Raw genomic sequence first — 265,641 nt, 5'->3', positions numbered from 1 at the left:
TAAATTTTGGGAGGGGCTACGCAGAGTGGTATAAAATGTACCATCAGTTCAGTTCGGTCTCTCTGTCGTATCTGACTCTTGGCGACCCCGTGGACTGCAGCATGCCAGGCTTCCCTATCCATCACCAGCTCCTGGAGCTTACACAAACTTATGTCCATTGAGTCGGTGATGCCATCCACCACCTCATCTTCTGTCATCCCCTTTTCCTCCCGCCTTCAAGTGTACCATAGACAAGGAAGATGAGGTCCCCTTGAACCCAAGTGGGACTTGGTTTTGAAAGAAGCGGGTGCACACATCCATTGGATCTGTCACTGAGGTGGGAATAAAGCAAGCCAGTATCTTCGGGGGGTACGCACCTGGCTGATTCAGGGAGAAGACTGTGTCCCGTGGTGGGCCCGGGGCAGTGAGTGGGAAGCAGAGGGCTCTGTCGTCTGCCCAGAGCCGCTGAGAACGGGCTGCTCCCTCGGCCTTTCTCTGCAGTCTCTTTGATGAAAGTGGAAAACTTCTGATTGTTGAATGGAAGCTGTGGGTGTTGAAAAATAAAAAGACTTTGCTTGAAGTGCAGGTCTTCCTGAAGGCCTGCGGGGCTCAGAAGGGCAGTGGAAAAAAATGTTTGTCTTACAGTCACACGTTTTGCATACAGTGTAATGTCCTGAGAGGGAAGGCTGACAAGGGGGAAAAAATCTTTGTTTTTTATTCAAAGATTTTTATTTTGTTTTTATTCCAAACCTTCTGAGCAGTTGGGATTTTCACATCAGTCCGGTTCCCTGTCGGCCTGCGGACCCAGTTTCGCTCCTCTCCGCATGGCGCTGCTCTGCTGTTGAACCACCCGTGGTTCCCTGTTTCCCAGCCCTGTTGGTCTGAACTCCCGTCTGCTGTCAAGCTGTGCCTGAAGCTAGCCCGGCCCAACCACCTGGTGGTCCCATCTCTTGGGCTAACTGGCTTTTTTCTCCTCTCTGTTCAGCCAGCCAGTGCACAAATGGAAAGAGTTTTTACAGAGCTTCTTGTTGAGTGATTTTCAAATCCTTTCTGGAAGCACAGCTGTAGAGTCGGTGTAAATAGTCATGAAAGTGGAGTTCTCCAGCTAGAGCAGAGTCAGGAGAAGAAGGGCTGATTGCAGACTGCTCATTCACCATGTAATAACCAGAGGTCTCTCCAAGGAGGAACAACATTGGGAAACTTGTGATTTAGCTCAAAACCCTCATTCCTCAAACCAGGAAACCGAGACAAAGGAATGGAAGTGACTGGGATGGAGTGGGGTGGGGGAGTTTCCCCAGAGAGGGGTAGAGACAACTTAGAAGTCTCTGTGCTCGGTCTCATCCCCTTCCTACTGATGTTTCAGGCACACTCAGGCTTCTTGTCAGGTTCTTCTCACCCTTCCACAGCTTCATACCCTTCCTGTCCCTGGAGGCTCCTGCCAGCCTGGCTGCATCCTCTGGGGAAGCCCATCCAGACCTCTCAGGCCCACCAGCATCCTCACTCCAGAGCCCACTGTCTTCATGCCACGTAACGCTGCATCTCATTTATCTGCTTGTCTTGACGTTTGTCAAGTGTGTGAACAGTGTGAATTTTGCCTCCCCCATAAGATTAAGAGTTCCTGAAGGCAGTCTGCACTTTTCTAGTCTTCTGAATCCTCTCATCTCACCCTGTATTACTTGATGCAGGGGCTACCTATGGTCAATGTGCACTCAATGATTGAGTTGATTTTATGTTTATAGAAAGAGAAAGTTCTAGAAGTTTGACTTATGCAAAAGAGCTGTGTGATGGCATAGGTGTCCCTGACTTCTTCAGTGGTCTCACCTTTCCCTGTCCTGCACCAGATGGCTCACCCATTGGCTTTTACGTTCCACCACAGTTGCATGGAAGTCACCACCAGCCTCCTTTCAGCCCGTAGTTGCTGAGGAGTGGCTGCAGCATCTGAGACTCAGTGAGCAAACAGACCCAATCTCTCACCCCTTCAAGAAGGAATCCCATTTAAAAACACAAATAGGAGCAAGCTCTTGGATCCCCCTATCCCCCATTGTTTCCCCATAAAAGAGACTGGGATTGCTATTGTGTAGACAACTACTGGTTCCCAAACGTGGTCCCTGAACCAGTAATAGCAGAACTTAGTGGCTGGCATGCAAATTCTTGGGCTCCACTCTACACCTACTGAGTTAGAAACTCAGGCTAGGGTGTAGCAATCTGTGTTCTAACAAGCACCCAAGGGAATTCTGACTTCTGAAACCATTTGGAAATCATTGGTTTAGGGAAATAACTTCTCCAGTTTCTAGAAAGAACCTAGAAAGAATCTTGTCCAGACTCTGGCCTTCGGGCAGGTGAAATCCTACCCCTATTTTGTAGATGAGAAAACTGAAGCTCATAACGAGGAGAATGTTACCATGAAGACTCATTTTTTAAATCCCTTGATTGAACCCTCTTTCTAACCTCAAATATGGCTATACGCTGCAGAAATACTATTGCTTATGCAGATGGAGATATATTTGTAGTACTTATCTAAACTTTTGTTGTGATGATCACTGTATGTAGGAGAAAGAAATCTTAAAAAAAAAAAAAAAGCCTCTTGGTATAAAAATACTCCCAGGGTATTTTAAAGCAATAAAACTGGCAGTGAAACTACCTACTGAGGAGAGTGGGTCCTGCCCTGTTAACTGGAGTGGCCTTTATCTTGCTGAAGCTAACTAACTTGAATACATTAGACACTGGTGTTGGCCAGAGTGATTGTTCCCTAAGAGGATCCAGTGATGACAGATATAGTCAGGGCGGGTTTAGGGCAGGGTCAGCAAACTGTGGTCACTGGCCAGTTTCAACCTACCACCTATTTTAACAAATGCAGTTTTATTAAAACAGTCATGCATGTTTGTTTATGCACCATCTGTGGCTCTGTGCATTGTAACAGAAATCTCAGGGCCCATAAAGTCTAAATTATTGCTATCTAGCCCTTCACTGGAAAAGTTTAGTGATCCCTGGCTTAGTGTATTAAGCTCAAGGCAGAATAACCCAAAGAAGGGATCTGGAGAAAGGAATAGAAATGTGTTTCCCAAAATTCCTTTATAAAAGCTTCACTTATGTTTACATTATTAAGTCATGCTTACATAAGAACTGAGAGTGAGGTGTGTCAGAAAACACCTAGGAAATACAGAGATATACTTTCAGTATCGGATATATCCACATGTGTGTGTTTATAAATACTATGTAGTATACTTGTATACATGAATACACACATGTTACTTCTGCCTACTTTAAAAAGGGGTTGAGGCAACTTGAAGTAAATGAACAGATATGTAAGAAATGAAGCCGTTACAACAAGGCAAACAGTAGGAGCCAGGATATGAAGGTAGAGTGTAAAGTGGATGGATTAAGGAGCCCTGGCTGATGACATTGTCACTGAGCACAGCACACACACCCCGGAGCTTCCTGGTAACCAGGGCAAAGAAGAAAGAAGGCACACGGGGTTGCAGAACTCTGTGACTGTAAAAGGCAGATGAGTTCAAACGGAGACGTGGACCCTTTGCTGCTTGTAAAGGTGCTTTGAAATATACACTCTCTGACTTAGGATAATTCAGCTGACAACTTTTTGATTTGATGATGGTGTGAAAGTGATATGAATTTAGTAGAAACCTGCCTTTGAGTTTTGGATTTTGATCTTTTCTCGGGCTAGCAACACAGGTACGATACTTTGTCCTGACGCTGGGCAGTGGTGGCTGCAGCTCCCAGTCGGCCACAAGATCCCCAGGGGAAACGACAATTCTGTTCTGCACTTTCAGGGTAGTTTTCAATAAATTACATGAGATACTCAGCATTTATTATAAAATAGGCTCTGTGTCAGGTGATTTTGTCCAACTATAGGCTAACGTAAGAGCTCAAGCACGTTTAAGGTAGGCTTGGCTAAGCTATGATTTTTGGCAGGTTAAGTGTATTAAATACATTTTCAATTTTCAAATTATAAAAATTACTTTCAATTTACGATGGGTTTATGAGACCATAATTCTACCCTAGTTCAGAAAATGATTGTAACCTATGAATTGAAAGTATGACATGGCAATGACTTTGGATAAAAGCCATTTTAACACGTTGAAAATACTGGAACACTTAAAAAGACATGTTGTTTTGTGATTTTCAGTGGAGCAGAACTAATGATAGGTAAATACTAGGGAAGAAGAGATTCAAGGGAAAAAAGAAGTAAATGGCAACTCACTCCAGTATTCTTGCCTAGAGAATTCTCTGGACAGAGGAGCCTTGCCGGCTGCAGTCCATGGAGTTGCAAAGAGTCAGACACAACTGAGTGACTTAACACTTTCGCTTTTACTTTCCTAACCTCTAGGGTCTTCCAGTAGAGTTGAAGGACTAGAAAGCTCTTTAATTTACATGGTGCTTAAGGACTCAATTATGGCCTGATGTGCTGCAGTCCAAGGGGTCAAAAAGAGTCAGAGGGGACTGGGCGACCGAAGAACAACAATAAGGACTCAGTTGTCATTTAAAGAAGAGAGGTGGGTCTGTACTTTTTTGCAAAGCTGAGGAAAGTTCTTTCCATATCAATAAAATACACATGAGAAGATAAAGGATGATGTGGTACACATCATCCTTTGGGTGTACAGGATACTATGCTGCCTTCAGGAAGCTTATAATTGGGTGACATGGCAATTAAATAAGTGATAAATATAACGTGGCTGATATTAATAACATGATTCAGGGCATTATACGTGCACAGTGGGAATACTCGAACTCACCTGTCCCTCTCTAGAAGACTTCCTTGAGGTGACCTCTTTGATGTCTACATTGGTTTAATGAGCAAAAATCCACCCAAACTCTACTAGGTCTTATTGCCTTTCTTTTCCAGTTTAAAATCTTTTAACATCCCTCCTGGCCTATGGAACACTGGTTGTCTTTCCTTCTCAAGGCTTCCCTGGCCTTCCCCTAAGTTTCATTTTCAGCCTCTGATCCCACATAAACCATCCCACCACTCCAGGTGCAGTTTATGCTGATCCCCTGACCTGCTAATCTCTCCCCCCGAATCCATTTCTCTGCAGGCAACATCCTCACTTCAACATCAAACTCCCTGTCTTATATCTCTTGCTCCAACAATTTTTTTTTTTTAAGTTGCTGTTCAAATGTTATCTCTTCTCTGAGCTTCCACTCCCAACTTCTAGTAAGAAATATTAATATATCCCTTTTTTCTCTGTAGGACTTCATAGCACACTTATACCTCCAAGCAATAATGATGAGAGTAATAATTACTTTATGATTACAATCACCACTTACATTTAATGAGCTCATATTGTATGCTACACACATTATATTAATAATCTCATATATTAGTTTTTACAACTATCCCATAAATGCCATTATTCCCATTTGGCAGATAAGGAAACAGACTTGGAGCTGGCATTCTGACACAGGCCTGCCTGATGGCAGAGCAAGTTGCTGTAAGCACTGTGTGATTATATTGCCTGTAGTCTAGGAAGCTAGGCTTCCCTGATGGCTCAGGGGGTAAATAATCCGCCAGCAGTGCAGGAGACATAGGACATGCAAGTTAGTTTTAGATCCCTGGGTCGAGAAGATCCCCGGAGGAGGAAATGGCAACCAGCTCCAGTATTCTTGCCTGAAAAATTCTGTGGACATAGTAGACTGGCAGGCTACAGTCCAGAACAGTCACAAAGAGTTGGACACTGACTGAGCATCTGAGCATTCTAGGTAGCTGCCGAAGGCTTTGTTCCCCTAGATGCCCTGTAATCACCTTGAGAACACAGCATGTCCCTGCAGGAAATGACTTACACGTGTCCACAACTAGCAGGCACCCAATAAATGCTTAAGCTATAATCTACCTACCAAACCCATTTAAAATACATAATATTGGTGAAAAACACCATTTAAAAAGTTTTTCGTAAATGAGGTCTAAACATGAGCCTGTCCCAGAGAAGAGATCTCAGGCCTGGTCCGCTCCCCAACCCACTCTCTCTTGTTGCCTTCCATCTTCCAAATTCCTGTCTCCCTTCCTACCCCAGTCCTTACTTCTAAGCATATGTGTTCACCCATGTCTAGAAATGGAAGCAGAGAGAAACGCTGACAAAGAGATGTCAAAGGACATTAGGGTGTTCTTGGAATGTACTCGGTGAACGAAGAATCAGATGAACAGATGTTATTTGGAGGAAAGGAGACAGAGAAACTGTGGAGAGGGAGCGGCAGAAGTTTGGAAACTTTTCAGAAGTTCAGGATCTGTTCTTTTGAAGAGAAGAATGCCTTGTTTCTGAGATATTCAAACTTTTTTCGTGTAAAGTCCAGCCCCTATTCTCTGATTGTGTTAGATTTTCGGACTTCACTGAGGGTGGAGGTTGACACTGAAAGATGTCCCATAGTGTTGTTTCCTGATGTTAACAAAACCAGGAAGTGACCTTTTCTTTTCTCTTTAAAGTGAGCTAACTTTTTTTTTTTTCAATTTCTACGAAATCTGAAGCTCAATGGGTCTTTGTTTTGAAGTAAAAATCTATTTATCCCTGGAATAAACAATTCAAATTAAATAGGCCCTTTAACCGTGCAGTGCTGCATATTTTTAGTTGTAAAGGGCCAAGCAAAGGAGAAAAGATGTGAGCCACAGCAGAAGGCACCAATCCATTTTTTGTGGCTGTTATTTTTACTAGAAAGGAGAGCAAAGAAGTCCCAACCTAATCTAACTTCTTAACACCAACTTTTCAGTTGTGCAAAGAAAGAAGGTATTGGCAGATGACAAATGCCAAAATCTGAGTGCTTGCATAGGGCATAATCCAGGAAGTGGGGCGATAAAGGCGTGAAAAACTAGAGAAGCGGGTAGGGGAGCACTCTCCGGGAAAGGCATTGAGGGTGGCGCGGTAGAGGAGCACAGATGTCTGCAGAGGGTTCAGAGGAGTGTCCTGAAAACACAGGCCCGACTTCAAAGCCCCTTCCCCTTCCTTCTGTTCAAAAATGAATATCTGTTGAGCACTTGCAGTAAGATGCTTGTGATTTTTGAGAGAGAGAGCCTACTTAGTCACCCCAAGTCTCAGCTGTTTTTGTTGGTAATATGACAACAATCATTGTCATTTTTAGGATAGTTAAAAGATAGATCTTGTGTTTAAAAACACCTTAGAACACCTCCTGGTACACAGCGGGTACTTGGTTTACATTTGTTGGAAAGATCTGAACTTTTCTTCTGTTGACTTGAAGTGTTAGATGCTAATTTAGTGAAATACACCTCTGGGTGCATATTCAGGCAAAAGAACTCTTCCTCCATCGTCCCCCATCCATCACCAAAGATGCCTATTCTCTTTCCTTTCTTCCTCTTTCTCTCCTCCCAAACTCTTTCCCTTTCTTTTCTCATCTGTCCTTGTGCCCTTCTTGATTTAACTTCCCAGCTGCAATTTCACCAAGTATATTTATCTCTTTTGTTTTCACGTTACATGTCTTTTTGTTGGTCCCTAATTGTTTATAATGAATATGTATTGCTTTTTGTAAAGAAGATACTAGAAGCAACTTATAATCCACATCCATAGAGAGATCACTAGCAGTACTTGGGATGGTACTAAATATATATTATACTATTGTTTGCTTTTTAAAAGTGTGTAGTTTCCCATAGGTCATAGGAAATATGTTCCTTTCTTGTCTGAATATCATACTATCTTTCACTACCTCTTTCCAGGGAATGTGGCATATATAAGAAATAAAATTAGGTTTCTCCCTCTGAAACCAGCCCACAAGGTGGTTAGCAAGCGCTGTGTGCCCTTTTCTTCCTGACTTGTAAAGTTGCTTTCTGGGGTATCCCATTCTGTCCTTCAGGTCAAGAAATGTAGGCAGTAACTGACAAATAGCAGGACAAGCTGAAAATCTTCTACAGGAACTGAGAACGCACAGCGCATCAGTATCAGGGGGGCTTCCCAGGTGGCACTAGTGGTCAAGAATCTGCCTGCCAGTGAAGGAGACATAAGGGACTCTGGTTCAATCCCTGGGTCAGAAAAATCCCTTGGAGGAGGGCATGGCAACCCACTCCAGTATTCTTGTCTGGAGAATTCCATGGACAGAGGAGCCTGGCAGGCTACAGACCATAGGGTCGCAAAGAGTCAGACACGACTAAAGTGACTTAGCACACACACACATTGGTACAAGGGACTCATCTGCCAATTTGGCAAAACCTTAGAAGATTCCCTACCCTTAAAGGACTGATACCCAGGTGTGGCTTGGCAAGGTGTTCTTAATGGCAAGCTCCTCCCGTGAGCTCCTGCCTCTGATTTCCCTGTGAATGCCCCTTGGAGCATCCAGAGTGAACAAAACTGGCTCAGCTCTCCTGGACTTTCATGGGACCAGAGAAACCTGTACCCTGGAGGCCATAGGGCTTTGCCTTTCTTTCCTCTTTTTCTTCTTTGAAGTGATGGAACTTGATAAGCACTTTTGGGGAGAGAACATAAAGCTCCAAATTGAATACATTTAAAACATTGTGGAAGCTGTAGTCCCTGTTGCATTGGGCAAAGAGTTACTTGATTAATTAGGTTAAAATAAAAGGACCTCATCATTCTTATAGGGTTATCTGGAAAGCATCATAATGTTGTGATTAAAGAATTACAAATAAAAGTAGAAACAACAAGGGGAAAATATGCATGAATATTGACTTGATCTGGGAATGTATAAGAGCTTCTTAGGAGTGGCAGCAATTGGCTAGTATCCACATTTATGACCGTGCTATGTGACCACTGGTTCTAGTCCTGGGCTCATCTGTACTACTGCCTCTCAAACTTTAATTATGCATAGGAATTGCCTGAGGATTTTGTTAAAATGCTGATTCTAATTCAGGAGATCTGGACTGAGGCTGACTCTTTAACGAGTTCTGGGGAATGTTGATGCTATCTCTCCGAGGGCCATGCTTTGAATAGCAAGGGTAAATAACCGGATCTACACAACCACAGAGATACGCCTCACCTAGAATATAGCAGAGGACATATGGCAGGCCAAGAGGCGGCAGCAAGTGTGTCTCTTCACTAAGTCTTCCTGGCCGTCCCTCCCCAGCAACACCGGTGTTGGCCCTGTAACGACTGCACAGTTGGGTATAGGGGCCACTCTGGTTTAAAAGCCCAAAGCTCCACTGGAACCAGTGTCTATACGCACAGCTTCCAGGGCTCACATGGTGAGAAGCCTAAATCTGTGACTTTCCACCTGGTATTCATAGTTTGTTCACAGTTGCCCAGTCTAGAGGCAGTTTATCATTTAAGGATCATTTTTCTCATTCACAGTGTCATTCCATCTTCCTCGGGGAATGGCGCTTTGAAGTTAATGTGTAGCCACTTTCCTGTGGAGAAAACAAAGGCATTTTGTTAAACGTTTGCTCATGCTCCCCAAATTGTTGGGGGAAGTCATGAAGTCCATGACAGTCTGTTTCCCTTACTGAGAGAGTGGAGCCATGTGGCTGATTTGAAGCAATGAAATATGATGAGGAGGTATGAGTTGGCATATTTCTCTGAGCTCCTTCTTAGCTACTGGGCTGGGGACAGAGGATCCAGCAAAGGACCCCAGGGAAGATGTTAGGGGTGGGGTGGAAGATGGTGGAGTCTCAAGGTGAAAGGAGAATAAAAGTTTGAACAGAGAGATGTCTTCTAAGTGTTGCTTTATGTTGTGTGAGATATAACCAGCTTACCCTGTAATGTATTGTTTAAACTGTCCTAGCCAAACCCCAGTATGTATGGTCTCTCTAGATACAATCCATTTTGTAATCAGCCAACAGATTTGTCAGTAAAGCAATGTGGTTTACCATTGCTGTTGGAGCTGTGTGTATGTGTGGGAGAGAGGAATTTAATGAAATGCTGAGTTCAGCTTCCAGGTAATATGCAAAGCCAAGGACCATCCATGGTGATCTGTTCACGTTAGAGAAAATGCAGAGCTAAACAGGTGGATTTCCTGTGTCTTCTCATAAGCTAATGGTGGAGCCGGGCCTCAAACTCTTGTTGCCTTCATTTCTTTTCCTATTGTTCTGCTCTGCCTCTCTGTATTTGTCAGGATACTACTAGGATATGCAGAGGTAACAAGTTATCCCCGAACTGCCAGAACTTAATAAAATCAAAATTCCTCACTTAGGTGAAGTCTTATGAGTGACAGATGGCCCTCGTGGCCTCCAAGTGCTGGAAGATGGCACATGGGATATCGACGGGTCAGGCCTGGGAGTGGCTTATGCCCCTGCTGCCTGCAATTCTCTTGGTCAGAACTCAGTCATAGGACCGCAATCTAAATACAGGGGAGGCTGAGAAATGCAGCCTTTCTGTGTGTACAGGAAGGAGAGTGGTGAACGAAAAGCCTTTTCTCCACACACTCTCTCAGAACGACGCTGTAACAGTTGGTGTTAACAATTGCACAGGAAACTATATAAATGAGACCAAAGGCCTCATGAGTGTAGCACGGTATCCCCCATTTCCACTCCTGCTCACCACAGAAGACTGTGTTAGTCTGCTCCGGCTGCTAAAACAAAACACCATAGACTTCAAGGCTTAAACACCAGGCGTCTATTTCTTACATCTCTGGAGACTGGGAAGTCCAAAATCAGGGTGCCACCAAGGTTGGGGTCTGATGAGAGCTCCCTTCCTGCATTGCAGATGGCTGCCTTTTCGCTGTGCCTCGCATGGCAGGGAGAAGGAGAGAAAGCTCTCTGTTCTGTCTTAAAAGATCACTAATCCCATCATAAGGACCCTGCCCACATAATCTCACCTAAATCTAATTATCTCCAAAGTTCCCATCTCCTAATAGTATCACACTTAGGGTCAGGACTTCAACATATGACTTTTGGGAGGACATAAACATCCAGTCCAGGGCTTACCAGGTGGCTCAGTGGTAAAGAACCCACCTGGCAATGCAGGAGACCCAGGTTCGATCCCTAGTCCAGGGAGATCCCTGGAGAAGGAAATGGCAATCCACTCCAGTATTATTGCCTGGGAAATCCCATGGACAGAAGAGCCTGGTGGGCTAAGGTTCATGGGGTAGCAAAAGAGTCAGACATGACTTAGTCACTAAACAACAACACAACAAATATTCAGTCCATAACAGAGACCTTCTGCCAAGACCCAGGACTCTGTATGGTTGGAAACAGAGATACTTGGGTTCTGGTCCACTTGTGACTCCGGGCACTGGGGTTTCTGGTCATGTGGCTTCTCAATGCCTCAGTTTCCTCAAGCACTTACCTTTAGAGCTCTTGAAACAACGAACATGAAAAAAGTGTAAGGAAAGGAGTGGTGATTAGTGTACCTCAGAGGAGGTGAGGTTGTCTGTTCATCTTTTCATTTAACATGTATTGTGACCACTACGTGTGAAACAGTTTTGCTAGAAACTAGGAATACAATGGTGATCAATAACAAATTCACTTGCTGCTCAAATCCTTAAAGAATTTTTTTGCCTATTTAGAGCACAGACATTGTTTTGTGATGACAGTTGACCCTTGAAAAACCCAACTTTGGACTGCACGGTCCACTTACATGCAGATTTTTAAATACTACAGTGCTACATGGTCTGTGGTTGGTTGACTCTGAGGATGCAGAACAGCAGATATGGAGGAACTGGATACCAGAGGGTGGACCACAAGTTGTAGTTGGATTATCAACTGCTCAGAGGATTGGTGCCTCTAACCCTCTGTGTTGTTCAAGGGTTAATGATATTTGAATGATCTGGATTGTAGTTAGTGCATGGAGAGAAAGTTACATGTACCCAGTTACATGAATAGGCGTGCTTGGGTCACTTGATCTTGTTTAGGGGACATAAAGTCTTCCTGGAGCAAGTGATATATGATTAGAAATCTGAAGGATAATTTGGAAGTAATCATTAATGATGATGATAACACTTCTTGAGCTTTCACTGTGTCAGGAGCTATTGTATGTGCCTTGCATGTATGATATCAATTATTTTACTGCCTTGATTCTTCCTTCAACCAATTTAGGATTCAGGTGTTAACTTTAGCCAGTTTTTTTACAGAACAAGTTGGAGAAAAGAGGGGTGCGTCTTCCAGTAAAAGGGGCCCCAAACACAAGAGTCTTGTGGTTGCAGAGAATAGGCACATGAGTCATTTGAGGAGCTGAGAGAAAGATGAAGTGTTTGGAATCATATTGTGTAAAATGCTATCAGGAAAAAGACCTCCCCTCTTCTCATCAAAGTGTGAATATGTTGGGGAATAGGGGAGAGAAGCAAATGTGAACATTTGTGTTTTAGCACCAGATTCAACTATCAATAAAAGACACTTACCAGGTAATATGTAGAACTCCATTTAAAAGTTTTGTCTGTGTTCTTCATAATGGGACTGCAAGAGCTCAGAGAAATCGAGGCTTTTGGAAGATGCAGAAAACCCTTAGGCCAGGAGGAGGGAATTTAGGGTTTGCTACCACTTACCTTCTTTTGAAGTTATTAAGCTGGATATGGGAGCTACTGAGTTTTATAGAGAAGAAAGGGTTGCAGGGGGGAATTCTTCCACTTGACCTTATTTCAATCTGCAATGTGGATTGGGGGTGATAACAATTTTGTATAATACAGCGATAGCTTATCTAGTCTGGCTCAGCTTGTTTTCACAGCAAGTTAATAGGAAGGACATTTTTTCTTCTCTTCTTAGAAAATGATCAGCTCTTTTTGAAGTCAGAGTGATTTTTCTATGCTAGGCAGCATTTTGTTTTCATCGAATTGACTTTGATGTGAAATTTCCTGGCATTTCTTAATTCTGTAAAGAAGGTTTCTCCCTTTGAAATTGAAATGTGTACGTGCGTAATTATATGTGCTACCATGTCTCTGGCTGATGAATGTGTTCAAACATTCACTAGCAAGTATTTATTCAGTACCTCCTATGTTAGATCCTGAGAGTGCTGCAGTGGGCATATGGGATTTCCGTGGCCATGGAGTTTACCATCTGAAAGTGCTTATAGACAGTCAGCAAAAAGATATGAAAGTGAAAATTGTATCAAACCCTAAAAAGGAAGAGAATGGATTTCTATGAGGCAGAATGAAATAGGAGGGTCTACCTGAGAATGGATGGTGTGCTGGTTAGCTTCTGCCCATCCCTGCCATCCTTTATCCCACCCTTCTTCATCCTTCTGGGGAGGCTGGCCTTCAGGGACTGCCTTAAAAGGCTCTTTTGCTCCCAGTGGGAGATTGGCTCTTTGGATGGTGGTAGAAGAATGAAGCTGGGGTATTTACTTCCTTAGTTGCTTTCTCTACAGATCCCCTTGCTTAGTTGTGACTTGTACAGAGGGCCACCAAAACTTTAAGGTAACCTTCTCCTACACTACTTTCTCCAGGTTCTGGTGCATCCTCCCTTCCTGCTTCAGGCCTGAGAGAGGTAACAGGCCCCTCCTGTTGGTCCCTAAAGCCTGTCCAGACCTCTGTATTGCTGTTGTTCAGTCACTCTGTCCTATCTGACTCTTTGCGACCCCATGGACTGCAGCACGCCAGGCTTCCCTGTCCTTCACCATCTCCCGGAGCTTTCTCAAACTCATGTCCATGGAGTCGGTGATGCCATCCAACCATCTCATCCTCTGTCGTCCCCTTCTCCTCCTGCCTTCAATCTTTCCCAGCATCAGGGTCTTTTCCAGTAAGTCAACTCTTCGCATCAGGTGGCCAAAGTATTGGAGCTTCAGTTTCACCATCAGTCCTTCTAATGAATATTCAGGACTGATTTCCTTTAGATTTGATTTGATTTGATTTGATTTGATCTCCTTGCAGGCCAAGGAACTCTGTATAGAGCCCCTCTATCACCATTTTAGCTGCCTTAACATGTGACACCTGCTTCCTGCCAGGGCCCAGACTGATAGGTATCCAAGAGGGTCTTTCTGAAGATGTGGCTTTTAAGTTGAAACCGGAAATGCCAAAAATTGTGGACCAGGAAATTAATGGGAGGAAGTGGGTTTTAGAAGAGGGAAGAGTGTGTGTGAAAGCCCTGAGTCCAGACAGAGCTTTATATGCTCAAGGGACTTATCAGGGAGAGACACACGTGTGAGGCAAAGGCAAGGTATACCAGATGAGGCTGGAGAAGTGAACAGGGACAATCACTCGTGGCTTTAGAGCTGCTATTAGGGAGTTTGGGTTTAATCTGAGTGCAGTGGGAGTCGTTGATGGAGTTTAGGCAGGGATCAGATATCTCAGGATCAGATATGATATACTTGTCTGTTAGTTTGCTTAAGGCCATTAGCTGACACTAGCACTAACTGCATGCCAGGACCTGTGCAGAGGGTGGGGGTGAGGGAGGCAGGTGTAGAGGCATAAAGACATAGCCCTTCCATCATGTCGGGAGAGGACTGGGAACACTGGGAGAGTGAGAATATGTACATGTTCGTGAGTGTATGCTGAGTCGCGTCAGTTGTGTCTGACTCTTTGCAACCCCATGAACTGTAGCCGGTCAGGCTCCTCTGTCCATGGGATTCTCCAGGCAAGAATATTGGAGTGGGTTGCTGTTTCCTCTTCCAGGGGTTCTTCCCAACCCAGGAATTGAACCTGTGTCTCCTGTGGCTCCTGCCTTGCAAATAGACTTTACTGCTGAGCCAACCAAGGAAACCCAGAATATGTACATACAGAATGCTACTGAGAAGACATGATTTAAGTAGTGTAAGAGGGAGCACCAGTGACAGTAGAGATGAATAGAGAAGACTTCCTAGGGATGGTCGCATTTGAATGGAGCTTTAAAGAATAGGTAGATCTTAGATATTGATGATGGGGAGGCATTCCAGGGAAAGAGAACTGTATTGGCAGTGCTGTTCAAAGTAGCTAGTATGTGTACCAGTGACAGAAGAAACTTCTGTCTGAACGTAAATCAATACTTTGCTTCCTTCATAAAGAGAGTTTTGCGATGGACTGGATGAATCACAAGTTGGAATCAAGATTGCTAGGAGAAATATCAATAACCTCAGATATGCAGATGAAACCACTCTAATGGTTGAAAGTAAAAAGGAACTGAAGAGCCTCTTGATGAGGGTAAAAGAGGAGAGTGAAAATGCTGGTTTGAAATTATTTAAAAAAAACAAAGATCATGGCATCCAATCCCATCACTTCATGGCAAATAGAAGGTGAAAAAGTGAAAGCTGTGATAGATTTTATTTTCTTGGGCTCCAAAATCTCTGCAGTGACTGCAGTCATGAAATTAAAAGATGCTCCTTAGAAGGACAAGCTATGACAAAGCTAGACAGTGTATTAAAAAGCAGAGACATCACTTTGCTGCAAAGGTCCATGTAGTCAAAGCTATGATTTTTCCACTTGTCATGTACGGATATGGGAGTTGGACCATAAAGAAGACAGAGGACCGAAAAACCGATGTTTTCAAACTGTGGTGCTGGAGAAGACTTTTGAGAGTCTCTCTTGGACAGCAAGGAGATCAAAGTGATCGATCCTAAAGGAAATCAACCCTGAATATGCATTGGAAGGACTGATGCTGAAGCTGAAGCTCCAATGCTTTGGCAACCTGATGTGAAGAGTCATTAGATAGCATCACAGACTCAGTGGACATGAATTTAAGCAAATGAGAGATAGTGGAGGACAGAGTAGTCTGGTGTACTACAGTCCACGGGGTCACAAGGAATCAGACACGACTTAGCTACTGAACAGCAACAACACGTCCGGCATTCAGAAGCAAAGGAGTTTGGTAAAGTGGGCTGTAGCCAGATCACAGAAAGATGCAAATAGAAGGATAAAGAGTTGGGATTTGGGGCTGTGGACAGTGATGGGATGGACACTGGACATTTTTGAGAAGAATGGCAAGTTTAGAGCCATGTTTAGAAATGTAATGAAGCAGAACAAGGCAGGATAGCTCCAAGGGGAAAAGTGTGAGGCAGTGATTAGAGATCCAGTTCTCTCTTTTGTGGTCTTATTAATTTTTTTATAGTTGATTTGCAAAATTCTGTGTTAATTTCTCCTGTCCAGCAAATTGAGTCTGTTAATTTCAGAAATCACAGCAAATTGATTCATATAAATACATTCTTTTCTATGTTCTTTTCCATTATGGTTTATGCCAGGACATTGAATATAGTTCCCTGTGCTGGCACGTTGCTTTCCATCCATTCTGTTGTGTATAATAGTTTGCATTTGCGAAACCCCCAAACTCCCAGTCTACTCCTCTCCCAACCTCCTCCCCATTGGCAACCACATGCGTGTTAGTCTGTTTCTCCTTTGTAGACATGTTCATCTGTGTCATATTTTAGGTTCCATATATAAGTGATTTCATATGGTATTTGTCTTTATCTGACTTAGTATGATAATCTCTCGTTGTATGCATGTTGCTGCAAGTGACATGATTTAGTCCTTTTTTGCGGCTGAGTAGTATTCCATTATACATATATGCACCACATCTTCTTTATCCATTCACCTGTCGATGGTCCTTTAGGTTGCTTCCATGTCTTGGCTGCTGTGAATAGCGCTGCCGTAAACACAGGTGTGAATGTTATCTTTTCAAATTATAGTTTTGTCTGGGTATACGCCTAGGAGTAGGATTGCTGGATCATATGGTAATTCTATTTTCTGTCTTCTGAGGAACCTCCACACTGTTTTACACAGTGGCTATGCCAAATTAAATTCTTATCAACAGTGTCAGAGGGTTCCCTTTTCTCCACATCCTCTCCAGTGTGTGTTATTAGTAGACATCTTAATGATGGCCATTACGACTGGTGTGAGGTGATAACCTAACTGTCGTTTTGATTTATATTTATCTAATGATTATTGATGTTGACCATCTTTTCATGTACCTCTTGGCCATATGTATGTCTTCTTTGGAGAAATGTCTGTTTAGGTATTCTGCCCATTTTGTGATTGAGTTGTTTGGTTTTTTTGGTAGTTGTTGAGTTGTATGAGCTGTCTGTATGTTTTGGAAGTTAAGCCTTTGTTGGTCGCATCATTTGCAAGTAATTTCTGTCATTCTGTAGGTTGTCTTTTCTTTGTTTATGGCTTCCTTTTCTGTACAAAAGTTTGTAAGTTTGATTAGGTCCCACTTGTTTATTTTTGCTGTTATTTCTATTGCCTTTGGAGACTGATCTAAGAAAAACATTGGTACAACTTATGTCAGAGAATGTTTTGCCTATCATCTCTTCTAAGAGTTTTAACATGTAATATATTTCGGTATTTAAGCCATTTTGAGTTTATTTTTGTATACAGTGTGAGGATGTGTTCAAACTTCATTGATTTACATGCAGCTGGCTGGCTTTCCCAACACCACTTGCTGAAAAAACTACTTTTTCCCATTTTATATTCTTTCCTCCTCCAAGATTAATTGCCCGTAGGTGTGTGGGTATATATCTGGGCTCTCTACTCTATTCCGCTGATCCATATGTCTATTTTTGTGCCAATACTATAATGTTTTGATTACTATTATTGTTGTTGTTTAATCACTAAGTCATGTCCAACTGTTTTGTGACCCCATGAACTATAGCCCACCAGGCTCCTCTGTCCATGGGATTTCACAGGGAAGAATACTTTAGATCCCCTTCTCCAGGGGATCTTCCTGACCCAGGGATCAAACTTGACTTTCCTGCATTGGCAGGTAGATTCTTTATTGATGAATCATTCGGGAAGTCCCTCTGATTACTATAGCTTGGTAGTATTATCTGAGGTCTGGGAAGGTTATGCCTCCTGCCTTATTCTTTTCCTCAGGATTGCCTTGACAATTTTGTGTTTTTTATGGTTCCATATAAATTTTAGGATTATCTGTTCTAGTTCTGTGAAAAATGTCATGAGTAATGTAATAGGGGTCATGTTAAATCAGTAAATTGCTTTGGTATTATGACCATTTTAACAATATTATTTCTTCCTCTCCAAGATCATGGGATATCTTTCCATGTCTGAATCATCTTCAGTTTCTTCCATTAATGTTTTATAGTTCTCAGTACATATGTCTTTCACCCCTTTGGTCAGGTTTATTACTAAGTAATTTTTTAAAAGATTTTTTTTTTATTAACATTCCCTTTCTAATATATCATTGTTAGTGTAAAAAAATACAACTGATTTCTGTATGCTAATCTTGTATCCTGCTACCTTGCTGAATTAATTTATCAAGTTTTATTCACTTAACAAAAGTTGTTTCTATCTTTGAAATGATGGCTGTGGCCTAAAATGTGGTGTTATTTTCTCAGTCCTTTTTCCATGCTAACTTTTGATATTCTGGAACAAAATGAGATGTCTTCAATGAAATAAAACAAGAGTCTTGAGGGCAAAAGTGAATTGCAGTCTGCTAAGTTTTAGCTTGTTAATTTGGTGGAGAGAAGGAGGGTATAGTACTCTATTCTGTAACCTGTGTGAACTTTGGCACTTTACAGAATTTTACTGGAACCCATCACTTCCTAAACAATGTCAGAGAATCATGCAGAGAAACTTGGTGGATTAACAGCACTGTGTTTATTTGTAGATAAAAGAGATCAGTCATTTTAATTAACAAAGGTACAAAGTAGGATTTATAGAAGAGAAAGAAGAGAGGGGGAGGGAAACAGAAACAAACAAATAAAACTGCAGGCAGTCTAGGAAAAGTGAACTCAGGGGCACATTTTCTGGGTAAACTGATTGGCTGGCATCAAGCGGACAGTCAATGTGAACTGTGTCCTTGAGAAGACTGGGTAGGGGTGACAAAAAAAAGCAAAAAACAAAACCCACAAAAACCCATTCCAGTTGTTTACAAATTCTCTGGAAAACCTGAAGAGCTTAGCTGTGGAACATACAAGACAGACTGGGTGACTGTGAGTTTTGAATGATTCAGAGTGCTTCTGAGCAGAGGCAATAGCATTTAGGAAAGTGCTGAGGCTGGAATAAACCTGGCCTAATTGAGGATCTGAAAGATGGCTTTTGTGGCTGGAATACAGGGAGAGGAGGGGGGCTATAGCTTCAGTTTGGAGGCCCCTCTGTGGGTCCTGGAATCAACTGGCTATGCCAACATCGTGATTACTATGGTCCACATCATCACAGCTGCCAATTTTGGAGCTCTCAGTATATGAGGCTCAGTGGTAGTACTTTCCATATATTATCCTATGTGAGCTTCCCTCAAACCCACGGAGACTGCCATTGTCATCCCCATTTTGCCAGTGAAGATGCTGAGGTTCACAGAAGATACCAAGGTTCACTGATTTGCCCGGGTTGCACAGTTAGTAAGTGGCAGAAAGGAACCAATTCCAACTTAATGTACAACCTCAGACTTTATACTCATTGCTTGATTGCCATGGTCCTCTATTCCTCCTTGACTCCAGCTTTCAGCAAAGTGTAAATCCATGTTTATTCAGCTGATTATTGCTCTGATTATCATTTTTCTCAGCAGATGCCAGTTTTAGGTCAGTGCTGTCCCCAAAAGTGGCACCCAAATAAGACACCCTGCTTTCTTAAATAGGAATCATTCTAGACAATGAAATAGAATTAAGATAAGCTATTGAATGAATGATGGATCCAAATGAACTGCTCACAAATGGCTATTCAAGAACAGGGAGAACTACTTTTTTTTTTTTTTTTAACTTTTTGTTTTGTATTGGGGTGTAGATGATTAACAATGTTGTGACCGTTTCTGGTGAACAGTGTAAAGACTGGGCCATACACATACATGTATCCTTTCTTCCCCCAAATTCTCCTCCCATCTAGGCTGCCACATAGCTTTGAGCAGAGTTCCCGAGAATAGGGTGAACTCCTTAAGTCTAGCACCTTCCTTTGCATGTCATCACTTTGGCCATTGGGTGTCCCACTGAGTCCCACAGACCCTGAGATACGGCTTATGCATCTAAATACTTTAAAACAAATTTGCCAAAGTCCTTACTTACTAACAAACACTTTCTTATGTGGAATAGGATATAAACATACCTTCTGCTTGCTTGATTGGTAATATTAAGAGAAACCTCTCATGTGAAAACACTAACATTTGAATAAACAAATATATTTTGCTTTTTTAATTTTAATTAAGCTAGCAGTTCTCAAAATGTGGTCCAGGACTACTGAGGTCAGTAAGGTGCCTGTGAGGTCAGAGCTACTTTCATGACAATACCAAGAGGACTTTGGCCTTTTCCCAGCTCTTTTTCTCATCAGTATAAGTGGAGTGTTCCAGAAACAGCATGATGCGTTTTATCCACATCCGAATGAAGAAACAGATGTGAGAATCCAACTGACATCTATTAATCCAGACATAAGAGAGATTTGCAAAAATGTAAAACCAATGCCACTCTTCTCAGTACTTTTTTTTTTACATATAGTTTTTTAAAAAATAAAAAATATCATTTATATTTGTATGGAGTGGGATTTACTGTTGGCATTTTAAAAGAAATTAATAAGTAAAGATTCTTAAAGTTCTTCAGGTTTTACTTCTAAGAATATTTATAAATAAACATATACAAACACACACTTTGGGGTCTTTGGTTTTTGAAAACCTGAGGAGTTTTGAGACAAAGTGACTGAGAACCACAGACTAAATTAATGTGTCAGTTTAGGACACATTATTAATTCAGTGCTGTACAATAAAAATAATTTGTAATTAATCTTTAGTAATGACTTCAAGAAAATGTGAGCAGCAATAATGTAGAGGCTTCCTGATGCTTCTAAGAAGGCAAGTTAATGTATGGAGAATAATTGCTATTGAACAAGAACATTTAAATCTGGGTACGTGTTAACAGAAGGGCATGAATTGCGGAATGTAATTAGAACGTGTTTCCCTATTATTAATCATAATTTCTTTAATAAAATCCTCTATTAATAGAGGGTACAAAAAGGAAATTTCACCTCTTAGAATTTCACAGTTCAAGTTCCTGCCCATAGATGTGTAGTAGCTGTGTTTTGGGTTTTTTTTTTTAATTATTCCTATAAGGTCTTGAAGGAAGGACCTCACCAACCTAAGGTGGTGCAGTCTGCATTGTGCCCTGGTTTTCTGTCATCAGCTTGTTGCCTGAGGTTGGGAAGAAGCATCCAGGGTCCATTTTCCTCATGACAATATGGGGAAAGCATCTCTCAGGTCCTTCCTTGGAAAATCCAAATCTGTTTCGCAACATTTGGGACAGAATGTTGAGAGGGTGGAGAATAGGGCACTTAAGAAGTCAATCAAGTGATGGCAAACCCCAAGACTTTGGAATTTGATTAAAGAGAGGTAAGTAGGAGCCAGAGAAGAGATTAGAGGAAGTCCTGCATCCAGAATTCCTGGAGGGATTGAGGGAATGCAATAGGAAGATATGGGAGCAGGAGTTTAGTGGAGAAAGGCAGGTCACTCGCAAAGCCCACAGAGACATTGGACAGTCACCTTACTGCCTGTGGGTGAGTCTAACACATCTAACACATCATCTTGAAGGAGACAGATACAGTCTGGCTCAACTTTCTGACTGCCCAGTAGCTTCTTCTATCAGGTGGTGGATTTGAGTCTGTTTTTTATACAAAAATAATGAAAAGAAGAAATGTGCTCCAAATGTTCATCATGGTCTTGCAACACATTCTTATGAATGCATTGATGGTATCATCAATCAGTGAGTCAACAATCTCTTTGCCAGACTTCATGGTGGCTTTATGATCTCCTTCTGGCTGTCTTTGTTAGTTGTTCCTGAACATTTTTCACCCTCAGCCAATCATGTCCACTTCAAGTCTTTTAAATCATCCTGCTTAATCTTACCCTGGACCTTTGGTCATGATGGTCCATTGCCTGGGAGTTCCTTTTACCTAAACTCGCTGGCTGGCTGTCTAGCTTGCAAGTTCTCAATGTAAAGTGCATCTCCTTAGAACCCACTTCTCTGAAGATGAATGTAAGTTTATAGTTTATCCTCTTTCATTATTCTTAATCATGACATCTTGTTTTGGGGCTTTATAACACCTATTATCTTGCATAATTTTTGAGATTGTATGTTTTTGAAAGTTAACTGTCATTTTATTAAATAATATAACCTCAGATATACAGATGACACCACCCTAATGGCAGAAAGAGAAGAGGAAATAAAGAACCTTTTGATGAAGGTGAAAGAGGAAAGTGAAAAAAGCTGGCCTAAAACTCAACATTCAAAAAACTAAGATCGTGGCATATGGCCCCATCACTTCATGGCAAGTAGATGGGGAAAGATGGAAGCAGTGACAGACTTTATTTTCTTGGGCTCCAAAATCTCCGGTGACTGCAGCCATAAAACTAAAAGGCACTTGTTCCTTGGAAGAAAAACTATGACAAACTTAGACAGAGTATTAAAAAGCAGAGACATCACTTTGCCTGCAAAGGTCAGTCTATTCAAAGCTATGGTCTTTCCAGTAGATGTGAGAGCTGGACCACAAAGAAGGCTGAATGCTAAAGAATTGATGCTTTTGAACTGTAGTGCTGGAAGACTCTTGAGAGTCCCTTGGACAGCAAGGAGATCAAAACAGTCAATCAGGGCATCGACCCAAAAGGAAATTTACTAAAGGAAATCAATCCTGAACATTCATGGGAAGGAGTGTTGCTGAAGCTGAAGGTCCAATACTTTGGCCACCTGATGCAAAGAGCCGACTCATTGGAAAAGACCCTGATGTTGGGAAAGATTGAGGGCAGGAAGAGAAGGAGGTGACAGAGTTGAGATGGTTGGATGGCATCATCAACTCAATGGACAGGAGCTTAAGCAAACTTTGGGAGACAGGTGAAGGACAGGGAAGCCTGGCGTACTGCAGTCCATGGGGTCACAAAGAGTCGGACACAACTGAGCATCTGAACAACAACAGCAATACACAGTTAAAAGCAGAAAACAACATTGAAAGGTTTATAATGAAAATAGCAGTGCCTGTTTACTAATGCCTTCCTTATGTTCTGCTCACCAGACAAATCACTTTTTAACTCTTTTAGTTGTTTCTTATGAAGACAGATACTTCTAATATTTCTAGCAAATATACTTACATTGTTATCTATTGATTTTTTTTCCCTTTTTAAATCAGGGATTGGCAAACATCTTCTTAGTAAAGGATTATATAGTAAAAAAATTTTACACTTTTCAGTCTAGACAGTCTCTGTTGCAATGGCTCAACTCAGCTGTTACAGAGGGAGAGGTCATGGGCAATATGAATGGGTGGGGCTGTGTGTCAGTACAACTTTATTTACAAAAGTAAGTGGCAGACAAAATTTGGTCCATGGTCTGGAGTTTGCAATGCCCTGTTCTAACTGGTAAATATATATCGGATATTAGTGTATGCCATTTTCAATTTTCCAGCAGCCCCTGTCCTGAAGCCCTCCACCCTGTGCTGACTGTACAGCTTGTTTTCTTTATGTCTTGCTCTGCTGGTGTCCTGTAACTTCCCTTCCTTGCTTTCCTGTTTTGGACCCCTTATTTGTTGGGTCTCTGCATCTTCCTCTTTTTTGGGTTATTCCTTTGCTGAGCGGGAGGATATTCTCAAGTAACTTCCTAAAACAGAGGGTGTGCATGGGAGAAAACATTTCTGAGCCTTCGTATGCCTGAAAATGTATATATACGTGTCCCCTGATGTTTGTTGATAAGGTAGCTAAGTGATGGATTCTAGATGAACAATTTCCTTAGAAACATGAAGGCTTTCTCCAATTCTTTTCCAACTTCTACCATTTCTGGTAGAAGCCTCATTGCACATGGAATTCCTGCTTATTTGTATGTGATCATCTTCTCTCTCCCTACCACCCCCACCTGGAGCTTTCAGGATCATCTTTTTATCCAGGGACTTCTGGAATCTCACAGCAATGGGCTCTGGCATGATCATCTTCAGACTCATACATCTCTGTTCTGCTGTGTGCCTGATGATCATGAATCTGGATCTTCTTCAAGCAATTTCTCCAGACATTCACTCTTCTGTCTTCTGCCTAGAGGGTGGGCTGTCAGGCTCTGCAGGGCAAAGAGGGAGCCTAAGTGTTTAATCCTATCTATGTCCAGATGTGCAGCCTTAGGCCTCTGCAGAAGATCAGCTCTGTGAGAGCCTCAACTTGCCAGTGGTTCTACAGAGTCCATGACTGATCATGTTCAGAATATGCCTCTCCAAGTTGTGAAGGCTACAATTTTTTTTCCACTCTGTTAAGTCAACCATTGCTCATCTATCTATAACCTGTCTTCCAAAGTTTCATTATGATGTGTTGTTATACCTTATACAAATAGGTTTTTGTTATTCTTGTTGTTATTTATTTCATTGGGGGAAGAAAAATATATAAATGCTGTGGTCAATTTGTCCTGCTTAAGCAAGAGTTCGCAATTTGTCATCATGCATGTATTTATATGTGTAAAGATTGTTCTACTATAGAGAGACTGTGTCTGTCTATTTACCCACTGTATCTTCATGACCCAGATAATGATGATGGTGTGATCACTCACCTAAGGTCAGACATCCTGGACTGCGAAGTCAAATAGGCCTTAGGAAGCAACACTATGAACAAAGCTAGTAGAGGTGATGGAGTTCCAGTTGAGCTATTTCAAATCCTAAAAGATGATGCTGTGAAAGTGCTGCACTCAATATGCCAGCAAAGTTGGAAAACTCAGCAGTGACTACAGGAGTGGAAAAGGTCAGTTTTCATTCCTATGCCAAAGAATGCTCAAACTACCGCACAATTGCACTCATCCCACACGCTAGCAAAGTAATGCTAAAAATTCTCCAAGCCAGGCTTCAACAGTACATGAACCATGAACTTCCAGATGTTCAAGCTGGATTTAGAAAAGGCAGAGGAACCAGAGATCAAATTCCCAACATCCATTGGATCATTGAAAAAGCACAAGAGTTCCAGAGAAACATCTATTTCTGCTTTATTGACTATGCCAAAGCCTTTGACTATGTGGATCACAACAAACTGTGGAAAATTCTTCAAGAGATGGGAATACCAGACCACCTGACCTGCCTCTTGAGAAACCTCTATACAGATCAGGAAGCAACAGTTAGAGCTGGACATGGAACACTAGACTGGTTCCAAATTGGGAAAGGAGTACGTCAAGGCTGTATATCGTCACCCTGCTTATTTAACTTATATGCTGAGTACATTATGCGAAATGCTGGGCTGGATGAAGCACAAGCTGGAATCAAGATTTCTGGGAGAAATATCAGTAACCTCAGATACGCAGATGACACCACCCTTATGGCAGAAAGCGAAGAAGAACTGGAGAGCCTCTTGATGAAAGTGAAAGAGGAGAGTGAAAAAGTTGACTTAAAATTCAGCATTCAAAAAGCTTAGATCATGGCACCTAGTCCCATCACTTCATGGCAAATAGATGGTGAAACAGTGGAAACAGTGACAGACTTTATTTTGGGGATCTCTAAAGTCACTGCAGATGGTGACTGCACCCTTGAAATTAAAAGATGCTTGCTCCTTGAAAGAAAAGCTATGACCAACCTAGACAGCATATTAAGAAGCAGAGACATTACTTTGCCAACAAATGTCCATCTAGTCAAAGCTATGGCTTTTCCAGTAGTCATGTATGGATATAAGAGTTGGACTATAAAGAAAGCTGAGTGCCAAAGAATTGATGCTTTTGAACTCTGGTGTTGGAGAAGACTCTCGAGAGTCCCTTGGACTGTAAGGAGGTCAAACCAATAAATCCTAAAGGAAATCAGTCCTGAATATTCATTGGAAGGACTGATGCTAAAGCTGAAAGTCCATTACTTTGGCCACCTGATGCGAAGAACTGACTCATTTGAAAAGACCTTGATGTGGGGAAAGATAGAAGGCAGTAAGAGAAGGGCTTGACAGGGGATAAGATAGTTGCATGGCATCACCAGCTCAATGGACATAAGTTTGAGCAAGCCCCAGAAGTTGGTGATGGACAGGGAAGCCTGCATGCTGCAGTCTGTGGGGTTGCAGAGTCAGACATGACTGAGCAAATGAACTGAATTGATCCCTAATACTTGGCTCAATGTGGGCATTCCACTAATATTTAGTGAATGGAATAAGTACATGATGAGTGAAATATTTGATGGGAGCAGAGGCCTTAGGTGGGGAGCCTTGGGAGATGATGCTGGAAAAAATTGAGCCCAGATATGGAGAGCCTTGAGTAGTAGGCTGAGGAGTATATATTTTTCCAGTTGGAATTTTGTTGATGGCTCTTCAATGGTGGTGAAGGTGGTGATGGAAGGGTAGTTTTGTCAAGGTGATTTCAGGAAGAATTTTTCTGGTTGTGGAATAAAGGCTGGTCTGAAATGAAACTGTGCAACTCAGATTGAGAATTGAACCCATGTGCCAGGACGCAAACCTGGCCAAAACCCAGGTTGGGACTTGAACTCATGGCCATTTAATTGAGATCATACACCCGGTCTCAAGACTTAAAGAAACTCAGACTCTTGATGTCTTGTTGCAGAAAGAATTCAGTGAGAGACAAAGTCATAGGTAAGAAATGATTTTTTTTAGAGAGAAACACACTCCAAAGACAGAGTGTGGGCCATCTCTGAAGGTGAGAGACCCAAAAATATAACATGGTTAATTTTCATAGACTGTGTAATTTCATAGGCTAATGAGTGGGAGGATTATTCCAACTATTTCAGGGAAGGGGCGGGAATTTCCAAGAATTGGACCATGGTCCACTTTTTGGCCTTTTATTGTTAGCCTCAGAACTGTCATGGTACTGAGAGGTGTGTTATTTAGATGGTAATATATTACAATGAGCATATAATGAGGCTCAAGATCCACTGGAAGTCAAATGTTTTGCCATCTTAAACCTAGTTGGTTCTAAACAGCTTTTTGTCCTGTCCTAGCCATCCTAAAAGAGATCAGTCCTGGGTGTTCATTTGAAAGGACTGATGCTGAAGCTGAAACTCTAATACTTTGGCCATCATGCGAAGAGTTGACTCATTGGAAAAGACCCTGATGCTGGGAGGGATTGGGGGCAGGAGGAGAAAGGGACAACAGAGGATGAGATGGCTGGATGGCATCACTGACTCGATGGACATGGGTTTGAGTAAAACTCCAGGAGTTGGTGATGGACAGGGAGGCCTGGCGTGTTGCGATTCATGGGGTTACAAAAGGTTGGACACGGCTGAGCGACTGAACTGAACTGAGCTGATGGCTATGTCATTCTTCTGAAGGTTGTGCCCTGCCCCTTTCCCTCCTATTTCAAAAGGAGTATACACATAGGGGAATAAAATGTCGTAAACTGACCCAAACCTGTGAGAAAGGAAGAGCTGGACTGAAGAAGACTATATGGAACAAGAATCAAAAAGATTTATGTTCTAATTCAATATGGAAAGTTAAAAATGGATCTCAATGACTGGTGGTTCCATTAGCAGAAAGAAAGAACAGTACAAAGGCTTTGGGGAGATGGGGAAGTGATGCTTTTAGTTCATCATATTTAAGGCAATAAAGGAATATCTAAGTAGAAATGTTTAGAAGGCAGTTGGTTATATTAAAGGTAGGGAATAAAAACATAGATTAGGGAGTTCTCACAGAGAAGTCAAAGGAGAGATTAACATGAAGAAAGATCACTAGTTGCTTAAAAGTACATAGATGTCAATAGACAGACCTAGAATTTGAAGTCAGATCTGGTTAAATGCACAGCACATGTTCAACCACAATAGTATACTAACTTGCCAAGATGCAGTCCAGAAGACTAGAGGTTTAGGATTGGCCTTGGAAAAGACTAACATTTAATGGGACATGTGACTTTTTAAGAATGAAGGTAAAATGCAATAGGAAGCTAATGAGGTGTGAGAGAAGAACACTGATGCTACAGCCCCCCTCCCCCCACAAGCCTGGACGGGAGCAGGCCTGACAGCCTCGCTTAGCTGGCCACCTTGGGCTTGGCCTTGGCTAGAGCTGAGGTCGCCTGCAGACCCCACTTGGTTTGACTTCCCCAAGGACATCAGTTGCCCTGACGTAAAACTTTCCACCTTGCCTCCTGTTACGGTTCAAGCCGGAGAAAACTATGGCCAAGCAGCAGTTCTCAGAACCCAAGTGGGGCTAACATCCTGCCTGGTTTCCTTGTCTTCTTGCTTAGACCAGAGCTGCTTGAGAGACTCATAGCGAGGTGGTATTTAGAGAGTTTCAGAAGCGCCACATGCAGGGAAGGACTCCCGGGCCCCTCCCTGCTGGCCCCTCCCTGTAGCATGCCTTCGGGTTCATGGCATGGAGGAAGAGGAAGCAGACTCATGAGAGTGGGGGCGTGGGGAGTGTAGGTTGTGAAACAATACGAGAAACCTCCAGAGCTAGCAAAGAAAGTTTTGTTTCTGGAATTTCGAATTCAAACTTTTTTCACAGTCAACATTTCTGTGACTAGAAGGTGAGATAAAAATCTATGTCATTCCACTGGTTTTCACCTTTGTTTTAAATTATCAGATTTTAAACAGAAATTATTAACAGTCTGATATTGTTTCCTTTTCTAAAATGTGGTTTAATTTTGTAAAGAGCCGAGTAAGACGGCAGAGCTGAATCATAGGAAGTGTCAGCAGGCAAGCTCTATACCCGTGATTACAAAACCATGGCCGAGTAACCTTTTTCATTCTCCTTGAAAAAAGTGTTTTTTAATCCTGTCTGTTTTTAGCTAGGGGAATTTCCTCTTCCTTTCTCCTATCAATATGGCTTCTTTGATTTCACGTGAGAAAGTGTTTAATCGAGCTGAGAAAGTATGTGCCTTGAATTTGAATCTCACCTTCTTTTCCTTACTGAGTAGTACTGGGACAGTCACTTAACCTCTCTGAGCCTCAGTGGTCTTCCTCTAAATGCAGATAATAAGAGGAGGATATTTGACTAATTAGTGACTGCGTGACTAGCACTTTGACACTTTCACATTTGATTAATTATTAATATACAATTAATGATTGTGCCAGTTGCTCAGTTGTGTCTGACTCTTTGTGACCCCATGAACTGTAGCCCGCCAGGCCCCTCTGTCCATGGAGTTCTCTAGGCAAGAATACTTGAATGGGTGGCCATAGGTAGCCTTCTCCAGAGGACCACCCAGGGATCCAAACCATTGCAGACGGATTCTTTACTGTCTGAGCCACCAGGAAAGCCTAATTATTAGTGTACAATTAATGATTAATATATTATATATTATTAATCATTGTATATTTATCATTCATGCATTGCTGGTACTTAGTACATGCTGAAATCATGTTAATTCCTACCATCAAACAGGGTTGGATAATTTTTTCCCTATTGATAGTCACTGACTCACCAAAAAATGAAAAAAAAAAAATTATTTAATTCAAGGGAGAGAGTTGTGGGTGTTTTTGTTTTGGATCTTATTTTTAGACATTACAAATATGTTCCATCCACTGTATTTTGAAATTAAGAATGGGGAACATTATTTATATCTGAATCATATATTATAACAAATGAAAATATTACATGATGATCTCAGCTCTATATTATAGGCATTTAAAAGAAAAGAGAGGCACAGGGAGGAAGGGAGGGAGAGGGAAAAGGAAGAGAAGGGAATAAAGGAAAGGAGAAAGGAGTGGATGGGAGACGTGCAGAATTGACAGAGACATAAAAGGAATAGCAACAACAAGATTTACTGGGCTTAAGCACCAGTGTTTTTAGATAAATAGCTTTGGTTTTTCCCTGATTAACACTTGAGCTATCTATACTAAAATCATGCATTTCAGTGGGTTTCCCATTCATCTATCCATCCATCAACAGACAACTACTAAATCACCCTATGTGTTTAGCCCTGCACTAGGTGGTAGTGATGCTGGAGATCAAACCAACCTTATCTTCTAAGAGCTCACAGTTTTGTGGGAGAGATGTACAGGTAAACAAATGAACTAAGTGACTGACTCAGATTTGGGGTGGTGGGAAGGCTTCACAAAGGAGGTGATACATTACTGGGTCTTGAAGAAAATGCAATAATTTGTTAGGCAGATAAGATTGCTGGGTGGACAGAGATTAAGGTGTATTCTGGGCAGAGTAAAACTCTGGATAGCTTGTAGAGTAATCCAGTTCTGTCTGAACTGGGAACTGGTTTCTCTGAAACATAGCTCTGTGTGTTCATGGAGCCAGTATGGCAGGCGGTTAAGGTCAGGAATGATTCAGGCAGATAGACATGGGTTTAATCTTGATTTACTAGCTGTGTAACCTCGATTTACTTGATCTACTAGCTTTGGTCAAGCTGTTCATCCTTTCTGAAACCTAGCTTCCTCATATTTGAAAGGAGGATAAAACTGAGGAATGTTTTAGACTTAAAGTGAATTGACATAATACATGTAAAAGCTTTGCACATTGTTGGGCACACGGTAGACCTTCAAGTTGAAAACATTATTTTCATTTCAAAATACTGGATCTTTGGTGTATTAGAATCTTAGTGGCTCTCTGAGCAAGTTGGGTTGGGGATGCGAAGCAATGACCTTGTGATAAACAAACAAACCAACAACAACAACAACAAAAAAAACCCAAAATTTTTTTATATATGACTTTTAAACTGTCCTCTTGGAACTTCTTAGAAGCTTTTCTGAATCATAATAACTCAGGTATCAATTGAAATTAAATGTTTTTCTTTGGGTTGCCTCTCCCTTTATATTTTCTAAGGCTGGAATAAAGCCAAACCAAAGATAAGAGATTCACTGTCTTTGTTGTAGATTTGTTGTTGTTTAGTCACCAAGCTGTGTCTGACTCTTTGCCACCCCATGGACTCTGGAGTCTGCCAGGGTCCTCTATCCATGGGATTTCCCAACTAAGAATACTGGAGTGGGTTGCCATTTCCTTCACCAGGGGATCTTCCCAACCCAGGGATCGAACCTGTGTTTCCTGCATTGGCAGGCAGATTCTCTACCACTGAGCCACCATGGAAACCCTTGCTATAGATTACCTCTTACTAAAAAAACCATTAAACCGCTAGCTTCTGAGAGCAAAACTCTTTGGAAGGCTATCAACCACATCTTCAGTGCAAAGCTGCTTTTTATGCCTGTATTATTAATAGCATCATGCATGCCCAGTGGTGAGAATGCTGTAGACCTGCGTCAGCTCTCTTAGGACAGACACAGGATGTAGAGAGAGCAAGTGAAAACACAAGACTGAAATGTGAATGGATGGAAGTCATTTTCAACACAGACCAACTGGAAGTTAACTGTCTCTTCCATAGAACTACTATTAATGACTGGCGGTTGGAGTGTAATTCATATTAACTTGCATATCAAGTTGGAGAGTGACTCCAATTTATAATCACTCTTTCTCTGGGAACCCAATGACCTGCAACACCATGGCCAGATTTGTTCTTGATCTCCCTGTGCCCTTGGCCATAACTAATCCTAAGGCAGTTGTTTCCAGACTTGAGTGTCCCTCAGAACCTTCCTGTTAATGTGATTGCTGGGTCCCAAACCCCAGACTTTCTGGTCCAGTAGGTCTAGAGTGGGGCTTGAGAATTTGTACTTCAGCAAGTTCTCAAGTATGCTGCTGCTGCTGCTCTGGGAGCATGTGTTGAAAACTACTGACCTATGGAGTAGGCAACTGTAAGCTATCTTGGTATCCTTCCTTCCAATGCACTGGTCTCCTCTCAACCTTTTTTGTGTGTTTGCTGGCTGTTCTTTCTATCACACACAAATAAAACATTGGGTTGGTCAAAAAGTTCATTTGGGTTTTTCCATGGCATCTTATGGAAAACCCAAATGTACTTTTTGACCAACCCAATACTTTTAATGAATACTGTAGGGGAGTTTGTCTTTATCCTGAAGAGAGGAATCAAAGAGTGAAGGAGATGTGAAGATGTTCTCTGAATAACTGAAGCTTTGCTGTGTCAAAACAAGAATAGGACATGGATCTTATCAGGTTGCTTGTTTTCCTCAAACTAAGACATTTTCAACTATTTAAATTGTTTGAGAATGGGTAGCTTTTGCTTAAAGATAATAAATTGAACACACTCATTTATCCCTGCTCTCTCCTACAACACCAATAAAATGACAGTGACTGGACTTTTAACATAATGTATGGTCTCATAGATGCCAGGTACAGTGGGAAGCAAGATTATCTAGAAAATGCATGGTGGGGGGAATTCAGTGGGAATCAACATGTGGAACCTTTATACTCCAGTCTTCTTTTCATACTGAACTCCAAGGATCTGAACCTTCAAGTGAGTACCTTCTACACAGTAGTATAGTGTCGGGATTTAGAAGGCACTCAACAACTGGTAGCTGTTAACACAGAAAGATTGGGAAGGGAGGAGAGATTGTAGTGCAAGGAGCTCTACTGAGGGTGTCTAAGCTGAGTCTAAGTCAACAGTATGTACTGAACAGCTACTCAGCACCAAATAGCAAGCTGCAAGTTCTGATGATTCAGTAGAGAGTAAGATTCAGCGTGTCCATCCCTCAGTGAGCCAGATGGCAGGGTTGGGGGAAGGCGCAGCATGCACAGAGGCAGACGATAGTGAAACAGCATGCTGAGTTTGTGGAACTACAAGAGATTCAGTATTGTTGGCATGGAAAGTGTAGACACACAAGGAGTGTGGGAGGAGGAGAGGCCAAAGAGAAGCTATTGGGTTTATGTCACTCTCTTCGTTTGTGTGAATTCTCTCAAAAGCATATTCTTTTATATGCATGTGTTTTGGATTTTTGTAAATGTATCTATTCTGGTTTTCCCTTTATTTTTTTTTTCCCATCAAGGACAACGTTTTAAAGATCCATCAGTGTGCTGTAACAATCACACAAGCCATTCCTATGAACTCCTATCTGATATTTCATGGTATTTCATGCTGTCTCTACCTACTTTTATTTATTCAGTCTCTCAGGAGTGAGCATCACAATTATTTTCCATCCCTTCCCACTTGCTCCAAAAAAGAAATGCAACAATAAACATCCCCAGGCATGTCCTCTGATGAACCTTTGTGAGAATTCTTGTGCTTTATGCCCTGGAGGGAGATTGCTGGATATGTGTAGATATAATGGGAGTAAGTATTGTCAGTCTGTCTCTCAGGATGACCCACCATTAGGACATGATGGCCATTACATTCCTACATTGCTGCTAATTCACTTTTTTTGTTTTGCTTTGTTTTAATTTATTTGACTGTGCTGGGTCTTAGTTGCAGCATGCAGGGTTTTTGGTTGCAGCATGTGAACTCTTAGCTGTGACATGTGGGACCTAGTTCTCTGACCAGGGATCCAACCTGGGAGCCTTGCATTGGGAGTATGGAGTCTCAGCCACTGAATCACCAGGGAAGTCCTACTGCTAATTCAGTTTCATTTTTTTGTTTTTCTTTCATCAGCAAAAGTTTCCTTGTGCCTCTTTGGATTATTTTTATTATTATTGTGAGAACACTTACTATATAGGATCTACCTTCCTAACAAATCTTTAAGTATATAACCCTGATGCTGGGAAAGACTGAAGGCAGAAGGAGAAGGGGGTAACCGAGGATAAGATCGTTGGAGTGCGTCACTGAGTCAATGGACGTGAGTGTGAGCAAACTCCAGGAGTTAGTAAAGGGCTGGGAAGCCTGGCGGGCAGCAGTCCATGGGGTCGCCAGGAGGCAGACATGACTTGGTTGACTGAACAACAACAAGAAGAACGGCCGAACTGTTGACTGTGTTGTAGAGCAGAGCTCTAGAACTTATTCATCCTCTCAAGTGAAACTTTATCCCCATGGAGCAGCTCTTTGTTTTCCCCTCTCCCCAGCCTCTGGCAACCATCATTCTAGTGTCTGCTTCTGAGTCTGACCTTGTTTTTGGCCATACCGTGCAGCTTATGCAATCTTAGTTCCCCAGCCAGGGATTGAACTCACACCCTTGACAGTGAAAGCAAGGAGTCCTAACCACTGGGCCACCAGGGGATTCACCAAGTTTGACTATTTTAAATACCTCCTATAAGCAGAAACCTGTAGTATTTGTACTTCTGTGATTGGCTTATTTCACTTAGCATGCTGTATTCCAGGTTCGTCCATGTTACCATATGTGGCAGGATTTCCTTCTTTTGTTAATGCTGAGTAATATTTTACTGTATGTTTATGCCATGTTTTCCTTACCTGTTCACGTGTCAATGGATGTTTTGGTTGTTTCCATGTCTTAGTTTTTGTGAATAATGTTGCCTTGAACATGGGAGTGCAGATGATTCTCCCAGATCCTGATTTCAATTCTTTTGGGTATAAACCCAGAAGTGGGATTCCTGGATCATATGCTAGTTTATATTTTTAATTTTTTGAGGGGCCTCCATCTTGATTTTCATAGTGGCTGCACCATTTTACATTCCAACTAACAATGTAGAGTTCCAATTTCTGCACATCCTCACCAACAAAGTTTTTAACACAGTGGGTTTTTTGTTGTTGTTGTTGTTTTAATAATTTTTTTTAGTGCAAAATGTTTGTAATTTTTCTTAGGTTCAAAATGTCATTTGTATTTCTTTGATTGCTGATGATTTTGAACATCTCTTTATAAGCTTGTTAGCTTTTGAGGCTTCCTCTTCTGTAAATTGACTCTTTGTATCCTGTTACCTTATTTCTCATGGGGCAGCTTTCTGTTTCTTGTTGATTTGCATGATTTTGTGATATATTTTACATCTGAATCTCTTGTTGGCTGCTTATCTTACAGCTGAAGCGTTCCCTTCAATTGCAAATCCAGCCTCAAGATGTAGCCACAGAGTCTCAGAAACAGAAAAACGACCATAGGACTTGAGGCAGAATAAACTGGCAGTGATCCCTTTGGGTGACATATACTTTCTTATGTCCCCAAGGACCACTGGGATTATCTTGTCATTAAATTTCCAAAAATCAGATGTGCCCCTTCATTAGTTCCTTCAGTTATAGCCATGACATACTGTTATTATTATATTACTTTTATTATGCTGATGAAAAATATTTCCCTGCTGAAAAATTGTGAAATGCTCAAACTAATAATACAATTATTAAAACCCACGCACAACTCTGCCACCTAGAAATGACTACAGTTAATCTTTTAGAATGTGTTCCAGTCCTTTAAACTGAATGGCTGAGAAGATGTACACCATTATGATAAATGAACCTCCCCCTTCCACCCCAGGGCTCTATATTAATCTCTCTTGTAGAACTTTGTGCATTTTAGTATAGTTGTTTGTTCAGGGATTATTAGAACAGGAGTCAGTTGACTTATGTTTGAGTTCCATCTGGGATTTGCCAAAGCTTCTTTAAAAAAAAAAAATATTAAGGAAGACCTTGAAAAGCATGCTGAGGGCTTGGACTTTCTTTTGTAAGTAATTGGGAACCATTAATGGAGTTGAGGTGGTGAATCATCCAATACAGTTCTGGTAAAGAAAGTTTTTCCTGGAAGCAATGATACATGAAGGTAAGTGAATAAAAGTTACATTTATCAAGGACCAGGTACTGTGCTAAAGGTAAAATCTGTGGTATTTCACTAGATTCTTTTAGTGCTATAGCATTGGGTTGATCACCCTCAAGTGAGAGGTAAGAAGTTTGAAGTTCAGTGGAGTTAAGGCGTGTACTCCCAAAGAAATGGCAATGCCAAAGAATACTCAAACTACTGCACAATTGCACTCTTCTCGCATGCTAGTAAAGTAATGCTCAAAATTCTCCAAGCCAGGCTTCAACAATACGTGAACCATGAACTTCCGGATATTAAAGCTGGACTTAGAAAAGGCCGAGAAACCAGAGATCAAATTGCCAACATCCGCTGGATCATCGAAAAGCAAGAAAGTTCCAGAAAAACATCTACTTCTGCTTTATTGACTATGCTCAAATCTTTGACTGTGTGGATCACAACAAACTGTGGAAAATTCTTCAAGAGATGGGAATACCAGACCACCTGACCTACCTCTTGAGAAATCTGTATGCAGGTCAGGAAGCAGCAGTTAGAACTGGACATGGAACAACAGACTGGTTCCAAATAGGAAACGGAGTATGTCAAGGCTGTATATTGTCATCCTGCTTATTTAACTTATATGCAAAGTACATCATGAGAAACCCTGGACTGGATGAAGCACAAGCTGGAATCAAGATTGCTGGGAGAAATATCAATAATCTCAGATATACAGATGACACCATCCTTACGGTAGAAAGCGAAGAACAAAAGAGCCCCTTGATAAAAGTGAAAGAGGAGAGTGAAAAAGTTGGCTTAAAACTCAACGTTCAGGAAACTAAGATCATGGCATCTGGTCCCATCAGTTCATGGCAAATAGATGGTGAAACAGTAGAAACAATGACAGACTTTATTTTGGGGGGCTCCCAAATCACTGCTGATGCTGAGTGCAGCCATGAAATTAAAAGATGCTTGCTCCTTGGGAGAAAAGTTGTGACCAACCTAGACAGCATATAAAAAGCAGACACATTATTTTGCCAACAAAGTTCTGTCTAATCAGAGCTATGGCTTTTCCTATAATCATGTATGGATGTGAGAGTAGGGCTGTAAAGAAAGCTGAGCACTGAATAATTGATGCTTTTGAACTGTGGTGTTGGAGAAGACTCTTGAGGTTCTTTGGACAGCAAGGAGATCCAACCAGTCCATCCTAAAGGAAATCAGTCCTGAATATTCATTGGAAGGACTGATGCTGAAGCTGAAACTCCAATACTTTGGCCACCCGATGTGAAGTACTGACTCATTGAAAAGACCCTGATGCTGGGAAACATTGAGGGCGGGAGGAAAAGGAGATGACAGAGGATGAGATGGTTGGATGGCATCACTGACTCAATGGACATGAGTTTGAGTAAACTCTGGGAGTTGGTGATGGACAGGGAGGCCTGGCGTGCTGCAGTCCACGGGGTCGCAAAGAGCTGGATACGGCTGAGAGACTGAACTGAACTGAGCCGTGTACTCAGGGACACGCAGCTACTGTGGGATTAGGGAGTTCAATCCAGCACGTTCGTTTAGCTGGTTTCTTTCCACGCACAGGTGATGGTATGATAGGTACTTCAGCAGTCTAGGCGGGATCAATTTCCATTTAATAATGAGAAGTTCAAGCACCTAGCAAGCTACTTTCTTAGAGCAGCGACTTTGTTATTTGCTGACTGTCCCCAGGGGTTTTTCTCTGTGACTCACACAGCAGGGGAATCCTGAGGGAAGCTCAGCTTTTACTTCTTGAATTTCAGAGTCCCAACAAACTCTGTAGTGATTGCAGATAGAGATCTGAGTACTTGCCAACAAAGAGACTGAAGCAGGGATCTTGGGTAAGTCCCTTGTCTCTGGACCTCAGTTTTCTTAACCACAAAGGATTAAACGATCTCTGAGGTTTTCTTTCATTTTAACACTCAAGGATCTCTCTTGGTGCATAATGTAGTGCTGAGTTCTATGTGAAGCTTAGTAATGGTGATTAGTGGGAACTAAACCAACAAAATCTAATTACACAAACTAGCTAAAAATAGACTGTAGGCAGGGAATAAAAGATATGTGTTCTCAACATTGTTAATCTGCGATACTCCAATATAATAGGAAAAGTTTATTAAAGATGTGTGTTCTTAGTTCATGTGGGAGGAACTGTATGTTCATTCTTACAGTCTGTCACTAGTGCCTTTTATATTGGTGGCGAGATAGTTTTGTTGAAGGAAAGAATGAGCCAGGAAGAGACAAAGGCTGTTTGTCCCCTAATATCTGTCCCCCACCGTCATCAATAATACAGGGTCTAAAAGTCACTTGAAAGCAGTAACCCGGGACAAAAACCTCATTTCCCAGACTTCCCTGTAGTTAATGTGACCGTGTTATTCAATTCTGACTGACAGGGTATAAATGGAATTAGTGTGGACATTTTTTCAGGAAATGCTTTTAAAGGCAGGTGCGTGATTTTCTCCTCCCGACTGTCATGGAGTCTGTGGGTATGTCATTTAGCTTACTGATACGTTGCAGTGAGTGTGTACTGAGGCCCAAGGCCTAGAGGAAGATGACTCATCCACCGTCTTGGACCTATTTGGTTCTGATCAGTTTGTGTCATGTCCTCGGGCTATGTCATTCTTTTTAAAGGTTGTGCCCTGTCCCCTCTCCTCTGGTTTTAGTTCCAAACCATTTATCTCATAGGATATATGATTGCCAGGAGAAATATCAACAACCTCAGAGGTGCAGATGATACCACACTAATGGCAGAAAGCAAAGAGGAACTGAAGAGCCTCTTGATGAGGCTGAAAGAGGAGAGTAAAAAAAACTAGCTTGAGACTCAACATTAAAGAGAAAAAAAAAAAGACCATGGCATCCAGTCCCATCACTTCATGGCAAACAGAAGGGGGAAAAGTGGAAACAGTGGCAGATTTTATTTTCTTGGCCTACAAAATCACTGCTGACAGTGGCCTCAGCCATGAAATTAAAAGACACTTGTTCCTTGGAAGGAAAGCTATGAAAAGCCTAGGCAGCATATTAAGAAGCAGAGGCGTCACTTTCCTAATAAAGGTCTGTATTGTCAAAGCTATGGTTTTTCCAGGAATCATGTATGGATGTAAGAGTGGGACCATAAAGAAGACTGAGTCCCAAAGACTTGATGCTTTCAAACTGAGGTGCTGGAGAAGACTCTTGAGAGCCCCTTGGACATGCAAGGAAATCAAACCAGTCAATCCTAAATGAAATCAATCCTGAATGTTCATTGGAAGTACTGATGGTGAGGCTGAAACTCCAGTACTTTGGCTAGCTGATGCGAAGAGCAGACTCATTTGAAAAGACCCTGATGCTGGGAAAGAATGAAGGCAAAAGGAGAAAAGAGCAGCAGAGGACGAGATGGTTAGATAGCATTATCGATTCAATGGGCGTGAGTCTGAGCAAGCTCCGGGAGGTGGTGAGGGACACCAGAGCCTGAAGTGCTGCAATCCATAGGGTCTCACAGAGTTGGACATGACTTAGCAACCGAACATCAACAGTGTTTGCCACTGATTTAACAAACACATTTGTCATATATTAAATTCATATGTATACAGAAACATTAGAAGCATAATGACAAGAAACTTCACAAATATGATTTAAAAATAAGTATCCACAGATCCAGTATGTTCATCAAATCCTAAGGTGGAAAAACACAGAGAAAACCACACAAAGGAGCATATTAATTAAATTTCTGAAAACAAAAGATACAGAGAAAATCTTAAAAACACCCAAAAAAGTTTGATTAATTGGATAAATATATTAATACAATTTCTCATGAAAGACTATGCATGTCAGAAGAATAGAAAAAAATTTTTAAGGTGTTTAAAGAAAAAAAACAAACTGTAAAGCTAGATTTACATATCTGAGAAAATATTCTTCAATATTGAAAGGAAAATAAAGACTTTTTCAGGAAAAAAAACAGTAAATTTTTGGCTAACAAATCTGGATTACAAGAAGTATTAAAAACAAAGTTCTTCACATGAAAGGAATATGATGAAAATTTGGATCTACAGAGAGAAATAAAAAGCTGCAGAAATGGTATATATAAAATAATTTTTATTTAAATATATTAAAGTTATAAAAATATGGATTAATGAAAGCAAAATCAAACCAATATATTGTGGATTTTAATCTATGTACAAATAAGGTTTACCATAAAATAGCACAAAGTACTTGAAGAGGTGAATGGAAGAATACTATTACAAGGTTTTTAATTTGTATGTGAAATAGCATATATATTGAAGATAGATTGCAATAAGTTAGAGATGCATACTGCGAACTTAGTGAACAAACAGCAAAATATTGTTAAACAAAGAAGTATTGCTTGTAAGCCAATAGTGGAATTAAAACAGAATGATAAAACATATTCAAAAATAACCAAAAGAAGACAGGGAAAGAGAAAAGAGGGAACAAAGAACATTTAGGACAGATTCAAAACAAACAAGAAGGTAAATTTATCTAAACATATTATTAATTATATTGAATATAAATGATAAACATTCCCATGAAAAGGCAGAAGTTACTCAGACTGGATGAAAATGCAGGACCCACTGTGTACTGACTATAAGGAAATCACTTTAACCATAAAAGCACGGATAAGTTAAAATTCAAAGTATTGAAAAAAGACATAAACGTTTTTTAAAAGATGTACACGTACTAATTATAAGAAAGAAAAACGGCTATGTTAATACCAGACAAAGTACAGTTCAAAATAAGAAATATTATCAGGACTAACAGGGGATGTTTTATAGGAATATGAAGGTAACTCATCAAGAAGTCATAATCCTAAACAGTACCAGATTAACATAGCCTTAAAATATAATGGACAAAATTGAAAGAAGAATTATTTTAAGGGGGAGAAGTAGTAATATCTGTGTGGCATGTGGGGTCTTAGATCTCAGATGAGGGATCGAACCCATGCCCCCTGCATTGGAATGTGGCATCATAACCTCTGGGCTGCCAGGGAAATTCATGAAAGAAGAATTAGATAAATCCACAATTATATTTGGAGACTTTACCATTGTGCTGCACTCAATACGCCAACAAATTTGGAAAACTCAGCAGTGGTCACACGACTGGAAATGGTGAATTTTCATTCAATCCCTAAGAAAGACAATGCCAAAGAATGTTCAAACTACCACACAACTCCACTCATCTCACACGCTAGCAAAGTAATGCTAAAAATTCTCCAAGCCAGGCTTCAACAGTACATGAACCATGAACTTCCAGATGTTCAAGCTGGATTTAGAAAAGGCAGAGGAGCCAGAGATCAAATTCCCAACATCCGTTGGATCATTGAAAAAGCAAGAGAGTTCCAGAAAAACATCTACTTCTGCTTTGTTGACTATGCCAAAGTCTTTGACTGTGTGGATCACAACAAACTATGGAAAATTCTTCAAGAGATGGGAATACTAGACCACCTGACCTGCCTCCTGAGAAATCTGTATGCAGGTCAGGAAGCAACAGTTAGAACCAGACATGGAAAATCAAACTGGTTTCAAATTGGGAAAGGAGTGTATCAAGGCTATATATTGTCACCCTGCTTATTTAACTTATATACAGAGTATATTATGCGAAATGCTGGGCTGGGTGAAGCACAAGCTGGAATCAAGATTTCTGGGAGAAATATCGAGAACCTCAGATAGGCAGATGACACCACCCTTATGGCAGAAAGGGAAGAAGAACTGGAGAGCCTCTTGATGAAAGTGAAAGAGGAGAGTGAAAAAAGTAGGCTTAAAACTCAACATTCAGAAAACTAAGATCATGGCATCCAGTCCCATCACTTCATGGCAAATAGAGGGGGAAACAATGGAAACAGTGAGAGACTTTATTTTTTTGGGTTCCAAAATCACTGCAGATGCTGACTGCAGCCATGAAATTAAAAGATGCTTGCTTCTTGAAAGAAAAGTTATGACTAACCTAGACTGCATATTAAAAAGCAGAGACATTACTTTGCTGACAAAGGTCCATCTAGTCAAAGCTATGGTTTTTCCAGTAGTCGTGTATGGATGTGAGATTTGGACTATAAAGAAAGCTGAGCACCAAAGAACTGATGCTTTTGACCTGTGGTGTTGGAGAAGACTCTTGAGAGTCCCTTGAACTGCAAGGAGATCAAACCAATCAATCCTAAAGGAAATTAGTCCTGAATATTCATTGGGAGGACTGATGCTGAAGCTGAAGCTCCAATACTTTGGCCACCTGATGCAAAGAACTGATAGAAATTAGACAGAAAGTTGCTAAAGATACAGAATAACTGAACAACATCAATAAAACTGACTTATAAATAACATTTATAGATGTATGACATTCTATAAATGACATTTATAGAACACTCTACCCACAACAGCAGAATTTACATTCTTTTCAAGAATTTACGGCACATTTACCAAGATAGTCTTGTCTGTACGCTGAATCATGAAACAGTTCTCAATAAAACTGAAAGGACTGAAGTTGTGCAGGGTATATTAATTGATGATAGAAGAACTAAGTTAGAAATCAGTAACAAAATGGTAAGTCCTGAATATTTGGGAATTAAACAATATACTTCTAAATAATCCATAGTTCCAAAAAGATAATACCAACTGAACTTAAGAAAAGCATTTGAACTAGAAAGTAGAAGGAAGTTCTACCTTTAAATACTTACATTAGAAAATTTAAAAGATTAAAAATTAATGACCTGATATTTTACCCCTAAGTACTGTGTCAGTTATTTCTCACAAATTATCATAAGTTGTGTTCATTGTCATAAGTTGTGTTCCATTTAAAAATGTTTTCTAGCTTCCCTTATGTTGTTAGAACAATGTTGCATGCTGTGGAAGTGACAGAGATCAGGCCACCTTCAAGACCTAAACCACAAAGGGTTGGTTGTCTTTACCTCCTTTAATTCTTTAGTGTGACCCCTACAAAAAAGTCACATGATTCCTGGAGGACAATTAAATCTGCTGCAGACTCAACCCAGATAGAACTCCAGTTGCAGCTGTTATGCAAGACATGGTGTCTTTAATAGGGTAGTTAATAGAGTCTTAAATACATGACATGTAGCCACTTGTATGAAAAATATGTTCTTTCCACCTCTAACAGAAAAGGGAGGAACATACAATCTGTATTTACTTAGAGCATGTGACAACCTACATTAGTCATGCCCCAGGGTTATATTAACTTTCTTTCCCTCTGTCATAATATATTCTGAGGAAACATAAACTGTCTGAACATTAGGAAGAATATCACACTTATATTCATGACTTTGTGATTATTGGACCATATATGGAAGGACTGAGGTACATTAGACGTGTTGATAAGACATACACACTCTTCCTAGGGGGTAAGAGATAAACCCTCTGAAGACTCGTTTTGAATGAGCAGTGATTCCTTTTGACAGGAGTAGACACATAAGTCAGGTGTGGCCTTGCATTTCTTGCCTGTAGAGCCCTACCTAATATCGTCACGGTCTGGGATCTTAATAGACTATACTGTTCACTGCCAGAGGATCCCACATGACATTGTGTCAGACAAGGGGATCCATTTTATTTTTAGTTGATTAATTAACACCTTCACTGTGTCACGAAGATTGTTTTGTTGTGGTATACAGGCTTTCGAGTTGTGGCTTGCGGACTCAGTAGTTGCAGTACTAGGGCGTAGTTGCACTGTGGCATGCGGGATTTTAGTTCACCAACCAGGGATCAAACGCATATCCCCAGCATTGCAAGCTGGATTCTCAACCACTGGATCACCAGGGAAGTCCGGGGGACACACTTTATAGTGAAGGAGGCACTGGAGATTCACTTATCATATCATGTTCCACTCCGTCCAGATGCTGCCAATCTAATAGAGTGATGGAATGGTTTGCTGAAGACACAGCTGAGGCATTAGTGTGAAAAGAATGTGTCATCTTCCAGGACGCAGTGTTTACTCTAGACGGATGATCTTTGTATGTCACTATGCCCTCAAAAGATAGAATATATAACTAAGGGGGATGACAGTGGGAGTATCCTTACTTGGGGAACTTATGGACCCCTTACAGAAAATCTGAATTCTGAGTGTTCAGAGGTCTCAGTTAACAAAAGGGAGAACTTTCAAGGGAACATGGAGAAAGACCATAGAAATATAGTTTATTACTGTTTCCAGGGTGCTTTGGGCTCCTTGTCCCAAGAGAGCATCATTCAAGAAGTGGAGTCACCATCCTGAAAAGAGGTAATTATTTCTGATCATAAGGAGGAGAAAGTGCTTAGTAATGACAAGAAGGAATGTTTGGTCTCCGGGTGATCCACTTTGGCCATCTTTTGGTGTTCCTCTACCCCATGTTGATAGTAAATGGATGACAGCATCAGTCACAGTCTAAGGTGGGCAGGTGACCATGGCCTCAGACTTCTCCCCAATGAATGAGTCATGCCGCTATGTTCCAGCTGAGAATGAGGGGAAATCTAGAATGCATAGTGGCATAGGGAATGGCTATGACTTAAAACCCCAAGACAAATTGTAGTATGGCTGGGAGTATAGTTTCTCCATAAAACTTTTAGAATCCTGAAGGAATGTTTCCAGAACTAACATGAAGTGGGTCCAAGCAACACAGGTAGCAGACTCTAGTGGATGCTGTAATATGCTGCCCTGGTGATCATAGAGGCAACATCCTAGCCCTGGAAAGAGAACACATAACCTTGTTTGTCCCATTGCTAATTTGAGTCTATGTTACATTAGCCAAACCTATAGCCTATCTATCTAGCGCAGCCATGAAGCAGGTAAGACGGCTGTCATGTTGGGACACCTAGGGTTGTTTATAGGAGATCAGATGGCAAGGCTAGTGCTTTGCCACTCTAAGTGAAACTCTGCCTGGAGAGTCATAACTTCTCTGTCTCCCCAGTTACGTGTCTCAGCAGACGCATTCCTGTGGCTCCGGGCTTGCCCCGCTGTTTTCGCTTAGTGCTTTGGCAGATATAACTCATGGTGGAGAAGAAGATGGAAAAGAGCACACGGAGATGTTTCCCTAAAGCTTTCAGGTTTCAGTTCAAAAACCATCATTCTTTGTTTTTTCTCCTTTTTGAGAACGTTTGAAATAATCTCTTAATCAGTTAATTCAGAATTGAATTGCTTTGCGAGTGTGTGACTCACTTACATAATTTCACATCATTAAATGCCTCTTCAGAAATGCAAAGCTCTTCATTATCCCCTCTGCTAGAAAGGGGGGACCCATGGCAAGAAATTCCAGGGATGCCTCTATTTCTGACTCCTCACCTGTTCTTCTAGGGTCCTGAGTGCAAAGAAGGCCATTATTTGAATAAGTCACATCAAGCCAGGGTCAAACGTTTTTCACTTGTCAGATGGGACACTTAGTCTCAGGGCAAAAGTTACCGTTGACAGTCACACAGAAGAGTGGAGTGAATTGACCAAGATTACACAGTGTATGACAGAGATGTGTCTTGAGCAGAAGTCTCTTGAGACAAAGTTCAGTGCTCCCCCTCAGATTCCTTCCAGGAGGCTGCCCATAGTTGAGAGTCACTTGACTGGAGCGAAGGGTGTTTGGATGAAGGCAAACGTGGGATGATGCTGCCCTTGCGGGGGGGAGCTTCAAAGCAGAGCTTGAGATGGCCCAGAGTTGGACTTGAACAAACCAAAGGTTAGAACCTTCAAATAAGAAGCAGAGAAGTGCCTTAAAAGGGTCCATGTTCTTTAGGCAAGCAACTCTCTCCTTGGGATTCATCTGAAGGTGAGCTTAATGGGTATGAGCAGCTGTATCCACAAAAACAGCCAGGGTAGAATTGCTTATAGCATTGATGTGATGGGAACAGCCTAAATATTCGGCAGTAGGCAAGTGTTGAAATAAAGCATGGTACAATTGCATAGTGGAATATTGTGTGCCCAACAGAAATGATGATGGGTTGTTCTTAATTTTTGGCTCATGGACCCTTTCGAGTCTCCAGGAACCATAGATCTTCTCCCCATAAAAAGCCATATATGCACATACACATAAACCTCAACTTTCAGTTTTAGAAATCTTCCCAATTTCTATGTGACACTATGTTAAGTATCCTTATGTTAGATGTATTTTTGTGCACAACATAAGTTTTCCATGAAGAAAACAGTTGATAATAGCATGTGTGATATAACAAAATTTTATAAGAAAAGTGTAAATATCCTTCCAGTCATGCAGAAAAACATCTGAAAGTTGGCCGTTGTGCAAATAGAGTACACAGGATAGAGCTCACAGCTCCGAGGACTCTGGAGGAAGCCCAGTATGTGGCCACTGTGCCCTGGGGCCCCGTCTTCTGTTGAGGTAGATCCAGGGGCCTGGGCTTCCCAGGTGGTTCAGTAGTAAAGAATTTGCCTGCAATGCAGGAGACCCGGGTTCGATCCCTGGGTCAGAAAGGTCCCCTGCAGGAGGACATAGCAACCCAATCCAGTATTCTTGCCTGGAGAACCCCATGAACAGAGGAGTCTGGCAAGCTACAGTCTCTGGGGTCACAAAATAGTCAGACCCGACTGAGCAACTGATCACACATGCACACACTCTACGGGCCTGGCACTGCCTGATCTGAGGGGCCTTATCCCTGCTCTTGCAGGGAGTGCACACCTGAATATTTGCACGATCACCATCACTTCTTCCTCCAGGTGCCATTTCTTGAGAAACTGCAGGGATCTCCTGAAAGTATGACATTGAGTCCCCAGTGTCAGACCTTGGGAAATGGAGACACATACAAGGTGGAGAGACAAAGATGGAAGGGGAGCCAGGGTCCATGTGAAGGAAAGATGAGTGAAAGAGTCTAGGCATCTAACCGGGAGAAGAGATGACTAAGAATGATCAAGGTCAGTGTCTTCATGCGTTTGGAGACTAGCCCAGGGAAGAGGAGATACAGTTTTTGTACAGTAATTCAAACCGATGTATATTATGCACAGTGGCCTAGACTTTGTGTTAAAAGCAGGAGAAATTGGTGATGAAGTTTCTGTTATGTAATAGGGCAAGGTAGAGGGTTTAACAAGCATTCCAATATGGTCTGCTGTATGCTGTATGGTAAAGATACGTCAGCATATGTGAAAAGGAAAACAAAGGGACAGTTGAACGACTCTACCTGGGGAGGTGGTAGTGGATTTGAAGGATGAACAGAGCTTTTCCAGGTTTAGAAATATGAATTCCAGACAGGAAAAACAACGTATACCATGGCCAGAGGCGTGATAAGTGGATTATGTAGAGGAAAGAGGAGGGCGGGAAGGCTAGAGGTTTAGGTGGCTTCCAAAGAGTGAAGAACCTCAAATTCTGTGTTGTGGGAGCCACAGAAATATCACCTCTCCCTCACCTGCCTATGGATCCAGGTCCAATGATGGCAGGTCCGAATTGCGGTGGGAAAGAAGGACTCTCCATCAGGCAGACGCTGGTCAGCCCCTTTTTGGACATGGATCAAAGAGTGACAACTATTGGATGGGGCGCTGGACAGGACTTTATGATCCTATCCACCCCAAAGAGTGACCCCAGCCTCAGCTTTTCAGGGAGGTATATTTACATGTCTCCCTCTGTGAAAAACATGTCTTTTCACATATCTTTCACAAAGGTATCACTTGTTTTTGCTTTCTAACTCAGGAAACTTTTTATCATCTTAATAGCTGGGTACCAGAATTCATCTACGAAGTGATCATTCTTACTTGGAAAGCTCACCTGTCAGGTTACTGAGTGCCAGGTAAGACTCCAAGGGAGTTGGTAAGAATGCAAGCAAAACAAACAACTAGCTAAGCTGTCCAATTTGGGAACACGAGGAGTTCATAGATCTGTCTCTGTATCAGTGAGGAAGAGGAGAAGTGCGGGGCTTATAAGGGAGTGGGGGAGGAGGGATTAGAGAGATGGGCTGTGACCGAGGACCGCACGGAGTAAGGCCAGAGCCACTGTGTATAGATTCTGCAGGTTGCAGTGGCTCAAGGTGGCTGGCTGAGGAGCCAGCTTAGAGCTGCAACGAAACCACTGCTTCCCTCTCCAGGTCCCGTGGTCTGTGAGCACGTGGAGGGAGTGCCTCTATGACTCCGAGGTGACCCTGGGAAAAACATCCTGCGGGAATTCCCTGGTGGCAGGGTGGCCAACAGAGTTTCACAAGGGAGATCTTCAATGTTGGGTTTGAAGCTGTTGGTAGGTAACCCTTTCCTATCTCTATGTAAATCTTCAAGTAATTATCCTATGCTTATCAGCTCTTTGTGCAAGATGCCACGCATGTGTGAATGTGTGTAGACAATTGAAGAAGGGGTAGATTTCTTGCCTGGTTTGTAGTCACATGGTATAAACAGCACTTGAAGAATCAGGGATCAGATTTGGAGACCTCAGAATGCAATCTGTTGCTGGAAATCCATAGAAATCTCAAAGGCTTTGCTTTTCTGTTGAGCATGAAGTTAATGATTGGAGCCAGTTTATCTGGATTTTAAAGGGCAGGAGGAAGCAAGGGACATCGGGATTATATTTATAGTTTCGGTGCCTCCAGCAAGATGTCATTGATACATTTATTTTATGACTGTCTGTCTCTTTCTCAGGCAAGCTGCTATTGTATCATGGGTAGTTTACACAAATCATGGCAATTTTAAGGAAGCTGTTTAGAACACCTCTTACATGAGCAAATGGAGATTCTTATGTCCAGGATCCGAAGGAAGATAGTTCATTTACACACTAGATCTTCTGAAATGTATTTTTATAGACAATAACTGGATGAACTAGCTGAATGCAACACAAGGTATGGAAGGGTAAGCAGTTACTTGTCCTGAGTTCAAGACCCAGCTCACGTGTTACGTCACTGTGTGAGTATGGGTACCCCCAAACTCTCTGATACGTAATTGTTCCACGAGCCTGAAGTGTTAAGGATAAATGGTGCTTCACTACAACGTGGAAGCCTAAAAGACTTCTAACAATATGTATGACATTGTCCTACTCCTCTTTTTAAGTTGACTCCTTCCCAGAGGGTCCTCATGTTGCCTATCTTTGCTTTGCTGTCTTTTAGTCCCAGCTTCTCCCCCTCCTTTTTTGTATGTCTTGGGTGAACATTTATTTTCATCTCATTCAGGGTTCCTTAACCTCTACACTCCTGAGCTCATGGGTTCAGTGATCGTTTGCTGCAGGCAGGGGCTGGGCTGTCCTGGGCTTTGTGAGGTACCCAGCAGCAGCATCTCTGTTTCCTGCTCACCGGATACCAGTGTGCTATCCTCCCGGCTGAGATGGATGGACGTATCTCCAGACATGTGCCCATATCCCTCCAGGAGCCAAACCATACACCCTCTCCTCCAGTTTGGTGAGTATCCAAGTTTGATGACTATTAAATTATTCTTGCCAGTGAGAGGTAGAAATTGAGGATTCTTCCTGGTTTCCATTCCCCTTCCCTCTCTCTCTCTCTCTCTCTCACACACACACACACAAGCACACATACACACACATCATTGACGCTCATCTTCATCCTTTCATGTTAATACAGATATTATTTCTCTAAGGTAGCTCAGTCAGTGGCACGTAGGTATTTCCCACTGTGGGAGCACTCCCATCATGGGAAGAGGACTTGGTGAGGATGGAGGGCAGTCTTTCCTCTCTGGGTTCATCCTCTGATTTCCAGGGTGGGTGGAGACACCTGCACTGCTAAAGCTCCGTGATCAATACTTGAAGCTGAGGCCCAACATGACTTCACAATTTGTTCCAGAAAATTTTTGCCCAGAAAGACAAACCAGAAAGTAACTTCATTCTGAACCTCAGGCAACTCATTAAAAAAAAATTTGTCCTTCTCAGGATGATTGATACTTACCTGGGCAAATATCACCTTTCTCAGGACAATAAATTGCTCAACCAGGCAAACCGTCTTGTTCATCAAACAACTGTTTACTCATGAACACACCCTTCAGGACTCTAACCTTTCTACTCCTAAGCTATTAGAACAAAGACCTTCCTGAAACACTTAAGTTCAGAACACAGGACTCTCTAATAATGTCACCCGTGACCTCCCCTTTCTGAGACACAAAAAACCTCTCTGGGTGGTGTTCTCCCTTATGTGACAGTAAAAACTCAACTTTGCCTGCTAAGTGAAGTCCTCTTTGGGGAACTGGCAGTCCCCTAGAGCCTGTCTACTTTTAAAGGAGGGGTTGCCATCATAAGTGTGGATCCAGTGATGCTTATCAAAAGACCAGGAAGAAATTTTGAAACAGCAGATTGTCTGCATCTTTGCCCAGATAGATTCCTAGTTATGGTGGCCCCACATTGCACTCTATAAGCAGAAAGGAAGCAACGAGTGGATTTAGGATTCTCCTGCCCACAAAGGGTGAGTTTAAGCAGAGTAGAGAGCAGGGTCGTGAGTTTCATAAGCAGAGAAAATATGAAAAGCATAGGAACACACATACACAAACACACAACACACACGCACACTCACACATGCATACATACTTTGAAATGATGGAATATTTCACTTTTATTACTTTGCCATATTTAACATGTGTTTCTTAGTGAAGATGTCTTTCTGTTTATAGCAAGCAGAATACTTGCTGCTATAATTTTAGATGAAATTATATGTGAATATAATTCTCTCCTAGCATATACTGGGATGCCCAGGATCTTGGCTTCAAAAACTACTGCAGAGTTGGGAGTGTATCATTTGTAGAAAGTGTTAATTAATATGAAGTGTGAATGAAAAGGATTGTGATTACTTCTCCTTTTTTCCCCTTTGCATTTCTTTAAACATTTCAAGCTTACTAGAAAATGCACTTATTAGTGAGGTGGAATGGGTAACCTATGGGGCATATGACAGGATACAGTAACCAGCACTAAAATAAGTCACACTGCTAATACTCAGAGAGATGGATGGATATAAAAACTGAGGATATCCTTGACCAAGCAGGTCACTATAAAGATGAACTTTCTAGGTTTGGCTTCATCTCTGGTTGTTGCAGTTGTTGTTTAGTCGCTAAGTCATACGACTTTAGTCTCTAAGTCAAGTCTTTGCAACCCTATGGACTATAGCCCTCCATGCTCCTCTGTCCATGGGATTTCCCAGATAATAATGCTAGTCGGTTGCCATTTCCTTCTCCAGGGGACCTTCCTGGCTTTACCTCTACTACTTACTAGCTGTGAAACCATGAGCAGAATGCTTTACTTTTTAGCTGTAGTTTATTCACCTGCTAAGGTGAGAAATCTGTACCTGCCCAATGAGCCTCGTGAGTTTGCTGTAAACACCAAAAGAGATACTGCGTATAAACATATTTAGGAACCAGTTCAAATCCATTTTATTATGAGAATACCTCTTAATTTTTCAAATTGATATTAACATCGGTTAGCATAAACTCCCTGGAGAAGGAAATGTCAACCCATTCCAGGATTCTTGCCTGGGAAATCCCATGGACAGAGGAGCCTGGCGGGCTTACAGTGCATGGGGTCACGAAGAGTTGGACACAGTGCAGCGACTAAACACCACCACCACCACCACCAAAATAAACTCCCACACCTGATGTGAGTTCTAGAGCTATTCTGTTCAACGGGATTGCTCCAGGCAGACACAGGCCTTTGGGGATCTCCATCTTAGAGTGCTGTGGCCTGGCTGGAGACCCCAGCTTGCAGCCTCGTTCCCCTACTGCTGTGCAGGCTCTGGCCGCACCCACCAAGAGAATCTCTAGGTGGGATGCGGAGGATTGCTTGCATCACCATCCCTCAGCCTAGCCTGTAATCCATAAATTGGATTTTCTAGGGTGGAGCCTATGGGTTTCCCTGGTGGCTCAGCCGGTAAAGAACCTGCCTGCAATGCGGGAGACCTGGGTTCGATCCCTGGGTCAGGAAGATGCCCTGGAGAAGGTAACGGCAACCCACTCCAGTATTCTTGCCTGGAGAGTTCCATGGACAGATGAGCCCGGAGGGCTATAGTGCATAGGGTTGCAGAGAGTCGGACACGACTGAGCAAGCAGGGCATTCACTTTCAGGGTGGAATCAGAGGAATGGGAGGAATGTAAGGGAGGAACAGATAAATAAGCACGTCTCCTGCATCCACTACTGTGTTCTCACCAACTTCTAGCAAGTGTTATCTCATATAATACTCAGAATCAATACAAGTATATAATCTATGTGATTGTGCCCATTACAAGTTTTAAGAGCTTAAGTAATTTCCCTCAGGTCACAGAGCTCATCAATACCAGAGCAAAAAATTCACATCCAGCTGCATAAATTCCATTCTGCTTTACTCCATGTGAGCAAGGAAAGACTTTGGGGATTTGTAGATTAGCACTGTGGGGTAGGACAGCATCAGTACTAGAAGTCAGTTATGTTAATATCAGGCAGTTCCTAGACCTTAATGCCTTCGATTTTCTTTTCCTCTGCCACACTCTTTATTTTTATTCCAAGAATCAAGTAATCCAAGAAATCGTAATCCAATGTTAATGAGATGTGCATGGAATTCACAAAAATAGCTAAGTATTATTTTCTTTTTCTTTCTTTCTTAAGGCTATTTTTGAGTGGTGGGCGAGAATGGCTTTAGGCAACAGCTTCCCAGTTTTTTTGACTTTTGAAAGATGAACTGGAGAAAGTAGGTGAAAACAGAAGTTGACAGCTTTGCAGGAAAGGTTTTTCTAAAATATCTACCACCTGCTTAGGATATGAATAGGGAAGTTCACACTCATCGTTGCTTGCCAGCCTACTTGCCCACTAGAAGGAAATGTAGTATTTCCTTTTTATTTTCAGACTCTTGCCACTTCTCCAGATTTTCTAGGAACATTAGATATTTACTCAGATCAAGGTGAGTCAGTCCTTTTCTAGACGTCAAGCCCAGAAAAAAGGCTGGGTTCTGAGCGCCGGCTTCTCACAGATACACAGTGGTGCTATTGGAGAGCAGCCTTGCAGAGCCCTGTGGTGGGTTTTCCTGTCTGCAGTAAAGTGCTTACTGGTCCAGATTCTTGTCCAGGCTGAAAATATCACTTTGTCTCCAAAGTGATGGTTTTTTAAAAATTGTGTCCACAAGCCCAGGCATTTTTACCCACCTCACTTCACTCTACCTGAACAAATAGCATGCATATGCATACTAGCTTGTGCTTCCTTTCCCTAAAGGCAATTTTATTTTTGGTATCTGTCACCTTTCCCTGGACCTCTGATAGAATCTCACCGAGCAGTGGTGGAGTCCTCTTGTTACTTCTCTCCCAGAAGACCCACCCTGTACCTCGTATATAACTTGATCCCTATTTCTCAGTGAGTGACTTTGTATACAGTTGGTCTCTAGAAGTAACAGTTCTGGTGCAATAATACGAAATTCTGCTCCTGATTCTCCTTGTTCCCGAGCTATCACCTAGATTTACATAATTCAGGGATCCCAGAAGGTGTTTTTTCCTAAGTAATTTGTTTGTTCATATCTAAACAGAAGAATGGTTTAGCATAACTTTAAAATCCATCCCTTCAACATATACCCTGTTTGATGTCTTAACAGGTGCCTTATAGCTGATATCTTATATGACACCTTGAAAAAAAGGTTGAGGTTTGCAGTCTGAGAGAAACTGGGCTTTGAAGGCTGGCTCCCAGTCATCACTTGTGTGACCAGGTTATTGCTGTCTCAAACTAGGATTCTTTTTCTTGCCTCCTGCCTCTGCCCCCAACCTCCAGGATGCAGATTGATTTCAGATTGATTCGTTGAAATCACTGCTCTGTGTAATAGGCCTTTTAAAAAAAATCCCTTCTTGTCTATTCCAACTTTTCTGTATTGATCATGCATTCATTTTGTATTTTAGAGAAAAAAATAAAACAAGGAATGCATAAATGAAACATGATGGCATGCATGCATGCATGCTTGGTTGCTTCTGACTCTTTGCAACCCACTGGACTATAGTCCACCAGGTTCCTATGTCCATGGGATTCTCCAGGCAAGAATACTGGAGTGGGCTGCTGTGCCCTCTTTCAGGGGATCTTCCCAACCTAGGGATCTAACCCAGGTCTCCTGAATCTCCTGCATTGCAAGCGGATCTTTATCCTTGAGCCACCAGGAAAGTCCAGTGGCATACCGTATAGCACTTAAAACTGAACAAACTAGATCTGTATGTACAGCAGCAAGGATAAACCTCCAAATCACTCGAAGGAGAGAGAAAAGCCTGGTGTACATGTATTCTATTTATGTTCAACTTCAGACACGCAAAGAGTAAAATAAGTTGAGATTTGAAGGATCCGGTAGATAGTTTTCCCTTCCCTACCAGAGTTCAGTGACCTCAGGTGGAGCGCCCCGTGTAGCTTCTGGAAAGACCCTTTGTTTGGATTGAGGCTGGGTGGGGGGGTTGCACTCCCCTTCGTCCCCTTTGATGGAATGGGGTGAAGGAAAGCTGAATCCCTGGCAAATTCTTTCTCTAAAAAAGCCCCAGTTCTTTGATCTCTTCATCCTTTGGAAGAATGGATTGTAAGCCCTTTCATAAAGCCTGAAGGTGAGTGATGGAGTCAGCTTGGCCACCTCTCCTCAAGTCTTGATCTAGAATGTCTGTGCTTGAGAATAGGGGTATTTAAGAGGCACTGATTTGTAAGTGGTCTTTGGTGGGGAGCAGGAGTGGATTTCTGCACAGACTCCAGGGTAGTAGCAGATGACATTGTTAACACATTTTCACACATAATTAAGGCCCCAGGGTTTCACAGTCAGGCCCCAAAGCTGTTCATTCAGGGCCTGGTTCTTCTCTGCTCAGCCCTGTACAGGGTACTCGGACATGAACAAGGCCAGGTTCCTGGCTGGGGGGGCTTCCGGGCTGGTTGGAATTACCTTCATAGTTGGTTCTCTGCCACTGTCTCCTGCAAACGAGCCAAGCGTCATCACGGCGGTGACTCACCAGGATGTGCTGCGTACTTCCCCACCTCGGGGCCTTTGCTGTGTGTGTCCCTGTCTGCAGTGACCTTTCTTCCTCCAGTGAACACACGCTCACCCCGCGGGCCAGGGAGTCTTCGCTGATTCCCAGGCCGCCACATCTCTCCCGTCCTCACCATCCCTCCTTCCTCTGTGCACCTCTAACCCTCTCCCGGCGGGCCTGGCATTGGCTTGAGCTGGGCATGTAGCTGGCTACCCCGTGGACTGGGAGCTTTGGGAGGGCACAGCTCTTGGCTCTTTCATTTCCGTGTTCACTGTGACGCCCACCGCAGTGACTGGCACCCCGTAGAGTGGAGGGCATCTAAGTGCGCTTCTCCATGAACTGCTCAGCCCCCAATGCATGAAGCTGCCTCTCCTCCTCCCTCGGGGGTCTCAGGAAGAGTGGCTGTCAGGATGTGTGTCAAGAGCATTGGGCAAGGCATCCTGAGGCCTGGATTTCCCTTCCTGAGCTTTCAGCCTCCTGGTCCTTGGGCTGTCGTCCCTCTCTGGGCCCAAGGCTCTGCTTCTCAGAAGGGGGCTCAGGGCTCAGTGCTCAGAATGTGTAAGAATCCGTTGCTGTTTGCTGTGCTTCTTTCAGATCTGACCTCCCCTGTCTGTCTGTCTGTCTCTCTCTCTCTCCCCTTGTCCTTCCTCTTAGGTGCGTAATAAACCAAGAGTTTACAGTAAAAGGACAGGAAAAGCCGAATGATGTGTTCTCCTCAGGAAAGTACCCGGTCCCCCAGGTAGCCAGCGGCTGCCTCAGGAACCCGGAGCCTCCCTGAGCTGTGGCTCCTGAGGCCTTCCAGTGTAGACCTGGTAACCCTCCTCAAGCCTTTGATGTGGCTTTGACAGGGCACGATACGCGAGCAGCCCGGATTCAGAGCTGCAGAAAGGCTTGCTGCTTGCCGCCACCAGCCCCAGGGATCAAACAGTGGTGGGGGTCAGTCGGGGAAATGGCGGAGAACCTGAACCTCAGCCATCACACCCGCCTGCTCCCCAAACTTCAGGTGGAGCCAACGTGTTTTACCGCCAAAGCTCTCCCAAAGAGGGAAATAGACGTGCCCTTTGGATCTGTGTGCGTCAGGAGAAGCCAGGTGATGTTCGAAGGAAGTCCCTGGAGAGACAACACATTGGATAGTCAGTCCCCGAATATTCAGAGGTGTCTGTGCTCTTATAAAGAACTGAGGAGTCCCCAGCTGGTTTATTCAAGTCTTCTTAGTAGAAATGAAGATGATAGCGGAGCCTGAAGATATGGTTCCTCCTGATGGCTTTCATTCGTTTATTCACTTACTTAGCAACGATTTGAAGACTGGTGCTATAGATAGCACTGTGCTGGCCCCAGGAGCACGTGGTTTTAGGCAGATAGATGATAGATATGTAGATATCGATATGGCTATAGATATGGCTGCAGAGGTGGGCATGGAGAGAGATAGAGATAATGACTGGACCCTTGCAAAGCTCAGAATCCGGTAACGGACACAGGCATTTATATCAACAGTGGCGCCGATAATTGTGGTAACTACCCAGGGTGAAAAGAGTGGTGAGCCACAAACCTACTAAATGGGGGACTTTTGATTTTTTTTTCTGAGCTCAGGCAAAGCTTCCTGCATAGAGTCATTTGAGAACTGAGCTTCAGTGAAAGGAGACCATCCTCCCCCCCGCTCCCCCCACCACACACACTGGTCTCAAATGAATTGCAATGTGGATTCTGGAGTCTGGTTGAGTTTCCATCTGTCTCCACAATAATAAAGTCAGTCGTTTGACACGGTCATCGAGGGACCCAGGCTCCTTCCTTCTCCCCTCCCATCTGCAGCTCTAGAATGTTGCTTTCAGTTTCAGGTGACAGGATGTCTGCTGCTCCTGTAGGCGTTATGACTGCTTTCAGGAGCCAAGAAAGGAAGGACCAGATGCCAAAGGGGGCATTTTCTTTCAAAGAGGTTACCCACAAGCCCCAGCCATTGGATTCTGCCCACGTCTCATTGGCCAGAGATGGATCTCACAGCTACTCCTAGTTGCAAGAGTGTCTGGGAGGAAGGGGAGGGTGGTGTTGGTGTGTGTGTTAAACTGGGCACTTTGCCTCTTTGAACCAAATCAGAGAAGACTGGGTGGTAAACTAGCCGTGTCTGCCTGAACTATAGCCAGTATTTATTTTTCTTTGGCCATATCTATGTCTTTTCCTCACTTTAGGCAACAGTGACCAGATTTTCTTTCTGGAAATGAATCTGCTTCCATGATGAGCATTCCTCTTTTCCTGCCTTCCTGAAACCAAAGGATGGTCCTTCAGGATTTTGCATCCTGAACAAAAGAGACAAAGATGGAAAAATAGTTGGAGTACATTCATCCCAAGGTATGGTCAAAACTGTTGGTTATTTCCCGCTGCCTAGAACCCTGGAATTGCCCACTTTCTGTTGTTTTCACACTTGGTTTTCTAGTCTTCTCTCAGATTCAGTAAGCTGAATTCCTGGAGCCTCTGTTCTTTCTTCCTGATGCCTTTTATTTGGTGCCCGCTTCTCCCTTGTACCTGTCCCCTCTTCTTTCCTCCCCGTTCCCCGCCAGCACCCGGCTCTTCACTTGAAGCCCAACCTAGTAGTCAGGGGCTCAACTCTTCTGCCCCAGGTGGCTGTCTCCCCAACCCCTCCCTCTAGAGTGCAGACTCCTTGAGGGCAGGGATAAGATCTAGTTCACTTTAGGATTTGACTTCTAGCACCTAATGTTGTGTACAGCGTGTGGGGTTTCTCAACGCACGGTTATGGTTTATAGGCCCAGCAAGGTACTGGGAACTATTGCAAAATTATTACAGAACAGACAAAGCAGAAGGAGAAGATCTTGGCAACGGATAGATTCCTAACACATCTTCAGACCGTTTCTCAGAATCCTGAGTCCTGGCTCCTGCAGCCTCCACATTTTTTACTGCACTGTCTTCCTCCTCTCCTTCCCCCCTCTTCCTTGCTGTCATCACACCTTTTCTTCATCATCCTCATCGTCCTCATCACTGTTAGCTCTTATTGTGTGTTTGTTAACACTACGTACCAGGCCTGTTACAAGTAATACCTAAGAGGATGAGCTTCTTGCCCAAGATGATCGCTAATTTCATAGCAAGGTTAGGACTCAAACTGAAGTCAGCTTGACCCCAAAGCTGTGTTCTTGACCCTTCCCTCTGTTAGTCACAGGGGTCTCTGGCAGAAGATAGGGAATTGCTCAAGCCATTCTCCACCTTAAAATGCCTCCACTGAACCCTGCAGTGCCCGCTGTGATGCTTGTAGACCCCTCCTCCTGCCGCCAGTGCTGCCCTCCAGCTCAGGGAGCCATCCTTCACACCCGCCGACCTGCCCCTGCTCCACCCCCTTCCCCCCAGGTTCTAGCGCTACCACTGCTTGGCACACCTAGCGTGCTCCACGCTTTTCCAGCCCCGCGTTCTCTCCAAATGAAATGCCCTCCCCAGTTCACTGTACCAATCAGAGTCTTCATTTAAGACCTCTGTCAAGTGGTGGGGACACGTGAAATCCTCCCGGGTCCCCACCCGCCCCGCTTCAGACCTTAACTCCTTCTCTAAACCTCCTCGGAACCTCTTACTGTCTTTTGGGGGTCTAAGAGAGCAGTCTAGGGTGGGGAGTGGGGAAGGCCTTTGTCTCCAGGCTTTGGAGACAGACATTCTCTGCGAAATCCCTTTTAAGCCTCTCACTAGCCTTATGAACAATTTCAGCAAGTTGCTTAGCCTTTCGAAGTCTCTCAATTTCTGTAAGAAGGAGATAAAAGTATACATTTTGGGAATATGAAACAGTGCTCATAAAATGACTTATGCCCCGGCCCTGTCTCCCGACCACCCCTTTTATTACATCTGCCACCCACCCTTTCTCTGAGTCAAAGATGCCAGGCAGCTGATAGGCCTGCCTCTCCATCATTTTTGGTGATCATCTTCATCATCTTTGGTGATCAGGCAGTCAGAAATGATACCCTTGGCAGTCATCGCTTCTTTCTGTCTAGTCTGCTAGGATATTCATGGACTCCTGATGTCTCAGTCCCCCAGTGGCTGTGAGCAGCACCCTAGACAGGAATAGCTGCCACATCAAGGATGGAAATTCTATCTCAACAGCCTTGCCACTGGTTTATGTGCGTAGGTCGGATAAAGGGCACTGTGGACTGGTGTGTGGAGAAGAGGAGGAGGTGTGAGTGCATTGAAGGAAAAGAGCTGGTTCCAGTCATGGAACTGCCCCCTACTGTGTGATTCCATCTCGTCTCTGTCTCTCTCTGGCCTCAGTTTCCCGTCTGTAATATCTGATACTGGGGCTCAGTCCCTCAGCAGTGTCTGCCTGGATCAACTCTTTAGTCTGGAAGACTGTTCCAGAGAAGTCAGCTTGGCTTCGGATACCCCGTGGTGTTGGGGAGGAGTGACTGTCGGTGGTGGGTCATCCTGAGCTAGAGGAGTCCAGGATGTGCGTGTGTGTATGCACACATGTACCGGGGGCTGCTCAGAGGATGTGTGACGTCAACCTAGAAACAGCTCCTGGGAATTCAGGACCACTTGGAATCCTTGAAGACACTCCAGACTGTCTTTGTAGATTATCCTAAAGTCAAGCAATTAGCATTTGCTGAGTACCTACTGTATACTCTATGATAAATGATAGGAGTTTTACATTTTGAGTTATATTTTTATAAGGATAGTTGAGTTATTCCTATATTCTTTCTCAGAGCTAAGTATCATCATTGGTCCAAACAGCCTTTCATTTTGTTTTTATTTTATTTATATTATTTTCCTCCTTGCACTGTTGGTTCCCTCTCCTAGTCTCTTCATACTCCATCATAAAGATATGTATATATTTTAAAAAATGTGTAGTGTTTATGGTGAATCTGTAAGCTCTTCATTTACATGTGTGATGCCATGATACATTTCTTATTCGGCTTCTTCTTCCTTCACTCAATATTTTATCTTGAGACCCTATCCACCTTGTAGGTGACTTTTCTAAATGCTACATAGTATCTCTAGGGACTCACTCCACTGAACCCTTCTATTCTGCTAGGGGTGGCAAGTGTACCATCTCTAATTCCCAGAATCAGTGAGTCAGGTTTTATCTGCTGTGTTACTCACTGCTTTTTTTTTTTTAACCTTTTAAAAAATTGGAATATAGATGCTTTACACTGTTGTATGAGTTTCTGCCGTACAACAAAGTGAGTCAGCTGTAGGTATACACATAGCCCCTCCGCCTTGAACCCCCCTCCCACCCTACCCCCGTCCCACCCCTCGAGGTCCTCACCGAGCCCCGAGCTGAGCTCCCTGTGTGATACAGAAGCTTCCCACTCGCGCGTCTGTGGTACACACGATAGTGTAGATGTATCAGCGCTCCTCTCTCAATTCTTCCCACCTTCCCTTTCCCCCCCCTACGTCCACATGTCCATTTTCCACGTCTGTGCCTCTCTTCCTGCCCTGCAAATAGCTTCAACAGTACCAGTTTTCTAGATTCCATATACATGCACTAATGTACAGTATTTGCTTTTCTGTTTCTGACTTACTTCCTTCTGAATGACAGGCTCCAGGTTCATCCACATCCCTACAATGGATTCAAGGCAGACACTTGCTGCTAATGGAGATAGTTTTAGGTGCTGCATAGTGTAACTATTAGTGACAGGGAATGACATACTATTTTACATCACGAAGATTCTATCAGTTTAGTGATAGCTCAAGTCATTACTAACCCCCTTTGCTCACTCAATTTTCCTTTTAAATAGATCAGGAGCAGGCCTCAGGCTAACGTGTTTGCAGGCAGCACACTCTGGCTGAAATTTAATTATGTTGGAAATTCAATTAAAAGGTAATTTAATAAAAACCTATCTATTTAAATGTTTCCATCTATTTTAAATAAACAACCTGTATTTCCACTTAAAGAAGTGACTTTCCATATATAAGAGAATCTCAATGTTGCTGATTATACACATATCATTGTTGTATATTCCATTAAGAAAGAAAAAAAAATTATACTGATTGACTGTCATACACTATTGAGTATAAACATGCTGCCTTTAAAGATGTTAAAATGTGAACAAACATATATCTGTTTTTGTTTCCTTTGACAAACAAGGGTAGTTATATAAAGAAGAGAGTTGATTTCATGGAAAAAAAAAGTAAATGAATGGCAATTCTCGAATTAAGTGAATTTGGTAAAAATGAAGATGCTCGTGCAGGAGTGACTGGAGTTTGGGAAACACTGAATGATCTCACCAGGTGGTCCTCAGACCAGCTTTGTGAGGAAGGCCTGGTTATTCCCTATCAGCAGACAGGGAGGTGTAGAGTAACTTTATATTCAGGAAAGTAGGTCAAAAATCCTCACCTCCAGGTACGAAGAGTCCATCACCTGTGACTTCATTTCGGGGTGGTGGCCCCTCCTTGCCCCTCCTTTTCGAGAGGCTTTGAAGAGTGCCTGGATCTCGGTTGTTTCCTCCCAATTTGAACCCTTCGAAACACTCGAATGCTTTTGGGTTAGTAACCACTGTCACTCCACCCCAAAAATGAAGCAGCGTGTTCTGGTATCTTTCTTCCAATGGCTACGTTACCAACAGAGAAGCCAAATGACGGTGAGTGAACATTTCTGACATTGAAGCACCCACTAAGGGATGTGTGTTGAGGACAGAGAACATTCTAGTAATGAGCAAAGTATGAGCAGGGAAAGCAGCAGCAGTTGTAATGCTTTGTTAGTTACAAGTTTTTTTCACTTTTTAAAAAATTTGATCCTTACCACCCTCATGAGTAGATATTATCCCCATTTTACAGGTGGAAAAACTGACAATGTTAATTTGCCCCAAATCACATGACTAATCACTGGTAGAAATGTAAGTGGATCTGTGAAGGAACTGCCTTTTCCTCTCTCTTTTTAAATTAATTGTCATTCTGGGATAGCTGTAGATTCACTACTGTTAGAAATAATGTAGACAAGTCCAAGAGATCTGGTGTGCTGTTGGATTTGTCTCTTTCCTCCATCGGTAACATTTTGAAAAACTGTCACACCATATCACAACCAGGGCGCAGGACATCGATGCAGTTAAGACATAGGGTCTGTCCAGGGGTCTTGTCCTTTTATATTCGCATCCACTTTCCTCTCCTGCACTGCATCCCATTCCCGACACCTGGTGATCACTGATCTGTTCTCCATTTCTGTAATTCTCTCATTTCCAAAATGCTGCATAAATGTCATCACGCAGTACGTAACCTTTAGAGGCAGTTTTTCCACTCAGCTTCACCCTCTGAAGATTCACCCAAGCTGTGTGGTGTGCCAACAGCTTGTTCCTCTTACCCTGACGAGTTGTTCTGTGGTTTGTCCGTCCAACTTTTTGTTAGGTTGTTTTCAGTTTTCAGCTATTACAAATAAGGCTTCTGTGAATAACCTTACACAGGTTTTTGCGTGAACCTAAAGGTTCATTTCTCTGGAATAAATGCCTAAGAATGTGATTACCGGTTTTGGGGGCAGTTGCATATTTTTCATAAGAAACTGCCAGACTGTTTTCCAGAATGGTTATGTTGCTTACGCCTCTCACCAGCCATGTATGTGACCCAGTTTCTCTTCATCTTTACTCACATTTGGTTTTGTCATTAATTTTTATTTTGGCCAATTTGACAGGCATGTAGTCGTATCCCACTGTGGTTTTCATTTACTTTTCCCTAATGGCTAATAATGTCAAACATCTTTTATGTGCTTGATTACCACCTGTATATCCTCTTTGTTGAAATTTGGCTGCTTTTTTCACCTAAGCATCCCTCCATTTCCCCCAATATTCTTTCTTTAAAAAAATTAAATTTTATATTGAGATAATTGTAGATTCATAACACTATGGCATTGTTGGAAATAATCCAGAGATCAATAATATGAACAACTAAAAAAGCAGACAAAAGATTTGAAAAGATATTGATCCAGAGAAAATATACAATGACCAGTAAGCACATGAAAAGCTGGGAAGCCTCACGAGCCATCAGGGGAACACAGGCTAAAACCACAGTGAGATTCCGTTTCACATCCACTAGAGTGGTTGTAATAAAAAGAGGGAGTGAGAAAATGACAAGTGTTGGCAAAGATATGGAGAAATTGGGAACTTCCCACACTGCTGACGGAAATGTAAAATGGTGGAGCTGTTTTAAGACAGTCTGGCAGTCTGTCAAAAGATTAAGCTTAAACACAGCAATTCCATTCCTAGGTGTATGTTTAAGAGAACTGAAAGCATATGTTCACCCAAAAACTCATACATAAATATTTATAGTAGCAATATTCATTACAGCCAGAAATGCAAACAACCCAATGTCCACCAACTGATGAACAGATAATAAAATGCAGTATATCCATACAATGGGATATTGTTCATCAAGAAAAAGAAATGAAATATTGATGCACGCTACAACAAATGTGTGAAAGAAGCCAGTCATGAAGGACCACCTATTGTATGATTTCAATTCTATGAAATACCCAAAACAGACCAATCTACAGAGACAGAAAGTACTAATCTACTAATCCTCGGGCTTTGGGGTAGGTGGGTATGGAAGAATGATAGATCAAAGATGCAGGGTTTCTTTTGGTGGATAATTAAAATGTTCTAAAACTGTGATGATGGATATGCAATTCTGTGAATATACTAAAAGCTGTTGAATTGTACAAGTTACATGAGCGAATTCTATGTTATATGATGCATACCTCTATAAACTTGTTTTGTTTTTTTTTAAGAAATAATAAGGGGATATTCTGTGTACCCTTTACCCAATTTCTCCCAATGGAATTAGTTTGCAAAACTATGGTATGAGAGACTATTGACCCCAGGATGTTGAAATTGATACAACCCACTCAGTTATTTAGATTTCCCCACATTTGCCTGTGCTTCTCTGTCTCTCTCATTCTCTCCGTCTCTGTGCCTGTGGGTATTGTTCTATATATTTTGATCATAAATACTGGTTTGTGATATTTGTGATAATATCATAGTCAAGACACTAAATGGAATATTGCCTCTCTTAAAGTTCTGTTCACTTTAGTTTCTGTCTAAGGAAGTGCTCCAAAGACCTTTCGTTTGCCCTCACTGTTAATAACCCAAAGCAGAGCAGAAACCCCCCATCCTTTGTCCCCAAGCATACCCCTTCTTATTGTCAAAGGGCAGAGGTCATAAAGGAGCATGAATTCCCACCCACACTGGAGAGACAGAAGGTTGGGATTGCAGGCACAATTCATCTAGATTCTAGAATCACCCACACTTCTGAATGAATAGGAAATTATCTTACCAAAAGGAGGAACATGAATTCTGGAAGGGGGATACGCCCCCATGTCTCCACTCCCGCTTTCTCCTCCCACCAATTTCGGAAGCGATCTCTAACTCCCAGGCCCGGTGGGTGACTTGTCAGCGCTTTCGGAGATCCGGTCTTTATTGGGTTGCTACTAGCAAACGCTCTCAGGGAGAGGACTGGCAATGATTCATCTGTGCTCATCCCTGTGTTTTCATCAGCCCTGCTTCTGTGAGAGGGGACAGCCCCGGTCGCTCTTCCACATCATCATGTTTGGTTTCTCTCAAAATGTTTGCTCAGAAAAAAGCCCAGAGTTTGGCCTGGGCTCATTCTGGGCTTCCAGGGGAATTCCCCATCCGCAGACTCCAGGCGTGTAGTTGCTAGAACATTCGCTCCTCACCTGGCAGGGCAGAAGGTGAAGCTGGCGCTAGCACAGAGGTTTTGAGGGGGGATCAAAGACAAGCGTACTGGGATCCCATCTTCCAGGACAAGAGATGAGGGAAGAAATAGCTGCTGTTCCTCTTTGTGTCCCCACTGTGATCCCACTGCCTTCACAGCAGTGGGTCCTATCACAGCTGACCACGTGCCAGCCTCAGCTCTACCTTCCATCTGGATCTTAGAATCCAGCCATGACTGGGCCACCTAATACTTCCCTAGTGCACTTCTGGTCTCTGCAACCCTCACCGTGGTCCCCGAACGCTGACTTTACCATCTGATCCCCACCTCTGCAAAACCTCAAACTCCAACAGTCACCACCCCAGGATCCCTGGGAAAACTTTGCTCTGTGACTGGCACATGGTATAATCTCCAAAAACAAGTACTACCACGAAGGATGATAATATCTTGATCATATCTTGATTAGTGGAGGAACTTTGTGAGACTAAAAGAAGCTCAGGGATGTGAAAAGACCTGTCCGAGGCCACATAGTGTATGAGCAATGAGAATTTGTAGTAACACATTTAAATGTCTCTCCTTTAACCATGGTTTCCTTGAAGTCTCCTACCTCTTTTAAGCCCATCCTCCCAGGTCCTGTCTTCCTTAGTAAGACCATGGCCTTGCAAACCAGAGGAAAAAAAGGTGATCAGCTGGCCCTCGAAGACCCAAGGTAGAGCTGGTGCTGCAGCTTGAGTCTGAAGCCCGTCCGCCTGCAGAGCTCCCTTTTCTTTGAGGGAGGTCAGTTTTTTCCTTGAGGCTTTCAAATGATTGGTTGAGGCACATCTACATTAAGGAGAACCATATATTTCCTCAAAGTTGACTGATTTAAAGGTTTATTGCTGTTCAGTCCCTCAGTTTTGCCTGATTCTTTGCGACCCCATGGACTGCAGCATGCCAGGCTTCCCTGTCCTTCACTACCTCCCGGAATTAGTTCAAACTCATGTCCATTGAGTCAATGATCCTGTGCTGACCTCAGCTAAAAAAATACCTCCACAGCAACATCCAGACATGCTTGATCAAATATCTGCGTATCATAACTTAGCTAAATTGACACACAGAATTAACCATCACACCAGCCAAGGCTTTTATGGACAGGAGACTAGGAGGGAAGGAGAGGGGCCTGAATCATCTGTGTCGGTATTTGACCAAGAAAACAGAAGTACTTTAGATAAATGAAAGAAACATCTAGAACAGAACGTTGTTCTGGTTTCTACTCTCTGGTTGGGGAGCTGCCAACAGAACTGCCTCACAGGATATCAGACAAACGTAAGGGCAGGCATCTGACAGTAAACTTAGCAGGCAGCATCTGGGAGGCCACGAGGCTTAGTCCTCTCAAGTTGCCTTCGGTTCCCGTGTGCTGTGGACAGCTAGGTGCTGGGGTCGGGGACTGGCTAGCAGATCCATCATAGCAGGACCAGGATCGTTCTGTGGAGAGCTGCAGAGATAACAAACCATCTGATCTGAGGCCCAGTGGACTCACAGCCAGACCTCAGAAAGGCGCAGAGGTGGTAGAGCTGAGTTACCAGACTTTGCCGAAGCAGAGGAAGAGAGAGAGAAACACACAGACCTCCAGCGGCACGTGTTTCATATTCGGTTCTAAGTGCCAGAAGGTCAGTCAGGAACGAGGAAGCTCAATGGTGTTTCTGCTGATACCAGCCTCCAACAGGCTTTGTGCCTCGGGGCTCCAGTGTTCCCCTTCCATCCTAAGGTTCCATAAGCCCCACCTAGGCGCCCTCCTGAAGAAGAATGGGGGATGGCAGGTTCAAACCATCGCTTTAGAGATTGGACCTTTCTCTTGTAGAGAAACTGAGAAGTTTCTAAAGCGTTTATTATTATTTCAATTATTGGTGCAAATTAAGTATAAATTATATAAAACTTAAAGTCCACATTTTTATCTGGCTCACTGGCTTGAAGATTAGATCTCTGGGTTCGTTAGAGAAAGCAACACATTTCAAAGCTGATGTTCACTCCAAGGTCAGCGTAGGCAAACTGAAGGAGGGACACGCCCATCACTCTTCCTTGCACAATGCATTGCTACACTTCCATTACTTTTATTTTGAGAAATAAAAATAAATATTGAAAGGTATAAAGAATAATATCACATGCATTACCACTATCCAGAGTAACAAATGCTAAGGCCTTGTCATATTTGTTTCTAGTTTTCTAGACACACGTGAAACACTACGGATGAAATTACAGTCCCCCTTTACCCTTATCCCTAGACCCGTTTTCTTCCTGTCTTCCCCAGAAGCAACCAGGTTCACGAGTTTGATGTGTGTTCTTGTCCACTGGAAAATACCTTTGTCTATACAAATGCACACATCCATGAAAAATACAAAATATTGTGTATGTGTATTAAAATACAACCAGATGGTACCCAACTGTATATATAATTCAATAACTGCATTTTTCACTCACTCTTAATGAGACTACATTCTAATGATTCTAGTTATTCAGCTGCCATGTTTTATTTACTTTCCCGTTGATAGGCATTTTGTTTTTTTCCTCACTTTAAAACGTGTAGCCAAATTTCAGTGGACATCTCTGTACGGTGGTCTGCCGTGACCTGTGGTTTCACTTTCTGCAGTTTCACTTTACCTGTGGTCAATGATGGCCCAAAAACTACTAAGTGGAAAATTCCAGAAATGAGCAATTTATGTATGTTTTTATTTGCTCGCCGTTCTGATGAAATCTCTCGCTGTCCTGCTCCATCCCAGCCAGGATATGACTCATCCCTTTGTCCAGCGTGTCTCTCCTATTAGTCACTTTGTAGACATATTCATTGTCAGATCAACTATTGTGGCGTCCCAGTACTTGCGTTCAAGTTGCCGTCATGGGCCCGAAGTGCAAGAGTCGTGACGCTGACAAGACGCCGTGTGTAAAGAGTTACGCATGGCCTCTGATTTCAGGCGTGCGCTGGGGGGCTTGGAACACACCTGCTGAAAGTAAGTGGGGCGTGGTATATGTGTCCGTCAACACACATGCCTCTCTCTCTATGTCATGCTTCCAGAAATGGACTCCTGGCTTTCTTGTATGCGGTTGTTCTCACACACGGGCCCCTCGATAACCTGGGCGTGTGTCTGTCTTTTCCTCAGGCGCTGAATTCCTTGAGGCTGTGGGCTGGCATCCCTGTACTGCCCACTCCTGGCGTAGAATGTTGAGATAAATGAACAGACACACGGATGAAGGAAACACTGCCCTGTTTTCCCAAGCTAGCTTCTTCCCTCACCCCGGCATGACGAGAGTAAAAGGAAGTCCCTGCCACGACTTGCAACATGTGTTACTCAAATGAGCTCTTTTAATTAATTACCGCAACTTTCTGAGACATAGCATTTTATAGGTGATAAAACGGAGGCTTAGAGACGTGACGTGAATTCCTGCCATCACAGTCAGTTGGGAGTGAAGGCAGGATTTGAACCCAGGTCTGTCCAGACCCCGAAGCTTGTGGCCCCGCCACCCTCTTCCTCTACCTCTCCAACACTGAGACTTGCTAATATGAAGCCGGTCTGATCCTTTGCCTTCATCAGCATGGCATCAGCTGACAGTTCTCTCCACCTCAACAAAATCTTTTTTTTTTCCCTCAGAGCCTGGGGAACTCACCTTCATTAATTATCCCACAGCTTTGACTAATGAACCTACATCTTTCTCTCTTGGGCCTTGGGTATACATATTAGGATTTAAAATGTGAGCAAGATGCTTTGGTATCAGTGAGGCAGACCCTGTCATTTCCATAATAATGGGAAAGCTAGACCGAGGAGCCGAGGGCACAGGCTGCAAGTGACGTAGTGAATCAGAAGCCAGGCAGGCTAAAGTCAATACCAGTCTCCTGCGTGTAGGTCCAGAGCCCTTTGATCTGACTTTTGGCTCTCCTCTGACGGGGGGAGAGCGGGTGGTGAATGGCTTTACAGTCTCACTGATCTTAGGGCCGAAGCAGACGGGCACGGGGAAAGGCCTGGCAGCAGTAGCGGATACCACAGAAGCCGGGGAACACGCCTGCAGGAAAGTCCAACTTGTAAGTGCCAGGTGCACACGCTGAGTCCTCTGGACTCAGGTCAGAGGGGAAAGCTGTCTTGACGGCACAAGACTGCACTGGCCAGGGGCTGGCTCACTGTCACGACAGACACCATGACACCAGGTGGAAAATGCTGTTCCGATTTGCGGCTCGATCATATCATGGCCTGATGCTCCTGCTGGGTGGGCTTGGTCTCTGCTCTCTGGGGTTTTTGGGGGAGTCAGGCTCCTTCATCTGCAGATTCTTCCGTCTCCCACCCCCAGCCTGCAATGTCAGTGTCCAAGGTGAGCAGAGGGAGCTGTGAGTCCCGGCCAGTTAGGGGCAAAGCAGGGCTGGAGGAGGTGTTGCTGGCCAAGGGCTAGTATTTCAACCACACCGGCCTGCCTCTCAGTGCCCTTGATCCTGTTCACTCCTCTCAGGAATGGGGACCACGCAGCCTGTTCTTCCCACCTGCAGCCCTGAGATTTCAAGCCCGGGAATAAGTTTTATAAACGGGCATGTGCCCTGAATATGGAAGCATGGCTGTGGTTTCTTCTCCAAGTGACAGAGAACTCAGCAGCCTGTCCACCCTGACCTGGAACCTCTTTACTTCAGACCCTGAAAGGAGATCTGAGAAACCTCACTCATGGATGGAAAGACAGCTGCCGTGTGACCGCCTCGGGCACGGTCACCCCCGCCGCATCTGAGGCACAGGGGGTCATCTCTCCCCAGATGCGTATGTCCGTGTGCTGTGTGTGTGCATGTGGACACAGGCAATGAGTTCCCACCTCTAGCCGCCCCTGCCACCTGGAGCCATCAAGCTTACAGCCGCGGGGGCAGTGGTTGACCTTGAAGCCGGGCTGCCCGCCCTTGGAGGCTGGGAGGGTAGTTGGTTGGCCTGCTGCATGGAATTGGGAATCCAGAGTCTCAGGTTGTAGCGCTCAGCGGGCTCACTCTCCTCATCTACACCACAGGGAGAATGCCTTACACGGCCGTTATGAGAACCAAAGAGTCTCATTGTGAAAACCGCTGAGCACAGTGAAAAGAGGCGGCTGTCAGGAAAGCTGCGGTTCTTTTTATGCCATGTCCAACCTGCTAGAGACATGAGTTCTGGGCACTTGTATAAGGGCTGAGTCAGAACGTTACCTTGTGGCTTCCCGGGTGGCCCCATTTCAATAAGCGGACTTTTGCCTCAGTGTCCCCTCCCTGTCTGTCCCAATTCCTTCCCTGCATCTCAGCGGGCTTCTCAGCGGATCCAGCCAAGGCAGGCCCCCCCACCCCCCAGCCACCACTGCCGCCCGAGGGCTGGTGGGCTGGTTCCCGGGCGGCGGGGCTCCTCCGTCCTGACCGCTGGGCGGCTCAGCCTGAAATCAAGAGCCTCCCCACGGCCCGCTCACGGTCCAGCTCATGTCGAGCTCACGGACCTGGTCTGAGATGGCCCTCCTGCTCCTCATTACAGCCACCCTGAGCAGGCCTGGGGCCGAGCCTGAGAGGAGAGCTCTGCATCTGGTCCCGGGATATAGGCGTGAGGGTGTGGGCAGGATGTGGCAGGGCGGACCAGCGCGGGCTGTGGTCTGCAGTTCTTGCTATGGGCAGCTGTGGCTCCATCCCGCTGGGGCTCCTGTGAGAAGCCTTGCTGGTTGCGCCTTCAAATTGTCCCGGGGATGGAGAGGTTGTAGCGCTGTCTTCATCCCACTGGGGATGTCAAAACTTCCCAGGGCAGTCCTATCTCCCACTTTGGAAACATCCCTGAGTTAGACCTCAGAAGGCTTCCCAGGCTCTGAAGAAAGCCCTGGGGCAGAGGGTGGGGAGACTTAGAGGCAAGTGCTTGAAGGACAGATGCCCACTGTAGCCACCCTGATAGCCGGGAGGATGTCGGATACAGGCAGAGTCCGCTGGAGCCAGCTCAGCAAGCGGCTTCTCACTCGGGGCCTTCCACCCCGCCCATGCCCTGCTCACTCTAATGGTCTAGGTTCAAAAGTCACCTTCTCGGAAGGGGCTTTCCTAGCCTCCTATCTGAAGGTGCCCGGCTGAAGGTGATTACTCCTCTCCCCATTTTTCCTTCCAGACCCTTCTCTGGCAGACTGGCCAGTGGAGCTGAACACCTATTAGCCTAGATAGGTTGTCTGGGTGTGGGGACAGGTTCACACAAGGCCTGCAGCAGGCCTGGGTTGGGGTGGTTACAAAAGCACACACGTGCTGGGTCACTTCAGTCGTGTCTGACCCTTTGCACCCCTATGAACTGTAACCCACCAGGCTCCTCTGTCCGTGGGGTTCCCCCAGCAAGAATACTGGAGTGGGTTGCTATGCCCTCTTCCAGGGGATCTTCCCGATGTAGGGATTGAACCCATGTCTCTTATGTCTCCTGCATTTGCAGATGGGTTCTTTACTACTAGGAGCACCACCTGGGAAACCCTCTTTACAGAAGTGTGTGTGTGTGCTAAGTTGCTTCAGCCGTGTCCGTGGTGGACTAGCCCACCAGGCTCCTCTGTCCATGGGATACTGGAGTGGGTTGCCATTTCCTTCTTCATCTTTACAGAAAACTAGGAGTCAAATGTCAGTGCTGGTCCAGGGAGAAGGTGCCAAAGGGGTGCTGAAGCTTTGACTGATTGTCAGATACAGGGGTGGGAAATGTCAGGGTCAGGAACGCAGGCGAGGGAAGCACCTAGCAAAAACTCACCAGGCAGTAGTAGGAAGTGGGAACTCAGGAGGAGACTGAAGGTCCGGTGTTATTTCCACAGACAGTGCCAGGCGTGCAGGAGTCTCTTGGGGAAGGACAGGATGTACCTCCTAGTTCTGCTTTGTCATTTGAAGGTCAGTTTCCCAGCTCTGGGTTTGTCTCCCCCAGTGTGACCACACCAGTGATGTCATTCAAGGTTGGAAGAAGTGACGATATGTGTACACACCTCAGTGAAGACACACTTCTATCCTGCAGGTCATTTTGAAACCCTGAAGGTGATGGGATTTTAAGACCGGGAAAGAGTCTCTCTTTGAGTCTTGGTCCAAAGGGGAAGTGGCCTAAGTGGCCCCTAGCATTCTGGAGTGCAGAAGCGCAGGGCCCTGCCCTCTAGTGACCAGAGTTGGCCAAGCCCCAGATGAGAGCGGTCACACCTCCCTAGGCCAGCTCAGGCATTCCCTTCTCAATGACCTCGAGACCCCAGTCTCAATTCCCCACACTGGGGGACCGGCCTCAAGTTAAGCCTGCAGAGTAATGTGTCGGCCTGGTAGACAGAGAAAACAGTGGGTTGCGGGCCCTTACGTGTATGGATCTTCTTCCCTTCTGACTCAGTTACCCAACAACCTCTTTCATTGTTTGTACAGTCGGGTTCTGCAGTTCCTGAGAGTGAAGCTTGAGTGGTAGAGGAAAGACTTACTCCGTACCCTTAAAACCAGGGTCTACTGTGTGGGCCGGCTGCATGGCCAGCCTTGGCAGTGTATCAAGTGTTTGAACAACATCAGTTTGAACTGTTCGCCTCCTGTATAGAGGGATTTTTTTTTTTCTTCAATAAATATGTACTGCTGGATCTGTGGTTGACTGAATCTGGGAATATGGAGCTATAGATACAGAGGACAGACTATGTCCACAGCCTTCTTCATGATTCCTGGATGATGAGGTTCTAAGTTAAATTGTTCCATTTTAATCTTAATTGCTTTAAGTAAACCACTGCCTCAAGAGTGTATTTTTGAATCTTTCTGTGTCTCGGTTTCCTCCTCTGGATAATGGACATACTGGCATTATTTATCTCCTAAGATTTGTGTGTGTGTGTGTGTGTGTGTGAAAGTTACATGTGTTTCTACCTGAGAAGCACTTACAATAGTACTTGGCATATATCTAGAGCTGTCTCAATTGTTTGATGATATTATTTTTGGCATCATCACTCATTTAAAGATGGTGAATTTGAGGGAGAGAAATCAGGTATTGTTTTCAAATTAGAGGAACCCATGTTGGGAGCTGGTGTGCACGTTTTCATTTTAGTTGTCTTCTCTCTTACTTTTCTGCAGAGAGATTTGTGATCCTTCCCGGTGGCTCCATCAGTAAAGAATCTGCCTGCTGTGCAGGGCCCCTAGGTTCAATCCCTGGGTCGGGAAGATCCCTTGGAGAGGGAAATGGGAACCCACTCTGGTTTTCTTGCCTGGGAAATCCCATGGACGGGGGAGCCTGATAGGTTACAGTCCATGGGGTCGCAAGAGTCAGACACAACTTAGCAACTAAGCCTACCTACCTGTGGGTTAAACAGAAGCCAGACTGAGTCACTGGGCTGCAAGAGGAAACAGGAAGGATCTAGAAGGAGTAGATTATGCTTCAGACCTGAGCTGTGATGATTTGAATAGTGGCCAATGAACTTGTCTTTAGTTTAGTCACAGTTTAGACAGTGAGGGAACATGCCAGATGACATATGTTTCTCTTCCTGATCACAACCTCAGGTACACATTCATTTGCAGCAATGAACTCATTGGAGGCAGGGTGGGGGGGGGGGGACCAGACACAATAGGAATCTATTATGTGGTTCCCTTACATATAAATGACTCTGAGTGGAGTTTACTATGGCCATGTATCCAGTTTTACTAATGAAAAGCTGTCAAATGTGTGAATCATACGTGACTCCTCTGGAAGATTCAGGGACTTTGCTTTTCGGAGCTGAAATACTAAATTAAAAATCATTGTGTAAATGAAAAACACATTATGAGTGTTAGTTGTCTCTCACCGAGCAGACGTATACTTAAATTTCAGATTTCTTTCCCTCCCTCTGCCCCAAACTCTTCCATGGAGCAGCTGCCTGAACCTAGGGCACGTGAACGCGCCTGTCTGCTACTCCTGAATTAACTGCAAAAATTCACATCAGTCCCAATCTATACACCAGCCAGGAGATGCTCACTAGCCAATCACCTTGTTCAGTGTGGTCCTAGGGAACAGAAGGAGGAGACCATTTACTAAGCACCAAGTCTATGCCACACACTTTCTGGGACTCGTAGTCATTTGAGGTAGCTGTTATTATTTTTGATTTAAAAGCGTTCGAGGCTTAGAGAAGTTATGTAGTTTAACCAAGATCACATAACTGGTTCTGTAGCAGAACTAGAAGTTGAAACCATCGATCAGTCGGTTTGTTCATCGATTTAGCACATCTCTGTCTTCCATGCCTGATTTCTGCTAAGAAGTGATTCAGGCCCTCATCGCATTTGCAGTCTGGTTGTAGAATTCGTTTTCTAATTCCTTGCCTAGTGGCCTTGTTATAATCAATCTCAAGCCTTAGTATTAAAAACATGTATTATATTCTGTCCATGAAGCCATTTGCATTCTATTTGAATGCTCTTGGTTTTTAGGTTAAGTAGAGAAGAAAGAATGAAGTGTTAACTGAGAAAGGGAGCTGAATGATAATGTTAAATACTTTTTACACTGAAGAGCTCCTTTATGGAGACTGTGTCTCTGAGCAAACCTCCTGTAATTTCCCAAGAGAAGTTTAGAAAGTGAAATCTTGCCTCAAGCAATCCCTTGTAGCAAAGTCCTGGCCTGGGGAGGCAGTGAGGTTCTCTGGCGACAAGTCGGAGTTGAGGGTGCAGGTTTCTCTTTCTATAAGGAGCTGGCTTTGGAGAAACTAATTAAACCCAGAATTCTTAGGAGGTTTGTAGTGTTGCCGGCTTGCAAATATAGCTCCCCCACCATGGTGTTCCCTGGAGGAAGGGCCAGTCAACACGATTTTTCTTTTTTTTTTTTAACCCCTTCTGTCTCCCCAACGGGCCACCTTCTTCATAAGACCAACATCTGTGTTTCGTAGTATCTTAACTCTTTCTTGATAGCCCTTCCTTTTGTTGTATTAGAGACTCAGGATGGAGCCTGAAAGCCTGGAGTGGAAATATTCTAGATACCTTGTAGCTGAACCAGAGGTGCCGAATAAGTCCATTTGGGGGCTGAAAGGGACCTTACACTACTCTGTTTAATGTCTGGCTACTACCAAGACCCAGGATGCCTCCACCATCAGGGGCTCACTGCTTCTGTGACTGCCTGTTCTCTGATGGCTTTGGTCACTAGAATTTCTTTTCTGATGTGAGGGCCACTTGTCCTTGTATAGATTTCACTGTTGGGCCCTCATTCTTCTTCTGTCACCTAACAGAGTAAGTCTGCTCTGTCCTTCCCATGACAGACCTTCGAGAGTTGGAAAGAGAGGGTCTCTCCCTTGTTGCAGTGAGCGGGAGCTCTTCCATTTTCCTTTGTCTAAAGAGCTGGGGATTCTAGAATTCTCACAATCCCAACTGTCTCTATATGCAGCATTCAAAAGCTGAAAGATTGATTGGGACTTCTCTAGTGGTTCGGTGGTTCACAATCCACCTTGCAATACAGGGAACATGAGTTCCGATCCCTGGTCCTGGAAGATCCCACAGGCCGAGGGGCAATAAAGCCCATGCACCACGACTGCTGAGCCCACACCCTGGAACCTGTGCGCCACAAGATGCGGTGAGAAGCCTGCTCACTGCAACTAGAGGGGAGCCTGAGCACCAGTGAAGACCCAGAATAGCCAAGAGTAAATTAAGAAAAAAAAATAAGACAAATATATTCACGAAACATCTGTTAGTTGAGTGCAGCCTTTTCCAATGGGCCTGTTTGTGACCGCACCCTCCTTCCCAATAACTCCAGGCAGCTATTATAAATTTGCTGTTGTTCCTCAGTCGTGTGTGACTCTTTGCCGCCCCATGGACTGTAGCCCACCAGGCTCCTCTGTCCATGGAGATTTCCAGGCAGGAATACTGGAGTGGGTTGCCATTTCCTTCTCCAAGGGATCTTCCCAACACAGGGACTGAACCTGCATCTCCTGCAAGTCTCCTGCATTGCAGGCAGATTCTTTACCCCTTAACCGCTGGGGAAGAGCCCTTATTATACATTGATTTCTTAATAAACAAACCATAATTGTGCAGCTGCTGTGTTGAAGTTCTATGTCCTACAGATGTGAACACCATGCCCTCATGGAATTCTCCGCTTGCTCTGAAGCTAACCCTGTGAGCTAACTGAGTTGGAAGCCCTTTGCTGCTTTGAACTGGGATTTGGGATGGAGGTGCATGCCTTTTCAAAGCTGCTTCTAATGCTCACCTGAAGGGTGTCCAGGTTGAGTGCAGTCTTTTGCCTCCACTGAGCTGGGTCTGCTCTGTCCTTTTCTCTCAAATTCTGTTTGAACACCTGGGACCTGCTCCACTCTGCCTTCTGCCAATTGCTTAGAAGTCCTTGATTGTGGGAAAGTATAGCTACAGAGACACTCAGTGCCCCTGGGGCATTGAGGTAATTGGGGGTAATCCAGGCCCCTTTTTGCTCTGGAAAGCAGAGGCACTTTTGGATAAGCTTTTGTACCCACACCTAAGTCAATTCAATTCAGTGATGTTCCAGCCATACCTGGAAAATTCCCTTTCTTTCTTTCTATTATTTTAGTAACCCTTCAAAGTTAATGCTTGTAAATAAAAAAACTTGAGAGGTCAGCTGCTTTTGCTCACTGCCCATCAGCCCTTGAGAAAGGAGGGTTCTCAGTGTGGTGGAGTGGTGGGGCCTCTGTCCAAAATTGGAGGATGCTCTCCAAGAGGCCACATGTGCGGAAAGTCCCTGGAGAAGTCACTTTCACGGGGCACGTATAGTGCTCTGTCTTTGAAATGACTGATATTTATGGTGGTTTTTTTTCCTCTGAATGTCCTACTGGATTTCTCCCTCCTTGGCTGTGAGACAGTCTCATCCCATAGTCACAGGAGAGGCTGCTGTCTGGGGCTCTTGACAGAGCAGTTCCTTTTCTGTTTTTTAAAATCCTGTCATTACAATCTGACCCAGTGAGGTGACAAGGTGGGTGAATGGGAACTGAGTTTGAATCCATATTGACTGCCTGGCCACTTGGGAGAAGTTGCTTCTTTTCTGAATTTCTTTGTTTCCACAATGATGATCTGGGAACAAAGCCAGTGAGCTGAATAGCAAAATGAGATGAGGCTTAAAGACCCCTCCTCCGAGGTCTGATCATGCATTCTGTTAGCATGTAATGACTGAGAAACAACGGAAGAGGCTCCATTCTAGGTCCTGAAATACAGCAGAGGGAAAATGAATCTGAAGGCCCTGTTGTCATGAAGCTTGATTTCTGGAAAACATACACACAAGTAAGTAGACCAGTAGCTTGTCCAGTGGAAATACATGCTATGGAGAAAAATAGAGTCCTGGGGATGGAAGAGCACGTGTGTGTTTATGTAGGAGATGAGGGAAAGGCTCATTGAGAAGATGACATTGGGAGGATGCCTGAAGGACGTGCGCCAGTGGGCCATGCCTGGGTGGGTGGGGAACATTCCAGGCCAAGGGTCTGCAGTGGGAGAGCGATTGCTGATTGCTGGATTCACAGAGCAGGAGGCCAGGGTGTCAGAGCGTCTTGTGATCAGGATAAAGGAGTTGAGGCCAGGGAAGCATCAGGACACAGATCACTCAGGGCTTCGAAGACCTCTGTGACACCTTGGCTCTGCTCTAAGAAGGAAGGTGAGCTCTGGAGGCTTTTAAGCAGAAGAACATGACTCAGCATTTCAGGAGGATGGCTCTGGGGGGCCAGGCCTTGGGACAGAGGGTCCTTGGCTTCCTTTTCAACACTTCCCAAGCGGCTCAGGGTAGTCTGGAGCGATTGCTGTCTAAACCAGGCTTTAGAGGCTAAGAGAAAGTAAAACAGTAGAGACTAAGGGCAACAGGTGTTAGTCTGCAGTCTAGATGAGCCTCCCTCTGTCTGCAGGGAGAAGCAGTCAGGAAGGAGGACAGAATAGAATTCTGCAAGGGCTTGCAGCGGCAAGGCCTGGGACAAACCAAAGGCATAGGGAAGTAGAAAACGTGAATTTGGCCTTCACAAGCAGTGACTGGGGATTAGCACACAAAAGTAAATTAGTGATGGGACATCCATACATATGGATGCATGCCAGGGAAGTGGGGTCCTCGCCAGGGGTCCTGGCAGAATCTGAGTGGGGACTGGACACACGGGCCATAGCCTTCCCTCCCTGTCCCCACCCTGTTCTGCCCATCTCCCCACACAGTGTACTTTTGCAAGAGGTGATGAGCAAGAGGGTTTGTGGTTGTTGATGGGAGGCTCTGTGTAGCAGAGGGGGAGGCGAGGGCAGAAGGGGCACCTGCCGTGCCTTGCTGCCTTGGACTGGGTGTGAACCTCTCCTGAAAAAAGGGACTAGAGTGATAGCAGAGAAGGAGTTTTCCTGAGAGTGTCCTGTGAGTCTGGGAGCCTCTAGCCCCATCAACACATCCACAAGGAAGCATTCTCCTAAAGCCGGGGGAGGCTGCCATCTGCTGGTTGACTGCAGTATTCCACTCAGGTGCTCCGCTTTGGACAAAAATCTTTCAATGTTAAAGATCATCTGCGTGGGCATTTTCTCCAGGTCAGGCGCTGTCCATAAAACATTGCAGGCAGATTCTTTACTATCTGAGCCATCAGGGAAGCCCTTTAAATCATCACCAATTCGCATCAGCATATGTCCTCTTTATTCTCGTTTTTAGGGATGCTCAAAAAAATTAAGTACCTAGATCCAGGTCATTCAGGAAGTGGAAAACTTGGAATTCAAGCTCAGTCCTGACTACAAACATGACTACTTAAAGAAATTGTTATGATCACATCAGCTTTGCAAACTGTGAGTGTTGTGAGGGGACCGGCAAACGGCAGGTGGTCTGTGTGTGCTGAGTGGAAAAGTGGAGACAGGCTAGATCTGCGGATGGATGGATGGATAGATGGATGGATGCGCCTCAAGGTGCTGCATCCCAGGGGCCCACAGACTCAGGTTTCAGTCCCAGCTCTGGCCTTTCAGGTCTGGTGACCTTGGAGAGGTCATCTCAGAGCTCTGACACACAACTTTGTCTGTGACTGCAAACGTACTGGGCCAATTGTGGGAGCTACTTATTTTGGCTGTGTGCATGTGTGTCTCTCTGGGAGTTTTCTTTCTGTAACATCTTGCCATCTATTTTCCAGTCTTGGTGAGGCTGGAGCGATTCTCAAGAGGACAGCTTCTCCCTGTTCCCCTTCCCAGCTCTACATTCTTCTGCTCAGACAGTAAAGAATCTGCCTACAATTCAGGAGACCCAGGTTTGATCCCTGGGTCAGGAAGATCCCCTGGAGAAGGGAATGACTACGCACTCCAGTATTCTTGCCTGGAGAATTCCATGGAGAGAGGAGCCTGGTGGACTACTCTGGGGTCAAAGAGAGTTGGACACAACTGAGCGACTTAACACTTCCTGGGGAGGGAGGAGGACGAGGGAGTGAGCCCTCTGCTGGCTCCCGATACACCACAGCGCCCAAATGCAGGCGGCGGGAGTCCAGGGCTCCAGTGGACACAAGCAGACGGACAGATGCCTTTCTAGTGCAGGAGTGAGCTTTCTCAAGGGTGACGCTGGTTATGTGCCTCTTGGCCTAAACTCCTCCGGCACTCGCAGCTCTGCCCAGAAGATGCAAAGCCTTCAAGAGAGGCTTCGCCCTCCACCCTCACACCTTCGCCCGTGGCGCCCAGCCTCAGCTTGCCCTGGCATAACCACAGTCCCCATGCTAGCCACAGCAGCCCCGAGGGGCCTCCCCGCTGCTCCTGCCCAGATGCCGAAGAGCAGTGCCCTAGCACTCCCAGGCCCTGCAGCCCTCCCCGTTCCGGGAGCTAATGCAGCCTCGACTCTGGCTCGCCACATCCTTAATTAGTCTGGCTTCACTGAGACCACAGGGAAAATCCCCTGTAGGAATCGAAGGCACCTCAAAAACAAGGGTGTAGACTCGAATAGCACGCCCGTTTTTGAGCTGCCCTCAATTCCTACAGGGGGTTTTCCCCGTGGTCTCAATGAAGCAGGGTTTCTCTGGTGCTCAGCGGTAAAGAATCTATCCACCAAGCAAGAGACACAAGTTTGATCCCTGGCTTGGGAAGATCCCCAGGAGAAGGAAATGGCAACCCATTCCAGTATTCCTACCTGGGAATTCTATTTACAGAGGAGCCTGGCAGGCTACATTCCATGGGGGCTGCAAAGAGTCAGACAGGACTTAGTGACTGAACAGCAGCAGGAGCAGACATAGATAAACTTGCTGAGACTCCAAGCCCTACGGATTTTCCCTTCTAGACATCTCTCAGAGCCGTACGCTTCGTGTCTATTAATAGGAGCACACTTGCGCAAACTCCATCTCCTTTAACCTGGACTCCTGCAGTGACCTTCTTACAGCTCTCTCCCATCTGTATCTCCAGCCCAAATAAAAACTGCAGCAAAAGGATTTTTTTCTTTAATTGAAGAATAATTGATTTACAGTGTTGTGTTAATTTTAGGCACACAGCATAGAGATTCACACATTTATTCACTCATTTGCACATATATGTTGTTTTTCATATTCTTTTCCCTTATAGGTCATTATAAAATATTGAGTAGAGTTCCCTGTGCTATATAGTAGGCCCTGTTGTTTATCTGTTTTATACAGAGTAGTGGGTATGTATTAATCCAAACCTCTTAATTTATCCCTCCCTCCGCTCCTGTTTCCCCTTTGATAACCACACGTTCGTTTTCTATGTCTGTGAGTCTCTTTCTGTTTTGGAAAAAAGTTCTTTCCTTTCTTTTTCTTTTTAGATTCCACATATAAGTGGTATCATGTGATATTTGTCTTTGTCTAATTCACTTCACTCAGTATGATAATCTCTATGTCCATCCAGGATGCTACACATGGCATTATTTAGTTCTCAAAAAGATGTGTGGTTTTTTCTTTTTTAAAAAAAGACAAGCATGAGCATTATACTCCTCTGCTTAAAATTCCTTGGTAGCTTCCCATTGCATTCAGGGAAAAGAGCAAAATCCTTACTCTGGACCCAGAGAACCTGTGGAACTGGGTTCTTGTTGCTGCCGCAACCTACCTTGCTCCTGGGCGTCTGGCTTTCTTTCTGAGCAGCGTGGCAGCCCCGGGGCCTCTAGGAATGCGCTGCCCTCTGCCTCCGCTCCCTCTCTCGCTGGTTAACTCCTGCTTATCATGTAGGTTGTGATTCACGTGCCCTTCCTCAGGGAAGCCATCCTAGTCCAGTCCCGGTTAGATGTTCTGCTAGTCTCTTGTGTTTGCTTCCAAAGCGTGCCTTTAGTCTGCAGTAATACATTTGCTTGTCTGATGTGAATGTATAAAGCATGATGCCAGCCTCTTCCTGGCATGAAGGTTGCATGAAGGCTGCGTGAAGGCGGGACGCATGTTGGTTTGTTCACTTAGTGCTGGGCACGTGTGGGTTACTCGGCATGGACTTTGAAATGAAAAGGGAAATGAGAATCTTGGGAGACGAGAGCCCATCAGCGGAGCCGCCAGGGCACCTCCTGGATACTCTGGGGCCGTTCAGGTGTGGTGGGGAGGAGAGTGGCGGGGGCGGGGCAGGCCAAGAAGGCGAGAAGTGGGCTGGATCGTGGTCCCAAAGGCTGGGGCTCTGCGGGCGGATGCTGAAGGTGGTTGTGGGGAAGCAGCCCAGAGGCTCCTTGGCCTGCGTTCCTTGCTAAAGGTCAGATGTCCCTCTGCAGGTGTCCGGGGGGCTCTGCTCAGGTTGTGTGCCCAAACCCTGCTCCCACGGGGAGGAGGACGGAGCATTTCCCCCTGCGGCTGCCATGGTGGGAAGAGGTAGGGTTCTCATCCAGTGGGAGATTCTCCAAAACTAGAAAGGAGTTGACATTCTGGGAAGTCATTAAATGACCAACGTCTACTACAGGGAGAGAGGCGTGAGTAGAAATGATGGGGTAACTGTAATGGTGGTGCAGGGTGTCTGCGTGTCCCCAGGAGTGGGCGAGCCTGTCATGGTGCCCCAGAAAAGTGGAAGTAAGGGACTATTTCCAACGGAGTGGGCTGGCTGGAGGAGAACCAGAGGGCCCAGCACGATTCCCCAGGTCTAGTAGCAGCTGATATGCAGAGACCATCGCTGCTGGAAGGGGCAAGGAGGGGGAGCAGTTATCTGAAACTTGTAGAGGGATTTGTGTGGAGACAGTCGATGGGGGCTGAGACTCTTCTAGGGGAAACTCGCACCCATCTTGATGGCCAGCCCTCCACGGTGGCCTACAGATGGCGCTGGAAAAGGAATTCCCTGACTCATCCCCCACCCCATCTCCACCAGTCTCTTTCCTTCCATGTCCCTGTGCTGCCCGCTGGAAGCCTGGGGGCATGAGGGTCCATCGGTCTCATTCTTGAAGGGTGGTCTTTAGGATATAGAGCAGGAAGCAGGGAGCAGAGCAGATGGGGAAGGGCAAAGAGAAGACCAAACACAGTGGAAATACGTTTTTGATGGAGAGCTACAGAGTGCATCTTGGGAGTGGAAACAGGCTTGCACCTTGAGGGGAATAGGATTTCACAAGACCTTTCAAGGTGGAGGTGGGTGCTTGAACAAAGCCACAGAGCCAGTAACTGAAAGATGTGTTTGAAAAATACTGAGCTCACACTTTGGACTTGTGTCTGAAGCTCACACTTGTGGGGTGCAGAAACCCACTGCAGAGGTTTTGAATGCCATGGCCTCAGGCCTTCTGCCCACTTAGCCCCTGTGTGGACATGACTGCAATCTTCCGAAGGCCATGAATAAGGATGTGTTTGATGTGGCCTCTTCACCAAGAGACTTTGACTCTTGTGTAGCTTCTGGGGAACATCTTACCAGCTTACTGTATCTGTCTTTCCTGGGAGGGGTAAGCTGAGGCTCAGGGGCTCCTGAGTCGGCAGTCAGTAGAGGGTTAAGCGCCCCCCCCCCCCCCCGCCCCACCCGCCGTAAGGCTTGGTTGTTCCAGGGAGCCGGTTTATTTGGGTTTACACAGCAAGGCTAGTGTTGCTATGGCTGGCTTGCAGGCAACAAGTCTTATGATCTGAAGGAGCAAACTGTGTATATAACATGACAGCATTTATTAAAGCAAGATAAACTCGGCAGCAAAGGATCTGGCTGGAACCATAAATTCCTCTGATTTTCCTTTCTGAGCCATCGCATTCCATTTGAATGAGGCCTATCAGCCCAAACATTTCCATTAAATAAAGTCGATTTGTTGAAAATCCCTAAGAGAATGAACAGAGAATCGCCCCCTTCCGCCACCCCCAATCCCTGTTTGAAAAAAGAAATGTGTAATGTGTGGTTCTGACTCACACTGTCTGAGTACAAACAGGTCTGCTATTCTGGGCAGTGAGTCCCCTCCATCACTAGAGGTATTCAGACCAAACTGGGTGACGCAGGGCTCGCTTCCTTTTAGGGGGCGTCAAGCAGGGGAGAAGGGGGCATTCCTAGGAGACATTGTCCCTAAGACTTCAGGTCATATGAGCCTCATGACATATCCTGGTGACTTCCCCACACCCCTCATTCTACACCGCGACACATGTATCCCAGAGAAGGAGGGGTTGTCATCAAGGACTTGGGGGAGAGCAAGGACATGGGGACCAGAAAACCTGAGTTTAAATCCTAGTTCTACTATTAACTGGGCTGGTAGCCACTGACATCAACCTGAATCTTCACTGGAAGGACTGATGCTAAAGCTGAAGCTCTGATACTTTGGCCGTCTGATGCAGAGAGCCCACCTGATCCAAAGACTCATTGGAAAAGACCCTGATGCGCAAAAGACTGTGATGCTGGGAAAGACTGAGGGCAGGAGGAGAAGGGGATGACAGAGGGTGAGATGGTTGGATGGTGTCACTGACTCAGTGAACATGAGTTTGAGCAAACTCTGGGAGATGGTGAGGGATAGGGAAGCCTGGCGTGCTGCAGTCCATGTTGTCGCAAAGAGTCAGACACAACTGAGAGCCGAGCAATAACAACAAAGTAGCCACGGACAGGTCATTCCATCCTATGACCGCCCCGCCCCAGTCCACTGTGTATCCAGTGAGAGTAGTCATCACCCATACTTATGCCCGGCACCTTGCAAAGGGCCTCATGGGATGATCTCTTTTATTTTCCACAGAAATGCTACAAAATTAAGACATCCATGTATCCCCACTTGACTGATGAGAAAACTGAGGCCTGGAGAGGTTAAGGAGCTAAGGAATGGTGGAGCCAAGGCTCGAACTTAAGCCTCTGGGGACTTTCACCCTTGCTCGATCACAGTTGTCAGCCAATCTGTGGCATTTAGGAGATTACTTTAGAAGACGGGTGTAAAGGTATCTTTTAAAATAATAAACTGCTAGTTTTGGAAATGTTGAGCAGGAAGCTGAATCTTTTTTTTTTTTTTTTTAGATATTAATTTGTTTGGCTGCTCCAGGTCTTCGTTGCAGCTCGTGGGAACTTTAATTGAGGCCTGGGGGTTCTGGTTCCTTGCGCAGGGACTGAACCCAGGCTCCTTGCACCGGGATTGTGCAGTCTTAGCCACTGGACCACAAGGGAAGTCCCTGAATCTTAAGTTACAAGCATTTTCCAAACTTGTTCAAATTCAAAAATATTTCCCCCTCCCCCAGCCCCGCAGTCTCCCTTTCCTTCTTCCCCTCCCTCTTGGCCACCACCCCTCCTTACCTCTCCCTTCCCTCCTCTCCCACTTTGTTCAGATACTTTGTCTTTGGTGGAATTCAGGCTTGACAAAAAAAAGAAAGGAAAACCAATAGTCAAATTTAAAAGTACTTGTGCTTTTATTAAAAAAAAAAAAAATACAATCAGGTACTGTCCAGATGTGTTTTGGAAAAGAAGATCTCTTTAAAAATTCTTAGTTTACATCATCATCATTATTATTATATTAATAATATTAATTGTATCCTTAAAATTGAAACAGCATTGCTTTTCTGAACGTAAAAAAAGGGACGGCTTCAAGACACACATTGAATCACTGCTAACAAAAATAATGATAATTAATTATACAGCTTTGTGTGAAATACAGCTGGTTCTAAGACAAACTACGCACTGTACAGCCTGCCCCGCTCCCATCCCCAGAGCCACCCAAGAGAAGCAAAATCACTGTGATGCTGTCGCTGGAAGACTTTTGCTGAATCAAACAGCAGAATGGAAACCTGCTGGACACTGTGGTCTTTGGTGTGAAGGAAGTCATCGCGGAGTGGCTGAGGCCAGCGCTGCCGCTGCAGGCCCCGACGGTCCATGGTCAACTTTAGCTCCTGCCAGACGCCCAGGTGTGGCTTAATGGTCGGACTGCTCGCATTGATGCTTTGGTAAAATTATCTTCGATCTCTGGGCCCTACTCCTCTCCCCCGGTTGTCCGCGGAAACTTACGCCCTTTTGCGCCTGCCTTCGAGGTTTCGGAAGTTGCTGGGTCTCAGCTTCATCTCAGCAAACTGGATTGAATGCTCGTGGCCCTTCCAGTGGAACCAGTTAACACCCTGTGAAGGAGAGAAGACCTTCAGATTGGTTTCCATCAGGCAAGGTATTCACTGACCATTGCTATTTAGTTAGGGGGACAAAATGAGCCCTGTTTCAAACATATGGATCCCAAGGGGGAAGGGGAGGATGAACTGGGAGACTGGGATTGTCATATATTCACTATTGACAACTATGTATAAAGTAGGTAACTATCTGGTTAATAGTGAGTTCTATTAACTAGAACCTACTGTATAGCACAGGGGCCTCTTCTCAATGCTCTGTGATGATGTAAACGGGAAGGAAATCCAAAAATGAGTGGATGTAGATGGACGTGGGGCTTTTCTGGTGACTCAGCAGTGAAGAATTTGCCTGCCAATGCAGGAGATGTGGGTTTGATCCCTGGGTCAGGAAGATCCTCTGGAGAAGGATATGGCAACCCACTCCAGAATTCTTGCCTGGGAAATCCCATGGACAGAGGAGCCTGGCTGGCTATAGTCAGGCTGTGTATATATATATATTCTTCCCAGGCAAGAATTCTGAAGTGGGTTGCCATATCCTTCTCCAGGGGATATATATACACACACATGTAGCTGATTCACTTTGTTGTATAGTAGAAACTAATACAACATTCTAAAACAACTATACTCCAATAAAAATTAATTTAAAGGAAAAAGATGAGCTTTGTTCCAGCTCGACCATTTGGAAGCTCACGTCTGTATCCTGCTGATCTGTTTATTGATTTGTATGATGAAAACTTTCAAAAGATCTGGATGAATCAATTTTTTTTTTTTTTTAACTTTAGGCAGAATTCACCTGAGTTTGCATTGAACTTTGATCTGCCATCTTGAGATAAAGTAATGGCTGATGAAACTGGCCATCATTAGGATTACGTGCTGTAGGAATTCAGGTCATGATCAGAGCTTATGGAATTGAGTAGCTATAGGTGGCGGGGGGGGGCGGGGGCGGTGGAGTCTATACTTCACAGGATTCCTACGACATGTTTTATTAATAGGGGTTGGTATGGTACAGCTCAAAGAACATAGGTGGACACAAGTTTTGCAACCTGACACATAAAATTGAATCTTTGTGTTCTTACTTGAGAGATATATGTCTTGAACAAGTTATCAAAAGGTTCTGGGCCTCGGTTTTACTATTTTTCTTCTTTAGGGCTAATAATGCTAACCTTGGAAGGATGCTGTGAAGATTAAATGAGTCTGTAAAGGAGCTGCCACCGTGCTGGGCCCATCATAGGTGCTCAGTAAATATTACTCCCCTATCTCAAGTATGGAGGCATAGCCTCAGAACTCTGGCCAGAGATTTTCCTCAAGAAAAGCCTGTATTTATTTCAGGGCCACCTGGTTTGGCTCTTCAGCAAAGTGGACAGGTGGTCGACTCCGCCTGTTGAGTCCCGCAGACCCCTGTCCTCCTTGGGTGGGGGTCAGCGTCAGGGAGTCCTCCTGCGGGGTCTCCCCTACCCCCCACCCTGCTCCGCGCACTGAGGCCTCTTCTCTTCAGGTTCCGTAGGACTGGGATGGAACATGTCCACAGAGAAGAGAGCGGCTGATGAGATGGGGGAGAATATAGATGCTTTGTTTAATGCTAATTTTTGGCACTGATTGATACTGGACAGGCTCTGAACCCAACAGGGGATGGGATCTGAGAATACCCGACTCAGTTTAGGGGCAGATGCGTCTGAAATTCACTCAGCTTGGTCCTGTGCTCCCTTCCCCTGCCCTCGTCCTCTCCTCTGATTGAGGCTCAGAGCTGGAAGTGAGTCCTTCTCATGCTGCGGTGGAGACGGAAGCCAGAGAGGGAGAGTGACTTCACGGAGGCCTCACGACAGCCAGAGAAGAGCCGGAGCTGGGACTGCGCTCCCGTGACTGCTCTGTGGCCTTTCATGTCAGCTCCTTCTTCCAGAGTTGGACGGAACGATGGAAAAGGAAGTTTCCTTCCGGCATGTAGCTTTTATTCCCCTCCCAAAGGACTCTGTATTACATTGATGTTCGGGACCCAGGAGGTAAAGGAGTGCGGTAGTTCTCAGAGTGGACGCATTATCGAGGCCACATATAGGGCGGAGAGAACACATGTTCTGTTCAGATGTGTCCTTCAGTCTTGCCTCCTCCATAAAATAGACGTGAAAAGCCACGGCCTGGTCCCCTCACAGAGCAAAGGTGATGTACACGGGAGAGAGAAGGTGATGACGCTTTGAAAAGTGTCAGAAATTATGTCAAGATAAGGTGTACATTTAAGGTCACAACACTCATTTGCAGGTGGTTAACATAAACACATGTATCAAAATCAATAATAACAGAGCTGTCGTTGTTTAGTCACTAAGTTGTGGCCAACTCTTTTGCGTCCACCGGGATCCTTTGTCCATGCAGCTGATAAAAACAAAACAAAAGAACCCCAAACCCAGCAACCCAACAGCTGCAAAAAAAATCCCAAGAACAAAAGTATAAGTAAGCAAGATGATGAGATGCTGCATCCTACCTAGGCCCCCCGATCGGAATCCCTCCGGTCATTTGGTGTGATTTGGACCTTTGCCTTCTTACAAAGGTATCCCAGATTGCTGGGAGAAATACCAGCAACTTCAGATACGCAGATGATTCAACTCTACTGGCAGAAAGTGAAGAAGAACTAAAGAGCCTCCTGATGAGAGTGAAAGAGGAGAGTGAAAAACCTGGCTTAAAACTCAACATTAAAAGCTAAGATCATGGCATCAGGTCCCATCACTTCATGGCAAATGGAAGGGGGAACAGTGGAAACAATGGCAGATTTTATCTTTTGGGTCTCTAAAATCACTGTGGACGGTGACTGCAGCCATGAAATTAAAAGACACTTGTTCCTTGGAAGGAAAGATATGACAAATCTAGATAGTGGATTAAAAAGCAGAGACATCACTTTGCCGATAGAGGTTAAAGCTATGGTTTCTCCAGTAGTCAGGTACGGATGTCAGAGTTGGACCATAAGAAGGCTGAGTGCCAAAGATTGATACTTTTGAACTGTGGTGTTGGAGAAGACTCTTGAGAGTCCCTTGGACTGCAAGGAGATCAAACTAGTCAATCCTAAAGGAAATCAACCCTGCATCTACATTGGAAGGATTATTGCTAAAGTTGAAGCTCCAATACTTTGGCCACCTGGTGCAAAGAGCTGACTCATTGGAAAAGACTCTGATGCTGGGAAAGATTGAAGATGAAAGGAGAAGGGGACGGCAGGGAATGAGCTGGTTAGCTAGCATCAGTAGCTCAGTGGACATGAACTTGAGCAAACTCCAGGGGAGAGTGGAGGACAGAGGACCCTGGCATGCTGCAGTCCAGGGAGTCACAAAGAGTCGGACATGACTTAGTGACTGACAACAACCATCCGGGCTGCAGGCTGGGTACGACTCCCTGAGACCCAGCCCAGGGGTCAGTCTGGATGGCTCTGTGTGAATACCGTTCCCTCCTGTGTGATGCAGGGACGGCTGCTGAAAAGGGACCATCATAGTTAAGTAGCTGGGCCCACTTGACTTCTGTCACTTTTCAGGCACCTGCTAGTGTAGGCAGGGCTCAGTGTGAGAAAATAGTTGAAATTGACTTTGTTCACCCATTTCCACAGAAACTGCAAAAAATCTGTTTCTATGATTGCAGAAATTGTGTCCCAGGATCCTGTATGGTGCAGGGAAATTTGGGCGGGGGGGGTGGCCTGGAGGATTTGGCTCTGTCCCCACCTTTGGTCCATGACCTCATGAAAGTCACCTTTCTCTGGACCTCGGTCTTATGACTCATAAGAGGAAGGAACTTAAAATCTGTGATCTTCATTCTGAGATGTTCTTGGGGGTCTGGAGGTGCCTCTAGGCCAGGGCCTGCATCACCCCTGCTTTACCCAAGCAGCCTCCTTGTGGGGTTCAGACACAGATAATCCGAGGAAAGCTGTGCATGCTTGGCATCCCCTTGACCAGTGGTTCTCCTCGGAATCTTCACGGGTGAATACACACCGTCGCTATGGTCTTACCTGGCCCGTGGTGCCGTGGAGTTCTCCCTGCTGTGAAGACACCCGAGGTCTTGCCCCTGAGGTCCCTGCCTCCCCGTCTCAGCCCTGCTCGGGCCCTTGCCGGCACTCACCTGACTGTGGCTGTTGTCCCCGTATCTCCCCATCAGGTTGACGCGGTGGCAGTTCTTGTACCAGAAAGCCCCCTTGTAGGACAGGGCACAGTTGGTGATGGCCGAGTCTGTGTCCTTGTCGAAGGTGGAGAAGGATCTGCCGTTGTGGTAGGCCATGGAGTCACCTGGGAGAGAGAACGTACCAGCTGGGAGCTGGAGCTCCGGGTGGGCTGTGGAAGCACCAGGGCGGCAACCGATGCTGGGGTGGGCCGGTCTCGAACGAGAGGCCCAGGATTAGGATCCAGCACAGGCCTGGGTAGAACGTGAGTGCCGCCTGGAGCCTCATTTCTGATGGAAGCAGCACAAGGTGGTAGAAGGAGGGCTGCGGGCATGTTTGGAGGGTCTTGCTCCAGTCCCACCTTATTCGTACCCTAGTTGTGTCCTTGCACAAATCAAGCCACTTGTGGAACCTCAGTTTTCCCATCTGTAGAATGGAACTAGCAGAGCACATTGATTGGATTCACCTCAGGGGGCTGTTGGAACAACGGTATGAAGGTGTATGCCGAACAGGTGGTATGGTGTGCAAACAGCTGTGATTGTTACTTTCATGACTGTTTTTGCATTCACTTGATGTAAAGGAGCTCAGAGAGTAAGGTGGGAAATCTGTATTTAATAATGATGTGTTTTCCCCCCAAATGCAAGTATTTAGACTTCATTATTGTTTTCATGTATTTATTTAGGCTTAGGCGCTCAGTCGTGTCCGACTCTTGGAGACCCCGTGGACTGCAGCCCACCAGGCTCCTCTGTCCATGGGATTCTCCAGGCAAGAATACTGGAGTGGGTTGCCATGCCCTCCTCCAGGGATGTATTTATTTATTACCCATTTATTCCTAGGTAGTGTTAGTGGTAGAGGACTTGACTGCCAATGCAGGAGACGTCGGAGATACAGGTTCAATCCCTGGGTCGGGAAGATCCCCTGAAGGAGGAAATGGCAACCCACTCCAGTATTCTTGCCTGGAGAATCCCATGGACAGAGGAGCCTGGCGGGCTACCGTTGGACACGACTGAAGTGACTTAGCACACATGCACTTATTCGTTAACTCACAGTCACTCGCTCGCTCGCACATCTAACATTTAGCAAAAGCTCTAATGACTTTAGTTTCCACTCTGCCATGCTGATTTTCCAGAGCTATCCTGAGCCAGTCTGCCTTAAGTCTCAGCCTACAGAGTCATACTTACAACCAAACCGCTCAGGTTTTAGATGTCACCAAATAGCTTGCATATTGCACATTTATTTTTCAAAGTGTTGATGGGACCAATTTCCCTTGATTCTTAGACAAAAAGCCCGTTTACATGTAGTGCTACATGGGAATCTAGCTTGTAATTTAATATACTGAATTTTAGGAGTGTTTAAGCACCATTTCGGTGTTCTCTCACTTCCAACCCTGGCCAATGCTGGGCAGAAAAGTTTCAAGACATCAAGGCATTCTATCCTGATATATTGTAGCAATTTATCATAGGGACTTGATAGGGATCTTCCCAACCTGGGGATTAGACCTGGGTCTCCTGCATTGCAGGCAGATTCTTTATCCATAGGGACTTGAGTGCCTTGTTAATTGATGAAGCTACCAAGAGCATGAGGCTGGAAGCTAGGAATGGTGAAACAAGATGCTCTCCTGGGGAGGGGCTGGCTGCCCTCAGTACACATAGGAGGAGGCGGTTCCAAGGGTGAGCTTCTGAAATGAAGGGGCAGATTATGGCTCATTTTCTGTTGAAAATACAGAGAGAGATGGGTGGAGGCCACATTCCTGCTGCCTGCTTGCCCAGGGTGCCTTTGCTTGCTCAGGGTGCCTTTGCTTGCCCTGTAACAAGATCTTCCTTGCCTGAAGCCATCTCAACAAAAGAGATATTTGTTGCTAGGTAATAAAATGTTAGAATTCCTTGACTGATGCAAGAATGAAAACAATGTTCACCCCGGATCTCTCCCTTCATTACCACCAACTTGATTTCTAAAGAGCTCTGACTCTCCTTAGGTTGAGACCTGCTTCTGGCAAATCATACCTGGAGACTTTTCCCATCATGGGCATGTTCTTTCAGGGCCCAGAGGCTGGGAATGTGCTATAGCACCCGTCTCCTCTGTTCTCATAAACGTAATGGGGAGCCACACCAAAGCAGGCAGGGCTTGGCATGGGGTGGTCACGCTCTTACACCTGATCTCCCTTGTTACCAAAACCACCTGTCAGCAGCCAGGCTGGTCCCCTGGGCCCACATTCCTCAAGCTGTTACGTCTTGGGCAAATCGCCAAACTTCTCTGAGCCTCAGTTTCCTCACCTGTATAATAGCAATATCTCCCTGGAGATATGTATATATACCATACATATATGATCTGTATATGTATCACAGATGTATCATATATTATATAATATATAATGCAAATGAAATGAGGCTTGCCTGGTGGCTCAAATGGTAAAGAATCTGCTTGCAATGCAGGAGACCCAGGTTTGGGTTGGCAAGATCCCTTGGAGAAGGAAATGGCACCCCCACCCCAATGTTCTTGCCTGGAGAATCCCATGGACAGAGGCGCCTGGCGGGCTGCAGTCCATGGGGTCACAAGGAGTCGGACACGACAGAGATGAACACTTTCACTTGCACAATGCATATGAAATATCAGCAAAAAGAGGCTGCCACCTCATTTGCCTGAATGCCTATGGTTTCCTTATTGGTTTCTCTTGTAACGTGGCACCAGAAAACCACACAAAGGTCATTTCAAGTCAAAGACATCTTCAAAACCTGAACTAGGTTCTGTACTGGTCAGAGAGTGAAGGACTGCCAGGCAGGTAGGGAGCTTCTCTGGTCATGGGGATGTGCCAGCTGAGGCTGGAGGGCCATGTGGCAGGAAGGCCTTAGAAAAGATTCATCCAGGTGGGTAATGGAGTGGACTGTCTGCTACTCAAAGTGCAGGCCGCGGACCAGCAGTGCCACCAACACTGGCATCATGAGGGCCCTTATCAGAAATGGGGCGTCTCTGCTTCACTCCAGACACACTGCGTTAGCTCACTAATGGGATCCCCAGGGGTCACATGTGTGTAATAAACAGAGAGGCGGGAGAGTACATGAGCCTTAAGGCTCCCAAGACACTGCTTGTCTCTCCGTCCAAAACTGGTATCTAAACACGGAGTAGAAAAAGACAGTTTTTGAGTGACAGTAGGTAGCTACAAATACACCTTAAATGTCCTATTTCCCAACCTACCCTAGGTTTTGGTGACCAAGTATCTACCTGCTGCTGCTGCTAAGTGACTTCTGTGTGACCCCACAGACGGCAGCCCACCAGGCTCCGCCGTCCCTGGGATTCTCCAGGCAAGAACACTGGAGTGGGTTGCCATTTCCTTCTCCAATGCATGCGAGTGAAAAGTGAAAGTGAAGTCGCTCCGTCGTGTCCGCCTCTTCCCGACCCCATGGACTGTATGTAGCCTACCAGGCTCCTCCATCCATGGGATTTTCCAGGCAAGAGTACTGGAGCGGGGTGCCATTGCCTTCTCCCAAGTATCTACCTAGCCCTGTTAAATTGTAGTTCTGCCAGATGAGCACCTATCAAATGTTTATGGATAAGTGGGTGGGCCGATGCAGGAAGGACTGCTGAGCGGGGGAACTAGCCGAAACCCCGAGATGTGTTCGAGGTCCCGTGGGCTCCGCGAGTGACTGCGCGTACCCGCCAGGCCGCTGTACCCACCCGCCGTGCCCACCCGCTGGGCCCACCCGCCGGGCCTCTGTACCACCCCCCGCCAGGCCGCTGTACCCCCCGTCCGGCCGCTGAACCCACCTGCCGTGCCGCTGTAGCCCTCCACCTTCAGCCGGTAGCGCGTCCGGGAGTCGCCCACGCTGAACCTGTCGTAGACGGCGTAGGCCGACTGCCCGTGGTCGCGCAGGTCCACCCGGAGCTCGTACTGCCCCTGGGCTGTGATTTTGCTCAAAGTGTCCAGCCCTGAGGACGACAGGCGCGGGTTACCAAAGAAGCACCGTGACCGAGGCGCCCGTTCCTCCTCCCGCGTGAGAGAGAGCAGCGGCTCCGTGTGAACTGAGGAGCTTTGCGTGAAGCAGCCTGCTCCGCTCTTCGCCGCTGCCACGCCAGGTGACACACACGCCGTGTCTGAGCCTCAGCTAAAGTTGGGCTGGCCTCTTTGCCCTGCCAGCCTCCTAGTGTGTTATGAAAATCAAAGGAAATGAAGTGGAGAGGGTACCTTTTGCACTCTAAGGCTCGTTACCTGTGAAAGGCAATGAGGCAGATGTTCCCAGGCTCAGATGCTGGAACACAGGAAGCTGCCCTGTGCCAGGGGCAGGTGGTTGCTAAGTGTGAGTCACAGTGGGGGATGGGGGATGCCCCTGTAGTGCTGGCTGAGAGAATTGGAGTGCCACTCACATCTTTATTGGCTAGATCCCTACGGTCAGCAGCTTAACCTCTTTGGGGCTGTTTTCTCAGGAGCAAGATGGGAACTTTGTACACTGTGGGGCTTCTGGGAGGCTTGGCACTTGTGGCTCTGATGGACCCAGTCAGCACAGGTGAAGGGCATCAGTGAGGATGACGCTCTAAGTGGCCCAGGGGGTGACTTGAGGCTAGGCTTATTCTTAGGGTCGGGCTGTTGGCTCTCCTCTGATCAGATTTTTATTTTTAATGACCCAGAGAATTTCAAGTCTTTTCCATTGAGAATCTGATATTCTGTGTCGACCACCAGAGCTGTCGTTTCCTCCTAATCCGTCTTTCTCCCACATTTCGGCATGGGTAGGACAGGCAACAGGGAGGGCAGGAATGGGCATTTGGGGCATGAACACGCAGGCTGTATTACCAAGCCAGAACTCTTCTCTTAGGTCCCCAAATCCAGCAGTATAGGCCTTCCAGTTTCGATAGAAGTCCTCACGTCCATTTTTGCGTCTCAGGAACACCTATAAACACAAGCAGTGAATCCGGATGAGCTTAAGCCATTGAAGGAACGAGAAGACATCTTTCTGAGAGGAGGAAATGCTCACTGTGGGAAAGGCACCTGGCCCCACCTCTGTCCTCACTAATCTGCCATGCAATTCGGCACACGCACATCACCTCCCTTCTCAGAGTCTCAGGGTTCTCCCCCGAGGAACAGAGATGAATAAGACCACCATCCAGCTTGGGGTGATTGTGATGTGTCCGTGTAGGCCATACATGTGGGGACAGGGGGGATATGGGAACTCAGTGAACCTCCTGCTCAATGCTGCTGCCCATCTAAAACTGCTCTGAAAAAATAAAATTTAATAATTAAAATATTCATTGGAAGGACTGATGCTGAAGCTCCAATACTTTGGGCACATGATGTGAAGAGCCGACTCATTGGTAAAGACCCTGCTGCTGGGAAAGACTAAAGGCAGGAGGAGAAGGGGCCAACAGAGGATGAAATGGTTGGATGGCATCACTGACTCAATGGACATGAGTTTGAGCAAGCTCTGGAAGATGGTGAAGGACAGGGAAGCCTGGCATGCTGCAGTCCATGGGGTCACAGAGTTGGACACGGCTGAAAGACTGAATAACAACCGTAATTTTAAAAAGTACTACTTAGCTCATATGGTAATGGGACTGAAATCATTCATGGAAAACTCTTAGCACGGCAGTGCCTGGTAGATGGCCAGTGTTAATCAGTAAACTTAATGGGCTCGGAGACCACGGCCATTTATACATCACAGAGCTGTCTAAGGATCAAATGAGAAAATGGGGAACTGCTTTTTATCCTCAGCTTCCTTCCCATTACTTTAAGAGAGAATTCCTGAGTGTTTCCATGTGACAGGCACTGTCTTGCAAACCCTCAGGCACATTAGGGTCAGAGGGCACGGAGGAGACCTCCCCGCCTCTCCCCTGCCCCCGCCCCTCCTGTCTGAGAGGCCTGGAGCCTGTCTCCATGATACTCACGATCCATCCACCCCCATCAGAGGTCATGTCACAGAAGACTTCCTGCTTCTGGGTCTTGTTGTTGTTCAGATAAATGGTGTAGACGCCAGAGGTAGTGTCTCCATTCAGCATTGCTTGGGAGCAGTCCCTGGGGAATCGGTACAGGACCCCAGCTGCAGGATGAGAAGGAGGAGTCATTCTCAGAGCAGGAGCTTTCAAGTCACAGGTCAAGTGCTTGTTGGCTAGACACCTAAGAATAAGCAGCTCCACCTCTCTGAGACTCTGTACTCTGGTGTGCAAGGGGGAGGATTAAAGCTATTCTGTGGGAGTGCAGTGAGGTGCAGAGGTTACGGGTAAAAGGGACCCCTTTCAGCCTTTTATACTGATGGAAGCCACCATGATATCAGTGGGAAGCACACTGATCTGCTTGAGGGCTGTGTGTCAGGTTGGCTGTGATCAATCAGGAGCATCCAGGTAGCACCCGATGAACACCTGCTGGACACCCAGGTGTTGGCCAGGATGACTGGGTCTCTAGCACCCGGGGCGTGGCTCACTGTGGCTGAGGACACTCTGGCAGGCTGCATGCATCTCAGACTCTTCAGAGGATTCTGACGCCAAAGACAAGGAAGGGTTCTAGTCCTGAACTTGCTGCTTCCTTGCCTTCGGACACTGGAGAAGTCATATAACTGCTCTGAGCCTGGGAATCTTAGAAGGCTAACACAGGAATGTCTGGGGAATTTCTATTTGTGGTAATGTGGTGCAAAACATTCAACACTTGATAGAAACGGACAATCTTGGGACTATGCTTATTAGCAGGTAGACTTGAGAAGTGATGGTCATAGCAGCTCTTTTTTGTTGTTGTTGTTCTGGTCTCCTCAATGTATGTTACCTTCCCCTGAGTTTGCCTCATTAGGTATTTTCTTGTCTGTTTCACAACCTGGTCTGAGAGCATCTTTAGGGCACATTCAAGTTTTTGGTGCTCTCAGCACCTGGCATGAGATCTGGAAGAGAGGTGCTTTGGCATCTGCCCCTCCTTCAGCAGGTGTGTGCGGAGTGACCAGAGTGAAGTGTGAAGGGCGGGAGGCAGCACTGGGATACAGTCCATATACCCAGTTCAAGGCTCTCCAAAGCCCCTCTCCTCCCTTCCTCTTCTCCATTAATAGAACCTCTTGCACATTTGCCATCTGCAGAGGACATCCAGTGGCTGGGTTTGGGTGTGGTTCCCTGCTCCTGGAACACCTGAGCCCAGACCAGACTCTAACTCATGGTATAACCCTGAGCCGGTCTTTTAGTCTCTGGGGGCCTCTGTTCCCCACCAGAAAGCTGGGCATGATAATCCTGGCCTACATGGGATTTGAGAGGATGAGCAGGCTTTATAAATGCCCACATGCTAAAGGAGAACGCTGAGCTTATAAGGAGCCCCAACAATGGCTACCCACTGGGCTAGGAGTTCAATACAGAGATTCTCCCAAGGTCCTTATGAAGAAGGGATCACTATTAATCCCATCATATGGATAAAGAAACGGAGACTTGCAGAATGGCAGTAACTCTCCTCCATCGCACAGAGCAGGTGGCGATGGGGAGTGAACCCAGCTGTTCCCACTGCTGGCCCTCCTGCCCTCCCACCTGCCCTGTAACCTGCTACATCCACATCCCTCCGGCTTTTCAGGTAATTGCAGGTAATTGATTCTTATCAAAATGTGATAGAAGCATTTAAAGTCGCAGTCAGAGGAGAAGTGGAGGGTTGGTTCAGTCTCAGAGTGTGATCTCAAGGCCCGGCTGCCCCCTGAGCCGCTTACTCGTGGTGAAGGTGGTCTTGACTGTCTTGCTCCTCAGGGTCCCATTTAGTGCCTGAATCCTGGCTGTGTAGTGGGTGGATGGGCTCAGATCTGTCAGGCTGTAAGAGGTGGTGTCTGGATCCACAACGACTTCCTAAGGGCAGAAGAAAGATACAATAATAGCCTTTGGCCACATAAATCCGCAGGGTATAGACGATGTATTCTTTTATTCACCCACCCATTCATTTCTTCCTTTAGCAAGAATCCACTGAGGCCCACTCTGTGCCAGGCTCCATGCTCATGTTAGGGACTTAGAATTGAGGAGGGTGCCCTGTGAGCAAAGCTCCTGGGGCCGGAAGGGTCAGAGCAAATTCAAGTCATAGGAGGAGGCAATGAGCTGTCGCAACCATACTTCACTGAGGGGAGCAGCAGAAGAGGTGGGCAGACACCAGATTATAAAAGACCTTCAGTGTCAACCTACGGACTTTGAAGTTTATCATGATAAGGAATGGAGGTTCCTGGAAAGGTCTTTGAAAAAGTGAATACCATGGTCTCAGCTTAATCTGGTAGGAGGATGAATCACGCAAAGGGCAAAAGTTTAGACTTTGAGACCAGCTAGGTCAGTCGTCTCTAACGTGGCTCTTTTTCATAGTCCTCTGGGAAGCTTTAAAATAAAACCGTGCCTGGGCCCCATCCTAGAGTGACTGAATCGTAAGAGCCTGATCAGGGGCGTGATGACGGCGTGAGCTGACCCAGCAGGTCTCTCGTCTAGAATGGACACATCCAGGAGAGGCAGAGCTGCACAGCTGCTGGAGGCCCATTCTAACTACGCTTGCAGTTTGTGACTCGTCACCATGCTGCTGTCCAGAAGACAGGATCAGCTGTAGTTTTGCAGGAGATCCTTGTTCTTTTCAGATCCTCTTTTTCAAAATGTCTAGTGCCTGTGAAATCACCCTTTAGGAGATAACCCTGCTGTCAGGGATTGGAATTCAACCTGCATTCCTAGCAAACCAAACACAATGATGCTCTCTACAACCTGCAAACATAGCCGCTTGGATTTAGGCAGTAATGAGTCAGTGTGGAGGCCCCTGGAAGGTTCATTGGCATCCTCACCACCAGCAATGTGACATTCTGATATTTTCCAATGTGGGAGTGGGTGGGTGGGTGTGGGTGGATGGGTGTGGAGGGGTGAGTAGTTTCAGAGAAGCTAAGAGACCTGCACTCACTCCATAATTTGGCAGTGACGGGGTGGTCTTGCATCTGTCTCCTAACTTCCTGTCCAGGACTCTTTCCTCCTCTATCAGGCTGGTTTTCTTGAGTGAAACAGATAAAGCTGGGGATTGGACATGCAGGGAAATAGACCCAGGTGAGAGCCCATTTGATGCCAGTGACCCGGTGACTTTTGTGTAGCTCCCAGGTCTGATCCCTGTGGAAGGATAAGGTACAAAGCTGGCTTCCTTAAATTACCTGGGGATACCATTACCTATCAGCTTTCTAAGCTGCTGCACAAAGTCTCTTTCTAAGCAATTAGGGTAGATCGAAATGAGACTCAGGACTTCAGGCAAACAGGATGGCTGACCAGGAAGGGCCCTCACAGACTGGGGAGTCCAATGCACTCATTTTACAGATGTGAACACTGACACCCAGAGAAGGTGAGGGACTTGTCTCTGCTCACACAGTGAACTAGTTCACTGTTACACCGACTCCTAGAAGGGCCATGATGATATCTAGAGATGTGTTCATTTCTGGTTAACCATAGCATATTGAACACGCCAGTTTATTTCTACTTGCTTCTGATACCCTCTGAAATGAGAGGAAGAGATACAAAGTATAAACCCACAAGATGAGGGAAGTGGCAGAGGAGACAGCAACAGGCACACGATGTCACCAGAATCTTGATCGGTGAGAAGTGTGGGATGGTGGAGTGACAGCCGAGGCGACAGAACAGAGGAAGTCCCAGTGGATGGAGTCACTCAGAGACAGTTGATGAATGCTGCAGGGCCCAGCAAGCTCAGGAAAGGGATGCATGCAAAAGCAAAGATGCCTTTGAAGGCCCGTGTGGGGTGTGGTTGAACGAAGGTTTGCTTAAAACTTTGTACAATAAACAGATTCCTAGTTCTCTCCATTCCCCCAGCAGTCTGGATGACTGTCCTTCCCAGCCCAGGTGAAAGGCTGAGGTTTCCTCTCTGGACAGGCTGAGCTAGAGAGGAGACTCTGGATTCAAATCTATCATGCCCAGCTGCGGGGGAGCCTCAGGTGCTGCACTGGCTAGAGGAGAACTGAAGGTTTATACGCAGTGGGAGCCCAGGCCTCTTCTCCAGCGAGGCTTTTGGCAGCCTGGTGTGAAGGAGTTTGGTGGAGGATCCTCCAAGAAGAGTGATGAGCTCGAGAGAAAGGGCTTATAGTCCTGATGCTTGAAAACCCTCCCAAGAAAATTGCTGGGTATGTGCCAAAGAATCGATGTTTTTGAACTGTGGTGTTGGAGAAGACTCTTAAGAGTCCCTTGGACTGCAAGGAGATCCAACCAGTCCATCCCAAAGGAAATCAGTCCTGAATATTCATTGGAAGGACTGATGCTGAAGTTGAAACTCCAATACTTTGGCCACTTGATGTGAAGAACTGACTCATTGGAAAAGACCCTGATGCTGGGAAAGATTGAAGGCAGGAGGAGATGGGGACAACAGAGGATGAGATGGTTCGATGGCATCACCGATGCAATGGACATGAGTTTGAGTAAGCTCTGGGGGTTGGTGATGGACAAGGAAGCCTGGCGTGCTGCAGTCCATGGGGTCACAAAGAGTCAGACATGATTGAGCGACTGAACTGAACTGACTGTGCCCAATCACTCTATAGCGAGGGCCAAAGTTGACAAGCCTTTCTGTGCACTTAGACCTCCCAATCAGCCAGTTCATTCTTGGCTCCAGTACAAAAAGGTCAACTGACATTAGGGGCAAGTCTCCAACATGAAAAATGGCCACCCAAATCAAACCAAACAGCTGCAAACCAGAAAAGAGACCTTGGAGGAAACACTCTGCAGGCAGAGGAAGAAAATACCAAGAACACATATTCTTAGAGGTAAAGAGAAGATACAGGATATAGAAACAATATGCTAGAAAAAGGTCAACGTGCAGAAAATAAGGAAAAGATCTTGGAAAGGATGGTGACCAACATTAAGACGTCAATAACACATTTAGAAGGTAAAGGTTAGAAAACTTCTTTCACTTTCTAAAGTTATTTCAAGTTAAAAAGTAGAAGGAAAAAAAATCATGGGTAGAGAATATAAGTAAAAACTGCTGTAAACAGTTGATGTCATAAGCACATGGTGATATGTATATCATTATATAATGGAATGATGCCATCTGTGAGATGCATGGCAAAGATGCAGAAGAAACCTTTGGCCTTTACTCAATAAAACACTAACAGACAAAGAGTCCAGCTCCTAAAATGTCCTCAAGTCTTGTGAGCAGTAGTTCTTGACCTTGGCTGGCTATCAAAACTGGAGTCTGGTTAAAATGAGACCGGGAGGCTACAACTTATGATTCAGAAAGTCTGGCATGGTGTCCAGTTCCTACTGATTTCTTTCCAGCTCTCCAGTCACACTAGAGTAGGAGAAACAGACTTCAGATAATTCTTCCTGACTTTGAGACTCATGTAACTGTTTCATTCAGTCATGGGGATTTGTTTATATACATCAAGATACCTTGATTGTACCATCCACGGATTCATACACCAATAGGTAACCAGTGACAGACGCCCGGGGAGGTCTCCAGGTGAGGAGGGCAGTTTCCGACTGAACCTCCGTAGCAGTGAAGTCTCTTGGAGAATCGAGGTCTGGAGAAGAGAAGACATTTAATATCAAATAAGTCGGCAGGTGTGGGCTTCCCTGGTAGCTCAGACAGTAAAGAATCCACCTGCAATGTGGGAGACCTGGGTTTGATCCCTGGGTTGGGAAGATCCCCTGGAGGAGGCCATGGCAACCCACTCCAGAATTCTTGCCTGGAGAATCCCCCATGGACAGAGGAGCCTGGAGGGTTATAGTCCATGGGATCACAAAGAGTTGGACACAACTGAGTGACTGAACACACAACATAGCACAAGTCATCGGGTGTAGGATAAAGTCCCTGGTTGGGTATCGGGAGGCCTGAGTTCAAGCCCTTTCCCTAGCATTGACCTGTGTGACCTCGGGTGAAACCTTCCCCATCTGTAAATGACGAGGTTGAGCCACGTGACCTCTAAAGACACACGTTCTCTGTTTCAGCTCATCCTAAGGGCCATGTTTTTCTGAGCCCAGTAGGATCACAACTGGCTTTAGTTGAATTGGGGGAGAAAGACACAGCCATGAACGTGATCAGAATGCCTCCCTTTGTTTCTAAAGAGGACAGATGAATGCTGGTATTGGCCCTCACCCCTACTCAGCGGACACTGCTTCCATTCCCTTGCCTGTCGCAGTCTGAAAAAAAGATCTCAACGTATATGAAAAGCCCAGCGGACATCTAGGAAAATTTGCCTTTAAAATCTTTCTCTTAAAAATATTTCCCTGCCTAGAACATGGATCATTAACTACTGGGTTTAGGGCCAGTGGGGACTGGTTTTCCACTTAAAAAGCCCTCCTCTTAAAATCATTTCCTAGTCTGTGGGGAGAGCAGGGTCATTTCAGTTCAAAAGGAAATGGTGTGTTTCTTAAGGTCTTGATTGAGGGGGCACTGGCGGATTGAGTTGCTGCTGATGTCATCACATTGCAGGGAGCTGACTTGAGAAATAAGAGATGGAGAGGGATACTGTTAAAGATAGAGGCAGCGGGTGGGCTTTTTCCAGCTCTCGGTGTCTTTGTACCTGTGGTGAACTTGGTGGTGATGGTTGAGCTCTTCTGGGGCCCTTTCTCTGCAAAGATCCTCAGCGTGTATTCCGTGGCAGGCTCGAGATTGGTCAGTGCATACTCCACCGTGTTCCCGGACACCGTGCGGGTAATTTCTGGCACTATACAGGAAATATACACACCACGGCAGTTACCCCTCCCTGTCTGGGCCATCAGTGGGCTTGGCCAACAGCGCATACACCTCCTAACCCAGAAGCTTTCAGCGGTCCTGCAGAAAAGCACGTTTGATTTCTGAGATGACTCACGCTCCTTTCTTTCTCTTGAGCACTCGCTTCATATACAGAGGATTTATCCTATGGTGACTGGATTTTTCCAGGCACCAAATCAGAAGGAAGAGGAACTAGGGGTCAGAAGACTTTGCACGTGGTACCCTTGGGACAGTGTTGCACAGGATCCAGCTAGAGGAGAGTTGCAGGTAACATCTCCATGCCTCAGGCTACCCAGATTTAATTTGTCCCATTGCTTGCTCTCCCATTTTTTCCCACTTACTCTCATGTCCTTTTATAACTTGCCAGAGCCAGATGTTATATCTTTGGGCTGGGGAACCAGAAAAATCAGGTGGCATAGACAGACCAAAGCCTGATTACTGGCTCTCAGTCCCATTGGGTCAGGACCAAGGGTGGATCCCAAGCCATGGCATCCAGGTGTCACCTTCCTCGTCACAGGTGACCAGCTGGCCTGGCTGCCCAAGGCCTAAGAGGTTTCCCAGGGTATGGGATTCAGGAGGCTAAAACTGGGAAAGTTTGGGGCAAACTGGGATGAGATGCTCACCCTCCTTGTCATCCATGATCCCCCTCCACACACATACACACACATACACACACACACACATACATTATTCTGGATGAGTTCATGTCTATGCTTGCATCCACAGTTTCCATGATTCCCATGAACTATACTCTGGTTTATTTTAGGTGAGACAACATCATCTTCCCAGACTTGCAAGAGTTTGCTCACAGGGAATATTTAAAAATAAAAAAGTAGAAAAAAAGAAATCCAAGAATTCCTTAAGCCCCACCCCACCTTCCCTCCATCCTCACAAGGAACTTTCTCTCATAAGAGGTTGCCAGGGCTCAGTTAAGATTTTCAGAGACCCCCGCACAACTTATGGTCTGCTCTCATGTTACTGAAAGTAGAACAATACTGAACCAGCAGATATGAAACTCACATATACTGTGAGATTAAAATAACATATTTTTTCCTAATCTGGTTCATGAAAAATAGGGATTTGTTCATTGAAAAAGGAATCTCTCTTTCTTTTCTCTCTTATTTGTATTTAATTTTACGTGCTAGTGGCCATAATTCACTGGTGCCCCCAAACAAGTTATCAATATTGAATCTGCCCGCTGAGTAAATGAGCACAGATGGTTGCAAAGACAGGAGAGATCATTTCTGATTTCTTAATCAGATCAGCTCTAACTGGCCCCGTCTGCGGCATCCAGGAAATGCAGTCTCCCCAAAGCTGCCTGAAGTAGCCTGTTTAAGATTTTAAATTGTGGACTCCTTTGTAAGAAAGAGGAGAGAGCTGTGCCTGTAGAGGGTGGCTCACTGTGACGGCAGAGACCAGCAGGAGAGGGGGAACAGCCTGGAGACGCGCCCTCTGCTTTTCTTTAAATGGCCTGTTGGCCTCCTTGATATAATCGTGGTGTTGATGCTCTTCCATTTGACCACAGCAGGAAGATACAGGTTGGGCCCCTCTCACCACCACTTTCACAGCCCCCTTCATACCCATCCACTCACCGGCCCCTGTCCCAGCCCACGAGTCTGTTCTCAGGTGACAACTGAGAACCACAAGGACATTGCTGGACTCACCAACCTACCCTTGCATCTTTGTACATCAACCCTGAAGGAAATCAACACTGAATACTCATTGAAAGGACTGATGCTGAAGCTGACGCTCCTGTACTTTGGCCACCTGATGCAAAGAGATGACTCCCTGGAAAAGAGCCTGATGCTGGGAAAGACTGAAGGTGGGAGGAGAAGGGGATGACAGAAGATGAGATGGTTGGATGGCATCACGGACTCAATGGACATGAGTTTGAACAAACTCCAGGAGATGATGAAGGACAGGGAAGCCTGGTGTGTGCAGTCCATGGGGTCGCAAAGAGTTGGCCATGACTGAGTGACTGAACAACAAAAGCAACCAAAAGTGGCACAAAGAAAGGAGAACAGGAAGTTTAGAGCTGGACAGACACTCCTCCGAAGGGGGAGGGTCTTGGACATGACCTTACCTCTCTCGCCTGTGTAGGAGATGACATAATTATCCACAGGGGCGATGGCTGGCTGCCACATAGCCAAGGCTTCTGAATCAGTGATGTTGGCCATCACCAAGCTAGATGGGCCATCCAGAACTGCAAGGAAAGATAGTGATGTGTTGGAGAGATAGTCAGCCATGGGGTCAGCCATCAGACCATAGCTACTCGGCTGTCTGCCCTGCTCCTGGACTCCTGGTGAGGGACACAGTGTCAGAAGCATGGAAGAGTTCTGACCTTGCAGCCAGGATGACCTGAGTCTGAGACATGACTCCTTCCCTTGCTGTCTGGGTCATCTTGGCTCTCTGTTTCTCATCTGTAAAATGGGTACAGAAACTGCTTGGCTTTGTCTTCAGTGATACTTTGGTTTTCACATGGTATTATAGGTGGAAAGGTGCTCTGTGAGCTGCAAAGAGCTGAGCCCATGACAAGGATTTACATTTATAGTTCATGTCACTTTCTCCAGCGAAAGAACTTACAAAAACAGGACAGGTACAGAGTGAAGGCTGCCTGTGATGTCTTTGGTTTTGAGTAATAGCTCTGGTTCGGTGGGCTATGGAGAACACGGAGGCAGGCTCCGGGGACTGGTGGTCCCAGGCTGTACCTTGGATTCCCTGTTGTGGGTCTGTGTGCCTTTGGGACATTTTCCTTCTCCACACCTCGCTCGGTTGTCGCAGGGTGGCTGCTCTAAGGATGAACTAGACAATGTGTGTGGAATGTGCTCGGGGCAGCACCAATAACTGCAGTTGGTCTTAACATGACTATTAAAGTTATTTGGAGTCTTCAGAGTGATTCCTAAATGACTTGTGCTGAGAAGGGGTGGAGAGTCACAGTTCTTGGCCCTTTGAACTGACCACTGCTGCAACCCAGCACCCCCTTCTTAGAAACCAACCTACATGTGACTGGTTTCCGATTTCGTGCACATTTATGACTCAGTTACGCCGGGACCGCAGCCCTGGGAAGATGGAGGGCAGCCATCGTCAGCTGACTTCACAGCTGAGATGCCTGAGCCCCAGGAGACAAAACGACTGGCCTGAGGGTCTTAGGAAGCGGCAGAGTAACTTGGGGGCACCCACCCCGTCCACCCGGAGGTCCTTCCTGTCTCATCTTACATGGTCAGAATCTCCTTTAACAATGAGGACAATGGGGCCTCCAGAGGAAAAAGATCCAGGCTTTGCAATCAGTTGCCATGGAGAAGCCACAAATGAAAGGTTTCTAGGCGGGGGATGAGGATCTGTGTGGCAGGGTGGGCAGGACTCTGGGTTCAGACGGGAGGTTTTAATTGCATATTAGCAACCCTTTTAGACTATTAGGATATTTTTTAAATTTCCTGTGAGGCCCATTCTTCAGATCCCTTAATGGATTAGGCTGGATAATTGCTCATATATCAAAGGATAAATTGTTTAGAGACATGGGAGCCTGAAGAGAAATTTTCCACTTCATTCTCCTTCAATGCAATTCATTATTTTTTCCCTCCTTACAATGTGCTGTACAAATCAGGTTTTAATAGGAAAATCATCCTTTATCGAAGAGGAACGCACAGTTTGGAGGCAGACTGACCTAAGTTGAAGTTTGCTTCCAGCATTTACTAGTTATGTGGACTTGGCCAAGGCATGTAATTGCCCTGACCTCAGTTTTTTCCTCTGTAAAATGGGAAGGATATTAGCTGTGAGAAGGATGTTAGCTATATTAGTTTACATGGGAATGGTTGAGTAACAGCCTTGAAATACTGTAGCTGCCAAATGGAGACTTGTGACTTTATAGCTATCACCATTCACGTGTCTGTGCGAAGCATCTGCTTGGAAGGGTCCTTGTGGTCCCTGCACTACTGAGGAAAGGAAGGAGGTGAATTAATGCGTGCAATGACCCATATTTACAGATGCTTTACATACACAGTTTTCTAAGGTTCTTATAGCATCCTGCAAAGGAGGAAGAACTACACCCATTTTACAGAGAAGGAAACTAGACCCTCAGGACATTAACTGATAGCTCTGTATTTAGAAGTGGAAGAACCTGGGATTCACACCAGGTCAGTATGACTCCCCAGCTTCTGCCCTTTCCCACACAATTCCCTGGGACATGGCAGCCCAGGGAGGCTGAGGATGAAGCTCAGAAGAGGCTACAACTGTGTCAGAAATGAGCCCACTGGTGCCCCCGAGCCAGCCCAATTTCCACTAGAATTTCCCAAACAAAAACGTTTTTCTTCTAACTGCTGAATCATGAGCAATGATGCCGAAGGTGAGCAAGACACCTGTGTTGAGCGTCCCTGAGACAGGCTCGCTTTCCTCAAAGCCCTTCAGGGCGATGACGCTGACCAGGTAATCCGCTCCAGGTAAGAGTCTCAGCAGCTTGGTCTGGGTTTTGGTCCCATCCACAGTCACCGCTGAGGGTGTACCTGGAACACAGGAAAAGCAGGAGGGAACGGTGAACCTCACTGGAACTTAAACACACCTGTCCCAAGAATGGCGATCTGGTTTGGCAGTGACACTATGCCTTTATCCAACACCATTTTCTTTACTTCTCATTTGCTCTTACCCTCTGGCATAAGAGAAGAGGTTTTACTCTTTGTATAATGTTTTTTTCCATCCATGCAGAGGCCAAAAACTAAGCCAGGGGAGGAAAAATTATGAGGTCACAATGTGCTAAAAATGGCAAGTTTCCATTCAGTAGAGAGCTGGCATGTTGTATAAATTTTATTTATCCATTTCTTCCCACAAAGGATACGGGAAGCTCACTATGTAATGTATATCTGATCTATTTAATCCATTGTTTTCGCTTAACTATATATAGACTAATCTCTTACTAGCAGATATTCTACTATTGAAGAAGATGGTCATGGTCTAATTTGTACTCTTATATCTATTAAAAAGTCCAAAATTTATATTTTTTGGAATTTGGGGGCTGGTGAGGAGCTTGGGTATCAGTTGACCAAACTCCCTACAGAGATGCTACAGCATGTCTCTGAAGAGACAATCATCTTTGTATACACTTGTTTTCCTTATCCATATATGTCTAAAGACATACCCAGAATGTCTTCAGATAGATTTGAATATGCTACCTCCCCCACCCCCAGACCTTGTGGTCTCTATTATGGCCCATGTGCCTGACCTAGAACTTTCAACTCTGCGAAGTCACAGCTTCCCATCCTTTGCTGAGACAGACAGATTTGGGGACCAAGAGGCAAAGATCAGTTTTGCCAAGAAAAAAAGGTCAATGGGTTTAGAGTCTTCTGTCCTTGTGTGAAAACATTATTGGGGATCTATTGGTCATAGAATTTTAGAATTATGAGACTGGAAATGATCTTTATAACATGATCCCTCACAGTATAGTTTCTTTCAAGGGTCTCATAGCACTTTACAAATGAAATCTATTCAGATGGTCTCAAATATGTAGAAGGAGGACGGGAGTGTCACAGTCGCAGTTCCACCCAAATACTCCAGACCCCTTCCCTCTCCCCACCAAGTGCCCTACCTCCTGCCATGGGCACATAGGTAATCCGGAAGCTCTCCACCTGGCTAGTGGGTGCCATCCAGCTGACAGTGGCTGAGTTTTCGGTGATGTCTGAGAAAAGGATTTCCTTCGGGGAGCCCATGGCTATTGAGGAGAAAGCACAGGACACAACCCAGAAACAGTTAACTCTCTTGCTCATCAGCGATTCTTCCTGAATTCCTTATCCATGAAAGCTCGGTTTACATCTGAGCCAAGCCTTTAGGATGGAGGATGTGGTGATCTGTGGTCAAGTTATGACTTGATGGAAACAATCGCTCTTTCATTCAGGTACAGGGCCCAGAGCTGCAGGGCTGCCGTTTGGTTTCATCCAAGAGGAATGTTAGCACCATGGCTGAGGTCTAAAAAGTGAGGGTAAGTGGGTAGTTTCACAGTTTCAAATAACCCTCCTTTCATTTCTGATGTTTAGCATTTTTTCCCCCAAATCTTTGCCTTTTAATTCCTTTTATGATTAAAGAAAATTTGGTGTTAAATGATACCAAGTCTTGATGGGGGCTTCCCTGGTGGCTCAGCTGGTAAACAATCTGCCTGCAATGTGAGAGACCCGGGTTTGATCCCTGGGTCTGGAATATCCCCCGAAGAAGGGAATACTACCCACTCCAGTATTCTTGTCTGGAGAATTCCACGGTCAGAGGAGCCTGGTGGGCTACAGTCCATGGCGTTACAAAGAGTTGGACATGACTGAGCGACTAACACTTTCACTTTCAAGACTTGATAAGTGCTCAGTTATTTCACTTTATAAGGATTAACCCTCACTTAGAAACCACGGAGAAGAAGGTGTGGTTGTAGCCAATTTACAGGAGACCAAACTGAGGCTCAGTTCTCCAGTGAATATTCTCGTGATGTGATCTAAGTCCCAGGACTGGGCGGCAGAGCTGGGCATAGCCCTGGGATTATGGAAATAATGTTTACGTGGAAACTGACCTCGACAAACTCATTCCCAGAACCGGATGGAGATTCGCAGCCAGAGGAGGGAGCTCAGAACCATCCCCAAGGCAAGCCCTCCTTGGACACTGGGTCTACCTGCGGGGAAAGCCGTGCCCTGGGGGACAGTTTCTGCTATGTAAATACCTCCCCCGCAAACCCAGTTTCCTTTGGCTTTTCTCTGTGTATTTTTTGGCTTAGCTTTTTGCCCTCTTCAGCTGACCATGCTTAACCGTACAATCCAGGAAACAATTTTCAGGTCTCCAGGGAGCTCATTTCCTCATCTTTTTCCCTCTCCAGCCCACGTTGATCATTAAGTTCTGAAACCCACAGCCCACTTTGGGGAGCTTTTTTTTCCCCTCTCGGTTTCTGCTCTTTCCCCCTCCTCCGACGGCGTTCTCCTGTGATCTGCTAGCCACCCCCAGATTCTGTGGCTGCCTGGGGTTTTGCCTTCTCCTTGGAGAGCTCTGGTAGCCGCATGACTCTGGAGTGGGATGATCTTGATTGTCCAAACACCATGGAGAGGCTGGGCTACTAGGGGCAGCTCCTGTGACTTATAGGAGCCTCCTTTGTTTCATCTTTCCAGTGGGAAAAGTGGTGCCCACTTTCAGGAATGTTTTGAGGATTAGCAGAGATGATGGATGTCAAACCCTAGCACAGAACTTGGCACACAGTGAGAATGCAGTAAACATGCTTGCTTTTTTTTTCTTTCTCATGTGACTTTTTTTTTCCCCATGGGCCACCTGAATTTTGAGGTAGTCACCCAGGAAAGATCTAGATGAGCCAGAATGAGGAAAAAAAAAAAAAAACAAACCAGTGAGGTGTGTAAACTCAGGCACGGGGGCTCTCCTGCTGCAAGCCTGGTCCACTCTGACCTTCACTTTGTGAAATTCATCAGGCCAGGTCCTGGCACATTTTAGAAAGTGCATCTTGCCACAGCTTCCCTATCTAGATCCCAGTTTTCTCATCTGCAAGATGGCAAGATTATCTTCCCTGTCTTAGAAAACAAAACAAAACAAAAAACATGAGAATTAGTAACCTCATCTGTCATGCACTCCTGAGGGATGTACTTGACGAAAGTGACAGCAGGCAGATAGCCACGTGTCATCTGAAGAATGGCACAGTAGAGGTGGAATTCCAGGGTCAAAGGTATTTTTAGACAACAGACCTTCCTAGGTGTGGAAGACAATTTGTTATTTTAGCATGTGTCCTGCTGCCGTAAATAGGGCCCACAAGTCTCCAGCACCAAAATGGAAGAGATGGCCAATGGGAACCTGAAGGCGGAGCCTCATGGAATAACTAAATTATACCGACTGAAAAGCTAGGGAGACCCAGGAAAGGCAATGCCTCTGACTGTCTTTCTAAGTAGACTCCTGGTTTTCAATAAAAGTTCCATTAGGGAAACACTGAAAATTCTAGAAATTCTCAAGGAGGTTGAAGAGGACTTCTGTTTGTTCTCTGCATAAAATGTTGCTTCCTCAAATCTGGAGCAAATGTCTTTAATAATGTGACTATTCACACTCATTTAAAAACATTTTACCTTCAACATATTTTTATAAACACTTAATATATGTGAATCCTGTGAGAAGCTAAGGAGACGGTTATTGTAGCCAGTATGATTTAAGAGCAAAGGCTTGGTGGGTACACTGACCTGGTTTTGAATTCCATCTGGCTTTACTAGATAACAACACCTTAGCCCCTTAGGTCTCTGTGAAACGAGGCTGAGTGTGGCACTCAGTTGGACTGTCTGTCACGTGGGTCAGTGAGGGAGTGTGTCCGTTGCAGTGCTATGGGTGGCATGAAGTGCAAGCTCTGTAATAGGTGGTTATCATCTTTATACTTCGTGAGAGTCAGAGCCAAAGGCACCAGGCACAGACAGCCTGGTTCCTGCAGAAGGAAGGATTGCTGAGCACGTGTCTCCGTAGACCCGCTGACCCAGGTCCCCAGACATGATGCTGCTGCAGCTCTGCAGTTTGTGGTTTCCAGTTTGCATCTGAACTGGAACTGAGTGGAGAGGCTGGGAGACTGCCTGGCTGGGAAAAGTGAGAGGGGGTGAGAGGGGGTACATTCTGGGGCTTGGAGGGGGGTTGCCTCCCTGGCTTCAGGGTGCGGAAGGGGTATACGATTGGGGTGGTGATGGGGCAGGGTAAAAGAAATATTTGAGGGTCCTCACTATCCCCAAGATAGGCAGCAGGAACATCCAGAAGAGAATGACAGAGTCATCTTACTCTGGTTTTGGATTTTGAAGTATTTTCTTTTCTCTTCTGGGAACCATCCAGATGGTACACAGAGACGTGTTAGCATTTAACTTCCCAGAGGCAAAAGAAGCTCCTCTGGGCTTCCCAAAGGGGGACCAAAGTCATTGTGAAGAAGTGGTTCAATCCGTGAAGAGGAAGAGTAGCCACTGTAAATGCAGAGATTGACAGAGGAGGGAACAACCCATAACCTAAGGGTCTATCAGTAGGGGAATACTTAAATAAATAAGATAGTGGGAATATATCTGAGATCTATTAAAAGCAAGGAACACACACACACACATACACACCAATGTGTGAAAGATTGGGTATGTTAATCACTGTGCCAATAAAAAGGTGGAAAAAAAGAGAGAAGATAGACTTAAGTCTAATCATGTCTGTCTGTAAGCGTATTTCTGCAGAGATTCAGAAGAAAGTAGTCATACTGACTGCTTCTAGTTTAGCAACTTAGTAGTGGGGACAGCAGAATAAGACCTCATTGTATATCTGTTTTTTTTAACCTTTAAATTTTCAACCAAGTGGACCATTTAAAAATGTACATTAAAAATGTACATTAAGGTACCCAAACATAGTATCAGCTAATACTGTTACAATGGGCAAGGAAAAATATTCAACATTCCTGATCTGAAGTGAATCTCTTGGCTGACCTTTGAGTTAGAGCCCATTGGCCAAGTAAGGGGACAGATGCTCAGAGGGGAAAGGAGACTTGCTCAGGAACAGGGATCAGACTCCAAGGGATCCGCCCAGAGGCTTTAGGCTTCACCACTTGGATACACTGCCTCCAGCCACCTTCTCTGCTGCGGGGGCACTCGGGGCTGCCAGCCTGTGCGTAGGGAGTGAGAGGAGATGCGGCGGTAGCTTTTATAAGGAGAAAGAGGAGCAGAAAGAAGGGTTTACAAGGAGAAAGAGTGAAAAAACGAGAGGGAAACTTTCTGAAGCTGATGAGGTGACCGAGATGTCTACTGTGCTCCAGAGTCACCTCTCCTGTCCAAGTACCAGAGCACACGTGTGTACACGTACATACACAGACACAGACACATCTCCTCAGCTGTGAAATGCAATGCCCCAGAGAAAGAAATCAAAGAAAGGGCTATCTTACAGAGCCTTTTCTTTTGTTCTTAAAAAAGGAGCTCATGATTATTTGTTCTCTTTTTTGCTTTAAAACTGCAGAGCCTCTGGGAAAAAAAAAAGATCAGCAAAACAAAATCAGTGATCAGAAGTAAACTTTGAAAAGCAGTGTTTATAAACCAGGGTCAAAACCAGCCTCTGCCTCTCATCTAAAGTTGTTTTGTGGGAAGCCACAGGGCGGAGGAGACGGGGACCCATGTCCCGGGAGATAGGGTATCTGTGTTAATAAGAAACAGGGTATTTCCTCTGGCTGAATTACTGCCTGGATCTCAGCATTTCCTCCATGTCTACAAATAGCAATTTTTATTTCTACAGGTGGCTTCTCAGAGCTCATTTGGTCCTGAAAGTTGGCTTCATAAGATACTCTGGACAAAGGGAAGGTATTGACTAGTGTTGTGCTCTTTGCAAGTCAGAGTTGGCAAGCGTGTATAGTAATTGGTTATGTTATCTAGCCTGCCTCTATTTAATAGTAGTAAAATAGCTTGGTATTTAGGTTCTACCTCAAATCTGTCTGTGTGACCTTAGGCCAATCACTTCACCCTTCTGGGTCACAGATTCCTCATGCATAAACAGAAGGGTCTGGGATATATCATTCCTCAGGTCCCTTGTACTGCTGCTTCTGGTTTTGTGATTGTTTCCTCTGGTTCCTCTGAAGCAGCTGTCTCTAGCAAATACTCCATATCTGTACCTTCCTTGGTTTCCTGAAGGAATTCACCCTACCTTACCATTAAAGGTCTGTCCTTTTCTCTTTAAAGAATCATGTTAATCTTAGTATTATCATTTTAAACCATCTTGTTATGACCATCTTCCTTTATTCTTCTGGAAAGAACTCATATTGAATAGAATTTTCATTTCTGCCTCTAGTGCCTTTTAGAGTTGCTGTGAGGATAAAATAAAATGTGTGAGCCTGCCAAATCTACTAACCGCTTCTTTTTTCCTTCTTGATCAAGGTACTGACTATTCACATGTAGGATTTTATAAGTATTCATCTTTAGAGGTGGAGGTACCACTTCTCCATTATACCTTGCATAGTTTGAACAAATGACCAAAGAATATGGAAGTATATCTCTGGATAAAACATGATAACAGGCAGAAAGAAGGGTCTTTGGACTTTGAGGAAAAAGCAGTGATTGTAATGATTATCTTAATGACAATAATGAAAATGTTACTGGCTCTCATTAGCTCAGCCCTTGCTATGTGCCAGGCCCTCACTATGGGCTTTCCATGAATCATCTCATTTAATCCTCACAACACTATTAGGTAAGTGGCATCATACTCTTTTTGCATAAACACTTAGCCGCAATCACAATAACAATCATCCAGTCTATAATCAAGAGTCATGATTCAAACACAAGCTTGTCTGCATGCAAATCTCTAATAATTTCCCAGCCCTGTGAAAGGAGGAACAGAGAACTTTTCTCTATTCTCTCCCATTTATATATGGTACCTGTTGTTGCTATGGCAGTGACTGGCTGGGATCGCCTTCCACTGCTTATTCCATAGAGCTCAATTTCATATTCAGTGGCCTCTCTGAGACCTGTTATGTCCCTGGTTCGTTCAGGGGCAAGTAGGGTTATCTCCAGTGGCTCGGACTGCTTTTTGGTATCTCTGATTTTGAGAACAAAACTGTCGAAGACTCCTTCATCAGCTGTCCAGGACAGACGGAAACCGTCTGGGGTGGCATCTGAAACCAGAAGGTTGTCAACTTCCGGCTCGGCTTCTAGAAGGGAAGAGAACGGTGGAAGGAGGAGAGAGAAGATCATTCAGCAGCCCGTGCCATAGTCTCTCTGGCGGGGGTATTGATATGCAGTCATGTCCCGGCTCTCAGAGTTAGAAGTGTCCTGAGATACCGAAAATAAAATGATTCAACATGGACATGTCTAGTAGGTCGAGGAGAGGAGAAAGATGGAGTTGATACATTCAGTACAAGTCAAGTGGGTGCTTACATGTGTGAGTTTTGTCTAAAAGCAGTTCTATAAATCCACATCTGGACTCAGCAAAGACCCCTTCCCTGCATTATTAAACAAGTTCAAAGCCAGTAACTTGTTTACATTTGCTCTCTGTCTGCCAGGGCTGAATGCCCATGTCTGTGAGACCTTCTTCTTTTCTTTTTGCAAAGACAAATAAACCAGCATTAACGATCTGTAGAACTGCCCATGATGATACAGCTGATTATATTTCCCTTGATCTTGAGCATTTGGCTTTTAAAATGTTATAAATGTTATGCTCTTTTTCTTGGAGCTGCTATACTAAAGGAGGCTCCTACTCTTGACTGGCTTGCTTTTTGTTAACCATTCAGTAAGTGTTCAGATGGTAGAACTAAGACTTGGAACCTCTTGTGCTACATACTTTAGACCCAAAGTTGCTATCTTGGATTGCCTTAACTAGACAAAACTCAATGTTAAGATAGATTTAGAGCTGAGTTTCCCAAAGTACACTTAGAGCAAACTATATCTATTTGATCATCATCCACTGTCAAATAAATGTGGGAAATATTTCCTGGGTAAGTCCCTCTTGGAGAGACGCATGCACTTTACAATGTTCTCTAAAGCCTTGTGGTCAAGGATCTTGTTAAACTTATGTTTAACTCCGTGTTTCCGAAATTTATTTGAACATGGAACTTCTTTATTAAGTAGGACCTCTGAATATGGAATTAGTCCCTTCTAGAAAGACTTTGGGAAACACAGATTTTTGACTGTTAAAGTAGTTCATGCTATATTTCTCTAGGAATTATGAGTGTGCAGAAAATGATGGATTTAGTCTGTATTGAGGAATCTCAATGATATTAGTGTTTACCAGTATAAGTCCACAGTTGGTTTTCCAATGACAAGCCCACCTGGCAAGTTTGGCAAGACCACAGTTGAGGCCTTGAGATGACAAATACAGTAAATAAGTTTTTGAAATATACTCCTTGGTATATTTCTTTTGAGAAGGCGGAAATGCAGCTGGGGACCAGCCGGATGAACACAGAGGAGGCTAACGTGGAGGAAACACACAAGAGCTACAGACAAGACGCGGCCAAAGGATTCGGGACACCTAGTGGAAACATTTCGACGTTTCTGGAGTGGGAAGAAAGGAGCACTCGTTAGAGACGTGAGACAAAGAGAGTGCTGGGGGGCGGGGGGCGGGGGGGACACAGAGACTAGGCCACATCTATGGATTAAGTAGGAAACATGGACAAGAGTGTTAAAACCATGGCGATCTCATAGATGGATTACACGGAGGGAACCGGGAAGAGGAGAAAATGGCTCGCTTGAGCCAAAATACCTGTAATAATCTCAGCCCTCAAGGGCTTGGTTTGGTGCCCTTGGGTGAAGCCAGAGACCATGACCTCATAGCCAATGCCAGTTATAAGGCCTCTGAGCTCCAGCTTCCTCTGGGTTCCTGAAAGGGTGAATTCCTGGGGGTCCAGCAGCTTCCCAGAATCCACCACCGTGACTAGGAAGCTGTCAAAGGCATTCTCCGATGCCATCCAGGAAACTGTGAACCCGTAGGGATTAATGTCGGAAATGGTTAGGTTTTCCAGAAGGGGCAGGGCCTCTGAAAGAAGGGAGGGGTGAAAAGAACTCAGGTTAGCGGTGCTGACTCTGCTGGGATAGCACAAGTCTCCACGAACACTGATGAGATACACAATCAATCATCAAACGTGTTAACGTGCTCAGAAAATGCATCTTTGGTAAGAGCTTAGCAGATGCCGGATGATGTTGTCTTGTGTAGATCTCTTAACAAGTCTATGAGATGGATGTTATTCCCACGATACGGTTAAGAAAACCGAGCTTCAAAAGAAGTTGACTGACTTGGCTGAAGTCGCAGGGCTAGTATGTGACAGAGCAAGGTTCTAGCTGGGTCTGACTCCAAAGGCCATGGATTTTCCCCGATAAAACTGAATATCTTGTAATGGGCTTGGACTCCTTTGTCTATTTCCCCCTAACTTGTGGTCTTGAAGAAAATCAGCTTATTTATTTATTTTTAAAACATACTCCCTTTTCAGTGTATTTTATGTGTTTCTATTCCACTTCTAGATCTTATTTAGAATTAAGTTGGCCAGGCCAGTTGGTGATGTACATCCTCACCAGCTGAGATAAAGGGATGAGGTAAGAATTTTTTGTGTGTCCAAATTTAACCAATTATGATTATGGCCTAGTAAGGAATACTAAGATTTGCTCATTCTTTCACTATTTATTTTCCTGGATAAAGGTAGGATCTTCAATAAATTCTGTCATTATTCATTCATTCATTCACCAAACATCTGTGTCTCAGGTACTCTTATAGGTGCCAAGGGGTCTTTTTACACATTGAGATTCCCTGCAGGAGTGAGCTTGTATCAACTGGACTTCTGTTAATAATTCTCAACTGACAAGGCTTCATGTCTGTTATCCTATTGAACCCTCATAATGACACTGTAAGTAGATATTACTGTCCTTTCTTCTCACCCATGACAACAAAAGAAGCAGAAGATCAGGGATTTCTCCATGACTCAGTAGTAAAGGCACTTCCCAGGTGGTACAGTGGTAAAGAACCCGCCTGCCAATGCAGGAGACGTAAAAGACATGAGCTCAACCCCTGGGTCAGGAAGATCCCCTGGAGGAGGGCATGGCAACCCACTCCAGTATTCCTGCCTGGAGAATCCCATGGACAGAGAAGCCTGGAGTGGTATGGTCCATAGGGTCACAAAGAGCTGGACATGACTAAACGACTGAGTGACATGTCCACTGAGTGGCTGAGCTGAGATCCAGCCTAGGTCATCTGACCCCAGGTTCAATGTTCTTTCCATACCCTAAGCCAGAGTCTAACTGGTCAACCCCATCGGTGCTAGCAAGACCTGAGGCATAAGCGAGAGCACTGGAGAAGGTCCAGGGCCTTCCCTCCAGTGAAACAAAACGCAGCAAGAGTGTATGTGTTTATTTTTATCAGAGCGGGCGTGGGGGTGGGAATTCCATGGCCAAGGCTGCTTTAGCCACATCTAGTTTAGAGCCTGCTATTTCACTGAAGCTAAATGCAAACATTCAAAGAGATAAATGACCTTACACTAGTGCCCAGAGTCTAATACATGGACTGTAAAGGAAAACGTTTTAAAAAGACATGTTTGGTGACTGAATGAACAAGTGAATGAATGCCCTCACCCCCTAAGCAGAGATTTAAATTTTGTCACAGCTTGGATTTCCTGTACTTATTTTGAACTGCATGGTGTTTGTCTTGAGGCTTAAAAAAAATGAAGATCTCCTCTAAATCATAACTCTATCAAAGGCAAAGATGAAATCACATATACTGTGCTGACAGACTCCTTTGTCTGCAAGACAAGGGTCTCAAATTCTGCTGCAGAACTTTGTTTAGATATGTGGCGCCTTTCTCTGATAACTGGCCTCCGCAAACTTCCAGGCCATCAAAGCAGAGAATTCCAAAGAACAGGAGGGTGTTCAGGCTAATTAGTCCATCAAGGGCTTGCTATTTATAGTCCCTCGTCTTCAGGTTTTTTTTTTTTTTAAATCTCTTTTAAAAATATGCTTCTTTTAAACTGCAGAGTAATCCAGGATTAGCTGAGACAATGCTGTAACTGGATCCAGGATTCCCTAAACCAGCTCTCCCAGCCCCTCTTTCTTCTCTCTGTGGGAGACCCTGCAAGAAGCTACAAGTAAGGGCCTGAGGATCTGCTTCCAGCCATGCTTTCCCTCCTGGGCAGTGAAGTTCTCCGTCATCTGTCAGTTCCTTACCCTGCCCCACTAAGGACTGATCATATTCTGCATTTGAAGACAGGACAATTGAATTCACTTTAGACAACTGTACAGAAAACATTACCTCTCTTTGATCTTACAGTAAAAAAAATTGTAGTGTTCTCTTAAAAAATAATAGGATAGTCATGACTGCCAGATCTATTGTTTCTATCTAGGCTGTTGTTTTTATTTATTTTTTTTTATTGTTGTCATTGCTTATCTTTCAGAACCCTACTTTTCTCATACTGTTGGGAGACAGAGGAAAGGACTCAGCATCTGTGAAGTGCTTCCTGGATGCCAGGCAGTTACATTTCACCATATCCATTAAATCCTGAAACTGCCAGAGGTGCCTGTTAGTATTTTGTTTTCATACGTATGAGAGTGGGGTTTCAGAGAAGTTAAGAGCTGGTCAAGGTTATGTAGTTAAAAAGATGTGGGAGAGAATTGGAAACCACATAGGCCTGATCTCAAGATCCTCACTCTTCTAGGAAACCTATGCTTCTTCCAATTAAATACTTAGTTGATCTTATTGATAAATCTTATTTATGTCAATAAATAGCTATTTATAGCAATTTAAACCTCAAGAGACACCTGGTTTCATGTGAAAATCAGCCAGCAAAGTTGGTCTCCTGAAAATGATCATTAATGGAAAGCAAGAGACTTCTAAATATTTTCTGAGGCTTTGCAGGTTAGAGATTTGGTAAACTGATACCACTTTCAGCCTTTGCCATCGATTTAGGATAATTTCAGGAAAGGGAATAGAAAATTCTTTATGTAATTCAAAGGGAAGAAGTTGAGTTCAATAAATAGATCGGGTTTAATTAAAATTGGGATTTATCTGCTCTAAGGCTGAACCTTCCTTAATCTGTTGTAGATGTCAATTTTAAAAAGTAACCCCTTTATGGGAGAAAAAGTAAATCATTTTATTTCTGAGGCAGTTAGTTTATGGGCGGCTTTACCTAGCATGATTTATGGACAAAATTCCTGCCTTGGGCCATTACCAACTCAAAACTCACTCTCCAGCCAGAATCTCCAAACTGTGAATCAGACAGCCTATAAAACTGGGCACAGAATTCCTCGGCAGCTTTATACGACTGTTGAGTCTACCGTTTTCGTTTCCTAAGAGTGGCTGTGAAGGGTCTCTCTTGGCAATAGCACTGGCTCTCTTTTCATGTAGAAGTTCACATATGGAATGAAGACTATACTGGGGGTTGAATTTCCCTTTAGAACGCCCACCCCCTTTCCTCCCTTCCCCAGTTTAGAATTCCGAGCAGAACCAGAGCCTCTGAAAGAGTACCTGTCACGACAAAGGCAGTGAGGGGCCTGGTGGAGCCCCCCGCCCAGGGGGCCCCGGCCACACTAACGTCATAGCCGGTGTTCTCCACCAGGCCCGTGACGTGAGCGTGCTGGGCGTCTCCTGAGACCGTGAGCTGCTGGGGCGCGTGCAGCGAGTGAGAATCGCTGACATTGATAACAATCTTTGCAAAAGGCCCCGCTTGAGTGGTCCATGACACGTTGAAGCTGTCAGGGGTGATATTGCTAAGGACTAGCGTGCCCAACTGTGGCTCTGGCTCTAGGGGGAAAGGAACAGGGGCAGAGAGAAAGAGAGACACCGTTATTAGAGGGAGCAGATGATTTCTCCAGCATGTAGCCATGGAACATGAAAGTATCAATCCCTCCAAATATTTGCTGAAAGGTAGTGTATCAAGCTGTGTCCACACCTGCATCGGTTATAATGCTAGGAAATATACCACTTTCTCTGCAGGTGTGGATTTGCACTTTTTTTTTTTTAAACTAGAGACGTGACCATTTGCTGGTCATGAATACAGAAAAGCAAAGAAGCCCTTATAGCAATAGATAGAATTACTGTAAAGATGTATTAAAAGTACATTTTCTAAGGCTTGTGATGGGACACTAACTCTGTGAGATGTTCCAAGACAAGATAGCTTCACATTATATTGAATAATATATCTCACCCTAGAGATTCGTGAAGCGTACTAGCATTTTAAAGGAATGCCGGTTCTGTAAAGAAACCTACTTAATTTCATTTAGCCCAGCATTTCACAGGGCTTCCCTGGTGGCTCAGATGGTAAAGAATCCACCTGCAATGCAGGAGACCTGAGTTTGATCCCTGGGTTGGGAAGATCCCCTGGAGGATGGCATGGCAGTCCACTCCAGTATTTTTGCCTGGAGACTCCTCATGGACAGAGCCTGGCGGGCTACAGTCTATGGGGTCGCAAACAGTTGGCTACCACTGAGCGACTAAGCATAGCACTTCATGAACTTATTGATGAATGGATGCCCTAACTGAGGAATAGTCTCTGAACATCTCAAGTTGCTGGTGTGCCAGGGAGCATGCCTTAGAAAATGATATTTTGGAATTTCCTGATTTAGTCTTTGATCTGTTTGGATTGTAGAAATTAAAGGTTAATATCCACACAAGAGAAATCCTTTGTAGTATTCAGAAACCCAAATGCATGCACCATGTAGAAAATCTACATCTTACTCTGAATACGATAAAGGTGAAGCTGTCCTCCACTCAAAAATCCCTGGTATATGTAAAAGTTAAAGGAAAACTTGAAGTTAGACTTTGCATTTTCTGATATGAAATTCACTTATTGGATAATTTGGAAAGATGGATGGTTCCACTGAGGTTAAGTTTCTCCTGTCGCTTAAAATCTAGATGATCTGTGATGAGAGCAACTCATTTTTAATGTAGGGGGACTATACTACTAGTTTCAACTGAGACATATGTGGTCTGGCCACCTAAATGCACATTTATTAAATAATACTAACATTAAAATAAGTTCAACCCAGATGTATTTTAGAGAGAAGCGACAGTCCAGGATAACTGAGATACTAGGATTAGGATTTAGTGTTGGGAAGAAGCAAACTCTTTCTTCCAAGGACTCGGATGTTGTTTTGCTGCAGCTCCAGGATTTGGAGGAAAGAAGGGGCTCATTTGGATAAACTTTAAGGGGACAACTGCACAGCATAACTCAACGCCACATAAGTGGACAACTGCAGAGCGTAACTCGAAGCCATGACGTCTGTAAGGACAAATGGATCTGGCTCAGAGGCAGAGTGTAGCCGGAAGTAATGTCATGGGATTTCCTACTTAGCAATTAGTTTGAGAAGTTAATGATGCTATAGCTTTCAGCTACAGCATTGGCAAATTACCTCAACCACAGAAAAAGTGAAATCCTCCAATGGGTCTCTGTCTGCTTTTTCCTTATATGTTGCTGTGGAAGGAATCTCCCGAATTAAGGATGAATGTTAGGACTCTTTCTATGCTACCGGACGGAAACTGGCAGTGCCAACGCATTAACAATCATGCAGAATAAGACCTGGGTTTTTTCAAGGTCAGCTGAACCTCTAACTGTCTCCCAAAGGATGCAACCAAGTTGAAAAGTGAGATGCAAGAAGAAACTCAGAGAATGGTAGTGAGGGTCCAGTCAGTGTTCCATGCAAGCTAGGGATGTTTTTCTATTACCACTTCTAACCCTTTGAAACAACTTCTTGGCATGCTGTCCCCTTCTGGGAAAAACAAACATTTCCAAAAACCTCATACTCTGAATGTTTACTGCATGCACCAAGATTTGGATAAGATGACAGATGAAAGGAAGACTCTGACACTCTGTTATAGATATCAGTGGACGACAAAACATGCTTGACGGAGTCAGTGTCAAAAAAGAGCAGTCTCTAGGGAACGCAAGCAAATAAAAGTTCTCAAGAATAAGATGAGACCACTGGGTCCTCTCATGTGAGTCTTGGGGTGTGCTTTGGGGTGTTTTTCTCTGCATGCTAGTAACACCACTTTTAAAAGCTTGGTGGAGAGAAAGAGAATGTGGATCTTTGTGACCGAGGAATCAACAATGGCATGCACACACTTCTTTAAATAAGACATGGGAAAACTGATTAGAAAGACCACAAGCAGATGATCATGTTCAAGACCAGATGAAAGGATGGTTTAGAAATTCAACCAAAGCACGCCAGGTTAACTCTATACAGACAAACAGAGCAATGCCAGATGTGAGCAGATATTTAGGAAAAAGAGGTTGACACCAAAGTTCCTTAATTTGGGGTGAGAGATTTTCTTCTAAAGCTCTAGTTGGGGTGGTTCTCTCAAATTTGAGAAGGATCTGGAGGAACAGAAGGGTGAAAAATGGGTCAAAGGTGATTCTGGGGGGAATCCTCTTCAGAGGAAGTTCACTGGACAGTGAAGAACCCATCATGGGAAATACCTGTGGTTGCTTGGACCATCAGGGTCTGAGCATGCTGCCTGCCAATCAGCCCGTGGAGGTGGGCAGTGTAATCAGAAGAAGCTTTGAGGTTGGTGATGACAAAGCTGCGAGATGCCGCAGGCAGAGAATGGACCACCGTCTCCTGGAAGGGGTCAGAATTCCTAACTTCTACAAGGAAGCTATCAAAGGTAGACTCCTGAGCTTTCCATGAGATGGCCACACTGCCCGAAGTCACATTTGAGACAGTGAGGTGGCTAAGGAGAGGCTCAGCTACTGAAGTAAGAAGGAAAAAAGAAAATACGAACAGCATGTCAATGTAAAACTCTATTAGGTCAAAATCAAAACATGTAAGACTAAATCCATAAAGTTTTAACCTTTACCCTCTGATAAAGGAACTTGCCCTTTTTTGAAAACCAACTTGAGCCGTGAGATAGAAATACCTGTGTTTGACTGATTTCAGTAGGTTTTGATGAACTTTCATCTGGTTGGGATGAGAATGAGGTACTGCTGGCTAGCTCACTGTTCTTCCTGCAGTCCATGCTGAGAACAATTTGTAGTCTCATGTAGAATGAGGACAGATCCTCCCTTAGCCTTCGGCAACTTAAAATGAGGGAGTTTGGATTCTGCAATGTTAATCCTTTTCTTGAATTCTCCTAGAATATGGGACCCATTTTTGTGAGGAGAAGAGAATCTCCTGTTTACTCCACAAATAACTTTTAATTTCAGTTTGTGAGGTCTAATTTTATCTGTCAGGAGAAGGCATTGTCCAAAAATGTGCTAAGAATGCTATTTTGAAATGGACAAGGCTCTCCTTTTTGAATTCACATAGAATTGTCTTTTGCTGCATTCCAGAGAGCATCTCTGATAGTGTGTATGTCATAGATAACACAGATTTATGGAGGGCAGTTCACTCTTTGGTTAACCAAGTTCCTTATATAAACACGTCTACTCTGTTTCTGCCATCTACCATTCACTGTTCTGGGAGCAAGCCAGCATGTTCTGGTCTTTTCTCCTAGAGGTGGCCTTGAATTGGGGTGGTCTGAATAGTGTGACTTCCTCCTACACTCATCTGATGAATAACCTTTGCTGACTGTCATCACTTTCCCAATTCAAGGTCATTAAATCATTGGAATGTTGGGGTTTTGGGAAGTCAAAGGCATTGGAACGACAAAAACCATCATATAACACACAATATAATTTTTAAGACCTCTTTGACCAATACAGACATCTTCCCAAGTCCAGAACAGCTCTCATCAGAGTTTTTTTAGTTACTGAGGAAGAGAATTCTTTTTTCCAGATTCAGCTTGGCAATCTGGACCACACTATATATCATGCTGTAAATGTCCTGGTCAGTGATAAATTAGGAAAGTCACCATGTGGGCTGCTGCTGGGAGAGAGGTACCAGTGCTCCAGCCTAGTGTCAGGGAACAGTTACCGCCCTGTGATCTGGGCTTCTGTGGGCGGGAAGGAGTGGCTTCATCCTGCAAAAAAGACTCTGGAGAGAGGGTGTTAGGAGTAGGTGAATGTGCGTGTACCTGTGGTGGCCGTGGCGCTGATGGTTTTGGTCTGCATGCTGGGAGCGAGTCCAGAGAGGTAGACAATAAAATCATTACTAGGGCGGAGCCCTGAGATGTGGGCTGTTCGTTCAGCACCAGAGACGTTATATTCCATGGTCTCCAGGAACCTATTGGAATCAATAATTTCAACGGTAAAGGTCTCGAAGGCACCATCAGTAGCGGTCCAGGAGAGATTGAAACTCTCAGAAGTGATGTCGGAAACACTTAAGTTTCCAAGTTCAGGTTCTCCGGCTGAAAAAGGAGGGGTAGGAGAGAAGAAACAAATAAATCCGAATTAATCACGGGGCTTGGGTTTTAAGACTGTATTTGTTAATAGCTGAGTAGAAAGATCTGACAGTTCAGGGTCAGGGCAAAACGAAGCAATGCTACCAGTCAGTGCCAATAGGAGAGAAAAGGGGGATTTGTTAAAAGGAAGAGTATAAAAAGGAAGGTACAGTAAGTAGATTTGCCTGCTCTGGAGCTGCCACACCTGATCAAGGCCTGCCTGAGATCTGGCCTGAGTGAGGAGAGAGGCTGAGTGTCGACCACAGGAACTGCTCTGCCGAAGCCCCGGTGCTTTGGGAGGCCGCACCTCAGGGATGCTGGCCGTGGGTCAAAAGATACGAGTGCTGGCAGCTTTCAATCTCTTAAATTGCACTCAGGAGATCATGTGTATGTACGTGGTTGCTGCCAACAGGCAGATATTCTCTGCTCTGAGGGAGTTCCCATCTATTCAGATGATAACTAAATAATTCTGATGCCATTCCCCTCCCAAGGTGGTACCTTGAGGCTTCTGATTTTGTGACTTAAAGGGAACTGGCAGTTTGTCAGTGTGATTCTTGGTGTTTTCATCGTGCTTCTGACAAGGGCCAGCTGTTCTCAGATTCTGTTAAAATAGCCTGTCCTTTTTTAACTGCTTCTCCAGGGGCCTTGCCAACCGAGAGAGCTGAGCCAGGACAGGCCATCAGGCAGCCCTGTTCGGCCAAGAAGTAACATTTTGTCTTAGTGCTTTTCTGAGCAACAGGAATAAAACATGCAGAGGGCAGGCAGGAGCAGGGTTTGAAAAGCTCGTATTGTCTCTCTAGCAGGGCAGGAGAAAGCTTTCCCTTCCCAAGAGATCTGGTGAAATGCAGACCAGATGGAATTATGGCTCTTCCTCCCCACAGACCGACTCATCAGAAGCAAGCATGTTGGTATCATTATAAAGAAAAAAAAACAAACATAAAAATACTAAGAACACCCAAACCACAAGATCTACAGAAAAGATGAAAAGTGGTGGGTGATTTCTCTGCCTTCTGAGAGGGAACGGTTTATGGACATTAGATAAAAGGGCCCCGGGTCCATCCAGGGCAGCCTCCGCTGCAATTTTTAGGTATTTCAGGGTCAGCATTCATACATCCGTCCTGTGCTGTATGTTTATATCAGCAAGCATTACTGAAATGGTGGGGGCTGAAAAGGAGAGCTATGTTTTTAGTAGAATCAACTAGGACATAAAAGTTCACACAAAATTTAAGTTGCAGTAATTATTGGAAAATAGGAAAGGCATATTCAAAACCAAACCAAACAGCCTCTGCTCAACTTCAGACCAATGGAGGCACAGGGAAGATGGGCCATGGAAACCAGGCCAGGGAGGGTTGCGCTCTTGAGCAAGGTCCAGGGAAACACTGAATGCTCTGTCATTGGATCAGACTGATGAGTAAACCAAAGCACACCCTCCTGGGTCTGGGCTGAGAGTGTGCCATCCAAAGGCCAATAGTCCAGGGAGCAACTCTTGATTAAAAGAACAAAAAGGGCATCAGATCTTTGACATTCATAGCCTGGGACATTCTTCGCTTCAAATGCTGCTGTGTGTACTTCTGCTAATGAATGGCTTTTTCTTTGGTATAGTCTCCAGTCATAATTGTGTGATTTTTTTTTTTTCTTTTCTGGTCTAGCTATTTGCTAATTTGATGTTGTAACAATGACTCAGTATCTGAGAGAACTGCCCGGAGGAGGGTAATTCAGTTCTCTTATTATACTCAGTTCATTTTAGAGAAACATTTAAATTAAAACATTTCTTTTTAAATGCAAGAACCACGGTGCCCATATCCTTGAGGGATTTGGGGTAGTAAAGCACCATTTCCAACTTCCAACAAAAAGACTACAGTAAATAACATGTGCTCCATCAGAACTCTCACGTGGGAAGGTTGGCTTTAGGTTACATCCAACCACAAGGGAAGCGAATGGAGACCATCAAGCTGGATCATGAAATGGAAAGCTGTCATTCAAAAGAGATGCAGTTATAGGACTTGACAGGTAAGGTCTGGGAGAGGTTAGAGGTCAGAAAAGGCCACATCTGCACGTACATTCCTGAGATGTCAAAGGCATCTGGACCAAGGCACAGCCCACGGGCAGGTCTCTGAGCATGCAAGGTCAGCAGCTAATGGGCACATGGAAAGGATTTAGGTATGGATGCAAGCTGACTCCTCGCACGATCTCTTGGAGAGAAATCACCCTGGGCAGGGAGAACAGGTACCTGTGGAGGCCTCAGCAGAGAGCACTGGCGTCCTATAGCCCCGGATCACCCCGTAGATGGTGACACTGTAAGGGGTGGCGGCCTTCAGGCCCGGGACGTCCACCGCCCGCAGGCTGCCGGGCACCGTGAGGTTCTGAGCCGCCTCTACCCTATTGGCCTCCTGCACCTGAATGACAAAGTGCTCAAAGGCCTGGTCCGCTGCGGTCCAGTTGAGTCTGAGGCCATCCCAGCCAGCCTCGGTCACGACTAAGTCTCCCAGCTGGGGGAGCTCCGCTGAAGAAGGACAGAGAGGAATTTGTCAGTCCTGCCAACCAAACGTGAGGAAGGAATGTCCCACAGCCCAGCTCGAGGGAAGACAGAAAGGGGCAAAAGATTTTCTTGTGTTTGTGTGTGTGTAGGCATTCCTGATCTCAGGGAATTTTCAGTTTGAACTGCGGTAACTGGCCACAGCTTTCTTAGGGAGATAAAGATGGTCAGAGAGGGGATCATCTGTGTTGTTTATCCTTGACTTGGTGATGCCAATATTTCCCAGAATATTTTCAACCATTGACAACCCACTGGGAGGTCTCTGAGGATCATGCATGACTAGCACCTAAAAGGCCATGGAAAAGGTGGCATTGTGGGTCAGGGTAAGGGAAGTAGGAATTGGTTAAAAGTACGTGGACGTCCCTCGTGGCTCAGATGGTAAAGAATCCGCTTGCAATGCAGGAGACCTAGGCTCCACCCCTGGATCAGAAAGACCCCCTGGAAGAGGAAATGGCAACCCACTCTGGTATTCTTGCCTGGAGAACCCCATGGACAGAGGAGCCTGGCAGGCTACAGTCCATGGGGTTGCGAAGAGTCAGACACGACTGAGCAACTAATACCCCCCACACATGGGCTTTGGAGGCAAATGAGCCTTGGTTAGAATTCCAACACTCTTGTTTGCTAGCTGCATAATCTGGGTCATGTCACCTAACTCAACTCTGAGCCTTGCTCTCCTCATCTTTAATTGGAGCTGACAGCACACATCATTTCATTGGAATGTGTGGTGACTGAGTGATAATATTGATAAACCTCTAAGATGATACCTGACAACCACCTGACATCATACTTGACATATAGTGAGGGCTGGATAAGTGGTGGCCCAACAGATATACGTTTGTTCCTTGGTGTCCTTGGCGGACTGGTTCTAGGACCTCCACAGATAACAAACTGAGGATGCACACTAAATGATGCAGTATTTGCATATCACCTACGGGCCTCCTCCTGTTTACTTTAAAAGTCGTCTCTAGATTACTTATAATACTTAATGCAATGCAAATGCTATGTGTGTAGTTACCAGCACACGGCAAATTCAAGCTTTGCTTTTTGAAGCTTCCTGGAATTCTTGTCCCTAATATTTTTGATATTGGTTAGTTGAATTTGAGAATGTGGAACCCACGGATACAGAGATGTTTTGATGTTTCTCCTTGGAACTTCTTGGTCACGGGGGAGAGAATTCCCCGCTTCGTCTCATTATTGAACTCTGGAGAGATCCTCTCTTTGCTGCCCACAGGCTAGCTGACTAGGTGCACAAATCATGTGCTGAATCAGGTTTGGACAAGTCTGATGTCTTATCTCCAGACTTTTCTCATCTGTCAGGGATCAAAGTTTCCGTACTGGGTTCTTGGCTTGGCATGTTCCCTCCCGGCTTCTCCTGACAGCACTTTGTGTCTGAATGAAGAATGTTTGCTTCACAAAGCAAGGCCCTGTGTGTGAAATGAGTGTCTACTCTTAATTAAAAGTGATTATGGTTTGCTCTGCAGATGGTGCAGAGCAGCACCCACTATTCATCTTTCTACAATGTAGGACAGGGAGGTCTGGTGTGCTGCAGTTCATGGGGTCACGAAGAGTCGGACACGACTGAGCCATTGAACTGAACAATTTAGGAAGGAAATTTAATGTAGTCATTATTGATTTAGAAAGTTTGGGTTCCAGATAAGGAAAAACTCACTGCTGCTCAGGGTTAAATGTAATCTCCCAGCCACCCCCTCTTTTTTTCTTTTGAGGTTGAAGTGACCATGGATTCAAAGTCAGAAAAGAAAATATTTGCAAGATTTCAGTCAGAAAAAGTATGAGGTACTGGTTCTCAGGTATTCTAGGATCCGGTGCTCATGGGGAATCTGGGCAAACTGGACCTTTTGGAGGGGCTGCCTTTAGACTGTAGAACTGGTCCTTTTACGGAAGAACTGGGTTGGAAACATGGGTGCAGATGGCCCTCTCCTCCTTCCCAGCTCACCAAGAATAGCTGTTCATTTACTTGTCATATAGTGGGTCTACCTGTAAGACTGCCCATGCAAAAGGAATTCTACTGCCAAAAACACAAAGTTTATAAACTACAGATGCAGATCACTGTACCCTGCTCTGAGATCCCATGTGTCCCAAAGGCCCCTTTGGCTCCTGCTTGGTTTGATGATATTTCAGGAAACACAGGCCATTGATAATCTGGCCAGTTAAGGTGTACTGTCACATAACTTTTCTTATATAGTTTCTAGCAAGGACCAGTTTTATTCAGTATATCTCAGCAAGAAAGACAATTCATTTGATTAGGTTATTTGGGTGGGATTAAAACACAGGACATGTAGAGAAGGGCATGGGCTTAGAGCCCAGCATAAAAACACTCCAGGCCAGAATACTAGAGAGGGTAGCCTTTCCCTTTTCCAGGGGATCTTCCCCACCTAGGGATCAAACCCAGGTATCCCTCATTGCAGGCAGATTCTTTACAAGCTGAGCCACAAGGGAAGCCCATAAAACCCCTAATCCCCCAAATCAGACCCATTTCTCCATGATCCTTTTAAAGCTGTTTCTAGCAACCTCATGACCAGCAGTTTTCTGTAACAGATGGAGTTGCATATTTTCAGGGGACAAATTGAGATGAATTGTTTTTCCTCTCCAAATTGAATCTAAAACATTGAAGTCCAACATGACTGTCCTTTCTTGCCCTGCTTCAAGGATCTGCTAAGGAGAGAGAGACAGACTTGGCTAACTTCAGCAGATGATGATAGATCACTTCAGAGGTTATTCTGCAGTGGTCTGACTACCAGATGGATGGCCATCAGTGACTCTGAGGCCACTAATTTTAAGATTTCTCTAGAAACTTCTGACCTTATTCTGTGTCACAGCCCTGCTGTGTATGTTAATTATACTATGATATGTTGCTATTGGATAAATTTAGCTATTTGCCATTCAAAATTTACTACAGAATGGGTGCCTTGCTAAGTACTTTCATTCATTACCTCATTTACTGCTCATGACAGTGTTCTGAGGTCAGAGTATTGTCTCTGATTTAAAGGTGAGAAAAGAAGGCTCAGAGGTATAAAATGAGATACCCAAGAGTATGCAGCCAGTAAGGTGGAATTCCAACTCAGACCCTCTGGAGTTAGAGCGTGTGTTCATGCTGACTGCCAACAACTCTGAGAGTAGTCCCTGACTCATGGGGAATTTTCTCTATTCCAATGACAGGCTGGGGTCCCTGGTGTGGGGAAGAGGGTTGTGTACCTGTGATGACCTCCACAGCAAGAGGTTGAGTGCTGCGGTCCCTGACCTTGCCGAGCAGGGTGATTGTGTAAGAGGTACCAGCCTTGAGGCCTGGAATCTCCACGGCGTGCTGGCTGCCAGGAACCGTGAGACTGTGAACTTCTCGGGGCTGGTCAGTCTCCCGGATCTTAATGACAAACTGCTCATAGATCCCATCGGGGCTGGTCCAGTGCAGTCGGAGGGCATCCCAGCTAACCTCGGTCACTGTGAGGTTCCCCAGACCCGGAGCCTCCTCTGCACAAGGAGACAGGGTTGCCGAGTTACTAAAAAAAGGCAGTGGCATTCTGGGATTCAGTTGAGATGGCATGGAGGCTGAGGTGGGGAGAGTTGTCTGGCTGGTGTTGATCACAGATGTGTGATTTACAGCAGGTGTCGAGCATACTCTAGCTGTTGGCACTGAAGCCAGGGCCTTTCTAGCCAGCCTTTGTCTTTCATAGACAGTTCTCAGAATTGTTCACAACTTCCATTCTTGACATACAGATGGGGCTTCAGGGAGTCCTTTGGGGAGTTCTTAAAATGAGCTCAGATCAATTTTTTTTTCTCCCCACTCGCCAAGTGTGCTTTCCAACTTCTTAGATAATATGGCTGAAACTTGCTTTGAAAGAAAAGTCACCTCTTAATTTATGCAAGAGAAGAGAACATGGAGCTTTCCACGGAATTGGCTCCCAGGCTAGGACTAGGACCTGGCCAAACAAGGGACAGGACCTCTGGGAGAATCACGGCACTCCCCCTGGAGTAGGAGTGGAGCCCGCTTCAGAGCAGGGAAGAGCGTGGATCCCTCCTAAGCGGGAGGAAGCAAGTTAGTGAAGCAGTCTAGAGCACCTGTTAAGACTTCAACAGAGAGAGGGGCTGTGCTGAAGTCCCGAGTGACCCCGCGGATGGTGATCCTATAGGGAGTGGCTGCCTTGAGCCCAGGCAGGTCCACGGACCTCAGCCCTCCAGGGACAGTGAGGTTCTGGGCTGCCTCCTCTGTGCCAGGCTCCTGCACCTGAATGAGAAACTGCTCGTAGACTCCTTCCGGAGCCGTCCAGTTGAGTTTGAGGGCCTCCCAGCCCACCTCGGACACTGTGACCTCTCCCAAGTGGGGAGTGTCTCCTGGAGAAGGACAAAGAACTCGTTTAATGATCAAATTGCACACGCTGATCCAGGGACTCTGTAATGGAAGAGCAGGCCTGACATGACTTTTTTTAAAGGAATGTGACTTTCTTTAGAGAGCCGGGCATCACGTAGCTTCCTAAATTTGAGAAATACAGTCGTTGGGGTGAGGTGTAGGAAAACATTCGTGATCTTATTTTATTAAGGAATTGCCCTTGCCTGCAGAAGACAAGAAGATTATTATGATTATTTTTCCTTTTAGATATAATGCCTTAGCCTCCCTCCCCAGGAGGAAGCCTGTGAAGCCCAGGGCCCTGCTGTCGGGGCTCAGTACATAGTCCCCAGGTTGGGCGTTGCAGAGCCCCGCAGGCTGTGGTTCACATGACAGGCACTGTGAGAGCTGCCCCAGGAGCCGGGCAGCCCGCTTTTTTCCCATTATTAGGCACCATAGTGCTATAACTTGGGGTATTCAAGTCTGGTCAGAAACAAGCTGCCTCTGATTATCCTTGGGCAGTTTCCTGTTGGGAAAAACAGAAGCTAGATTCAGAAAGGTAAGCGGTACCTGTGGAGGCCTCAGCAGAGAGCACTGGGGTCCTATAGCCCCGGATCACCCCGTGGATGGTGACTCTGTAAGGGGTGGCGGCCTTCAGGCCCGGGACATCCACAGCCCGCAGGCTGCCGGGCACCGTGAGGTTCCGAGCCTCCTCCACCCCGTTGGCCTCCTGCACCTGAATGACAAAGTGCTCGTAGGCCTGGTCTGCTGCGGTCCAGTTGAGTCTGAGGCCATCCCAGCCAGCCTTGGTCACGGTGAGGTTTTCCAGTTCAGGGGCGTGGTCTGAATAATGATAAGAGATGGGGTCTGTTAAACCACGCCTAAAACGCTTTCCATCTGGGAACTCGGAAATGCACACCCGCTTCGGGTGCTGAGGGGCCGGGGGGCCGGGTCTCCTGCTTCACTCACTGCACCCCTGAGCCATGTGGTCGCTGTCAAAACGCTAACTAGCAGGAAAGTCAATATAATACTTACTTTGCCTTGTTGCGTACTGGGGTTTGTCTTTTTAAAACGTTTTTCCATTGACCAGCGCCCTGTGGATTTAGAAAGTGTTACACGTCTGCGTTGGCACTGCCCTAGGCTGCAGTTTCCATTTTGAAAAGTGTGTTTCATCCTAAGGATGAGATCACAAAGAAAAGCCTTCAGCTGCTCCTCTTGGGATCCTTAGTCTGAGCTGGCCAGCCTGCTGTATTTTGAGAAAATTGGCTCCTCTTAGAGTCCCTTCCTTTCTGCGCTTCCCCCATCTCCCCGGGAAGGCGTGTTTCACAGTCTCTTTATGCTGGGATTTTTGTCAGTTTGTGGGGCTCAAATCAGTTTACATAAACCACTGTGGACAGATCAGAGATAAATTAACATGGGACAAGTAAGGCTATCCTGAACAGAGAGCTGAGTCTCTGCAAAGCTCTCCCTCATTGGACAGAAAGAATTGCCCTGGGAGAAATAGTTATTAAGCTCAGTTAAAGCTGAATTTGCTGTCTTTATTCATCTCTGGAACAAGCACAGCACAGAACACTCACATGTCTCACTTCAAGGTGATAATTCTCCCAGGACTGAGCCTAAGTGGTCTTGGCATCACCTGGGAAGAAAGGACTTTCTCTGGAAACATCCTCTAAACAGCGGAGTAAGAACTGCCTTGAGTTCATATAAGTGAATGCATTGTTTCTCTCCATATATACTTTATATCGCTGCTTATTTCAAAGCAGCCTCGTGTGTCCACTAAAGCTGACTTCTCATTTGAAAATCTTAGCCTGCAGTTAGATTGAAGATATCGGTTCAGAGGGGAAAACGTTTCTTCTCCAGAATCTATTTGATTCAGACTTTTCTACTTTCTGGGGAATGTTCTTCCTGATGGTTCTACTTTGGCAAAAGCTGACACTACTTCAAATCCGGTTTGATCTAGAACAGGGGACTGCTAACGAGGATCTGAGGGTCAGATCCAGCCTGCTGCCTATTTTGGTAATCAGTGAGCTAACAACACTTTTAAATTTTTTAAATGGCTAGAGAAATCTAAAGAAGAACACTTCATGAAGATGAAATGTATGAGATTGAAATTTTGATGTCACAAGTAAAATGTCGCTGGAACGCAGCCATGCCTGTGCGTCCACGTCTGGCTGACGGCTGCTTTGTGCTGCAACAGAGGGGCTGGGACTGTATGGCCTGAAAAGTCTAGGATACTGACAGTCCTTTCAGAAAGTATGTGCCATACCTGACCTTGACCGTCATTCTTACAGACACTTCATTTAACCCAAATCTGTTTCCTGGAACCCTTGTCCGAGACCACATAGCACTTCCTAACCACACAGATGTGTCTTAACCACACAAACCACATCTCAGGGTCTAGGTGAGGAAGAGAGGGCTCCAAGCTCAAAGTGATATATCTATCCATACTTCTGGGGAAAGAAAGGAGAAATGGTCAGCCATCTTTCAACCCAATGGCCTCTGTGCAGCCAGGCACAGCATTCCAGGAGTAGCGATTATTTCCTTGAACTTGGACTTTCAGCACAACTAGACTCAGGAGTGTGACCTTTTCAAATATGCCAAGAGCCCTCATCCATAAAGAGACATGGGACGAAAACCAATCTAAGTCAGACTGTAAAGTTAAGGGAATCAATTCTGTGGCTCATAAACTCTCCTTTTTTATCCCACTTTCTTCTTTTTTTTCTCCTGCTGCTGTCAAAACTGCTTGTCAGGGACTTAGCTGACATAGACAGTTGATCCCCTTCATGTGAATTAAGTGTGTTTCCTCTCAGGTAACTGCTTTTTAAGCTCTCTCTCTAAATTATGACATAAAATACATATTTTTTTTCCCATGGAAGAAATTTCAGATGCCAGGTTGCAAGAGATGTGGGAAGAATTACCTAATCAGGCAAGGGAGGGTTACAGATTGTCTATTAAGCTGCTGCAGTAAAGATGATTGAAGAGAAGAGGAGATCCACCTTGGAAAATGTCTCTTTCTCATGAGAACCATCTTTTCTCTTTGCATCAGCTTTTGTCCATGCCTCAGATACTATTATACAATGTCCCTCATATTCTGCTTCATCGCTTGGTACAGCTGGTAGAGTAATTTTCGTATAATGTCATGTTGCTCAGTAAATGATAATAGTCATTTACTATTATAATAGTTGACCAAAATTTTTGGCTATTGGTGCCCTACCCAAAACACTTCATTAAACAAATGCTGGACAGATAAATAAAAGTGGAATTCCAATGAGTAAAATCAGTAGTTAAAATAAAGGGAGATGGGTAAGAATTATGAGAAGAGAGGGAATGACCGGGCTCCATGTAAATGCGGACTCTGCATTTCAACAGCAAATGACATACTTATCGGCTTTCTGCCCCAGAAGCCCAGTGTTTCCGTCGTGTATTCCACACTGAATTTCTTGGCCTTTCTTTATGAAAAGGCTGTTGTCTTTTTTCTCACAGCTGTGCACTGGCATCTACCCTCTGAACAATGTCAGTGGGCCTGGGAAATCAGAATTTCAAAATCTCATTTCTGGGCTCGTGGTGAGTTGACCAGCTGGCCTGGAGGAATTTCAGGCTGTGCCAACTTTAAATCTTTAGATTTCCACCATCATGTAGACGGTCATTACCAAGTGCTGACTGATGAGGCATCGGCTTTTAATGCTCACTGATGGGAAACAGAGTGATTCTCCTACAGCCGCAGAATGGCCAAATTCAAGCCTGAGGACCACCCAAGGGGAGATTACATTGTTTTGATCTCCTCTTGTAAAGTTAATGGAAATTCAAAGCTTTGCCTGCTCTAACAGTTTTGGGGGACTCTTAACACTCTCAAGAATGAAACCCAAGCCCCTTAGCATGATCTTCACTGCCCTTTGCAGAAGATACTGATGATGTCCGTGACCTTGAACCCTGTTCTCTCCAGCTCCATCATACAGCAGACTGTATGGCTGGCGCTGCACTAACATAAAGTTTCTCATGTTTTTGAACTTCTCATGTGCTGTTCCTCTAGCTGGAAATGTCATGACTCCCTTCTCCGCTTGCCCAATTCTTGTTTCTTTTTGAGGACTTGGTAAAGTACCACCTCTCCCAAGAAGCCTTCTCTGATACCCTGTCTTGACTTTGCTCAGGTCTGGCATGGGTATTTGCCTCTGTGCTCCTGTAGCTTCCCACACTGGCCTCTAAACAAACTAGTCACAGTCTTATAATTTTGGTTTTGATTCTCTGTTCTCATTGCAGTATGCATCATTTCCTGAGGGGAGGGGTTGTGTCTTTCTGTTCTCTATGCCAGTGCTGCCTGACCCATGGCAGGTAAGAAATAAATATTTGTGGGATGGATAAATATTTGACTAAATTTCAGTTTGCTCCATGAGAAAAATCAAAGAGGCCAATTAGAGCAGAGTGTTCTCTATTACTTGCAGCTGTTGCTAAAAACAAAATTCCACCTCTCTGCTTCCCCAGACCCTTGAGAATTATGGGGGTATCACTGTTGAGTCTTACACGGTGTGGAAAGATGCGTTATCAGCCTTGTGTATCTGCATATTCTCCCTGTTTTATGTCCCTTACTGCTCACAGCAAATCATGGCCTCCACTTCAAGCAGGGTTTTGTTGAGTTTATTAGAATACAGGTGCTGGGTGTGGGAGAGACACCTGGCACACACTAATTTTGTTTAGTGCTAACAGGGATGTGTGCGAGCTAAGTTGCTCCAGTTGTGTCTGACTTTTTGCGACCCTTTGAACTGTGGCCCTCCAGGCTCCTCTGTCCATGGGATTCTCAAGGCGAGGATACTGGAGTGGGTTGCCATGCCCCCCTCTAGGGAATCTTCCCAACCCAGGGATTGGATCTGCATCTCTTAGGTCTCCTGCATTGGCAGGCAGGTTCTTTATCACTAGTGCCTTTTTTTATTTCTTTCCTTCCTTTATTCCCTCTTCCTTTCTCCCTCCACCCTATCTTTCCTTCTTTCTTTCCTCCGACTTTTACCCAGAGTAAGCTTAATTATGGAGAGGGAAATGGTAGCCCACTCCAGTATTTTTGCCAGGAAAGTCCCATAAACAGAGGAGCCTGGTGGGCTACAGTCCATGGGGCTGCGAAGAGTCAGACATGACTGAGCACAAGCTTAAGTAAAGACTCCAGGAGAATGACTTCCCTTCCCTTAATTCTTAAGGGAGAGAATTTGGGCTGTTGCTACAGGGGTGAAATCAAAAGACCAGAAGATTCCGTGGAAATACTGCCTCTGGAGGAGCTGGGGTCCCCAAAGACTCCTGAAGCTGATGCCATGTGTTCAAGGTGCTGGGGTCACAGCACTGAGTAAAAGAGACAGAGTCCTTACATTCTGGTTGGAAGTAGGAGGCAGGCCACGGAGCAAGGCGTACCAACCCACTCCAGCATTCTTGCCTGGAGAATCCCATGGACGGAGGAGCCTGGCGGGCTGCAGTCCATAGGGTCTCAAAGAGTCGGACACAACTGAAGTGACTTAGCATGCACGCACGCAGGAGGCAGGCCATAGGTAAGTAAACCAAATAGTGGGTGCTATCAGGCCAGGCAGGTGTCATAAGGAACTCTGGAGCAGTCTGAAGGGGTAAATGAGGACAGGGCATCCTTTTAGAGTGGCAGACAGAGAGGTCTTTTGAGACACTTGAGCTGAATGAAATGAGGGAGGTGCTGGGTGAAGACCTGGGAGAGGAGGGGAATATAGGCAGCAGAAGAAGAATGTGCAAAGGCCCTCAGGTAGGAGCCAGCTTGGCATATGTAAGGAACAGCAAGAGGGCCAGGGTGACTACAGTGAAATGAGCAAGCAGACAAGTGGTGGGAGCAAGCCAAGTCAGGGCGATGGGAGAGACCAGATTATTTAGGGCTGTGCAGCCTGGGGTAGGGTCCCTGCATTATATTTCAGCTTTGATGGGCAGTCAGGTAATGCATACTTTTAACTTGATGCTGCATCCACGAATAGGCTTATGCTTTGGCTCAATGCTATGACTAGAGTCCTGGAATTCTCTGGGGAAATGGCTTTGGGGCAGCCGATTTCTCATTTTCTCTGTAAAGCTCATAGACAGTGAGCAGACTTCTGCTATTGAGAATCTAGGAGGCAGAGCTGGGAACCCCTTTCTTCAGAGTTTGAACCTACAGCCCTTTGACATTTCAAGGCTCAGAGCCACATGGTACATTCCCCCGAGGGCTTCCACTGTCCTGTTTCTTTTTTCTCCCCATGTATTTAGCAAGGCCAAGTGCCTGGACTTCTACTTCATTATGTATTCCACAACACAGTCCTGCCTGCCTCCTCTGTGTCTGCCCAACGGCTTTGCCCCATATTAAACCTTTCTTGATACTTAGAAGGAATCCGTTGCTCCCACTGCACCCCCACACCCCCAGTTACAGCAATGAAAGTGTCTGTTTCCTGGTGAGCTCCCTGGGAACACAGACCTGCCTTCATTGCTCTAGTATCCCCAGAACTTAGCATGGAACGTGGCTGTAGTGCATTACTGACTGAGTAAATGTGCGAGATGTTTACTGGGAAGATATTGTATGAGATATTTATTGGGAAGATAACTTCAGGAGACAGAAGTATCCACCTCCCTCTTAATGAAATAAAATAGTTCTATGGAGAAAGCCATAGAGAGAAATATTCCAGAGACAGTGGGGGAAGAACCTATAAAAGGAACTTTGCACATTTTTCTTGTAATGAGTGAGGAATGTCTTTAAATATACAATGCGATTTCTTTGAAACGGTGTTAAAAAAGGCACGGCTGGGAAAATGAAACCGCTGAGCCTCTGCCATGCCAAACCGGGCTCTTAGTCAGAGGCAAAGTAATTCCAGCCTGTGATTCACTTGAAAGCTTTCATCTCCCTGAGCTGCTGAAGCCTGGGGATTCCCTACTGGAGATAAGCGATGAAGTGGTCATGGCCAGAGGGTAAGATGCCTGAGAGGAGCCAGGAAATCCTCTATAATCTAGCATTTGTGAAGCTGAGGGAAAAGGAAAGAGAGAGGGAGACCGAGAGGGAGGAAGGAAGGAGGAAGAGGAGGAAGAGGAGGAGGAGGAAAAGAAGAAGAAACCATTCTCTTGTTTCTCTGATTCATTTGTTGTCGCTTCACATCTTGCAACAAGCTCATGTTTAACAAGCTGAACCATTTAAATCTCTACCATAGATTTCTTTCTTTCCAATTTATTCTCCTCACCTCATCTATGATGAAGCTACCCCTGCCCCACCCAAGGATCCATCTCATAACTGGGTGGAAGCAGTCCATGCATAGAGTCAATAGAAGTGACCACCTAAGTTCACTTTAGCAAATGGATCTATAGCTCAGCTGGTAAAAAAAAAAAAAAAAAAAAAAGGCAAAACAAAAAACTCTCCTGCCAGCACAGGAGACACTGAAGACCCAGGTTCAGTCCCTGGGTCAGGAAGATCTGCTGAGGAAAGAAATGACAACCCACCCCAATATTCTTGCCTGGAAAATTCATGGACAAAGGAGCCTGGCAGGCTGAAGTCCTTTCTGAAGAGGCTATTCTTTGCCTACCAAATACCCACCCCCTCTTCCTTACAAACTACCACAATTTTATGTGGGCAGCAATGCACACAGCTCAAAGACTACCTTTCCTAGACTTACTTATAGCTAGAAGTGGCCCATAAAATGTAAGAAGTCATCGGTGAGGATTCCAGAAGGACTCATCTAGGAGGCGCTATCTTTTGTTTTTGTTTCTTTCTCCTTCATGCTGCCTGTAACACAGACGTGAAGGCTGGACTGAAGCAGCCATATTGTGACATGGAGGTGGCTTTGAGAATGCAGGCCGAGGACTAAGACTAGTGGAACAGAAGGATAGAAGGAGCCCAAATCCCTGATAATCTGGAATTGCTGTGCCAGCACTGAACCACCTACCCTCTGACTTACTTTATGAGAGAGGAAACTGCCTTGTGTCTTGCTAAAGTTCTGTTATTTGAGATTTCCGTTATGTGTAGGTGAAAGTATTTATAAACGACCAAGACTCTTCAAGGCATTTCCAAATATGCCCATCACTGCAACCCCTTTTCTGCTTATGGAAATTCAGCTGGAATAGTGTCTCTGCCAAGACACTTTCTCTGGCTTATCCTAATTACCCCAATTACTTCCTTTCCTTGGGCAAGTTTTATCTAACACTCTATCTGGTCTTCCCCATAGACGAAGAGTAGGAGCACGTGAGTCAAAATAATAGTGCTTCAAATATCAGCATGATACCATGTATTCAATGGGTTCTCAATAAATACTCATTAAATGGAAACTAAACCCTTATCATATTCTGAAGAATTAACATTTTCCACCTATATCTCTTGACTATTTGGGAGCCAAAGTTAAATATGCATATTCATAAAAGAAGAACTGATTTTTTTTTTTTTTCCAGTCTAGCCATTGAGGAAACATGGGAGCAGGTACAAAGAACAGGATACTTGGACTGCAAGGGATACTGGAGGTCAGGATTAAGCTGTCATGGATAAACAAAGTTCATCACTTAATGAGTAAGAGAAAAATGAGAAGGGCTCTGTGACAGGCTCACAGGACTGTATATGGCATTCCAGGTAACCTGAGAGGACAGCAAAAGACCTGGAAGAAAAATATTTAATGGGAAATAACCAAAGAATTACTCCAAACCTCTTGGTCATCTTGAAAAGAAATAAAATGAAAAGTTAATGGATTGTGCTAAAGAGGGGAAAAACAAAAAAAAAAATACATCATCCATTTCTATGAAAACACGAAATTAAAACAAAAAGAACCAAAGACAAGCACAAACTCTCATGCTTTAAGTTCTCCTAGGAAGAAATATTTAAAAGCCATTATTGATTGTCCAGCTAGGGAACTTCACTATGGACACGTCAGTGGACAAGAGGAAAAGATGTGTAAGTGACTCAAATGGCATTTAGAGGATTCATGAGTGGAGAGTCCCTCGTCTTCCCATCTGATCTTTTCATTTGAAGACAACCTGGCTGGTGGGTCTGCCAGCCTCAGAGTCATCAGAGGGTCTGGAGAGAGCTCAGAGCTCTCTCCACCTCACCTGTGGACGCCTGTACCCGCGCTGGCTTGCTCTTGTGTCTGCCTTTCTCTGCTGTGAGCAGGACGGTGTATTCCCGCCCAGGTTCCAGGCCTCTCAGGACGTGGGAGGTGGTGTCTCTGGGGAGCTGCACCTCCACAGGCTGGCCGGAGGGAAGACTGTAGTTGAGGCGGTAACGGTCAAACTTGGCCACCGGCGTCCGCCAGAGGAGGGTCAGGCTGGTCTCCGTAGGTTCAGAAACCCGAAGGTCCTTGGGTGTGTCCAACTCTGGGAGGAAAACAGAGTTGAACATCCTTCAGGCTTCAGGGCAGGGCTGCTTCTGGGACTGAAGGGCGGCTGTGGGCCACAGTGCTAGGACTGCTGTGGAGCCGTGTGGCTTCAGGCATCTCACCCGAGTCTCAGTTTTCACCTGTGTGAAATGCCGTTGTACGGTATCTCATTGTGTTTTGGGAAGATTAAAAATATTATAGTGATATATCCATACCATGAGATGATATGCAAAAGCATTTAGAAGGAGCTGATTACTGACATAAGACACAATTTGGATGGATCTCAAAAGAATGAGTGGGGCTTCCCTGGTGGCTCAGATGGTAAAGCGTCTGCCTACAACACGGGAGACCCAGGTTCAATTCCTGGGTTGGGAAGATCCCTTGGAGAAGGAAATGGTAACCCATTCCAGTATTCTTGCCTGGAAAATCCCAAGGATGAAGGAGCCTGGTAGGCTACAGTCCATGGGGTTGCAAAGAGTCGGACATGACTGAGCGACTTCACTTTCCTTTCCTTTCTTTCCCTGGTGGCTCAGATGGTAAAGAATCTGCCTCTAATGCAGGAGACCCAGGTTCAGTCACTGGGTCGGAAAGATCCCCTAGAGAAGGAAATGGCAACCCACCCCAGTATTCTTGCCTGGAAAATTCCATGGACAGAGGAGTCTAGCCAGTTATAGTTCACGGGATCACAAAGAATCAGACATAATTGAGGGACCTCCATACTCACTCATGCTGAGAATTATGGGGCTTCCCTGGTGGCTAAAGAGAATTATTCTGAGTGAAAAAGTCAGTCTCTAAAGTTTGTGTGCTGCATGATTCCTTGTATGATTCCTTTTATGTAGCATTCTTGAAACTGGATGAAGACCAGATCAGTGACTGCCAAGGGTTAAAGTCAAGTGGAGGGAGGGTGGTGACCATGGTGACAGGAAAGTGTAGCAAGGACTCAATGTGATGCAACTACTCGTTCTTGACTGAAGTGGGGGATTCCAAATCTACAGGTGACAAATTACATAGAACTAAATGTTGTCGTTCAGTCACTAAGACATGTCTGACCCTTTGAGACCCCATGGACTGCAGCACGCCAGGCCTCCCTGCCCCTTACCATCTCCTGGAGTTCGCCCAAGTTCATAGAACTAAATATACACATACAAACACACACACACAGTCCAGTGAAATCGGAATAAACTTGATAGATTATATCAGTGTCAATTTCCTGGTTGTGATAGTGTTCTCAAGTTACACAAATGTTACATTGGGAGAAACTAGATGAAGGGCACAGATCTCTCTGTATCCTATCTTACAGTGCATGTGAATCTATAATTACCTCCAAATAGAAAGATAAAAAACGGATATGTATAAGTGGTCAGCATTGGATGCCGGGTGCTTATGCTCCTTTTGAGTGTGAACATCTGGGCTGGATGATCCTAGAAGCCTTGTTTTCCTCTGGGCATCTACTTGTTTTTAAGTAGGTTCCCTGCCTCCTGTTCCCTGTCGTGTCTGTGAGTGCCTGTCCCGTGGTGGTGGGAAGCCAGGCCGGCTCACCTGTGGCCGCATTGATGGTGGCTGGGTCACTCTCCTTGTCCCCCTTCACGGCAGACACTCCAATCCCATATTCAGTTCCTGGCCTCAGCCCTAGGAGAGAACGAGCAGGTTGAGATTCAGTCCAAAGCTGGACAAACTTTCGGAGGACCATAAAAAGGCCCCTGAGCTAGGTCCTGAAGGCTACGATTTCTCAACAGCTGGACGGTTCCACGGCCTGACTCACTGACGCCCATGTCAGAGGGGCAATGGGGAACTGGCTATTTTTCTCTCTCTGGAGGTTTGCAAGGTGGGGACATGCCCCCAGGGCCGGTCGGGTTGGGGAGGTGGAGCTCACCTGTGAGCGTGGTTCTGGTTGTAGTCTGTTGGCTCCTGGGGACTTCTACCTCGGCATGGTCACCTCCAGAGATGGGTGCGTACTTGATTCTGTAACTGTCGGCGGCCGCCTTGACGTTCCTCCACTCCAGGGTGATGCTGTTGTCTGTCTGGGAGATGCGGCGGAGATTCCTGGGAGCATCCAGGCCTGTTTGGGAGAGGAAAGGGCATTGGTACTGAGAACACCAGTCTCGGGAGACTGGGAGTCCTTGATAGTTCATGGTGAGACGTGAAAAGTGTCTGCCATTGGGGATAAATGACCCACTCAGCCCTCTGGCTCAACAGCTAAAGCATGCATCTGGACAAATACTACACATCGGACACTTTCTTCAATATTAAATCACAGTGATACCTCAATTGTTCATGTTTGCCACTGATTTTGTACTTAATAAAAACTACACAAAAACTTGCAAATTGGCTCTGTGACCGGAAGAACACGTTTGCTGTCTTCATCACTGGATTTTTAATGATTTACAGAGAGCTTACTGAGCTCTGAAAAAAATATTTAGTGAATGCATGGTTGACACTGGGGTACCTTGAAAACAGTGCCCTAGTCTAAGAGGTTAGAAGGCATCTTTGTCGTTCATGTTTTCCATATGCTACATTTTACTATTACAATATTTATTTGAATTTTATTTTAACCAAAATGAGAATCTCAGACCAGCATCTTCTATGTAGGCAGAAAGTTTTCTTTATCTGTAGAAGGTTATCGGGGATAATTTTTTTTTCTTTGAAAAATCAATCAATCGCTATGGTATTCTAAAATAAAAATCCTCCTTCCATTTTCTTCTGTCGTAAAAGGAGCCTGGGAGACATACTGCCATGGCATGGGGGAGGAGTCTGGCGATCCCTCCTTTCCTGGGGCTGTTAGTGGCCGGGAGTGGGGCGCATCACCTGTTGTGAAGGTCTCTTTGGCGGGGTTGCTGGCCATGTCGGCCCTGCGGGAGATGAGGGCCACCTCGTACTCGGTGTCTGGCTTCAGGTTCCCAATGGAGTACTGGTTCTCCTCGTGTGTGAGGTCGATGCTGGTGCGATCTCCTGGCACATCTTTGATTCCGTACATGAGCTCAATGCTATCGATCTCCGCCAGGGGCTTGGACCACGTGATCAGAGCGGTAGTGTCTGTGACATCTTTCACTTCAATCTGGCTGGGGGCGTCCAAGCCTGTGGCAGGCAGAGGAGACAGGAGCTTTAGAGACCGCGGCCAGCGCCAAGGGCTGGGCAGAGAGTGGGCTCGCAGTCTTCCAAGTGCACAAGTCTACATTTAGGTGTATACTGGCCAGTTATTTTGCCTTTTACAATCTCAGTTTCCTATCTGATAAGCTATAAGTAGGGAGGATGACTGCTACCTTGTAGATTTTTTTGTTTGTTTGTTTGATTTTTCAATTGTTAATGGAAATAATGCATGCAAAGCATCTAGCACAGAGCCTGCTACATAGTAGTTATATGATAAATAGTCATAATTATTATTATTATTAGACTATCATCATTATCATAAGTTTAAGAAACACACAGGGGCTATTTCACTTGAAACACACTGACTCAGTCTCTCTGGTTTTCCAGTGAGACAAAACTCCCTAATTGGTGACTTCTCCATCAGAATAATGGAGCAGCAAACGGAGGCAATGACTGTCTTGATAATGTGTATGGAAAGTCAGCTTTGATGGAAATAATTCAAGCAAGAAGGTCATGGCTATCTCAAGCCTTGTCAGTCTCTGAGTCCTCATCTCGGTCTTCCTTCTGCCCCACCGCCCACCTCCTGCCCCACCTGCCTTGTGCTTCCAAATCTGACAGCCTACCTCTCCTCCAAGAGTGCATTGCTGCCTCTGCACTTTCGGTTCCCCTGTTTCTTCTTCCCGAGATTGCTCCTCTCCCTAGAAATCTCCTCTTCATCCTTCAAAATCCCTCTTATATGTCACTTTCTAACACAAACCCTTCTCTGATCCTGTTGCAAACAGATAAGCACACACTCCCTCTCTATGGGTGAAAAGTTTCAGTTTGTAAGATGACTGAGTCTAGAGATGTGTTGTATAGCATTGTGCCTCTAGTAGACAATACTGTATTACACAAGGGAAAGTGTGTTTCCATTGAGTCAGTGATGCCATCCAACCATCTCATCCTCTGTCATCCCCTTCTCCTCTTGCCCTCAGTTTTTCCCAGCATCAGGATTAAGAGGATAGAGCTCAGGATAAGTGTTCTTATCAAAGTAAAAAAGAAGAGCTTCTGAATATTATACTTTTCTAACTATTCCAAAACAGATTTCCCTACAGTTTATTCAAACTGCGTCATACCATCTATATAGTCATTCATTCATTCAGAGAGTGGGTCTTTGACCTTTCTGAATCCACAGCATAGCATCAGGCTTTGTCATCTATGTTTTAATTTTTTTCTAATTATGTAAAAATTTTAATGCATTAAAACATACCAAACCTAAAATTAAGACATTAAGGCATCCAGTCAATGTTTCTTTCTTCATTTTAAACATAGTTACGTTTGTATTTTCAGCATTCATGAGAAAACAATATTGAATTAAAGGAACTTGGTTTTATAAAGGGAACGAGATGGAGGAATAATTCAGAGTTGATTGTGAGAAACCTGCAAAGTCTATTTTTTGAACGCTAGGTGTTGATACATCAGTCTCAGCTCACAGACGATGAAACTATAAAATGCACAATGAAAATGATGCTGCAATTCAACAGGGAAGCTCATGTTCTATGTTCTTCAAGGTGCTAGGAAACACCCAAACCATACCTACTATCTTTCTTAACAGCCCTTTCATTAAAGAAATAGAGATTCACTTAAGGACACTGATCTTCTTCTAGACTGGGATCACTTCAATCCAGGAGATTAACAGGGTCTTGAGTTACTGTTAGCCAAGCACAGTGCTTTGTCCCTTTAAGTCTTAACTCTCATGACTATGCCATAGGAAGATACTATGAACCCAGTTTCCAGACGGTAAGTCTGAGGCTTAAAGAACTGAATCTGCCTAATGTGGTGGTGAGTGGTGAAGCTAGAATTCAAACTCAGGACTGTTTGGATCCAAAACCCATGTTCCTTCTCCTTAAATGTCGGTGCCTCTCAAAAACATTTACACGTCAGAAATGGTTGTTATATAACCTCTGTATAGAGCTGAGAGGGAAGGAGCTGAAAATGAAAACATTAAGATCCTTTCTTTAAATTTGGAAAAAGATCAGATAGCAGCAAAATAAACAGGTAAGTATCTGTCTCTCAGTGTTATTATTTATGTGATTATGAAACTTGAGATGTTGGGATGTTTGTCCTGCAAGAAGAAGAAAATAAAGCAACCCACCCCCAAATTAAGATTAAAAAGAAAAGGGCGGAAGAAAGAATTGCCTTTTGTATTTTCAGTGTACTGTCTCTGTGTTTGATCTTTTCTATGCCTTTCTGATGATTTTTTTTTTCTTGTTGGTACCCGTCTTCTACCTACCACAGTGGGATGTTGTCAAGATGATGGAAAACACTTGCTTATAAAAAAAGACAGTCTTATGAATTGGATTGTTGGATCTGAGTTAAGCAAAATGTGCAAATATTTAAATGCAAGATGTTCTTTCTTGTCATTAGTCAACAGATGTAAATTTTCCAATCACTCCCTGCCAAGAAGAGTCAGTTCCTTAAGCAGCTGGCATACATGCTACTTGAAGAAGATAAAGAGATTTTCCCAAATGTCAGCACGAAATAATTTTATTTATTTATTTATAAAAATTTGCTTCTCTGTAGAACAATTCCAAATTCAGGATTTTTATTCCTCCCACCAAATGATCTCACAGTGCCACATTGACCCCCAAGAAGTTCTGACATGTTTAGTACTGAGTTACATTTTATTTAGATTCCTGTTGAAGTCATGGAATTAACACTACATAACCCAGAGCCTAGTCAATGTTATTGGTAATGGGCTTAAAGTCATAAAACTAAACCTGGGCTTAAAATTCTTGCCCTGATAGGATTAACCACATGGTGTTAGTTAAATTGATTCCACTTCTCTAAGCCTCAGTTTCTACTCTTGAAAAAGAACAGCATTAATATTTGCCCTACCTCTTTCATTTAGACTGGTTACTAATACTAAATCGGATGGTGTGGTAGATCATTTGCTAGAATCTCAGGTATTTTCCTGTATCAGTGACCCTTTGAAATGTCACACTGAAGCGTCTCTCATAAAGAGATGGATCTGTTTCCCCACCCTTTCCATCTGGACTGGCCCTGAAATTTGCTTTGATGGAAGTGACCCAGTGCTGGTTATGAACTTGCTCAACTGCTGTGAGGCCAGGTCCAGGCTAGCCTGCGGGAGGCTGGGGGAATGTGTGGGGCAGAAGGACACTATCCTGGCTGAGGCCATCCTAGGTCAACCGTCCCCCAGCCCACACAGATGCTTTAAGTGAGTCCAGTCGAGAACAGGAAGATGGTCCAGCCCCAGATCACAAACGTGCAATCGTTTTAAGCTACTAAGTTTGGAGCTTGTTTTTTATGTAGCAAAAGCGAATTGATACTGCTGCTCTGTAAGAGGGCGTGCAATCAACTAGAGGTGCTTTGCAGTACAACAAGCTTTACAGTGGTGTTGACGGTAATACTCACGGGTAGTGGTCACTCTCTTCAGGCCCGGGCCCCGGGTGTTGTTTTTCACAATGTGCAAGGATATCTCATACTCCTGCCCGGGAGCCAGGCCAGTTTGCCGGTACGTGGTCTCCGGCCTCCGCAGGCTCTTGGTGATCTCTTCCTCATCATCTTTATTCTGAAATACAGAGGCACCTTCGTAAGACCTAAGGCAACGTCAGACCCTTCATTTATGTGACTCATTCATTCTGTGTTCGTTCTTTCCTCTTTCATTCTTTCATCTGTTCACTAGGCACTTACTAAGCATCTGATCATATGGTGGGTGCTGAGGATAGAGAGATGATAAAGACACATCTGTCAAGATGGTTTCTCCCTCCCATAGACCTCTCTATTCACCCCTTTGACACTCAAGATAACTGAGAGGTGTGAGAACCACAGGCACTCTGGAGCCATGAAATCAATCCTTCCTTTCATAGATGAAGAAACTGGCATCCTAAAAGTCAGGTGATTATCCCATCGTCACATAGTTGTAAGTGGCAGAGCCTGGCTTTGAACTCAGGGATCTACTTTCCTGTCTCATATGTGTTTTTAGGCATAGACAGAAAGGATGCTGAATCTCAGATATGCCTGGAGGCACTTGAGACAGACACCATTTCTTCTTCTTTGTTTAAAACACTATTGGAGTACAGTTGATTTACAATGTTGTGTTAGTTTCCGATGTATAGAATCAGTTACTACATATACAGTTATTACATACACATATTTGCCTCTGAGTGGAGATTTACAAGACTGTAACAGGTAATCAGAACCTAGAGATGACTTGCCATCTATTTGTCTAGGCATTCAGTCCTAAATGCCATGTTTTTTGACTTCTTAAAATCAAGTAACATATATGCAAACCCACAGGGGGCTAATTAGAGCCTTGAGTTCATGTGTGCTGACATATGTCCAACTCTTTGCAACCCCATGGATTGTAGTCCACCTGGCTCCTCTGTCTATGGGATATCCCAGGCAAGAACACTGTAATGGGTTGCCATTTCCTTCTCCAGGGAACCTTCTAGACCCACGGATAGAACTCACATCTCTTGTGTCTCCTGCATTCGCAGGAAGATTCTTTACCACTGTGCCACCTGGGAAGCCCTTTTAATTAGAGCCTTGTCCCCCACCCAAAGCCAAGGGAGCAGAGTTGACAGAAAAGTCTGCAGAGCCCCGTGAGCATCTTTCTGGTTCACGCCCACTCCTCTTCTGTGCTCCTTACCGTATTCCGGAAGATGACCTCCCATGCTTCAAAAGCGATGTCCAGAGGATCCCACTCCACTTCCACAGATGTCTCCTTGATGGACTTGAATTTTAGACCTTCAGGTGTAGGCAGGTCTGTCAGGAAGAGAACAGAGAGGAGGTAAGGATGAGCCCATGCGTGATGGGGAGGGACAGACATGATTCCACTAAACCCCATGGGGTTGATCATCAGAGCTGGAGTCTTTTTAAGGGTTCTTCTGGGATGCTGTTGACTTTGAGGCATCATGAAAATTAATATAAGGGCCAGCCATATGATTGAATATTCGTAATTTCATATGCTTAAACTTAATATGAGCATAGACTTTAGAATCAGACATATGGGCTGATCATGTGTAATGATCATGAAGTCGATCTTTACAACTTTTGTATGCTTGGTTGAGTTGAACAAAATGCCCTGAACCTTCGTTTCTTCACCCAAGAGAAGGAGGGTAAGTATGCCTGCCCCTGGGGAATGTTTTGAGACCAAATGATGTATTCCACAATGACTGCTGGCCGTGGTTCCTGGCCTGAAGCACAAGTTTAATAAAAAGCAGCCAAGGTTACTCTTATGAAGCAAAAAAGGACCAATTTCTAACCACAAGTTGCTTTTTAAGAGTGGAGGTGATTTTTCTGATGTTGAACTCTTAAAGGAAGAATAACTTGAAACTTAATGTTTCCACTTCTGTATATTTTAAATATTTGTACAGTGAGTGCCACAGAAAAGTAATAGTAGAACAGAGTACTTAAGGCTGCCAGGGTTCAAATTCCATCTCGACCACTTATTAACTGGTTTGGAACAAGAGGCTTAACCATTTGGGGGTCTCAGTTTCCTCACCTGTAAAACGGGTTAACAACAGCTCCTGTTTCATAGGGTTATCATGAGTTATATGAGTTAGCATGTGAGGAGTGTCTTTAAAAATATTCAGTAAGCTGTAGGAAAATGAAAATGTGTACATATATATATGTGTGTGTGTGTATATATATATATATATGTGTGTGTGTGTGTATAGCTGAATCACTTTGCCATATGGCAGAAACTAGCCATATGTTGATTGCAAATCAACTATATTTCAACTTTTTTTTTTTAATTCAGTGGGTGTCACTGGATTCCAGAGCTTTAGCTGGTATAACTGTATGAAGTCAGCCATTGACCTGTGGGGCAAGGGTGAGGCAGTAACGCATGCTGGTGGGGGTGGTTATGCACTGGACAGGCGGGGGTCAGTTGAGACGGCCCAGAGGGGCCCTGCGCACTCACAAGTGGCCACCCTGGCGCTGACAGGAATGCTCTTCTTGTTCTCCAGGATGGCGAACACACGGATGAAGTACTCCACGCCAGGCTCCAGCTCCCGGATGGTGGCGGACGTCTGGTCTCCAGGGACCCGGAACTGCATTTCCAGGCCATCCTCGTTGGTGGGCGTGTACACGATGAGGTACTCCGTGACCCGCATCTCATTGTCCCAGGCCAGGTTTACGGTCTCTTCCGTCACTTCTGTCACGATGAGGTCTTTGGGAGGGGACACTGGCAGGAATAAGGAGGGACAGCTTGGGTCAGACGGTGTCAGAAACACACTCTACGGGTCACAGCAGGGGCGTACTTGATGAGTCTGCATTTTAGAAGATTTGGGGCCTCTGTGATTGGCAAGAGGAAGAGACAGGTCCAGCCTACTGTGACTCATCTTCAAAACTTTTGGGGGCTGCCCCTTGCCTTCAGGCTAAAGTTCCAGGTCTGCAGTGGCCTTCAACTTCTTTCTATTCCTTGGACCTTAGTTCAGATTCAGGCCATCTGCAGGAGAAAGTGCAGCCAGAGCTTGGCTTTCTGCTCTGAACTTCAAGTCATACATCCTTAGCCCCTGAAGGGTGTGTTAGGCTCATCTGGTCCAACCCTTTCCTTTTCTTAGGGGTGAGAGGACTGGCCCTAATTTGCTTACTCATCAGATTTGGAACTCACTTCTCCTCCCTGCCAGACTGGAGTTCCTTCCATCCAGGCTTCCCTGGCTCGGCCACGTCATACACAGAGGCCCATGTTTATCCTTATGTACTGATGGTTTTAATCAAGCTGAAATTCTCCGTTACAAGCATATGTGGTAGATAAGGGAAGTACAAAGACCCTCATTAAACATGAACACTATTGGTTTTTGTGTGTTCCTCTTGACTTGAATAAATGCCCTGTGCTAACTGCTGCGCTAATGCTCCTCTAAGGCACTCAGAGTCCTTGGGATGAAGGACAGAAACAAAAAGATGATTTAAGAGACAAGCCTGCTTCATAGGTGATCAACATTGGTCTTTAGCTGAGCACGCATTTAAAACAGTTTGTTTTATGTAATCTCACTGTCCATTCAATTGAGTTGAATTTTTATTCCATCCAAATAGAGGGATTTAGTTTAAGATGTCATGTCAGTTTTACATGTCAGTGTAGAGTAGGAAGGAAGGTTGATGTTTAGCAAAAGGGAGGTAATCATTTCATCTACCTTTTCTTGGGCACTGGGTGTGAAACTCAGCGTAGACGAGTTACCCAGATTCAGGTACCAGCCGTGTGATCTATAAGCTGTGTGTCCTTGGGACAATTCCAGAACCTCTCTGAGCCTCTGACCCTCAAAGAGGTAGCTCTGAAAGAGGTGAGAGACCAGGACTCCTTCAAAGAGTGTGTGCTTGTGCGCGTGCCTGTGGGTGTGGGGTGTAACACAGAGGTCTCCAGCACATGCCAACCCTAGATGCCACTTCGCTGGAGGCTGCTACTCACCCTGGGAGCAGTCTTCCCCGGTGTATCCCTCATTGCAAATGCAGCGGCCAGAGACGCACTGCCCCCAGTTGCTGCAGTCGTTGGGGCAGGAGCGCTGCGCGCAGTCGGGCCCGGTGAAGCCCTCGTGGCACACGCACTGGCCGTCCACGCAGCGGCCCTGGCCGTGACAGTCGCCGGGACACCTGCGCTGCGCGCAGTCGGGCCCGGTGAAGCCCTCGAGGCACACGCACTGGCCGTCCACGCAGCGCCCGCGGCCGTGGCAGTCGCCGGGACAGGCGAGGTCCGCGCAGTCGGGGCCGGCGAAGCCGTCCTCGCACACGCAGCGCCCGTCCACGCAGCGGCCGCGCTGGCTGCAGTCCCGGGGGCAGCGGAGCTCGCGGCAGTCCTCGCCCGTGTAGGCGTCGTCGCACACGCACATGCCGTTCACGCAGCGCCCGCGCTGGTGGCAGTCATGGGGGCAGCTCACCTCGCCGCAGTCGTCGCCCTGGAAGCCGGGCTGGCACTCGCAGCGCCCGTCCACGCAGCGCCCGCGGCCGTGGCAGTCGCCGGGGCACCGCCGCTGCCCACAGTCCTCGCCGGTGTGGCCCTCGTCGCACACGCACTGGCCGTCCACGCAGCGCCCGCGGCCGCTGCAGCCGCGGGGACACCGCAGCTCTCCGCAGTCCGCGCCCGTGAAGCCGTCGTTGCACTCGCAGCGCCCGTCCACGCAGCGGCCGCGCTCGTGGCAGTCGGAGGGGCAGCGCCGCTCGCTGCAGTCCGGGCCCGCGAAGCCCTCGTCGCACACGCACTGGCCCTCGTCACAGCGGCCGCGGCCGCGGCAGGCGTGGGGACAGGCGAGCTGGCCGCAGTCCTCGCCCGTGAAGCCCTCGTCGCAGGAGCAGGTGCCGTTGAGGCAGCGGCCGCGGTCGAAGCAGTCGTTGGGGCAGACGAGCTCCCCGCAGTCGTCGCCCGTGAAGCCCTCATCGCACACGCACTCGTTCTCCACGCAGCGCCCGCGGCCGTGGCAGTTGTGCAGACACAGGGGCTCCCTGCAGTCCTCGCCCGCGAAGCCCTCCTGGCACACGCAGCGGCCGTCCACGCAGCGGCCGTGCTCCTCGCTGCAGGGCACCGGGCAGGTCTCCCGGCTGCAGTCCAGCCCGGAGTAGCCTTCGAAGCAGACGCAGGCGCCGTCCACGCACTTGCCCTGGTCGTTGCAGTCGCTGGGACAGGCCAGCTGGCCGCAGTCCTCGCCGGTGAAGCCCTCGTCGCACACGCACTGGCCGTCCAGGCACTGGCCGCGCAGGTGACAGTTGCTCGGGCACTCGGGCTCAGAGCAGTTGGGGCCTTTCCAGCCGGGTTCGCACACGCAACCGCAGCCTTCCGTGCTGAAGTTACCCCGGCCGCTGCAGAAGGGCCTGGTGTCCACGCGGCCTGCAGGGAAGAGAACAGAGTCTCTCTCTGAGCAGGGGAAGCTCGCTTTCTTGGTTTCTACCCACAAAACCCAGATTCAAATTCCGTTAGAGCAAGGTGGCATCTCAGGCCCCATCTGGCTTGAAATTCAATTGCTTATTGTGTGAAATCAGGTGAGGCTGCCTGGCTAGCTCAGTCTGTTAGAGCATGAGACTCTTAATCTCAGGGTCATGGGTTGGAGCCCTACATTGAGCTGGTCTTCTATTTTGGGCTTCCCTGGTGGCTCAGATGGTGAAGGATTTGCCTGCAATGCAGGAGACCTGGGTTGGATCCCTGGGTGAGGAAGATCGGGAATGGCAAGCCACTCCAGTATTCTTGCCTGAAGAATTCCATGGACAGAGGAGCCTGGTAGGCTACAGTCCATGGGGTTGCAAAGAGTCCAACACGACTGAGTGACTAACACTTTCACAACCAATGACACTAGGTAGGTATTCTTAAGCTATGCTCTCTGAAATTGTGTGTGTCTGTGTGTGTGTGCGTGTGCGCGTGTATGCGTGTGTTCATCTGTGTATGCATGTACATGTGTGTATGCGTGTTCCTGTGTGTGCATGCATGTGTGCACGTGTGTGTACATGTATGTGTGCACACGTGTGTGTACGTGTATGTATGTGTGTGTGTACGTGTGTTTCCATCCCTGGGGAGAAGACTAATTTTCATCAAATTTTCAGGTATTCCTATGACCCCAAGGGTTACGAACCACTGCCTATGGAATGCATCTTGCTGGGTTGTGTTTTTACTTCTCCCATAGTTAGCCAAGGTTAGCCATGTAAGAGAATAAGTGTTTCACCAAGAAATAATTGTTGAACTGAACTCAGTTCTGATGCCTTGACTCAATAACTTTGCTGCATATTTGCAAAATGATTTGGACACTCTGGAGCTCAGATTCTTCATCGGTCAGGTGGGACCCATGGCCCACTTACCTGGGGTCGATTGGGTTAAATGAAGACATTAAGGACCCACTGTTGTGCCAATTCTCATTTCCTCTTGCAGAGGGTCTTGGTTGACTTAAGTCAGTATATGTGTTTATGTGACCAAAGGTTCCTAAATTTTCAGTAATTGAAATGAAGCAGCTAAGGAGTGGCTTTCTAATTCTGTTAGGACAATTTTCCATTAGACTCAGCCCCCACAAAGCTCATGTGCATCCATCTTTTACCATAATGTCTTGGCTAAAGTTGCAGCAATGGCTGGTGTGGCCTCCATGGAACCAAAGGAAAGAAACAAACAAAACTTGCTCCCTTTTATCTGCATCTAAGTACAGTTGCATTCATACATTGTATCTCCTTCCTGACAGCAGGAAGGAAGTCAATTTTAAGAAAAAAGTTGGCTTGAAAACTGAGAATCTAAAACTATGTCATCTAGTATGGTAGCTGTTAGACACATGTGGCCTCTAAATCATTAAACTGTGGCTAGCCTGAATTCTGAGGTGCTCTAAATGTGAACTACATACACTTCGGATTTCAGAAACAGCATACAAGAAAAGAATGTAAAATATCCATTAATAATTTTTGTATAATTTCCAAGCTGAAAGAATATTTACTTATATTGGATGAATGTTTAAAATCATTTTACCTGTTCTTTTTTCATTTAATTAATATGACTACTGGAAAAGTTATGATTAATTATGTAAGTGACTCAGATCATAGTTCTAATGGATAGCACTGCATTAACAAGTTTTTTAACCCATTATTTTGGGTTCCATTAGTGCTATTCTGTAAATCCCCTCTGCATTTTACTAGGGGTTGAAAGAAGTGGAAGATGAACTAATTTGTACGTAAACAATTTTTTTTTTTTTTTTTGCCTTGGAAACCTAAAGGATATTCCTACAGTACTCTCAACTTATGATGATTAGGGTTTATTATTATGATGATTAGCCTTTCCAGCCAGGTTCCCACCTGCAGCCACAGCCTTCAGGGCTGAAGTTGCCCCAGCCACTGCAGAAGGGCCTGGTGTCCAAGCAGTTACAGTAGCCTCAATTTATGGTGATTCGGGTTGCTCTAGATTGGAGCTGCTCTTGGAACAATCTGTCAAAATACTTTCTAGTTTTTTTTTTATTATGAGTGGCAGAAATAGAGATTTTCACCTCTGATTTAGCTTTGTTGAAACCCCTGTATGTCTATCAACTTTAGGGAATGGAAATGAAGACAAAATTCCAAAGTAGCAAAATTCCTTAAAAAAAAGATGCACCTAGAGACAGGCAGAGTTTTGGAGAAACACAGGCACCTCCAAAGCTCCTGTTTCTTATCACTCTTTGTGTCTTTTTGTGCCAGTTGCTTAACTTTTTTGAGTCTCATTTCTTAGATCTATAGCATGGGGGTATTAAACCTTATCTCAAAGGGTTGTTGGGAGGATTAAATGAGACAGTGAATTACACTGCCTGGTATTGGATTGGCCAAAAAGTTCATTTGGGCTTTCTGTAGGCTACAAGCCAACCCAATACATAAAGGACTCAGTTCACATGTGATCATCATCATTGCTGCATTTAAACTGGAAAGTTTTTTCCTATTTACCCCAAATTTCATATCACTGTAGGCGGTGCTGTAACTTTGTGAGAACAGGGTATGGAATACTGTCATTTAAGTCCTAACTTGGCCACTTATGTCAGGACCTTGGGGAATCCCAACTTCCTTCTTGGCCTTAGTTTCCTTATTTATACAACAGGGTGATGTGGGTACATTACTACCTTTCAGAGAATGCTCTTTGGGTGAGGGATTTCAAAATACATTCTTAGGGTTTCAGGGTATGGAATGAGCAGATGTCATTGTCAAATAAGTTTTAGAAGTGAAGTGAAAGTCACTCAGTCGTGTCTGACTCTTTGTGACCCCATGGACTATACAGTCCATGGAATTCCCCAGGCCAGAATACTCGAGTGGGTAGCCTTTCCCATCTCCTTCTCCAGGGGATCGTCCCAACCCAGGAATCAAACCCAGGTCTCCGGCATTGCAGGCAGATTCTTTACCAGCTGAGCCACCAGGGAAGCCCTAGTTTTAGAAACCAGTACTTAAAAGTAAGATAGGGTTTTTCAAAGCAAGATTTCCCAGAGGTCTGAAAATTCCTCTGAAACATTTGTCACTATGACTCTCCAAGAGCCTACTAGATATGGTGACATTCTCCACAGTCATTTGTCCATTAAATCTCTTTTGAATGAACACCTTCTGAGGCTGGTTCCCCAGGGAATCCACTCTAGAAACAACTGACGGATCCTGCCCGGCTCACCGCTCCTCCCATCCATACAGTGAAGGGCTGGACCCGCCACCCGCTCCTACCTTCGGCAGACTGGAGGCAGCAGCCCGCTCCCGAGGTGCACTGTTCCCGCAGGGAAGACACCAGGTTCTCCAGCTCCTCCAGTCTGCTCAGAAGCTCCTTGACGTCAGGAGCAGCTGCACAGCCGCAGGCCCGGCGGGGGATGTTGATGCGGTGAGTGAAGACAATCTGGTTTTCCCCGTCCACCGTGTGCTCCTGGAAGCTTTCCCTGGGCTCTGATGGTGGCCCCAAGTCTTTCTCCCCGCTGGCAGATTCCAGATCCACCGAACACTGGGACCCCACAGGTAGCTTGATATTGTAGACATGATTAAACACCACCGGCTGGTTTTCCTCTGGCAGGGTGACATTCATCCCGCTCTGTCGCTTGTGCCGGATGACTTTCTTGAGGACGCCACCATCGGCCGGAAGGGCAAGCAGAGCCAGGAAGAGGCCTGCCAATAGCCGAGTCATGACCCCCATGGTGGAGGTGAGTTTGGTTGAATGTCTCAGGGTGCTTGTGGGCCTAGGGTATCTCACTCTTAGGTAGAATGGGGGATTCGGAAGCAGAGAGTAGTAACAACCAAATCAGTTGTTCCTGATCTTCTTGAAGGAGTTTTCTCCTACACGTAAACAAAGAAAAGCAGAAGCTGTTATCATCTATTGCTAATTGAATCTGTTGAATATCTGCAGTTCTTAGTTAATTTTGATGTTCTGCTTCCTGTGTTTGAAGATCTCCTTTTATTCCTTCAGTATGTGCTGAAGTGTGGTCATAAAATGGTCTCTAAAGAATTTTGCAATCGTGAAGGAATGATTTCACTCACAATTCAGTATTTGGAAATATAAGGAGACAGGATAAAGGACAAAACTTTGGAATAAGACAGATCAGATGTGGTTTGGATCTAAGCCCTAACTCTGGGCCTTTGGGTAAGTTATATAACTTTCATTTGTCTTATTTTACTTCTGTACAGTGAAGATCATAGTATCAGAGTCAAAGTAATGATGTAAGTGAAAACATTAAGGAAATCATTCAAATATTCCTGAGTCCCTTCAATATTTGCTGAATGAGCTTGATGTGAAGGTCACAGCCCCATAGATGTTGAATAATTTCTCCCTTCATTATTGACTCTCCAATCTGAGATTAACTCCATCTGCTTGTTCGCTTCTGCTGTGGGAAGCAAAGGTTAAAATGCAAGACTTTTAGAAGGCAAATTGAGTTTTTATTCCAGCTGAACATCTTACTAGTAATGTGATGGTTGTAACGGTATTTTAGATCTTTGAACTTCAGTTTCTCTTCCTTTTTATTTCTAAAAGTTTAAAATATCTGGCTTTTAGAAGAACCTGACAGAATGTTCCAGGACAAGTTATCCAAGCTATGACCAAGGACAAGAGATGACTCAGAAAAGGTATCCGTGAGCCCTTGCTGACTTCTGCAATCAACAAGTACTTGAACTATTCTTCCTGAGTGTTTCATCTTCCCCTCCCCTCAAACTCATAATTGAAGCCTTAACCCTTGGTGTGACTATATTTGGAGATATGGCTCCTCAGGAGGTAATCAAGGTTAACTGAAGGTCATGAGGGTTACATCCTAACCTGATGATAGTATCGGTGTCCTTGTAGAAGAGGAAGAGACTCCACATTTCTCTCTGACTTGGCCTTTCTATCTTGTACACAGAGGAAAGGCCATATGAGGACAGAGAGAAGGTGGCCATCAGTATGCTTTTATTATTCAAATTAGTTTCCTAATAAGAATTTGTGGATCTTTGATGTAGGCGAGCCCACTGAATGAAAATTATGATGAAGAGGAGAACTTGGCAAGTTGTCTTCTTTCAAACTACCATGGCCCATCTTAGTTGTTTACTGGACAAATATTTATTGATTGGGTATTCTATTGCAATTGTTTGAACTCTCTTAGCCTTCCACAGAGTCCTTTCTCACCCTCTTCCCATCAATTCTTCGCTTTCTTTTTTTTTTTTTTTTATGAGGAAGGACCACTGGCCAAGTTTGAAATGCTTTTGGACTTTCACCCAAGACTTTTGTGTGTGTTGCTAAATGACTTAAATTTCCATCTAAAAGGCTGTTAGAATCATTGGTTGAGACTTAAAGGCAATGAGTCTAGGGAAATAATGACTGGAGTATGGGTTGAGTAAGGATTTCTCACTCTGTATATAAGAGACATGCACTGGCACAGCCAAATGCTCTATTGTTTGGAGGAAGGAAATGTGATTCTTGAGGGTTGTGTATTTCCCATATTGGCTCCTGGTGGTCTGAGGGCAGGGGGATAATTTTGCACTTCAGGAAAGACTCATTATACCTTAAACATGGTGGAAAATGTCTAGACTTTGGAACTAGATATACCAGAGTACAAATGCCACTCACTAACTCTATGACTTGGGCAAGCTACTTGTCCATCCATCCTAAGTTGCTTCGGTGGTGTCCTACTCTTTGAGACCCTATGGATCATAGCCCACTAAGCTCCTCTGTCCATGGAATTCTCCAGGCAAGAATACTGTAGTGGGTTGTCATTTCCTTCTCCAGGGGATCTTCACGACTCAGGGATTGAACCTGCATCTCTTAGGTCTCCGGCACTGGTGGGCGGGTTCTTTACCACTAGCGCCACCTAGGAAGCCTCGGCAAGTTATTAATCCTCTCTAAACCATGCCCTCACTTGTACAATGAGGGGTCAAAATCCTTCCAGAGGGAATTATGAATTAGAGATCTGCACAAAAAACACCCCAAATGGTATCAAGGCCATAGTAGGCACACATTAAAAAATAGCTGCTAGTTTTTTTGTGTTCTGAGGAACAAAACCTAGCATGAGTCTAAGCCAATAGCCTACTTTTGCTTCAGTTTAACCTCTTCATTGAATCCAGTCCTAAGCCCAGCAGCAACTTGAATCTAGATCAAAGAGGAGCTGTAGAAATCACTGATGTGTAAGGGGGTAAACCTTATGAAGATAAATTTACTAGAACTGGAAATATTTACACCAGAGAAGCAAACATACAAAGCAAATAACAACCTTTAAAAATGTAAAATATTCTCATGCAGACAACTGGCTGGTTCATGTCTCCTCTGAGGATAAACCTGGGGAAAATTACTTTAGGTTGCAGTTTGCTACATGTAAGTTAGACATGAAGGATCATGTTCTGATAGTAGGGCTTTTAACATCAGAGAATGATTCTTTAGAAATCACAAGCAGAAGCACTTCTTATCTTCCTGGGAAGTGATCAGGTGATGGAAGGTCTGGAAAAGATCTCGCAGGAGGAAAGAATGCAGACCTGTACATATTTATTCTGTAGTTGAGAAAGCCAAGGTGGAGAGGAACAGGATTACTCTGTATAAACCCCGGGGAACCAGGAGCTGGCTTGTCCCTTGTGGCCTCAATGGACAGAACAAGTGCCAATATGTGTGTACACTGCAGGTGGAGAGGAGGATTGCTTACAAGAAGGCAAATTTCAGCACAATAGGAGAAATACATTTATTTTTCTAAATTTTTTTTTAATTGGAGGATAACTGTTTTACAATGTTGCATTGGTTTCTGCCATACAACACCACAAATCAGTTATAATCGTAACTATATGTGTGTGTGTGTGTGTGTGTGTGTGTGTATCCACCCCCTCTTGAGTCTGACTCTCATCACTCTAGGTCGTCACAGAGCACCAGGCTGGGATCCCTGTGTTATCCAGCAGCTTCCCATTAGCTATCTATTTCACACATGATAGTGTATATATGTCAATGCTCCTTTCTCAACTCATCCCATCCTTTCCTTCTCCTGCTGTGTCCCTAAGTCCAGCAGGAATAGAGATGCAGATGTAGAGAAAGGACTTGAGAAATGCATCTCTAATTGGAATTACCCAACAGAAAGGGCTTTGAATACTATAGCAACCTCCAAGTCACTGGCCTATAAAATGAAGAGTGCCGAAGAGCACAGATATATAGACAAACTGTCTTGAGTTTGAGTCATTGTTCGACCACTTCCTCGGACAAACTGTGAGCTATAATGCAAGCCAGAGTCATGTCATCAATAAAACACGCTCTGAGTGTTCTTGCAGGACTGCTGTGGAGTCTGTGTGAGATACTGTGTGTAGAAGGAACAGGACAGTCTTTGGCAGCAGTGAGAGCTTTTGTACTGAAAAATATGGACTTCAATGAGTATTTTTTTCCAGGATTTTCTTTTTCCCAACTCTTGAAAATCCTACCTTGGCATATGTAAGTCTGTTTTTGTTTTGTTTTTGTTTTTTAAGCAAGGATGAGTTCTGTAGTGAAGTGAGCTCTCTTTCTCAGAGCTCCCAGGAGAATATGTCTTGGGAGATAGTCTCTCTATCTTTATCTATACATGTACACCTTCATCTTTATGTCTACATCTATGTACACACTGAACTGATACATGTACACCTTCACCTTTATGTCTACATCTATATCCACACCTACACCTATACCTAAGTCTACATCTCTATGTCTGTACCTAAACCTCCTATCTATCTCCCATCTATCAAGTTATCTGTGTTTGTCTTCTATGGTCAGACTAAAGGAGCTGTTTGTCAATGTCTGCAAAGGAGGGCTGCAGGAAGACACACAGCCTTTGTACTGGTTCCATACGTAGATTCTTGGGGTCACACATCCAGGACAAAGTGCTCTATCCAAGCCACGCATGTTGCCATGCTCTGTAACCTGTCTTGGCATATATGCTAAATGCAGAAAAATACACATGTGGGTCATACTCTGTTTTCTATTTTTATCAAAAGAAAATGTTAGAGCCAGATTAACTCTTGTGATTGTGCTGGTGATTCTTTAGATGTCTCCTTTCCTGTTAACTTCTTAAGCATGATTCATCTGGAGAATAATGACAACAACAAAAGTACCTTAAAGATTTCTTCATGAGAGAAACGGGTGAAGAGGAAGAAAATCCTTTGAATTCATTGGTCTAGAGCTGCACTGTTCAGTATGGAGCTCACTAGCCACAAGTGGTTATTAAAATCAAATACAACTGAAAGTTCCATCCTCAGTGGTACCACTCACATTTCAAATGCTTAATAGCAATGTGACGAGTGGCCATAATGTGGATAATCAGACAATGTGGATAAGGAACAATTCCATCATTGGAGGAAGTTCTGTTCACCAGTACTAGTTTAAAAGTTTGCTTGGTGATATTAAGCCTATAGTACAAAAGAGGAAACTGAGGCTTAGAGAGTTCAAAGAAAGTCTAAAAATGAAGTTAGGGTAGTTGTTAGGATTCCTATATTATTATAATAAAATTGGTGTGTACCTCCTTTGCAGGGGCTGGGAGACTAGATAAGATCACTCCTTTTCAGTAACATGAACAAGTATGTATGTGTACTAATGTCATACCTTCTATATTGAAACATATCCAGGTACAAGTATGTGTACCTGGATACATATGTGGTCTTTATGGCTACTGTCCTCCTTAAATCTGAAAGTATAGACCGTGCCCCAGGTTGTCAGCCTATCTCCTTCCTACACTTCCAAAACAAGGTGTTCTTTCTCTTTCTTTCTGCATACGTTACAGCCCCAAGTGCTCCACAAGATTCTGCTCAAATCAAACCGAAGATAAGCTGCCCAGGAACCCCTCTGACTCTGTCTAACATCTTGACCTGCCCAGCCTCACCCGTCTCTTGGGCGCTGGTAGAGCTGGTCAAGATCAACTCATGGCTCTCCTGCTTCTGTTGACTCTGCAATGCCTTGCTCCAGACTTTTTGAGGGGACTCAGTCCATTTCCTTCAGCTATCTGGAGAGTTCTATCAATGAAGCAGCTAGTATGGGAGAAAGAGTCTGGGCTTTGCAGAGAAATAGACCTATGTTAGAATCCAACTCTTCTACTTTGTAGCTGATACCTGTGGCCATTCACTTCCCCCTCTAAGTTTCACTTGCCTCATCTCCTGCAAGGCTGTATACATATATATTTATACATACACATTATATATGATTATATAATGCCTATTTCATAGAGTTATGAGAAGATGGGATAAGATGAGAAGGTGTACTTAAAGCTACTAGCAAGTGTCTGGCACCTAGTAGGTACTTAATATGGTACCTATTAATAACAGAAACAATAATAATGACACTGGTCAAGTAGATAGATTAGAAAGTTTGCACTCAGAAGGCATGGGAGAATCAGGGAGTTACAGCATGACTATGATTATGATATAATAGGTAATGAAAGAGAGTGGTTAACCCAAGTCTGTTAAGTTTAAAAGTGGAGGGTGACTACATTTTTTTTTGAGGGGCTGAAAAAAGACACCGTAAAAGAGGTAGCACCTGAGATGAGCCTGAAGGTTGGGTGGGATTCTAAAATGTGGTTGGATGCAATTGAGTAGGGGGATTGAATTTGCTCCTCACCCACCTGCCTATCTTGATTGGGTGTCTAGAAAGCGGGAGCAGGATGAGAAAAGGCAAGGAATGCAGGGGTGAGGAGGAGACTAAGGCAGATGACAGCAGGAGCAGCAGCTTCCCTCCGTGACTCCCTGACGTGGGTGAAAGTGGGATCGCACACACGGAATACTGACATCCTGGTTGTACGGGGGTGTGTAAGATGTGCACAGGAGTGGAGAGAGGAGGGCACGTGGGGCTGACAGAACCAGTAATGGTCAGTGTGAAGGGCTGGTACTGAGCCGGACGAGCGCTGCTGTGTCTTTTTAAGGCCAGGTGCCTAACTGCTTCGTATCATCTACGCAGATTAGGCAAAACATAGGCTTCTGTATTTGGCCCCTTGGTCTGCAAATTCCTGGTACACTTACGGTGCCTGCTATTAAAGAAAAAAAGAAAAAAGAGGAAAAAAAAAGATGAAAGCAATGGTCTTGAAGGCTCTTTTTTTTTTTTTGAGGGGGCAAGTGTTAATATGTTAGGATTTTATCATTGATGGAAGATAAAAATTACTTCTTGTTTCAGTTACTTCATTATTACATGTTGCCAGTATAGGATGATATTTCCAAGTTTCGGCATTATAGATTTTTATTTGGGACATTACTCTGAGGTACCACTTCATCCAGTAGATGGGGAAACCACGGTGTGGTCATGGCAGCCACGTCCCAAGAGTTTTTTGGTTTATAATTGTACATTCTGAGGTGCCTCAGTAGAGCTGTTTGATAGCTAACCTTTTGGAAGCAGCATGAAATAAACTAACAGTTATTTTTAGGCACTTCACCACAGGACAAAGACCGCTGCTTAGATGAAGGAGTCAACAATCTTTGAATTTTTTCCGGGTCACAGCTGGAGAATAAACAGTTTCATTTTTAGATAAAGATAAAACTTCCAACTGGTTAGAATCATATTTCAGAATACTTATGACTTCACTCTTAGTAACTCACAGAATACATTTGTCTTGTTGACTTCGGCTTTTACGTCAAATAGCCTGGGCTTGGGGGAACAAGGAAGATTCCTGATGGTTTAAAAATCCAGATGAATTTCTTTCCACATCATTTTGGCAACACCTGAGGCAGATCACATTTTTCTTCCTGCTTACAGGAAAGAGAATTTTATTGTGCACAGCCAGTTAGGCATGGAGTTGCTTACACGGGCGTTCTTAAAGGTTCTAGAAATTCCTCACCCCTTGTCCTTCCCAACATCCATAAATTCCTTCTTGGACTGTGTCAGGAAGAGAGAGGAGCCAAGAAACAGCCTGAAGTGTGGATTTTTTCCGAGGACATCTGATCCTTCCACTTGAGGGAGCCCAGCACAACCTATGTCTTAAAGGAATTGAGCAGACGCTGCCTGCCAAACCGAAAGCCCTCCAAGCCCTAGGTGTGGGAGTTCCAGCACTTATCCATTTGGGTAGAACGGTGGCGAGTAGCTGGCACCCAGTTAGGATGCTTGTGGAGCTAGCAGTCATCTCACAGCCCTGGGAATTACATTGCTTTTAAAATCATTCATTCTTGCATTCAACAGAGAGGAGTTGAATGATGATTAAGACCAGGCTGTGGGACAGCTCAAGTGGGTAGTCAGGTGTTTCAGAGACCAGTGATTGATAGTTCCTGTTCTCAGAGAGCTCACAGCTCAGGAAAGGAAACAGACAGTCAAAGAGATACTTACAGGCAAGAATGACAGATGCTAAAACTGACAAATCTCCAAGGAGAGTCTGTGCAGTTTTCGAGAGTTATCTGCTCTAGAATCAGCCAAATACTGTGGATTCTGGTCCTGCCACTGGCTATTCATTTGAATCTAATGGAATTGTCAGTTTCAAGGTCAAATATGGTTGGATGGGGCAACCGTGTGTGACTCCATCTAGTGGCTTTGACCTTAGATGTGTCATACTGCCTCTGTGAGCCTCACCTTGGAGCTTCCCATGTGGCGCAGTGGTAGACAATGCCAGTGGAGGAGAGGCAAGAGACACAGGTTCGATCCCTGGGTCAGGGAGATCCCCTGAAGTAGGAAACAGCAAACCACTCCAGTATTCTTGCCTGGAGAATTCCATAGACAGAGGAGCCTGGTGGGATGCCAGTCCAGGGGATGGCAAAGAGTTGGACATGACTGACCACACACACACACATACACACGACCCTCAACTTTCTTGTTTATAAGATGGCAATACTCATAAGAACCCCACAATAAAGTTCTTTCAACTGAAAGTGAGAAAAAAGTGAGATCAAATGGGATAAGACATGGGAATATTTAGGACAGTGGGTGACAGGAAGAAGGTCTTAGTTAGTAGCTGGTGTATTGCTATTGTGTGGTGACTTGTGTCTTTTGTTTGGAGAAGGCAGTTTGTGGAAGGCTAGTCTGAAGGATGAAGGATTCCTGAGAGAATTTTGGGGAGCCAACTCATGCCCACTGTTTGCTTTTTCCATGGAAATGCATAATTTTTAATATTTCAGTTTGTTAAGTGACAGAGACAGGCTGAATTCCTTAGGAGAAGAGGAGGCTGGGTCTGTAGTCCTGGTTTTCCTCCTCACCTACGTATTCTCATTTAGGAGCAAGAAAAGCAAGCCCATGACCCCAGGGTGGGGCTCTTTGCTGGCAGGTCTGGGCCAAGAGGCGGTGGTGCTACTGGGATGGTTGTCCACGCTGCCCAGCCAGGTCTTTCTCCACAACAGACTGCCTGTGGTTTAGTTTTTCAAGACACTGCTTCTGACGGGAAACGTTTGGCTCAGATTTTCAGTACTTTCCATAGACACAAACAGACATTGGATTGGAGCATCTAAATCAGACTTCAGAGGGAACTGAAGAAGATCACCGCGTCCTTGGTGGCAAATCTGAGGCACCCATGCACATCCTTAGCATGTACGTGGCAGACATTGCTAATCGATGCCTACACACTTCCTTGGCGCTCCACTTCACAGTTAGACGACTACACACTTCAGGCAGCCACAAGGAACCGGGTAAAAGTAATACATGCCATGAAAGAGAATGCCTGGACCGAAACACCCAAAGAGGTTCACTGGCTATTAGTGTAAAGCAAACATTAAATCCCAGATATCCTACCTGTTTTGTCAATGAATTTGATTAAGGTTTACCTATTTTCTGAGACCCTTGGGAGGCCATCAACAAAAGTGCATATGAAAGACTTCTAGTAATTCTTAGTCTGAGGTCACTGTAATGGTCCCCAGAAAGAAAGATCTGCAATGGGATCTTAGAGAGCACCTGTGTTGAGATGTTTAGATTTCATGGTCTTGTGGGATTTCTTCAATTGCCATCTGTCCATTCATCCATCCAATTATATATCTTTTTAGTATGCCTTTATTAAGCACCTGCCGTGTGCCAAGCCCTAAGTTAAGCATGAGGGGTACAGAAGTGAAGAAGATAAGCATGTTCTCTATTATCAAAAAGCTTACAGTTTCCTCTGGAAAGGTCATGAAATAGAATTGACTTTATTTTTTATGCATTTACAATGATTATTTATTGATAGTCACATTTCATTGGAAGAACTGACTTTAAATCCTTGTACTGTGGATTGAATATATGTGATGTTCTTAAGTGTCCCAGCACACTCTAAGCCAGTAGCAGGAATAGAAATGTTAAGCCTCTTTCAGAAGCTACCTGCAGTTTACTTATAATGTGCCTCATGATATGTTGGGTGCTGGGGAAACTAAGCAGCTTAGGACCTCTTCTCTATCTCCAGAAATCTCAGAAATTAGAACATACACAAGGTTCAGTAGCAGTGATAGTATGAACGAAGGCATTGAGAGAACAGGGCTCACGCTGAGCTTGGAAGTTCACAGAGGACTTCCTGGGGGAGGAAGTGCTTAGGATCCCCAAATGCCAATTGAAGAGGCCTGGTAAGATCAAGAGAAGATTGAAATGATGACAAAGATAATAAAAAGTAATACACTCTCATTCACTGAGTGCTTAATTGCCAGAGCTTGTGCCAAGCATTTTAAATCTCCAGTTTAAATTCTTACAAAGTGACATGAGGTGGTATCTTTATTCTCACTTTGCAGATGAGGAAGCTGAGACAGAGGACAATTGAGCTGCTATGCCAGTTCAGACAATGATTAGACAGTGGAGTCAGAACTTGAACATGGGTCCATTCAAGTCTAAAGTAAGTGCTCTGAGCCACCGTCTTATAAAGTCTTTTGTGCTGGACCAAGGGAAGGAGTTATGATTCAAGACCAAGCCCAGGCTCTGTCTATATAACCTCCAAGCACCTGGCTCGAGGTGGGAGTACTATCAGGATCCTGGAATTGGGGCCTTAAGATGCCACAGAACCTGCCAGGTCTGTAGAAATGAAGCATGCTGACAGACATGCTGGAGATGCTGTCAAGCTCAGCTATCACTGAGGAAGGATTTCAGATGCCCTGAAGTCTCCTCAGTAGTCCTTTTCCCATCCGAGCAGGCAAATTTCTCTATCCGTAAACATCCAGCTCCAAAAAACTCATCTATTATTAGTAGCTTTCTCAGGTAACTTTTTTCCTCTTCTGAATTCTCTGAGTATTGATCTGATATTATTTCCATCACATGTCATTCTACAAATGATTTGAGTAGCTTTATCATATATGTATGCTTCCTCTTTTAGAGCAATAAGCAAATTCTATCTTGTACTTACATTCAACTAAGCAGTTCATCTCCATACAGCTAGACTGTGTGTGAACTGCAAGCCCCATGAGGGCAGGAACCGTATCTGTGTCATTCATCTCTTAATACCCAACACCAAGTATTGTGTCCTGAATATCATAAATGCATAGTACCTTTATATTTGAATAAAATATAGCTAAATATATTTCTTGATTGAGCTTACATACAGTTAGCTGATGCTTATTTTCATGGAATTAATGAACAAACAAATAATCTTTGTTTCATAACAGCCATAATGTAATTGGCTCTCCTGTGATCTCTTTTAAGGCACGACGTATCGAGGAATTCATTATAGCTCCACTCCTGGGATTAGTTCATATTTCTCATTCGGCTATTCAGTGAGCTTGTATCAGTTCTATGTGCCAGATGCCATAAGCACAAGTGTTGCAAAAAATATCCAAGACAGACCTGACTCTTTCCTATGAGATTCTAATCAATACCTCAAGAGTTCTGGAGGCCCCAGTACTGCCTGCTTTCTGTCTGACTGAAGTATACTCAGCTGGACCTTTGGCAGGAGGTGGACTTCACCAGGCCTTTAAGATAGTGTAAAACTCTGATTTCAGTGCAAAGGCAGCATCCTGGGTAACTAGGAATCCTTCCAGCTTCACTGTAGCGTTATTTGTTAAATTTAGGTCACACTCTCTCTCCTTTTGTATTTTGAATTTTCATTATTTATTTTTAAGCTCCTGGAGATTGGAGGCTCTCATGGGGCCACATAGTAGCACGTGCTGTAGTCTGAAAAGCTACACAGTGAGCTGCAAACCACGCTTCTGCCAGTTGCTGTGGGCAAGTCACAGCCACTCTTGGGGCTGCAGACTCTCCTGGGAAATAAGGAGTCGTGTATGGTTTCACTTCCAGAGTCTCTTTTGTTCTAGTGACATGTGGTCCATTGCTGATTCGGCAATATTTCTGCTGGACCTAATTTTGGATTTCATTTTTTTTAGACCCAAGTCACACGGCCAATATTAAGAACCGCCCCCCACCCCCACCCAGTCCTGAGTGTTTCTTTCTTTAGAGTTTGGCCTAAGCACTACAAGTGCTTCGTGGCTTCCTCCCTCCCATCCCTCGAACATACGTTTCATTACCAACCAAGTTAAGCCCACAAATCTTAATCCGTAAAGTAGTTCCACCCAGACACAATAATGAGATTCATACTTGTGGTTTAGTATACCTAAGAAAAGCTCAGATGAAATATGACTGGATCCATTGATACATTCAGACCACAAACTGCCCTGGTATGGTCTGGTTTCAATTTTTGAAATAAAAATTCTGCAGAGCACTTGCTTTCTCTCTCCTATTTCTTTGCCTAGACAGAAAAGAAAATAAAATAAAAAAAGTGGGTCTGACCACGTGGCAACAATATAGGTTCCTATAAAGTTCTGGAAAACTGTTTCAAAAATAGATTTGAATTCATTTCCCAGTGGAACAATGACCTCCTCTGTTTCGGCTTTCATCCAGAATTTTAAGAAATCTCGTTGACTCTTGCACAAGTATTGGAAAGTGGGTTCCTGAACTCTTGAGCAAGGTACAAAAATAAAGAGATTTATCTAGGGAGGACAGGTGATAGATGGACTCACAACTCAACCCTAAAAAAAGGAAACTTTTCTAAAAAGAGCTGCATAACACGGTGGCCTTTGTGAACTTGTTATAGCCACCCAAGGCCAGAGATGGAGCCTTGAGAGGGGCTATGGAAACTCTTAAGGGGAATTATGTTGGGAGAAAGAAAGAAATTGTCTTCTCAATTAGGAAAACCTGAAATCAAATGGTTTACCTGCTGGGAGCCCTTGACAAAGTCCTATAACTTTTCTGAATTGTGGTTTCTTCAGTGTAACAAAGATTTTTTCAGGGCTTTTGGAGACAGAGTGTGATAAGGAGTTATAAATGCCTGGTGTATTAACAATAAGTGCTACCCAGACGTTAGTCTTTATTCTCCTTGTCTCTCCTTTTCCTTCTTGTCCTCCCCTATTAGGAAGCTCTATAACACTGAACATATATATATATATTTTATAGAAATAATAATATTGTAGAGGTCACTCAAGTATTGGTTAAGAGGCTGAATCTGGTTTGAGATGACAAGTTTCAGTTTATGTGTCAATTTCAATCAGCTGATAATGGCTGCCTGGAGCCACTTTGAGAAAGATTCTATGGCCATGTTTGAACTCAAGGGAAAAAGGTATTGTGATGGATGAGCAATGTCTGCCACGGGTATACAAGTGGGGGCTGGTGTTAGTATGTGTGCAAATATTTGGCATAGCAAGACTACCTAGCTTTGGCAATCTTTTCCAACCCAATGTGCTGATATAAATAGATGGAATGCAGCTTGACTGATGCCTGTGTCAGAGGGAGCCAGATGGAGTCACTGACGATTATAAAAGCCTGTATGAATCAAGTTCAATGAAGTCTGATACATTCTGATGAAAGTTGACTCCCGAAATGGAACTATGCCTCCAAGACTAGAAGCAGGAAACTAGAGTCTCGGAAAAAAACTCAAACTACTGTAGTAATTAACGAGTATGATCCCAGGCGAGGCAGACATACCTTCATTGACTACTTTTTCTTTCTCAAAAAAGGGGTGATTTAAATGCTACAATAATAACTAAGATTGATTGAATACATTTGAGCCAGGAATTGCCTACGGTGTCTTGTGTGGATTATCTTATTGAATCTTCTCCAAGACCTTTGAGGTAACTGACTTTATTTTCCTCAGTTTATAGATGAGGAAATAGAGGCTCACACAGCTCAAGGTCACAAAGCGAAAAAGAGGAAGCAGGGGTTTAATTTGGGTGGACTGACGCATGAGTCAGAGACTCCATTTCTAACCTTTGGTTTTGCAGGTTTCCTTTAATGATGTCCAGGAGTGGTTTGCATGACTGAGTTAAAAGGACTAATTGCAAAAGAACTCAGTGATAAAGGTCCAGAATAATTGCTGGCAATGAAAAACCTTTATAACTTACAGAGAGAACAGGAGAAGCATCACATAGCCTGAAAAATAGAGATTACTTCCAACCCTTGCCTTGAGTTTAATCTAGCTGGGTAACTTTAAGCAGCATTTTCTAGAGTGTTATTTACAACATGTTGACAGTTATCAACGCAAAGAGAAGAGATTCCTAATTCAACCTACTTGGAAAATGTTATTTTAAATTAAACAAATTACCCCAGGCTTCTTTACTTCAGGATCTTCTAGGGTCTTTCATATGTTTGTGTTTATCTGAAATCTCCAAGAAACGGAACATTCATAGTGTTTCCCAAACTTATTTGATCATTCTGTTTGAAGTATGTCATAAGTTTGGTGGCACAGAGTGGGAAAGTGCAGATTTGGAAGCAATCCTAAACCTTCTCCTGTTTCATTTCCTTGTGTATTAGATGAGAGTAATGACGCACCCAATGATGACTGGTCCATGATAAGTGTGTAGCTCCAGGGTGGAGCCTCTGTAGCAACTGAACATTTGTCTTGGGCCAGGAACTTTAGTGATGCCACGTAACTTTGACACCAACCTTATGACTTAGGAAGCACTGTTTGTATTTTACTGTTAAGAGAATTGAAGGCTTAAGGACTTCCCTGGTGATCCAGTGGTTAAGAACTGGCTTTCCAATGCAGGGTATGCGGGTTTGATCCCCGGTCAGAGAGCTAAGATCCCACACGCTGTAGAGCATCTAAGCCCGTGCACCAAATAATGAGCCCACACGCTCTGGAGCCTGCGCACCGCAACTAGAGAGAAGCCCACATGTGACAATGAAGCCATGAATAAATAATAAATCAACTTTAAAAAGAAGAGAGAGAACTGAAGATCTGAGAAGGTTAAATAAGTTGCCCGGTCAGTAATCAGTTGACTCAGAATAAAGAACTGAGTCTTATAATTCCAAACCTTAGGCTTTTTCTGATATACTATGTTACCTTTTGCAACAAGATTCATTGTTCAGTTTAATGGTTTAGTATTCATGCAATAAATATCAGCAGGAAATCCGCCATCTTCGATATAAAGAGAGTTACTGAAATTCTAAAATGGGACTGCTTGGGAAGGTGATATTGGGGATGTGGGGTGCACGTAACTCATATACAGTTTTGAACTTGAAGGGAAGGCACAAAGCCAAATGAGCTATAGTATCTATATCTCAGGCAAATCTCTAAAGCCCCTGGAAACAGCCTATTCTCCATGTGTCTGGCCTGGAGAGAAAGCGAGTAAGTGAGAGGGAGATAAAGTGAGAAGTAGCAGACAGGGGGCTTAAAAATCTCTCCTGGATGAAGATTGGGCCTCATGCTACATGCTTTCCAAAAAAAAAAAAAAAAAAGTATGACTTCTAAGATATTAGTTAAGACATGAGAGCATTTTAGAGGGTCTAGGAATTACAGCTCTTATTTTTGAAAGAATGGACTTACATGAACAAATAGACCGATAGATAAATAAGGAAACAGGTGCGGTGGGGGAGGGAACCTTTCCATACAGGACCATTTAGTTTAGCATATACTTGGGCCACCTGATGTGAAGAGCCAGCTCACTGGAGAAAGACCCTGATGCTGGGAGAGATTGAGGGCAGAAGGAGAAGGGGGCGACAGAGGATGAGATGGTTGGATGGCATCACCGACTCAATGGACATGAGTCTGAACAAACTCCAGGCAACATTGAAGGACAGGGAAGCCTGTTGCGCTGCAGTCCATGGGATCGCAAAGAGTCGGACACGACTTAGCAGCTGAGCAACAACAGTAGCCTAAAGGTCAAGAAACTTAGCCTGAGAGACATAAAAGTCAGAGGTAGTCAGGAGCAGATCAAGGCTGGATTATACAAATGAATAACTTTTCTATCATTTTTCTAAGCGTCCTTTAGGTATAGAATTTGGCTTCATGTTCTTGGAGGAAGACTTATTAGATGAACCTTTATTTCTGCTTCAGTTTCTTCATTCATATAAATATAAAATATCCAGTTTCCAGCATTGTAGTGATTGGAAATTACATGTGTAAATTGAATACACTGACTAATCAGTAAACTTTGTCTTAAGTAAATATGTTTGGCTTTGCAGCCAGATGGTCTGTCACAACTATTCAACTCTACAATAGCAAAGTAGCCCTAATCATGACACAAATGAATGAGCATAGATGTGTTCAAGTAAAACTTTATTTACAAAATAAGGTGTCACCCCATAGTTTCCTGATGCTTTCTGGAATATAGTAATTAGTTAATAAGTGATGACCTTATTATAAAAGCAAATACAGATTGAAATGGGCAGGATGGAAACTAACATTTTGTTAAGCGTGCATGCTCAATAGCTTCAGCTGTGTCTGACTCTTTGCGACCCGAAGGACTGTAACCTGCCAGGCTCCTCTGTCCGTGGGATTTTCCCAGCAAGAATCCTGGAGTGGTTGCCATGTCCGCCTCCAGGAGGTCTTCCTGACCTAGGGCTCAAACCTGAATCTGCATTAGCAGGCGGATTCTTTACTGCTGAGCCACTGGAGAAGCCTGTTGCTGCTTAGTCGCTCAGTCGTGTCTGACTCTGTGTGACCCCATGGACTGCATCCCTTCAGGCTCCTCCATCCATGGGACTCTCCAGGCAAGGATACTTGAGTGGGTTGCCATTTCCTTGGCAGATTCTTTACCGCCGAGCCACTAGGGAAGGCTACTATAATACCTATTTTGTTCCAAGCCTTATATCAGCTGCTTTTTAAAAACATGTAATCATTTATCTTGTCATTTGTCACGACAACCTGGTGAGACAGGTATTAATACCTGTCTCAGGTATTAATACCTGGTGAGACCAGGTATTAATAGACCTATGTAGAAGTCAAATCTAGACTCAGGGAGCTTCAGCAACTGATGGAAGAGGCAAAGGCACTTTTGGACCCTGATTTGCCACTCTAAAATATGTGTTTCCAACCACTACGCTGGGGTGATGCACCAAGAAATTTCCTGCAGTTCATATAAGGTGAAAATTGAAATTAGCACTTCTTGATAAGGGGAGCAGACACCGTCAGCTTCCACTTCCCAGAGCTTCGACAGCAAGCTGGTGGCTGTCCGTGTGTAAGCGCAGAAATATTTGACCTGTCTTTCAGAGTGTCTGGCTGGACCTCGAGTTTCATAACCCCCCTCCCCACCCGCCTTGGAGAATGCTTAAGCCAAGGTGTATTGTTTGCAAATGCTTATTAGATGCTAGACAGATGTTGGCAAGTTTTATTTGGCCTGAGATGGAGTTCCAGAGTCTGCTGAAGCCTGGCTGTGCTCACTGACCGTCTTAGCCAAAAAGAGCTGCTAATTAGAGTGACGCTCTGCTTGTCTCTACCTCTGGAGCTAGGTTTTCCCACTCTGAGCTTGTCTGTTTCAGCCTGAGTTTGTTTGGCTTTTTACTATAGATCTAGAGAGCAAATTTACAGTCCTTTTATAATCTATGAAGCCTGGTACACCAATGCAGAGTTTACCAGACTATGTTCTAAGACATTCTTAGGTCGCTGGGCTAAGGGTTAAGGGTAAGGATTAAGAGTGTGGCTCTGGCATCAGAAAGCTCCAGGTCTGAGAGTGGGAAAGGGTGTTTGTGTTCCAATAAGTCTGAAGGTACTAGGTTAAATGAAGCTGAACATTAATTGCAAAATTAATTACAAATTACAAAATGTCTCACCTCATGCACTCTCCTACCTCAAATCTCCCAGTGGCTTCCTATCACAATGAATAAAATCCTAACTCCTCACTACTGCCTACAGAGCTCACATCCTCACTGCATTCAGATCTCTGTTCAAAGGTCACCTCCATGTCTTACCCTAGTTAAAAGAACACCCCCCTCACCACCAGCAATTGTCTGATCCCTTGCCTCGTTTTAGACGTCTTCTCAGCAAGTATCTCCTGGAGACCATAGTATAAGTTTGATTTCCTTTTTTTTTTTGTCTACCTCTTTCACCATAAGTTCCACAAATAAAACGACCTCACATGTCTTGTTTTCTGTTGTATTTCTAGCCCTTGGAATTACATATTGAATGAACACATAAGCCATGAATTTCTAAGAACAGGACGGTGTCAAGTGTTCTCCAATCTTTTGGCCACAGACACTTTTTAAACTTATTTTTTTAACATTTTTTTTTTTATCCTGGAGTATAGACTATTAACAGTGTTGTGATAGTTTCAGTTGGAGAGCAAAGGGACTCAGCCATACACATACATGTATCCATTCTCCCCCAAATTCCCCTTCCATCCAGGCTACCGCGTAATATTGAGCAGAGTTCCCTTGCTATATAGTAGGTCCTTGTTTGTTAACCATTTTAAATGTAGCAGTGTGTGCATGTCCACCCCAAACTCCCTAACCATCCCTTCCCCACTCCCTTCCCCCCGGCATAAGTTCGTTCTCTAAGCCTGTGAGTCTGTACAGGACACTTTTTTGAGGTGCATCTCATGGGGAGACTGTCCCACTGGACACACTTTGGGGAACTGCTCCTCTAGTGCAGTCTTGTTGCCAAGAACTACTTCAATGATAGATACCAAGAGCAGCAATAACAATAGGGTGTTGATACTGAGTGCATTTCTGGGCTAAGCAATGCAGTTGCTATATCATTTAATCATCACAATAACTTTATGGAGTAGTTGTTACTAATGTTTTACCTTTAATACAGATGAAGAAAATGAGGCTTAGAGCAAATAGCAAACTCTCAGACCTGGAGCTTTCTGATGCCAGAACCATACTCTTAACCCTTACCCAGCCCTTTCCCTGGGCTATGAATTTCTCCATGCGCTAAGACAGAGAAACTCCTTATCTTCATCCCTTCTCTGCCCTCCCCTTCCTCCCACTAGTTGTAGACAAGTCCTTGCTATAACTGCCAGATTTTCCGCTGTCTCTAGTGACTCAGCCTCAGATCCCTAGACGGGCCTCCTCTGTCCTTGGTACTGGTTTTTCAAAATCCAAGGCAATGCAAGCTTTGATCCTGGGGACCACCTCTGAAAGCAAGGACATTCCCTAAAGTCTGCATCCTGAGACGGTTTCCTGTCCCAGGGCTGGGCTGGCTTCCCCCTGTCATGTATTATGACATCACTTTGCATAGTTGAGAGCCTAGAGGGCTAAGCATGAAAACAAGTTCAAGTTTTAGACCTTCTGAACACGCTTTGGTGAGGAAGGAAAATCCAAATCTGGAACACAATGGATTTTATTCCAGTTGTATTTGATTTTGGAAAAACTAGATAGACAGATCCTTCTTTTTAAAACTTTAAAGGAAGAGTTGACCTATGAGTGGACGAGAATTCCATGATGATAAAGTGATGATAGAGAGAAACATGCCATGGAATGGGATGACAGCAAAGAGACATTCACTCTGTACAGAGGAGGTGGGTCCTGAACTGAATTTTAACAAAAGAATGTGAGTAGGTGACAAATACAGGAAAGGACATTCTGGGAAACAAGGAATGGCATTTGGAAAAACAAAAAGCACAAAATGGTTGGTGTGGAAAGCACAGATTACAGCTGAAGGTACAAGGTTCATTTGGAGGCCTGGGCCAGATCACAGGGAAAACTGATGCCTTTCTAGGGATTCTTTTGTGGCCAAAAGAGAATCATTTGACAAAAGCTTTATGCCTGGGAATCTTGATTTCTATAATCCAATGTTGAGGGACAGATTGAAAGGGAAGGCTGGGAAATAATAAGGAAATGCTGCAATCATCCATCTGTGAGACATCACAGTCTGAGCTGGCATGATGATGGGGAGGGTGGGAGGCAAAAATGTGGAAAAAGAGAAGGAGTTAATCCTAGAGTTAAGTTTTCATTATAATATCTGCTAAGAGAGAAACAGGTCAGGGAAGGGGGACGATGGGTGAGTTTCAGTTTGGGTCACTTTGAATTGTCTTGCCCTTTAGTAAAATGCATTTGAAGTCATTCCTTGGAAGATCCTACCCTGGGGTTATATTAAAGAGGACTCATAGCTCTCCTATGACATCTAATGCAACATACCAGGCTCCACCTGGTATTGAATGGACAAGAAGTTTAAATAAGACAAAGTCCACACTAGTGTTTACCGTAAGTATTGACTGCTCATCACTATGAGAGCAGGTGGGCTGGATGAACTTACTGATAAGTTGTTAGACATTGGTGACACTGGAGTGATGGAGACAATAGCAGGTGAATAGCAGGTAAAGGATCGGCTCCAATTTCTACCTCCTGCTGTTTACATTCTTGTGTAATTCCTTGTTGCGTGTGGGATGGCTAGAGACTTCCTTCAAACCAATGGAACGTGGCTAAGATAATGTGATGTCACCTCCACCGTTAGGCTATTCAAGATTGTGATATCTATCTTGTTTGCAAGTTCTCTATCTCTCTTGCTGGCTTTGATGAAGCAGCTATGCTGGAGGCTATGCTGGAGTCTCTGCTGGAGAGGCCCACGTGGCAATAAAGTGAGGGTGGCTTCAGACCAACAGCTAGAAAGGAACTGAATCTAGCCAACAACCACATAAGTGAGCTTTAATCATTCCCCAGTTGACCCTTCAGACGAGACCCCAATCCTGGCCAACCCTGTGGTTGCAGCCTCATGAGAGACCATGATGTAGGACGTCCATCTAAGCTGTGCTTGAAATCCTGACCTACAGCAACTTGCAGGATAATTAATGTGTGTTGTTCTAAACGATCAAATTTTGTGGGAATTTGTTATGTAACGATAGATCGCTAATACAGAGGACTCCTTGGCTCAGCCCATGTGCTCTAAAGCTGTTCAGGGAATAAAACCCTGCTGATTTTTCCTTTCTAAAGAATGTATTAGCTCTGACACTTTTTATATTGCCCCCATCTTCCAAGAGCATGAGTTAGAAGACCTCAGATTCAGTGCTGGCCCTGTTGCCAATTGGCATGAGGTCTTAGAAGGACTTTTTCCTTTTCCATGTCTCCATTTCACCATCTTTAAAATGAGGGAAGATAAATTACGCCAGCAATTTCCAAAACCTTTTGTTTTTCCTTGGCCATGGAACTCTCATCAAATGACATCTCATGAGGAAGCTAGTGCCCCAAAGAGATGAGTGGAAGGGTTTTAGAATGAAATGATGCCATTGGCAGCAACATGAATAGACCTAGAGATTGTCTTGCTGAGTGAGAGTAAGTCAGAGAGAGAAGGAGAAATAGCATATGATATCCTTATATGCAGAATCTGAAAAGAAATGATACAAATGAACTTATTTACAAGACAGAAGCAGACTCACAGACTTAGAGAAAAACTTACAGTTGCCGGGGAGACGAACTGGGGAAAGAGATAGGGAGCTTGGGATGGACATGTCCACACTGCTTATTTAAAATGGATAACCAACAAAGACCTACTGTATAGCACAGGGAACTCTATTCAACGTTATGTGCCAGGCTGGATGGAAGGGGAGTTTAGAGGAGAATGGATGTATGTGTATGTATGGCTGAGTCACCTGAACCTATCACAACACTGTTAATCAGCTACACTCTACTATAAAATAATTAAAAAAAAAAAAGTGGAAAGGCTTTGGTTGAAATAAGGCTGAGTGACTGACCTTTCCACCTCTACCTGGCCACCCCTAGAACACCTTGGAGGAGCCTCTCAATTCTTTTGTCCAGGATCCTGGCTTGGAGGCTACCAACAAGCCCTTTTAGTTTCAACATTCTATGGGCTGAAGGGAACTTCTTTTTAACCCCGCTCCCACCCCCACCTATCGATTGGAACATCCTCCTGTGACATCTCTGCATAGGGATACCTCTATGCATCCACGCTAGGACCCAGGACATAAGGACCTCAGAGAGCAGACCACTTCCTTGGGGGCAGCACTGCAGGTATCTCTGCCCACTCTGAGCCACCTCCCCAGCAGGTGCATTTCTCCTGTTCCATCAGAGCTCGTCAGGTATGTGCTCCTCCCGGCTGTCTCTTCCCTGGGTGGGCAATCACGGCTTCCTTGGCTGGAGGGCCTCACAAGCTTCATTGCTGTTATTGTTGGTGGCGGTGGTTGGTTGGTTTCTTGCTGCCAGCCTACCCTGGATGCAGGTAGGGTCTCTGCTGAGGGTCTTTGACCCTCTTCCTGAGGGTCTCCGGCTGGCAGGGAGTCCAGTGTTGCTCTAAGTTCTCTTGTGCTGGCTGTGGTGCGTCACTTTTTGCAGCAAGGTTTGCATATGCTTATTGCATGGCATGCCTAGCAGAGTTCCCCAGGGCACTGCCAATAGCCAGGCTTTCCCTATGTGGCATCCATAGGCATAGAGCTAGATCCAAAATATACTTGCACTTGCACTCAATACTCAATATTCTTTGAACCAAAATATACTGAATTGCACTCAGTATTCAATGTTCCATCTCTTTTTTGCCTCGTGTGTATGTCCATGCTCAGTCGTGACCGACTCTGCGACCCCATGGACTGTAGCCTGCCACGCTTTTCCATCCATGGCATTTCCCAGGCAAGAACACTGGAGAGGGTTGCGATTTCCTCCTCCAGGGGATCTTCCCGATCCAGGAATCAAACCCACATCTCCTGCATTGGCTAGCAGGAGAAGCCTCATTTTTTCTTGCCTACCACCAAGTATGGTTTTATCCTGAACACATCCCTGGGAGATTAAATTTAACTTGTCTGATATATCTCTCTGTTTAAAGTCTACCATTGGAAATTCTCATATTTGTGTTAAGCATTACTCTGTCTATTGAACACTGTTTAAAAATGTGACCGTTCCTCTAGCAAGTAGCCTGTTGCCTCTAACCTCTTTTCTCATCTGGAAAATGGAAGTAATACCTGAATGTCCAATAACAGTGAGAGAAGCACCGTTTGGCGAGTTCCTGGAGAAGAATCCCAATGCCACCACCTTCTACTTTGTGCAGATGACAACCTTTTGTGGCCTCAGTTCACTTAGCTGTGAAATAATATTTGGTTGCTGGGAAAATCTGAGAGTGATAAAATTTATTTTATGCTTTTGTAAATGTATGAGAGTCCTGCTTTATCAGAACTGTGTCTGGCATGTGAAAATGCTTCTGTCACCATAGGACCCAGTTCAGAAGCCAAGCGGTGTTGTGCTTTTTTGTTCATTTCCATTAGGACAGCAGAGTTTCTTCAACAATACTTTATGGAGGGCCTGCCACCGCCAGCAGGTGGCTAAGCTCTGGGGAGGGTGAGCTTCCAGCAGACAGGGTCCCCGCCTCCCTGATGACTTTGTCCTCAACGCTGTGCAGTCCGGTGGTGGGCGGAGGAGACCATCAGGGCAGTTATGGTGCACAGAGGTACGTGGGGGAGGTGCAGGGCTCTGCGGGAACTGTCAGAGGGGTGTGTGAGCCCGCCAGCAGGGCGAGCGCTTGCTCACCTGTGTGTGTGCCTGCTGCATGTCTCAGGCTGGCAGCAGGGGTGAGGCCTGGATCAGGCTTCACCCTTCTGCGGTCCAGCCTGGTAGGGGACACATGCGTGTGCATGCATGCTAAGTCACTCCAGTTGTGTCTGACTCTTTGAGACCTGGTGGACTGTAGCCTGCCAGGCTCCTCTGTCCATGGGGTTCTCCAGGCCAGAAATACTGAGTGGGTTGCCATTCCCTCCTCCAGGAGATCTTTCCAACCCACGGATCGAACCCGTGTCTCCTGAGGCTCCTGCATTGGCAGGTGTATTCTTTTCTGCTGAGCCCCCAGGAAAGCCCCAGGCCACTAGTAATAGGCCCTAATAAATGACTGCAGAATACTACAAGGAAGGTGGTGGTGGTGTAGTTGCTCAGTCGTGTCTGACTCTTGTGACCCCATGGACAGCAGCCCACCAGGCTCCCCTGTCCATGGGATTCTCCAGGCAAGAGTGCTGGAGTGGGTTGCCATTTCCTTCTCCAGGGGATCTTCCTGACCCAGGGATCAAACCCACCTCTCTTGTTTCCTGCATTGACAGGCTGGTTCTTTACCACTGGCGCCACCTGGGAAGCCCCTAGGGGAAACATTTTATGCTAGAAATCACACACTACTTATTTCATCACAGTTTCTGCAGGGAGTGGGCCCTGAAGGAATGAGTTGGAGAGAGCAGCCGCAGCCACCTGCTGAAAACACTAGAGTCTGAAAGACACACATCTCTGCCTCTTTCTGGGCTCTGCTCTCTGTCCAGCCTCGTCTGTTGTCAGAGATGAATAGAACTTCAGTGTGGAGTGTGATGGTTATATCCACGTGCTCAGGACTTGGAACCGCCTTTGAGTTCTGACTCCGGCAATCACTATCTGCGTGGCCTTGGGGAAGCCACTTACACTTTTCCAGACTCGGGTCCCCTAGGTTTGAACTGAGAGGCATTTCTACTTGCTGGAAGCAATTGTTGCAGATTAAATGGCACAATGCCTGTAGAGTCCTCAGTAAATATTAGTTATTACCATTGTCAGTCCCTCCTAGAACTTTTTGGACATGTTCATGTAGAAGTTAGTAGCTGCCAACTCACCTTCTCCAGGGTAACAGTTGATCAATGGTTAATTCTGAAACAAGCCGTCTACTTTCAGAGCTTCTGAAATATTTCTGGCTCTTGACAGAGGGGAGGTTAAAGGACCATCCAAAGCTATTTGAGTTACCATGGCTGCATAATTAAGGGCCTGTGAATTTCAGGATATTTAAAAAATCTGAAACAACTTGGCATGAAATGATTTTTTTTTTCATTTTCACTCACAAATAGACTAAAAATACATATGAAAGGGATTTTCCACTCCCGATCTGCTTTCAATGTGGGCATCTGACTTTTTTTTTCCATGATGGAGGGTCAAAGGGAGTGATGAGGTGTTGAACTTACGTTGCTGCTGAAGTTAAGGAGAGACCAGAAAAATGAGACAACAGAGGAGGGAACAGAAAAAGGATTTCTAGGCTTCAGGGCATAACTAAAATAAGCAGTCTGGTCACCAGGGTGAGAATCAGGTAGGCATGTAGGCGTGTACAGTCCCTTGTGAAAGTAAGGCCACCGCTCTTCGCTTTGGATGGAATTACGGCCTAGAGTTTATGGGAGTTTAGAGGGGCTTTCCTTCTTGGAAAGGAATCTTCATCTAATGTTTCCCACATGTCAAAGGTGTGTATACTGGCCTGGGATTAGATTCAAGGGGATTCCCTGTGATCTCCTCAAAGTGAGATGTGATTGAGTCATGTTGTTTTTTAGTCACTAAGTTGCATTCTACTCTTTTTTGACCCCATGGACTATAGCCTGCCAAGCTCCTCTGTCCATGGGATTTCTTAGACAAGAAAACTGAAGTGGGCTGCCATTTCCTTTTCCAAGGGATCTTCCTAACCCAGGGATCATACCTGCGTCTCCTGCATTGCAGGTGGATCCCTTACCACTGAGCCACCAGGGAAGCCTGGTGGGCTTTTAGAGGGGTTCTAAAAGGCAGGAAGAAATAGAGGCTTGGTGCAGCCAAGGAGGGCCTGAGGACATAGACCGACATGGGGAACGATGGAAACACCCAGGGAAGAGGGGTCGTGGATGAGCACACCTGAGGGGCTGTGGTCCAGGACAGCATCACGTACACTCACCTTCAGGATGAGGCTTGGAGCAGCTGCTCCACATGAGACAGCAGGGAGTCTGAGCTCGACCATAACCCAGGGGAATTTGTGGCTCAGAGCTTACAACTATTTCCTGATCTGGGATTCACTGCCCCAAGGCTGGGCACCCTGATTTCACTTCATCTGCCAATCAGCCCTTTTGAAAGCAGATGCTCTCATTTACCTGGCTCTCAGAGGGGATGCAGGTACAGGTACAGCCCTGCTTTCCCAGACAGGGACTGTTTCCCTGTCCAACAAGGCAAAGGGCGTGCCTCCTTTTCTAGGATGAAACTCGGCAATAATGACCTGACCGCTGCTTCTAGGGTCATTCTTCTCTCTCCCAGGCATGAAATTTGAACGTTTCTGTCTCCAGGCAGAGCATTTCAACACCAGGAGCTGACCTTTTCTGAGCACCATGAAAAATGATATACGCAGGGCTATTCTGCAAAATCAATAGACACCAAAGCCAGCTGAGGGCTTCTCTGCCACCTTGGCCAACCACTAAAAGACATCCTTCAGGGTTTCATGGAAGTCTGCCCAGCCTGACTGCTGGAGGTGATACAGCCTAGTGGAAAAAATAGTAGGGTGTTGGTCCAAAAGTTTGGGTTCAAAGCCAGCTCTGCCCTCACTTATGGAAACCCTCCGATGCATCATTTCAACTTCCTTGGGTCTCAATTTCTCTGGCCATGAAATGGGGCCAGTAATTCACAACTTGCAGTGCTGGAGTGAGAAATTGATGAGGAACCAAAGGCAAACCCTCCTATCACATATATGATATATAGTTCCGCATAACTATTTTGAGTGTGTGTGTGTTTTATCATCACAGAGGGCTTGTATATGGAGTTAACTTAAATGTCTGTTCCCTACTCTGCATTCCAAACCACCGTGACTTCAGCGTGACTTGTGTATTAAGCCAGCTGGATACTTTTGCCTCTAAGAAAGCATGGCTCTTTGTAGAAATCCAAGGGGAGGTGAGAATAGGTGTTCGCAGTCCATTGTGAGCATTAGAAAGGGTAGGATTAAGGGGGATATGTTTTTCATTCTGTCAGCTTGAATTCCCTTTCCAAATTCCATTCTGGTTATATGATCAGGCTACTGCTGTATTTATGGGTGGCCACAGTCTGGCTGGAGGGGCAGATTTAGTCAGAGAGAACTTTTATTTTTTCCCTTCTAAAGGCAGTTCAAGAAGCAGCAGCATTCAGCAGGAATGTGGCCGAATGGGTCCGATTTGAGGGTCGTGGGGACCTGGGTCTGAAACAAGACTCCATCCCTCTGAGATCTGTGGACTCATTCTCTCTGCTTTTCGAGGTTTGTCCAGTAGGTATGGTCCCTTTCGGACACATGCGGGTCTTCAGTGAGATGAGGTATACCAAGATTTAGAGAGTGGGCTTTCCATGTGTTTTGGCTGTTGCTGTCATGACAGTTAATTAAAAACTCGTACTTTACTGAACATTTAACACCCTCCCCCCTGCCCCCCCACCCCCGCCCCTGCCCTGCCCCGGCGTATATGTCTATCTACTGTGTTACCTGGGAAACTTCTTGGAATTCTACTGGATCGCGAGGGCCGCAAATCCTTGTCAAAGTGCAGAGCTGCAGGCTGAACACACGCTACCCGGCTTCCTAATTTTTAACTGAATTCTGCGTGTCCAAGGTTCTGCGGAAGTGTCCCAGAGGCTGAGGGCCCCGGGGTGAGTTTTGGAACCCCCAAACCTGCTTCGATCAAATCGGCCCACATTTACCTGCTGTATATCAGGATTTTGCCAGATTCATTTCCATTTCACTTAATGAATGTTTCCACTGCCTTTTGCAAACCACTGTCTCAGAACACTAATCTTGGCCAAGTACTTGCAAATTGATAAACAGGAAAACCAAGGAAAACCTCCATTTGTTCAGCTCTTACTACATCCCAGGTGCTATACCAAGTTTGATATATATTATCTCACTGAGGGTCACAAGAGCCCTGTGAGATACAGATGGTTCTCCTCTCTATGGATGATAAAGCCAATGTTTGGAAGGCTGGTTCCTTTGGGTGAGGGAGGGAGTTGGTGAAAGGAGATAGGGGAGCTAGGTTTTTCAAAGCATAGAAAAAAAGATGTTAACACCTGAAGAGCTTGGCAACACACTTCTCAATTCTTACCCAGTTCACACTGCTTGTGCAAATCAGAGAATAGGCATATTCGTTTTCTTCCCCCAAATGCCATCACCTCCCAGCAACACACAGTTTCAATGTGCAGGCAGTTCTGTCTGCTGCAAAGGGCTGGATGAGTACAATGCCAACAGACTTCCACAGGTTTCAACAGCACCCAGCAAAGCTTTCCCCCACTCCTGAGTTAGCCTCGTCACATCTCAGGACCAGGCAGGAAGCCGGCTGGGGCAGGCAGCAGGTTTTATTTCTAAAGCACAGATGGGAAAACACCATCAAAAGGGGGGAAGTTCACAAAAACATGAAAAAGAGGCATTCATTCTTCAAGGGAGGCTCCCTGTCCCGCTCTCCCTCTGGTTGGAACACATTCCAAGGACTCCCTCGGCAGCAGCATGGTACTTTATAACCGACAGCTTCAGAATCCGCAAATGCCCAAACTCAAAACCTGTGCCTTCTGGCATCAGTGCTCGACATTTTACATCCAACCCACGCTGCTCCCTCTTCTCCCAAGCTGTGCCAACATAACCTCCAGCTTGTAAAATACAGCCAAGAGTCCGACCTGCCAGCTAGAGAGGTGCCTTCAGACCTGGTGGGACAGAAAGTCAGGGAGCAGGAGTCGGGGTGGGGTGAGGAACGCACAAGAAACAATCTAAGATCGGTTCAGTGCCTCTTTTTACCCCCAAGGTGGTAGCAGTTTGGAGCAACGACAGTGATTACCCAGACTTCCAGTTCTGGAGCCTGTGCTTCTCCAATTTCTTTATATTTCATTTCCTTATAATGACAACAGAAGTTATTGTCCCCATTTTAAAGAAGTGAAAACTGAGGCTCGAAGAGGTTACATATTTTTACCAGGGTCCTGTGTGGTGTGGCAGTTATGGGGACACTAAAGGGATCCTTGGCTTCAAAACCCAAGTTCCTAATCCCCTTACAACACTGCTGGGACCAAGAAATCCCCCTATGTTCTTTCCAGTCTGCCAGGGGAGCTGTGCTTCCCATTCCCCAGGGGCAGTTATTTCTCAGGGCTTTCTGCAATGAGAGGGGGGAAGGGAGAGGTGATTCTAGAAAGTTACGGGATGCTGCTGACTCTGAGCACCTCAAACATACCCAGGTGCCCAGCCCAGGGATCAGGAGGCATCCTTGATCAGGAGGCATCCTTGGGGAGTCCCCCGGCCCTTCAGAGTCTACCGCTCCCGTGCTGTAGTCCACACTTGTCCATCTGACCTTAGGAGTTACCGTCTCTGTTCACCCAGCCCGCATCCCTTCCCAAGTCTGACCACAGGGTGGATGTCGTAGGGATGGTACACAACTCTTTGTAAACTGTAAAGTCAGGGTCGCTGAGATGTAAAATCTTATTGTTCTTCTACCATCTTCTATGAATCTCCTCCTAACCTACCCCATGGAAAGGCCACGAGCAAACTCCACTGTAAAACTCTGCTACCTTAAAACCCTCAAACAGAAATATTCACAGGTGAGTCAGCCAGGTAGCCAGTGAAGAGTGAATTCTTACTCTCCCTCTGAAGAATGGCAGCAATAACAACTTCCTAAAAAGTTCCCTGCACGTGGAACTCTTCATAGAACTAAAACAAGCAGACAGAAATCTCCAAGACTGGAAGGGGGCAAGTAGAAAACAAGTCAAGGTGCATCGGATCATAGCAAATACATCCTGCCAGCAACCAAAATAAAGCCAAAGTTTTATCATTTAGGAAACCACGACCCACTTGGTACCGGAAATGCAAGCAGTCTATCATAGTGATCTTTGGTAATGGGGTGAAACAGACTTACCTTTCTGGAGTTGGGAAAGCCCTAGATTCTTGAGTGAACCAGCTCCATGGAACTAGTACCTGGATGTGAGCGGCGGGGCTCCCTGCGCGCGGCCCCCCAGTGTCACCCCGAGCTCGCCTTTGTGCGGAGGACCGGCGGCGCGGAGTGAGTGCCTGCGCGCGGGAGAGCTTGTGACAGTAGGCAGACTGTGGCCGGTGCAGCCAGCTTTGGCTGGCTTATATAGCGAGCTCCTTCCTCTGAAATGGGACGCCTCGCCTCCAGACATCCTTTCCCACTTTTTCAGTTGGTGAATTAAAGGAACAGCCCTCCCAGCGGAACAGCGTTAGCTCATGAAAGACGCACTCGCTCCCAGCTCTCTGCCAGGGAGAGAACCTATTTGCATACAATTTATTGCAAAAGTAGGAATTCCCTCTTTCCTCTTCTGCCCCCGACCGGGAGCAGCTGTTAGTAAAGTGTGACTTTTGCTTTTGCTCCCCCAAAGGATTTTCTAATTGTGAGACAGCAGCGCAGGGAGCGAGGGGGAACTCTGGATCTCTCCCCAGGCAGGCTGGAAACGTGGCAACAGGACCCGGGCTCGCCAGCCCGGGTGCTCACCGGGCAGCAGCTGCTCAGTGGCATCTTGGAGAGAGCGGAGAGGCTGAGCCGAATTCCTGGAAAGAGGAGATAAAGCCTTTCAAAAGCCTGGGGTGTTTGGGGTTTCTGGGGCCAGCAGAGAGATAAGGGATTAGTTCCCAGCAGGTGGGAACAGCGCTGGGCACACAGATCAGTTCCCAGCCTGTTTTGAGGGGGGAGGGAGCCTTGCCCAGCTGCTTAGAGGCAGTATTGTCTCAGCCCTGGTATCCTACAGGGGAGTAGCTTTTTGACACCGTTCATGCCCTGTGCAGTGATCCGGTCTTCTAAGCTGGGTCTTCTAAGAGAGTTCCCTGAGGTTTCTTCTCAATTGCTGAAAGGTATCCATCATAAGAAAAAAAAAAAAAAGTAGCTAGTTAATCTTTGAAACATAAGCTGTGCCTTCGCTCTCCAGGCTGCTGTGGATTCGTTCCAAGCTCTGAGTCACTGGTGAGTTTGGTGGTTAGCATGCAGTGGGGATCCTCAGGGCACACACGGGCATGGGAGGGAGCGGGGAGGCGGCCAGGCCAGGGCGCCCAGGCTTGAGCTTGTCACGGCTCTTAGTACTCTGGGGGATCCTGGAGGGATATGAGGCACCACTTAAGCTGTAGCTACTGCCAGACCCTCCTTTATGAAGTCTGTATACAGTGTCACTCAAGGTGCTTTATGGACACTGCTTCATTACATCCTCTAACCAGAAAGTGTAATAGGCACACCTGCTGTCCCCTTTTTACAAAGAAACTGAGGTTCTGAGAAGCACTGGAATACATTGAAATGCCAGCCCTGGGCTCCACAGTTCTATTACATGTTACAGCCCAGGAGCATTGTTCAGATGATATTTAGACAATGTTTTATGCCCTGTTAGATTGTAACACCGCTTGTATAAAAATCACTACTGTATTTGTATATGGAAGCTGTGTTTCTTTGTTCCGCAGGGCTAGTTCAGAGATCCTGAATTTTCTTAGAATTAAGCACTAATAACAGAGATTTCAATAGTTCACCTGTTTTTCATACTGAAGATATCACCCCCACACTTGTCATTATTGCTGTGGGCCTCCGTTTCCCTACCTGAACAAAGTGGGGCAAGTTAGGTCATTCCTGTGGTCTCTCTGGCCCTGGTGTTCTAGGATTCTTCGCTCTAGTGACCTTCCCAGATGGCAAGAAAGCCCATAAATAGTCATGTCATTAAACAGTTCATTTGAACTTTTGAACCATTTTGGCTGATTCAAATATTGGTTGTTTTGGAAGTTTTTAATTCTGTGTTTTAGCCAAAACGTATTGTTGTAGCATGAGGCCATGTATTCTTACCATTAGTGAGCACTTCCATTTCTCTTAGCTTTCCAATGTCTGCTCGGGGGTAGGGAATACAATAGTAGAATAGTGTATTATACACGTTATATGGCATAAAGACTATATTTACATATAATACATAATCAATACATATTTGTCACTGCATGCATATTTAAATGGGATAAGAGTGTGTGCTGTAAAGCTGGGTGATACCTCTGGCTTCTCCTGGGAAACTCCCAAGCCTGGCCCCCCATCCTGTAGTCACTTTCCCGCTGGCTCAGCAGTAAAGAATCCCACCTGCCAATACAGGATACGTGCATTTGATCCCTGGGTTGGGAAGATCCCCTGAAGAAGGAAGTGGCAACCCGCTTCAGTATTCTTGCCTGGAGAATTCCATGGATAGAGGAGCCTGGCAGACTCCATGGGGTCGCAAAGAGTCGGACTCAACTGAAGCGACTTGGCACGCATTACAAGTGGCTCCCCCAATTGCAGGGAAGAAAAAAAAAAAAAGCCAAATGTAATCAAGCTGGTCCTCAAGGCAGGAAACAAGCCGGTGGAACAAACAAATAAGAACGTTATAAGGCATTAAGTTAGCTGTCATAGAAGTATATTCCAGTAACATAAAAATGAGACGTTTAGCTTTATTTGTGTATTTTTAGAAGAGGCTACTTATAAAAGGAGTTTTCTCCAAAACCTTTGTGGTATCTTAAGCCATACCTTGGCTTTTAAGTAAGAGGAACCCAGATAAGACACTTGTTTTCATCTTTCTCTGGGGCTTTTGCAGCCCCCCTTCCAGGGAAATGGGTCTGCATACACCATATGCTCTCCAATACCTGAACCTTTGCTAATGGTACACTCTGCCTGGAATCTCCACCTCTACCTTCGCACATCCACTTGGCATCCAATTTGGACCTAACTTCACCAGGAAAGTGTAAGAAAGTGTTTATTGCTTGGTCATGTCTGACTTTGTGACCCACCCCGGATTCTAGCCCTCCAGGCTCCTCTGTCCATTGAATTTTCCAGGCAGGAATACTGGAGTGGGTTGCCATTTCCTTCTCCAGAGGATCTTCCTGACCCAGGGATGAAACCCAGGTCTCCCACATTCCAGGCAGATTCTTTACCGTCTGAGCCACCAGAGAAGCCCAACTTCACCATGGGGCTTTCTCGACGTCTTCCACAAGAAACGCTTCCATGCACCATAGCCTGTTATAACTCTGTTAGGGCATTCATCGCCTGTGCGTGGTATAACTATATGTGTATATGTCTAGTTTCTTCTCCTATTCACTGGGCTTCCAGAGGACAGTAGTCACACCCGCTTTTCCTTGCCTAGCAGAGAACCTTGGGGATCGCAGAAGCTCAGTAAATGTTTATTGAATGAAAGAAACCATGGAGGAACAAGTGAACATTTGCCATGATGTGTTTTATAATGAAATTCTTCTTGTTTCACTCTTAGAACAAGAGGGAAACTAGATTGCCCAACACGTCCATTTCACAGATGAGGAGAAGGGGCCTAGGGAGGATAAATGACTTACCCAAGGCTACCTTGGCTGTGTTCCATGTAGATCGTCATCAAGATCAGACTGGAGCCACCAAACCATGTTAAACATTACAGCAGAAGATGTTAATGGAATTCATAACCACTCAGCCTCCTGTTTGGCAGAGGTAGCCCCTCTTGGCATCCCACCTCCTATGGTTGAATTCTTCTCCCTACAGAAGCACTGTTTCCCACGTGAGTGGGTAGAGTGACTACGTGTACATCCCCTCTGCACGGAGTCCTCAGCCCAAGCCTGGTTTTGGTGTTGCTTGTTTTCTATGCTCATTCCCAGGTTGCCAGTGGAGGATGTGGTTTGGAGGCTGAGGGTTATAGAGATTCACCTCAGGTAAAATCATTCTCACTTACTTGAAGGTCTGTTAGATGCAATACATTTTTTTTTCCTCTGAGATAAAACATCCAGTGAATGGAATATTGGCCAGGACCAGCGCTATCTGAGGAAGCTGAGTGACCATTTCTTTGAGAAGTCTAGTGTTCACTTCCCATAGGACCCCTTGACTCCTCTACTGCTCCCAACTTCCTCCTCCTCTTCTGGGGATTCATCTAACGTGTTAACTCCTTCCAAAAGTCCCACGTGACTCTGTATTTGCCAGAAGTCTCCCCCGAAGCAGTGAAGGAGCTCCAGTCCCACACAGTGGGCTAGTCACTCCATTAGATGCCCTTGTTTGGGGTCAGGGCTCCCTGACTTGCTGCCTGCAAGGCTTTATGCCATGCTCTTCCTCTCCATCTCTCCTCACTTCTTCAACAACCAAAGACAGAAAAGCTCAAAGACATCACTGGACGGTGAGTGAGGGGAAGGACAGAGGAGGGCTTCCCTGCCTGCTGGAATACGGTGAATCAACCAAACGTAGGTTGTCTGGTCAGCAGGGCAAAGTGGAAAGAGCTTTGGTGTAGGGTAAGTTTGAGTCCTGAAGCTGCAGACTTTACTGTGTGACTCTCAGTGAATCTCCTCTCTTTTATGGCTCTCAGGGTACCGGTTACCAAATAAGAGATCCCTGAGGATGTTAGCAACTTAAAAATGTTAAGTAAAAAATTCAAAAAATTAATTTAGAGGCCTCTAAGCCTCTGTACCTTCCTAGCCCCTTAAATAACCTGCCCTGGACTTTAGCCTCATGGCAAGTTTCTATATTAATTTTCAAGATTTACTTCTAAGACAGTTTCTATGACCTTACCTTCAGAGAGAAGGACGCCTCAACCGTGCTCATTATATTACATTTTTTATTTTTAGTACATTGTATACTGGCCTTTTTTAGTTCATTAGGTCATAAATACTTTGAGGGTAGGCCCCATACCTTTCCACATGCTTACTAACAGATCTGCCTGTAGCCAGCATCTGTTTATTGTTGGCACCTATGCCATATCACTAGTTAATTATTTTGAATATTGCTCCTGCATATCATGGTTTTCAGAATGGCTTCTGATCTGTGGCAGAATTTTTAAGTAAACCATAAGCTTTCTTGAAATGATTTCTTAGGTGATGAGAGCCTTTGCCTTTACTTACTTATCACTGACTTACTCATCCATTTCCTCAAAGGCACTGTGAGAGTTCCCTGTGGCCAAGAACTGTGCCTTGCATCTTGAAGCACTGAGAAGTCAATTAATGTTCCTGTGAAAAGACTGAATGATGAGTTGAATGATGGAAAAGGCATAAGACTGGCACAAGCAGTTTTGGAGTCCAGCCATCTTAACCATTTTCAAGGTGAATTATCTTGAGAAAATCATGTCTTTTCTCTGAAACTCAGAATCCTCATTAATGAGACCAAGTGCTGTCTTGCCTGCTAATTCTTCCTTCCTTCCTGTCTTTCTTTCTTGTGATTTTTTTGAACTGAATTTTCTTTTATTAGTTTATTTTAAAAAATTTTATTGGAGTTGATTTACTCCAGTGGTTGATTTACAATGTTGTATTAGTTTCAAGTGTAAAACAAAGTGAATCAGTTGTACATATACATATATCCACTCTTTTTCAGATTATTTTCCTGTATAGGCTATTGCAGAGTATTGGGTAGAGTTCCCTGTGCTATGCAATAGGTCTTTATCAGTTATCTGTTTTGTACATAGTTGTATGTGTCAATCCAAATCTTCCATTTTTCCCCTCCCCCTCTCCCTTACCTCCCAGTAACCATAAGTTTGTCTTCTACATCTGTGACTCTATTTCTTATAGATAAGTTCATTTGTAGTCTTTTATAAGAGTCTACATATAGGCTATATCATGTAATATTTGTCTTTCTCTGTCTGACCTGCTTCACTTAGTATAACTGTTAATACTTTCTGAAGATGACCTCTTAGCTGGTACCGAAGAAGAGGGGAGAGGGGAGGTGTCGAAAGACCAGCATTGACCAGTGCTAAGTTGGAAGGGCTGGAGTTGTGGAAGGGCTGGGGGGCTGGTTTTGGTCACGTTTACTGGTGTGTATGCAGGCAGCTGTGATGAATACAAGTGAGTCAAACCATCTCAAGACTTAATGCAAATTACAGAGGGACTGCACAGCTCTGAGTCAACGAAGATTGATTTTTTTTTTTTTTTGACTGATTTGTCACAACTGAGTTAGATACTAGCAAGGATGTTTCATTTGTCCCTTTTCCTTTTTCTCTTCTTGGTTTCTCTTAGATTTCTTTTGTGGACAAGGATGCATAGCAGTGGCTCATGCTGACAGTGACTCCCACTAGGCACTTTTTACGTAGTTTGTATAACGTACGGTACGGTGATCTTTACAGTGAGTACACTGAGTAGATATTAGCATTATTCCTGTTTTGCAGATGGAGGGAGGGGTGAGGAATAGAGAGCTTAAGTAAATTGTCCAAGACACAGGGGTAATGAATGGCAGCAGGAAGATCTAAATCCAAGCTGTGGACTCGATCCCCAACCTCCTGTGATTGGGGGTGCTTCCTTATGTATTTAATTTAACAGTTACCTAAAGGCAAAGCTGTCATTCTCGGACTCAGTTGGACCACCCTGAATGATTACAGAGTTTTCGCATGACAGTCTAATGAGGCAAGAAGAGCTTTGCTTGTATTTCTACAGGCCGCATGGCCACAGGAAGCAGTGAGGAGCCCACACCTTCGGTGCTAATGCAGGAACTGTGAAAGCTTCTGGCACGGATTTGGTTCCATTGTAATTAACCACTAACTAGTTAGTACTCCCGTACCCTTGCCTGGAAAATCCCATGGACAGAGGAGCCTGGTGGGCTGCAGTCCATGGGATCTCGAAGAGTCAGACATGACTGAGCGACTTCACTTTCACTTTTCACTTTTATGCATTGGAGAAGGAAATGACAACCCACTCCAGTGTTCTTGCCTGGAAAATCCCAGGGATGGGGTCGCACAGGGTCGGACACGACTGAAGTGACTTAGTAGTAGCAGTTAGGAAAAGGCTTGGCGTCTTAGACAAATTATTTAACTTCTTTGTTATCGGTCCCTCATTTGTAAGATGGGTACATTAACAACCAATACTTCTGAAAGTTATTCTCAAGTTTAAATAAAAGACACTTAATCAAATGTTTATGCTTGCCTCAGTCTTAAGTAATCTCAAAATGATGGCTATGCGCTATTCCAGGCCTTTATTTTCTCATTTTTTTAAATGATGGAAAAGTTAACCTCAAGCCATGTTCCAGAAATATGCTCAGTAAAATAAAAAGGGTTAAGGAAAAAAATGTGTAAGCATATAAAGAATACACAGCACCTTTTGTTATAGGCCTTGGGATTCCAGGCTGACCAAACTCAGGTTACTTGTTAGTCTGTTTACTCAAATATCTTTCATTGATTCCCCCTCCATCTTGCTGTGCGCCTGCAGTCAATGGCAGGCTTTACGGGTCCTGTTCTTCCCTTGTTTTCCCAGTCATCATGCATTCTATGTCTTCGGGTGATGCTGGAAAATTCTCACTATTCAGAGTCAGATGGATGGTATTGCTTGCCTCAGAGCTGGAGGCTTTCCCAGCAGGGCCTCGAGGTTGACGTACAGCTATCACAGAGGTACGGGAGCCACTTTCCTCCCTGGGGAGTTCCCCTGGGCTGGCCTTGGTCCTGAGAAGCAGTCTCATCAGTACTCCTTTCCTAGCCCACAAAGGAGCTGCAGTTTTCCAGGCACCAATTATTGACAAGACTGCCTTTTCTCCATTGTACATTCTTGCCTCCTTTGCACAGATTAATTGAACAAAGGTGCATGGGTTTACCTCTGGATTTTGTATCCTGTTCCATTGACCTGTATTTCCACTTGTGTGCCAGTGCCAGTAGGATCCTGTCTTGATTACTGTAGCTTTGTAGGATCCTTTGAAGTCAAGCAGCCTGATTCATCCAGCTCTGTTTTTCTTTCTCAGAATACCTTTGACTATTCAGAGTCTGTTGTATTTTTATACAAATTAAAAAAAAATTTTGTTGTTGCAGTTCTGTGAGAAATGCCATTGGTAACTTATTAGGGACTGCATTGAAACTGAGTGATTTCCCAGGTGATGCAGTGGTGAAGAATCCGCCTGCCAATGCAGGAGACTTGGGAGGCACAGGATACGTGGGTTTGATCCCTGGGTCTAGAAGATCCCTTGGAGTAGGAAATGGCAGCCCTCTCCAGTGTTCTTGCCTGGAAAAATTCCATTGAGTCCCTGGGGTCACAAAGAGCTGAACATGACTGAGCACATTGAGCACATTGAATACATTGAGCACATACACATTGAATCTGTAGATTACTTTGAGTAGTATAGTCATTTTGACCATATTGATCCTTCCAGCCCGAGAGCATGGCATATCTTTCCATCTGTCTCTGTCATCTTCAGTGCTTTTCATCAACATCTTATAGTTTTCAGAACACAGGTCTTTTGCCTCCTTCAGTAGGTTTGTTCCTAGGTATTTCATTCTTTTTGATGCAATGATAAATGGGATTATTACCTTAATTTCTCTTTCTGATCTTGTGTTGTTAGTGTATAGAAATGCAAGAAATTTTTGTATATTAATTTTGTATCATGAAACTTCACAAATTCATTAAGAAGCTCTAGTAGCTTTTGGTAGCATCTTTAAGAATTTCTACATATAGTATCGTGTTATCTGCAAACAGTGACAGTTTTACTTCTTTTCCAATTTGGATTCCTTTTATTTCTTTTTCTTCTCTGAATGCCATGGCTAGACTTCCAAAACTATGTTGAATAAAAGTGGTGAGAGTAGACATCCTTGTCTTGCTCCTGATCTTAGAGGAAATGCTTTCAGCTTCTCACCATTGAGCTTGTTAGCTGTCGGTTTGTCACGTATGGTCTATATTACATTGAGGTAGGTTCCCTCTATGCCCACTTTCTAAAAAGTTTTTATCATAAATGGGTGTTGAATTTTGTCAAAAACTTTTTCAGCATCTATGGAGATGATCATATGGTTTTTATTCTTCACTTTGTTAATATGGTGCATCACAATGTTTAATTTGCAGATATTTAAAAGAATATTTGCATCCCTGTGATAAATCCCACTTGATTGTGGTGTACAGTTATTTTAAATGTATTGTTGGATTCAGTTTGCTAACATTTTGTTGAGGATTTTTGCACCCATGTTAATCAGAAGTATTGACCTGTAATTTCTTATAAATACAAGAAACAAAAAAGCTGTAAAAATCACAAACTCTTGGAGGCTAAACAACCAATGGACCATTGGAAAAATCAAAGAGGAAATTTAAAAAATCCTAGAGACAAATGGAAATGAAAGTACAATGATCCAAAACCTATGGGATGCAGTAAAAGCAGTGCTAAGATGGAATGTATTAGTGATCAATGCAAAGAAATAGAAGAAAATAATAGAATGGGAAAGACTAGAGATCTCTTCAAGAAAATTAGATACCAAGGGAACATTTCATGCAAAGATGGGCACAATAAAGGACAGAAATGGTATGAACCTAACAGAAGCAGAAGATATTAAGAAGAGGAGGCAAGAATACACAGAAGAACTATACAAAAAAGATCTTCATGACCAGATAACCACGATGGTGTGATCATTCATCTAGAGCCAGACATCCTAGAATTCGAAGTCAAGTGGGCCTCAGGAAGCATCGCTATGAATGAAGCTAGTGGAGATGATGGAATTCCAGTTGAGCTATTTCAAATCCTAAAAGATGATGCTGTGAAAGTGCTGCACTCAATATGCCAGCAAATTTGGAAAACTCAGCAGTGGCCACAGGACTGGAAAAGGTCAGATTTCATTCCAATCCCAAAGAAAGGCAATGCGAAAGAATGCTCAAACTACCACACAATTGCACTCATCTCACATGCTAGTAAAGTAATGCTCAAAATTCTCCAAGCCAGGCTTCAACAGTATGTGAACTGTGAAATTCCAGATGCTCAAGCTGGATTTAGAAAAGGCAGAGGAACCAGAGATCAAATTGCCAACATCTGTTGGATCATCGAAAAAGCGAGAGCGTTGGAGAAAGACATCTATTTTTGCTTTAATGACTATGCCAAAACCTTTGACTGTGTGGATCACAACAAACTGTGGAAAATTCTTCAAGAGATGGGAATGCCAGACCACGTGACCTGCCTTCTGAGAAATCTGTATTCAGGTCAAGAAGCAACAGTTAGAACTGGACATGGAACAACACACTGGTTTCAAATTGGAAAAGGAGCACATCAAGGCTATATATTGTCACCCTGCTTATTTAACTTATATGCAGAGTATATCATGTGAAATACTAGGCTGGAGGAAGCAGAAGCTGGAATCAAGATTGCTGGGAGAAATATCAATAACCTCAGATATGCATATGACACCACCCTTATGGCAGAAAGGGAAGAAGAACTAAAGAGCCTCTTGATGAAAGTGAAAGAGGAGAGTGAAAAAGTTGGCTTAAAACACAACATTCAGTGCTCGCTTCGGCAGCACATATACTAAAATTGGAACGATACAGAGAAGATTAGCATGGCCCCTGCTCAAGGATGACACGCAAATTCGTGAAGCGTTCCATATTTTTTTTAAAAAAAGAGAAGAAAAAAAAAAAAAGAAAAAAAAAAGAGAGAAAAAAAAACACAACATTCAGAAAACTAAGATCATGGCATCTGGTCCCATCAGTTCATGGCAAATAGATGGGGAAACAATGGAAACAGTGAGAGAGTTTATTTTGGGGGGTTCCAGAATCACTGCAGATGGTGACTGCAGCCATGAAATTAAAAGACGCTTGCTCCTTGGAAGAAAAGTTGTAACCAACCTAGAGAGCATATTAAAAAGCAGAGACATTACTTTGCCAACAAAGGTCCGTCTAGTCAAAGCTATGGTTTCTCCAGTAGTCATGTATAGATGTGAGAGTTGGACTATAAAGAAATCTGAGTGCTGTAGAATTGATGCTTTTGAACAGTAGTGTTGGAGAAGACTCTTGAGAGTCCCTGGAACTGCAAGGAGATCCACCCAGTCCATCCTAAAGGAAATCAGTCCTGAATATTCATTGGAAAGACTAATGCTGAGTCTGAAACTCCAACACTTGGGCCACCTAATGTGAAGAACTGACTCATTGGAAAAGACCCTGATGCCAGGAAAGATTGCAGGCAGGAGGAGAAGGGGACAACAGAGGAAGAGATGGTTGGACGGCATCACCGACTCGATGGACATGAGTTTGAGCAAGCTCTGGGAGTTGGTGATGGACAGGGAAGCCTGGTGTGCTACAGTCCATGGGGTCACAAAGAGTCAGACACAACTGAGAGACTAAACTGAATTGACTGAAGATGGAACTTTATAGCTATACAATCTTACCTCAGAAAAAAAGGAAAGTGTCAGATAAACAACCTAATCTTACAAGAAAGCAACCAGAGAGGGAAGAACAAACAAAGCTGAAAGCTAGTAGAAGGAAAGAATTCGTAGAGATCCAAGCAGAAATAAATGAAATAGAAATGAATAAAAAGATAGAAAAGATCAATGAAACTAAAATCTGTTTCTTTGAAAAGATAAACAAAATTGATAAACCTTTAGCCAGATTCACCAAGAAAAAAATGGAGAGGGCTCAAATCAATAAAATCAGAATTGAAAAAGGGGGAGTTACAACTGATACCACAGAAATACAAAGAATCATAAGAAATTGTTACAAGCAATTCTATGCGGATAAAATGGACAACCTAGAAGAAACCAGTTAGTTCTTAGAAAGGTACAGTCTTCTAAGACTGAATAAAGAAGAAATAGAAAATAGCAACAGACCAATCACTTAAGTAATGAAATTGAAACTGTTATTAATAAACTAAAAGTCCAGGACCTGATGGCTTCACAGGTGAATCCTATCAAACATTTAGAGAGGAGTTAACAGCTATCTTTCTGAAACTATTCCAAAAATTGCAGAGGAATGAACACTCCCAGTCTTATTCCATGAGGCCACCATCACCTGATACCAAAGCCAAAGATATCAAAAATACCTTCTGGTTTTATCTCCTTTAATGTGACTTTTAGGTGTTCGCTGGAAGATAGGCAGGAAAAGGGAAGTCGGAGGGAGCTGCAACCTCCGCCATTAGCCTCACAGTTTTGAAGTGGCCTCTTGATAGGGAAGCTCTGCAGTGTTGAGTGATTTAGCCCAGGCGGAAGAGTGAAGCAAGACTTAAAACCCTGCATCCTTATCATTCCACAGTCAGCCTGACTCTCATAAATGTCAAGCTTATCTGAGTAGCTGCTCGTCTATAAGTCAGGATTCATCCACAGCACACTTTGTCAAGTTGAAAAGAGCTAAGAGATCATCCTGCTCAAATCAGAGATAAGGAAAGGAGGCCCAGACTGTTGCCTTCTCTGCCCACACACTGTGAATCGTGTTGAGCTGAGGCTAAACTCCAGGTTTGCTCATTCTACACTGTTTCTCATAGAGGTAGCAACTTGTTGAGATTTCTGTAAGACCCACAAACATCAAAGAAGTTTATAGGTTAAAACGTTCTTCACATAGATCGAGAGTTTTCTCCTTAGAAAAGACTCAGAAAGGTGCTTGGGAGGGGCAAGCAGACACATGATATACAAGCTCTGTCTCTCTCTCTCTCTCCTGTTCCCCTCTGGTTTTCATTTGGCTCAGTGATCTCATTCAAGGGGGTTTTGGTGTGTGGGGACCAGAGTCTCCCCGTAGTGAGATGTCAAGCAAGTCTTTCCAACACGGTCTCAAAGAGTGGCCTCTGTAGGGGAAGTTCAGAGGCTTTCTGAAGGCTTTGGAACACCTTCCCAGGCTAGGATTGACTTGGCTTGCAGATGAGTGGTGTGCAGGAGTGTTCTTCTGAGAGTATAGATACATGACTCATAGCTTGAGGCAGATGATAGACGATTTCCTCTATGAAAATACTTTATAAGGAAATTACGGTGAAGACTTGATAATCCCCATGGACAGGAGGGAGCAGGGGCTGGGATGAATCAGTGAGACAGCTGCGTTGTAGAAGACCAGCTGAGGGGTGCTCACCCTGAAGTCTATTCTGCCAGTGGCTCCTCTGAGCTAGTATGGTATTGCCAGTGTGGATTCTTCCGGGAGCCTGGTTTAGTGAGCAGAAATTTGTAGTGCATGGTTGTTTTCCAAAGAAGTAGAAGTGCTTTGGCTCTCTGGCAAGTTGCAGTCTTGTCTGCACACTTAATCAGTAGGTGATTTATATAAAATTACTGGTATTTGATGACATTTTACCTACAGAAATGGCACTTACATATCAGTTCAACTAATGAGCTCAGGCCTTGCTAAGATCTGCACCATGATGGGTTTGGAAAGAGCAGAGCCACTCACTTCTAGGACTGTGGGCTTGCACAGGAAGGAGACCTGTCATGGCCAGAGATGAAGGAGGCAGGTAGCTGGTTCCCAGATGTTCTGGGCCAGGTAAGAGCCCCTTGACTCCTGAATAAGCCAGGAGGTAAGAGAAACAATGTCCAACACAGCTGAAATTAAGTTTTGCCAGTTATTTGGGTTTTATATTTTGTCAGTTACCTTGGTGAGGACTTAGTGCAGAAAGGCATGGTTGAGAGAAATGAAGAGAAATAAAGAAATGTTTCTTGTGCTCCAGTACTATCTTGTACCTACTCCTGGGTTATATACATAAACCTATCAACTTATGACCAGCCACAGAAATGCTAGTTTTCTACTTTCTTCCCATGGAGAATAATCACAGATGATGTAATAGACTTTTCCTGTTTTCAGGGAAGTCGCATGATAATTAGAGAGAGAACACCTACAGGTATGCCATCCTTTCCAATGCCTGAACATTCTGGTTTGAAGGATCTTCCTCTTTAGCTAGGAGGTATTTGTTGCTTAATTAACTATTTCCTTTAAGCACCAGTTCCCTTCTCCATAGGTGCTGATACCAGAGGATTAAGAGTTTATCTCCAAGATTTCTGAGCCCCTCTTTTTTGTCTCTCTAACCCAAGGAATCCAATAGGAACATCTGGCTTCCTTTGGGAAACTGAGAAGAATGCCCAGTGTCAAAATCATTCTCTCAGTCTTAAATGACCCAACAGAATTTAACCGTCGTATTTAACCAGAAAGGAAATCAGTCCTGAATATTCACTGGAAGGACTGATGCTGAAGCTGAAACTCCAATACTTTAGCCACCTGATGTGAAGAACTGACTCATTTGAAAAGACCCTGATGCTGGGAAAGATTGAAGGCAGGAGGAGAAGGGGACAACAGAGGATGAGATGGTTGGATGGCATCACTGACTCGATGGACTTGAGTTTGAATAAACTCCAGAAGCTGGTGATGGACAGAGAGGCCTGGCATGCTGTAGTCCATGGGGTCACAAAGAGTTGGACATGACTGAGTGACTGAACTGAATTGAACTTGAACAGTGGCTGGCACTCCATAGATATTTATTTTATGAAAGGTTGAATTTAATTATCTTTGAAGTGCAAAGTTAGAAATGGAAAGTCTGGCTCATAATTTTCCTTTGTAAATGTGGCCAATTTAATTTAATACAGTTATTGATTGCCTGTGTTTGTCTGAAACAGTAGAAGTAACAACTTGAATCTTCTGTTTCTGATTGTTGGATGTTGTGTGAGCAGAGTTGGCAGCCACTACGGTTTCTGAGGCTTAGAACTTGTACATGGAAGGTAACTGAGCGGCGACTTTGTCTGAGTTCTACTTTGGCTGATGGATGCCCTCTAGGGCCTCAATATCTTTATTTTACACATTTTATTTATCAGACTTGGACATATATCCCATCTTGGGACCATTCATGGGGGTTAAACGGTGATCCACTCAGCTCTGAAGTAGTTTATAGACTCACAGGGAAGACAGGTACAGAAATGGGTAATTGCAAAACAGTGTGATGTATGCTTAGGGTGAAAGGCCCCCTAAGAGACGATGATAGGGACACAGAAGAATAGAGAATCTAATTGTTCCACTGCTTGAATATCTCCAGTGTCAGGAAACTCATTATCTTAGAAGAAAGTAGAAAGAATGCACTGATGTCTGTGATTTACTCAACATTTTTAAAATGAGTGTCTGTTGTGTGCTGGGCTTCCCGGGTAGGGCTAGCGGTAAGGAACCTGCTCGCCAGTACAAGAGATGTAAGAGACATAGGTTCAATTCTTGGGTCGGGAAGGTCCCTGGAGGAGGGCATGGCAGCCGACATCAGTATTCTTGCCTGGAGAATCCTCTGGACAGGGGAGCCTGGTGGGCTACAGGCCATGGGGTCACAAAGAGTGGGACATGACTGAAGTGACTTAGCACACAAAACTACTATGTGCCAAGTACTGTGCCAAGTGCTGGAGAGGCAGTGAATAAGAGAGATGCAGTTCCCACTCTTACCGGGCTTTCAAAGTCAGGGGTCAGAGATCCATTAAACGTGTAAATATACAAATAAGCACAAACTTACAAGCAGTGGCGAAAGTGATGAAAGAAGAGTCAGGTAGCTGTAGACCCATTACGTGGTCTCAGTTCAGTGTTGAGAGGTGAGTGTCTTAACCTCTATCCTGCTGAGGAGTTAGCGGAGGATCCCAATTGTAAATTGCCTTGCCCCAAACCACACAACTGGTAAGTGTCAGAGCAGGGATTAGAACCCAGGACTGTCTGATGTCAAGTACATGCTTTCAACTCCAAGTCTTCACTGAGGAACCTCATGGTATATGGGCCACCTCACTTGGGGACAAATAATTGGAAACAGTCATTAAATCTTATTCTTTTTCTTCAGCATGCTGTTATATGCCTTTAACATGTGCCACCAATTAAGGGGTTAATTATGTACTTTTCTCGTGTTGATTTATAAACAGGATTTGTTTAAGTAAGAGCATGGAAAGTCTGATTCTTTCACTCAAATCCACCCACCTTCTGTCTAGGCTGATGCTGAGTGTAGACAGTCTCATTAAATACTCATTGGTTTAAATCACAGGCTTTGGAATTTTTATAACGTTGCATACAGACTCCACAATAATGGACTGAGATAACACAATGGCTCTGAGATTGGACTTTAAATCCTGCAGACCTGGGTTCAAATCCCAGCTCAGTTACTCGTGAGCTGTATGCTCCTGGGAAAGACCTCCCCGGGTCCCAGTGCCTTCATAAGCAGAGATAAGAACACCTGTGCTCAGGTCTGTCATTAGGAGTCCATGAGATGCACTGCTTAGACACATGTTAGGATATAGAACTGCTGAATAGTTGGCGATGATTGTTATGTTTGTATTTGCCCATTTATTGAAAAAGTATCATCTGAACGAACAAACAAAGCTAACTCCCAGCTTTCTACTTCACTTCTAAACCTAGATAAGGAGTTGGAGACTTACTGTCTTTTACTTTTTCACTGAATTCTTACCCCTGCCTTTAATAAGAAGAGGTCTGATTTGTTTCATTCTTCAGTTTATGCCAGTGGTTTTCTGTAGCGGGTGATCTTGCACCCAGGGGGCATTTGGAAATGACTAGAGACACATTTGGCGGTCACACCTGGCAGTGGGGGGGGGGAAGTGCTAGTGTAAACTAGTGGGTGGAAACCGGAGATGCTAGTAAATATCTTATAAGGTACAGGGCAGCCCCCCACTAATAGCAAAGGGTTACCCAACACAAATTATCCAACGCAAATATGTCAGTACTGGCGAGACTGAGAAATCCTGGCTTATGCTCTCCAGCACACACACACACACACGCCCCACCATATGCACGCTTACACACAGCCACGTCCCTGCCTGGGAGCTCCAGGATGATGTCATGCTGGGGAGACCCACACGAGCCTGTGGGGAGACTCAGTACATGTGGGGAACCTCACCATTTCCGTGCAGACCCCTCACCTCGCCGCCGCCGCCGCCTCATATCCTGCCCTGGTCCCCCGTGGGGCCGGAGGGAACCCTCGCAGCAGATGGGGCTTCGATTAGTCACATTCTCTGTGGCCAGATCTGATTACATCAACAGCAGCTCTGGCTCAGAGACCCAAAGTTGCCTGATGCTCTCCAGGCTGGCCTTTCACCTTCCAAGTCAGCCCAAGACAGGCTAGGAAATGAGTTCCGTTGCAACTCCATCTATTGAAAGGAAGAAAGCTGAGAAATAGAAGCAAGTCAAAAGGTATTGGTATCCTCTTTTGAAGGGCAGGATATTTCTGTCTGAGTATTTTTTTCTGTTTGTCATGACAGGGAAGTATTCAGGAGCTTTAAAAAAAGAAGTATATAAAAGATAGAAATCTTGAAGGTATTTGTATTTCATAGGAGAGAGTATGAATGGGTACTAGTTATGAGAATTTATAATATTCCAAGAGCTGTGTTTAACAAATGTCGTCTCCTGTATTTCTGAGACAGTGATGTGCAGATTAGCATCTCCACTCAAGAGCTGATAGAATAGATGGAAATCCAGGAGCTACCAAGAAGCAAAGCCTGGATTCCAACCTCACTTCCTTTCAGGCCTGGGTCTTAACCACTTAGTTAGATGCTGCTGTCTAATGAGAGAGCTTATCTCTGGCAGAAAACATGGCTAATCCAGGGGCTTCCCAGATGGCACCAGTGGTAAGGAACATGCCTACTAATGCAGGAGATGCATGAGACATGGGTTCGATCCCTGGGTTGGGGAGATCCCCTAAAGAAGGAAATGGCAACCTGCTCCAGTATCCGTGCCTGAAAAACTCCATGGACAGAGGAGCCTGACCCTGGATAGAGGAGCCTGGTGGGCTACGGTCAATGGGGTCACCAAAGAGTTGGACAAGACTCAGCAACTAAACAACAGGGACGACTGTGTGCTCACCTATGGAGTGTGCATTTATTCAGACTTTCTGATCTTCCAAAAGTGACATTGTCCACTTGAGAGCAGGGAGTTTCCTGGCCCGTCATGGCACCGCCCATGACTGGCCTTGGTGAGAACAAGCTGTTTGTCCATGGCGATTGGAGCACCGCCGGCACCCCCGTGCCAGTGTGACTGGGCATGTCCCCTAATCACAGGCCCTCCTGGCTGCAATCCACATCCGATCTCTGCCACCTGTTCTCACAGAAAGATGTGAGCCACAGAGGGCTCTGATCTCGACCTTCGTGAGGACCACTCTCTGTTTCCCACGGGCTCTCTGATACAAGGACATCCTTCTTGCCTCCCTCCCTCCGAGGAGACCCTATCGACGGCTGTTTCTACTCTTCACACAAGGAGACTGAGTCCCCATAGAGGCCCTTCCTGACTTACCTCCCTCTAGCTTTCGGCATTCACGGAAGAGACGGAATATGAAGATGCGCTGGGAGCTAGAATCTCAGGTTCTCACTTGTAATCTATTTTTGGATAGAAAGCAGAGCCACATGGAAACGATTTGATAATGTTAACAAATGACACAATAGCAACTAGATTAGCCAGCACGTGTTTCTTTCTGTGCTCAAGCGACGTGCTTCAGTTACACAGACTTCAGGGAAAACAGCTTTCTCACCGTATCTAAAATGTCATTTCATCTTCTGATGCTCAGGGCAAATGCCACCTGCTCTGTAAATTATTCCTCAGTATTCAGTCCAGAACATCTCTCCCTATTTAACTTGTCTCTACTCCTTGATGAGGATTCTTCAGGCAAGAACACTGGAGTGGGTTGCCATGCCCTCCTCCAGGGGATCTTTCCAAACCAGGGATTGAACTCAGTGCTCCCACATTGCAGGTGGATTCTTTACTGTCTGAGCCACTGGGGAAGCCCAAGAATACACCTGGATCCTCAGTGATTATTTCCAGATGTGTCTCTCTCATGAGATTATAAAATAAGGTAACATTTATTATGAGCCCACAGGTGTCAGGCACTGAGATAATTGTTCTACACATTCTGTTTCATGGGATCTTCTCAAATTGACTGTGGATAAACATTAGTAGAAACTTCCATGGTGGCTCAGTGGTATAGAATCTGCTTGCAACACAGGAGACTCAGGTTCGATCCCTGGTTGGGGAAGATCCCCTGGGAAAGGAAATGGCAACTCACTCCAGTATTTTTGTCCAACAGATCCCATGGACAGATGAGTCGGGTGGTCTACAGTCCACGGGGTTGCAAGAGTCAGACACGACTTAGCGACTAAACCACCACCACAGACATTGCTAGATCTGTATTAAAAATAAGTAAATGGAAGTTCCCAGGTGTTAAACTCTACGAAGACTTAAAAATGTATGTCTTCATCTAGATCTGCATACTCCACCAGTATGGCATAACGGGTCCTCAAAATGGTAGGAACAAAATATGTTTTCCTAAAATCCTTGGAATTCTTCCTTTCCTTACTCCCTAGTCTTACAACATCCAACAAGGCTCATTTTATATTTAGAAAATGGTACTAGGAAAGCTCAACAGTGGGGTAATCAAGGAGTCAGAACACTCAGCGTCTTGGACTTCTGCCAGGGCATTTCCCACAGGAGGTGCATTGTTCTGTGCTTCATCATGATAGAAAGAACGCTCAGTGACATCATGATATATTTTAGAATCAGATTTGCAAAACTTCTTCTAAACAGCTGTGTGTCGCAGTGTAGGAAGGGCCTGGACATCTGGACCACCTTGTGTTCTGCCCCTTTTCATCTTCTTTCCTGACCTTTTGTGAGCCCAATGTGTCTTTCCCTTGATGAAATGGCTCATCAAACACAAGCCCTCCCCAATTTCGGAAAATCCTCAAACATCTGCTTGTAAGTGTGTGAATGTCTGCATGCGTGTGTGTGTGTTTTCGGGAAAGGGAGGGAAGAGTGAGGAAATGATTTCCTCTCAGTGGTCTGGGGCCCAATGTATTGGAAAACTGCACCCCCCCCCCAAAAAAAAAAAGAAATATTACAAGAACTCTTCTTTTGCAAAGTTTGGAGTAGATTCCTTTCTGGATTTGGAAAAGCGGCTGTGAATAATCCATCATGTTCTCATCCACAGTCAGAAGGCCTCTTCAGACCTTTAAAACTGCAGAGGGAGTGTTTGTTAGCCCCTGTTTTCAATTAGATGAGCTAGTTCCCCTGCTAAGGGGATGTGTTCCCAGAGAAGAGATGGAGCTGCTTTTACCACGCCTGGGAGAGGGAGGCTGGGGTGACCCTGGTGAGTTGAAAGTGAAAGTGAAATCCACTCAATCATGTCCATCTCTTTGCGATCTCTTTGTCCATCTCCAGGCCAGAATAATTGGTAGGTAGCTGTTCCCTTCTCCAGGGGATCTTCTCAACGCAGGAGTTGAACCCAGGTCTCCCACATTGCAGGCAGATTCTTTCCCAGCTGAGCCACCAAGGAAGCCCAATGAAAGTTTAACAATACAAGCAGGCAGCATCTATTGTGAGAACATATAGCACCCATTGGGCTACCCAAGTGACTCAGCAGTAAAGAATCTGCCTGTCAATGCAAGAGACACAGGAGACGAGGGTTCGATCTCTGAATCAGGAAGAGCCTCTGCAGGAGGCAATGGCAACCCATCCCAGTATTCTTGCCTGGAAAATTCTATGGACAGAGGAGCCTGGCAGGCTATAGTCTAGGGGGTCACAAAGAATTGGACATGATTGGACAACAGAGGACACGGTAGCATCCATTATGAGGTGAACTTGACAATGAAGGTATTTATCCGTTTATTTAACTCTTATTTACTGATCACATGTGGTGTGTTTAGCATTGTTCTAGGCAGTAGGGAATTTAGATGAATGAAGAGGCTTGTCCTTAATAGGCATCTAGCCCGGAAGAGGAGACAAATAAGTAACAATTGTAATTCAGGGGACAGGGGACCATGAGAGCAAATAGAGGTTGTGATGCAAGGGGAGAAGTCTTGCTAGAGGGGGTGACACCTGAACAGAATCTTGACTATGCTTCAGAGTATGGAGGAGAGGGGAAGAAGGCAGAGGGACTGGCCCTACCAGGTATGGAGCTGAGAAACAGCAACACCTTCTAGAATCTTAGATGAGTGAGGGTCGGGGGAAGACTGGAGGGGAGGTTAGTTGGCAGGTTCTCGTGCAGGGCCCTTGACAGCCAGTTGAAGGATTTCCAACTCTTCTCCTGCAGGGGGTTGATGACAGGCCATTCCAGGGTGTCAGCAGGACAAGGACAAGGGGAGAGTCGGGCTTTAGGAACATCATCCTGGCTACAGAGTGAAGGGAGACCAGTGAGGGGCAGTCATGGTCAAGTAAGAAGACGTGATGGCTGTCTGGACCAGAGTGAAGCTGTGGAGATGGAGGACATTGGGGAGATTTTATTTACGCTCTCTTTCTTTAGTTGCTAAGGTGTGTCCGACACCTGCGACTGTATGGACCGACCCATGGACTGTAGCCTGCCAGGCTCTTCTGTCCATGGGATTCTTCAGGCAAGAATACTGGAGTGGGTTGCCATGTTCTTCTCCAGGGGATCTTCCTGACCCAGGAATCGAACCCAGGTCTCCTGCATTGCAGGCAGATTCTTTACCAAGTCAGCTATTATGCTAAAGACATGCTTACCAGGACTTGGTGACTGAATGGATGTGGGGGATGAAGTAGAGAGAAGCAGCATCCTGGATTGGGGGTCCAGCGGATGGTGATGCCATTCACCACAATGGGGTCAGGGGAAGAGCAAGGATGACCTCTGTGTGGAGCTGGTCATTTCAGGTCGGTGGTGGCAAAGGGCTTCTTGGTGAGCCTGGCCTGAGCCAGACACATGCCCACGCTCCATTCTTCTCAAGACGAGGCCTGTGAGAACATACACGTAGAACTGCCTCACTTGACCTGGAGCTAAGGATAAACCATATTGATCTCTGGAGACACTCCCTCTCCCCACTGGTTTCATGTGCTTTTCTTCTCACTGTCTGTAACAGGCATCCTGATAGTCACAGAGAGACGGTTTGGTGGTTAAGTGCATGTAAGCCAGACTGCTTTGGTTTGTAAATAGTCTTATCTAGTTCTTATTGCTCTGTGACCTCAGGCAAGTTACTCAACCCATCTGTAACTCAGGATCCACGTCATTAATGTGGGGATCGTAGTTCCTACTTGGCAGATTAGTTGTAGAGAAAGAAAAAAAAATTTAGAAGCACATGTAAGGGAGTAGGCACCTGATAAACATTGATGAAACAGATAAATAGTTCTGACCTATTCTTGGCTCATTTTCTTTTCTTCTCAGCGTAAAACATAAATATTTTATTTTATACTGGATGCATGGCATTTCATGTATTTGGAGTTATGGTTTTTTTTTAAGAGAGGGAAAGGAGTTGAGAGGTCAGCTAAGGGTTTTGTTCAGAGAATCTGTTTGTATGCAGTGCTGGGTTAGGCCTTTGTTCACATCTTTTAACCCATGGTCACCTAGAATTATCACACACAAATTCTGAGCTAGTCATGCTTCTTCCCTCAGCTCGAAAGATCAAATCCAAACTCTAGATGCCTTAGCAGGGCTTTCAATGCCATTTGTGATGTACTGTCAGTGTGTTTCTTGATCACCTCCCATTCTCACCTCCTACATGCGTATTCTACTCTCTACTTGAGCCATGATATAATCTCCATTCTTCAAATGTCATGACCCTATGGGCTTTCATGTCAAAATGCAAGCCGTGTCTTATGCCAGGACCGCCCTTACTTCTCACTTCTTAATTAAGACCCTGCTCAGATATCAACCACCTCTCGTTGAATTAATCACCGCATCTCCTCTGATCCCCAGCATTTTGATGATTCTTCTAATATAATGTTTACTAAGAATATCTTGGGGCTTCCCTGGTGGCTCTGATGGTAAAGAATCTGCCTGCAATGAAGGAGACCTGGATGCGATTCCTGGGGCACGAAGATCCCCTGGAGAAGGGCATGGCAACCCACTCCAGTATTCTTGCCTGGACAGTCCCATGGATAGAGGAGCCTCATGGGTTATAGTCCACCGGGTCGCAAAGAGTCAGACACGACTAAGCGACTAAGTGTGCACATATAGAGTATCTTAATTTGTTGACGTTTTTTTCTTCCCCTAGGTAAACCATTAGCTCTTCAAGGGCAGAACCTAGGTAAACCATTAGCTCTTCAAGGGCAGAACCTTTGTCTGCTTGGCCTTGAAGTCCCAGATCCTAACCTAAAACTTGGTACAAAGTGAGTGTTGGGGTAAGCTTACTGAATATGAGCAATGAATAAGTAAACCCCATTTTAAAATAGAAGTAACTGACTTTGCCTTCACCCCAGCTATACAATCTGCCAAGAAAAGGAGAGTATCTGGAATTGACCTAAGAAGGAAAGGAGATCCTAAGATATAGTACAGATATTTACTGCTTTACTTGTGTTTCCAGATAAGGCATTGAGTCTAAGACACCAACATTATTTACTGTAACTAAGGAGATATTTTTTAACCTCTCAACAAAGACCCAGGGCTTAAAAATCTTATTTTTTCTAATGCAAGTTGTTGCTGTTATTCAGTTGCTCAGTCATGTATGATTCTGTGACCCCATGGCCTAGAGCAAGCCGGGCTTCCCTGTCCATCACCAACTCCCAGAGCTTACTCAAATTCATGCCCATTAAGTCAGTGATGCCATCCAACCGTCTCATCCTCTGTCATCCCCTTCTCCTCCTCCCTACAATCTTTCCCAGCATCAGGGTCCTTTCTAATTAGTCAGTTCTTCACATCAGGTGGCCAAAGTATTGGAGCTTCAGCTTCAGCATCAGTCCTTCTAATGAATATTCAGGGTTGATTTCCTTTAGGATTGACTGGTTTGATCTCCTTGAAGTCCAAGGGACTCTCAAGAGTCTTCTCCAACACCACAGTTCAAAAGCATCAGTCTTCAGCATTTAGCCTTCTTTATGGTCCAACTTTCACATCCATACACAACTACTGGGAAAACCATAGTTTTGACTATACAGACCTTTGTTGACAAAGTGATGTCTCTGCTTTTTAATACACTGTCTGAGTTGGTCATAGCTTTTCTTTCAAGGAGCAAGCATCTTTTAATTTCATGGCTGCCATCACTCACTGCAGTGATTTTGGAGCCCAAGAAAATAGTTTCTCACTGTTTCCATTGTTTCTCCATATATTTGCCATGAAGTGATAAGACCAGATTTCATGATCTTAGTTTTCTGAATGTTGAGTTTTAAACTAACTTTTTCACTCTCCTCTTTCACTTTCATCAAGAGGCTCTTTAATTCTTTTTAGCTTTCTGCCATAAGGGTGGTGTCATCTGCATATCTGAGGTTATTAATATTTCTCCCAGCAATCCTGATTCCAGCTTGTGCTTCATCCAGCTCGGCATTTTGCATGATATACTCTGAATATGAGTTAAATAAGCAGGGTGACAATATACGGCCTTGACATACTCCTTTCCCAATCTGGAACAAGTCCATTGTTCCATGTCCAGTTCTAACTGTTGCTTCTTGACTTGCATATAGATTTCTCAGGAGGCAGGTCAGGTGGTCTGGTATTCCCATCTGTTGAAGAATTTTCCAGTTTGTTTTGATCCACACAGTCAAAGGCTTTCACTTAGTCGATGAAGCAGAAGTAGATGTGTTTCTGGAATTCTCTTGCTTTTCCTATGATCCAATGGATGTTGGCAATTTATCTCTGGTTCCTCTGCCTTTTCTAATTTCATCTTGAACATCTGGAATTTCTCAGTTCATGTACTGTTGAAGCCTGGCTTGGAGAATTTTGAGCATTAGTTTGCTATCATGTAAAATCAGTGCAATTGTGCAGTAGTTTGAACATTCTTTGGCATTGCCCTTCTTTGGGATTGGAATGAAAACTGACCTTTTCCAATGCAAGTTAGGGCACCCAGTTACAAAGGGTGACATGTGTCCAGAGTTAGAAACACTGGGGATGGACAAATAGGCTCAGAGTGAGTCCAATCCTAGCCCAACTTGACAAATAACATTTATACTTAGAAAACGTGATATCCTCCCCCTCTTTACATAGACTAATTCACTAGCAAATCATATCCCCTTGAACAACTAACATTTGATTTGACCCTATTATAATTAATGAAGAGAATTCACTTTGGTAAAATACAGTGGTCTTTAGGAGTTTGTTTTAGTACCCTTTAAAATAATCTTAGGAAACTATGTACCTTTTAAAGTTGACAGATGTTTTTATTGTACATTTAAATAGTTGCAAAGGATAGAACTTCAAATATATTAAAAATATGGTCATTTAAAAAATAAAACTGTCATATCACTCTTCTAAATAGATTTAATGAAATCTAAATTCCATGGTGATTTGATACTATCATTTACCCATTAAAAATGTACGAATAAGATCTTTTTTAACAATTAAACATTTTTTTATTTACTTTTTCTCCTTAAATGTGTATTTCAATTCCTTTTCTTCCACAGGAGTTGATCCTAATGTAGTATATTTTTATACCTGAGAGTCTTTCACTGATCATTTTATTATATTCCTCTGAAATAAAATGCATATAGATAAATATTAAAATTTCTTTAATGTTCTATAACTATAAGGTCTTAGCACAAAATTATTTCTTTTGATTGAATTGTCTTAACAATTATTAGAAGTACTCAGTTGATCAGTTTGCTATATATTTATTAAATTTTGATAAATGCTTCTGACATGAAACAAAATTTTATTGGAAATGCTTTTCCAAGAGATAAATTTTTTCAATTAGATCATTTATCTGTTAAATATTTACTATTGCTAGCACAAGATTGTATTATACAAATTCTACTCCTAGTTTTCATTTTTTGGTAGTAATCACTAAGAAACCTATTCACCAAAATAAATAAAAGAGAAAAGAGGATTTTTTTTTTTTTTTTGAAAGGAGGATTTTTGTTAGAGCAGAGTTATAACCACCAACCAGGTTATATGCCAAAACTGAATAAGGATAATCATCAAAAAAGCTTTTTTAAATGATTTCTCAACTGATATTTTAATTAGATTTTCATTCAGTTTCATTTTAACCAAAGTATTAGAAGTCATCTGATTTGCAAAATATTACTGGATCATGAGTCATTCACTTTCAACAGTTACAACAGAATTTTGAATTGTACCTTTGTTTGGCGCCCTGGCTTTTTGATACCCCAAGGCAACTCAAGATGAGTGAGACTTATGACTTCCTTTTGTAAAGTGGGAAAAAGGGATTTATGAGAAGGAAAATCCTTATCCTCAGATTCTTGACAGGGAGTGAAAATGGAAGCTAATAATCTGAAAATGTCCTTAAACCCAACTGGAGCCCTTGGAAAATCCTTGGATACCTCTGACAGTATAGTGCATAACAGTTTGAAAATTGCTATATAAGATATGTTTTCTATAATTATATTCAGTCTCCCCAGAGAGGCAGCATGGTTGTAGAGGTATCAACAATAAGACAGGAGTGCAGAGCAGCCAGAAGTCAAGTTCACATTGACTTACATGAACCAGTTTCTTTAACCCAGAAGTGGGAAAACTAACCTGTGTTTTAACAATCTAGGTTGATGTCACGAATGAGCTAGGATTCAAATAAATCTGTGAATTAAGGAAACAGAATATCAAATCTGGAATAAACTTCAGAGATCATCTAGTCTGGAGAAGGTGATTATATCAACTTGTATTAACTGTAAGTGAACTGATCATATAACCCTTCTGTATCAGTAAGGATTCAGAGGATCTATAGGAAAGAATGGTATGAGTGATTGGTTGTATCTGTTGGAGGAAGCAAGAAGAGAAATGGTAATGATGCTCTGTATCTGCCATCCTTGAGCTGATCTGAATACACATGGTCCCTATCATATAGACGCCAGGAAGAGCTGAAGCTGAGTGAGAGCAGGAAGATTGATCAAAATTCCACAGCTAACTAGTGGCAAAAAGATCTTCATGACTCAGATAATCATGATGGTGTGATCACTAACCTAGAGGCAGACATTCTGGAGTGCAAAGTTGAGTGGGCCTTAGGAAGCATCACTACAAACAAAGCTAGTGGAGGTGATGTAATTCCAGTTGAGCTCTTTCAAATCCTAAAAAATGATGCTGTGAAAGTGCTGCAGTCAATATGCCAGCAAATTTGGAAAACTCAGCAGTGGCCACAGGGCTGGAAAAGGTCAGTTTTCATACCAATCCCTAAGAGAGGCAATGTCAAAGGATGCTCAAACTACCACACAATTATACTCATCTCACACACTAGTAAAGTAATGCTCAAAATTCTACAAGCCAGGCTTCAACAGTATGTGAACCGTGAACTTCCAGATGTTCAACCTGGATTTAGAAAAGGCAGAGGAACAAGAGATCAAATTGCCAGGATCTACTGGATCATCGAAAAAGCAAGAGAGTTCCAGAAAAACATCTACTTCTGCTTTATTGACTATGCCAAAGCCTTTGACTGTGTGGATCATAACAAACTGTGGAAAATTCTTCAAGAGATGGGAATACCAGACCACCTTACCTGCCTCCTGAGAAATCTGTATGCAGGTCAGGAAGCAATAGTTAGAACTAGACATGGAACAACAGACTGGTTCCAAATAGGGAAAGGAGTACGTCAAGGCCGTATATTGTCACCCTGCTTATTTAACTTATATGCAGAGTACATCATAAGAAACCCTGGGCTGGATGAAGCACAAGCTGGAATCAAGGTTTCTGTGAGAAATGTCAATAACCTCGGATATTCAGATGACACCATACTTATGGCAGAAAGGGAAGATGAACTGAAGAGCCTCTTTGTAAAAGTGAAAGAAGAGAGTGACCGACATGCATCACAGCGGGATCCTCTATGACCCACCTCCCGGAATATAGGAAATAAAAGCAAAACTAAACAAATGGGACCTAATGAAACTTAAAAGCTTTTGCACAACAAAAGAAACTATAATTAAGGTGAAAAGACAGCCCTCAGATTGGGAGAAAATAATAGCAAATGAAGAAACAGACAAAGGATTAATCTCAAAAATATACAAGCAACTCCTGCAGCTCAATTCCAGAAAAATAAATGACCCAATCAAAAAATGGGCCAAAGAACTAAACAGACATTCCTCCAAAGAAGACATACAGATGGCTAACAAACACATGAAAAGATGCTCAACATCACTCATTATTAGAGAAATGCAAATCAAAACCACAATGAGGTACCATTACACGCCAGTCAGGATGGCTGCTATCCAAAAGTCTACAAGCAATAAATGCTGGAGAGGGTGTGGAGAAAAGGGAACCCTCTTACACTGTTGGTGGGAATGCAAACTAGTACAGCCACTGTGCAAAACAGTGTGGAGATTTCTTAAAAAACTGGAAATAGAACTGCCATATGACCCAGCAATCCCACTTCTGGGCATACACACTGAGGAAACCAGATCTGAAAGAGACACGTGCACCCCAATGTTCATTGCAGCACTGTTTATTATAGCCAGGACATGGAAGCAACTTAGATGCCCATCAGCAGATGAATGGATAAGGAAGCTGTGGTACATATACACCATGGAATATTACTCAGCTGTTAAAAAGAATTCATTTGAATCAGTTCTAATGAGATGGATGAAACTGGAGCCCACTATACAGAGTGAAGTAAGCCAGAAAGATAAAGAACATTACAGCATACTAACACATATATATGGAATTTAGAAAGATGGTAATGATAACCCTATATGCAAAACAGAAAAAGAGACACAGAAGTACAGAACAGACTTTTGAACTCTGTGGGAGAAGGTGAGGGTGGGATGTTTCAAAAGAACAGCATGTATAATATCTATAGTGAAACAGTTCACCAGCCCAGGTGGGATGCATGAGACAAGTGCTTGGGCCTGGTGCACTGGGAAGACCCAGAGGAATCGGGTGGAGAGGGAGGTGGGAGGGGGGATCGGGATGGGGAATACATGTAACTCCATGGCTGATTCATGTCAATGTATGACAAAACCCACTGCAATGTTGTGAAGTAATTAGCCTCCAACTAATAAAAATAAATGAAAAAAAAAAAAAAGAGTGAAAGAGGAGAGTGAAAAAGTTAGTTTAAAACTCAACATTCAGAAAACTAAGATCATGGCATCTGGTCCCATCACTTCATGGCAAATAGATGGGGAAACAATGGAAACAGTGACAGACTTTATTTTTCTGGGCTCCGAAATCACTGCAGATGGTGATTGCAGCCATGAAATTAAAAGATGCTTGCTGCTTGGAAGAAAAGCTATGACCAACCTGGACAGCATATTAAAAAGCAGAGACATTACTTTGCCAACAAAGGTCCGTTTAGTCAAAGCTGTGGTTTTTCTAGTAGTCATGAGAGTTGGACTATAAAGAAAGCTGAGCGCCAAAGAAATGATGTTTTTGAACTGTGGTGTTGGAGGAGACTCTTGAGAGTCCCTTGGACTGCAAGGAGATCCAACCAGTCCATCCTAAAGGAAATCAGTCCTAAATATTCATTGGAAGGACTGATGTTGAAGCTGAAACTCCAATACTTTGGCCACCTGATGTGAAGAACTGACTCATTTGAAAAGACCCTGATGCTGGGAAAGATTGAAGGTGGGAGGAGAAGGGGATGACAGAGGATGAAATGGTTGGATGGCATCACCGACTCAATGGACGTGAGTTTGAGTAAACTCCGGGAGTTGGTGATAGACAGGGAAGCCTGGCATGCTGCAGTCCATGGGGTCACAAAGAGTCAGACACGACTGAGTGACTGAACTGAACTGAACTAGTGGCAGGAAGAACAGAATTACTTATTTTTTATTTAATATTTGGTGCTCACCATGAACTTGGTAACATTGGTGACTAGAAAAAATCTGAATGTTTTAGAGCTCAAAGGGAGCAAATTCTGATTGTGCCAGTAGGAACTGGTGTTTTCATTTAGGGAGTTATTAGGCTCCTTTATGTTTGTTCTCTGTGCTGTTTGTTGAAAGAAGGAAATAGGTCATCCATTATGAAGAGACTGAAAACCTGAAAATACTGAGAGTCGAGTTTTAGTTATTCATTCAAATGAAGCTCAGAAAAAGTCATAAACTGTCTAAACAAATTACCACCTATCTGGCTATTGAGTCTATTTCATCCTGGTGCAGAAAAACAGGTCTATATATGGAGCAGACTGAACAGAGACTTGCGGGAACTTTTATTCTGCCATCTACCTATGAGACGTGTTAATAGCTAGCATTTTGCACACCTGTAGGACCCTACATGGGTCCTTTTGCCATGTGAGATGATCACATCTTAGGATCTAGATAGAACTATAAACAGAAGTGCCTCAGGATGTCTACACTGATAGAGGGGTTAACTATAACAGATTGATTTTCCCATATGCAGAAAGTTACATTTTGCTTTACTCTTTTTTCTTTTGGATCTCCTTCCACGTAAATCTACAAGCGTGTGTGTGCATGCTAAATCACTTCAGCTGTGTCTGACTCTTTGTGATGCTATGGGCTGTAGCCTGCCAGGCTCCTATGTCCATAAGATTCTCCAGGTAAGAATACTGGAGTGGGTTGCCATACCCCTCCCCCAGGGGATCTCCCCAATCCAGGGATCGAACCTGTGTCTTTGGGGTCTTCTTTCATTGGCAGTCGAGTTCTTCACCACTAGCACTACCTGGGAATCCCAAATCTACAAGTACCTCATTTTCTTTTTTTTTTTTTTTAGCTACAGCATAATATTCAGTTGATTCCAGATGTTCGCTAGTTCAAATGATGCTGCAATAAAGATCCCCCCTGCATTTTTCTTGGTGCACTTCTGAGAATTTATCTGAAGGATAAATTCCTAGAAACAGACTGCTGTAACAAACTTTCAGTTTCCATAAATACTGTCACATGGGTCTCTGAAGACGCCACGTCAGTTTAGAGGTTACTCCTAATCATGGTATATGGGAGCGCTGGCTCTCCCACAGCCAGCTAACAGGCATTTTCTCATGAGAAGAGGATTTGAATTGTTCCAGTTTTGAAGCAGAAACGAGACGTCCCTCTTGGCTATCCCAACCTGCGTCTCTCCAAGACAGCTGCCACAGACTCTGTTCAGAGGCTGAATGTTCCTGCTTCAGTGGGAACAGGGGGTGTTTCTCCAGTCTGTGCCCTACTTGGCGTCTGTCCCTGACAGAGCCAGCCAGTGTCGGGGAGCCAGCCTCTCTGACGGTAAGAGAAAGAGGATTGGAAACAAATTGATCTTTTCACAGCTGGCTGTTCCCTTCTTTCCCTTCGACTTGGACCCAGTTCAGAACAAGGTAGCTGATGTTCTTCAGCAACAAAGATGGCATTATTGAGGACTGCCTTCTTTGAGGGGAAGTCTCATGCCCCAAAAGTTGTCTCTGTCGTGTCAGCTATGACAAGTCCGGAGACAGCATAGCTGCAAGTCTCCAAGGGTCTCCAAAGAGACACCCAGGCTGTCCATCCTGTTGACCATGTACTTGTCTATTGGTGTCTACCACTTTATTTCAAAGATGTCAGATGACTCAGTCCAGCAGACTCTTAACTTTTCACTCATGCTTCCTGGGGGCCAAGATCAGAGGGTGGGAGAATTTGGAATTCAAAAGGAGAAGAAATGTGTGAACAAAGGGGAAAAAATCTTGTGTTTATTTCTGGCACCATCACTGTCACCACTGTACACTCTGCTTCTTTCTCTTCACAGCACAGTTTACGGCTGGGAGAAATCTATTTGTTTATCTTTTAATTGCCTGTCTTCCCTACAGTTCATAAGGGCAGAGGAAGGGCTTAGCTCACAACTGCATCACAGGTCCCTAGGGTACCTCTGGGCACCCTGGAGGTGATTGATGCCCATTCCTCGCATGAATGAATGATTGACGGAAGGTGATTGAATGAGCGAATGAAAGACTGAAGTTGATGAGCACCTCCTGGACAATTTCATATATTTGATAACTTCTAATGTGTAAACTTTAGGAGGTATAGATATTATCTTAATTTATGGCAAAGGAAATGGGGTTTCAGAGATTAAATAACACTTTCAGAACTACACATGGGTAGTTGGTAGAACTGAGATTTTTGTCCTAGGCACGACTGACCCCCAAACTGTCATCTAGACCTAATTCTGAATTTTCAATGTTTAAACTAAAAAATATTAATGATTTTGCAAGCAGTGTGGGGCACAGCCATCAAGACACTTCCAGGTGGGCGTGACGCGTTCACCGTGAGCAGATGTTCCTCCCTGCCCTCACCAGCAGGGGCGATTCCTGAAGGCTTGCTTATTAAATCCTTGTTCCCTTGAGGACAATAGTAGAGTTCATTTCTGTTCATTTGCTCAAATGTTGGAACATCTGAACTGAGTAACAATTCAGTACAGTTGCTCAGTCGTGTCCAACTCTTTGTGACCCAATGGACTGCAGCACGCCAGGCCTCCCTGTCCATCACCAACTCCCGGAGTTTACTCAAACTCATGTCCATTGAGTCGGTGATGCCATCCAACCATCTCATCCTCTCTCTTCCCCTTCTCCTCCTGCCTTCAATCTTTCCCAGCATCAGGCTCTTTTCCCATGAGTCTGAGTTACAAGGGGACTTTAAAAGGCCGTTCTGTGGACAGTGAGCAAATGTAAGGAAGGGCACTAGTCATTCTGGGGGCAAGGAACTGAGCTTTCAATATGCGATTTCATTTCATTCTCACAGCAGCATAGCTCTGTTTGATGATCTTTGCTCCGTTCTTTCTCTTCCTTCCTTCTCTACTTCATTCTATCCTATATAACCTTTTCTTTTTTTTTAATTTCCAGGCAAAATTTGGAAGATTTAGCTTGGGTAAGCAAAGCATAATGATAGGACCAGCAACTGGAAATACATCTTGATGTCTGTGGGGACTCTTCTCTTTCTACCCACCATGTCATGAGTGTTGGGCAAGGGCTGCTGTCTCAGTACAGTCATAGACACAGAGGGTGCTGTGTAAGTAATTGATTGGCAGACCCCTGTTGGCCTGGTTCTTAGCCAGTGACCCTTAGGGCTACTTGGTGTTTGGCACCATGCCTGGTATGACTCTATCCTTTAACTGTTTCTTTCTTCTGCCAGCCAACCCCCAAAGGGAGCCTTATCTCCTTGAAAGCCTGGGCTGGAATGAGAGGTCTCCATGGAATCCCAGGAGCCCACACTCAGTGCTGTGGTTTTTTTCTGAGAACTGGCTGCAAGGTAGTACTCTGAGGTCAGTCTTTCCAGCTCCCAACTTAAAGATCCACAAGCTCCAGGCCCCCAGGCGTGTTGAATTGCCAGCTGTGATGAAATAATAGCAAAAAAGAAAATAACTTTTTTCTATTTTGGGATTCTAATCAGGACAACATGACTATGGATGATTTATGTACTTCTGTGTATTTTCAAAAAGTTTCATTTAATGTTGTTCCTTCTCTACTCAACTCTCTTATCACTTGGGCTCAGACTGATGCTTACTCAGAATCTTCCCTTTTTTTCCCCTCACATCTGTAAAATGACAAACACATGTCCCCATTCTGGCTCCCTGAAACTGGAACTCTTTGGAGACTTCTTTAGAAAAAGTCCTATCAATTGTGTTCTGGACACAGTGAGCCCTGGATAGTCTGTACCTGGAGTGTTTGGGGATAGAATTGTTCCTCTCAAATATTAGAAACCCATAAACATAAACAAAAGGAGTTTCTGTGAAGTCCTAAGAGCATTCTGCTCTTTATCCATAGCTTGTTCATTCAAGTAATCATTTGAAGAATACTCACGGGGCTTCCCTAGTAGCTGAGATGGTGAAGAATCTGCCTGCGATGCAGGAGGCCCCAGTTTGATCCCTGAGTTGGGATCCCTGGAGAAAGGAATGACAACCCACTCCAGTATTCTTGCCTGGAGAATTCCACGGACAGACTATGGGGTAGCAAAGAGTCAGACACGACTGAGTGACTAATACACACACACACATTAGGTACTTAGTCTGTGCTAGATTGTGCTGGGTAATGAGGAACACAGAAGTAATGAGGCAACAGCATCCCTTTCTCAGGAGTCCTGAGTCACCTGAGTGGTGAGGCCAGTGGAGCCCTCCCTGCTGACCGCCCCTCTTTGGCAGCTCTTCCTGACTCTATGTCCTCCCCATCCCATTCCCCAACTTTTCCGGCCTGCATTCTCATTCTGTCTTTTGATCATGCACTTCTCTCTGCTCTAGAAGATTTTTACCACTTTTCTCCATCCAAATAACCCATTCTCCAAGTCCAAACCTAGATGCCACATCCCCCAAGAAGCCTTCTGTTCGCCCCCTCCCAGGTTGGGTTGTGCCCCTTCCATTTGCTCTCAGGGCCTCTCCTATTCTGAGACTTGGTTTGTTGTATTGAAATCAGCTGCTTCCTTGCCTGTCTCTCCCGTTAGATTGTAAGCATCTTGAGGACAGAGCTAACACTGTGAACATTTCTTGTTCACAGAAATGACAGGAATGGGCCTAACGCATGGCCATAAGTATGTGCTCCACAAATATTTCTGAATAAACGAGTGGCCTAGTAAAGAGATAAAGCAAATACATTTAGAGAACTTCATAGGGATTCTTATGAGGACTAAATGAATTAATATTTGTAAACTACAATAATGCCTGTTCTTAAAAAATGGATTCCAACTCTGTGTAATAAATGCTAGGATAAACCATGTTAGAAGAAAAGAAAAAAGAAAATAAGCTGCTCTGATGCAGCCCATGAACCAGGATGGAGAGAAGACTTAAGAACCAATTTAAAAAGGAGATGAGGGGACGACCCTGAGGGATGGGGTGGGGAGGGTGGTGGGAGGGGGGTTCAGAACGGGGAACACATGTACACCCATGGCTGATTCATGTCAATGTATGGCAAAAACCACCACAATATTGTGAAGTAATTAGTCTCCGATTAAAATAAATTAATTAATAATAGAAAAGATAAAAAGGAAATGAATGACAAAGGATGAGTAGGTCTTACTGAGATGAGCAGCGAGGTAGGGTCTTTAAGGTAGAAGAAATGGCATATGTAAAACCACAGAGGTAGCAGGGAGCCTGACTTGTTTGGGGAAATGTAGCTTTTTTGGGGTGGGAGGAAAGTGGATTTGGGGAGGTTGAGTAGGTAGACGGTAAGAGGAGATTTGTAAATGACTGACTATGGTTCAGTGGCTAAAGTCCCGGAGGGAGAATGAGGGGACTAGAGTTGGAGCCCACACTGTGACATTCACTCCAGGAGGTCCCACGCGGGCCTCTTCACTTTCTGGACCTTAGTGTTCTCACGGCTATGATGTGGGCATGCGCTAGATGGTCCCCAAAGCCCCCTTTCATCTTGGACATTCAGAGAATCTGGGGGACTAGGGGCTCCTTGAGTCCAAGGGCCCACGTCTGGTGCCTGTCAAATACTACTACTGTTACCGCCGTGCTTCAATACTGTTATTTCTGCCAGCGCTACTTTAGAATTTTATTTCTAATGTTTTACTAGCTTGATACTACTGCCATTACTACTGTGTAACTATACCTGCCGTTCCCACTACTATGAAAACTACACCACTATAGTATATTGCTATTAATATACCACTACACCACGACTATGACGTGAGTACTACTGCTATTCTGAATACTATACTACTAGTCTTGTTAGGCTCCTCCGTTACTGTGCTGGGCTTCCCAGTAACTCAGTCGGTGAAAGAACCTGCCTGCAAATGCAGGAGACACCGGAGACAAGAGTGTGATTCCTGGGTCGGGAAGATCCCCTGGAGGAGGGCGTGGCAACCCACTCCAGCATTCTTGCCTGGAGAGTCCCATGGACGGAGGAGCCTGGCGGGCCACAGTCCACGGGCCGCAGAGAATCAGACAGGACTGCAGTGACGAGCGCAGCACGTTACCGAACTGTCACAACTACCAGTACTGCCGTCACTGTGGCCAGCCACTATTTCTGTACTGCTACCGCTGGCCTCGGAAGTCATGGCTAACATCTGTTGAGATCCTACTCAATGTCCAGCACTGCTTTCCACGTGTTGACCCTTACTCCCCCCAGTAAGCCTAGGAGACAGATTCTCTTATTATTGCCATTCTATGACTTTTCTAAGAGAAAAGACTTGAGGTTCAGAGACATTAGGAAACTTGCTCAGGAGGCTGGGGGTGAAGTTCAGCTTCAGGATCCCAGACGCTCCAGGAAGATCCCCTGGAATAAGGAATGGCAACCCACTCTAGTATTCTTGCCTGGGAAATCCTCTGGACACAGGAGCCTGGCGGGTTATAGTCCAGGGGGTCGCAAAGAGTCAGACAGGACTGAAGCAGCTGAGCACACACATTGAAAGAGAAAGGAATAGGCATCTCCTAAGTTAGGCTGGCCAAGAGTCTTTATTTTAATAATCTGTTCAGCACTTACCTCTGCATCCATCGTGAATCAAGCATTAGCTAGCTACATGGAATGGAGGATGAAGTGATTTATTAAATTGATTCTTGATTCAGCAATATGAGAACATGTGGGTAGGCACATGCCTGACATTCCCCGAGACTTTGTGGTCCCCGTGAAGAAAGAAGAGGGGGAGGTTTACGTGAAAGCCCGCACGCCTGTGTGGAGGGGACTGCTGGCAGGCTGTCAAGTAAGGCGTCATATGCACTCTGCAGTGTGCTTAGCTGAAGTCCTTTCAAGGGTCCCCAACATTTGGTGAGAAGGAACATCATTCATGGCATCAGGGTCTGCTGATGAATGAAAGCGTCTATGAGAGGACAGGTATTAATACTTTCACATTTGATCCATTTCCAAATCCTCTAGAAGTGTACCTAGGACCTCATTTTTTTTATTAAATTTGTTTTTAATTGAAAGATAATTGCTTTATGATGCTGTGTTGATTTCTGCCATACATCAGGATGAATCAGTCACAGGTATACGTATGTCCCCCCACCCTGAACCTCCCTCCCAGAACTTCTCATTAACTGTACTTCAAGGCTATGCCATCTGCTGACTTGGAATTTCCCCTAATGGATTCAGAGCCTGTGCGTTATCTCCCTGGATCCCCTAGGCTCTGTCTTAGGCTGCTGGAACGTTTTGCTCCCACAGCTGTTGGAAACAACCCCTTGATGTAGCCAGAGACTGTTGCTCAGCATCCTAACAGCAAGACCAAAAGGGGTGAAAAAAAATGGAAGTCTCGGATAGTGAGCGACTGACCTCATCCTGTAGGAATCCTTTCTGGAAAGGGAGCTGCAGAGTGTTGTGACAGGCGGTAAGTCATTTGTAAGAATGTTTACTGTGGAATTCTAGCAAAGAAATGGCTCCAGAAACTTCCCGGGTAACACAGATGGAGTCTGCTCAGGGGCCCCAAGGGGAAGATCTGGAAAACTTTAGTCTTGTGAGGGGGGCTGTCTCTTCCCATTTTGGGGTCGGCTGACTTAAGCAGCATTTGAGATCTTCATTCTGCTGAGTGGTGTCTATAGAAGAATTTTCTAGTTCTTAAGGCAACTTGACCTAAAAGGCTTGTCATGGGATATACGAAGAAGGGCAAAACATGGTACCCTTTATTGAACTGTGTTCTGCTTAGATGCTGTGTCTGACTCTTTGTGACACCATGGTCTGTAGCCTGCCATGGTGCTCTGTCCTTGAGATTCTCCAGACAAGAAGACTGGAGTGGGTTGCCATTTCCCCCTCCAGGGATCATCCCAATCCAGGGACTGAACTAGTCTCCTGCATTAGCAGGTGGATTCTCTACCACTGTGCCACACAGGGAAGCCCCTAGACTAATTAATGCATTTTCCTCAATTCACAGAGTTTGTAAATTCCAGCATCTGAGTTCAAATCCAGTTGGCTTTGGCTCTAAATCCTTGCATGGTTGCCTTTTCTGAGGGCAGAATATATGCATTCTCTATATTTTTCTTACTCCATTGCAGTGTTCACTGTCCTAGGTATATTGAATCCTGAAAGAACATGGATACTTCTAGACATTGCATGGCCTAATCTTCTCACTGTATGGATGGGAATGGCCCATGACATAAAGGCCATGGCTAGAATAGAGACGACTGTCCTTTGATTCAAAATGCTGCTTTCTGACCAAGGATATCACTCTGAATGGTTATTTAATATATTTTGTTGATTGATTTAAATGTCATTTATGGCAGCACCATCTCTCCTTCTTCTAGGTGAATCATTGCTAAATCCCAAGAGTCCACCGTTTGTCCCACTGCTCAGTTATTGGTATTTAGTGTGTGAAACCATTCCCCTTCAGTCCAGTGAACAATGACACCATGTGAGATGCCAGAGAGACAAAGATAAATCAGCCATGATTCATGAGCTTTAGGAACTTACCAACACCTGGGAGAGCCAGCCACAAGAACATTTTATTCTCATACATCATATAGTCACGTGGCGTAGACACCTGGACAGTGTGGAAGCAGAGATGAGAGGCACCTACCCAAGCCTGGGAGAATGGAAATGCCTTCCTGGAGGATTAATGGATTCAACCAATTCATGATTTCACCCATTCACTAAATATTTATCGGGCACCTCTTCTGTGCCAGGTGCTCATATTAGGGGATGCAGTACTAAGGCAAAATGCTCCTCTATTTAGTGGGAGAGACGAAACACATGCGTAATTATTCAAGTAGCAGTATTGTGAAGAATATAACAAGGCAAAGTTCTAAAGAATGATATGGGGTTAGGATTTATTTTTTACATATGTATGTGTGTCTTTTATTGAAGTATAGTTGCTTTACAACGTTGTGTTAGTTTCTGATGTATGACAATGTGAATTATGTTCTGAATTGTATGCATGCATGTGCGAATTATATGTATACAGACATCCCCTCCCTCTGAGATCTCCCTCCCACCCCCCCCACGCCACTCATCTAGGTCATCACAGAGCATTGAGCTGAGCTCCCTGTGCTATCCAGTAGGTTCCCAGCAGTATTTATTTTAAAAAGAGTAGTCAGAGAAGGCCTTTTCAGGGGCATATCTTTTGCTCAAAGAAGAGATGGAGAAGAATCTTGAAAATACCTTCTAGACAGAGGAAAAACAAGACTGATGTCTTGAGCCTGGTCCAGTTTGATGTATTTGAACAACAGCGAAAGCCAGCGTGGGTGGAGCTGGGTTAGTGAGGGTTACTGTTGAAAGTGACGGAGATGGAGATGTAGGCAAGAACCAGGTCACGGGCTCTGTGGGTCAGAGATAAGTGAATGGCAGTCAAACGGAGAAGGGCTTTTCCATCTTTTCCTTCCCAGGAGTCATCACTGACAATATCTCAACATTAACACACAGAAAGACAGACATAACAGCAAATGAATCATTCTGATGACCCATCTTGAGATGTTCCTACAGGTTATGATTACTGTGTCCCTGCCCATAAGGTCAAATTCCCTCCAAATTTCTCTCTGGAAAATGCAGTGCTCAGAAACCCCTGCCCCGGGCACTCCCACCCACCTCACCACGCAGCCTGCATTCATCATCTTGCTCTTCTTCTTTGTCATGTGCCTAAGATTCCTTGAAGGAGATGGTCCAACTCCAAGTAAAGCTCTCTCCATAAATATTTAGACTGAATAGAAGATGTGCCAGAGACGCAAAGAATCTGTCTGGAGGGAGAGGAGACCTTTCTCTTTGTTGTCTCTTCAGTCTTGTAATTTAATATATGGATACGTGTCTTTGAATAATACATAAGCATCAATTTACCACAAAGAGTTCCACAGAAACCTTAGCTTCTCATCCTTCTGCTGTGCGCTGCGTGGCATTTTCTTCTCATCCTGGAATATACATTCCTCTGGTTTACCTTTATCACCTTCTTCTCTACTCCCATGTTTCTGATCACATACTGTGTGTTGGGCTCTGTTAAACATATCATTGCAGAGTCTATATTCAGGACCTCCCCTCTTCTCAGACTCACTTGTCAATTCATTTTGTTCAGGCTTCTCCCTCTGCCCCCGCTTCCCTGTCTGTTCCCACTGAGGTCAGTTCAGTCTCCATGTTACTAAACCCAGCGGGCTTCTTTCTTGTCCATATTTTGCTAGAACCCCTCACTTACATGGATAGTGTTAACTGGTCCTTGCTGAGGCGCACATCTCTTTGGGTGTCTGTTTGTGCCACTCTCTGGCTTGGACCCCTCTGACCGGTCCTTCTCTGTCTCTCAAATTTTTGGCTCCTGGTGGCTTTGTCTTTGGCAGACTTCTTTCTCTCACTCCATCCATCTTTGCCACCAGGCTCTCAACCATGCCTTGGCTTCAGCTCTAGTGGCTTCCAACCCTCTATGCACCCCTGCCCAGACTTGATAGCTGGTTACCATCTGTGGGCTTGGAAAGCTAGCCTAGCCAACCAACACTCGCAGCTGATGAATGGGTTTTAATGTGACCCCTGATGAACCTGCCTCGTTCTATTCCAGGGCTGGAACTCTTCCACCTCCAGTTAGTTTCCTGAATGAACTTGAGTAAGTATCTTCCCCTCTCTAGGCTTCAGTTGCCTTAAGTGTAGAGTGAGTGAGCTGGACCCCTTCAAATCTCCTTCAGCTTTACATGGGCATGGCATCTGGCATAAGGAAACATAAATAACTGTTGTGGTTATAAAGGGCCCAATAAATGATACCCCACCCTTCTCCCCAAATTCAGGACGAACAGAATAAGGGAAATTAAAGCCATATTTAAACAAAAGAAGTCAAATGTCAGCTTCATCAGATACAAGGAGACCCATCTACTGGGTCCTCTTTACCTGTCTCCAAATCCTCCTAGCAGATATTTCTCCAAGCAGGCAGAGAAACCACACTCTCCTAGCGTGATGAAAATTATTCCTCTCGAATGCTTGATGATGACAAAATTTTGATTTGATTTAGCTTTTTCAACCTTGGGAGATATTCTAAGGCTGGAGGAATGTTTAAACTCCTTCTGGCTGCTTGCTTAGCATAAAGATCTCTTCTCTAGACCCGGGGGTGGGAGTCACTCTTATCTTCTCCTTTAATCAAATCAGTTCAGGCTGAAAAGAAGGCCAAGTTGACAGTCAGCATTTCACCAGACTTCTACCTCCCTTGTAGCCATGTTTTTTTTGTTTGTTTGTTTTTCTGCTTTACTGAATGAGATGAGTTACTTGATTTCAAGGGCTCTCAATCAGCAAGAACCAGATGAACTTGTACCATGCAGAAATAGAAAGTACTCAAGGCTAAACAGAGGAAGATAACAGGGTAAAGACCTTTCTGTTGTCTTTTACAGATAAGGAAAGTGGGTCAGAAAGAGGATGTGACACCCCCAAGGTCAATGAACTTAAAAAATAGCCAAGGTGTACAACAATCCTGATCCCGTAAGCTCCTAGGGGAAGATACTAATCCCCTCAGTGTTTCTCTAATGCAGATTGCCAACTGTTCAAATCAGTAGCACAAGTGTAAAGTCTAGAGCAACTTCCAATTCACCATTGCTTATAACTTCAAGGAGAAGAATTATAAGAATTCTCCCCTCGTCCCATCTGTTATGCTGTTTCATCTTAGATCAACACATTGAAAATTATGAAACTCTATTTTTAACTAGAAGAGTAATATAACTATTCTTAGGAATTATACTGGTATTGTAACAAATGATCTTGTAGTTAATACAGTGAAGTACAATTATAATATCATTGCTTTTATTCTTGTCAGTAAATCAACAAGCACTCCATGAACAAGAATCACTAAAGATGCAACAGGCTGGGGTTGTGGGGGGCACCCACACCTCACTCCATGCAGAAAGCTCTCTGCCTGGGTCTCTGGAGACTCTGTATTTCCTCCCTCCTCCCTGCTGCCCCTCAGCAGGGGAGCAGTGACTTGATCAGGTTGCTGAGTTTGAGAGAAGTTGTTGTGGATACTTAGCTTAGATCAGTGGCTCTCAGCTGAAAATACTGAGCTTAGATTAGAGGCTTCCTGGGTAGCTCAGCTGGTAAAGAAATCGCCTGCAATGCAGGAGACCCTGGTTTGAGTCCTGGGTCAGGAAGTTCTGCTGGAGAAGGGATAAGCTGCCCACTCCAGTATTCTTGGGCTTCCCTGGTGGTTCAGATGCTTAAGAATCTGCCCGCAGTGCGGGAGAACTGGGTTCGATCCCTGGGTTGAGAAGATCCCCTGGAGGATGGCATGGCAACCTACTCCAGCATTCTTGCCTGGAGAATCCCTATGGACAGAGGAGCCTGGCGGGCTACAGTCCATGGGGTCGCAAAGAGTCAGACGCGACTAAGTGACTAAGCACAGCACACCTTAGATTAGAGGTCCCGAGACCTGCAGCATCAATATCATTAGGAAAGATGTTAGATATGCAAATTATCAGGCCACAGCCCAGCCTATTGAATCAGAAGCTCCTTAGGATGGGCCCACGCATCTGTGTGTTAAGGCCACTAGGTAGTTGTGATGCCCACTCAAGTTTGAGAGCCATTGGTTAATTGATTTTTCCTTTCTCTCTTTGGATCTGCCTGCCTGCAGAGGGGCAATGTTCCAGTCTGTTTTCTGCCATGTGGTTAAGAAAACTGTCTGGTCTCATGGGACTGAGGAGGGTACACAGTCATGTGGAACTGCCCTTGACTGGGTGCTTTCAAATGCTAGTTTCAGGTGAAGTGTTAGGAAGCCCATGATTTCACAGACTTCCATGCTCAAACCAAACTTTTATCTGATGAATCTGACATTTGGATTCTCTTGTTTAAATATGATTCTAATTCAATTGTGCAGTTGGTTCTGAATTTGGGGAGAGGAGTGGGGTCTTGGTTTTTTTTCGTTGTTGTTCAGTTGCTAAGTTGTGTCCAACTCTTTGCAGCCTCTTGAACTGTAGCACACCAGCCTTCCCTGTTCTTCACTATCTTCCAGAGTTTGCTTAAACACATGTCCACTGAGTTGATGATGCCATCCAACTATCTCATCCTCTGACACCCACTTTTCCTCCTGCCTTCAATCTTTCCCAGCATCAGGGTCTTTTCCAATGAGCCAGTTCTTCGTATCAAGTGACCAAGGAATTAGAGCTTCAGCATCAGTCCTTCCAATGAATATTCAGGATTTATTTCCTTTAGGATTGACTAGTTTGATCTCCTTGCTGTCAAAGGGATTCTCAAGAGTCTTCTCCAGCACCACAGTTTGAAGCATCAATTCTTTGGTGCCTCAGCCTTCTTTATGGTCATTTATTGGGCTGAAGGATTGATGTTTTTGAACTGTGGTGTTGGAGAAGACTCTTGAGAGCCCCTTAGACTTTAAGGAGATCAAACCAGTCAATCCTAAAGGAAATAAATCCTGAATATTCATTGGAAGTGCTGATGCTGAAGCTGAAGCTTCAATACCTCAGCCACCTGATGCAAAGAACTGACTCATTGGAAAAGACCCTGACGCTGAGAAAGATTGAGGGCAGGAGGAGAAGGGGAGGACAGAGGATGAGACAGTTGGATGGCATCACTGACTCGATGGACATGAATTTGAGCAAGCTCTAGGAGTTTGTGGTGGATAGGGAAGCCTGCTGTGCTTTAAGTCCAAAGGGGCACAAACTGAACTGATTGGGTCCCTTAAAATGACAAGTCAGTTATTTATGTTTCTTTATGGTCACATGTCATGTCCATCTAAAACTGAAGGAGATTTGGAGTGGTCCACTCACTTTACACTTAAGATAACTGAAACGCAGATAATATAGCAAGTGAGCTTGAGTAAGCAGCTCCCAGCCCACATGTCTAGATAACATATAACCACCATGCACCTTAACCAGTTCCAAGTTGAAACAGAAGAAATTCATATTCAGAGAAATTGATCTCACCACGTTGAGGATTTCCTAATTTACATCTCAGCCTGGGAATCATGGATGCCTCTGTATCTACCTCATTTCTGTGGACCCCCTGTTGAATATGGCCTCTCTGGATGTCACGTCCTTGCATTCCTGCCCTCGCTTCTTGCAACCAACTGTCTTGACAGGAATTGAAAATGAATTGCAGCTGTTCAGCGTCTCCATGGAGAAGACCAAATTCTTAATCCGGAACTGAGCTCATTCCCAGGAAAACAGTAGTGCAATGAGGACGTGCCCTCAGCTCCGACACTCAGCTACCCTTTGTCCTTTTAGTCATTCTTGTTTCCAGTGTGCAGTAGAATTATTTCTCCAAATTGGGTTACTTGATCCACTGCCAGAGGCATTTCCTATGAATTAACAAATCTGGCTTTCAGAAATGTGTTTTGGCCAATCTAATTTTTATTGGCCTTATGCTTTTCTGAATCCTTTCCTTGGTCATCTACTCTCATGCAATTTTCATGTCCAAAAGGTTCACAGATGCTCCCAGCTTTGGTGATAGAGACAACCAATTTACCTTTATCTTCCTAGCTTGATAGTGTCCCAGCTAAAATTTATTGAGCAATTACTATGTGCCAGGCAATGTGGTAAACATTTTACATACGTTAGCTTAATTTACTCGCACTGTAATCTATGAGATCGATAGTGTTATAATCCCCACGTTTTAGATGAGAAACCACGTCACTGTGACATTATTTACCTTTTTCAAGGTCACACAACCATTAAGTGGTAGATCCAGCATTTGAGTCCTGGTTACCCAAACCCATAAGCTGTGCTTTTAGCTCTGGTTATACCATGATCTCCACACACAGGGTCTGGAAGATGTTCTCTACACTGCAAACCCCCTTTTTGAGATGATACTCTTTCTTTTGTTCTGCTGTGGTAGAGGTTTGAATCTAGGGCTTGAGCTTCCCAGACAGTTATACACCAGGAGATGTGATGGTTTTCTGGGAATTACCCAACCAGGCAGAGTGGGGGGAGGGTGTGATGGGTTAGAGAGCAGTGTAATTGACAGCCTCTGCAGAAGCCAAAGTGGGGGCACATTTAGTTCAAATCCCATGCCAAGAAGAACTGGAGAGTGATATTCTTGGGGGGAATATTCAAGAATTTGTCAGTAGTGTACCATGACCAAGACTCATCCTCATGGACATCCTTGGGTCTGAAAATATCCAGGAACCTGAGTGTGTAGTAGATCCTGGAGATCTTGCTGCTGGCCTGCCATCCCATGTTGTCCCCAGGTGACAGCCAGACCCCTGGGATTTTATAGAAGAGACACTCAAGTCCATAAAACAAACAAACAAACAAACAGAGAAACCTACAACAACAAAACAAACAAACAAAAAAGCATGATGTTTGTGTTGGAAGAGAAATTTCTAGTAGACAATACGTGCCATGTATTTTTTATATAGATTGAAAACAAATAAAAATTAACCATAAATTGTTTATGCAGTAATTATATATGTGAAAAAATGAAGAAATGACAGCAATAGTAGCTACGTCTGAAGGGAAGACTTGGGAATGAATCAGGAAAAGCTTATAGAATTAACTATAAGTAATAAAGAATGTAGGGCTTTCCATTCCCAGGTGGCGCAAGTGGTCAAGAATATGCCTGCCAATATAGGAGACACCAGAGATGCGGGTTCGATCCCTGGGTCCAGAAAACCATCTGAAGTAGGAAATGGAAACCCATGCAATACTCTTGCTTGGAAAATTCCTTGGAAAGAGCCTGGCAGGTTACAGTCCATGGGGTTGCAAAGAGTCAGACATGACTAAGCATACACACACAGCAAAGACTATAACTAGTTTTGAGGTTGGATAGTATGTATGATGGTTTAATATATTATGAAGTTTGTGAGTGCAATTGCATAAAATTGACCATTAAGAAAAACTGTAAGTATATCCACAATAATGACATGTCATGAACTGAAGATGGTGATAAATTTAATTCTATGTATCTGAGTTTCAGTTAAGGGAAGGAGCAATCAAGGGAACAAATAAACTCATTTGTGTTTTCAAATTCTTAGTGTTTTGCTAGCTAAAAATAAATTTCTGTCTTTCAATCTAAAAAAAAAATGGGGAGAGGAAGGTTAAAAGTCGCAATCCAAGAAGAATGAATTAGTTGGGGACACCTAGCAGACATCAAAGATCTGAGCAGCATTTATCATTACGAAGAAGTGTAGGGATAAAGCAACTACTTTTTCATAGGAACTTCACTTGGCAAACATTTCCATTTATAAATGAGCTTGTTTGCCTGATCTAGGCAAGCTAGATCTAGGGTTTTGTAAATAGACCTTAAAAGGATTAAATAACCAAGCTGGGTCTAAAGCAGTCAGTAGGAGTTAGATGATGAAGGCAAATGACAAAAGTTGGTATTCCAAAAATAACCAACTTATTTCCTGTATTGTTTAGGATGTATTTGGTTGCTAGTGACAGAAAACCTAACAATGGGAAAAAACAACTCTGAATTTATTTATTTTTCATCTATCAGGAAGTCCAGCCTTAACAATGTCAAGGCAGGTTTCTGCTTTTGTTGTTGTTTTTTATTTTGTTTTCCCTCACCCCATAACCATGTTAAGTAGGCCCTTAGAGCTCTAGGCATCTTACTCACCTTCAGATCAGGAAGAAGAGGGGTGAGTGACATTATCGACACTCAATCCTTTTATCAGGAGAAAGACAGTTTCCCTGGAATAGTCAGAACATTTCCACATATTCTTCATTGTCTGGAACCAAGTAACATGACCATTCTTGGTAGCTTTTCCAGCTTTCACAGAGGAGATCAGTAAGGAAGAATACCAGCAGGCATGTGTGTTGGGTTAGCTAACTGACAGTGTTTGCCACACCATTCCTGCTCTTCTGGGAGCTTTATGAAGGCAACATCAGTATCTATATTATTGCCTTATTTCTCCCAAGTATAGAGCACAATGTTATGCCCAAAGAAGGGATAGCAGAAAACATTAATTGCAAAATAAATTCAGATAAATAAATTCAGTTTATTTCAATAAGCATTTATTAAATTGGGTCCATATGTTACTAACTGTTTAAGTACAGATCAAGACTGAGACTCTGGGGACTGGTGGATGGATAGTCAACATATGCTACGGCACATGTTAGGAAATAGGGGCACATATGGAACTCTTTCAGGGAATCCAGAGAGGAAGCACATGGCCCACTTTAGTGAGTTGGAGAAGAAGGGCAAAAAGAGAGTCAGAGGTAGTCAGGATAGTGTAGGTGGTGCTTAGGTAACAAATGGCCCCTAAATCTCAGTGCATAACCACAGAGTTTATTTCTCCATGATGGTAGGTGAACATCGTCCTCAGCAGTGGTTTTGGCCCACTTCAACCACAGCCTGGGACTTAAGCCAATTGAGCAGCGTCTCTCTGGAGAATGGACAGCAGGAGCAGAGAATGAGGCAACCACACACGGGCCCTTAGAAGCTGCTTCTTAGAAGTGACACATGTCAGTTGGCCCATGCCAAACTAAGTCACATGTCTCTAGCAAAATTAACGGTTAGAGTGTACGATCCTCCACTGAGAAGCACAAAGTGGATGTTCAGTAATATTGTCTAAGGGCAGGGTCTAACCATGCTCTTTGTGGCTCTGTTCTGCCTCTCCCAACTTCTCCTTCCCTAGAGGCCAGCTGTCAAACTCTCTTAGTGTGGGAGAGCCGTGGGCTAGGGATGAGCTGAAGGAGCCAGGACACTGACTTCATCACTACCTGGTCCAGAAAGGGAGACTGAAAGAAGAAGACTATATCCAGAGCTAAGAAGATCCCAGCAGGATGTGGCTTTTCAGGAGGTAGAATGAGATTTCACCATCTTTCCTATTGCTCTTATCCCAGCATATAGAAGCTGGTGGCCCAGACTCCTGAGATTTTTTTTTTTTTCTTTTTGGCTGGCAGCACCAGCTCAGCAAGTGCCAGCTGTGAGGATAGACCTGGTGGCATGCGTGGGGCTTGGAGTCTGCGGAAGCCAGTGGAAGTGAGCCAGGCACAGGAACAATGACCAGACATTCGATTGTTGTCAGTGGAAATAAACATGCACAAATATGGATTTAGCACACGAAGAGCCAGGTTAAGATTGAGCTTTGGAGGAGAGACCGTCTTAGGTTTTTTACTTCCCTGGTGGCTCAAACGGTAAAGTGTCTGCCTACAGTGCGGGAGACCCAGGTTCAATCTCTGGGTTGGGAAGATCCTCTGGAGAAGGCAATGGCAGCCCACTCCAGTTCTTGCCTGGAAAATCCCATGGACAGAGGAGCATGGTAGGCTACAGTCCATGGGGTCACAAAGAGTCGGACACGACTGAGCGACTTCACTTTCCTTTCCTTTCCTTTAAGGTGTCTTAAGCTTCCTTGCCTTTCTCCTGCTTCTCACCTGGGATTCAAATCCTCCTTTAAAATCCTCTCTATACAACCAGCTTTAAGATTGACCGTTATTAAGGTACTCACAAACTCAGGGTCCTGTTTGTGGGTGCCAAAATTATCCCCTTAGACTCCAGCATGGACGTACATCGAACACCTAGCTAAGACCACATGAAGTTTAACTTCATTCCTAGCGCTAGAATTTTCTTGGGCCCTCAGGTTCTCATTAACTTCTCCAAGCCTCAGTTTTCCCATTTGTAAAAGGAAGATGCAGATTACAACTTTCCTGCTTATCTCAAAAAAGTATTTGGGAAATCTAGCGAAAGCCTGTATTTATTAAACACCTACTGAATAACAGACTTATCTGGACATAAGTGGGAACACATTACCGCTTAAAATATTTATGTAAGTGTAATGTAGGAGATGCAGGTTCGATCCCTGGGTTGGGAAGATCCCTTGGAGTAGGAAGTGGCAACCTGCTCCAGTATTCTTGCCTGGGAAATCGCATGGACAGAGGAACCTGGCTGGCTACAGTCCATGGGGTCACAAAGAGTCAGACACAATTTAGCAACTGAGAATGTACATGTGCAAGGAATTTTTGTTTTTTTAATTATATTTGAGAAAATTATAGTTGCTTCCAGAAAGGAACAATTATGGCAAGTAAATGATTAATTCTGGCATCAGAATCTATACTTAAGCCTTCAGAATATTCTGAGCAATCTCCAGTTGTCCAATTGAGAACATGAAGCTTCTGACACAGAAATCGCTTAACTTAGGTCGTCAACATTTCCCACTTGGCTTATGACGGTAGACTCCTGTCTCTCTGCTCCCAACTGCTCCAATCCTTTCTATATGCAGCAGACGAATCTAAAGACATTTTGCTCCTGCTGAGAATATTTTCGTGACTTTCAGCTCTTCCAAGAAATTCACATTGTTTAGATTTTCCATATTTTAAAAAACCTAGACTCTGTCCGTCTCTCCAGCATCATCTCTTAACACATCTCTTCCTGACTCCAACAATGCTGTCCTATGCATTCCACACATAGACTCACAATTGTGTATGCATTTTCTCTGGGATCCTCAAACCCTTGAAGAGATCCCAGTGCCTTGAGCCTTTGCATACTTCTGTCTAGACCCTCTTTATGCTTGTAAATTATGACTTAGGTTCAACTAAAATGTGTCTTCCAGAGCTCAACTTGAAAGTCACTCTGGGGAGCCCTGCATGACATCTGTCTTTTTCTTCTGTCTTCACAGCCTGCATCACAACTGACATCTAATGATTGGAGTCCCTATTATGTGTTGTTTCTTTTCCAGAAACACAGTGTTATTAGACTCTGAGTTCTTTGAAGACAGGGATGAAATCTCATTAATTTTCTCTTTCCCTCACTTCTTTCCTTCCTTAAGTAGTGCATGAGTTCCTACTTTGGGCCAGACACTGTGTTCTGAAGATTCTTACATCTTTAGGCCTAATATGGTGCCAGACACAAAGCAAGCCAGCAATAAAGATGAGTGATGGGATGAAGCAACCGATTAATCAAAGGCTCAGTTCAAACAGGCTCAACCCTTTCTCCCATCTAAAGCTATGTGGAGGTTCAGGAAGATCAGCAGGTTTTCTGACCTTTGCTTTTTCCCACATTGTTATTCATTTCCTGGTATTAGCTTCTGGCAGACAGAAATAGACTGCCACATTTTTCTAGGCTATATCACCTAATTAGTGAATCACCCAGGCCCTTGATCTAGTTTGTGATTTTGCTTTATGATCTTGTGAGCTTGCTCTCCTGTATAGTAGGAAGGGCACAGGCATGGAGTCCAAGAGGTTCGGATGCTCTTGCTTACAGACATGTCCTCTGGACCAGTCACTTACCCTTAACGAGCATCCATGTCCTTATCTATAAGAAGAGCATGCTCATATGTGGTCCTGTGAGGAATAATTTGGAAGATGGGCTTCCCCTAAGTCTCGGTGGGTAAAGAATCCAGCTGCGATGCAGGAGACTCAGGAGAAATGGGTTCGATCCCTGAGTCGGGAAGATGCCCTGGAGAAGGAAATGGCAACCCATTCCATTATTCTTGCCTGGAAAATCCCATGGACTGAGGAACCTGGCAGGCTATCGTCTAAAGAGTCACCAAGAGTCAGACATGACTGTGACTAATGGCTAATGTTTATAATAAGTAATTGACCCAGTGCTTGGTAAGGAACAGATTCTCCCAAAATGTGTCTGCCTGTGTTTTTCACCCAACACCCACCCTGCCAGAGGAAGACTCTAAAGAGACGGAAGGGGATTAAAACATACCAGTTAATGGATATTATCTACCGAGAAGGTGGGGAGTTAGAAGCACTGGCTAAGAAGAAGTGTCACATCACTCTTAGAATTGTTGGGCAAATCATTACACCTCATTATTTTCACATCTAAAATTGAGATATTTTGCATTCTATGAGGGTGTCATGATTACTCAATGAGAGAATGAAAGCAAGGTCCTTCCCCAAGGCTCTGTAATAGAGGGAAACCTTCGTCAATTTTGGAAACAATAATATTGTATTGCCCATCTTCATTCTATCAATTTGGATGGCTAAGCTGCACTTTAATTCTGAGATTCTTCAACTCTGACGGCTGGTCCAGACTGGCATAGATCCTGGGGGCAGTGACAAAGTCCAGATACCCTCCAGAGCATGACCCACAGATTCTATACTCTGAAGGAATGTGCTGAGACAAGAACCAGACCACACATCACTTTATTCTCAAGCCAATCGCAGAGCCCAAATGTGTCTTCTGACACCTCTGAACCTTCCTGGGGATGGACTTTCTGGGCCAGGTGCTGGGACATGTGGGGCTTTTGTTATTCTCCGTCTCTTGTGGGTCTTAACGGAAAAGCTCTGTCACCGGCAACAGAAAAAAGAGTGGTGTCAGCATTGTTGAGACTTTCCATGAATTCCAATTACACATCATTTCCAGTTACCAAAAAAAAAAAAAAAAAAAGCAGAGGTACTGGGCCCTGTTGCCCAACCGCGGTGTTCAGAATGCCCTTTTACCAGAATGCATTTCTCAACACGGCACGGTGACCAGTGGTCTGCAGTGTGACCTTGCGTAAATCTATAACTCTGCATGATCCGGACAGTCACCAGTCTAGGAGAAGTGGAGGCCGTGTGAGGGGCTCAGGCTCATGATTACAGCTCAGGTTTGGATGCACGCTTAGAGTGCAGCTCCACAGAGACCAGTGTGTGCCACTCGTAGCATGAGATCTCCTCTTTTCCCTCCTAGTTTCAGCTTTAACTAGCCTCAGTTTTCCCTCCTGTTAAATGGGCATCCTGGTCTTTACTGGGAGGATTAAATGAGATCATTTTATGTAAATGCTTTAGTCAACTGCCTGGTACCAAGAAATCAGTCCACTTCTGCTTCAATTATTATTAGATACTCATTAAAAACCTACCATGCTCAGTAACCTCTGGTTATTACCGCCTTCAATCCTTACCACAGCACTGCAAAACGGGCTATTTTCGTAATGCTGAATACAAGAAAAGTGAAACTTAGAGACTTCAGGTAACTCACCCAGAGTCATCCGAGGGTAAGGGGTAGGGCTGGAATTTAACCTGTGGCCTTTTTGATGCCAACACCTATGAGGATCTTTCCACTGATAGAAAGATGTTGACCCTTGACACTTCACTTTTCCTGACAAACACAGACAGGGAATGACTAATCAGAGGGAGCCAATTCTTTTCAGACAAACAAACACGCTTAGAGCACTTTGTACGTGCCTAGTGGTGTGAAAGATGAAGAAAAGTGGACATCCTGACCCTTGGCCACAGTATATTGTTAATTTGAGGCTGTAAGACAGGAAGATTGATGGCAGCGCTCTGGAGCCCCAAGGATGCCGGGGTCACAGACAGTGTCTGAATATCTATAACCAGAACACCAAAGACTGGATGACTTAAACAGCAAACTTTTATTTCTCGTGGCTCTGGAGCCTCGGAAGCCCAAGACGGAAGAGCTGGCAGATTTCATGTCAGCTGGGAACCCGCTTCCCTGTTCCTAGATGGTTGTCTTCTGTGTCCTTATACTCTGGAAGGGACAGGAGAACACTTTGGGATTTCTTTGATAAGGACACACATCTCCTTCATGAGGGCTTCACTTCCAAAGGGGCCTCACTTCCCAAGACCATCACCTTGGAGGTTAAGATTTCAGCCTATGAATTGTGTGTGTGTGTGTGTGTGTGTGTGTGTGTGTGCGTGTGTGTGTGTGTGCGCTCAGCTGTGTCCGGCTATTTGCGACTCTATGGACTATAGCCCGCCAAGCTCCTCTGTTTATGGGATTTCCCAGGCAAGAATATCAGGGTGGGTTGTCATTTCCTTCTCCAGGGATCTTTCTGACCCAGGGATAGAACCCACATCTCCTTCATTGACAGGCAGATTCTTTGCCACGGTGCCACCTGGGAAGCCTTACGAATTTTGAGCGGAACACAAACACAGTAGACAGTGATTCCTGGGTCACATGGTTAAAATATCTTCCAAGAAGGGTTAAAGAACTTGTTGGAGATTCTGGCAGAGTCATGGGAGCTTCCATGGGAGGAAGGAAGGTCACCCAGTCCTTGGTGATGTGGAGTTTCTATAAGCAGTCAGGAGACAGCTCAGTTAGTCCTTCTCTGAGAGGTCTTCCCTGATGCCCAGGTAAGATCCCCCCAGAGTAGGAAATGGTGACCCACTCCCATATGCTTGCCTGGAAAATCCCATGGACAGAGGAGCCTGGTGGGTTACATCCACAGGGTCACAAAGAGTCAGACACGACAGAGTGAGTGTGCACACACATCTGCAGCACACCCCTTGGTGCATAATAGATGCAAGTCTCATTCTCACAGACTTATAGGGAGGGATGAGCATCTGCCTTGCTGGCCAGACGGCCCTGATCCAGGCTGATGATGTGGGGAGCTGTTTCCCTGTCGGCCTTCTGGCAGAGGGTTAACAAGTGCTGGATTTCAGAGGAAAGAGGCACTGCCTGAGTCCTGAGCTTTCCCTCCAGCTCTTTGCAGTGGTAAGTTCTGCCTGTTCCTGCAGACATGGGTTGTGATATGTATAATGAGCGCAGTCCCCACCTTGTCATGCTCCCTATGTGAAGTTTCCCTGTGTGACCAGACAGCTCCTTGCGATAGTCTCATCCTGCAGGATCTCTGGAGCTCTCGTAAGTACCCACGTTAGGGTGGTTTAGGACCAGCTGGGTACATATAAGCCAAAGTTAGCGTCCATCCTTCAGCTTTCAAGATATATTGTTTTCTTTTGCTCACAGACATTTTTTCCTTCTCTTTCGCTTCAATAACTCCTACTGCCCTTTTGAGCTCAGCTTAAATCTTCCATTGGAAGCCTTTGTCCCCTAGGCACCACCTCTTTGGGCCTCTCTCATCTTGGCCATCATCCTGCAACAGATTAATTACTGAATTACTTTTCTACAGTGTCAGTTATCTTTAGCTTTGATTAATTTATTAAGTGAGTTTATCATCCGTAGAACTTTGGAGACTTAAGAGAAATCTTTCACAGAACTGATAGTTTTTGATGAAGGAGAATTGGAAGCAAAATGGATATGTGCCCCAGTGGGGGTCTCGGAGCCTCATAGCATTGAACAACTTTCTGAGTGAGTCCCGGGAGGAGAGGCTGGAGAGAAGGAATATAACAATGGAAAACTTGACTCACTTGAAAATTCATCTATGAGCCAGTCCTGAAATCAAATATGATCTCATCGAAGCTTTCCCCCTTGATCATACTCATATATTAATGCATGTGTGTGTGAATGCATATGTGTGTGTGTGTGTATGTGTGCTTTTCAGACAGCAAAGGGCTGTCACACAGTGTTTCAGCAGCCTTGTGTATTAAGCACAATAGAGTTCCTCTCATTTGTTAGTGAGGAGGAGTCTAGGATTTAAGGAGTGACCTGCCCAAGCCCTGCAGCGTGGACATATGCCCCTGGACTTCTGACCCCCCATGGCAGCTAATCTATTCCATTGTCATGCCCTGAAGTTGAAAGGTCTTTAGAGACCTAAGAAGTAGGTATTTGCCTTCATCGCTTTCCTCAAAGAACTCAATGCACCTTATTGTATTGAATGTTAGCAAGACAATTTACAGTGATATTCCATAGTAGTATCATATGGTATTCTTTACCATGGAATAAGATGGCAAAAACCCATCTTGACAAAGGGTGAGTAAATGCAAGATATCAATAAACAAATGCAGAGATGACCTATGGACTGGGAGAAATAGTTTGCAAATGATGCTACTGACAAAGGATTAATTTCCAAAATATACAAACAGCTCTTACAGTCTAACACTTAGACTGTCTTACAGTCTAAGACAAAGCAAGAAAAACAACCAAATCAAAACTGAGAAGACCCGAATACACATTTTTCAAAGAACTCATCAGGCACATGAAAGGATGCTCAATATCGATAATTATTAGAGAAATGCAAATCAAAACTACAGTGGGTACTGGCCACTCAGACCAGTCAGAATGGCCATTATTAAATTTAAAAGTCCTACAATAAATTTACATAAATAAATAAAAGTCTACAATAAAGTCTATTTATAAATACTGGAGAGGGGTGTGGAGGAAAGGAAATCCTTCTATACTGTTGATGGGAATGTAAATTGGTTCAGCCACTATGGAGAACAGTATGGAGTTTCTTTAAAAAACTAAACCAGAATTACCATATTATTCAGTTCCACTGAATGATCATATTCAATCCCATTCCTGGGCACCTATCTGGAGAAAATTCTAATTAGAAAGGATGGGCACACCCCTATTTTCATAATAGCACTATCTGCCATAGCCAAGACATGGAGACAGCCTAACTGTCCATCAACAGATGAATGGATAAAGAAGATGTGGTTCATATACACAATGGAATACTACTCAGTCATAAAAAAGAACTTAAAGAGTGTCATTTGCAGCACCATGGATGGACCTACAAATTATCAAACTAAGTGAAGTCAGCCAGAGAAAGATATATGATATTAGAGAAATATCAGCCAGAGAAATATATCACTTATATATGAAATCTAAGATAAAACACAAATGAACTTATTTACAAAATAGACTTACAGACAAATTTATGGTTACCAAAGAGGATAGTGGAGGGTGAGAGGAGAGATACGCTAGGAGTTTTAGACAAACAGATACACATTACTATATATAGAATAGATAAACAACAAGAACCTACTGTACAGACAACTATTAATATATTCAATATCTTGTAATAATCTATAATAGAAAAAAATTTGAAAAAAAACAAATATATACATAGACACACATATAGGTATAACTGAATCACTTTTCTGGGCTCCTGAAACTAACATAATACTGTAAATCAACTATACTTCAGTTTTAAAAAATGGTTTAAAATGCAGGAAATCAAGACCAAGGGAAGAGAAGATACACATATGCAAACCCCATGTATCCCCAGGATTGGAATATTTGAGCCTCACTGAGGGCTTTGACTTCCTAGCAGCCAAGATAAAAAAGGAAAATGTATTTAATCACTTGTACTTAGGAAAGCAATAGTTTCTGAGCCAAAGGAATCATTTGCAACCCTTTAGGCATCAGAGAATTCTTTTCAAGGGGCTTTAGCATTTATTCAACAAATACTAGTTACCGTGTACCAGGCACTATGTTAAGACACGGGCACAGAGGATGAACAAATATCGTCCTTGTCCCTGTGAAGATGAGTCAATGATTAATAATGTCTTTCTTGCCTCAGTTTGCTCAGCAGGCGCCATCTAGGGAGAATGTGTGTGTTAGGCACTCAGTCGTGTCCAACTCATTTGCACCCCGGTGGACTGTAGCCCGCCAGGCTTCTCTGACCATGGGATTCTCCAGGCAAGAATACTGGAGTGGGTTGCCATTTCCTTCTCCAGGGGCTCTTCCTGACCCAAGGATCGAACGCAGGTCTCCTGCATTGCAGGCAGATTCTTTCCACACTCAAAACCCAGATGTGCACCCCACACGGCCATTGTAGCTCTCATCTGGGAAAGTTTTCAGCAAGCAATTGAAGAGAAGCTATTTTCGGTTCTTTCCTTAAGCTGTTGTGGTCCTAAGTGGGTAGTTTGGCCCCACAGTTGCAGCAGGGAGAAACTAGATTGACAGCTTCTGGCACAGCCGAGTAGAAGAATCACAGGCAGACATTTTACCCTGGGCAAATGGGTCTTTCTCTGAGGACAGATGCTGGCACTTCTTGATGACTCATTTCTGAGGGGCTCAGCCCCATCAGGGTCTGAAGAAAGGAAGAGGGCTGGCACCAGGCCCAGTGTTGGTGACATCCTGGCTTCTTGCCTGCCTTTTAGAATTGCCCCAGTAGGCACATCTGTGCCCGGAATTTGTCGACTTGTGTCAAAAGACAATGAAGTTTTGTTGCCTGCATCCGAAACGATGACTTCATGGTTCTTTTAAGGGAGAATAACAGTTAGGATGGAGGAGGTGAGAGATTTGTGGAGTTAAAGGGGCACATTGCAATGTTTGAGTTTCATATTAGATAAAATCTAGAATGCTTCTTATCTGGGAAACTGTAAAGTCCAAAGCATTAACCCTGTTGGCCATAAATGAACCCAAGTTTCCTCCCATTTAGCTAATTTTGAAAGGAATGATGAGTCTCCAAGTCGTTGGGGTGATGTGAGTAGACTTATTTTCCTTTCCTGTGCTGAAAAGCATGATGTAGAGCAGTGGCTTTTAAAATGTTTTGACAATGATCCATAGCGAGAAGTACATTTTATATTGTGACTCTGAACTTGCAAATGTACTGAAAGAGGTTTCATGGAAAATGCCACTGCAATGCGTAATACCCGAGAGCAGTTTCTGTTATATTTTATTTGTTCATTTACTTCATCTATAAAATTCAGCTTGTGATTTGGTTCCAGGATTTCCTAACAGGTCATGACCTCCAGTTGGAAAATATACATGTGGAGGAAAGACCATGGGGTCTTAGAGGTCTCAAAACAATAAGATACTTGTCTGTCATTGACATTAGGGGCTCTATGCATTGTAGTGACTCAGGGACCCAGGTGGCTGGAGTCTGCATGTTAATCCCTTTCTCCAAGGGCCTGGAGAGCAATCTGACTTCCAGCCATGGACCTGGGGCAGTCACGGCCCCAGGCCTGCTTTCATGGGTGTGTGACCTGTGCAGTCACAGGCTCACTGTACAGCTGTCACTGTCTTGAATTATTAAAACTTTTTGAAGAAGCCCCTCGTTTTAATTTCGTGCCAGGCCCCACAAGTTATGTAGCCAGTCTGCATACAATGTCATCTGTAAAATGGGTGCTCTTGATAAAACCCTTGAAATGATTAAAAGAAGGATGGCCAAGGGTTTGTATATATGAGCTACTCTTTTCAGCTTGCTGGCCTCATCTTCAGTGGGACCTCCACGGGAAACCTCTACTTAATTAAACGTGTCTGGTCACCCTGAAGTGCTGTACTTTCTTACACTGCCTTCCTTTCTCCCTACCATTTATCTGAGTTTTGTTCATCACTTAAGAAATCACTCTGGTGTCTCCTTGGGGGCCATCTTCCATGACTTCTCAGCATCCCTACAGCGTCAGTCACAGGTCCTCCCTTCAGGATCCTGTCACTTTAACTCCATCCTCTCCTTCTGGCTCCCTCCACCCCAGCTCAGGGCTCCTCACTTCTTGCCCAGAACACTTAAGCAGCCTCCTAATTAGTTGTCCCATCTCTAGTTGGCCCTTCCATTCTATCCTCCACCATGCCAGGGTCACTTCCCCGTTATTCTCAAATGACGTTTCTAGGGTGCCACTTCCGTAGGTAGAAAGCCTCAGTGGCTCCTGTCACCGCTGGGCCCTGGTCTCGCAGTCATCGGCTCCACGGCCCCCTCTATTCTGCTCTTCCTCTGCTCCCCTCCTGAGTCCTGCCTGCCTGCTCCACGCACCATCTCTGGAATAGAGTTTATTCTCCAGCCTTTGGTTCTTCACACATTCTCTTCCTTCGGCCGAAGTGACCTGCCCTCAACTCTCCCTGGGAAGATTTCAACCCACCTTTCACTGCTCCTGTGAGGCTCAGCCTCCTCCCCAAAGATCTTCTGGGCAGGATGGAACGACTCCCTCTTGTCTCTGAATTCTATCATGTTTCTTGGAATTTAACCTTCATCTTGAAGTTATTAGGCAATTCACCCAAGGTCTTAATTGCATTTTCAGCTGGGTCTGTGTTGCAGAGAATAGAGACAATTAGGTGATATGCCTGTTGCATCAGCCATTCTTTAGGGGAGGCCCCTGGAGTGCAGACTCCTGCAAAGATTGCTTGGGGCTTGTCCTGGTCCCCTCAGCTGGTCTCAATCATCCCTCCTCCTCTGGCCCTCTTGGCTCTTTGCACATCCCTCTAGCATAGCACTCACCACTTTCCGTTTGAGTTATTTCTTGACACGACTGGCTTCCCCACTAGGCATGTCTTATTCATTATTGCAGCTCCGATGCCTCTCCCAGGGCTTGGTGCTCAGTTAGCACTCAGGAAATGGATGAATAGATGAAAAGGACAGAGATCCGGAGAGAAGGGGAAATTGCTGGCTACTGTGGGGGGTGTGTGGAAGGAGGGTCTTGTGTGTATCTCTAAGATAAGTTAGGCTGAGAAAACAACTGTGTCTCAAATCTTATTGGCTCCAAACAACACATATTTATTTCTCATTCAGACTTGTGTCCGTGGTGAGCAGTAACAGCTCTGCTCTGTTCTCTCTTCATTCTGGGACCAAGGCTGATGTCGGTCGCAGAGACATGACGGTCTATGGCAGAAGAAAAGGACAGATGGCAGAGGCATGCAGTGGCTCTGGGGAGAAATGGCTCAGATCATTTCAACTCACATCTTGTTGACTGAAGCAGGTCTTAGGGCTCCAGGAAAGAGAATACTCTCAGAGGGATGGGCCCAGTAGAGAGGGGCGGTGGGTATTCTGGAAACACAACCTGCTACAGTGGGGCAATGCTTCAAAGTGGGGTAGTAATTTTGGTGCTGGTTACTGGTAATAATGAGTTACTGGTTACTGTGTTACTAGTTACTGGTAATAATGAGTCACTGGTTACCGATGTGATGCTCTGGCTCTCTGGCTCCCATACTCACCCTGACCCTGGCGGGGGTGCTGGGGGGGCTCATCCACTTGGTGTCTTTGGAGCCAGGAACTGGGCCCACAGATTTCTGCATCTGGTCCATCCTTTCTCATCCAGCATGGGTTGCCCATAGGGACTGTATTTTCTACTTTGCCCTTTTAGGGATGGAGGGAGAGACACTCTCGTCCAGGGTTCCTATGACTTGGTAGGTTCTGTCTAATCCTTGTTTATCATTGGTAGAAGCCACATTCTCCGATATCAAGTGTACACATAACAAAGGTGATGAATAAGGAGATGCTTCCTCCTCCTTATTCTTCTGTCCCATTTCTCAACTGGTTTGGAGCCTGGATGAGGAAGAAGGTGCAATTTTTTGAGACCCTTCTAGTGCCTCAGTACCTGAGTTTGCAGAAATACCAGGTTCTGAAAATGATGTTTACTCCACCAACACAAAGAAAGGTTCTGTTGTTGCTACTGCCAGTATTGTTTCACTTAAAGGACTTGGCCAGTGGGAAAGGAAGACCGATTCTCAAACACGGTGTCTAAACATGCTGCTTCCTGCCTCAAGATCATCTACCAAAGACTCTGTTCAGGACTTTCTCGGTGGTCCAGTGGCTAAGACTCTGAGCTCGCAATGCAGGGGGCTTGGGGTTCTGTCCCTGGTCAGGGAACATGCCACAGCTAGGACGCAGAGTGGTCAAATAAATAAATAATAAATAACATTAAAAAACAAAAACAAAAACAACTGTTCATCCTGGGCCGTCTGATTCCTGTATAATCAGAAATTAGAGCTCTCTGTGGTGACCTAAATGGGAACAAAATCCAAGAAAAAGAAAAGGATTTTTATACACATATGCATATATATGTATATGTGCAGCTGATTCACTTGTCTGTGCAGTAGAAGCTCATGTAACATTGTAAAACAACCGTACTCCGATAAAAATAAATTAAAAAAAAGAGAAATCAGAACACTGTAGGAAATGGCCATGGGGGACATCTGAAGTGAACAGTATCCTTTTTCATGCAAAGCAGACCCTCAGGTAAAATCCTGAAACATGACTATTCACACTCATTTTGACCAGTACATAAGGCATCCAGAGGGTCCTTGTGAGGGGAGCACACCTATCCTTACTTAACAGAGTGTTTTGCAGAGGCCAGGCCTGGGATTCATATATTTCTGGCAAGTGGAGTCAGTGATACCCTTCCCTACCAAGTACCTCTCTGTATCAGCTGCTATCCATGACTTCTCTGTATCAGCTGTTATCCATGGATGGTGCTGCAGTTCTTAACCAGAGGAAGAGGAACACATTCTGATGGGAGGAGGAGGTTGGTAGGTGAGCAGAGAAAGATGAGGCAAAGGTGAGAGGGGATGTGTCATGATTTGTTTCTAATCAGTCTGGCTGCATGAGAGAGTGTGGGGAGGGGAATGATGTCTAGAGCAAAAGTCCTATTTATGGAAAAGTGCAAGATGCAGGGAAGAAGCCGTGCAGCTTCGGGAACAGACACCAAATTTGGCAATTTGCTCAAAAGATTTCTCCTCCCTCTGGTTCCAGAGCCCAGTCTTTGGCAGGGCTTGTAGGCCACGATGTTGACCACAGGAGGGGCAGAGAGAGAAGCAGGGCTCTCACCAAGGGGGCCAGGAGCCTGTGGCACTCAAGTTTTTTTCCTAAAACTGTTTGCTCACAGAATATTTCAAAGAGAGACTGGGTGAGCTTGTTCCTGAGCCTGTTCAAAGTATGGTGCTGAATGACACTGCATGCGTGCTCGGTTGTCTCTGACTCTCTGCGACTCCATGGACCCGCCTCTGTCCATGAAATTTTCCAGGCAAGAATACTGGAGTGGGTTGCCATTTCCTACTCCAGGGAATCTTCCCAACTTAGGGATTGAACCCACATCTCTTGTGTCTCCTGCATTGGCAGGCAGATTCTCTACCACTAAGCCACCTGGTTAAAGCCTAGGTTATTGAGAATTGATGGTGGAGAGTAGTTAAGAATCATTATTGTTTATCCATTGACGAATCTACAACCTCATATACATTCCCAGGATGTTGGACCCTGAGACATAGGGGTACACCTACAGGTAAGCCCTCAATACTGGGGTGGCTATTGTGCTTGTGATATATCCTTCTGTATTAGTTTCTTATTGGTGATGTAACAGTTTACATTGGAAGGATTGTTGCTGAAGCTAAAGCTCCAATACTGTGGCCACCTGATGGAAAGAACTGACTTACTAGAAAAGATCCCGATGCTGGGAAAGACTGAGGACAGGAGAAGGGGGTGGCAAAGGAAGAGATGGTTAGATAGTATCACTGACTCAATGGACATACATTTAGGAGATAGCAGAGGACAGAGGAAGCTGGCGTGCTACGGTTCATGGGATTTCAAAGAGTTGGACATGACTTAGCGATTGAACAAAACAACTTAGCACAAACTTTGTGACTTAAAAGAAAAAACAAAACAAAACATAAATTTATTTTCTTATAGTCCTGGAGGTCAGAAGTCCAAAATCAGTTTTACAGAGTTAAAATCAAGGTGTCAGCTGGCTGTGTTTTTCCTGAAGCCTCTAGAGAAAAGCTCATTTTTAATTTTTTTGTATTTTCTACATTCTGGCAATCACCGACTTTCCTTGACTTTCATTCATCATCAAAGCCAGTGGTATAGCATCTTTCAGTCGCTTTCCCCTGACTCTGACACTCCTGCCCCCTTTCTTAAGGACCCTGTAAAACTATCCTCATCTCAAGATCCTGAGTTTAATCCTTTTTGCCGTACAGCCTACTATATCCTCCAGTTTCCTTTGGCTTTGGTTCAACCTTATCAAGAGGACACACAATTGCAACATTTATTAAGCACCTGCAGTATACCTTTTCTCTGCTAGAAACTTTTCATACTCTTAAAATTGAATCCCCACTGTGACTCTGCACATGTACACATGTTCGTGCTCACTCATATCCAATGCTCTCCAACACCTTGGACTGTGGCCTGCCAGTCTCTTCTGTCTGTGGAATTTTCCAGGCAAGAATACTGAAGTGGGTTGCCGTTTCCTCCTCCAGGAGATCTTCCCAACTCAAGGATAGAGCCTAAGTCTCGCATCTCGTGCATTGGCAGGCAGATTCTTTACCACTGCGCCACTTAGGAAGCCTCTGCATGAGAGGCATTTTTTATGTCTGTTGTATAAATGAGGAAGCTGAGGGTGGCATATGTTAGATTACTTGTTTATTTTATAAGAGATGGAAATAGGGTTTGAGTGTAAATGGGTCTGGCTTAAAAACTCACTCTTTCCCTACGATTTCAAATACTCCATCTCTGAAGCTGCTGCTTTCTCATGATTGAAACGATTCAGTTAAAAAAAAAAAAAATGCCAAGAAATGTCTTGTCCATTCTCTGCTGGTGGCTACAAAGGAATGTTCAAGGGGGCTTTCAGTACTTCTTGATAGCCACGTTCTCTATCCTGGGAGTAGGGGAGACCCCTGATTTCATCTTTTGCCGGGGTTCTGACCAGGATACCCTGGCTTGGTGGAAGAGACACACCCAGATTCTCCAGATGAGTCATAGACTGTGCCCAGAGCTAAAGTGTGGTGAAGAGGGAAGGCTTCCACTGCCCCAGCCTGTGAAATTGTTTCCTTTACGGTATATTTCTGCCGAGAGCAGCAGACTGCTGCCCTTTGATCCTCCTCCCCAGGACTATGGAGCCTCAGGCATCTGCCTGAGTTAGCAGAAGCATGAATAGGGCATTGGAGAAAGCCCGGGCCTGGAGCCCAGCGACCTGGATGCCTGTGTCAGCGTCACCACTGATTGATCCTTTGACTGCTCCGTCCTCTGAGTCTTGGGTTCTACCTGGACTGAATGCCTGCAGCCTTCACTTTCCTTACAGTTTAGAGTGTCACTGCTTAGCCAAAGGTACTGCTCTCAGTGGGACAGATAAATACCAGAAAGTTACCTTGCATATGGAGATAACTTTGCCGCATGCTGCACTTTCTCCATAGAGTGGCTAAGAGCCCTGCATTAGAATTCTGGTTCTTCCCTTATTGGCTGGGTTATCTTGGGCAAACCTCACTTTATTCACTTATAAAATGGAGATAATGATAATTATACTGCCATCCTTCTGAGGTTGTTGTGGGGATAGCCCAGCCACTAGAATATCACTGGTGACTCTTCCGTTCTGTGTGAATGCTCATCTCATGCCTCCCTATCCACTCTTATGGAAGTTCTAGTAGAGAAAGGAACTTGGGCTCTTGAGTCAGAACCACTAGCCTTTTCTATTAGGCTCTGCTACTCATCAGCTGCATGACCTTAGACAACTCAATTCAAACACTCTGATCCTTAGGACTTTTCGTCTGTAAACTGTGGACAATGATAATAGAGATGTCTTAATGGGGGGATGAGAATTAATAAGATAATACATGTAAAGTTCCAAGCAAAGTGCCTGGCATATGGAAAGTATTTGCTCCCCTCGGGTCACGTGACTGACTTCTTTCGCATTTCTAGGATGCTTTGAATTTCATTCCAGTTTCAAAGGTGTCAATAAACATTTTAACATTTTAGGTAAAGTCAGGCTTTTATATTGAGGTCACATACTTGTAAATATGTGCATTAAACTACATCCTGATGTAAAACAAGTGGTACTGATTTTTCCAGTGCCTTCCACCCCCTAACTTCTAACCTCAATGTCTGCAAATAATTAATGCAGAGAGGAGGTTTACAGTTGGCTACACAAATGTACGTTAAATATTTAATTTGAAAAAGTGAAAGGATGAACCCAACAAGCTGCAATAATCTTCAAAAGCTCTGTTAAGAATTTAGACATATGGTATTGACTTATGGATAAAACCAAGACTTTTGGCTTTGAATCAATCCACTAAAAAATGTGGAGCCACTGTTTCTATGTGGAGTATCAGAAAATACTGCAGAGGTGGTCCTGTGCCCTGGTTTCTGGTTCAGACTGACCTTGAAAGTAGAATCAGTTAGCAGTAGCCTTTGCTCAACTTTTGTCTCTTCCAGATGCAACCAAATATTCAGAAGATTTAGGGCAGTGAGAATATACTGGACAGAGAACCGCCAAAGGAAGATAACAGATTGGCTCTTCTTTGGATTTAGCTCTTTTCTACTTGGAATAGAGGCAATGGTAACTAAGGCAACTAGCATTTAAGGAATTTTAATTTACTGGATGCTTTTATATTATTCCCATTTTACAAATGAGGAAACTAAGGCTCAGGAACATGTCATAACTTGCTCAGAGCGACTAGTTCATAAATGGAAATCAAGAATCTGAATACAAGTCTATTTGAGCCCGGACTGCTTTTGTGAAATTGTTAAAGGGAACCATTAACATCTAATAAGAATGGTTCATCCATTGATCTATTAAATACTTGCTTAAAGGCTGAGCAATGGATCCAATGACCTCTTGGAAAGCCAAGATTTTGGTAGTTTAAGGCTCCTTTCATCTTTCTGAGTTGAATATGTTGTATATTTTTATGAGCCCTTCCAAGTAAGCTGCTCTACATTCCTGGCCTGTGGATCCCTTGTAACTATTGCCTCCTTTCAAAAGCAAAGCATTGATTTGTACCCACTCAGAAGCTATTTGTCTGCTTGCTGTTACCTGGAGAGTAAATTTCCTCTTCTGACCAAATTCCTACAAAACTCTCAGTAAAGCCCAGGACATGTTTTTAAATTGATAATAATGTTTGTTGAGCTTTTATTTCCCTGGTTTTGATGGAGGGAGGAACAGAATGTATAAGGTTCCATCAGACCTTATACAATGACTACTGCTGTCACTGTGACCTTGAGCCCAAAATTTGGGGATGGCATTTTCTGCTCTCCGCCTTGGTTTGCAATGTTTCCTGAGATGTGGCACCCATCCCCACACTCCCACCATCCATCACCTATCCATCATGGTCCAAACTACCACTGTGCTTCACCTAAAATCTTGAATGACCTCATTGTTTCCCCTGCCTAGAGCTTTACCTCCTCTAATTCATTTATGAAAAGGTTTTTGTATTATAAAATAACACAAGCAAATGCAAAAGTATCACATGATATAATGAATTATATTATAGCTCACTTAGGATTAGAAACTTTAAAAATTACACATATGCATTCATAAAAGCAATATATAAAGAAATGCTTCCCATACCTTTAAACTTGGCATAAATTGTATCACACTACACATATCCTTTGCTAAGTTGTTTTTTTTCCAGGGCAGCCTTGTGTCTTGAGAATTAGTCATGTTGTTATGTGTAGATAAAATTTATTCATTTTGAAACTGCTCTATGGTGTACCCTTGTGGGAATATCCCATAAATTTAGTTTTTCCACTTTTCCATTTGTTGGTGTTCATCTAGTTGGTTTCAACGGTACCTGATTACAGATAGTCTTACAGTAGGGATCCTTGCACACATCTCCTTGTGCATATTTGTGTAAAGCCCTGTGGAGTGTATACTTACATATGGACTTTCCAAGTTATATAATATGCCCATATTTATATTTACTAGATGATATCAGGGCTTCCCTGGTGGCTCAGATGGTAAAGAATCTGCCTGTGAGGCAGGAAACCTGGATTCGATCCTTGTGTTGGGAAGATCCCCTACAGAAGGGAAAGGCTACCCACTCCAGTATTCTTGCCTGGAAAATTCCATGGGCAGAGGAGTCTGGTGGGCAACAGTCCATGGCAACTGTAATCGGACATGTTATCAAACAAATTGGTTTCCAAAATGTTGTGCCAGTTTACCTTCTCAGCTGCACGTTATGGAGAGTCAAGAGTTTCTGTTTCCCTACATCCTTACTAGTAGTTAATATTGTCAGATATTTAACAATCTGATGAATCTGACAGAGTATCTCATTTCCTAAATTTGTATTTGCTAGTGAGAATATTTTTCTTACTTATTATATTCTAATTTGCTTTTGTTAGTGAGCATAATTATCTTTTTAGGTACTTATACTGGTAAAGAATCCACCTGCCAATGCAGGAGACTCAGATTTGACCCCTGCATTGGGAAGATCCCCTGGAGAAGGAAATGGTTATCCATTGCAGTATTCTTGCCTGGGAAATCCCATGGACAGGGTAGCCTGGCAGCTGCAATCCATGGAGTTGCAACGAGTCGGACATGACTCAGAAACTGGCTGCTGGGAGTTTTCTCTATCATGTAGTTACTATTTTTTTGTCTTGCATTTTTAGTGTCATTGTTTTGTAGAAATATTTACCCTATGTGGACTTCATATTAACACTTTAAAATTTGCAAATAACTTCTCCGAGTCTGTGACACTTGTTTGCATTTTTGTTGTGTCTTTAGCATGTAAAACATTTTTAGTTTCACTGTAGTCAAGCATTTTGCTTTGTTTGATTTAAGCTTTACTGTTTGCTCAATGAATTCTTGATTCTGAGATCAAAGAGTTATTTTTCAAACATTTTCTTATAAAGGTTTTACTTCTCATGTTGTGATCTTCGATGCACATGACATTTATTTAATGTAAAATAAATAAATAAACAATAAAATTAAGTAGTTTATTATTTTTTTTTGGTCTCCATATGGAAAATCAGTTGTCCTTGTACCATTTATTGAATAGTCCATCTTTTTTCTGTTTATTTGTAATAGAATAAATCTTGATATCTGATTTTGGTGATCTTTGTTATTCTTCAAAATTTTCTTATTTCTTTATGCTTCTATAGGAACAGTATGAGCTTTGCCCTGTCAATTTCGATGAAAACCTTACTGAGATTTTAATTGTAAGTACAACAAATGTATAAATCATCTTTGTGGCGGAACAGAGGCCTGTTTAAAGCTGAATCCTCTCTTCTGTAAATATTTATTCAGGCTATCTTTTATGTCCTTTAAAAATGTCTTAAATGTTTTTTCCCTAAAAGTTTATTTACATTTTTATTAGAAGTATTTATAGGAGCCCTGAAGTTTTGCTTGCTGTTATGAAATTATCTTAAATTTCCACTATATTTTGTAATTGATAGGGTGGTTTTCTGAGAACACTAATGAATTTGTGAGTTGATCTTGTAACTTGCAGAATCCTCTTATCTTTTCTAATATTTTCTCTGTAATTTTCTTGGATTTTTCTAATGATATTTTCTGCAAGTGGAGATCCATTTTATGTCTTTTAATCTATTTTAAAAATCATTTGTTTATTTTTCTTATTGCATTAGCCAGGGCTCTTGGATAATGTTGAACAGTAGGGGTGACACCAGGCCTCCTTGGCTTCCTCCAGAATTTTTTCAAGGAAATATTTCTAGCATTCTATCATAGAGAGGCCATTCAGTATAGTGGTTAAAAATGCAAGCTCTGGGGTCAAGTGAGTTTGAGATTAGACTCTTATCACTAAAATGTTGTATTACTTGGAGTGTAGGAACTTCCATACAGTTCTGCATATCGGCTGTACCTATTTATATTCCCACCAACAGTGTAGGAGGATACCCTTTTCTACATACCCTCTCCAATGTTTATTCCTTGTAGATGATGGCCATTCTACCAGAGTGATGTGATACCTCATTGTAGTTTTGATCTGCATTTCTCTAATAATTAGCAATGTTGAACATTTGTGCTTATTGGGCATCAGTATGTCTCTGAAGAAATATCTATTTAGGTCTTCTGCCCATTTTTTTGATTGGGTTATTTGTTTTTGGTTTGTTTTGATATTTAGCTGTATGAGCTGTTTGCATATTTTGGAAATTAATTGCTTGTCAGTCACATTGTTTGCAAATATTTTCTCCCATTCTATAGGTTGTCTTTTTATTTTGTTCATGGTTTCCTTTTCTGTGCAAAAGTTTTAAGTTTAATTAGGTCCCACTTGTTTATTTTTTGTTTTTATTTCCATTAATCTAGGAGATGAATCTAAAAAGATATTGCTGTGATTTATGTCAAAGAGGGTTTTGCCTATGTTTCCCTCTAGGAGTTTTATAGTATCCAGTCTTACATTTAGGTCTTTAATCCATTTTGAGCTTAGTTTGTATATGGCATTATCGAATGTTCTTATTTCATTCTTTAACATGTACCTATCCAGTTTTCCTAGCACCACTTATTGAGGAGATTGTCTTTTCTCTATTGTATATTCTTGCCTCTTTTTCCATAAATTTATTGAATTTATGGGTACATGGGTTTATTTCTGCACTTTCTATGTTGTTCCATTGATCTGTATGTCTGTTTTATACCAATACCATACTGTCTTGATTACTGAAGCTTTGTAGTATAGTTTGAACTTCAGGAGCCTGATTCTTCCAACTCCATTTTTCTTTCTCAAAATTGCTTTGGTTATTTGGAGTCTTTTGTGTTTCCATACAAATTTAAAACTTTTCTGTTCTATCAAATGCCCTTGATAATTTGATAGAAATTGCGCTGAATCACTGAATCTGTAGATCGCTTTAGGCAGTATAGTCATTTTAACAACATTGATTCTTCCAATCTAAGAACATGGTGCATCTTTCCATCTTTCTGTATCATCCTCAATTTATTTTATTGCATACTATAATTATTGGAGTACAAGTCTTTTGTCTCCTAGGTTGTTTGTTTGTTTGTTTATGTGATGGCAAATGGGGTTGTTTCTTTAATTTCTCTTTTTGATCTTTTGTTGTTAGTGTATAGAAATGCAACAGACATTTGTCTGTAGATAAGGCAATCTTATAATGATTTATTTCTCTCTTTGTTTCTTTTCCTTACTCAGCTATTGTGATATTGATTTATCATCTGAGTTTTTTAAATTATTTAAATCATATTTTTCAATTACACATTTTTCTTAGATTCTTTTTCCTCTTCAGTATTCCTGCTCCCATTTTACCTATTCTTGGTAATTTTTGTTCTTTATTGTCCCTTTGATGATTATAATATTACTTGTACTTTTATTAGATTAAAAAATGTACTCTGTGTAATTTGTTTATCTCATGATCATTGTTTTGATTTCTGATTTTTATATGGTTCAATGTTATTTTTAATTTTCATTTGGTTTAGGTTTTGCTGTTTGGATGGTGTGCTTTCTTTTTTAAGATTATTAATAGCTTCTTCATGAGTTTTGTAATTTTGCTTTGCAGGGTAATCTTACACAGAAAGAGTTTTGTTTTCTTCTGATGTATTTCCTCCCTTTTCTAGAAGATTTATAAGTTTTCCTCCAGTGGATTCTGGGTCTGCTATCCAGAACTATGTTTTATGTCAACCATTTGAGATCGCTGCTCCATGGACACTGGGAATATTTTGATGCTATTACTTCAGGGAGCTTATGGCTTGGATCACCTTGATTCCTGGCTACAAGGCTGGGTCTGCATACACTGGTCTCTTTTTTCAAGTGGCTGTAGCCCCAGACAGTGGTCACAGCAGTAGTTAATTTTCCATCTCTTCTTACTAACAGGGGAACTCAAACTCCAACTTGACTCCCAGCAGGGAGCCTAACTGAAATCTTCAGCCTTGCTTCACATTAAGCAAATTGAACTTTATTCCCTGTATAAATTCTGAATGCTCCGGCCTGCTTTGGACTGGGGATCCAGGGGCCTGTAGCTTCAGTCTATTTCTTAGCTTGTTTTTATTCTGTTTTTCATCCACAGAGATGTTTATGGTGGATCTGAGGTCAGCTCTGGAAGTTCTCTTTGAGGTTGTTAGTTATCATTATTGTGACTTTGGAGCATTGCCATCTGCCTGGATTTCTCCCTCTGTTTCCTACCTGGCAGGACAAATGGTATTCCCTAAATTCTGCCTGCCATCCCCCTGTTTATAAGGTTTCTTTATGTTTCCATCAAACATAGAATAAGTGAAATGCATTACCAGGCATTTTTAGATCTTTATTCACCTGGCCTCTGTTCTCTATTTATATGGAGCTGCTTCTAATTCCCTGATTACACTTGCTTCCAGGCTTTATCTCAGGCCATTTCTCCAACTGATACACGTTCAACCTTCTGTCTGATTTGTGTTTGATCTCCCTGATCTTTCTCATCTGCCCCTAATGTCACTTCCTCCCCATTCCTCATTCCACATACATTCATTCTCCTGCCCCCACCTTATATTTGATAACACCTGTCTCCTTCCTTAAACTACTGTTTCATCAGTCTCTCCTCCAAAAGAGAAGATTCTTGTGAGTGTCTCACTCAGTCCTTCACCACTACAACTAGCATGGCAGAGACACCCAGTAAATGTTAGGGAAACAGATAAATGAAAGAAGCATAATTCTCTCTTGCACTTCATTTATTCCTTGCTGTCCAGAGGGAGCCCTGACTTGCATGTAATGTGGAGGGAGAATCATTCCATCCACATCGCCAGCTGATGAGATCCCAGGGCTCAGCCTTGAATTCATCAAGGAAATCTGGAGCTTTGGGGAGTGATGGAGGGCGAAGAGGTGGGATTCCAGTGTGAAACTGGGAGGGTCCAGAAGAGGTGAGTCGAAATGTCCAGTGCCCTGTGATAAAGATATTCCTTCACCACTGCTTTGTGTTGCTGGAGAAAGGACACATGGATTTTCCAGGACTGCTGTGATCTGTGGCGCTGTGGTAGTTATAGAGTGTATCCCCACCTCTTGAACCTGCTGATTCTTGTAGATTCACAAGTGAAACCTGGTCTAAGCTCAGAGGTCCTGGGAAAGCAAGATCACCTCCCTCCAATCTGAAGCAGACGTCGTTCTATGTATTTGGACATAGTCTTGTGACATTGGCTGATGCCAGTTGGTGCTGGGGCATCTGAGTTCTAGCATTGATCACTGAAGCAGTTGTTGAGCCTGGCTTTCAAGGCCATCCCTCTTGGGAAGGCTTTGGCGTGCCAAAATCTCTCACCCCCTTTCCTGCACCATTTTTATATGCAATCTTGTTAAAGTCCTTGCCTTTCATGTGGAGGCCAAGATGGTGACTTCACAAAGGTCAGGAACTGGGGACGCAAAAAAAAAATTTTCCTTGAAAGCTTTAAAATGAATTATTTATAGGAATAATAAACAGTAAACTGAAAGATTCGAGACGAGAAGCCTGGTATGTAGATGAGATGAAAACTGTGATATTGGGAGATTGTTGCCAACATTTTCCCAGCGCTTAAGTGGTTTTATCTTTGCATTTTCTCTACTACCCTTCATATGCTATCCCTCTTTTAGAATGAAGCTATGTGTAAATTTCTAAAATTTCCTTCTTATCAAGAGGGAGGGTTTATATGTATACTTGTAACTGATTCATGTTGTTGTATAGCAGAAACTAACAAAACCTTGTAGAGCAATTGTCCTTCAATTAAAAAAAAAAATCCTTCTTTAGACTATGGTAATGGAACTGTGCTATCCCATTCCTTTTTTGTGAAATCCTCTGTTCTGCTGTGGGACATGAAACAGCTGTTCAGGCTAAAAGTGAAGTGAGGGGAGGGGAGGAGAGACCTCAGAAGAGCAATTCAGAATGCCCTGCAGTTGTTTTGAAGCCTGTTTATGAAAGAAGCTGAGGAGTGTTTTGGGAAGACTGTGAAGTCAGGCAGGAGAGTAGCCCACCACCATCTTTGCCCTACCGCTTTACCAGCCAGCTGGCCTTGGGTCAGTCACTGAATACCTGTCAGCCCACCAACTCTCAAGGTCTAAGTTTGCCCACCTATAAATGGGAGAGTTGGGTTGACTCAAGGATAGTCAGTTAAACCGCTTGGGAAAAATAAGAAGGGAATTTAAGTAACCAGAGCAGTGGCAGGAATCCTGGCAAACAAGGAATGGTGTGTTACCAAAATGTAACCCCAATACATGGTTACCACGCAGAAAAACAGACCAGGCATTGTTAGCATTTCTAATTATTTCAAAAAGCCCCAGATCTAGATTTTTATGTGAAATATCCTAATTTCACATCTAATTAGCAACTCATTAAAAAAAATAGAACAAACTAGCAGTGCCCTGTTGAGGCCAAACAGACACATCTGTGGGTTGAACACAGTCTGTGGACAGTCAGTTTGCAACCTCAGGGGCAAATGATCTTTGACTCCAGATGCACACTCTGTCTTCAAAATCAGGAAACATGGACTGACCCAGCCCCGGATGAGCATTCTGAGATCCTGGTAACTGACTGCAGCATCGGCTTCCTGATGGAGACTGGGAATGCCATCTGACTCCTGTCTAGATAGCACTGTCTGCAGAAAGCTTTAACCCTAAGACATCTTGCTTCTTTGTTAATAAGGGAGATGAACCAGAGTTTAAGGGATGTTAACGGTGCATTGGCATCAAACTGAGACTTCCTCCTGGAAGTAAATAAGAATTGAAAGGACTGAGCAGGGAATAACTTCCTCACAATGAAATTTGATGTCAAAATGCTGTCATCCACCCCCAAAACTACCTTGTGGGGCTGCCTCAGTATTTAAGCGTTGTGATTGTTCAGTCACTCAGTCATGCCCGACTCTGTGACCCCATGACCTGTAGCTCACCAGGCGCCTCTGTCAATGAGATTTCTCCAGCAAAATACTGAAGTGGGTTGCCATTTCCTCCTTCAGGGGATCTTCCCGACCCAGGAATAAAACTCCCATCTCCTGCATCACAGGTGGGTTCTTTACCACTGAGCCACCAGTGTTATTAATTTAATACCTTTTTGTTATTGAAGGATGTACAATTTATAAATCCCTGTTGCATTCACTGGGCTCTCATAGCAGCCAAGAGAGAAGACCTGTCCAAGGATTATTATCCCAAGTGGACATCCTAGATTCAGGAAGCTCAGAGAACGGACATAAGGCATTCCAAATCCCTCAGCTCAGAGTTTTCCGAACTGGGTTAGAGCCTGGGTCTCCTGACTCCTCTGTTCCCTCTGCTACCCTATGCTGCCCACTCGGAGTCAGTCCCCCAGCCTCCTCACAGGTGGGGTTTGCACCCCAGCTCAACCCCTGAGCAGCTGTAACACATCAGGGCTTGAAGAAAGGGTGGCACGCATGCACATTCTGATGCCTCAATGGTATCACAGGAACCCCAGATGGTGCTCCGGACCCCATGAGGTGCTCAAATGAACACCCGGTCTCTTCAACTCGTTGGCTAACTCCCTAGCCCCTACTTCCCAACTTCGCTGTTTGAATTCCATTCCTATTAAAAAACAAAACAAACAAAAAAACACTTCTGAATCTCCGTCCATCTTGGATTTGTCCAGTACTGAAGAAAGAAGGGGCTTCCCAGTAAAGAAGGGGCTTCTTTACTACTGGTAAAGAACATGTCTGCCAATGCAGGAAACATAAGAGACTTGGGTTCGATCCCTGGGTCAGGAGGATCCCCTGGAGGAGGGCATGGCAACCCACTCCAGTACTCTTGTCTGGAGAATCCTGTGAACAAAGAGCCTGGTGGGCTGTGGTCCATTATGTCACAGACAGTCTGACACGACTGAAGCGACTTAGTATACACAAAGAGAAAAAATTATTGTAACATTCAGGAATACTTGAAGTCGTGTGATTCTTTACCAAGTAGAGTTGAATTTTTGTGAGTATTGAGTGACAAAACATTCAAACCAGATAGAAAACAAATATATTAAAGCATTTGCTGAGATAGTTTGGTGGCTAATTCTAGACCTAAAAACATTCTTGTTTTTTTTCACTTGGTTCTTTGTCCTATTTAAACACTGGTTGTCAGAGTTAGTAATTAATTGTATTTTACTAAGACATCTTAAAGGTCCTGTAACACAAGACTGCAGCCCTGGAAGGTTCTGATTTTCTTATTCTGCTAGAGGACTAAGGGACTGTGGGAATCAAGGAACAAGGACCACAGTGAGTGAGCTTGCAGCAGATGGTGGACTAGGTCATTGTATAAATGAAGTCACATTTGTGTAAAGAGACACATTTTGCTATCTTTCTGTTTTTTAAATTAGTTTTAAACTGCTCAGTGGCTCCCCACCGCCCCAACCACTCTACTTCCCTGCAAGTTTGGAAACCAGTGATGTTCCAGGGAGGCAGAGATCTTGTGATAAAGGACTTGCTTCAGGCTTCAGACTTCATTGGAGCTTCAGGCTCCATTTTACAGCTTGCATATAAAACTATGTAAGTTGGCCTAATGATGGAAAGGCTGATGCTGTCAAATGCTAACTGGTGTGATTAGAGGGACATTCAGATCTCTCTGAGCCTGTCTTCTCTTCCTGGTACCCAAAGGCACAGGTCTTTCCCGGCGGCAAATCAGTCTCCTCGTTACTTTCTCGGGTCGGCACACAGGTCTGCTCTGCCCGGTGTCAGGCCCTGTGAGTCAGCAAAGCCAGGCCGCTGGGCCAGGCTGGTTTCTGACACCAAGAGCAGAGGCAGGGCCCCTGCCCCAGTAGCCAGGGATAGCTGTGGACACGCAGAACCATGGCGATGCCACAGCATGGAACTCCAAAAATCACAGATATTCCAGGACCCGAAGCAGTGACAAAGGCCCAGGGACGCAGGTTGCTTCTGCTTTCCTGTTTGATCTGATGCTTACCCAATTGATGGTTTAGAGAGAGGGTATGAGAGTGGGGCTATTCTTTGTAGTTTTTAAAATCCAGTTTGCAACAGAAAAGCTATTTCGGACCATAACATTTGGCCCTGCACAAACTTATTTCAAGGTCACAGTAAAGCATTTAATCATTAAATTCATGCTAAATCCTAAAGTGTGGGTCTCCTGGTCCCCTTCAACTATTCCATTGTATAGTCTGTATCAGGAAAAATGGCTTTTGTCAGTAGCAAAGTCAGAAGTAGCAGAACTTCTGAGTGTGTTCTGCTGAACTTCTGAGAGTGTCATGTTTAACACAGTATTTTAAATTTCAGATATAAATATCTGAGCTAAATAGCTAAATGTCACCAAGATATAAATGAAGAGGTGGTAATAACAACCAAAATAATATGTTGATAGCATCTGGCACTTGTTCAGCATGTACTGTGCTGTGTTCCAGCCACATGGCTGAGAAATTTACCCTTCATGGATGCTACCTCCGTGGTGGGCTTCCCCAGTGGCTCAACTGTAAAGAATCTGCCTGTAATGAAGGAGACGCAGGAGACAGGTTCAATCCCTGAATCAGGGTGATCCCCTGGAGGAGGAAATGGCAACCCATTCCAGTACTCTTGCCTGAAAAATCCCATGGACAGAGGAGCCTGATGGATTATAGCCCATGGGGTCACAAAGAATCAGATACAACGGAGTGACTGAACACGCAACACACACACTTCCATGGTTCCCTCAACTTTAAATGATTGTGTCTAAACTTTCAGGCAATTATATGAAGTAGTTGATATCACCTTCAGAAACACTTGTTACCAACAGATTTGCATTGAGTGTTTATTATGTTCCAGCTGCGAGTCGAGGTCCGTGTGATCCATAAAAGTTTGATAACATAGATATACCCCCTGTCCTGGGGCTTGTGGTCTTGTGGGGAGAAAACGTCAACCACAAAATGCTTCTCTTACAAAGTGATGAGAAGAGAGTTCAGATAGGGTCTGGAGGGAGGGCATCTGTCTGTGCGATGAGTTTGCAGACAGTCCCAGACCAAGCTTTGAAGTGGGCAAGATGCTGGCATGTTCTGGAAGCTGCAAGAGGGACTGTGTGATTGGTGATGGTGACGAGAGTGATAAAAGTGAGGTTGATGAGGTTGGGAGGAGCCAGAGTGACCCGGGATGTTCACATCTCCTCTCTGAGTTCTTCTTTGTCTCCTCCTGGTACCCAAAAGAGAATCCTGTGGGTCCTGGGGGAACTGAGATGAGGAAACGGAGTCAAGGAGGCATGCAGTCTTCTCTTCTTCATGGCTGCATAGCTTATAAGAGCTATAAAGTACAAAATGACAAAATAGGGACTTTTTTTTCTCTCTCATCAATATATAAACATTTATCAGCCTCTTTACTCCTTCTCCATCCTCCACCCCCCGCCCCCACTTCTCCTTCTTCCTCTTCCGCTCCTCCTCTTCTTTTTCTTCTTCTTCTCTCTCTACCCATCCTACCTCCATCAGCAACTGCGTGCCAGGAATTTAATTCTAGGCTCACGATATGTGATTGAATTCTCATACTCACAGCTCCTTTTTCCCCTGAGTTCCCATTCTCCTGGGTCTTGTTTTCAGTAACTGATGATGCAAGCTAAGGTAGGGAAAAGGGCTATAGACAGAAGGGGACTCTTTTAGATAAGGTGCCTTACACAGAGGATACCTCTGAGCAGAGGCATGAATTCCTGAGGAAGATGTCATCAACCCTGCAGTTAAGAGAGCTTTGTAACTAGCATTATCAAAGTCGAGGGGAAACGTTGTCCTCATGGAGTAGGTTGACATGCACTGTGTTGCGTGTGTGTATTCATCAGATTTTTTCCCAGACCAGCCTGCAAGGAAAGGTCAGCCGAGGTTGCATAAACAAGGGGGATTTGGCGGCTTCAGGTTCATAAAATTTTACTCGGTTTGGAGAATCATGGAGGCCATGTTCATGAAAAGAAACACACTAGCCAGATGGAAGTTTGAGTGTATTTGGGCCACGTAGCAATGCAGCCTTTGGTGTCCACCCATCAGGAACCAGTTACACCTGGAGAGACAATTATGGCATTTTCAGTAGAACATTCTTTTGGCTCATTCAAGAGCAGACTTCCATAAAAGAGTGAGGGAGATTAATGAGCCCAGCAACAGCCAATAGGAATTCATGGGAAGACCAAATGCTAATGCGTAATTGCCGTTGGGTCTGACGAGTGCACTCTGTCCCCATAAAAGCCTGAAGATTAAGCCATACTTCAGTCTCTCCATTTTATTCTCTATTTTTTTTTTCTGTTTCTGAACAGAATTACTGTTGCTTGGGAAATTTAATACAGAGTAGAATTCTTCCCATGATTAGGATTAGCTGTTACAGTATAAGGTGAATGGCAAAGGACCGTTTGTCATGTTGACTTTTTGGAATGTCTAGACACGAATAAAAAATTAAATGGCATAATTATTCTTTTTTTATGGTTGTCAAGTGGAGCCATCTATTCAGGATTAAATCTGACAATTCACAGATCAATTCCACCCATTTTGGGTTTCTTTATGGCTATGGCCAAGATGTTTCAGAGGGTGCTATGTGATTTGTTGGGTTTTGTGCAATTATCATACAGAGGAGAATGATGTGTCTTTGACTTGCTCTAGAAATTGCCTGCACATCCATCCATGCTTCCGTGCATCCATCCAGAAGGTCTTTATGGAATATCACGAATGACAGAGAGATGAGTAAGTCAAGACCTTTGTTCCCAACATGCTTTCAGGCTACTGACCAAGAAGCAATAGGACATTACCCCCTCAAAGTGGAGAACTGCAAGATGGTGGCAGGGATGCTTTGGCACCAGGGGGAAGGGCCTTAATGGAATGAGGGTGCTGGGGCTAGTTTCTCATTAACATCAGTAATGATGCTCAACCTTGGAATCGTGTGGGAAAGAAGAATGTGTGGGAATCTTGCAGGCTGAGAAGGTGAGAAGTTCTCTAAGAGAAGGAAATTCTGAGCCTGCGCACAGGCAAGAGGGTGGGAGAGCAAGACTTACTCAGTGAACTGTAGGAAGCTGGCCCAGCTGAAGTCTCGTCTGCATAGGTGTTCAGACAGTAAGGGTTGGGGATGGCTGGGGAGGAGTGATCAGCCCTCAGGCTCAGAAGCCTTCATGGGCAAGGTTATGAGAACCAGATTATGAAGTCTGGGGACCACTAGAGTGAACTTAGATTTGATGCTAGTAACTATGAGGAAGCATGACCACATTTTCGATTGAAAGTATCTGGCCAGCATCTTGGAAGATTCACTGGCCTCTTATGGAATAATTGTTTTATATGGGCAATTTTTTGCAAGGATTATCTCAGAAGAGTAAGGCCTAGAGTAAATGGTTATAGGTTATGGAGTGTGGACGCCTCTTGATTCTTTGTCTGTTGGTCCTAACAGCTCTTTCATAGACTATGTTTAGAGCAAGTAAATAATCTGAACATGAAATCTTGCAGATAATTTTAAAAGGAAAGAAAAACAAAACCAAAAAGCTCTTTATTATACTTCTGTGACACATGTTACCTTGGAAACACGGCCGTGGTCTGATATGATTTCTTGTTTGGTCTGGAATGCTTTCCGTTTTGCATTCTCACAGTGCCTGCCCCAGTGCCTGGAGCAGAGAAAGATACTCAGTTAAAGATGCAAAACGTTGGTTTGCTAATGACTGGAACCAAGCTGTGGGAGACCTGTTTGAAAAGTCTGTGACTCCCATGTGTGTTGAAGTGGGGAACACCAGTGACAATAGCAGGTCACTCACAGCACTAGAGCAACAGCTTGATAGTGACATCTTCCTGGGGGCCTCGTGGAAGCTGGAGCACGGGGTCAGGCTCTCCATGTCATCCACTCACTGGTCGGTATTACCACCCCCTGTACAGAGAGGAGTGCTGAGGTCAACTGAGTTCACGCTCAAGATCACACGGATGAAGAACAGAAAAGCAGGACATGATTTGCGGGTCTACTTCACAACGATGTCTATGACTTTTCTTTCCTATTGCTATTTCCAAATATTTCCAGGTGTTTCTTGTGAAGGAGGAAGCACATTTGTTCCCCTGGCCCCAGAGGAGAGAAAGCAGACCTGGGGGCTCCCCTGCTGGGACAGTGAAGGGCTTGGCAGGACTTTGTGACTGCCATGGCTCCCAGAAAACAGAACTGCCTTTTCTGAAAGACTGTGCCCACCCTGTCCCTGGAGATGAGACACTGCTGTGAAAAGTAGATAACCATCTCTCAGGGGATCTGTAGAATAATTTCTACTCCGGCTGGTAGAATGAAATATATTTACTTCTATCTTTACAATCTTGAGATGTTCTTTGGATAGTAACGGCCATTCCTGACATCTGGATAATATTTCACATTAGACAAAAACACTTACATGGAGCATCTTATTTAATCTCAAATGGCCTCCTTTTTGGGAAGAGGTAGCTGCTGCTCAGAGAAATAGCAGGACTTGTCCAAGGATATGTGGAGTGAATGAAAGATGCAGAAGACAGACCTGGATCAAATAATTCCAAGATCAGAGCTCCTTCCTATCTGCACATTGTCTATACAATGGAGTGAATATACAGGTCTGTGGGGAAGGATCTTATACTGTAGATCTGGGGAGTCCCTTCCCACCATGGGTCACATGCTGAGGCTATTTCTGAGACAATCCTCCCTTTTTCATGGCTCAATATCCCCAAGGCCTGCACCCTGCTCCGGGATCAAAGCCTCCTTCAAGGTCTCCTTTAATCATCCTTGTCAGTGTAATAGGTTGCTTCCTGTCCAGCTGCCCCATTTCCATAGGTAATTTATACATCCAGAGATGCTAGAGTGTGGATTCTTACTCCCATTATTTCATGTCTAGGTTCTACTTCCTCCCATGTGAATCCAGGACACAAGTCTAAGTCCAGACTTCACAGCCCAGAGGGGCCACCCCCTGCTCAGCCAGGAGCACGCTGACTCCCGACTGTGGAAAGTTTGCTGAGTCTAAGTGCAAGCAGATGTCTCCAGCTGCTGGATCATACAGTCATATGAAACCAATCACCCGCTGTGCACAAACATGCATCATCAGGCCAAAGTCTGAAGATGCAACCAACTCATCTTGCTTCCCGTAAGACAGTGGGTGAGTAGGAGTGTGGGGTGTGGGGAGGCTGGTCAAGGCAATTCTTCTAAGGGCAAAGTGTGTAAGGTTCAAAGGCATCCATGCATGCTAGGTCACTTCAGTCATGTCTGACTCTTTGTGACCCCATGGACTGTAGCCTACCAGGTTCCTCTGTCCATGGGATTCTCCAGGCAAGAATACTGAAGTGGGTTGCCATGCCCTCCTCCAGAGGATCTTCCCAACCCAGGGACCAAACCCACATCTCCTATGTCTCTTGCATTGGCAGGTGGGTTCTTTACCACTAGTTCCACCTGGGGAGTCCTTCAAAAGCATAAGGATGGTGAAATTGAGCCAGAGGATGTGCTGCTCAAAGTTATAACAGACACTCAGACTCATCCTGTGATACCATCTGAGCACTTTGCATACTGTACTCATGGGATAACAAAGGTTTTGGGGTGGGGGAGATGACTTCCTCATGATCTTATTGCAATCTAGTGGCCCAGACAGAGCTCTATCAAAGATCAAAACATCCAGTCCAGTGCTCTTTTCATCACTAAGGTTGCCTGTGCCCTTGACTTCCTGGTGGGCTTCTCCATGTGAAGTCTCTTTTGTTTTGAATCCTGTTAGCTTTTGGGGTGACTTTTCCTAGCGGAGTAAACTTTTCTAAAGAATGATGATAATTAATGCCAGTTAATGAGGGTTAATATTAGCTTAGGTTAGATGTTCTATGTAGTGTGTTATACATAAAAATGTTCAAATGCCATGAAGTAGGCTTTTCCCTCTTCTATTTTGAAAAAGAGGAAATTGATACTCAGGAACAGAAAGCTGCTCAAAGTCACAGAGCCTTTGTAGGTGATACAGTCTAGATTCCTATCAAGATGAGCCCCAAAGTCTTCCTTTAAAGGAATTGTCAACTGAAAAAAATTATTCACAACCTAAAAGGTGAGAGTTGTGTTTTATTTGGTGGGAATTTTTAGGACTTCAAGCCCGAGAGGCAGCATCTCAAGTAACCCTGAGAGAACTGCTCCAAGGAGGTGAGGGGGAAGCGACCATGTATAGGAGTTTTGCAACAAAGGGCAGGGAGTCAGAAGCATAAAAAGATGATTGCAAACTAAAGAAAACCAGATACCTTAAGTTAAGGAATTTAGCCCTTTTCTATGTGTGGGAAGATGCAAGAGTCTGGGATCACTAAATTCATTCCATTGATAGGTACCTCAGCTATCTGGGGCCAGTATCTTGGGTTTTCACATCCCGCGTTTCTTCAGTGGTTACCATAGGGAGCGGCTGCAGTCTGATGGCTGCTAGATGGCAGATATTCTTTCCTTCCTGAGTTCCCTCAGGGCTGACCAGCTCACCATCCAGGGTGGCTGCAATCACTGATGACTATGCCATCCTTGTTACTGACACGGCAGGAACTTCTCCATTTCTAAGAATCAGTATATCACACTGAGGCATTCAGTTGATCAGCCCTGAAAGATGGCTGGGTAATCAACATTTATACAGTTGAAGGGAATTTTTTGAACATGAGTTTTGTGCCTGGCAGTATAAGTGGCTTCAAAGATGAATATGACACCATTACATCCCTCTGGCAAAGCAGTCTAGCGGTGGAGTCAGAAATAAAAACAACCTCTTAGTAGGTGTTGAAGTCATGGTTAAAGCAATGACTGATTAGGTACGACTGGAATAGGATAGAAGGAGCACGTGTGTTTGCCCAAGTGGTAAGAGATGGTTTGTCAGAGAAAGTGGCACTTTCTCACCTGTCAAAATGAGTGAAGATGATATTCAAAGCAGAAGCTGATAATACATGTAGAGACATTCACAGGACAAATTGTGACTACCTAGGACGTGCAGATCACTCAGCATTGCTAGTTTGTTAAAACAGAAACAAGAAGATTAACATAAGTAGTTTAAAAATGTATAGGTTATTAGGACCGTGAATGTTTTGCTAAGAGGGTTGAAATTTTCTCTGAGGTCAGGTGGGAATCATGCATAGGTTTTAAGCTAAGAATAACCTGATTGACCTGTTATCTAGGATTAAGTTTGATTGCTGGTATGGAACATTTCTAAATTAGTACTGGTTTTAAGGCAGTTGCAGTCTGCATTTCATGTGAAAGTCTGGAGTTAAGTGGTCCAGGACAGCTCTAGTGGCTCTTCTCAGGAAATCTAAGTCTTTCCAACATTCCTATATGTGGCCTTTAAATTCATATTCCAAATTCTTAGTCCAAGGGGCAAGTGGGGAACAGTGATAAGTAAGAGAACTATAGGAAGTGTCTTAGTTCATGGGTCTACTGTATAGCACAGGGAAGAAAAAGAAGATATGATCTGTTCATAGGACATATATTGTGTTTACCTTAAAGTCCATTCCCATATTCATTAGGTACAGACAAACACTGTTTGATTCTACTTATATAAGATACCTAGAATAATCAAATTCATTGAGTCATTGGCGGATGTCAGGAACTGAGGTGTGGGGGGATGGGGAGGGGGGAATGGGAGTTAGTATTTAATGGGGACAGATTTTCAGTTGAGGATGGTGACAAATTTGGGAAATGGATGATGGTGAAGGTTGCATAACAATGTGAGTACTTAGTGCCCCTAAACTGTAGAGTTAAATATGGTTAAAATAGGATGCTTTATATTATGTGACTTTTACCACAATAAAAACAAATTTTTAAAGAATAAAAAGAGAAAAAATGCTCCAACATATGAATTTTGGATGGACACAAGCATTCGGACCATAGCAGGAAGCCTTCGACGCTCTCTTAAAGAAAAGTCTCAGAAGCTTGTGCAAGACACTTTGATTTTTATTCCATCCATCAGAAATTAGCCACAGGTTCATATTCGTTACAAAGAAGATTGAAAAGTGTAATCTCTTCATGGATAACCATGGGTCCACATCAAAATCAGATATTGTGTTTCTCTACTAGACCTGGGGGATAGACATTTAGAAAAGTTATGAGTCTATGCCACAAGTAGACCTGAAATTTAGAGGTAACCTCCATACCCTTTAGTAGATGGACAGCTTCCCAAATGGCACTAGTGGTAAGGAACCTGACTGCCAATGCAGGAAACTCAAGAGATACAGTTTCAGTCCCTGGGTTGGGAAGATCTGGAGAAGATGGATAAGGATATAAGGCCATGACCAAAGATTTGGGACTGAGGCAGCGGTTGCCATGGGGTTGGGAATGCAGTTCCCTCCTCATTCCCAGTTACCTAGGCTTTGCCCTGTTAAGCAAAGCTTAACACGTGCTTGGTCTTCCCTTTATTTCTCCACTATTGAATCAGGGTTACTATACATCTGGTTCAGCAACTGAGTTATACTCAGGGTTGGGCAAACCTGTTTGGATATACAGAATGGACCATAATATGAACTGGTTTGGACTATATCCTTCATTGACTTGAAACACGGCTCACTGTACTTCTGACCTCCAGTGGATGTATCAGATTTCTTCTTCTGATCATTTATACAGCCAGGCTAGGGAAGAGGAAGTTTCTATACATATTATTCAGATTAGCAGAGTTAGTACATTTTTATCTATGGATATTCATGGAGTTAGTTGATTTAACAACATATGCTTTAGAGGGCTTCCCAGTTGGCTCAGTGGTAAAGAATCCGCATGCCAATG

The 265,641-nt window shown here is 44.3% G+C and overlaps 1 protein-coding gene, 3 long non-coding RNA genes and 1 other non-coding gene across 19 annotated transcripts; 4 read left to right on the top strand and 1 right to left on the bottom strand.

The window, feature by feature from the left end:
• The first annotated feature begins 48,137 nt into the window (after nt 1-48,137).
• Nucleotides 48,138-77,664, top strand: LOC122710238. Its single transcript, XR_006345859.1, has 4 exons — nt 48,138-48,302; nt 56,022-56,181; nt 77,001-77,131; nt 77,467-77,664. It is a non-coding gene; the product is annotated as an uncharacterized LOC122710238 (long non-coding RNA).
• A 5,370-nt stretch (nt 77,665-83,034) lies between these two features.
• On the bottom strand, nt 83,035-183,301 carry TNC (tenascin C). 11 transcript variants are annotated; one of them, XM_043927432.1, is made up of 31 exons: nt 182,968-183,301; nt 160,933-161,079; nt 153,634-154,230; nt 148,922-150,331; nt 147,437-147,700; nt 146,162-146,277; nt 144,925-145,081; nt 141,229-141,498; nt 140,297-140,482; nt 139,963-140,052; nt 138,158-138,421; nt 129,689-129,961; nt 128,854-129,126; nt 127,993-128,265; nt 124,474-124,746; nt 121,938-122,210; nt 120,403-120,675; nt 117,456-117,731; nt 113,715-113,987; nt 111,895-112,167; nt 106,105-106,227; nt 104,885-105,028; nt 102,613-102,732; nt 100,339-100,482; nt 99,206-99,336; nt 95,527-95,659; nt 93,749-93,900; nt 92,661-92,757; nt 91,640-91,801; nt 87,841-88,004; nt 83,035-83,757 (listed from the first exon to the last, which is right to left on the bottom strand). In XM_043927432.1, the coding sequence occupies exons 3-31, from the start codon at nt 154,088-154,090 to the stop codon at nt 83,647-83,649; spliced, it is 7,155 nt and encodes a 2,384-aa protein (XP_043783367.1). In that variant the 5' UTR covers nt 154,091-154,230; nt 160,933-161,079; nt 182,968-183,301; the 3' UTR covers nt 83,035-83,646. The 11 variants fall into 11 exon arrangements, with proteins under 11 accessions (XP_043783367.1, XP_043783366.1, XP_043783368.1 ...); XM_043927431.1 differs by lacking the exon at nt 160,933-161,079; XM_043927433.1 differs by lacking the exons at nt 160,933-161,079; nt 182,968-183,301 and adding an exon at nt 165,804-165,938.
• On the top strand, nt 183,302-224,148 carry LOC122709998. 5 transcript variants are annotated; one of them, XR_006345798.1, is made up of 4 exons: nt 183,302-184,026; nt 187,953-188,117; nt 189,024-189,129; nt 189,438-189,593. It is a non-coding gene; the product is annotated as an uncharacterized LOC122709998 (long non-coding RNA). The 5 variants fall into 5 exon arrangements; XR_006345799.1 differs by lacking the exon at nt 189,438-189,593 and adding an exon at nt 220,561-224,148 and having other exon boundaries at nt 183,303-184,026; nt 189,024-189,112; XR_006345800.1 differs by lacking the exons at nt 189,024-189,129; nt 189,438-189,593 and adding an exon at nt 196,651-196,922 and having other exon boundaries at nt 183,307-184,026.
• Nucleotides 193,234-193,340, top strand: LOC122673138. Its single transcript, XR_006334615.1, has one exon. It is a non-coding gene; the product is annotated as a U6 spliceosomal RNA (small nuclear RNA).
• A 25,092-nt stretch (nt 224,149-249,240) lies between the features above and the next one.
• Nucleotides 249,241-262,027, top strand: LOC122709999. The gene is made up of 4 exons (XR_006345801.1): nt 249,241-249,299; nt 259,563-259,643; nt 260,953-261,147; nt 261,779-262,027. It is a non-coding gene; the product is annotated as an uncharacterized LOC122709999 (long non-coding RNA).
• The last annotated feature ends 3,614 nt before the right edge of the window (nt 262,028-265,641 follow it).

Source organism: Cervus elaphus, chromosome 16, assembly GCF_910594005.1.
Source record: "Cervus elaphus chromosome 16, mCerEla1.1, whole genome shotgun sequence".
NCBI lineage: Eukaryota > Metazoa > Chordata > Mammalia > Artiodactyla > Cervidae > Cervus > Cervus elaphus.
This window is presented reverse-complemented; position numbering and strand designations above follow the sequence as displayed.

Coding starts and splice junctions, on each gene's coding strand:
- TNC (XM_043927432.1), bottom strand. CDS start 154,090: ATGGGGGTCATGACTCGGCTATTGGCAGGCCTCTTCCTGGCTCTGCTT. Junction 117,732..120,402: donor GATGGTCCAAGCAACCACAG/GTATTTCCCATG, acceptor CTTTCCCCCTAG/AGCCAGAGCCACAGTTGGGC. Junction 99,337..100,338: donor CACCACCAAGTTCACCACAG/GTACAAAGACAC, acceptor TCTCTTCTCCAG/ACCTCGATTCTCCAAGAGAC.